This window comes from Melopsittacus undulatus, chromosome 1 (assembly GCF_012275295.1).
Source record: "Melopsittacus undulatus isolate bMelUnd1 chromosome 1, bMelUnd1.mat.Z, whole genome shotgun sequence".
Lineage (NCBI taxonomy): Eukaryota > Metazoa > Chordata > Aves > Psittaciformes > Psittaculidae > Melopsittacus > Melopsittacus undulatus.
The window spans coordinates 83,786,851-84,056,269 of NC_047527.1; the positions used below are offsets into that span (position 1 = coordinate 83,786,851).

The following is a 269,419-nucleotide window of genomic DNA, read 5'->3' on the forward strand; positions in this document are numbered from 1 at the left end:
AGCCCATGAAACCTGAGCAGCATTCAAGCTCTCAGACACACAGTCATACAGAGATTTCAGAGCAGCCAAAATCCATTACCCTGAACAACTGAGGCATCCTGCCCACACTGTAAAATATCACTGTCCAGAACCTTGCCACTGTGAAAGCAAGCCCACGGTGCCAGGCAAGAGCAGCCTACAGTGGCTGTGGTGGAAGCTGCTTCTCCAGTGTACTCCCTTTTCATAAGGCTGCTTTAGTGTTGACTCTGAAATTCTCACTTTCACCTGCAGGACACACCAGGAACTACAACAAAACACAGAATTATCAGTTCTAGAAATATGGACAGTCAAGCATCAGCATCTGGAATAAAGAAATATCAGAATCGACCCCTGTAATCTGTACTGTGAGATACAAACCACCTGGATGAACAATTCTTTCTGACAGGGCATTTCCTGAACAGGACAAAGAATCAGTTAAATTCCTAGAGACTGATAGGCAGGTCTGGGGAGCATGAAAGAAACATGCCAGGCCTAGGCAAGGAGGAGAAGCAGTGTTTTCCTTCTGAGCTTTTTCTACAAGCGTTGCTGAGCACTAACAGCATAATAGGCGTAACTGAAAACATGCTTGATGAGTAGACCAAACATATGGAAGAGCTATTTACATTCGGCTAATGGCAAGTTTATTCTTTCAATCTGTATAATGTTGCTGTGGATTTAAATCTCAGCAAACAGCCCTCTCCCTCGGGACAGCCTGCCGAGTTTGTCTTATCCACCTGTGGGGAAGCATCCCCTCCCTTCATCACAGCATCTCTGTCTGGGAAAATGAAGCTAGAAGACTTGTGAAATATTCTGTGATCTCCAGAGGAAGCCTACAGTGTAATTCTGTACCAGAGAATTGCCCACAAACAAACACAACTTTTCAACCCGCTTCACTCAGAGCCTCAGGCCTGTACATGGAGTTTTCATGTGCAGTACAAAGGGTAGCCGAATCAGGCACACCAAGCTCAATTGCTTTTTTATCCTTCAGCCTAAGGACCCCCGGGGTGTGCATGACCCAGGGTTTTGTATAGCTCAGGGGGTGGTGGCTGGGAAGAAGAGAAGACAGTCTGCTTTCATGCTCCACTTAGATCTGCTGCAAATCACCACTTCCCAAACCAGGCAGAGCTTTAGCCTCAGCTGTGGCTCATGTTGCCCTCCCCAGGAGCCACCCAGAGAGATCTCCAGATGACTGCCATCATACTGGAGAACAGCTGCCAGAAGGGATGACCAGGGCTGCAGCACAGCAACCTCTGCTAGAGCTCCTGCCCTCCATCCTCACACCTCCTCTGCCTCCCTGCAGCAGCAAAGCAGAGGAGGCACAAACTTCCACAGACACCGTGTGGAGGAAAACCCACACCAGCTCTTTGGCAAGCAACAGTTTTAGCTACCATGCATAGAAAATGCGCAGCACAGGGGGCAGGAGTTTCTACCTACTGCAACTGCAAAGCATATTGTAATAATGAGCAGTAAAGTGTAAGCTGTGGAGTTTCCTACCACCTGCAGGAAACTTCTAGTAGTAGAGAAGTGTGTGTCTCTGCAAATATACACATGTATATGTAGTCTAACAATGTTATTTAGGTATCCTTAGGATGTGTACAGTCACAGGCTCCATTGGCCCTGCATGATTTATAACAAAGGAACAAATTAATTCCTACTTAGACAGCACACAAGAGAGCAGGACCAAGTAACAAGGCAGTTATGCCTAACTGAGCTCCTGGAGCAAGTTCAGAAAACCCCAGCAAGTCAAAGCCTTGCTAATCAAACCAGAAGGTAGGAATTCCTTTGAAAGGTCTGAGTTCAGTGCCTGCAGCACCATGCCGCCCACAGAGACAAGGAATTGCTTTCCACTGATGAATTTTGCAGATCCCATTTCTTGATAAAAAAGGATACCAGCAGAGCAGAAAAGGAACAGCACTTTTGCTAATTTGTTAGCATCTTTGGAGAGGTTCGGGGAAAAGCATGCTAATGGTCTCACATAAGCATGGTTCTAGTCAAGAAGACTGAGAGTCACAGCCTGCTGGCATGAGGAAACATGAGGAAAACCTGACCTAGATGTTCATTATTTCAAGTCGCATTCCCAGCAGCGATGCTGAAGTTGAAGCACAACTCTTCCAAGTACACCTCTTACAACTGCTTTTGGATCAAGTTAGCACAACACTTTATTATGCTGTCATGTTTCCACAACATCTGCTGAGAAGCAGATGCAATGGGGTGATGGTAAGCTTTGTTCATGTGGGAGCAAAGTAAATTCTAACTCAGAGCCTCTAAATGGCAAAAAGAGATAAAAGAGAAGCAAAACTTCCTTGAGGAAGGGATGATGTATGGATATTGCAGTGTCAGGCTATGCAAACACAGCTGCAAATCTCCATGTAGAGTCAAGCTGCTTTATGAGGTGTTTATTATACATCTAGATGGATATCTCTTTATATACTTATAGAAAACAAATATCCACATAAACGACACTTTTGCAAGTGCTAGATGGACCTTTTCATTGGAAATAAATTGTTGCAAGTGGGATAAGAGAAATGCCTAATGTAATATTATGAAGCATTCAGATATGAGTGATGGCTACAGGGTAGCCATCTCAATTAAATTAATGACACTTACATTTGCATGCATTACAGTCTAATGTTAATGTGGCACTCCAGGTTAGCAACATGAAAGCACCTGCTACAGCCCTGCAAACACTGCTACTGTTGGGTCTTCTACACAGCAGCTTGAGGCCATCAATCATCTGCCAACATGCCAGTCAATGCAAAGACAATTACCAAAGCAGACAGCAGCACTATGGTTTCATTAGGTGTACAATAGAAATTGGCTGTAAAAGAAATGTGAAGATAAAACTAAATAACATCAGATGACTTGGCAAGCAATCAGTCTGGTTTATCAAAACAGTTATGGACTCCTACCTTGGCTTGCTTTCCTGTGTGTAGTTACCAGGGAAAGCAGTGTGGCGGGGGTGGGATAGGTAATGACTGCTTTTCACAGGAAGATCTGACATCAGGTTTTGCACCTATTTAGCAAGTTCTGTACAGATTGCTCACAACTTGCAGCCAGCAACTTAGCAGACTGCTGGTTCACGTTTCTTTTCAGCTAGATCAGTGATCCAGCCCCCAGCTACACCATCCTTCGCGCCAAAACAAAGGAGGAGGCAGGAACAAACAGCCAAGAAAAGGAGGCATATTTCCTTTATGCTGGGTCTTCATAAAACTATGGCAAGAGCTTTCCAATCAAGCTTGCTGTTCACTTTCTCCTGTACCTTTCATCACACCTATGAATTACTGTATCACTTCTATGTACTTTCTTTTCTCTCCAACTTCCATTTGGTTTGGTTTCTTTCAGAAGGGCTATACACCAACAAACAGAGGCTAAGCCAGAACAAATGAAGAGCAGCTTGGATGTTAAGAGCTGCCAGTGGGGACTAGCCTGCTATCTAAGCTGAGAGAATGACAACCGCATCCAAAAGAGCCACCAAGGACTTCTCTACTCTAGAATGGGCACATGCTAAGTGGAGTGGATGCTTTTAACAGATCCCTTGCTTCCCCCTCCGCCCATGGCATAGGAACAAGATATAGCATAGGCTTCAGCATAGGCTGAAGATGCAATGGTTTCTGGCTCACTGGTGGAAACCCTCACATACCTAGCCAAGTATTGGTGCTAACACAGCAGCACATAGGTGTTTCACTCCTGACCAGTTTCTTGTTGTACAACACACTGCAGACCCCAATCTATACGAGCACATTTCTCCAGTGTAGGCATACCTGAAGAACTTGCAAAATAAAAGGGAAATAGGGGTAGGGAGCTGAAATAGGAAGCTGAGAATATCAGTAACCACCTATTGGAGGAGACCTAAACATCAAAGCAGTTATGTAGGTATTTAGCATCTTTTGCATAACTATCAGAGATGATAGTTATGTGGTAACCCTGTGTGTAACCCTTACTCTTTGTGAATTTGCTGTCTGTATTAAACAAACAAACTAAGCTAATTATGTATTAACAAACAAACGAAGCTAATTATGCAGCTCTTCCTCACAGTTGACTTCTTACTGTGGTGACTAACCAGATGCACCAGCCACCTCAACAGAGATTCTCTTGAATTGAGTCAGGCCCACACTTAATGTTTTTAGCATAGATGCAGCAAGCAGCTCCATTTTATGATTTAAGAACAGAAGTTGTGAGATGCAATAACATGATTTTGCAGTCACTATATATTTAGTTTAGGGGACTCTTGTAAACTGCTTCTGTGTCAGGAGCACTTTACCAGCAGAGAGCTTCCAATGGAGATGTCTTGCTCTAGCGAAAGTATGCCACTCCCCACTCCAACAAACATTATCAGATGAGATGTGAGTTATTTTGCTTATTTACTTTTCCTCTTGGCAGCCTTAGTATCCAACAACCCCGAAAGTCCCTCAAGGACAACACAAGGCAGTTTACATCAAGGATGTCTCAGACACTCCCTTGCCACCCTGCATCCCCACACACTAAGGGAAAAGTGGGGAAGGAAAACCAAATCCTTCTGAGGGAAAATGAGTGGTGACAGGCAATGTAAGCTGCTTCTGTCTGCTTTTGTCTCCCTCCACATCCTCGAGTGGGTGGCTCTGGGGAGCGTGGTAGAAGGAGCAAGTTGTCACAGGAGGAGGAGCAGCAGCATTTCTCACAGCTGAATTTTTTGCCAGCATGAGCTGAAGGTTCACAAGCTCTCTCTGCTTCTGGCCCAAGGCTAAGTTCAACTGTTTCTGAGGTCTGATGAAATGCTTTGCATTGCTCTAGTATCATTTTTTGTTTCAGCTGATGGTTTTTTCAACCAAGGCAGAAGGCAGTTCCTCCACCCAACTGAAGAACAGGATTTGAACCATGTTTACTAGTGCATTAGGCGGTATTTTATTAACTTCCACAAATACCAAGTCCATTCTGCAGGCATAATAAATGTGCAGAAAAAGAAGCAAGATCTAAGGAACAGAAACATTCTCTTTATTGTGTCCAGTTGAAGTGATCAGGATCTTGAGCTCCAGGATTTTATAATTCATAGCTAAAGCTTTCATGTTTAAAAGATATTTTTTATAGTATATGGCTTTTTATTGTAGGAGGCAAAAGCATAACGAGATCTCAGGTCTGGAAACTTAGCTTAGAAACAAGATACAGTTCATTTTATTCATCACGTACCATCAAGAGCAATTAGCTACTAAACCAAACTACCACTGAATAAAAAAGCCCTAAACTTAATTTCTGGATTCATTTAATTAAAACTACATGTTCTTTTCTAAGATACACTGTGGCTCAAACAGAAGTTACAGGACTGGAACAGAAATTATTCAGCAAAATGCTACAACCTGCATTATACAGGTCAGGCTGGACAATCTAATAGTCCCTTCTGGCCTTAAACCACGACTTATGAATCTAGGGTGCTCTCCTTGGAGAGTTTCTAAATGCTTTGCCAACACTAGAGTATAACCCACACTCACACTGTGAGCCAGCCACAACATCACCTCAGTATCCCAAAAGCTGTGTTATCTGGGGTTTATGGCCTTCTCTAAAGCTTTACTCATTATGAATTCATTATTTCAGGGGGAGACCTACCAGATTTTTCCCTTTACAAAGTGAGAGCAGGGCAGAGAGGTGTTAGGAACCTCTCTGGTCTAATGGCCTGAGATCCTGCAGGTCATCTGTCTTCCCTGCACAAGCACCATGCTACCTTAAAACAGATATCTTGATGTGACCCTAACAAAGGCAAGGTGACCTCAGCTAAGAATACAGTGAAGGTATTTCATATTCTTTTTTCCTCACTGACCATCTGCCCTACCTTTCTTGTATTACAGGCAAAAGACAAGGAGAGAAGGTCGTGGGTTAGGTGCTGGTAAACCAGCAGTGCAGCAAGTGCATGCTTACACGGACACACTGACACCAGTATTAAAACAGGTCATGTTATAGCAGGGAACAAATTATAGAGAGACAGCTTTCAGCTATGTGGCTTATCTTGGCTGCAGACTAGCACAGCAGCCCACTGTGTGAGTTGAAACTAGCTCTATGAATAGTGAGCTCAAGCTTTGGGAGACTGATCTGCCCCAACACAGTGACCTGCCAAAGGCTGGCTCCAAAGCAGCTCAGCTGCAGGAGGAGGTGCCCCATTTTTGTTTAGCAGGGAGCCTGAACTAGCCAGACAACTTGGCAGGAACAGATGGGTTTTTCCCTCAGCACCTTCCAGACACTAACACAACAAGGTTCCCCAGGTACTCTGGGCCAGCCAATGCCCAGCAGCCTGACAGATCTGGCTGGACCCATGATCACTTCAGCAGAGATGCTGGGGTGCCTGCATACCATGCTCCCTGGCATAGCAGATCTCCAGGGTTGCAGTATGGGATGCTGAGCTGTGATCCAGAGTCTTGCCTAAAGCATCCAGCTCCCAGTTGAACCACACAATGGATACTACTGCAGGGTTCTGGAGGTAAGGATTCACCTCTGATAACCCACCAGGCCTGGGAAGTCCAAAGACCTCCTGTGAGATAGCACTAACATGCCTGAACCCAAACGGTTTGCCCCACAGAGGCAAGAATAGCTTCAGAGGCCTTTTCTGTCTGGCATACCTTTCAGATAAAGGAGGACTAACTGCTCATGTGTAACCTTTAATAGCGAAGCTAGTGTGTCAACATCACAGCTTGGAACAGCTGTAACCATGCAAATTTCTAAGGGACTCTAATCACTGCAGTGTCAGAATTGCTGAAGCAAAGTTTGAGAGCAGGGAGTAGGGAATGACCCCCAAGAGCATCATCCCAGGCCCCTACTCCAGCGGAGTGTGACCAGGCTGCTGCTCACATGCAAGTGACTTTTGTAAAGCCCCTTGAGGCATCCTCTGTTGCAATCATCAAACCACAAATCTTTCATATATAAACCAACCATAGAATAAGCCCAAATGCTTTCCTGTAAAAGCCTGATCCAAACCCACTGAAGATATCATTATTAACTTCAATACTTTTCCAACCAAGCCTATAACAAGTGTTTTCAAATATGCTGCTGCATTATTCTTCCTGCCTTTTCTGTTCCTTAGCAGTCAAATGGCTCTACTATTGAGTTTCATTTTGACCTAAGGTAGCATTTTCAGCGGGTACACGTTGTGTAAGCAAACCAGCAACCAGCAATTTAAGAGCCTAGTGTTTTGCTGCTGCTTTTGTTAAGTAGAGCAGAGAGCACCCTTGTTTTTCATGAAACACCGCTACAGGAACCACAGCCAATGAGAAAAAGTTAGGAAGTTTTTTCTCTGATCAAAGAATTTAGCCTTAGGTCTGCTATGAATCCTTCTGTAACCAAGTGGAAAAGGGAGCATGAAGGTCTTTGCTTCCTTGCTAAGGTTTTTTATCTGCTTTTGCCAAGGACACTTTTCTTCTGGAAAGGACTGGGTCCCATTTCTTACCCACAGCAGACTGCTCTAAGTCTATGTTACAGGATGCATGTGATATGAAGCAGGTGGGAGCTATAAGCACTACAGCATCGGCTTCATCATCTGGGGTAGGGTTTAATGTTTCCGAATCATTGTGATGAACCTCCTCAAGACCTGACAAATAGGTTAAACATGAGAATAAAACATATACTGAAACAAATACGCTTCTTTAAATGAGAAAGAACCCTCCCACAAGTTCCCCAAATGTGTATGCTTTGTCTCAGTTCCCTTTGTGCAAAGAGTGGGGCCATAACCAATATTAGTTCAGAGCAATGTGCTGAAGTATAGATCATGAAAGGCACAGCTACCACAGTAGTGAAGCTCTATAAATACATTAAAATAAAAACATATGGACAGACACATGTAGCTGAAGGACTTCATACTTCAGTGGGCATAACTACAAAATACCAAAATGATGGAATTCATGCCTCAGAAGTCTTGAAAACAATTGAGTCAAGTTTCCCTATTTCATCCCCTCCCTTTTTATAAGATAATTATGACCAACGAACACAGTCAGGTTTTGGAAGCAGAATTCTGCAGCTCCTTCTCTTTTCTTTCTGCATCCAAAAAAAGTGGGCGATTGAAACAATAGCTATGTCTGAGCACAGTTAGGTCTGCAATGTGCCGCTGGTTTTCCTCCATACAGCTCTTTTAGTCAAACCAGCTGATCAGCTCCAAGATGCCTGTCTCTGTGGACAATTTTTCCCCACAGCCAACAAAAAAGGGGAATTGCTTTTGTGGCTGCCTGAACCAGAACAGTGATTCTGGGAGTTTTTCATGTGCTCTCCCTCTGTGGAAGTCAACATAATAGTGCAACATGACAAGATGTTGAGCCACGGTGCCAAGAAAACTTGCACACTTTGTATTTTTCCTATTAAAGATGCATCAGTGATTCTGCAAGGGAAGAGGGGGAGAGGAGGAGAGAAGAAAATAGTTCAGAACAGTCAATTCCAGCCCCGAAAGCCTTTGTGTTCTTGTGTTTGTATCAAGATGGAGCATTACAAGGCAGTGATGATTTGTTGCATTCAAGTGTTGTAGTAAATTTGGCCCTTCATTAAAACTGTTTTCCCAAAATAAAAAACCCCAAACAATCAAGAAACAAAAAACCCAGCCCCACCTAAGCCAACAGAATAGAAGATTACAAACTGCATGACTTCCTCAACTGCAGACCTCATGCTATGATAAGCAATGGGTGAACTGTTAAAAGCAAGAACTTCTTTAAACTCTCTGCTCCCAGCTTTTCCTGGAGATATTCCACCCCCCCCACCCCCCCCACCCCCAGACTGCAGGACCAAAAACTGGAGGATCCATTTCTTTTCTTAATACCAGGAATCAAGAAATGTTCAATTATGAAAGCTTTGAATGCATTTTCCAATTTTCATTTTTTATTCTGAGCTTAGATCTGATTTTAGGCTAGTTTGTCCAGGCTTTTTTGATTTTAAAAATATCAAAAACTCACATAGATGGATATCCATTAGGCTGATGTATCTGAACACACTTGTAAGAACTACTATACTAAAACATGTTTCCCTACCAGGTAGCCATTTCAGTTAGATTTTAAAAGACCGACCCATGAGGATGAAAGAGGTGACAGTTTCATCCTGACGCTGTCATCCAGCAAGAGGATCAAGGAAATAAACTCTTTGATCAAGAGAGAGAACAAGAAAATTCCCTTTCTGAACATTTTGCAGGATGAACATGTCTGTTCTGGACCCAAGCAAGCAAACACAAAACCTGACTGTGAGTTATCACCCACCTGCCCAGGCTCACTCTCTTGCAGCAGGGGATCAGGACCACCGGTACCCTTGGTCCTGTTTCCACCCCACAGCGGAGCAGGGACTCTAAGAGAGGCTTTACAGCCCATCGTATATCTTGATCCCATTCTCACAGGGACCCCTGTGCCTTCTCAGACCTCTTGAACCCTTGCAAACTTCGGTGACCAAGAAAGTGGTTGCCCACTGCTGAGGAACGCCCTGCGCAGGACAGGCCCATCTCCATGCTCCAGCATGCACAGACCCCTCAGTAATAAGCAGAATGAAGCTCATTTTCAGCCTTTATCATTGTAAATGTGTTGTGAGATTATGGAGAAGGACAGTGGTATGATTTTTAATGGAAATTAATTTTAAAATAGGATTACCCCCACAAAGGAAAGCATTAGCATGTAACTGTTAGAAAAACTACTGCTCTTCTGTTTTAACAGTCAAAACCTTAAGGCCTGTAAGACTACACTCAGTGCTCTTGTTTTCAAGTAGATAATAACTGCAAGATATATGCATTGACTTTCCCCCCAGTGCTTCTAAAATGTCACTAAGTTGCATCATAGTATTACTAATCCATGAGCTGTATTGTAGATGTTTGCTCTTAAAAGTCCACAAAACCCAACCGTTTGTTAGGTGGCAACCTATGCCTGAGGCCCTGGCAGAGGTTATTAGCTTTACCATTTAGTTGGCTTTCTGACAGAGATTTTTAATCCTGGGAATTATTTTTAGGAGGGTTACATCAAGCAAGCTTACACATTTCATTGCTGCTTTATCATCTATGAATCTTGGCTGCAAATTATGAACGTTATCCCTACTTGAGAAGAGCAAACTTATATATGTATAGAGGTATGACAAATGAGCCCTTCAGATCCATTTTGACAATTAATCTCATGGATTTACATCCATCGTAAAGATCAATAGAAAAGGAACAGAAGGTCACAGCTGCTCTTCAATGTAAAGCCCTATTTCAGTGCCAGCCCAGCTTGGCCATACAGAACTGTTAGCCTGAAATTTGCCAGACACGGCTCAGCAAGTGACAGAGAGTATTTTTCAGTAAAAAGAAAATGAATCAGAGGCTTGTTTTTTTGAATACTCCATGAAAACGTCTCAGTGAAGAGTCACCCTCCGTGGCAACTCTGACTTCTGCACTGAACCCATCAACATTTCTGCACAGAAACCTTGCTGCAAAATAGTTTCTTCTCTCTGATAAAATTTTAAATATAGAAACTGGGCACAGGAGAGCTAGATTTTGAGATAGAGATCACTTTTCAGCAAAACTTTCCTCTTTAGCCTTGCCTTTCAGTTAAGAGTGGTTTTCCAAACTACCTTGTCAAAGATTATAATATGAACTTCGAAAGAGTTGAGCTTTTGGGGAAAGACAAGGCTTTTTGATGGATTTTCTTGGGGGGTGTATATATATGTATATAGGCAGTGGGATGGTTTGCCCATCATCAACTATAGGAACCCAGCATCTCTTCTGTAGCTACTTGGGGTGGAGTCCCAGAAAACCTAACAGAATGGGAAGCAAATGTCACACTGAATTGGGAACCATGTCCTCAGATCACTCGTCAGTTGTATTTATGCATTTAGGCTGTATGCAAAGTTTGTGGGGAGCTATCAATTCTAAATCACAAAGGGAGTTTGTACATTTCTCATAATATATCATTTATAGAGTGGCACCACAGTATCTTCCTATGTAAAACGGCAGCCTGAAGCCAGGAATGAGGTAATTGCTTGTTCAATAGAAATGTAAATTCTGCAACCTGAAAAGTGACTGAGGGAAGACAGAAATGATGCAAGTCCTTACAGAGCCTGGTCCCAGGGGTAAGTCTCAGGCAGCAAGAAGCAATGAGACAGGAAGAAAAGAAAGCTTTTCCATAAAGGAACATGTCAACCAGAACAGTTTCTCTAGTAGCCATCTTTAGAGTCAGAGGAAGAGGCAGCAGAACAAGCCAGTCCCCATTGCAGGAGCTAATGAACCACCCCAAAAAGAAAGCTGGGTTGCAGAAACAGTAAAAAAAAAAAAACCAACAACCCCAAACAAATACTTAAAGCAAAGTGCAATATTATTAATTTTTTAGATTAATTTTATTATAGTAACCCAAACCTACTGTCCTAAGTGAACATCCTTTAACCTTCAATCTCATCTAGTGAAAATGCTGACAGGCAAGTAACATAAACCAGCCAAGGTTTCTGTTCCTACCAGGGTGTAATCAGAGAATCAGCATGCTTTTACAATAAACAGCAGCTGAAAAACATATTCCTGTGGTATCACAAAAGCAGCAGCATAGAACTTCACTTCGCTGCTAGGACACAGAGGGGGAAATCCCCTTCTACAGCACCTGGCCATGGGAGCCTTGCTGATGTGCAGCAAGAGAGCAGGAAGGACACTGAGTGAAACACAGCATAGGTACCCAGCACAGCTATACTAGCAGCTTTGAAAGCCTTAGAAACAAAAGCCACATACCAAACACCCCATACAGCAAGAGCCCAAGACACATACCTGAAAGACCCCAGGGCAGGAGAAGGAACACTGGAGCCATCGGAAAGAACATAACCTCTTGGGCTCAGCAAGCAGATCCTCATCCCCCAGCTACTTCCCATAATCCTCCAACCCCACTCTCCAAACAGGCCACCTGAAACCTACAGCCTGGGGGCACCCCCTCTGGGTGGCTCACAACCCAGGAGGGGGGTAGCAGACACACTTGTGGCCAGACCTGATTGAAGACCCCATTCCCACCCGCAGCAGAGCGCTGGCAGCTGGCACTGAGTGTTGTGTGCATGTCAGTGGGCTGCCTTGGCAGAGCACTGGGAGCAGAGCTGGGGTCCCTATGCCCACGGGCAAGTGGACCAAAAGCAGTGCTGTCCCATCCCAGTTAAAGCTCATCAGCTTGTGCAAACCAGCTCGGTGTGTCCACCTGTAGGTATTTACATCCAATGAGGCTCTGGTCTGCAGAATGAATCTGCGTTTCCTTTATAGATCCAAAGACAAATAAATCTTGATGTTTGCTGAGGCTTGGGATGGGGACGTGACATCAGCATCCTGAAATGTTTACATAATAGAAGCAACAGTGTTTTGAAGCACTGCTTGTTCCTTTAGAGGCTTCGGGGGGGGGAAAGGAAAACAGTAAAAAAGAAGTGTGACCTTGTGACTTTTTTATAAAACCCTGCTACATCAGAAGGTTTGAAACATACACAGCTGCTTTTACTGAGCACAGCAGTGCAGCCAGGCTGGGCTGCCTAAGTCTGGGGTAGCAGTGTTTATAAACACTGTTCAGACAGGCAGGTTAGATCAGATTTTCCCATGAGCTCATTCAGGATGGTTAGCTTTCATGGGCAGGCACGTTGCTTATCGCTTTCAACTGCCACCTTTTGAAAGCCAGCCGTGGTTTTCAGAGTTAGTCCTGAGGAGGAGGAGGATGCAGCAAAGGAGGATAGTTTTCATCTCAAACCTGACATGGGTGAAGCTGCGAGTGGATTAATGCCACCAGATAATATATCACTCACTGTCAGGCTGATTTGGGCCAATTCTGACTGGCAGCAGCAAACCTGCTGGAGAGCCCTGGGCTCTCCTGGGTGGGCACAGTCACCTTGGGTCCAAACCCTGCCCATGAAGAATCCTGGTTTTGCCTTGGAGAGTGTGTAGCAGCAAAGGATATGGAGCTGACCTCCTTCTTCTGTGCACCTGAGAGCATCCCGGCAGCCAAGGAACATGGTCCTCCCATTGCAACATCTTACACTAGAAAGCGCAGTGGGGAAGACAGATAGATGAGATGTGCATATTTGAATGTGCATTGCTCACCTTAACATACAAGCCAAGGCTGTTAACACCAAAGGGCAGCCTTGCTTCCAGTTGTACCTCCTGGCACTGTGGCTCCTGGCCGTCGTGGATATTGATCCCAGCACCATGGTCACCTCTATGGAGGACAACATACCGCTAGCTAGAGGCTAGAGGAAAGCATCTTGCAAAGAAGACAATAGAATAGAAACAATAAAATGAAGATGCAGTATCAGTAGAGCTTAAATATATCATCACAGAGGTGTTTCACTGCAGAGATAACAGCAAACACAGGCATGCAGCCCCAGGGAGGAATTAATCCATCAGAAGTGAAGTGGGAGAAGTTGCACAGAAGGGTGTTCTGGAGAACATGGCACAAGGCCTGATGCCTGACACCACCTCAGTGCTTGCCTCCTGTGCTGTGCTCATGCTGATTGTCATAGCAGCTCTCCCAGCTGTGGGACGTTCCTGTCAACAGACATTTTGTGGCAGTCTTGCTGTGGGCATTTGACTGATGTGTCAGAAGAGCCCAGAGGAGCGGGAGGGAGGTGACATTATTGCTGCCGTGGAGGAAAAGTGCGGCTGATGAATGCTGTGAGTGGGTCAGCAGTGCTGCTGAGGAAAGGCTTTTTCATCCCTATGTTTCTATTCTGTCAAAATAAAAATAGCAAACCCTGAAGTGCTGGCAAAAGTGTTTTGTTTCTTATGGGAGACCCCTGAGTCATACATCCAGCGTGAAGCCATTTGAGCTCCACTAGTGTTAAGCCCTGTGCATCCCTCAGTGAAGAGCTTTGGGCAAAAGGGCTTTTTCCCACGTTTTCCTCTGTGTCCTTCCTTAGGGTGATCCCACCTAATGGGTAGTGCCAGCCCAGCTGAGAAAAGTAGGAAAACCACAGCAATTATAACTGTGCATTCATGAGGGGCCAGTGAGGGATTGAGCCACAGCTGCAGGCCCAGCCTGGCAGGGGAGCCTCTTGCACACATCAAGCCCATGGAGGACAGAAGCTCCCTTTCCTTCCCAGACTTCCTCAATCCTGAATAAAGCATCACAGTTCAGGTCCTGGGGGCACCCTGCTGACTTCAAGAGGGCTGGTAGTGAACAGTGGGATGGGTTTAGTTTGGCGTATTTGAACCACAAGGTGCAGAGGGCTGGCTCCCCAGAGGCAGTATGCTCCAAAAGAAGGGTGATCTACCTAGATGATTTCTACCAGAGGGCACAAGTCGTCTTTAATCTCCAACTGCCAAGGGATAAGGGAGGGGAAGGATGCACAGAGAGAGGCCACAGTTAATAGCCCATGTCCTCTGGAGAGAAGGCTTCCTGCATCCCTCTCTTTGCCTCTCTCTCTCAGCCAATTTCAGCTGAATTCAAAGGAGTCTCAGAGGTATAAGTCTCCAAAATAATTGAATTTCTACAAGGCTGATGAGACACAGCAGTCTGGGAGAATAAGAGACTGCAGGGAATAGTATGCGGTCAAGAACCGGGGTCAGCAAACACCACTTGTCGCACTGTCCCCTGCCTGGGCACCCAGGGGTCAGGGACACAAGCAATCATAGAATAGAATAGAATCATAGAATAGTTAGGATTGGAAAAAACCTCAAGATCATCTAGTTCCAACCCCCCTGCCATGGGCAGGGACACCTCACACTAAACCATAGACAAAGCCTTGTCCAGGCTCTGCAGTGTCTTCTGCTCACTGGATGTAACTTCAAACAACACAGGGTATTGCTGGGGAGTGGAAAGAGGTTTTAGAGTTATTTTCTGTGTCTGATTTCCTCAACAGGGGGTTTCTGTGCTGTAGGTACAGACTGAGCATCAAATTGCGTGGCTGCCGTTTGAAGTTATGTTAAAACAAGCTCCATGTTTTCTGAGATGATGGGGATTTGTCATGTATGCTAACATGAACACAAAGTTTTCTGCTCAGGGTTGCACATTTGTCGTCAGCACCTTCCAGTTAGAGCTGTAGGCTTCATGCAGTAATACCTGGTAGCCAACCACACTGGTCATTTGAGCCTTAAAATTCATTCATAACAAAATTAGAGTAAACTAATCACTCTCAGTTATCACTGAACAGGTTTCACATGATGTAAGATAGAACAAACACTCACCAGTTCTTAGCCATTGCATGAAATTATAATCAAAGGTAGGGAAGAGAACAAAAATTCCTTCACCTTTGCTTGTGTATCACAAAGCAGGGAAAAAAATTAAACAAAGGAGAGAGACACAAGCCCCTCTTCCTCAGCTAATTTTACAGATTGCTTTAAAAAATCCCTAATAACCCCACAAGGATCTCCATTAAAAGACGGATTCAGTTCCTACCACTTCTGACACGACTTACAGAAGTAATGCAAGTTTGTTTTGCTTACAGTTCTCTGTGCAAAGCTGGTGGTAATTGTTCTTACTGAGCAGTGGGGCATTCTTCTTCATGAAAAAGATCAATAAATACTTAATTCCTAAATGTAAGCGAGGTGATGAGCAAAATATACAACTAATAAAGATAAATGGTTCTCGTACTCACAAAGGCTTCTTATTAAAGAGTCAGTGGAAAAAAATATCCCTTTTGGGCAAAGAAAATAAAATAAATTGTGGACTTTATACTGCAAACACAGCATTAAAAAAAAGGAAAACAACATTAAAGCACCATTAAGGTCGAGCATTTAAAACTACAGAAGCCAGCACAAACATGAAGATTCCTAGGGCAACATTAATTGGGACTTATTGCAGACTGTGTTATTGATGATTATATACAGTCAGTTGCATAAACAAATTGCTAAAGCTGCATACAACTGGAGTGGAAATGAGGGATGTGCACCCATGTAGTTCCTCCTATACTGTAAGACCTACCAGGTAACAAGTGCAGCAGGTACAGCTTACAGGTCACCTACAGATACACACTCACACATACGTATTACACATACAAGCACAAGGCAAGAAAACCCCTCAACCTACCAAATGTTCAGGATATATCTTCTAGTTATTTGTATTTACTTCTTTAAAGGCAAATTAACAAAGACTGTGACTAACAATGCATTCCTTTACTGCATGCATAATTTAATTTGCTTCATCTGTTGTATCTGCAAAAGTTGCAACATGACAACAATGTAACACTCCTGATGTTGTAAAGTACTCCTATTTTGTCATTTCTATGGCCAGATGAAAACTTTGTGTTATTTCATGTCCCGTATTGCAAATAAAACCACAGCTGAGCTAATATGCCCCAATCCCTATGCCTGTTTTCCAAAGCACAATATCCTGGGGACATATTCTCTAAATTGACTATGAAGGTTTTGGAACAGAACAAAACCAGCCCACAAAAAGACCCCATCCATCCTGGCAATCACATCTAGTGGTATGCTGGAAAGGTGAGCATCTCTCTTGGCTGGAGCAAGTATCACTGGATTGTGTTGGCACCAGGGAATCAAAACCTGTGAAATGGTGTTCAGCCAATGCTGGGAGGGAGGTATTACTTGTCTTACTGTGGTTCCCAGAGATGTCAACCAAGATGAGATTCCTGCTACACACAGTACAAAGGCAGCAATAGGAAATTGTCTCTCATGCCCAGGTGGGCTATTAACATTTCAGAGAAGGGGTAAAGGGTGGGCCATCCTCTCAAACAATTCCCATTTCACATGGGAATTGACCTCAGCTCACTGAGGTGGGCTGTGCCTCCTACTAAATGCTGTGGATTGCAGTGGAATTCTTGTGTCATTCCTTTTGTTCAAAATTGAATCAAATGCAAAAGAGAGATTCCAGACACTGCATCAAGTTTCCTGAGGTCGCATGCTTGTGACAGAACCCAGAGATACTGATTTCCCCACTTGCACATGAGTCAGTCTCTTTCCACCTTTTTGTGCCTCTTCTATCAGAAAAAAAAGATGGAATTGCTCATGCACCTTCACTGCTACTTTTGCTTCCAAGTTCCCTAGCATCTGAGCATAGGGTGAAACAGACTGGGAGGACATTCTACTTAGATGATTTAACTAATCTCATGCAAATGTACTTGGCAGTCTTGGTACCCATCATGCTTTCACCTACATAATGGCCAAGTCAGCTGAATATTGCTTTTTCTAAAGATAATAGCATTTTTAGGTATTATTCCTTAGAGCTTTTTGTGCTCGAACACTGAAAAACAGCTCCAGCTGAAGAATAACTGAAGTCAGTATACTTAGTTCTGTCCAGGTAATTATGCATCCTCCTTCCATGTTAGCTCAATAGAATATGATGATGATAGAACATCATTAACATGTCTATTTTCCCCCCCATTTCTTACTGTCAGCAGGTGGAATGGAAAACTGCAGTTGAACATTTATCATTATATCTTTTCTGGTTTATATTAAAAGTTTATATCTGCCTGCCTGCATTATCGTACATTTGAAAAGCAGGAAGGATTTTGCAGACAAGACAAAACACAGAAGAATTGGTTTAAAGCAAAACCATAAACTTGCCTTTCTTGATATGCATTTATGTGATTTACTGATTTCTGAGTCCAGAGGAAAAGAACAACAACAGCAAAGACTATCTGTATAATTTCCTTTGGTAAAAGAAGCAAACCCAAATATAATGGTAGTAAAGGAGTTGTGAACTCTTCTTCCACATCCCTCACACATTCTCAAGTTAATTTTTTGGTGATAAAATCTACCCCAATGTACCTTCTCTCAAGGAACCAGGGCTGACTACAGAAATCAACACTAGTGATTTTTCCATCTTCACAGCCGATCAGGTGTTGCTCCGGCCCACACTCAGTGAGCTTTGGGTGATGTGGTCTAGTGTGAGGAGTCCCTGCCCATGGCAGGGGAGCTGGAACTAGATGGCTTTAAGGTCCTTTCCAACCCAAACCAGTTTATGATTCTATGATTCTGTGAGCTGCCCAATATAAAAAGAGTTCTGAGTAAAGGTGGGGATTTCAAATCTGAGACCAAGGGAGCTAGAGAATTTGTCAGGAGGGAGTGCAGTCATTTGGATATGAGATGACAATCAGCTTATCCCCCCAACCAGAACCATTACTTGGAAAAGTTGCAGAAGTGTGGCACTTGCAATAGCATATACCAGAAAGCCACTTGGACTTGCATGTAAGTGGAATGATAACAGACTTACAAAAAAATTAATCACTTGATTTTTGTAACAACCAGCCTTTAAGTTGTGCTATTGAGAGAGCAGTTTGACTATTGATCTCTGTACAATCAACATTTTGATCCATTGGCTTCCACAGGCTTTGGGAAGCTCCTGCTAATTTTGGCAGTTGTTGGCTTATATCCAAGATTCATGCATTACAGAAGCATGAAGTCTATTTTGATGCTTTAAACAGGTATGGAGAAAGCTCCAACTGTCCCTCCCCTCTGACTACAAAAGCCTGGCTACTTTCATAGTAGTTGTATGTCATGCTGTTTGATCATTGTTCAGTGTCTTTCAAGCTATTCCCATTAGGAAGAGAAATTGCTGAGGGATTCAGGTATTTTTATGCAATCTTGTTGATTTTGGAAAAAAAAAAAAAAAAAAAGAAGAAGAAATACGAAAGCCTTGAAGATAGCCTGAAATAAGTCAGAGATAATTTATCATTTTCTAGCCTGCTCTCAAACCTGTAAAGAGATTTTTCAGCCATTCTCTCTGGATCACATTTCCAATTTATTTCTGTCTCTGGGACTTTCCACATAATTTTTGCTGCTTGTTTCCTGGCTCTGGAAAATATACCCTCCAGTAACAGGTACCTTATTGCTTAGATCTGAAATTGGGCCCTAGAATAATCTTTTCACCATCCTTTTCTGTTTCTTGTTATTTATCCAGAGCCTATGTTTTGGGCACTGAATCCATGTCTTTAAAGAGAGATCATTGTCTTCCTGCATGTCTCCTGAATGAAAGATGCCATCATACTGATGTGTTTTAATTAAGCCTCTCCAAACCACCATGAACTTCAGACATGTTTTAAGAGTGATATTATCAGCAGAAGTAAAATAAAGAAAACAAAATAAAGTATGGAGTCAAAAAGCTTCCCAAAAAGCGAAGAACATGCAACAATAGTGTGTACTGCTCTGTGGTAATGCAAAAGCCCATCAGGATGTTTCTGAAGATTGAGTGCTGGCCTGATGAATGTAGAGCAGCCATTGCTTTCAGGTATCTGGAGAAGAAGCATATAAAAACATTCCTGCATCATTACATGGAGTCCCAACCAACTTCATTGAATAGCTCAGATTCAGACCTTCAACTTTTGCTTAGCACTTGTGGTTCAGAGCAGCTTTTTCCACCTCCAGCTTCAGGAACTTCCAAATGTATCATAATAAAGTGGCTTGTGATGAAGCAAAGTTACTAACAGGATCCCTGGTGGGTAATGTGAGGCCAGTGGAAGATTAATGCTGGAGAAGAGTTTCGAGTTACTGGAAAACAAAAACACTATTTGTTGGGAGGTTGGGGGTTTTGGCTGGTTTTGGTCCAATTTCTTTTCCAATTAAGCCATTTAGTGAAAGCAATATTTGGCCAAAGCAGAATGAGATTTTCACAGAACAACAATAAAGTATTCAGTATGTTTATGTTCCCAAAACCAAAAAAAAAACAGAACAAAATACAAGGAACAAAACATTGTTCTGAAATGGGCAGACTAGTCTTTTTCTGGAATACCTCTGTTTTTTCCCTAAGTCTGAGAAATGCTGGGCAACTCCCACTTCATCAACAGGAACTGGAGATGCTCCATCCGTGACAAGCTCTGGCCTGCTCACAGTCCTGCTTACTGCTGCCATCCTGATTTAAGTGTTATATGAGAAAGCTTTTTCTTCTATAAGCTCTCTTAGGCAGACTGTGGCACTCCAGGTCACTTAAGCACATGTTTAACAGAAGTGCACTAACAGTTTCTTGAACTTAAGAGAGGACCTGATACTGCCCCACCACAGTCAGCAGAGCCAGGTTGTTTGAAGTTAAGCACATGCTTAAGTGCTATGCTGGATTTTTGCCCAAACTGTCAGTCTTTCATAGTTAATCATTTATATCTCTGCTTATGTGCTGGTAGTTATGCTTCAGTGTGCAAATATGTAAATTGCTTTCATAAAGCTCCGCACAACAAGCACAAATAATGCTTTCTCAGCCCTTTACAGGAGTTCTCCAGTCCTCTGACAACCAAGATAGATCAAACAGCACTTAGAACTGGCAAGAAAGTTACTTCTCCGTTAATTAGACAGAATCATTACCTTGTTCCTCTTCTTAATAATGAGGCGTATTCACAGACTTGCAAAATCAACAAATAAATAACTCCATTTAGCTCTAACCTGACAAGTATCACGCGTTTTGCCTTTAGGAGAGTGCACATCGATCCATCTTACACACACAGTCACTCTGAGAAAGGGAGTGAGCTGTCAAAGGCATGATAAGCACATTTGCATAACTGTGACACAGATTAAGTTAAATAACTGCCTACAAGGAGGATATTTGCAATGGATCACAAGGTAATTCTCCCCCAAAACAAATGACTATTTTGATTTTTCTTTCCCTGGCTGAGGTTAACCGCTGTGAACTACAAGGGAATGTCACCTCCACTTGCCTGTGCCCTGCTGCTTTGTATTCCGAAAGCTCGCAGCTCCTTTTTTCACGAAGAATTAGAATTGCCAAGAGGAGAGCAAATATAGTTACTGCGATTCCGTTCCAATATATTATATTAGAATGATAGGCGGCAATGCTGCCTCACTGAAATAGAGCCTTAAAATACAATTAGCTGCAGTCCTGTAAATTGCAGAGCCAGTTACTTTGCACTCCTGCCCGTGGGGCCTTCTGTACATCCGCTAATGAAAAGACTGCTTTTTCCCAGACATCAGGTACTTTTGCAAGAAATGAGTACTGGGAAAGGGAAATGATAGAGTCTGTTCCCTTGCTCTGTAGAGCAATTTTGGTAGAAATTTTTTGCTGTCAAGAAAACTGCCTGGAAAGGAAAAAAATGCAGTCAGCCACTTTTCCTGAGAGGAAGCCCGAGCACTTCTCAGATTGAATCATATTAAAATGAATTAATGCTGACAGCTGGGCTCCCAATCATTAACTGAAAAAAACCAAACTCCAAGCTGTAAACATCATTAAAAAAAAGTCCTAAGCAAACAAACAAAAGCAGCAAACCAAGTGAATGGGCTCCCCCATGAAAGACAGGTTCCCATCATGACCTACCAAACAGGACACAGCTCATCCCCTGAACTGTCCTAGGCCTGGGCGCTGACTCTGCAAATGCTTCTGCCACAGAGCCAGGCTGGAGGTGGGGTTCTGGGCACCCAGACATAGGTGGAGGAGCAGGGGCAGGAGGAACTTGCTGACAGCCATGCTCAGGGAAGAAATCTGAGGCAGGGTTCTCTGCGTGACTGGCAGGGAAATAAAGTCCCAGGAAATGGAGGAGCCTGGACAACGTTTCAGCAGGCTGTGTTCCGTTCAGGTCCCACATGAAGATCTGGCCATCATCCCAAACACTGGGAGATTTTCCTTCACTGCGTAATTCTTTAAAAATCACACGCGCGTTTTCCTCTCTACTTTTGGTTTTAAACACCAGCCAATTGCCAACTTAAAGTACATCAAGTAAGTTTGAAGCATTTTAAACAAATTACAATATGCCAATGTGGGTTAGAAGAGATGCACAAAGATACTGCTTGTATGAAGAAAATGCATGGCAGTGAAACACATATTTTCCTTTCACAACAGGTCAGATATAACAAGCTTCCTCCGCAAAGCCCATGATGGAAAATATCCACTCATTTCTGGAGATACAGTGAGATGGAGACACAAACATCTTAGCAGCTAAATATAGCTCTGGATAGTAGTGCTTTGAACAGCAAGTTCTAGTGTCTCTTAACTTAATATGGAAATAGCTACAAAAATAAGACAACAGTATTTTCAGAGCTGGTCTCTGTTTGTGTGCTCACGGGACACACACCACCAGATTCCAGCTTCTGCTGAAATTACTCTGCAGCTTTTGTCTCGCACTATCTCATATGCCAAGAAGACAGAATAATGATGTCCAGCACAAAAGGCCGTGTCTATTGAGATATACAAAGGTTATTCCACAGAAAGTCAATAACAGAACTGCACTCAGAATGCCTTGTCCTTTAGCATTTCTGCAAGAGTGATAAGCCAAGCTTAATTAGAGGAGTTTAGGCCTTGGTAAGAGATTTCCCCAACCCTAAATGCCAGTGGTTTAATTTTGCAACGTTTGTTACTGGATCCATGCCCTTTGGATCAGCTTGTGGTTGCTGAAGCTTGGGGTTGGGCTTGGGTAGGTACTGCTGAAGCAACACTACAAACACCCCGAGGAAGAGGAGGTGGCAGGAACAGCAGAGTCATGCTAATGACATATTTCTCCTCCCAGCTTGCTGCAAGGCAAAAATGTTGGCAGCCTGTGCACTGCATCACAGAACGATTCAGGTCAGGAAGGACCTCCTGACCCAGAGAAGCAGGGCTGATGGCAAGATATTCAGAGCAGAAGTGGGCTCCATCACTGGTCATTTCCCATTGCAAGCACATTTGGCTGGGGTTCTTGGTGCGTGTGTTAATGCGGTGCTTTCTCTCTCCCCCTCTCAGAGAATTAACTGGACGATTTCCAACCATTAACAGGTTTGTCAGCGGTCCTGACCTGAGTGAAAGGTAAACCAGTATGTCAGCTTCACCTTATATAATATTAAAGGGAAAAAAAGGATGCAAAACCAGGCGTCTGCTCTTAAAACTCACATAGAAAATCAAACATAAACAAAAAAGTTGTGTTTTCCTCTATTTCCACTTGACGTTATCTGCCTTTAAAGTCAGAAAGTTACGAAGCTCACTGCCAAGCATAAGTCAATAGATAAACAAGTAAAGAAAATATCGACCAACTGGATTTCAAAGGTCACGGGAACGATGCAAGTGCCATAATTTCAGCCTTCTCCTTCCCCTTTTCAGACCTCCTCAAATGACAAAAAGTTGTTTCCTGCCTCATGATGAGCAGGGAGCCCTTGCAGAAAGCAACTGAATCCATAGCCTCTTTCAGCTGATTAATTGGATGCAACCCTGCACATCCTTATTAACATAAACAGTCCAGGAGAGACTAGTTGAGGAGAGAGTTGGTGACCACCAGCACTGTGACCAGTCAGTTCCAGCTCACCACACAGCCTGCCTCATGAATGACCAGAGCTGTCCTATACATGACAGCAGTGCAAGGTAGGTTCCCAAACCTTCCTGAGACATGGCAGCTCACAAAGCAGGTGCCCAAAGACAACACACGGGAGAAGACAGTCAAAGTTTCTTGCCTTCAGGCTGGATGAAGCCATGTGATGAAGAAGGGGCACCTGGAGCTGCCCTACCACTGTGGTGCAGAGCACACCCACAGCAGGTACAAGACAGATGTCATCCCTTCTCCACCAGAACTGCAGCTCCCCAAAACTTTCTTTCTAGCTGGCTCCTGCTCACAGCACCCCACATCTACCAGGATGCAGCAGCAAGCATGGCACCCTCCAAGCTCTCATCCACTTTGCCAAAGGCATCTGAGAGAAGTACCCTCAACACCACAGGGACACAGGAAAAGGGATTTGAAAAGCAATGAGCACCGCACCCTTACAGGTTAGCTGGGGTAGTAGGAACTGAAATGACATTTCATGCTGTAGCCAAACCAGAAACCTCAAGGGTTCAAGGGTGATGCTAGAAAGCAAGGTTTGGGTAAGACCACAAACGTTCATTCATATCTTCCCATTCAAGAATGTGAAGGCTGTAGTAGCTTTACAACTAACAGCCGCAGCATGCATTGCAATTATCAAAGCTTGTAAAATCTGATATACCCTGTGAGGGGGAAGTCATTTAGTTTGAGTCATAAGAGGTCTTGATACAATCTAAGCTTCATCATCTCTGAAGAAACAGCTCACTCCCTGGATGGATATCAAAAGGCTGCAATGTACAGCCTTGATAACACAATAGCAGAGAACAGCTCTTAGCACAGAAGAGTACAAGATCTTTGTACCAGCTGCTCTTCAGTACAGCTTCTCTCACGTTAGACTACCTGATAGGCACTCCAGGCTTATGGTTAGCTCTTCATGGGTTCATGGCTCTGAAATCAGGAAGATACAGGCTTTGCAGAGGCTCATATAATATGAGCATAGTTAAAAAAAACAGCTGAGCAGCCCCAGGCATAGATAACAGTGTCAATCTACCCATCTTTCCCTGCCAGAGGTTTGCACTGTCTGGAGCTCACCTGCTCTAGCAGTCAGAGAGGCTGCAATTCTGCTGCAGGTGAAAGAAGGCAGGAAGGAGGGCTCAGGATAATTTTGCCTTCTTGCCCTCAGCAGAAAACACAGGGGCTGAGTGATAACCTGCACTGACCTGTGAGGCTCTGCTGGCTCAGAGACACCATTCTGTGACCCAAGTCCTGTCTGGACTCCATGAAGAGGGATGATGCTCAAAGACCCACATGCAGAGTCAAAGGAAGCTTAAACACAACTGAATACATTTTTTTCCCCCTACCTTAGCTCCTAGAGCTGGGGAGGACTTTTTATTGCTGATGACATTTGCTTCTGGAAAGGAGAGGAACACGCATCCATGGGAGGGAAGAGCTGACATTGTCACATACACACCCCACGGGGCTGTGCAAATTAGCTGAGTGGGAGAATTTCTGACACTGTCCTGTGCTGAAATAAACCCAAAAGTGCGGGCCAAGACTCTGGCAAGAGCCATCCCTGGGGAGACACAGGAATAGCACAGCCAATCCTGCCTCTCCACCTGAGCTGTGCTCCAGCACTCCTGCAGCCTCGGTTACAAACTGAATCCACGAACGGCAGAGATGCAAAGGACCAGTGCTGGGAAAGAGAAAGGTCAGCTAAAGCTGCTACTACTATGGCCCAACCAGAGCAAATGGCAAACAACAGCAGACCCCTGCAGAGGAGCACAGGGGGAAAACCAGTGCGTGTTGCAGACTTTTTCCCATGCTCACCAACTGCTTTCTGCTCATACAAGAATGGATGTAATAATCAAAACCTACCTTGTGGAAAGAGACCATAAGCAGAAAGAGTAATTGATGCAGGTTGTACTTTGGACAGCCAGTTCCACTTGCCTGCTTAGCAGAGCATACAGATTATTCCTGCTACCACAGATGAGCAGCAGCAGATGCAGTGGGGTGAGATGCTGTTTTATTACCAGCCCCGTGGTAAGAAAAGACATCAGGCTTGAGCTCCTGTGCACTGTCCCAGGAGCCTGCAGCACCAGACAGTATTTACCTCCAGTGTTTTCACTTAGAGAGTAGAACATCCACTTGGTCTTGTCATAAATAACACAGTTTTGACAGGCTTGCAGAAGATGTGCCTTCAGAGTGGCAGCCTGTGGGGCCCACATTCCTACTTTTTCAGTCAATTCCTTCACATCACACCAATGCCAGCTATTCAGCTGCTCCTATCAATGAATTTGCTTTACAAACAGTAGTTTCGAAAAAAAATGGCTCCAGCCATGTAGACTGGGATGCTCAGTGGTACAGCTGCCTGTAGCTGTGTGTACTGGAAAGACAGCACTGCAGACAGAGGTCTCCAGGCTTGAGGAAGGTCACACAAAGCTGATGATACAGTACCCTGCAATGATACAGTACACTGCAGACACCTGCAGGCTGGGGCTGAGCTGGGGATAGCTCTTCATAGCAGAGACTCACTGGATTTAAGGAGAAAAAGCGTGGCAGTTTCCTATGCCTACACATTGGTTTTGCTCTAGCAGCAATTTTCCACCTGGCCATGGTTGCTCCTTGCCTTTTCTTTATGGTCAACTACCAGCAGTGGGCATATGCCCACCTTCCTGCATAGAAATCTGTGGGTATAATCTGTAACAGATGTGAAATACCTTCTCCGACTGTTGTGCTAGTGGTATTCCTAGTAGGAAAAAGCGTGACCAGCAGGTTGAGAGAGGTGGTTCTCCCCTTCTGCTCTGCTCTGGAGTACTGTTTTCAGCTCTGGGGTCCCCAGCATAAGGACATAGTTGGAGCAAGTTCAGAGGAGGGTGGTGATGATGATCAGAGGGCTGGAGCACCTCTGCTATGGAGACAGGCTGGGAGAGCTGGGCTTGTTCAGCCTGGAGAAGGATCTTGGAGAACATTGAGCAGCCTTCCAGTACCTAAAGGAGCCTTACAAGAAAGCTGGAGAGGGACTTATAAGAGCAAGTAGTGATAAGACAAGGGGGAATGACTTTAAACTGAAAGAAGATGCATGTACATCAGATGTTAGGAAGCTCTTTACTGTGAGAGTGAAAAGGCACTGGCATAGCTTGCACAGAGAAGCTGTGGCTGCCCCCTCCCTGGCAGCGTTCAAGGCCAAGTTGGACAGGCCTTTGAGCAACCTGGTCTAGTGGTAGGTGTCCCTGTCCATGGCAGGGGGTTTTGAACTGGGTGAGCTTTAAGGTCCTTTCCAACACAAACCATGCTATGCTTCTATGTTCACCATACCACTACCTAGTGGACAAAATTACTCCCATTCTAGTGCTCAGACACTGTAAAGAGGCAGCCCAAAGCTGCACAGATGACTGCAGGCCCATGATAGGATATTTTCTGTAACGCTCAAGAAGCAGATGGAGGTTTGTGACTGGTTTCTCCCAGCCAAACTTCCTGCAGAGGGATGACTAGTTTCCAGAGAGTTAAACAGACATGTGACCATGGCCAAATGCCAGATGGCTGGAAAGAGCATTGGAGCAACCCTCATGACGAATGTCTCATCTTGGCTGCCAGCATCACATACCATATGTATCAGCTGCCAGGTAGGAAAGCCTGGCTGCAAGTTGGGGGTGTGACACAGGGATATTGCATAGCACAATTTTTAGTGATGCCATCATATAATGGGGCAGAAAGAAGAAATTTTTTCCTTTCACTTGCTTCCTCTGCCGTGCAGAGGGAGCTGCTTCAAAGGCCCTTTTACTGATGGTGTAAATGGAAAAATCCATTTCAAAGGCAGGACACCCAGCTCTGTGCAGCCTCCTGCTGAGCAGGAGATATGTTTTTTGCTTCAGGAAATACAATTTTTGTGTAATTCTCCCAACAGCTGACTTCAGGGAATGATGAAGCAGTGAGGTGTGTGTCTGTGCTACTTATTCAACTGTGGGGTTGTGGTAGGGAAGCTGATGTTTGCTCTTAGAAGGCTTACAAAGTTACAAGCCTACCTCAAAGCCTGCTGCAATGGATTTACAGTTACTGGGTCCCCAATCGCACCTGAAACAGCAGAACCTCTAAGCACCCTGGCTCTTTGCTCTCACTTGTAATCAGCATACAACCGGGGAATTTGTGTCTGTGTTTGATTCATGGCACAGCCATTACCCAGGCTGCTTGTAATTAGGAGCAGAACATAAAAAGAAATGAAAGCAAGGAAACAAAGGGAAAAGCTTCCATATGGCATCATGCTATGCAAACCACCACCTCCAGCTGCTGTTTCATGACCTCTTTATGCTGATTTAACTCTGGGCTGCCACTGAAACAACCAGGCCTAGCCTTTCTGCCTGCCCTGGCACGAGCTGGAGCAGGGAATTTGAATGTGATTTTACAGTTCCTTCATCAGGTTCCTTTTCATTTGGATCAATGGCCTGAGCTGTCATGCTGCTCAGCCTGCCTGAGCACAGGAGGCAGCAGCAGAGCACGGTTAGCAGCAGCAGTTCACACCAAGGTTAGCTAAAAGGTGTTGTCTAGCAGCAGCAGCCTCACATTGCACCAGTCTTAACCTGCCTCAACATATTCTCACACGCATATTGACACAGCTTGCAAAAAGCATAGCCAATTTCAGAGATATTCAAATGTGTGTGCCACACTGGGTACATACAGATCAGTGATCTGCCCAGACTGATTTCATTTATGCTTTAGTCTGTGAGATGCTTATGCAAGACATGAAATGAATCTAGGACTTTGCAGACTCCTACTGAGAATGAGAATGTGTGAGACAAACAGCTGGCACATAAGTTATAACAACCAAAACAAAAACCCGACCCAAAAGGATGATTGCCTGTTTCTTCTAAAAAGTTTTTTTCTGGTTTTATTTTCAATACGTACACTTGAAGAAGAAAGCTGAGGCTTTTTGAGCCCCATTGATGCCTAAATGGCAACTCCAAATGCAAATTTCAGTCACAGGCAGCACTTAATTTGTATCAGCAGAGCACTCTGATCCCTGGATGGGATTTTGGCACTCCAGTCCATCAACTAGTATTTACATTCCAGAGGTGGAGTTTGGTTCAGAGGAAGCCTGAGGATGGGAACAAGGCAGCAACATGTATCACTTCATCATGTGGAATGGTGCTTAGTCCCTCTGGAAAGCTGAAGTCTCTGTGTAGTTAGCAGCTGGGCCAGTCCATTCATCAGCATCATAAATATGGTCAGTGACATCACCAGCACATAGTGGCTAATGCTGCAAGGAGGAAACAGATAAAAGAGGTGAGAGAAAAATGCAAATTTACATAGTAAAAGAACCCCTGACATAAACAACCTCCAAATATTTTCTTTTCTAACTAGGCCTAATTGCTGGCCCAGCATGTCATTTTATATATGCTGCTCCTAGAAGACAAACGTTATAGCGGCACTATTGTGTAAAAAACAAAGTCTGTGACAAAATAAAACGGTGGGCACAATAGAAAACACAGCTGAGCATATACCCAAGTGAATAAGTGGTACTGGGTGTAGTTCATTCAAGTGGGTAATTCAACATAGGCGGCTGAAAACATTGCAAAACTTCTGTTTGCTGTGAATTGATAACACAAAATCTAGGGAGAGCTTGCTATCAGATATACAGTCCTTGCTAGTAAGACAACCAGATATTCAGATATTTCTATCAGCTGAAGTGCAATCTTCTAGATAAAACTATTCCAGTGATGAGCAGCTTTAAATAAAAACCAAGCAAACGCTACTTTTTCACTCAACATTTCTAAAAATTTTGTATTTATCTGCTGTGGTGAAAAATGGTTTCAAAGAGATTAAAGAAATTAATTCAAGAGTGGCTAACAAACACAATACGAAGATGAAGCTTCTGGGTTAGTGTCCTGGGTTCAGCAGTAGCAGTCATTTTTTCTCCTTCTTGGTAGCTGGTGCAGTGCTGTGTTTTGACTTTTGGGCTGGGAACGGCTGCTGATAGCAAGTATGTTTTGAGTTACTGCTCAAATGTCTGGTTTGTCCAAGGACTTTCTGAGCCTCATGCTCTGCCAGGGAGGAGGGGAAGCCGGGAGGAAGCAGAGACAGGACACCTGACCCAGGCTAGCCAAAGAGGTATTCCATACCATAGCACGTCATACCCAGGATGTAACTGGGAGTTACCCAGAAGGGCTGGAGCTCTGAGGTTGGAGGAGGTATCAGTCAGTGCTCGATCAGGCAGGGTGGGGTGAGTTACGGGTCGGCAGCTGGTGAGATGCTGTATTTTCTCCACTTGTTATTTCCTTTACCATTATCATTATTAGTAGCAGTAGCAGCAGTGATTTGTGTTATACCTTAGTTATTAAATTGTTCTTATCTCAACCCGTAAGAGCTACATTCTTTGGATTCTCCCTCCAAACTCTCCGGGAGTTGGGGGAGCAAGGGGGGAGTGAGTGCACGAGCTGTGCGGCTTAAACCACAACAGTTAGGAAGTGCTTAAGTCACTGTCGTGGTTTAAGCCCAGCTGGTAACTCAGTACCACACAGCTGCTCACTCACTCCCCCCAGTTCCTCCCTCCACTTCTGGGGGGATGGGGAGGAGAATAAAAAAAATGTAACTCCCATGGGTTGACATAAGGACAGTCCAGTAACTGAGATATAACAAAAACCTCTACTGCTACCACCAATAATAAAAAGGGAAAGAACAAGGGAAGATAATACAACTGCTCACCACCTGCTGACTGATACCCAGCCCGACTGAGCACTAATCTAGCCCTTCCAGGTAACTGCCCCCAGTTTATATACTGGGCATGACATGCTGTGGTATGGAATACCCCTTTAATTTGGGTCAGGTGTCCTGCCTGTGCTTCCTCCTGGCTTCTCCTCCCCCCTGGCGGAGCATGAGATTCAGAAAGTCCTTAGTCAGAGTAAACATTACTTAGCAACAACTAAAAACATCGGTGTTATCAGAGCTATTCCCAGGCCGAAAGTCAGAACCACAGCACTGCACCAGCTACTAAGAAGGAGAAAAATGACTGCTACTGCAGAACCCAGGACAGTCACTAATGATTTAAATGGACAGCATTAGAGAGCTTGTTCTCTTGCTCAAATTCTGGTACCTGATATTCACTAGTGTTACAGGTGGGCTATTTAGGGTCAGACTGAGAACTGATAGTCAGCATCCTGTGTTCAATGTCTGAATCAGGCTGCTGTTAACGTAAACTACAAGCCATGAAGAAATTAGAATTTTTCCAAATCCAGCGACATATCAGGTTAAAGTTGCAGACAAAACAGTGCTGCACCCATGTCCATCATGCATCCAGTGCAGCTGTTTGTATTTCTCCTGGCACTATTGAAGATACTTGCCTTCTGACATAAAAGGTTCACATACCTCCTGATGCACCCATACCCACTATTTTAAAGCAGATGGCTCTTTAGGACGAGCAGGGTAGCGTCAGACTCCATGAAGTCTGAGTTTAGTCACAAAAAGGATTGCGAGGGGCACTTGCTGGTTTAATGACATGGAATTTCTGCCAAAGGACTCATTCAGTTTGAGAGTTTAGCCACGGAAGAGCAGTAAAGCTCATAATGCCGACACTATCAATCCTCACGACCCCGAGACTGTGACAACCCTGGCACTAGCCTAGTGCAATTTAGCTCTGTGAAGTTGAGAAGCACCAGCTCTTAAAACTGGGCTGCTAATCAGTGTGAGAGAATAAAAGTAATCCAGAAAGTTCGCTAATGAGCAGAAGCTCTTCCACAGGCAGGCTACCAGCAGCCAAAGTTGCCAAGGTCTGACCAAAGAGGGTGGAGAACACTGAGGGGGACTTGACTCATGGTACAAGATTTTGCTGTTTCAGTTAAGTCTGTCTAAACCTTCTTACAAATACTTTGCTCAAAATACATAATTTTAAGAAATCAATTACAAAAATCTATCAGCACAAATGGGCCCAGACCTCAACAAGCAACAGCTTACCCAAACAGCCTGCACTTTGCACTCATGTAAACTCCCACCTGTATGCAGCAAATAATGTGAACAGCTCAAGGTTTAAAATATCAGGAACCATCTTCCTTACATGCATTTCCCATAGACATCTCCCCCCTCCAGCTTTAGCTAAGCAGAGCAGTACACCTATGAGAGCCATATTCCTACTCTGCTTCTGCGGCAAGGTGTAAGATGACAGGAGAGCATGAAGTCAGGTACAAAGCCTACTCTCGCTTGCTCAGTGCACTTTGGACTTCGCAGCTCACAGCACATTTACAAGTAAGAAAGATAACACAACTCCCTCAAGAGCTGCCTTTGGAAGTCCACCTGGGTGTGTTACAGATTTGTTCTCAGTTCTCCATGGGAAAGCACACGTTGCCAACTGAAAGTCAAACTCTCCTTGCAGTTATCTTCATGGTGTAATGGTGCCCTTGGGCAAACACCAAGGGTACATTACACCAAGTACAAGCACTACAGGTATAGAAGTTTGCATGGCTTTTAAAGGAACAGCCACTCTGGTAAACAGCTGGATGGCTTAACATCTCATGTATTGCTGGTAACATTTCAGCTCCTCATCTAGCACCAGAATTGCAGTTTTTCATAGAAGTAGAAACACCACTTTCCTTCTAGCTTTCAAAGAAAGCTTGAATGAGAAATCTGAAAATCAGAAGCCAAATGAAGATACTGCCTTCATTCCTACAGACACCCTGAGACAGCAACCAGAGAGTTGTCAACGTGCTGCCATCAGCATGGTTCCTACATAGACATCTGCATTCCTGTCCACCCTGAAAGGAGCTTTTCCAAATGCAGGTGTGAATCGATGATCCTGGGAGACACAGAGGGGCTTTCTCAAAGGAAAAACATCTACACAAACTCTGCTTTGCTACCTGTCGAGGGACTGGATACTCCATACTTTTGTAAAGAGAGTGATGAACACACTTCTCCCTTGCTATATTCCAAAAGGCTGAATAGTTACACTCCTTCATTAAAATATCAGATGTTCAGAATAAAGAAATACACATATTATGTCATAGAGCACAATTAAAACCAACTTCAGTCTACTTGTCACATAATTACAAACAGCCAGCATCTCTGGGGCTACCAGCAACTGGTGAAGTGCCTGCAGGCAGCTCTGCTTGGTAAATTAGTTCTCAGGCTGGGGTAATGGTGTGGTTAAATAAACAAAACAAGACACAGGCATATGATACAACACCTGTGGCAAAATCTTGGTCAGAACTTCACCCTTGACTGAAACTGTAGATACAGTGAAGCAAGGTAATTCTTAAAACAAACTTCCTCCATCATAAGTCAAACCTGAGCTAATAAGAAAAAGGAGTGAGATTTTAGGCTCCAGAAAGTGGAGGGAGAAGAGACATTAAACAGATACAAGAGAATGGTGTAGTGGGGCACAGTGGGGCAATGCTTACAAATGATGAGATGAGCAGGGACAGAATGGTAGAAAAGAGGTGGTTGGTGGAGGGTATCACAGATGAGCTAAGGTAAGGAAGGTCTGTTCAATGGAAAGGTGAGTGCCATAGGTATGAATTGAGGTCAGTGGGAAAAGCTGATAGGAAAATTTTTTATGAGGGAGGAAGATACTTGTTTTGGTGTTAAGGGCAAAGAGGAGACCATATGAGATACGACCATCTCCTGGCTTTGTGACAGTGTGCATCAACAAGACATATGGAAAGACAATCAGAATCAAAGATCAGTAAAAAACAAGGGTGTGTGTGTGTGGAGAATCAATCTTGCTCCAAAACGTGGCTTTCTCCCAAGACAAACTAATTCCTAAGATGGCAGAGCTGATTAGGAGCTGGGAAGACAGGAAGACAGAGTAAGTTATCATGGCAATTAAAAAACCTAGAAATAAAGCAAGTAAACCAAAAACAATTCATGCAAGGACTTGGAATAATACTCTCCATATGAGTCCAAAGATCTTATTTCTTCATGACACATTATTCTAAACTGCAAGACTGCCCCAGGCACACAGTGAGACCCCAGATTCAGATTCTGAATTTTAAGTCTCCTGGTCTCCTGCATTTCCAGTCAGGATCTCGCACTCTCTCTTTCACACAAACCAAATCACAGATGACATCACTCTTGGCTCCTGTTTTAGAAATCACTAGTAAACACTGTTTTCTTTCTAGTTACAAGACCTCTAGTTTAATGGCCAGACACAGAAGCTCCAACCTAAAATCAATTCTGCTATCCTAAAACAAACAGTCTGCTGTGCTTTATCTATGTCCGCTGAACTTTGAAACTGCAGAAGACAGTTAAGATTGTATCTTTATCTTCCAGCAACTGTTATAAAAAGAGCAAGGGGATAGTACAATATGTGTCTATATAAAGCTATATAATACTGTTATATAAAGAAGCATTAGAATTTACCTTGACTACCTGAATATACAGCTATTTACAAATTGCATATACTATCCAGATATTACAGGGTTTAAAGGCTATATCTATCTGTAGAGGTAAACATAGCTTTAAAGCTACAGAGTAATTATTTTAGTGACAATGAAGAGGAAAAGCTGGCTATTCAATTTGTTTGGTCTTCAAAAATAAAAGACTGTCAGAACAAGCTTCTCATGAGCACATACTACATACTGGCACTTAAAATACTAGGAAAAACTGCATTATTATTTTTATGAAATGTAATGATGCCTTCTACTAGGGCACATGATGCAGTTTAGGGTGACCACAAGACATACAGTAGAGACTAAGATCAGCAGACCTTACAAGCTTGTGTAAGTCAGTGCTATCAGTTTTGCATTCACTGCAAGACTATCATCCCATTATTATATGAAAACAATAAAATCCACTCCGTGAAACACAAGTTCACATTGATTTTGGCATGACGATTAAGCAAAGGAGCTTCAAAACTTTCTACGAAGCCATAAATATTTATGGTAATCGATAATTTACTGAGAAGAGGGAATCAATGGTGTGTTGATAATTTGCAGAATGTGGTAATGCAAGACTGCACGTTGGATCTGTTGTGGCTCAGCATTTCATTAGCAGTCTGGAAGAGTGGGAAAGGTAGAAATCTCTTTACATTCAAAGACAGTATTTAAGTGCCATGGTAAATTCAACCATAAGAATAAAGGCATAACATTGTTAAGGCAGATATGGGGCATGGTAAAATGGCATGTTAAGGCATGGTAGAATGAGATGTAAAAGCCAGGAATCAGTGAAATTTAAAGAAAAAAAGTAAATACGCTAGTAAACAAACTCTACTTCCAAACAATGTGAGAGATCCACTAGGAAATAAGACATCACCATAAAAAAAAACACTGAATGTCGTCTTTTTATCATGAGGGATTTAAAACCAGCTCTACACACATGACACTTCAGAGCACTGGTATTGGAAAACACAAGTGCTGCCTAATGAGAATTTCCTACTGAACTTGCACATTCTCAGTAACAGAGAGGACAGACAAAAGTTTTGAAGCGTGGTAATTAGAAAATCCGTAGAAAGCTATCACCACAAAGCAGAATTAGTATGGAAATATACATCACGAGCCTTGCAAATGTGGCACATATACCACTGAACTCAGACAGACTTCAGAGGAACCAATCTTTGCTGGGCAATTAAATTGCTGCTTTTCCACCTGTGACTTCAATGATGTGGTAACTAGTAAGGTCAAATGAACCTTGCTAACTGTGTGCGTGCACACACACATTCCCTATCAGTGCCACAAAAAAAAAAGGGGGGTGGGAGGGGTGAAGGGGGAGAGGGAAGTTAAAAATGGAAGAAAAAAGAGAGACAAAAAGAAAAGAAAAGGAAAAAAAGAAAAAAAGAAATACGAGTGCAGTTGTCCCTGAGGGTGCTTCTATTCTTTGTTCCATGAAATCTACACAGGTTTTGCTGAGATACAAACAGTTGGAAGAAAAAGAACCATCATTTCCTTAACTAACTCAGCCTTCCCGGTAAAATTTTGGCAATGCCTAAAATGCCAGCTGAGACAGGATATTTTCAGACCTTGCTGTCAAAGCAACAACAGATGACACTGCAATGGGAATGCCACAGAGCTGTCCCTGCAGTTGCAACAGGAGGACAGGAAAGAGCCACATTAGTATTGCTCTCCCACTGGTTTTGGGAACTGCCCAAAACCCCATGAAGCTCATCTTCCCTTTCAGGAATAAACAAAAATCTGCTGTTGCCTACTAATTTTGCCAAGCTTGAGAATCACACATTAGAAATCTGCTCACAGAGAAGAAGGTTCAGCTGCCAAAGTATTGCTCACGCTGGATAGAAGGACCACTTCAGCTCTGCACCTATGGCTTCACCTCTTTTCTTATGCAACCTCATCATTATTACCTTTTGTGCATATACACACACACATAAAACATGTATAAAGTGACTACCATAAAATAATGCAGGTAGTAAAGTCAAGCACTCAAAAGTGAAGTAATGACAAATTTAAGGCTGCCTGAGCATTATGCATTACCATGTTAAAAATTAATTACAAATTACTCTTTTAAAAGGGCTTTTTCAGTGCTTTCTTCAGCGCTCAAAGTGTACACACACAGAGAGGCAGAATTACAATTGTGCATAATGAGCTCCCCTAAACTCTTCAGGATAAGGCAAACTTCCAGCTGAAATGGATCCAACAATTCATCAGTGTTGTAAATCTCTACACTATGAAGACTGTATATCAGAGAGCAAGGGTTTGGGTACTTGTAACAATTTATATTTTTGCTTGCTAACTCCCAGTTAGAAAGCTTCTTGCCCAGCAGAAGCTTCTCTGAGGTCTTTAATTAATCTGCATAGGAATTCAAACCAAAAGATAGGGCCATATGATTTACCATAAACTGATCATAGCAAAGAAGTGTGATGTTAAAGCACAGTTTCCACTCTTTGATCTGTGTCTCCTCCCATTAGGAACCTTCAAAAGGTAGCTACAAGCAGGAATTGGAACCTTCAAAAGGTAGCTACAAGCAGGAATTTGAACCTCCTAAGAAAACAGGCAGAATACGTGTGCGCACACACGTGCATGCACTGCAGGGAACACTGGGGCTCAGCAAAGCACAGAGTAAATGTAGACTAAACAGAACATTAACAATGGGTCACTATTCAACTTCTGTTTAAGTAACAGCGTCAAGTGACCAGATTGGCTGGATTACTAACAACACATTCCCTACTAATCTTATTACAGCATATTATCTATTTCCACAATTCATGGAAGGTAAATCTGAAATGTGTATTCCTTTTATTTGTTATTTCTGGACTATTCACAAGTAACCCAGGACAGACTGAACAGTTGAAAACCTACACATGATGTGTGCTGTGGAGGCTAGTACAACTCATAATGCAAACCAAATTCTCCCATTTAAGCTGTGATTTCTATGTTTAAATGCTACAGATTTACTCTTCTCTAACTAGGGGAAAGATAAATGCAGGGGTCTTGGTAGCCACCAACATTATTGTGCATGGTTCATTAATTTGCAGGAGATTGTATGTAACAACATAACTAGATTAAAGACAATAAACAGTTTTGATTGTTATTTTAGCAGTGATTAAAACTAATTAAATGCAAAACCACAATAAAAATCTTTTTTGTGTAATCACCGTTCTTTAGAAATCAAACAAATCCTACCAACTATTTCTTGCCATGCTAGATTTGTCACTCCATGTTGCTCTGGCACAGATTTTAAGATCCAAGTTTTAGATTGGGTTATATATGTATATATATGTGTACCTGTGTGCACACATGCATGCACATGTTTTTCAAGTATGGGGAACATAATTGAAGAACCTGATTAAGGAGAGTAATTGGAAAAAATTACAAGAGTTCTGAGTAGATAAACAACAATATTAACCTATGAGCCTGTCAAAATGCAATGGAGGCAAAAAATACTGTACCTTGTTCCAATATCCAGCCAGCTTCCATAATCTTTAACCAAAAAGAAAAAATGCTAGGAAATAAAACAACTTTGATTAGTATATCAACACTGCACAGTTTGAAATATAAATTTAAAAACCATGTTTTCAGGCTGTTTACTCCAAGTTTCTAATTTTTCAAGCAGAACAAGGGCAAGACCTTTCAAGGAGTGCTCATTTGGACCAAAGTAAAGAATAGTCTAGGAGCCAGAAATAGATTTAACATGGTATACATGTTACACATGTAAACACAAACAGATAAAGATGGACTAAGTTCTGTCAAGCTGGGCTTGCAAGAAGCAAAAAATTACTGGAGAGAGAACTTTATCAATAAGAAAACTAGAGAACTTTATCAATAAGAAAAGCCAAGCCATCTCATTGTTTGAAATGATGGGTTCACAAATAACACATAGTGCCAAAGAGAATGCTGTATATTGTTTTCCACCACAAGTGTGTTTGGGCAATTCTGGCAGTTCCCCACCTGTGAAATGGGAATAACCTTGGGAGAAGACAGCACGTGTGTGTTAGTGAATCCCCCAAATTCTAGCTGGCAGCCACACTGACCCAAGACCACAAACCAGTTCTCTTTTTCTTTCCTGCCAACCTTCTCATTTCTTGAGAAAATGATGAGCTGCTGCACATCAAGCCTATTTGGTAATACTTTGTTTTGTACACCAAGCACGTATTTTCTGTTTTAAAATAATTAAATCAAAATAAGAGAATGCATGAGGTATAAGATATACTGGATATACTGGGGCTTGCTATACACCAGTACATGCCTGCACTCCTCATCTAGTTAGGCTGATTTCACCTGTAAAATGCTAAGAGTCTGGTTTCTTGGTAGTTAAGACCTTTTCTTGTAGAAGTTATAAAAAATCAGATTAGTCACAAACATTTATTTGAAGCAACACAAAATTATACCTTCCCCATTTCTCACTCTACAGACAAACTAGTCATTACTTGCTTTTTACTCACTGATTTTCCCATGAGGTGAGATCCACAGATCACACTGTATATGGAAATCACATCAGGAATGCTTACTCTAAAGGGACGATGCTACACCAAGCATCTGCTAGCTGAGAACATCACCTCTACCAGGTTTCTGTTTACCTTGTGCTACCCAGTGGCACTGCTTGCTGTGCTGAAAACAGTTTGAGGGGACAATGAGAACACACTTTTAATCTGTAAAAATTATGCTGGGTTATGGTTCAGCCTTGTGTTGTGTTAGCTAGCTTCGGTTTTGGACACAAGCTTTCTGAAGATACCATTTCCTAACAGGGCACTAAGTGTCTTTTCAGATGTTGCTGGTCTTCTGGATTCTAGCAACTCTTAACAGAGCTGGTGGGTAATGCATTTCTTTTTTTCTTCTTTTTTCCAAGGGCAGGTGGGGTGAGTATAAAGTTCAAAATTCCTGAAAAATTAACTAAACTTTGCATACAGCTGCAACCGATATTCTTATTGCAGCTCTTCCTAGGGATTTGATTGGAAAGCACATGAAAAACTCAGAATGATAACTTACTACTTAATTTTGGTCTCTTGTTAGTATGAGAATATTGCTTCCTCAGAAGCATTAATTACATGAAATTCAAAGCGCAAACTCCTCCTCAATTGGAGGAGTTTTATCTCTAAATTATGCCAGGATTTAAATCCAATTCACTGCCCTAGTTACAAAAACTTTGAAGTCTGAAACTAATTCAGATCTCTCTTGACAGAATTAGGAGAGCCCTCTGCTTCTTGATCTTATTTGAAGAGAGTGTGCAACAACAACTTACCAAAGCCATGATGTCTGAAATCACAAGAACAAGGAGTAAAAGGCTGCAAAGAAAAAAACAAACCAAACCAAACAGATCATCAACCTTTATTTATGGCCACAGATGTTACAAAGATTATTAAAACCCCCATGAAGAAATCAAAATAAGATATGATTTGTTGCAGTTGCCTTTCAATCACTCAAATACATTTCAAAGTATTAGCAAGCAGTTTGGTCTCCAGCATTGTCCTACAAATGCTAGAGTAGATCCTTTGGCACTTGTAATGTCACCCTACTTGAAAAAGACATTTCACATGAACAGAGTTTCAGTTTTGCAACAGAGAAACCTAACACAAGTCATTTTTCTGAGAACAAAAGCAACTTACAAACAGCACCTGTGCATTCCTGATCAAGGAGCTCACATACCAGTCAAACCAAATAAAGCTGATTTAGAAGCTTCAAGATGGACTCAAGAGTGAGCAAAGCTGTTTGGCATAGGCAGACGGATACCTGAACTGATTGGTCCTATTCTGACAAGCACCCCATTGGGTAGGAGGCTGCTAAAAGAGGTGCTCGCACCCCCCCCCCCCCCCCCCGTGCCTTTAAGCTGCTCTGGGAACACCCAGCATTTTGGTGGCATGCTCCCAAACCCATGGGCCTCTCTGTCAGGTGACACACTACTTCTGCAAAGTAGGCTGTGGCCAGTAAAAGGAACCAGAAGGGAGCACGCAGAACTGTTTTTCCCCCCATTAACCTAATTTTCTTTTCATTAAACTATGTAAATCCTACATTACAGGAAAGCAATTGCTATAACTGGTTAAAACTAGTTTCTAAGTTAATGACATTGAAGCAATGTTGCAAACAGCTGACCCATTAACAGAAAAGTCTTTAACTAGAATATAGTTAATTTGTCAGTACTACCATCACAAATCCACACAGCTTTTTTTTTGGGAAAATGTCCTGCTGCAGTGCTGCACAAACATGTGCTGGAGGGACACCCATACGTATCAATGTTTCCTGATTAGGAAGTTTCTGCTATTTCCTACATCAGCTATGCTTCATTAGTAAATAAGGATGCAACAAACCAACTGTATCTCAGACACACTGAATGGCCTCTTCCTACTTCCTAATGGCTCGGATAGGATGTTGCAATCTTGTAGAGCCTAGCAAGTACTCAACTAGAGGGTTGTTTTCACAGGCAAGCTCCAAGAACATATTCTGACAGAACATTACCCATGAACAGCAAAACAACCCAAACAAACAGACAAAAATCAGAAACTCCCTTTAATCTCTAAACAGGGAGTTTAGGAGCAATTTGTCCAAATTACAAAAGTCTACTTTTTGCCTTTCTGAACTGCAGGAAGCCTTTCACAACAGAAGTACAACACTAATTTCAGAGCATGTTTATGCATTGTAAAGACAAGACTGTCCCCTGTGATGGCTTAATTTACCTAGCACGGGCAGCAAGAGCAATAAAGAGTGCAACACAGACTTCAGGACATGCTGATAATCAGACTACAACTTCCCCAGGGATCCTGGGCACATCTTGTGGTTTCTGCCTTGTTCCCAGGCTGATGCTGTGCCAGTGTCACTGCTCCTGGTACCTAGGCACAGCTAAATGAAGCCCACACAAATACCAGCTGGAGTTGCAACCACAGTCTCAAAGTGGCACAGATGTGCTCATATCCCCTTTAAGAAGCTGGTATCATTTCCCCTCTCACACACTCAGATGCACATTACATAGAAGCCTGAAATATCACCAGCACTGCCAAGGCAAGCATTCACAAGTTAGGAAATGCTGACCTTTATGATGCCTGAGCCCTAGCAATAGAAATCGCTAGCTTGTCTTTTGAGCAATCCCAATTTCTCAGTGCAGCCCTGCCCTTGTATAAGCCTTAGTGAGGAGTACAAGACCCTGAAGCTGACCCCTTGGGGGTGCCAGGGACAGCCCAACTACAGTGCACACACAGCTAAGGCAGCGAAGGTAAAAGGGATGGTGAGCCTTGTGCTGCCCTGCAACACAAAGTCAGATTTCAAGCTGCCCTGTTCCTTGTTAGTACCAACTGGTGTTGTGTAAGGAGACAAACAGCAGGGCACAGGCAGATGAAAACAAACAAACTTGGAGGGCATCACACTGAGCAAAGGCAGCTTCCTCCTGCTCAGCTAAGCAAAATTGAGGACAGAGTCTCAGCAGTGGTCCTGCCACTGACAGTGAGACTTTCGGTCAACCCCACAACATCACACAGTGACAAACTCAAAATCATGTGGCTGACAGGGGTCTCCTCTGTCTCAGCACCATCTGCAATCTCAAATGATGAGCAGAGGATTCAGTCACATCCACTGAAAGCTGGAGGGAAATCTAACATTTAAAACAAAGGTCTTGAAGAAAAAGCATGAGGGTATTTCAAGTCTGGATACAGCACTCTGCATAGTCTGGGCACCTGTCTCACATTCTCTCTGAAACATCTTCATAGGTGAGGGAAAGGACTGTCAGCTATCTAGTTCTACTGCAAAAAATATGTAATACAAACACACCTGGGAAGCAATGAAATGCAATGGAAATGCATCCAGCCTTTTTGTTTTTTGTTTTGTTTTGTTTCTTTTAAAGGCTATTTGTGGTGAGGTCAGTGCTACAAAGCTGCAAATTGGTTACATTATAAATGGGTTACATTAAAAATAGAATACTGTAGGCAGAGATGCAATATGAAACAGAAATCACACTTTTAACTTCTGCTAATTTTTCTACATTATGGGGGGAAAAAGTGGTCCTTTGTGTTGTCAACAAAGAATATTAAGTATCCAATTATTTCAGACAGGGCCAACACTTCCATTTATACTCATTTAACAGCAAGAAAAGAATTGCTGAGCTTGCAAAGAAATCCCAAAACCCGTAATAATAAATAAAAGTAACAACTTGATCTACTGGGTTTTGTTTGGGTTGGGTTCTTTGGTTGGTTGATTTTGGTTTTTAAATTGAGATTGAGACTTTACAATTCTGAATTCTGGCGAAACAGATTTGAAACCTTTATTGATGCAGAAATATAGCACTTACTATACCTCTTGGAAGACAGTTGTGTTGTGACTTGAATAGCTTCGAAAGCACATGATACCAAAACAAACGGGATGGCAACCTGTTTAAAATACAAGCTACATTTTGGTTTATAGCCATATTTACAAAGCAACTTGTCAGGTTTTGGAAACATCTCCCTGCTTTTAAAATTATCACAGAATGTGCATGTTGCAAAAAGTGGCAAGAATGGGTAGAAAGTAATTTTGCAGGAAGTGTGTTTAGCAAATGAGTAAAAAACCCCCCTCTATGGTCATAGCTGAACTGCAGTGAAATAAGCCAAGAGGCAATATGGAAAACATTAATTAAACCACATTAATGATCCTTACTTCATTTATCCATTCTAGCACTAGTGATAAACACTTCAACAAGGCTAGAAGACAGACCTATTCAGATCCAGCATCTCATGTGACAGACTGAAGAGCTCCAAGTGGAACAGGAAAATTTCATCTCAACCACAAAAAAACGTGAATACAGAACGTATTCAGGAAGGCAAGGATCACACTGCCCCTCCAAAAACAAACCAAGCAAATGTAGATAATTCAGTGAATTAAGAACAAAACAACCAAGTTAGAAACATTAATGTTGCCTTTTTCTCTTTCCAAAACCAACTTGTAATCCTTAAGTTAATAGTGTAAATGCATTGCTAAAACCTGTTCTCCCACATCCTGAAGGTTTGCATTATTAACTTATGTCCTGCAGTATTAACAAGCAGGATACCTGTAACTCAAGTGCTTTCTCTAAGACAGAAGCAGCAGAAAGGCAGAGGCAGGAAATAACTGCTTATTTTAGAAATAAACCTGAATTTCACATCTCCTTGCCTGCCTCTTTACCTCTCTGGCAGATCCTTTACTCAAATATTAGAAAAGAGCTTCCACATCTTGCCTGCAAACAGAAAGTGCAATCCAATCTTTGACAGACCAGTAAAAAATATAAGAAATACTACTTATTGTAAAATGGCAGCCAAATCAGTAGAGCATTCAAAACCTGTACTTAATGAAATGTAGATAAAGCTAGTAATACATGTCTATCTATCTATATCTCCACGGTATTGTGTAGATATGATACTACAGGAAAGCTTATAATCTTTTAAATAACTTGTCTTTTCAACATTTAAAATTTCCATTTTAATTTAATAAACCAGTCTAATGCAGTTAAATTGTACTTCCATGCACTTTAACTTCTGTCTTCTGGGAACCAGAAGGATCTATCTCTAGATACACTACAAAGGCTTAAAGCTTCACACATTACGAAGGCTAATGAAGCTCAAATATATATAGGTTTTTGTGGATTGCAAAGTAACAGCTGTGTACATGATATTTATTAAACAGTTCTTTTGTGAGAATTTCACTAAGGTAAGATTACTAACCTTCAGCAAAAGCAAGCTTCCCATCATGAAGGGACTGAACACAGTCAAGAAACAATAGACAGAAGCAGGATCAAAACTAGAGAAACATTAAAAAGACATTATAACCTATCCTTAAAATAGCATTTTAAATTAAAAAAAGTGCATTTATTTATCTGTGTAACACACTGTGTGTACATTTTTAAACAAGGCTTCCAATGCTCTCTTCTCTTACACAAATATTAAATTAGCAGGGACTGCCAACCTCACTTTCTCTACAGTTTTTCTCTGCTTATGTCTCTCAAGGTGCCATGCTGACGGTGAGCAGCCGAGCTCTTGCTGCTTATACTGCCAGTAACTTCTAATGGAAATTGAGACAACCTCATAACCAACAATCTCAGGCTCTCAGGGAACACATTACAGAGAGTAGAACTGAAATAAATTGTTAACATTATTCCACTATTGTTTTAATTCTGCTGCCCAGATTTCGCTAACCAAATTTATATTTAGTCTGCCAACTGCACAAAGAAATTTTTTGTATTCTGTGTTTCAAATCAATGAATAAAACATACCTGTTAACAGAAGCTATGTTTCCAGTGCCAAAAAAGGCTGTGACTATGAAGAAAACCTAAATGTATTTAAGGAAAGTACACCACAGAAATGGCTGCAGTAAAACAAACCCAGCATTCCAGCCTTTCCCCCACTTCATTTCAATTTACTTTCAAAATCCTATCATGAAACTACAAGAAGCTAACCCACTATTACAGCTTTACACTGTATTAAGAAACCCAAAGTACTGTCTAGCTCTAACCAAGATTTCATACATGACTATGTAAATTTAGGAGACAGGGTAAGAAGACAGGGTAAGACTGGTAAGACTGGGTAAGTCTTTAGAGCCTGTCTTGAGCTACCTGCAAGAGAACAGCAGCTTGTTTTTTCTGGGTCCCTACTTAGCAATATAGGAACATATACCGGACCACAATCCCAGCTGTGCTTTTAAACACATGTGCTTTTGCAGAAAGCAATGACATATGCATGTATACTGCACACCAAAAGAGATGGCTTTACTGAGGAACTGACTGCGGAAGAGGTAGTTGGCTATGGAACAAGACTAAAGGTTCTTATGCTATTCCTCCCACAGGTTTGTTGTCCAAATGTTATACAAAGTTTACCCATTGCAACATGGGACTCCCAGTTTTTATCTTCCTTGAGGGAGGGAGGACAACTCTGGCAGTATCTGTATAGCTGGATGTTTTTATAAACCGTACCTTTTTCACCTATGTACAACGCTTGCTGCCATATGAGCCCATTAAAGGTACTTTTCTACCTCCTGAGCTCATTGGGCCCCATTATAGTTCATACCTCTTCAGCAGAAGAATGGGGTTTAACTGCTTTTTTGCATCTGGCAGAGGTTAGTCTCTGACAATGGCTACTGTTGACAGAGCTCCCTCTGGTCCTTCCACTCCTGTTATAGCTCCTGCACTGGACCATTTAAGTCTCTGCATAAACAATTTGCTACCAACTGTTCAGCAGAATTGTTGGGATTCTTGCAATATTTCACAAGGATGAGGTCAGCATAACTAAAGAAATGATGCTTCCCCTGAGTACCACATCATTTCAAGTTTAGTAACACAGCAGTCTAACAGCATAGTGCAGTTCTGCCAGTTAAAGATTTACAAGAACAACAGTTTTGCAATAAAATAAAAAGACAGCAGCACATATGTCTAATCAAAAGGCTAAATGTAAGCAATCTGAATCTTCTGGAAGACTAGGCTATAAAGCCCTTCTGCACATTCTGACTCTTGGGACCTATATAAGAATCATGGGACAATCTTAAGATATACAACTCACAGGGTCATCATGGCAATGTGACTGCTCTAGTAGAAAAGATATACCACTATTTCTAAATATTAAACAGCATCTAACTCAAAAAAGCCACATTTGTTAAGCAGGTGTGTATCATACCTGGTCTCTGCAAAGGAGATCTGCAAACTGATTTTTTTTAGGATCTGGACAAAATACATTCAAGTGTTTTAGATTAAGATAAGATTAAAGTAGTCCTATATTCAGGTGTTAGATTACAGTAGTACTATGTTGGATTTAAAAAATACCACTGGATTGATTTTTGCTTTGGCTAACTTTTAGCATCTGACAGACAGTAACAAGTTTTATTAAAAGTTAGCTTATTTTTTGTTAAAATAGCAAAAGAAATCAATAAATTTACTGCTGCTTTTCAGGTATACTTCAAAGCATATACAAAAGCTCAACACCTAGCAAAATGTTTTGCCTCCTTCCTTAGCACTGAACTGCCTTCTCAACAAGGAATCTGCCACACTTCCTCTGTTGCAGGTTCCCTATGTCCCACATTAGTTTCACAAAGGCTGCAAGAACTTTCCCTCATTTCATCTGCCTGTCCATGTCCAATGCCTGGCCCTTAATGTTTTCTTCCTAACATGCTACCACACTCTAAAAATGAGAAAATGAGAATAAATTTAATATTATCCTTTCCCGCTGATTTGTGAAGGTTGGGTAAGTTTTCTCAAGCCAAAATGTCAAAACCAAATTAAAACCAGGACTCCTCAAGAAGAAAGTTTACCTCAGTGGTAATGGTCTTAAATGGTCACCATACTTTTCAAAGTGGCCGAGAAGCCAGGTTCCAAAACAGTGCAGTTCATACTGATTAAATAAATCAAAACACATCATATACAAGACCATTGTCTGTTGAGCAACATGAGTGAAATAATCTTTACCAGCTTCTGTTTCCAGTGGATACCATAACTTTTGATTGCAGGTCCTTTTGCAACAAACCCGTCTTTTCCCTGGAACACAACCAGCAAAAGGATACAAAGAAGAAAGACCTGCGGACATCATCTAGGTGGAGCTGTCGAAACTGAGTTATATCAGTAGCATAGGTGAAGTTGAAAACAGCAAGCTGGAAAGACAGCAGAAGAAATCAATACCAAATATCAACCAATATCAACTTTGACAGAACCACGGTATTTTTACTGAAAACAATGAGAAATAAACCTACTTCCCTATCAGTTGCTATTAGAGCCGTATCACAATGAAGAGTGCAAACCTTTCCCGTATTTTCATTACACTTTAATGAATCTGTCAGAAAGATTGTACAAGTGAGATGATCAAATGAACAGCAGAGCTTTCGCTGTTATCTGCACTAAAAAAAGTTCTATCCTGTGGATTTATCATCTTTTTTCATCATAAATATTCTTCACATGCAAACACTTCCACTGCTCACATGAGCATGTGGATAAAGACCCACAGAAATAAAAGACTGCGATTATCCTCAGTTGATTTAAGTTGTGAATGAGAATACTAAAATATTTTCCATCTCCTTCGCTCAGTTCTCAGCACAGTATCACTTGACCTGAAGAGAAATAGCCTTCATGGAATTTAAGAGGTCAATAAACTCCTTTTCACTTGAGAAAAGGAAAAACTCAACAGACAGTCAACAGTGACATTTTAATTAAAAATAATCACATATTATCAGAGGCCTGAGTTGGATTCTCCAATACATGACGTATTTTGTGGTAGGTTTTCTGTCAACTCCTCCAAGGAAAGCACATGTGGGAGAAGCCAGGGAGAGCTGCGGTGCACATCCACCTGGCTCTGACTCTACAACCAGCACTTCATATCTAACTGAACCAATGCATAGCCACAGTTTGTTAAACCCTTAACCTAATCTAAAAGCTAAGTAACAGTGCAAGAAGCACGGGGTTTGAGAAATTTAGTATAGTGTCAGCAATTTAAGGTGAAAGAAGTTGCATTGATTACAAAACTTCTCCAGGCAACTCCAAGTAGGTGCTAATTGCAAGTTAGTCTCCAGCTCCTTGTCCATCTAACCAGAAATAAAACTCTGTCCTTGAAGAGTGAGTGGAAAGACAAAATCAAACTAAAATTCCTGGTATTTTCTATGGGTTATTTCTGAAATAGAATTATTTCTTTTCAGCCACTCACTCATGATTCTGCCATCAGAATGAAAAAGTACAGTGACATTGTACAGCGTACATTGGCTTACTCTGAAGAGTTACTGTACCTTATGCTGAACTAGCACTACACTCGAACAGAGCTTTGTAGCCTACAGAACATACCACTAAGTCAAACTGATTTCCTGCATTCCAAGAAAGGGCTCTGATGTGGAACATTTTCAATAACATAAATTGTAAATCTCTCTTACAAGGTCACATTCATATTTCATAAAACAGCTGATACGGGCTTCCCAAACTTAAAGAAATGCAAACTGTTGCTCTCTGAAAATCACCCCAAAATCTTTATTATATCATCAAGGAAAAAGAAAAAAAAAAAACCCAGATAATTAACCTGATATAGCTATCTGGAGCAGTTACCTTTGGTTTAAGCGAAAGACCATAGTGATGCAGTGCTTCTTGTTCCATATTTATCCACACAAACATCAAACCAGATAGCACCAGTGGAAACAGAGCTTCATACCTGAAGAGTAACATAATCATAATAAGTATAGTCACTAACAACAATTTAACATCAAATACAGACATGTTTCTTTTCTCATCACACAAGTGATAAATCAAAAACCTAGTGGCATTCTCCCCCTTTCTTTCCTCATTTCTGAAGCTTAAATCTATGCAGTAATTAAACAGCAAAAGTAGGAGTAAGAGACTGCCTCAGCCTTTCCCTGTTTTGCACCCATGTTCTCATCTGATGGCTGCCACAACACTGGGTGAGTGCCCTTTGTGTCACAATTAATTTTAACAAAACCAGAATAAAATTAAAGGGAAACAGGGAAAAAAAATACATCTGGCACCTATTTTCTGCAAAATGGAAAATTTTGTAATGAGAGCTATTTGGAACTGAGGTTACAGTCCAATCTAGACAGCAACTAGAGATTGTGTCTCTAGGACCTGATCACATAAATTTCCAAGGACAGAAGGATCTGTAAAATAAAAAGAGCATTACATTTCACTGAAGTGAAATGTCCTTTTCTTCACTACATAACAATCCATTGCAATTACAGCATCAAGTCATGCCACTAAACTGTTCTAGCTACACCCCCATCTTCTGGCTCCTATGAACACTCAAACACAGCAAATGATGTTAATTATATTTAGTTAGTTGGATTCCTTTCACCGAGTTCTTTTGACTGAGTGGTTTTGTTTAGCACAAGTAGTCACTTAGCATGGGAAAACTGAAGTCACTGGAGCCTTAGGCCACAAGCTCTAACTCCCACCTAGATAAAGCTGAACTTAATTTGTGCTTAGTTATAAAAATGAAGGCCTTGAGACCAGTGCAAACTGGAAGATAAAGGATTTGCATCCTAGTAAGGAGCAGCAACCAGACATGCAAAGAAATTTACACCTGCCTCAATACAATGAAATAGCTTGACGAGGAATGAAGAAACACCACATCAGAATTCATCACTGGACCAAGAGGTATGTGCAAAGCACATGAACAGCGTGTGATGGTCGGGTGCACAGAACATGAGAGTCTAAAACTCCAGGAATTTCTTTATTGTGGGTGCCACCCCAGAGGCATCCAGCTGGAGCTGCTCCTATTCCTGTACCACTCAATTACTAATTTTCTAAGAACCGGACAGCTAACACTTTGCTGTGGGAAATGTAGGATAAAGAACTTCCTTTAACAGAAACTATGAGTGCACATATGTGAGCTACTAAAACCCCCAGATAACTTAAGGGTGTAGATTGTCATTGGATAATATTAATTTCTTCTTGCCCTCTACATGACAATTATACTGCACGGTGCCTCTCAGTTTGAGGGTTGGTTATATTTTTTCAGGATAAAATTATACTGACACTGACTGTGATCCTATACTGACAAGACTGTATGGGCTTCTTTTCCTTTTTGTTTTTTACACCTTGGACATACAAACTTATTTGTCCAAAAGTAAGAAAATTATCGCAGTTAATCTTGATAATAATTCTGCTGTGCTCCCCACTAGTGTAGCCACAAAGCAGTTTCAAACTGAACAAAAAATTTGAATAGACAAATTCTGCTTTAATTATCAGAATGACAAGCAGTTAAACATGAAAACAATGGTTATCAGTAACAAAAGTATCTCCAGTCCTCACAGTGATGTACACCTGCCTACAGAATGAATGTCTTTAACTGAGTCAGTGACAACTCGTAACTCCTCAGCTGGTTTCACTTAACTGCACATCTACAGAGGTGCTGCATTATCTGGGCAATGCGTTGGGTTATCAAAACAGTGGATATTCTTGGCACTGAGTGCCTTGGGTTTGCTATGAGTAGTTGGCTGGGGGGACTTTTTGGGTTGGACTTTTTTTTTGTTTGGTTGATTTGGTTTTCATTTTCAGTGTTTTCTGGTGGGTTTTTTTTTGTTCTTTTGTTTGTGTTTTTTGTTTTGTTTTGTTTTTAAGAACTGTTCCAAATCGCTGGGCTATTTGAACATTGCAGGGAGACAGCAGAAAGCTATCAACGTTTAAGTGGTCTGGTGCAGGACCAAATACAAAGAGGAAGGTTGCCAGCCAAAGAGAGAACAACATTCATGCTTTATCCAGTAGGCAGGACAGGCTAATGAGGTTGAGCATAAGAGTGTGTGTAAGGACAGGAGTCAGATTAAGATCGAAATCTTAATGGGGAAGTGGGAGGAAGGGGAGGCGGGAGATTAAAAAAAACAGAGACGCTTCATCTAAAAAGACAGTATCCACAAGAGGCAGCTATTGCAAAATGTCTGCTGCAAAATATTTTATTCCACTTAATTTTCCAGTGTAATTAAATCCAGAGGATAAGTGGGAGGGAAGGCAGAAAGAATGGTTCTTATACTCCCCATTAATTATGCTCTTAAAAGCTACTGAGTCTAGAAAAAAGAAAAAGGGTTGGCTGACACAATGTTTTCTTCATTTAAAAGCTCTGAGGAGTTGTCTTTATCCAAAAATAAGGAAGCGCCGCTCATTATGGGGACCAGAATCCCTCTAAAAAAAACTACTTCCATGAAAATCTCTCTGAATAAAATTTTCCTTCATTTTAGGGCTATCTGCTTCCTGTCACATGTCATCTAAGCCATAACTAGATACCAGTGTTAACCAGCTGCAGAAGAAGTAATTTCCTCTTGTTTCTGAGCAGAAAAGCATATGCCAAAATAACAAAAGACAAATTAAATCAGACTTTCTTATTCTGGGGCAAGATTGTTTGAATACATACCCTTCCAGCCACTGCTTGGTCTAGCTGAAAGGAATGTCAACAAAACACTGTTTATAACACAAAGAGGAATATGGAAGTTCCCCTGAAATTTTATTTAGGAAACTAAACAAGGAGATAAAAGGTGAGATCACTGCTGGAAGCACACATTACACCTCGAACAGAAATGTTCATGAGATTCAGCTGTTTCACATTTTGCCCTTGATTTTCATATGTAAATCCAATCCAGACAGAGTAAGAAAGAAATACCCTGTGCTGAGGAGCAGGTAGGTAGACATCAGGGAGAGCAATATACTGAACAGTCGCTGAAAGAGGAATGTGGAGGTCAGTAATGGCAACACAGAGGAAGAAACTGCAAACAAAAAAAATATGCATCAGTCACTACATGCAAAACATTTCACCCTCAGTAACAAGATAAAGCATTAAGATTTTGGAACAATGTTATGTACAGATATTCCATACTGGTCCTATATACCCTTCTATTTTCAGAAGTCACTTTTGCTAAAGAAAACACAGTGTCTGGAATGCTTAATAGTTATCAAAAGTAATTTTAGTTCTCTACCATTTTAATTCCCTGGCTTTCTACCTCACAGCCTTCATGATTTCTCATGAACTGATGTTAGGAAGTCCTTCAGATGATGCAGAAGTACTACACCAGAAAAGAGTCAAACTCTGCTGTTTAATACTACTTTGAGAGCCACTTATCATTGCCCTGAGGATCTTTGACAGCTAAAGACTGTGGTTACACAGCCTCTGCTCGACTGTATTAGATTAGGAAACCTGATACACTTTGAGGTGCAACTGAAAATACTGGTAGTAAAGACAGAAACTATCAACTTACCAGCCTCTTTATTCAAAAGTTTTAAAGCAAGAATATTTAAAGAACTACAAGGGACCTATCTGTCATGACTTAATGCCTCTTGCCTTCAACTTGTAATGTACTTCTCTAATGCAAGTGAGGGACCTTAAGAGCTACATTTCACTCCCTGGTGTAGTCCATTGGTCAACTGACCATTTAGCTCTGGTTAGCAGAATCCATGCTGTTCTTAAAGAGACTCCTCTAGCTGGGAAACTTCTGGAGGTGAAGATGGGGCCTAACAGTTGTAGGTGGTGAGGAAAACTGGGAAGAGAGGAAATGGGCTACTGGAAAAGTGAGTAAAAACGAAGAAAAGCTGATGAAAACTGGCCAGTGTTTGAAGCAAGGAAAGGAAGAAGGAAAAGCATTGCTGTGATTTAATCTTTAAACCTGGTTTTTCAGTTGGGTTTTTTTGGGGTTTTGGTTGTTTTGCCTTTTTTTTTCTTGTTCCTCCTTGTTTGTTTTGTGCTTGGGTTTTTTTTTCTATATATTTAAATTTTATGTGTTTATGAAGAAGTGCACAGAAATATAACATAGGTGTGACTCTTCACTGTGGTATAGTACCTCACATTACTGAATCATTCAAAGACTGCATCAACAGTATGTCACAATAATTGCTCTATTATGGAACAGAAACAAAACTATAATATATGGAAAGTGCTTGCTTATGCTCACTGTCATAGTATACATTTGTATACATAGTAAATGTATCAACAACAGAGAAATGAGGCTATTTCTAAAACCTGTGGTTCAGTATCTTTTATTTCCTGGCTTTCAGCCTTGGCCACTGCTAGTCACAGAGTCAATGACTTAATTTCAAGGGTGCTCCAGCCTTTCAGCACCACTTGTAGCTATCCATATTTAAAGAAGGCCTGACCCAAGGAGGAATGTCACTGCAAATCAGAATTGCTGGAAAGAAGTTCAGCCTCTGTGAATGACACTCAATGCAACAGACATGTATAAGCTCCCTTTGTGCAATCATAGATGAAAACAGATGAGTGGCTGGTAGGTGATAATTAGCCTTTCCTTTCCACACCTGATGTGACACATCAGATACTAACCATCAAAAGACCTGCAGGTTTCTGGCTAACCTACACAAATCTCTGTATGTGTCCCCCACATGCAGCAGTTACAACAACTTTCTCAATATTTGGCAAATTGCTGTGATAGATTTCCACTGGTGAAACCTTTAAAACATAATACACATTCATTTAGACATATCTGCTAACATAAAGATGGTTCTGAAGAACATGGGAAGCAGCTGGATTAACTTTATGCCTCCTGGTTTGTTTTACCTCTGTTTGTGGGTAACATACACTGCAAAAACCACATGGCATAACAGCTAAAGACAGCTGGACACAGGCCTGCAGTAATCCATCCATCACTAATTCATTTGCACTGTTCTCCATGTCTTTCTTCAGAAAGAAATTTTAGGCCTAAATGAAACGTTTAAGTAAAGTAGGCTTCATAGTAAACAAATGAATAGGTGGGGAGGGGAGAACAATTTGCTAGGTAACTTCAGAAGTCTTATTATCATACTGACATGATAATAACAATCAGTATTATTATGAATAAATACTGATAACTCTGTGTTTCTGGTTATATAAATACATACAGAGATGCAAAATGAGAGTTCAGTAAGAAGCAGTGCTATTCTACAACTAAACAAAAACATGAAAAGGAGTTTGATCACCTCTAATGCCACCAACCTTGGAAAAGCTACAGCACCTTAATTACTACGATGCCAGAGTTCTTGTACTCAGTAGTGACAAGATAGATGCTAGCTTTGGCTATGGTACTAACACAGCATTTCCCTACACCAGGAGTATCGAGGTCATGTTGCTGGATGCCTTAGTATTTTACCTGCTTAGTTCCATGTTTAATTATGTAGAGCAACTTCAGCAAGCTCCTACCTTGTATATCCTGTTAATTTAAAATAATTACTTCCACTCTGAAAGACTTTGTTAAAATATTCAATACTACTGTGGCATTAAGTAGACTTTTTGGATACATAGTTTACTTCACTGCTAGCTTTATTACTTCACTGCTAGCTTTATTTATCATAGAAACATCACCCATAGCGAAGATTTCTAATATACTTTTTCCTCATAACTTCAGACCTCTTGACTTCTCAAATCATCTCTCAGATGAAAAATGTTTTTCTCTCACCCTCACATGGAAGAGAAAGATAACCTTTACCCTCAATTCCTGCTCCAGGAAGGCAAGCAGGACATCATTGATTTCATTGACTTCACAGCTGCAAGGAATTCATCCACACAGAGATACCCACTTAGCTTAGCAGGCTACAGAGAGTTAGGAAAGATTGATGGAAAGGAAAATACTTCAAAGAAAACTACATTACAAAGAGAGCATTGGTCACATACAGACACTGATCACAATCGCTTGTATTAATCTTGACTCCATTTGCTCAAACTGAAGCAGGTTTGCTAAAACTGACAGGACCTGCTCAAGTTAAAACAATGTCATCAGTACAACGCATCCAGCAACAAGATAACAAGAGTCAGAATTCTTCCATTAAGTTATGTTTAAATTCCTGGTCTTGACTTTAGCAAAGAGCTGCTACCAAACTTTGCATGGTGTATGTTTAGCTCTAAAACAAATCCACATTCCAGATCACTCAGGGATAAAAAATGCTAAATATTTTCTCACAGAAATTAGAAATTGTCTTATAGCTAAAACATGAAAGGTGTTGCTTTACTGTATTCCATAACCCCAGTGATAATTACATTTGTACTGTTTAATCATCTTAAGAATTTAATTTTAGAGTTGTGAAAAAGCCACAGACTTGTAAATTGTTCTTTAATTATCAGGTTCTAACATATCAAACATACATTAGCAACTTTAGTTCACGGGTATTTTGCAAGTTCTCTCTGAAAAGCACTTTCATACCCCAAGGGTCTCTGCTGTCAGCTGCAACTTCAAGTTTCTGTTGAAATGCAGCAACAACTTTTCCTCACTTTCTTATGCTTAACTAGATTGCTTGTAGAACATCTCAGATCACCCTTATCTGACTCCAAGTGAAACAAAAAGGGAATTCAAGCCATTATATTCCTAAAAGGGGTCTTCAAGATATTAAGAATATTCAAAAGACAAAGCTACCTGTAAATCAAAGTTGTTTGCATTTTATTACAAACCTACAAAGGAGTAATATTTTAGAAGACTTTCTAACTTATTTCTCCAAAAACCTTACGTAGGAAAGAATAGTGAACACATGAAAGAACTATCAGGAGTCAAATAAAAGAATACATGCAAAAGTAAGATGTCAATAAAGAAGTGCCACTGCCCCAACCCCAAGCCCCATAAACTAGTAACATACAAGTTTGGGAAAGAAGTTGTTCTTACCTAGAGTCATCCAGCTGATAATTTGATTCAATAGAGGCAATCCCTGTTTGTTCTTAAGACTGTCATGGGTACTGCTCACAACGTATGTTGAAAGTGCAACACTCAACATCTACAAAGCAGAAATCGGACAATGAAACACATAATAAATATATGGATCTCTGCCATCCCATCCCAAATATGTAAATATGCTTCAGATTTGCATAAACCCCTCATCCAAATCAACATAAGTACAGGAAGTCTTATATGTAGTGTTGAGTATTTATAGATTTAACCAAAAAATAGCTTTTAAAAACTTTCTTCTAGTTTATCATTACTATTAATAATTTGTGCTATTTTTTAATTTAAAGAAGTGCTCTGGATCATTGATTTGACATGATTTTCTCTTTGTCACTTAAACACTCATGTAAACCACAAAAAAAATATGCCCCAAGTTCTTTAAGGAGCACTTGTCCTCAAACAGCAACCATGAACTAGCAGAACCTCTGGCTTTGCTGCAGTATTGGGTACAGGGTGAAGGGCAAGGGTAGTTGAAGCAAGAACATGGGCAGCACAGCTCCTCTAAGAAAAGACAGAAGCAGCAGAGCAGACTGGAGGTGGATTTTAAGAGATAAAAAGCTGCTGCACACTTAGCAGACTGTTAAAATGAAATTGTCTGCACCACCTCAAGCAGAGCCCTTTGCTTTGTAGAAGCAGTGAAGCTGAAGATTATTCTTTTTCCCTTGACTAATTGTAGAGACACCACTCACTCATCAAGGAGGTGCAAAAAACCTGAAGAAAATTACCCCATGAGTCAGTTATTTCTGAAAGATTACAATTATCCAAGAAAATACTTGAGCCAAGTTTTCAATTACTGCCATTTATTCATAACTCTGCAGTTCCACTAAAAGGCGAATCAAGCAGTACTTTGCAAACAGGTACTTTAAAATGGCATTACAAGATATAATTGCTGTTGTGACTTTTTTTAGTGCAAAGCACATGCACAACTCTTCACGTTCATCATTTTTTACCATATGAATTGCTGCCATTCCCCTGACAGACACAGTGATACTTAGTGGTACCTGCCCAGAGGATACACTTGGCAGTCAGCATCCTTTTTTGTCCTGGTTTCACAGGTGCTTTGTATCTGTTCCTTCTATTTAATTTCAGGCCACAATAACATGTAACCTGTATTTCTGTGTGACATCAAGAAGCTAGGTCAAAGCATTAAGCCTCCAAAAGCTCAGGGAATTGGCCCCTTTAGACCTCTGATGTTTATTTGGGATGCTTTTGCTGTATTCAGGCCAGATGTTTCCCCTTTGATGTATCTTTTCAACTTTTAGCATCATGCGCTCTGGTAATGCCTCTGCTATTCCCTAGTCACTGGTGAATTCACTTTGCACTCACTTTGTGTCATCTCCCATAATATGTTTCCTGCCTTGAAAGACTTGTGATGACCTGGGCACATTAGTAAACCAAATTTAGTGCTGCTAGATCTATGCTAATGTCCAGGGAAGGGATCAGCACCCACTTTTGAGACTCCCATTTTCACAGTTCAAGTAATGTTCAAACTGCTCTCTGCTTTCACCAACATCAGAACTAGAATGACACAGAAGGTACACAGAGATGCAAAATGAGGTCTCCTGCTAAGAATATGTCTTCTTTCCTCCTCCACAACCTTCTCCAGAATGAGGAGATTATTCTTGCACAGTTTAAGGGCAGGCCTCTGAGAAACAGTCATCTGTAGGTCACAGCTAGAAACAGGAAGCCAAGGGTGACATCTGCAGTCCAACACGTCTTCACCAGGTCTCCTAAGCAACTAACATGATAACCCCTAGAGAGAATGGTAGGAGAACCAGCATCATCAGCTGGATGCTGTACAAAGCTTGTTGAAAACACTCCTCCTCTCCCCTAGTTCCACCAATACAACACGGATCCCTACTGGTCATTTCTCCTAATTTAGAGGAGGAAACTAATAAACTGTCCCCCTTGGACCCACATGAGGTTCAAGCCTCCCAGCAATAACAACTTGGCCCAGCATTATCAAATAATGGAAACAGCAGCATTTTCAGTAGTGCAGCAAAAACTGGACTTCACCTATGGAACTGCTGGCAAAGAGAAACTGATGTTCTCTGCAGCAAAAATTGTACAGTAAGAACCACAGCAGTCTACCTGATGGATTATAAATAACTCCTCTTTTCACCAGTCCAGAGGCCTTAATGACTTCTCAAACATCATAGAATCGTTCAGGTTGCAAAAGACCTTTACGGTCACGAAGTCCAACTGTTAACTCTGCCAAGTCCATCAAAGTCCATCACTAAACCATGTCCCTAAACATCATGTCTACCCATCTTTTAAATACCTCCAGGGATGGTAATTCCACTACTTCCCAGGGCAGCCTGTTCCAATGCTCAACAACCCTTCTGAACAAGAAGTACTTCCTACTGCCCTGCCCTAGTGTGCTGTGAGGCTGTTTCCTCTTGTCCTGTCACTTGTTACTTGGGAAAAGAAACCTGTCCCCACCTCACTGAAAGAGAGGAGTAGCATTAAGCAAAAGACAATCCTCCATTTTCTGCTTTAGTGATATCAAGAGAAAACCTGAGAAACTGTTGGCAATGTTCTGAAACTGTGAGGGTACAATCAGATGCTTCTGCCTCAAGCAAACAGTGATGTGTCAAAACTTCAAAATTAGGTCTAAACATAACTGATTTTTTCATAACAGAAATGAAAACATATCCATATTAAGTTATTCAGGCTTATATTTGTACTTTCTAACATTCCTTTATTTGTACACTTTTGCTAAAAAATCTTTTTGATTGTGCTGTTTGGTTCTCTGGGACTTTTTTGTTTCTTGAAGGCTAATACCCATGCTGGAAATTCATAGTGTGTAGCTACATAAAATAGAGAATAAGTGAGTAGCCTATAAATGACCTCTCAGGTCCATACAGGTATGTATTTTAGCCATTCATCATTCTTTCCCCTCCTTTTTTTGAGCTCCAATTATGAAAATAACCAATTTGAGCTCCATGCCTATACCACTGGTGTAATGAATGCATTGCTTAGCTCAGGAAGAGACTCCAGCTCATAATAAGTTATAGCTAATAAAGATGGTCCTGAGATAAAACCATTATCTTCTTAAAAGTTAAAAAAAGAAAAGGAGGACAGCAGACATGCAAGGTATTATTAGAATCTTAAAAGCTCTCTAGAACTTAATTAGCACCTGCTATGAAAAGATCTACCTATTTCATGAAGCTATAAAGAATAAAAACCACTAATCTTTCATCTGAAACAAAATTTATCCAACAGAAAGTCAGCTCAATATTAGTCTCACATTGTTACTCAACAGCTAGAAACAGGAAAGAATGCCCTGAACCAGCAAGCCTGTCCTTAGTGTTCATGTGCAATTCCCGCAAAGGTCATTGGAAGCTACATACACAGACTGATGGCAGGACAAACTCTCAAACTCTCCGAGTAGAACATCAAGTGTGTAAGCACATCACTCTATCAATATACACAAATATGCACAAGATGAGCTTTGAGAACACATCATTATGATATTTAAACATGAATATTACCATAAGTACATGGTCCTCTTAAAATGGTCAAGGGGAAAACTCTAAGGAACAATCATTTCCTTCTTCAAAGGGATGACCTCGGTAGGACACATTCTTAGAAAAGTATGCAAAATTTTGCACACAAAAACTTTTCAACATTGAGAATTACTGGAAAATGGCAACTGACCTGATAAAAATATACTTTCAGATCTTCATTATTTCTGTATTTATTTTTGTTTTTACAAAGAGATGCCAGTGAGAAGCAAGAGATCAGGAGAGTCAGCAAACCAGTTGCTATTCTGTAAAAACAAAAGAACAATAAAAACCCAGGAAGCACCACCAAAATGTTCAGGAAACTTTTACAGAAATGCTCTTCACTAAGATAAAATAATTCATTACAGTATCGAGACTTAATACATTAAGGAATTAAGGAAACATCAACATCCAGCTTTAGAAAAACAAAATCCAACCCAGAATCAAGTGTGGTTTGGCTGGTTTGGGTTTCTTTTTTTAATGTAGCGGTCAGCTTGAGGTTTTTTTGGGATGCAGTTGGGTGTGTTTGGGTTTGGTGTTACGGGATTTTTTTAATACAGGCTTGACATGCACAAATACAATTATTCTTCTTTTTCATGGTAGTGGCAAAAGAAATCCTCCATTTTGGCCACATCACTCCTCTGTCACCCATTATTTTAGGTACTTTTGATTACCTAAAAATAACATTTTGAACAAAATAGTAACAGTGATTGGTGATCTAAAGTTAGATCTTCAAGGTTTGTCCAACCATCTATCAGGGTATTTATACCACAATAACTAACAAATACATAGTTATGTAGAAATACTTCACATTCAGTAAAATCAGGCCACACAGGCATATATATCTCAATAGCAGTTTCCAAGTAATGATCTAATGAAGAAAGGAACATAGTTGCAGGCTATTCACAGGCTGAAGTTTGGAAGGTATTCCCAGAGATCAGGCCAGTCCAATTCCCTACTCAAAGCATTGAGTAGGGCTTTGGCTGCTCAGGGCCATACCTAAGTAGGTGGTGAATACTTCCACTGATGGAGACTTCACAACCTGTCTAGGGAACCTGTTCCAGTGCTTGACCCTCCTCAGTGTAAAAGAAGTGTGTTTGTTTGTACATTTAAAAGGAATTTCTTGCATTTAAATTTTTGCCCATTTCCTGTCTCTTCACTAGACACCAAGAAAAATCTGTCATCTTTACTCTTCTCCCCCAGACAGGTATTTATATACATTGATAAGATCTTTCCGAGTCTTCTCCAGAATAACCAGTTCCAGCTCTCTCATCTCTCCTCCAGGATAAGCAGCCCCAGCTCTCGCTCACTCTCCTTTGACAGGTTCTTTAATCCCTTATTTATCTTAATGACCATTCTCTGGACCTGGCCTAGTATATCCACATCATTCTTTCCAGAGAGCCCAGGACTGCATGCAGCAATTTCAGAAGAGTCTTGGCAGGGCCGAGTAAGGAGGAATAATCACCTTCCTCCTGTTCACCATCCTGGTGATACCAAGAATACCACTGTACTTTCCTGCAAGAGGCACTTTCTAGACCTTGCCCCAGACTTTCAAACAGGTCTCAGCAGTCTGAAGCCTGGGATCCTGATGGCCAGTCTTACCAGTAAAAGAGAGAAAAGAAGGTCTCAGACTTCAACGTCCTTTTATCTCCAGGTCCCCATCTCAATCAGCCACATTTTCCCTAGTCCTCCTTCTGCCGCTGTATACTGTCGTGTTGCACTCCACATTCCACACCAAATTCAACTTCAGGAAAGCTTTGGTTTTCCTAACCTACCCTGCAAATTCAGACAGCATATCTATGTTCCTCTTGGATCATCTGACCCTTCTTTCACTTCCTGTATGCTTCCTTTTTATGTCTGAGTTAGGAGCTCCCTGTTTGTACCATACAAGTTTTATTAATGTACTCAAGAAGCCCTGTCCCAGTGTATAGTGCCACTGCTCAAAACCAGATCTAATAAATGCACTCTGACACTCTAATTTCTCCCTCCTGTATCTTTTCTCCCAGCATCTCCTTATCTCCAGTATCCTGAGGTGCCGCACATACATATATTTTTAATGCTTCAAGCCTTTTCAGCTTCAAAACTCCCTTGACAAGATCCAGACAGGCACAAACTATTTCAGAGGTACAATGTTTCATTAGAAGAATAAACAGGAAGATGTACAGCCTGGGTAAGGTGAATGTAAAAAAGTGTGAGGGAGGAAGACCTAAAGGTAATTTAATTCCATTTTGATTTCTAACCTGTGCTCAGACACTTCAAAGAATAAAAAACACTCAGTTTGGATCAGCAGAAATACATAAATGTATATACAGCTGAGAGCTTGTAACACAGCCAAAGAAAATCTGTCCTGAATATTTCTAACATGCCCAAGCATCAAGACTAAGAAGAGTTTTCAATAGATACATTTAAGTCACAATGAAAAATATAGAGGCAGAATGTCAATAATTCTGGAAACATCTGGGCTCATAATTCTACCTGCAATCATACATTACTGCTCCAATCCCATATTTTACTGAGGATCAGGCACCGTGCTCTAATAGGGCACAGTATCTTCTGCCAGACAGCAGAAAGAACCATTGCAGTGTAGGTCAATTCAAGTCTTTCTCTGCAATAACACCGCAAGCCTAATGCCCTCAGGCCAACCACCATCCAGATATGAGAGAATGCTGGTATGATGAAAGAGTGGCTCAGAAGAGAAGAGGAACAGATGATAAAGATGCACTAGATGCAAAAAAAGATGCAAATCAACAACTGTATCAGACAAACAACACCAGAAAGGAAAAGGTAGAACAGAGAACAAGTGAAGGTGGAAAAAGAACAGATAAAGGAGATAGTGAGGAAGAAGAGAGCTTTGCCTATCCTATTTATTATCGCATTAGGTACAGAGTGCTATTCAAAGACAGATTATTCAAAATTAGATGGAGGAATTCAGAAAGTTGCTGTCAGAATAAATTGCTTTTGAAGAAACATGCCAGTACTATTTACCACATTTGCACCCCAGTGAAGCTCCTTGTTTAATGATGACCTTTATTTTTATGTAAAGTTTGCAAATTTTTGTATTGTGAGAAATGTTTCTCTTGCCAAAAATTACAGAATAATGTAAAGAGCAAAGAGAAGAGGCAAAAGAATTAAAAGCTTATTCTCATTCATGTTAGTGACTGAGATCTCTATAATAATGTTTTTGAAAATAACTTAAATTCTGAATTTCAATACCTGTCTCAGCCAGCTTCCAATAATACAATTCCTCATGTATCTCAAAAGGCAGCCTAAATTATGAATATCAAAGAGGGAAATAAAAGGTTTAAAGAACAAAATGAGAGTCTTACACCAGAGGAATGTTTGGTTCTCTTCCTACAACAGGCATTAAAGGAAATAATGCCAGGAGCACACACAGAAGAGTCCAGACTGATGCGCTTGTCTAAAGGAAATAAATAAATAAAAGGATTATTTTGGAGTCCATGTGGACAATTGCCTAATCAGCAAAAATACTTCAGTGAACTACTAATGGCTACTAGCATCTCTCAAAGCAGCCCCTCCCCCCCCCCCATCAAGAGTAAACTTAACTGAAAATAGAGCATGGGATCATTGGTGTTACAGTACTTCAATTTAATTTAGGAAAGAATCTCATTTACAAGGCTGTCAAAATCCTATCAAAGACAATGAGAATCAAAGCTAAGATTACACTTAAAAGCACTTTCTCCAAGTGTGGCCTTCACACACATTGCAGTCACTAGAAAGCTGATGAGTAACCTTATGGAAGAGAGGAATACAATTAATCTCATCAGAAGTTTTCAGCAGCTCACCAATCACCTATTCTCTGGCAATATGGGAACATTTTTCCAGTCTTTGAATCTGAATTCCATTTGATTTAACTACCATAATCGTCTAAGTAGTTATCTACATTCTTTGCTAGGAGGAAAGAAAACCAACCCAATCGCAGGTATTTGACACTAAATAAAAACATTAAAAGCTATAAGCAGAATCAAGCTCAAGGCAGATTCAAATTCCTCAAAGGAAATTTTCAGTGCTACAAAACATCTTCTCAGTATACCCAGCTTTAAGATAAGTTACTTAATTACTCAAATACAATAAAAAATGTAAATAAACAAATACAAGCCTCCATTCCTGACAGTTCTTGCAGAGCAAGACTTAGCAATTCAATTCCAGGTTTTCTGTTGTTTTAATTAAAGTGTTAATATTACTCCAGAACTCTAGGTTTTAGATATTATGTGAAATAAGTTTGAATAAACTAATGGAAGAAATGTCTCTTATATTAAACACTGATTTACTTCACTCCCATATCTACAGAACTGGAGTTTTTTTCCTGGGAAAAATGGTACAGAAAGCTGCCTTGGAGGAACAATGTGTGCCAGCTGATTGTAGACAGTAAGGAATTGAACAAGCATTTTTCAGTTATCTTCTCTTTCTTTTGGGTTTTTTTTTTAAATAAATGACCATATTACTCAAAGGGTGGCACTTCTACAAACAGTGCATGTCAACTCTTTTGTTACTGTGACAATTTGATAAGCGATGTGCATTGCATACCACTCAGTCAAGTACTTTTTAGTTATCATTAACAACAGAAAACTGATAGCTAACTCATAGCTACTGCAAAATTCTCAAGCAGTCTTATTTACTTATATTGTATAATAGATCTATCCAGATCTTATTAAACTCCTCTGCCTTGCTACATGCTGCTTATGATGGAGATCAGAATAAAAGCATAACTGAACAAAAACGTGAAGCAGCATTCCAAAGAGAGCAGTCCAAATATCCTGAGATGTAATCAACTATCAGCCATTTAAAATGTTCTTTCTAAGCCAAGCACTACAGTACCTTTGCTTGAGCCCACAGTTGTGTGATCACTGGCCAGCCAGCAAAGACAAGAAGACCAAGAGTAAGTGCAGAGCGGTAGAAAAAGCTGAAGACCTAATTAAAAGGAAAAGAAAATCCAACAGAAGAATGAAAACCAAGCACATTAATAAAACTTACAATTATTCAAAGAAGTAGAATGCTAGCTGTGAGATAACCTGTTGATACAGATGGATAAAATACTTACTAGTATTTCAATTCCCAGTATACAAATGAAGATGAATCCTACAGACTGAACCATATTATGTGACAAGAGATTTGTGGCAAGGTCTTGAATAACAGGAAGTCTGTTCAAAATGATGGAACAAGATAATTACTTTTAAAAACCAGAAATATCAAAGGATTTTATCATTCAAGGGAAAGGAGTCAGAGACCAAAAAGACCAATTTCAGGTACTGCTGATTTAGAAATAGAGCGGGTGATGGCCTGAGGCTCCTTCTGCCCAGTTTTACTTGATATAGGATCCACAGTAAAACCCTCCAGCTTTTTCCCCTCCCATTTCTGGCTCATCTTCACCAGTATTTGGACAAGCTTCAGATACCTAAATCAACTCTGACTTTATGAATAGTTTTAGTTATGCTGTGCTTAATGTCCACCATACCCGATGAAACATTCAGAAGCTTTAGAGAGAGTGGAAAAAAATCCCCAGTTAGCTTTTCCAGTGTTTTATGAAGCAGCTCATTGTCTAACTGCAGTTGGTCTTATTTTCTCTGAATAATACTGAGTTAGTATCTACAGAATTGCCAGTATATTAGGTAATAGAAATCATAATATAGTTAAGTATTTTTGGATTTAGAGCGAAAGGAGACCAAGACAAGTCTGTTTTAATATCAGAGCACAATCTTCAACAAGACTAGTACATCTTCTCCAAAAGGAGATGGAGTTCAGCATACTTGACACTTTGCAGGATCAGACTATTCCAAGAGTACTGGAAAAGAACAGCCTACTACAAAGGAAGTCAGCTGCTACAGGTACTCGCCCAAAAATCTAGCACCCTTTTGTTACAAGAATACTAAAACCATTTTGTCTTGGAAAGACGTTAATTTATTTTTGCTAATAGGAAAGATATCTTCTAGAATTGGCAGCTGTATCAGTCAGTTTGGAAACCACCCTATATGTCAAGTGAAATATAAACCACAGTCCTCTGACATGTCTCAGGAACGTTTCAGGCAGTTTAATAAATTTATATTTAAGCTTTTTTCCCCAAATTTATGGAAAAAAAAATATTTGCCAACAAACAGGAAGCACAGATCCAGTTTTATAAAGCATTCTTTGGAAAACGTATTCTTTACTCACTCTTTCACAACTGCATACCACACTGGTACTGGCAAGAGACAGTATATGTAGTATGTCCAAGGACATGTTTGAATCAACAGGAAAAAAGCTATTATCATTCCAACAAAGGCAAAACCGTAGAAGAGAACAGGAGATTCCTGTAAAACAAATGTTGGACAAACATTTCTGAGACATCAATAAAATGTTTTAAACTCCACACTGTTTTTCCATTTGTTAGTTACACAGTAAAGCAAATGTTACTTTAACACAGCCACTCAAGCTGCCTTATGTCTCTGCGCACAACTTTGGACACTGTTTCCAGGCAGATGAAAAAAACAAAAGGCAAACCAACCACCGGATTTGAAGATTTAATTCTAAGTATCTCCCTGCATAAGGTCCTGCAGTAAAATCTGCACAGGCAAAGCACACTTGTACAGTTTGGAAGCCCAATGTATGCAGTATTATTTATGTTCAATGAATACATAAAATCCACCGGAAGTCTGAGATGCTAAGGGTCTTGCAAAAAAGAACTCTCTGAAATGTGGATTAAAAAAACAGACTTCACTTAGCATATAACCTTTTGAGTTCAAGTTTGCAGCATTAAGATCAAAACATTTAATGAAAATTCCATTAGCACACATTTCCTCCTCCTGACTGAGACATTTGAAAGAGAAGTAATTAAATTAAAATATAAGGCATTAACTGGAAAATACCAACTCTTCAGGATCTAGGGACAGCTACTGAAGGAGGCTTGCAACCAACCTCCCACAGGAAAGACAGCCTTACTCAAAAGAATCTGCAATTTCAAAATACAACAGAGGACTAGAATCACATGGTACTAAGATTCCTATGACAGCTAGAGCTGTCAATATACTTAATCCTATATATACAACATCACCAGCTTTGTGCTTTCTAAAAATAAATAATAAAGACATGAAATGTACTCAAAGAAACATGTTCTTGGACTAACAGAGCTGTAAGGAGGAACATCAAAGAGAAAGGAAATTTTTAAAATGGATAATCTCAGTCAGGTAAATTAGTCCTTAATCATCAGGTAGCAGTAATCTCTTGTTCATGCAAAAAGGGGCATTGAACAGTCACTGTGAATCTGCACTTTACCTGGTCATTGAACTATTCTTCCTTATTTAGGGACATTCAGATACCACAAGAATTACTGGCAAGGGAAGATTATGCTTTAAATAAACAATTTTATCTTCCTGTAAGGCAACCTGACATAGCAAAGGCAGCTTTAGTGACTGAGCAGTCTTTAGTATATAGTGTAGGTAATGACCAACACTTTTCTTCTACCTGAATGCCAGTTTCTTTGAATGAGTTATGTAGACAAATACATGACTATCTTAAATATGCTGAGGAGAAAAGATATTCAATTAGCAGTTCACATATACAGGTTAACTTTTTCTGCTTCCCTGTAAGTGACTTAACAACTGCCTTAATCTAAACTAACGCTAAATGCAAATTCTAAACGATTTTTAAAATAGGATTTCTAATAAGATCTGCCATTAAAGAAAGAAAAAATACGTTATATAGAAAGCTGACCTAATGCAAATTTAGTTTTGTAATTTTAAATCTTACATTTGCTGACATATAGACAGAACTAATATGTATAGGAATGATAAGCACACAGTATGATTTATCATCAAATAATTAAACACATACAATCAACATTTTATTCCATATAGAGATATAAATGTTATAGAGCTCAATATAATTGGTCATGCATTGAAAATGGAAATCAGACTTGCATTTTCTGAGGATGCTTAAAAAATAGATTAAAAGGTTAGGCTTCTGCTAAGCAAAACAACACACTGCTCTAAAAGCAAAAGTTCTTTCATATGCTTCATAAGAAACCAAAAACTTTTGAAGATTATATGTACAGGATGTGCAGTTTCATTATTCAGAGGCTCCTTTCAGATCTTATACAGCAGTGCTTTGTAGAAGACTATTTGTCAATGGTAGATTAGTTTCTCAGCAAAATTCTTTAAGTAGCTCCAATATTAGCTATAAACGAAATAACTTCCATATATGAAGGATTAGTTTCACACTGCGATCCCGTAAGTATTTAGGAACACTAAAAAAAGTTTCTACAGAAAAAGACCTCTTACTAAAACTGAGTAAGGAAAAATTATATGAAGAACTAAGAAACTTAATTTTTTTCTCACACTGTCACTAGTGTAAGATTTGCCTTCAGCAAGTAAAATCAATATACCAAATTAAAATCTGATGTCAACTAAAAATGTGAAGTTTTTGCTTAATGTAGTTATTAATATGCTTGATACTCACTCTATTTACTGTAATTATTTTGTTCATATCTGACATCTTGGATGATTTCTTTTCAGTTATTTGATGAAAGAAAACCTAAATCATGCATTACAGCACTTATGAATATTTCCCATTTCAATTTTGCATGATCACTTTCATTAAAGGCTGAGACTATCTCATTTCAATCAGTAGTAAAAACCTCAAGATAGCATGATAGGGATTTTCTCAGAGTAGTATACTGAAGGCAGTAAAGATGCTACGTGAGTGCTCATTCTCAGTTACATTATCAAATAAAACAATTCCCTTTATTTCGAAACAAATTCTTGAGCTTGGGATATTCTCCCCCACGAAGGATTTAATCCTTCTCTACTGAAATGGTAGCTCTTTGCTTATTCACTTTTTCAGCGTATCTCTGTTCCTGATGAACGGCTGAAAGTATATATGTAGAATTTTGTACTTTGTCAAAAATCAAACCATAATAATATTGTCAAAAAGAGCTTCCTTCATCTTTGATGTCTTCTATTGCACCCTTGCAAATTACAGAGTAGGAGAGCAAGCCTATCTGTGAAATCATGGTTCACCTTTCTGTTGAAACAGGTGATACATTTTAAAAATGCCATGACTGGACAACACAACTTTTGAAAACTGATTTCACATTGCCAGAGAGAACAGGAATAAAATAATTTACATGCTATTTTTTTTTTAATCCTTACACTAAATAACAAAAATCAAAATGGAAGCTTGAAGTCTGAGTACTTGCAAACAAGTATTATTACAACAGAGTGCTGACTTTGCTACAATCAACACTGAAAACTGGCTTCTAGTTAAAGATAGACCCTCTAACAGTTTTAAATCACTATGTTTGCCTATGCTTGCATTAGCATCTAGTAAAATGCACAGCTTTAAGAGGGAAGAAACTGAGAAAACATCATATTGCATACTCACTCTTACACAGTTTAGGAATATGGATCCTAATAAATGGACCAAACAAATGTTTGTAACCCAATGGTAACACTATGGAGGATTACAGTAACTAGAAAACTCTACAGTTTGCCAGTTTCCACATGTAATCAAAAGAAGGGAGACTGAGCATACATATAATGCTGAAAACTGTTAGAAAAAAAATCACTGCATGGTTCCAACCTACCTTATTACTAGTCTGGATAGCCTTGGTCAAATTAGTATGGGTCTTGATAATCACCAAAATCACGTAAGTCGTCCAGCCCACAAAACTCATTGCAATACTCAAGCCCAGGAATAATCTGTCGTAAGTATGGTAATAAGACAAGCCTTCCAAAGCAAGGTTAATCACTGTTTTGCACAGAGATATCTAAGGCAGATAAAACATAGAAGCAACAGTTTAGAGTAAGTTCCGTTTTACAGATCGGTGTAACTGAGCACAAGTGGAGCTCAGGCACCTCCATTACTCTTGGCATATATGTCCTCTCTATGCTGAGGTGTAGTGTTTTGGCCAGCACAAACTGCCGGAGTACACACTGCTTTGGACTCCTGTTGGACATAAAGTCAACCATTATTTGTCTCTTTCACCATCATCCTTGGCCACAACAGGTGAAAGCCAAGGAGAAATCACATCTTGAACACCACCTACTACCAAGCATGCTGCTTTTTTTCCCCATTAATATTCAACCATATATATATTTCATTATAAGTAACCCCACAAAAAACCCATTGTGTGCTTCTGAAGGCACAACATTTAAATAGAAGGAGAATTATGGATGCAGCCAAAACTTGGACACTCTCCACAGCCTGAAATAGACCCTTGCTGGGGTCTGATGTCCTCCACTTCAGTAGTACCTGATATAACCAGTGCTTTGACTAAACACCTGAGATGAATTCAGAGAGTCAACTGGAACCTCAGTTTCATTCACAAAGCAGCTTCTTGGGGCTCTCAGGACACAGATCACTTGGCCACAAGAAGGGTTGTACCCAGTCTAATCACAGGTCACCTTACTCAGTACCTTCCATGATAAAGACAGTGTTTTTTCCCCTCACCATGTCATTTGCTACACAAAAGTGTACCGACTCCTGTGATTTACCCAAAGATGGGAAGCTCAGCTGTGTAATCTGTGGTCACAGAGGGTTCTCTGTGATTAAAAGATCTGTCAGGAAGACTGTAATAAGAAGGTGAGCATACATGATGGTGCTTCTTTACATGTCCAGGTTGACTTAACAGCAACAATCAACAGAAAAGGGTATGTCAACTCCTGAAGAGATTGTATATCTGCCAATAGTCAAACTCACCCAAAATCAAATCATTCCTGAAGATGCAATTATGAATGCATATCTGCAATGCAAAGAGCTGCAGAGTAGAGGAGGCAAAGAATCATCTGAACCCCAGCAGCTGGTAATGCACCAACCTTTTTGCATTGTACTGTAGGAAGCTGAGGATAACCTGGGCACAGGCACAAGCCTGGTGTGTTAGTGATCAAGAGTGAACTTGAACACATGGGGCACTCAAGTGAATGAGGGATAAAATTTACACATAGCCAACAACACAAACTCACAGGTTTTACTACTGAAATGTATAAAACGTCTCCTATAAGTAAATGTGTGCAAGGCATGTATTAGGAAAACAAAAACCTGCTTCCACAGCAAAACAGACCCACTGATTTAAACTGAAATATTTTCCATTTACAATAAGGTAAATAAAAAGGGACAAGTTCTGACACAGATTTTTCTGTTCTGTGCATAAACCAGTAATTTATTACCCTGAGAAGCATATTAGGGAAAAAGAAGAGCTGAACCCTAACACATAATCACAGAATCCCAAGGGTTGGAAGGGACCTCAAAAGATCATCTAGTCCAAACCCCCTACAAGAACAGGGTAACCTAGAGTACATCACACAGGAACTTGTCCAGGCGGGCCTTGAATATCTTCAACGTAGGAGACTCCACAACCCCCCTGGGCAACCTGTTCCAGTGCTCTGTCACTCTTACAGTAAAGAAGTTCTTCCTGATGTTAACATGGAACCTCCTATGCTCCAGTTTACACCCATTGTCCCTTGTCCTGTCACTGGATATCACTGAAAAAAGCCTAGCTCCATCATCCTGACACCCACCCTTTACATATTTGTAAACACTGATGAGGTCACCCCTCAGTCTCCTCTTCTCCAAGCTAAAGAGACCCAGCTCCCCCAGCCTCTCCTCATAAGGGAGGTGTTCCACTCCCTTAAACATTCTTGTGGCTCTGCACTGGACTCTTTCAAGCAATTCCCTGTCCTTCTTGAACTGAGGGGCCCAGATGCGGCCTCACCAAGGCAGAGTAGAGGGGGAAGAGATAATGGAGTTATTCTTCCACGCATATGGCAGATTAAATGTAATATTGCATACTCAACTTTTTCATGTACTTTCTAACACAAAAGTCAGTGACCAAACTAAGCCTGTTAAAATGAAAGAATTCTTTATGTCACTTAGTTCTATAAATTATTTCTGTGAATGTGAGAATGCAAGCACTGGTGAACTGTACCCATGAAGTACCCTGTTGCACAGTGAGTAGTAGCAAATGCTCAGGAAACTAAGCACAGATTGATTTCACATATGGCTCCCAGTCTCTGATAAACTGAAATGTGAAACTAAGAACAAGAACAGCTGGTTCAAGTAAAAGAACAAAACAAAGCAGGATCTATGATGAAGCAAGACATTATACTTCATTTCCTTTATATAAGGTTATTTTCTTTACATAAGATTATTTTCTTTATATATGTATAAGCCTAAGAAGTGTGAACATAAACTACATTCCTCAGCCACTCTCTCAATTTACACTTTTCTACAGTGGGAAATAAAAACATACACTGTGGGTTAGTACACTAGGGAATGGTAACAAAAAATAAGTACAAGAAGAAATACAGAAGCCAGTATTATTCATTAGAATTGATGTCAAAAAGCAAAATTTTGGAGACTTACAGTGGGATTTTATTTGTGTTAATGAGATGTACATCATAAGGAAGGAAAAAAGTTTTATTTCCCAGTTTCAAGTTAAACAAATCTAAATATTTATATAATTAGAAATTCCTGTAAGAAAGCATATAGCAAAAGCAAACTTACCGCTTCATCGTACTTCTGCTGCTGAATATATAGTCTTGCTTTCTTTAAATAGTTGATCTGTTCAGAGTCAGAAAGTGGTCTGTACAACAGTATAGAGATATTAATGTTTCTCATTTTCATGAGCAAAGGAAGAGGCAGAAAAAAATTATTTTAATACAAAAAGAATTACTCTGCAATGAAACATATACAAATATTCTGAACTTCATTAAAGCAAATTAGAGGAATGGATTAGTTCCAATTACCTATATTCATACTTATGTCAACACTGCTGCTAACATATCCCAAGGTCTCTTCATTATCAAGCTTTTTTTTTTTTAATGTAGGTGTTTCTATCTAATACTGCTGAAAATTTTATCCCTTGTGTATTATTACTAACCGTTGCTCTGGCACATACAAGAACTAGCCAATTCAACTGATTTGATAGATGATTGTAAGCAGTTCATAAGCCTGACAGCATAGGACAAATTGTTCAGATTCCACACTAACAGCAGATGATACTCAACAATCTTCTCTTCGAAAAATAAGAGCTTCTTTCCTCTTACACAGGGAACTATCAGCACAATCTCCAGAGCAGGGGTTAACACAGTTACCTGGCTACACTGCAGCCAGTAATAAAAATATCTCTGATTTTAATAAATTTGATCATCAACCTAAATACTTGCTACAATTCTTCCCTTACAGAAAGCAGCAACACGAGAAAAAAGGCAGTCAACCAATCCTCACTGAGCAAAGTAAAAAAGAGTAAATGAAATAGCTGTATTAAGAACTGCTTTTACTCTTTTCAATCTAGAAAAGAATCAAAAGATGGTATCTATAAAACAAGCAGGAAGAGAGAGTTCTTGTGGAAAAAGGGAGGAAAAGATGATGACAAGGTGGTGGTGTTTGATCACCATAACTCTGGGAGAGAAAACAAAGGACTTTAGAAAACAGAGTTGAAAAACGGGAGAGTGAATGTTGGTTGTTCCTGCACCTTCAGGACATGTCCTTATGAAAGCCAACCTTACAGCTCTACATGCTGAGGTTCACTAGCATGCAGCCAGCAAGTGTGCATCGAAACTGATAATGACTGAAGTTAGAACCAATTCTTCAAGTAGGCAAATCAGGCCACATACTCCCTCAAGGAACATGTAACTCTCAAGTTTTGCTAATTTCTTTTTGGCAAGGGAAAGGGAGTAAAACACAAAACCAAGGTGGAAGTTTCCACCATGTATGAAGATTAACAGTAGGGAAAAAAAAAAAAGTATCTTTGCTTTTAGGTAAGGATACTAAAAATCTGGAATAAATATTAAGCAGCTTTATTTAGGACTTAAATACATCCAAGATGTTCCTCTGTTCACTGTCTCATTTTTATTGTTTTACACAGACTGTTTTCCATTGATTTTATCCTTGTCATATTCAATGCAAATTTCTAATATGCTAAAATTATCTTGCACTTTATATCTTCAGTAATTTAGCTATAAGCCCCTTAATTATTGTTTTACTCTCAATGAATCATTTTATTATTAATGAACAATCATCTTCACCTATTCCTTCTTAGATGACAGCATCTGGAATATCTGGGCATGAATGGTGTAACAGAATAAGTAGGGTTTTTAAACAGTAAAGCTCCAGTAAGTCAAATGCAGAAGGCAATTATTTTGTCAAATGGGGTTACCATTAGCAGGTGTATTGTTAATTTTCAATAGCTAACATACCACACATTTTACCTTACTTCCATATGTGTGCTTTTCAAGATGCTGAATTTACAATTGTTTTTGTAAAGTTTGAATTCCCCCAGAAGCTAAGGACTGTTCATATGTAACTGTATCAAAATACAAGTTTCATCCTGAATGCAAAGGTTGATTGTCATCTTAAGATACTTTTTGCCTCTGTATTAAACAAAAACCTCAAAGGGGTTAAAGAATTTGTGCATATCACACCAGACTAGAAAGAAGAGTTACTAAAATGCTGGTTATCTCTCAATTAAGGAATGGGTATAGTTCACCTAAGCAGTTTATAATCCATTGAGAACCCTAGTTCACTTCCTAAAGCTGGTAAAGTTGATGGAAGATTTACAAGAAGCCCTTGCCAAATATAGCAGAAAACATGAAGAGACAAAGCTGAGCCATTAACAGAAATGGAAAGTAGCCAATTGAAACTGGAACTTTAGACATGGTGATTCTATAAAATTTAGAAGACTCGCCAAACAACAAAACCAAAAGGAAAATCTAAAGCTGCAACGTCAAACCTTGAACTATTCTTAGCACCATTTAATTTTTACTTAAGCTATTTAAAAGGTTTTGAATAAGAGGCAGTTATTGTTACAAAAGAATAAACTGATCAGTTATTTCCATGTGTAGTGACAGAGGTACTACTAGTATGACAATGTATTCTCAAGGTCACTTAATGAACACATCCATGCAATTAGTATTAAGTGATGAAGTGAATTTACTGATCATTATTAGAAAGATTCTGAACTCTATAAAGAAAACTAAGCTATGTATGTATGTATATGCTCGCACCAGCTACCCATCACCAAAATAGAATTCTATCAGATTCTCGGTCAATAGTTTTGACAAGTAAAATCAGTAAGTCTTCTTGTATAACAGAAAAATACCTGTCCTATTAATTAACAAACACACACAAAGAGAATTCAGTCAGTGGACTCAACTCAGTCCTCCTACTCTTGAAAGTACATATGCACTATAAAGTATAGCATAGTTACTCTAAGGTTTAACTTGAAAAACCAAGGACTCTCTGGTCATATATATTATAAACACATGTAGTAACAATATCATCAGGATTCTGAAGACAGAAGATTACATTCTTTGATGTAAGAAGAGGTCCTAGAAGAGTAATTTGTTTTTCATGATGATTATTAGAGATTAACCTTCCAGACAGAAATCACAGCTTCATCCATGAATTAATCACGAAGCAAAACAACTGGGTTAATCACACAAGTGTTCATAAACTACCCCTTCTGAGATGTTGGCTACCCTTGTCATAAGTACCCCTGACAAAATTAATCTTTCCAACATACCACTCATGCTTCATCTAAGGTATTTGACAGCACTAACAACAAGACTGTGATGAAGTACATTCACCATAGCAATATCAGGGGGACCTCTCTTTGTCCAGTGAGTCATGTTTATCATCACGCTGCAGAAATTACCATTGCCAACAGCAGAGGTAGCATGCTGCAGCCAAACCATGAAACGAAATCTTCGAACAGAAGGAGGTATCTTGCAAATGCATCTGTATCCACCACTGCTGGCTTGCTATTTTTGTTATGTCTGGCTATTTGGGTAATGATTTATAATTATTTTATCATACAGAAATTTTTCCAGAATTCTGTTATAAAATGTAACTCCTCAGGATCTTCAGTAGTTTAGTACTTACAATGCTGAAGATTTTATAATGAAAGTCAAGGAAGCATCACAGACCTACAGATGCAATGTACAAACAGAAAGGCTGAAATCTTTGCCTAGCTTGCTGTCAGAAGAAAACTAATTTATCTCAGCTGCTTCACTCCACACACACAAACTCCAAATACATGACTAGTGTCAGCTCACACACTTCTACACACTTCTGTTATTGCCTTTTCACTCTTCCCATCAGAAAACAACCCATGCACCCCAACACCTTCTCCCACCCCCAAAAAAACCCTGTGCATTCTACAACCCTTTCAGAGTGGCAAGATTTTCAGTAAACAGTGATTACATTTCTATAACTCATATCTAGCAGCAAATCCAAAGTAGCTGCTCAACAGACTTCAGTCTTCTGACTTTGCATATTGGCTGTCTGGGGGACAGGGTGAAAAGGACCTGCTGCTGACACAAAACTAAAAGAGCTGGAGGATAAGGATATATATTCCTTGAACCTTATGATAGCCACCAGATGGAATAACGCCATCTGAATAAAGCCTGCTAGGTTTCTGTATGGATTACTTTCTCCTGAATGTCATGTAAGGCAAACATTCTCATTTGCTTTGTTACAAAATTCTCAAGTCCAAAATTGTTAGCAGTAAAATAGGCATCAGGCTGCCACTGTCCAAACAATTCCAGCAACCTCTTCTGCCAAAAGGCAGAGCAATCATAGGTTCTTGTCCTCTCCTTCAGAAAGAAGATCCCTGGTATCTTAGTAACCTGCAACCTAAAAGAAGTCACCCAGGTTAACATTGGCGCACTCTCCACAAAGCTCTTCCATTGGCACCATCCCATAGAAACAACCTAGGCCTCTGTCAGCCACCACTGTCCTCCCACCAGTGGGACTCCAAGAGGGGCAGGTAAACATGTTCAAACTGTTGCCACCCATGCCTCTGTGAGAAGGCCATACCAAGGAGAAAAGATGCCTTCCAGTCCAGCAATTCTGCAATCACGCAGAGTACTAGTTATAGGACTCACTATTACGGCTTTGATCCACACCACCGCTGCTGGCAAAATGTCATCTTGAAAGTGCAACAGTAAGACTGGCCTGATGTTTTTGCAGGGCTGTCATTCAAAAGTTAATACAAGTAATTGAGCAACACTTTTTTCAAAGCCTCTTTCAGAGCAACAGGCTTCAGAATCAGTCAGTCTCCCACGAGAGCTGTCTTCAAACATTTCCAGTGCACAACAGAGACATGCTTCAGAAAGCATCACCTAAGGGGAAAACACAGGCACAGATCTTGCACTGAACACCACTGACTTAGCAAAACATGACCGCATGCTTATTTCTGCTCAACATCAAATTCACCCAAGTTACCAAGTCTTTGCACTCATGGGTTGCTATTAACGATAATGCAATCACAGACTAGCCTAACTTCATCATTCTATCATTTCTTTTGAGGGTATGGTGCACAGCCTTCTGGGAGCAGGATGAGATGCACAATATAAAAACTTTCCACTGCTCCACTGACAGCAAAGAATCATCAGAAAAAGTGAATGGCAAGTGATGCGAAGTCATGAGTTCATTTAGCAAAACATGGAAAAATCTACCAAATGGATATTTCAAAAATCAAAGTCTGGAACCATGGTGTTTACTTTTTGTTGATCTTGAGTACATGAGGCTAATAACGGCAGTGATCAGAAAAAAAAAAGAAGTCATATTTACATGAATTATAATTGCCAGAAGCTGACTCTTCCAGTTTTCAAACTGTGTTCAAGTTTTTTACACATGCCCACTCCAAAGAAATAATTGTTTTACTATATCTGCTAAAGACAGACTGAAAGCACATATTATGAGATACACAGACAGTACTTTGCATATGTTTTAGTTTTGGTCAGAGTGAAGGGTCAAAGATTAAATGATTTGGTGGGTAAATTCAATGTCCTTAATCTGTTTAGATAGCCTGAATTCTGTTTTCTAAAATATTTTCAGGGAAGTTATTTAAACAGCCAAGCCATATGAAACTTGATTTTCATAATTCAGAAGCAAGATGAATGTAGTTTACAGATAAAATATACAGCAATGTGCTTAGTGTGCTAAAGCTGTGCTTTTTGAAAGAAAAGGTACTCCACATAAACCTACACTAAAAGGTAGTTCTTAAGCTTCTTAAAGTCCAGGACTCTCAGCCTGATCTACTTTTGTCCTGCTGTTTCACAACCAGGAGTTTCAGTTTTGGAGTGTCTACATTTCAATTAGGTTTTTCTGTTTCTGGGTATTCTGACTAACATGTTAGATTGTAAATCAGCCACTCTAGCTGTAGGGCTGCACTCAGTTATCTTTGCTACTTTTTTTCTTTTAAGAAGCATTAATAAGCATCACTGTGTGCATCATCAGACACTACAAAAGAAAGGAATAAGAAAGTCAGTAGGAGGCTCCTGATTTAAGCTCCGGGATTTTTGTACTTTAAACCATAATGAAATGAAAGGAGAAGACACACACTTCCACACATCCAAGACGGCAAAAAAGCATCTTTACTGACACATCGCAAAAACCAGTACACGTATGCTTTTTGTATTCAGATTCACAAACATGCAAAGGAGGAAAGAGCAAGTCATACATCAGTGAAACCACAGGAGATGGTCTGACTGCTAATGGTCTCGTTCTGGACTGTCAAGTCCAAGGAATTAAAATAGCCTTTTAATGTCCACAAGTCAGTGTCCCTGATGCAGCATATTCACATATTCAACAACAAAGTGCCTTAGGATATTTATGTAAATCCTTTAGATAGCGGATATGAGAGAAAAAGGAGCAGGCAAGCTAACTGCCAGCTGACAATTCACTGACCAGAGAAACAATTAAGATAACTGGGCCGCACACAGCAAATTTTGCATGCAACTACAGCAAGAGCTTTGACAACAGAGGCCAGGAGGAAAGAAGCCACGCTTTGATGTCCTCTCTCCAGCCCACTCACAGTGGCACTGAAAAGCTGGATGCATGGATCTAGCCAGCACAGGGTTTTGCCTGAAGAACCAGCAGGACATGATGCAGCAGCCTTGGAAAGGGAAACAGCTTAATAGGGAAGATGAAGATCCTTGAAGGAAAGGAAACACATTATTTTTCAAGTCTCTTCTATTTTAGTTCTGCAGGGGACATATGCTGACTAAATAACAATGCCCTACCTTTGCTGTTAAGTCAGCCCTTACCTCTGCAAAACGTGTGATTATTTCTGTCATTCATTGACCTGGATCTAGCTATCTGCAGTGTTGTGGCTATGTAGTGTTGTACCACAAGTTGTCTTCTGCTCCACAATCTTACATGGCTAGCCTAAACCACAGCAACAAGTTTCCAGACAGCTGCATCCAGAAGAGGCAGGTACCTAATAGTGGTGCCCCATGTCCAACAAGACATGTTTGGGTAGGTCCCCCATATTCATCCTGACCAGACCACCATCATACATCAAGGAGTCTGTGATCCACATAAGAGTTAACCTGAGTAAGCCTAGGTTTGTGCCGCACATCTAGCATGGCTTTAGGCTGTCCTGCACTAATACCTTGGCTGCAGGACAAACCCAGACAGTTTGTAGTAACAGAGGAGCCTGCAGGCAGCTCGCACTCCATACTGGCAGTTAATGTTGCCTGTCTGTCCTCATATTTACCTAGAAGTGAAGTAAGAAGTTCTCACATAAACCTCCATTCTATTTGACAGCAAAAATAATTACTAGAGTTGATTTATTGCAAGAAAATTATATAATAGCGTGAATGATCAGAAAGAGGTAACCTCTCCAGAGCCAGGATCTGTGCAGCACCATGGGAAAATCCATCTGAGCTTCATGTGATGCTGCACAAATGAAGGGTATGCAGCTCCTGAAGGGTTGTATAATTTCTTGCTATCTATATTCCTCTTTTTATTTTAACTTATTAAAGCAGGTATTTTACCATGCCATTTGTTATTGGGCCTTTCTTACTGAGATCCAGAAAGAGCCCCTCTCACTCTCTCTCTTCCTCTAGACATCCCAGTGCAGAACATCCCGTGCCCAACCCATCCCACCACCTGCCTCTACACCCTCCCTCAGCCTCAGAAGTTCCAAGAAAGGGCCAAAGGGCTTTATACAAGGGAACAGAGAAACAGCTTGCGATATTTTTTCTTATATATTAGCCTCTTAGCTTCTTCTAAAGCCTTTACTTACTTTCTGCTTGATAGCAAATCCAATTATGCATGGTCCTCCTGCAAAGAAGCCACTGCTAGTAAGCTTTTCATGTACAAACTAAAAGCTCCTGAGCACGCTGTTGAAACTGGAGACCAGCAGGATGCCTGCTTTCTAAGAGGATAACATCCACCCTGAGCAGCAGTTTAACAGAGTGCTCCTGACGCTGCCCATTCAGCGAAAGAGAAGCTGACATTTTCACCAAAGAACACAGGCATTGATTTCTCCCTAAAGAGATAATACATCTACCATTAAATCTTTTTTACTTTTTTTCTCTTTTAAATAATATGAATCCATTCTTTCCATTTGAACATTTTTGTGTCTACAGCACTGCAATTTCTTGTATCAGCTGCCCTAGAAGCAGGCTGATGCCTAGATTCCCACTTGGTAATGCAGTGGGGACAAAGTCAAGAAAAGAAAAAGCCTTTCCAGGGTTCACTAGAAATTGTCAGAAGTGCCATCCCTCATTGTTGACCACAGGACAAAGGGGCTGAAATGCCTTCCCAGATAAATCTCTGTCTCTGCTAAATCAAAGTTCCTGTGGAGCCACAAAGTATTCAGACAAATGGACAGGGAGGGTAATTGCTGTTAGAAATACCCTTCCCTACCACAATAGCTTCCTGACATTCAGTCCTTAATGTTTGCTCTTGCAATGCCTCATCACATATATCACAAATATCTCATATACTACCATTTATTTAAATAAATATCATTGATTTAAACAAAGCAAGACCAGGATGCTTCAAAGGATGCACTACATTTACTGACATCTTAAAGAACCTTGCCCCACTTAACAGCAGAGGAGAAATCACTTTCTTCTCTTTGCTCCAAATGTCAATTTTGTGGAAATATCTATTTTATTTTGAAAGGCCATGAGACAGAGAGAGTAATGTAGTGCTATATCTCCAGTTATCAGAGAAAGGAAGACAAGGTATTTGTGACTATGCCATTTCTTTGTAGTTGCTGTACATCTTCAAAGACACTCTACATTATGAAAGAACTGTTTTCTTTCCTAACACCATGACAAATACATGATTGATACTTCCTTGCAACAAATCCATGCAAATGTTGAAGTGAGTTATACCTTAGTTCATATTGGTGGGGAGAGAAAAGAGTCACATTTTCATACAGCAAGGGAGAGTCACATTTTTATTCAGCAGCTGCACACTGCACATTAAAAATGCAGTGACTTTCTGTATCATTATGCAAGTTCTAACTTGATTATACACACAGAAGTAAGCATTTGTGATTATTACAATGTAGTATTCAAAACAGTTAAGTTACTTGAAAAATGCAGCATCAAGATGGTATGGAATTTTTCATATATGAGAAAATACAAGTTTGACCTAAAACAAGATACTTAAGCATTTCCTGATAGCCCCCCCACCCCCCCAAACCCTTAGTGATATTAACTTCAAGACATTCAACAAAAGAGCACAGCTAGTGGAAAGCAAGCACTGATTATAAATTTGGCTGCTTATCTCGGGTTTTTTCATATATGGTGGTGCTTAAACTACTGATCTTCCCATCTTACTGTGAGGCACCAGAACCTGAAGAGCTGAAAGCACAACCTTCCCTGAAAGCACTGTATACATCAGGCATATAAAACAGGACTCCTGTGCTTTTGTGTAATTTCATATATGAAATCTCTCTTACCTGTTGGGATAATCAAATTGTATTAATTGGTTAAGAGTATTTTAGTCAAACACTGATGTCTCACCTACTCACATCACTACGCTATCCTCCTGCTGTTCCTCACAGGATTACTTTCACAGCCCAGAGATGCCAGCTTTGGGAATGCTTTTGCAACAGTAGCATCTGGCCCCTTGGCATACTCCTCTTTGAACTGTGCCAGCTCAGCAGTTGCCTTAAGGTACATCAAATGGTCAGAAAGCTAGTAAGATAGATCGCTATCCTGGACATTGGTTTACCTACGTCAGCAATCTTCAGATTTGTCCTCACTTACTTCAAAGCATCTGGCATCTTTTAGTACCTGCTTTTCTTACATGTCAATGTCAAAGTATTGTGCCTATGTCTCAGAATCCTGATAAGAAAAGACTCTGATTTTGCTAAGCAAACCATTTCTGAAAATATGTCTTTCACAGCTGGTAGAAAAAAAAGGTAAGGAGTGGAAGGAAGTGGGAAGGAAACTAATTTCAGACAGTAAATCTATTCAGGTATCCAACTGAACTGCAGACAAGCATTCTAAACAGGTATTTCAATAGCAGCAAGGGAGACTGTTCTGCTCCTGCACATTCACTCCCCTGGGAGCAGATTCTGCAAGGCCAGGTGTTCAGACACTTGCAGCTGATCTTTCTCCCATGTATTCTCAACAATTTCACAGCTAGTCTCAAGATACACTTTTACACAGATCTATTCCTTGATGAAGGCACTTTGACAAAAAAGAAAGTGGGCATTAGTGGCAAACAGACACATCTTAATATATACAGCTATCCAAATTCTAACCTGCCTCAAACCTGGTCAAGTAGACACTATTCAAGTTTCTATCACAGAATACAATGATCAGCTCCATCTTCCTCCTCTTCATTACACACCTGACAGATGGATTTAAGAAAGAGATGCAGTTTAGATCCAAGTAGGCAGGGGCACATGGCCTCCTTCTTTCCCTGTCTAATGTGCCAAGCATACTTCTATGAGGGATGAGATTCCCTATGGAAATCAGAATCCTTATATCAAGTCAAGATACTTTATCTGTTCCCAACACTGTGTTAATAAAGGAGTAAAAATAGGCTGCTTGTATATAGATATATGTATATATGAACTAGCTCAATGCTTTTGGTGCAATATATGCAACATGCAACTCAAACACTAAGTTTTAAGTCACTGCATCTGAAGGTTATGAACAATTTTCTAGTCACTTGCTAATAAAACATGTAAAATTCAAGAACTTAAGCTCAGAAGCAGGATTTCCCCCTCAGAATATTAAAACCAACTTTTTAATGCTATTTCTGACTGAAAAACTAACTTGAGGTTTTTGTTAAGTTGTAGTTTCTACAGAACACATTATTTGTGAATATATTCTCCCTCCCTTCTCCCTTGGGAAACACATTTTCAACAGTAATTTTACCGACTTCTCTGAAACCAGAATGTCTCTAAAAGTTTAGATTCAGATTTCTTCTGAAACATGTATCTATTTGTATGTATTTCTGTTATATAGGCTTTATTCAATGACACCATTTAATTTAAGTAAGTTAAGAAAGGCAGTTCTTAGAGATAACTTTGTTTATTTTCAGGTTATCAAGATGCTGAATGTACATAAAATGTATAATATTTTAAAAAATATTTACATTACCAATTGCTACGTAACTTAATGGTCCCAAAGCACTTCAGGTAAGAATTATGCTTCACTAACTTCCAATAAGCTAGGAAGAAATAAAGCATTATGTTGGAGCACACACTTTCTGAGCTTCAAGTGACAGATTTCAGGCACCAGAAGGATTAATAAAGGATATAGCTCTTTTGTACAACAACTGAAATCAATGAACAATGGTGGACGAAGCTATTCACGTCTGAATGAACAGTGCCTAGCAGAACTGTGCTGCAGCAGACAAAGACAGGCACAGAGTAACACAAATCAGGGGGCAAACCTGTCATTAAACCCGGGCTGCAAAGTCCAAATAGCATATGGCTGTGTAGAAATGCAATCTCCATGCCATTACCAATCATTCTGAAATAAAGCACACTATACCAAGAAATCTCTTGCTCCAGACACAGAAGTAAGTTATCTCCAGCTTTGCCTTTTTAATTTCTTATGAAATAGGGAGAGTAACTGTACTCTTCAACATGCTTTTATTTACCACAAAAAACCCCAACCCAGTGTCACAGTGAAGGCAGCAAAACGGGGATAGATGCCTTTCTTTCAGTATCTCACTCGGATTAAAGCAAAATTTGTTTGAAGAACTGACAAGGGTTGTGTTATACTAATGACTCAGATCATGACCTGAAGCTGAAGTGCAGGCTTGTGTTCACTGCTCACACAGTCAGACAGCTCCATGTGAAAGAGGGGATAGATTTGTAGACAGGTCATGTTTAAAATTACCTCAGGTTTTCCTTCAGCTCCTGCAAGCTGAAGCACTAGGAAGTTACTTGTCTGCTTAAAAATAAATTGGTGATCAACCACTTTAACCCAACTGTTAGTAACTGGTTGGACAATGCCTTTGGTAGCTTCCCAGACATCTGCCAAGATTTGAAAGTCAAGGAAAGCTGTGAAGATGAATTAGACATTAGAATTTGGCTAAATTCCCCCCTCACACACACACACATACACACACAGTAGATAAGTGTTTGCGTTAACATCTGACAACCTGTTTTTCTAGAGTGAAGATAACAAACATCACCTTGAGAAACCAAAGAAAGTCTTCACCCATACAACATGCAAGCATAAGCACCTTTTGTAAGGTAATTCACACATCCAAAGAATTTTTTTGGTCTCATACAACAACTTGATCTGGGAGGATCATTAACCCAAATTCTGATTCAGAAAAGTTTTAAGAATATCTATTCTTGCAATGGACCGTACCAAAGTAACATGTTCATACCAAGTTTTAGTCATATTTTCAAAAGTGATGTCTCAGGCATCTCTACTTAAAGCAATCTAATATATCATAAAAAAATACAATTGTCCATAAGGCAATCAATAACACTTCCTTTAAAGATAAATTTAGCATTAATAAAAACACATCCTATTTTACAGAATCAGTCTTATTTCTTGGGAAAGGCAAAATTGAAACAAGAGCTGTGAAATCAGATTAATGGTCTTTCCCAAGAATCACAGATGGCCATCCTTTCCATACAGCATTTTTGTTCCACAATCAGTAAATGCTTTGATAATGCACCTGTCATTCTTAATCAGAATTTGATCTAAAACATTCATTATGTGCCCAAGATCAACTCTTACTTGTATCTCAGATATTGTCTTGAACTGCTCCCTTTCAAGAAGCTAGTACTGTAACACAGTAAATCTCTGCTCAGAAAGACAGCAATCTTTTTTAGCAACCAAATATACTTCACAGGAAGAGATTCAAGTACTTTTTACTGCTGGTATGATTTAAAGATCTTAATTAACATCAGTTTTATTTCCCAAAGGATAACAGCTGCTCTCAGTAACAACGCATTTCTGGAGCACTCTACAAACTGAAAGCAAAATTGAACAGTATCACATGCACCCAGAGCAACGCTTTCAAAAACCTTTAGGGAAAAAAAAAAAAAGAAAAAGCAGCTTCAATTGGATAAGACTGAAAGGTGAGCAGGTCAGCAACTGCTCCATATACTAGAACACAGAGCTTGTAGATACACAAATCACTGCAGAGACTCCTTCATGGCCCTGGAAATACTAACACTAAGCAGCACAAATTCTAATGATTTTGAGCTTGTTTTGGGTTGATTTTATATCACAGGGAAAACTGTTCTTATTTAAACTTTTATATATATGAAAATAAAACCAGATTGTATTTCTTGACCCTATAAGGACTCCTATCTCCCAAAAAATGCTAAAAGAACATAGTAGAAACAACAACCAAAAAAAAAGTATGCAAAAATTATCATGCAGCGTATATAGTGTGTATATAGCTATATTGTGAAAAAGCTTGAGGAAACAACCCTTAATGGAAAACCAAATATTAAGAATAGATATACTTCTAACCAGATTTTTTCAATTGAAGTTAATTGCACAGAGTTCTATTGCACACTTCCATAGCCAGATAAGCACTATCATTTAAAAAAAGTCTCAAGAGACTCATTTCTGTTGTTGCATCTCACTGAAATACCAAAACAATAAGATAAATAATCAACTAAAATGCATACAGTTTTTACAGACACTTACTTGAATGGTATGAATAGAAATGACAGCGTAGTTTCCCTTTTCTGACTCATCTTAACCTGCATAAAAAAAGCATTAAAGTTGCAACAAGACTTAAAATCCTATCAGGAATTAAACTAAAAAAAAAATCACAGAAGAGTTCTAAGACTTTGGAAAAGTTATGAAATCACACTGTCAATGTGTAGCTCCTCTGAGTTCCTGGAAACCCAGATCTGCCTTATAGTAGGAATAATAAGCCACTTCCTAGCCACTAATTTTCACAGAACTTTTACAGTTTGCAGACTAAAAGGAAGATAGGGTTAGAAGTGCCACCAGACTTCAGTGATAGCCTCCCTCAATGAAATCAGTATTTTGCTGCAGTGTAGTAGCTCCCAACTGGCATCACTGCTAAAGCAATGCTGTTGGACTGATTAACCTGTGCACGGATAAAAACAGGTTTTGATGCCATCAGAGCCACTTTGCCCAAGGCCCTTCAAAACATCTTTAAGGCCTCCTGCAGCAGCCTGACTTGTGTCTGACTGTCAGCATAAAGTGCAGACAGGAACTTTCTAAGCTCGCTGCTCCCAAAACCTGGCAGCTTGAAGTAGCAACCTGCACATTTCATCCTATCTATCCAAGGCAACACCCTCTCTGGGGAGTTACAAACTGTGGTCAGGTCAGTCCGCCACAGGAAAAGTGAAAACCCACTTGGCATGTCTAAGCCAGTGTGCTACTTCTGCTTCAGGAGAGAAGCACAAAGTAAACACACACACGATCATTCCAAAACAATGCTAAAAACAAGCCAGCCAAGAAGAAAAGAGATAACCTAGCACTACAAAAATGAGAGAATAAAATAGACTTAAATGAAAGAAGACAGAAAAAGTTCTGGTAATTTTTTTTTTTTTTCAAATAATCCCCAAAAGACCAATTTAACTGAAAAAGTCCTGAGTCACATCCTTAATTCTTACAGCAGAAGCATTCCATCTATGAAGGGCATATCAGAATGCTTCAACTTCACATCCAGTCCACCAGTCACTTCCCCTGCTGCTACTTGCCAGCTTTGCAGGACAGATTTGGAAGCAACCCTGGTGCTGACAAGCCAATATGGTATCCACACATTTGGGAACCTGTCATTCAAGGGACAGAAGGTGCTAATGTCTTGCAGGTGATCCCATGCTATTTCATTGCTCCACTATTCCTGACAGGGAAACAGTTTTCATGTGGCTCAGCTTCCTGTCTGTGAAAGGATAGTTTTTCCTCAGAGCATTTCTACATCTTGCCAAAACTGTGATTTTTGGATTTTTGACTGTTTCTTATTCTACCATCTAGTGAAAGAGAACTCTTTTTTGTTTGGACCACGTATGTGTTCCCATAATACAATGATATCCAATATTAGATGAATCAAAACAGAGAAGCCACAGATGAATCCCTGCAAAGCAAAACAACAGGTACAATAGCATTTAGCTAAAGTTAGTTAGGCCACTAATTTAATTTATTTAATAGACAGGTGCCTGTTACCTTTATGACCTGTTTGCGTCCTTTAGAGCTTTGTCTGCCAGGCCCTGTTGCAAAGGCATTATTTCCCTTTTCAGGTATCAGCACTTGGGCTCTACCTACATACTGCAATAAGTTTACATTAACATCAATATACATCAGCATTTATGTTAAGAATCAAGAAAAAAGTTACTCTCCTTAAAAAAAAGGTTTTATTAAAATCTTTCAAATGCCCTAAGAAATGTCTTGCAGCTAGTCAATCAACATCACCCAGTATGCGCATTCAATTTTAGCCCTATATACAGCATGAGTCCTGGCATAATTATTTTAAACACAGCAACAACTATTATTCAAAGAAATATTTTTTCTTTACTGTATGTCTAGTTACCTTAAATTGCTCAATGATCTGAACAGCGTTGGTAAACATGCTCTCTGCTTTGAAAAGAGCACTATTGTTCAGATATTCCAGAGGCAGAGTTCCCTGGGGAAGAAAAATACATATACAGATTAAAAAAAAAACCACTAAAAAGAAGAAGTAGAAACAGGAATTTCCGTATCTGAATTCTGAAGTGTAGGCCAAATAAGCAGTAAGAGTATTTCCAATTACTGCTGAAATAACTACTGTAAATCCTTTGAAAATACTCTTCTCACATCATTTCTCAACATCACAGGTACTGTTTATAATATCCCAGGAATGCAAAAAAGGTAAGTAATATCAATTGTTATTAAGCTACATACTACAGAGAAATATAACTTCAACCTCTCATCAGAAACCATTTTTTAAATACCTAAAACTTTTCCATTCAATGCTTCACCTGGGCCCGACTCACCCAATACTTGTGATGGGAAAGCAAGCAGCTGCCGCACTATGCTATGCTGGGCAGCTTTCCTCACATGACCAGCAGTGAGTGCAAGACAGGGGGACAGAATATGGGACAGTGTCCAGAAGAAGTATTTCAAAATATGTGCTGTAAATAGGTGCTTTAAATGTGAAAGAAGCATCATGAAAGCATACAAATGTAAGGCTAATTGTGAATTAGGTATTTACGAGACAACCTTTGCACTGTGTAATAATATACAAAAGAAATTAAGAGAAAAAAAACCATCTCACAGTGAGGGCAGTCACTGTTCACTAAATTGAAGCACAAGATACCATCTGAAGAAAGTGCACTAGTTTAAACAAGAAATAATTAAACATTAAATTGCAGGAACCAGCCTGTCTCCTGGCTCAGCTTTCATGATCAGAATCAAGTATTATTCAAACCATGCCACATTTTTACCACCCCTAAAAAACAAAGTAACAAAAAACTTTAATGTAGCTCAGGAGTATAAAGTTGCAGATTATAAAAGATCAGCTGCCTTTCCAATTGAAAGTAACATACAATATATAAAATGATTTAAACTGAAGACACACAGACATAAAGCTAAAACTACAAGCAGTCTCCACCTTTCCAAATATACAATCTTCTCCCTCACATGCCTCAAGTCTTGTCCCCAGCACCTCATCCTCTATGGTGAGCAGATTTCTGTAACACAGAAAAACATTGTACTACTTACCACAGAATTCAGGGGAAAAGGCACACCAATAAGGGAAGCCATCAGTGGTGCTACATCAGCCTGCGCAAACAGAAGCATTCCCATTTTGAAATAATTCCAGCCGCCACGGCTAATAAATTCAGTTTAATTTTAACATACCTGCATTTGCAAAAGTAAATGGTATAATACTGGAAGTTATAACACCCAATTCTCCTTTACTTTTTTTTTTTAGTTTTCAGTAGTCATCACTGCATGATTAGATTCAAAATGTGAGGCTCCACTACTGATAAAGCTTAAAAAATACATTTAGTTTAAAAAGCAAATCTAAAGCCCCACAGTACTTATTCACAGTAATTCAGTACCTCCTTCAAGGCACTCAGAGAGGCATACCACTTTTTATGACTATTTATACCACAGACAGAATCTCATATTTACAGTTTTAAGCTGTAAGTACATTGAATATACTGCTCTTCACAGCACTCCTTATCCTGTGTTTCCAGCATGCCAGCTACTTATGTTCTCCCCTTCAGAGAGGAATTCTGCACTTTTGTGTCCAGTCAATCCTCAAAAAGGCCCTTCAATTTATGCCAAGGCATCTCATTAAAGAAGTTACCAATACCTTTTACTAGTAATGATAAACACTGCCTCTCACCAGGTTTATATTTTCTTTTCATATAAAACTGTACATGAAAATTCTTTGTTTCTCCAACATAAACTGAAGAAAATACACTGAAACCACAAGCACTGCTCCAGCCTCAGGTCTACTATGCAGAAGCAGACTCCAAACCATTATTTGTAAAGGACAATATACATGTAACTGTAATAGCAATCAGAAGTCTAGTTTGCTATTTTTACACAGTCCCACATGTACTACAGGATGAAAGCTCTGTCTTTGGGGACTCCATTACCCCGAACAAAGCAATGCTGAAGACTCTTCTATAACAATCTCAAAATAAAATTCCCATAACTCCTGCCCACCTTGAGAGGAAAACTGATCTCTGATTTTGCACGAGGGCTTTGCTGAAAGCAGCTGGTCCAGAATATTCCCAGCTTCAACCTTCTAGCACAAGATTATTTCCCTTGTTTGAGCAGGTTTGGACTTCGTTATTCTTATATTGGGTTTCGTAGAATAATAGGAATTAAAAAGCAAACAAGCTTCAGGTGCATACATGCATATGTGTTATCATAGTGATTTAAAAAAGCTTGGCTAATTTAGTATCAAGTGTTAAGTCATCCACTTTTTTCTTTGTTTACAGTACAAATTGTCTAAATTACTAAGTGGCTGGGCCATAACCACAGATACTGCTGACAAAAAATCCAAAATTTAACAGTATAAGAAGAATTGGTTTTGAATCAAAAGTGACAAAATACAGACATTGAAATAGGTAGCTCTGAAAAACTAAACTAAACATACACATGGATAACTTTAGTGTAGGAAAAAGCATAAACCAGATGTTCACAGATTTGGGAATCATGGTCATGAGACCATGCTTGCTTTGTGTTTCACTGGGCACCTTTATAGGAGATACCAAAAAGGTTTAAGCTCAGCTCCAAAACATGTTCAAAGTAGAAAGCAAAGGGAAAAGCATCACAAGTTAATTTTAAAGGTTTGCAAAAACAAATCCCACTCTGAAAATATGTTAGATGCTATTCAAGTTACTTTTATGTAACTGGCATGAAGTTTGAGAAGTACCTGGCATATTGTACCATAGTTTCTATAATGGTACATGATCACTTAACTATAAATGATGTGCTAATGCATCTTCAGGAGAAGGTGTACATAGCTGCACGTGTTACCAAGATATTTAAACTTTTTCATATTAGGTTTGGTATGAGTGCAGTTCCTGCAACCCTTAACTTTTAAGTAACACATTCCAGGGAAATGCTACATCAGTTTGATCATTCACTGAAATTCAATTGATACCTGATTGACATCCAGCCTCTTGAAGTTCTCCAGTTTCCACTCTGCAAGACATAACAGAGCACATGAACAGCTAATCTACACAGATTTGAAAGGGGTAATCCAGTTGACATTTAATGTCTTGTTGCCATTTTCTGTAAAGTGTTGTTGCTAAAGAAAATTATAATTTGGCTTTAGGATGCTAGCTCAAGAGGGGTTACAGATGGAACTCAACAAGCAGAAACAATAAAAGGCTTTCATTTCAGTTCATATTTTCTTTTATCCATCAGGATAAATTGCTGCTTGCAATTGTGACCTATATCAGCTGAACAAAGTCCAAGGTTTTTGTTTTTTTTTTTTTTTTCAGCACAGTACAGAAAGTGATGTATTACCTCCTGTGCCAACTAGAAGGTTCAAACTCAGGTTTAGGGGAAGGGCTGTTAAATCTCTTCAGTAGTTTCTAAAAAAGGTTAACCCAAGGTCCCAGATGTACTGGTACAGAGTGGTACAAACATACTTCATGTCTGCCATAAGCAATACCAGCCGAGAGTGAGCTCAAGGGAAAAAGTTCAACAATTTAGCAGTCAGAACAACTACGATGATGCCAGAGACAAAGCCAAATGTACAAGCCCCTAAAGCTGTGGTGCATCATACAAAAAGCTGGTTCAAAATTGTATTTTCCTGCTTTCCATTAGCCTTTTAGGAAATAAAGAACAAATTGCCTGTTTTCTTGGGGGGGGGGTGAAGGGAGGGGGAAGAAGGGGAGTTATTTAAAAATACAGTTTAGCAGGGATTGGTGGTTTGGGTTTTTTCATATCTTCTCCTCCTAATTTTTAAGTTTGTTGCCCCACAACAACCCACAGCAATAATAACAGCAAGGAAAAAACAACAACAAACTCCACCCTGCCCCCCCCCAAAGATGACACATCGATTTCTTTTTTATTATTCAAGCTTAAAAAAGCATCAAATACACAGGAAAACACGACAGGGGCTGAAACAGACTTGCTGATACAGTACTTAAAATATTGTCAGTCACCTACCCTACAGCAAATCTCAAGTAAAGATGCTGGGGGCACCTGCACTCAGCTTGGGAAGCAAACTTACTGCTAGCAACAGGGACAAAGCTACCTTCCTCAGCACCCAAAGATAGATAAATGGGCCAGTCACTACTCCACTTCCTGAAATGACACTGCAGAAACAGCATGGACAGAAGCAGGAATCAACCAGTGATGGTGTAGCCATGTTGCTCAAAAGTATCCTTTGGCTTTATGCGAAGTCTAAGTTTAAATGCACCAGAAACAGGCTTTATGAAAAATACCTGTAAACCATCACTCAAAGGTCTGTTTCAACCTCATTTATACTCTCCAATCAGGCATCCAATTCCTAGATCACACTACCCTTTCTCCATCTCTGCCAGACCCAAAGTTGTTTTGACTGAGAACAGATTGAGACAGGCAACATCCACATTTGTAGTATTGCATGTACCAGAATTGTTTTCAGCAATTAATTCATACTAATGATAGTTTAGGGGGTCTGAGTACAGCCCCACTGCTGTTTGGTCCCAAGAACTCCAAAAACCCAACCATGTACCTTAATAGCAGCAAGCCATACAGTTACAGCAAGTTCCCATGGCAATGCAGGGGAAGCATTATCAGCATTAATCATGAATTGTGTTAAACTCACAATAAAATGAAAGTAAGTTTGATTGCTTTTGCTTCCCAGAAATGGAAATGGGTTTATATCTCTAGAGGTATAGATTCTCACTCATATTTCTATTATATAAATGCATTGTCTGTTCTACTTTAAATAACATTTTCCCATGAAAAATGTTGAAAAATCGTCTCCATGCACTCAATGTGCTTAAGGTAGGAAGAAACCATAGATCTGCTAGGAGAATATCTCTAGCTTTGTCAAAAGCTTTTACATTTCTGTTTCCCCTACTCAGATATTCCCACAATGCAGAGTTGAAGACATCTGCCTTAGACCAGGAGCCAAAGGACCAGGACACATGTGCAGTCTGGCCAGTGGGGGCTGTACTCCCAGGAGTGGGCATACATGATGCCCATGCCAGTTCACAATTCTAGCTTACTGTCCAGGTTTCCTGGACAGTGCTCAGCACAGTTTTCCACCCGTTTGACAGGTTTTATTTTCTTTTCTTTACCCTGCCCTGCTTTTACTGCAGCCTGCTGAGCACTCAGGTGCAAATGGTCCAGGAGAAACAGCAGAGCGTCAGCTCAAGAGGCAGAGGCTGAGGCTACATGAACTAAAGAAAATCCCACAGAAAACCTCATAGAAGCAAAACCAGTAAATACTGAGTTCCTCAGCTGCAGCAGAGCAGGCTGAGTCCCCTCCAGAACAGGATGTGTACAGATGAAAAACACTCCACCTCCTTCTGCTGAAGAAAGGCTGTGCCTTCACTCACAAGTTTCTCTGGACTTGTGCCCCAAAGGCCACCCCAGTGGGGCCTGCACTGAGGAGCCAGAGAACAGATCTGTATTCTCCTTCTTTCTGAAGAAGGGTCAAGCCAACAGTCAAATAGGTAATAATACACTTGCTGCAGGATGCAGGGCTCCCATCACAAATCTTTCCAAGATGATTGCATAGACAGGCCTAAAGGAAGGCAGAGCACAGGTGAAAGACTGCTGAGAAGGCTGTCATCCCAGAGCAGACAGTGTCCTTTCAGCCAACCAAGGAACATATTAATTTTTCCATAACAAACTGGACAAAACCCTGCCTGTTGGCACCATCTTTGGAGTATCAACCCTTGAAGGCAATGATGAGAAGAGAGACAATCCACTGAGCTGCCTACAGCCTGCTTGAACTGAACAAGTGAAGTTTGTCAGCATTGGAAGTATTCTGCTGTTTCCATGAACTTTTAACTCAGAAATTAGGAATGATTGTCAATAGACACAAGAACTTGACCACTGGTGTGTGCATTTGCAAATAAAGGTTGGACACCTGCATACATCAGTGATGAAGCAGTCTTGAAAACACTCTCCTCTCCTGCACACAGTCTCAGCTGCATTTACATGGAGCAGGAAAAGCAAATTCAAAGAGCCTTTCAAGAGACCTCTTTTAAGCATTTTTCTGTCATATATTAACTTTGTGAAAATAAAATTACAAAAGGGGGAAAATAACAGTAAGGAGTCACAGTTTTTCATTAAGAAAGACTGCTTACATTTCCACAACAGCCACAAGGATGCAAGTAAGACAAAACAGCCCTCAGAGACCCAGGGTTGTACTCTGAAGCTAGAAAAGAGTCTGAGGACATGTCAGCTTAACAAGTTTCTGTACAAATAGCTTTTAACCTCTGAGAGTCTTCCTAAGAATTAAGCCTCCTCTGGAACTAAGTTTTGGGAGTGTGAACAACAGCCTCTTGTAGCTCTGCACCCAAAGACAGAAAGCCTCCAATACCATGATTAGGAAAAAAACCTGACTCTGGTATCTACCCAATTTTGCAATTTCCTCTATAGGCATACCCCATCACCTTTTCTTCCTACATCCCACAAAACAAGTCATGTTTATTGTAATGGAACATTGCAATGTTCCATTACATTAGTGAAGTTCAACCAGTGTAATGGTGAAACGCCTCCCTTTCCACCAACATTTTGCACTTGAGTTTTATATTTTACCTACCTTTCAAAAAATTGTCTTCAAATTTTTGGGATGTGACTCTCTGTGGATAATTCACCCCAGCACCCCAAACAACCAGTGGTGTTAAAGTTTCTGAGGGATGACCAGCTCCATGGGTTCCTAAGATACACCAAACCAAAAAAAGTGTAAACTTTCAGATACATGGTGTAAACCCAAACAAAATCTATACATATGCACACATACACTAAATTCTTCTTACAGTATACATACTAAAATCCTATTACAGACAACTTATCCCAGCTTCATAGCTTATTTTTCTGCAACTAACAAAAGAGGCTAAATTTAATCTCCAAGTTAGGAAATTGGTACTACTCAAGTCAAGCCCATAATGTTTTAGATTTGAGTATTAAAAACACCACGGTTGACATACAGAAACTAAAGCCAAAGTAACTGAAAGCCTCAAGGTGTAGCAGAGTTATCTGCTCAAAACATGCATGTGTTTAACCTGAGCATCCCATGGAAACCAGGAATGGTTCATCTGAATACAATAAGGCACATGCCCAAAATATTATAAGAACTGATCTCTAGTCCCCAAATAAGGATTAGACTCTCATTTCAAAACCAGGACACAATATGCATTGCAACCAGCATCTCTTTTCCAGCGATATAATTTCATTTTTCAGGTTTTAAAGCCTGGTAGCACACACCTTAAAAACTGATAAAACATGACTTCCTTCCCCAGGGAAATTAATTCCCTGCAGATTATGATTAACCTATCAGCTTCCAAAAAAAAGCGAGCTTTAGAACTATGGCATCTCAACAGCAGGTGCACTGAAGCAGAAGTCACACAAGCTTGAAAGAAACAGTGGTCATTGAACTCAGTGGGTGAGGTACTACAGCAGTGAGATAACCCAGAATCAAAAGCAACTACATCATTATACAAACTCTATGTTGTTCACTGCCACAGTCTACAAGATTATCAATTTTCCTTGTATTTGCATAGAAGCACATTATTCCCTCTCTGTGCATATATATCTTTTTAATAATTCTGAAGGACAGATAATAACATCTGCCTTTTCGGTTTTTCTATACAAAACAGGATGGGGTATGAAATTGGTAATAGTATTGAGGCTGAATAGCAATCATTATGGCAGAGCTGCAGAGCCAGCTTTGCATTCTTTAAACAGCCCTATGCTTAAGAGCATACAGGTCTGGGAATAAGATTTCCAATGTTCAGAAATCCAATGGAAGGCACACTCTGGGTTCAAAAGCAGCAACAGAGCTTGTGAAAAGAACAGGTTGAGACCATGCTTCCTCCATCTTCCAGGCATCAGTTATTTCTTTCTGTTGTAGAAGTGGAATTTTTGGCTATCTTTCTTTTTAGCCAAGCCACCAACTCCATCAGAATTTTACTGAGACTCTGCCTCCACAGATACTTTAAGGCAGATATAACAGAGAGGAAGCTGTATACACCCTCCCCCTATTATAAAACAGGTTTTAGCCTTATCTGAATTATAAGAAGGGGCAAACTCCTGATTTTCAGCTGGGTTAGTTCCCTGTTCCACCTCTCAGCACCCTCTAAACACACCTTTTCAAGTGAAAGGGAGGGAAAGGCTGCTATTGTTCAGTTTTTCTGTTCTCTTTTCCAGTCTAACATGGAGGAGTACTTGTGCCAGGCCAGTAGCAGGAACAAGTGGCCAAGGTGAGAGTGGCTGTGGGACCACCTATCTCAGTCAAAGGTTCCATCTGAGATCAGCTTAAAGCAATATCACAGAGTCAGGCTGAGAAAGCAAGTGATTTTACTCGTCTTTGCCAATAACCACAGTTTCTTTGATCATGTCAAGTTCAGAACACGCTCTCTTCCTTAACAGGTCCTCCCTACCCTTCCAATATTCAATATTTGTTTTAAAATTGGTGCACGTCCCATTCTGTAAATGATGGCTGAAACAGTGCAGCAGTTGCTGATACTACAAGCTCAGATCAAAAGCTACTGAACTAGCCTTCAGACCACTAGCTATAGGCCTGAGCATCATTTGATCTTGGATGGACTAATGTCAACATTAAAGTTATTAACCCTTCCAGCAGATCAAACTTTTTCTTCAAGACAGAAAGAGATGACAGAAAATGATGACAGCCCAGCAGTTCTCAAAGCCTGAAGAGTTACTCCTATCACCTTTTATTCCTCCTTCAAAAGATCCAGTGCATAATGAGAAAATCGCAGTAGCACATTCTGACAGCAAGGAAGGCCAACAGCACCCTAGGCTGTGTTAACAGCAGCATGGTCCAGGAAAGGGATTATCCTCCTCTACCTGTGAGATAGCCTTTAGACACTGGATCCAGATTTGGGCCCCTTCAGTACAAGAAAGACATCAACCATCTGGAATGGTCTTAGTGGGGAGCCCCCAAATTGGTCAGGGAAGCACTTGCCCTGTGGGGAGAGGCTGAGGGATTGATATTTGTTCAGCCTGAAGAAATGGCTTTGGGGAGGACATAACAGCATCCTGCCTGTACCCCATTTCAAGGGGGTCTGAGAGGATGGAGGCAGAGTCTCACTGCAGCACAGCGGTGGGAGGACAAGAGAGAGAATAAGCATAAGAACAAAGGAGGTTCAAGATTGCAGATATAGAAAACATTTTCCCCTCCATAAGGGCAACTAAGCAGCAAAGCAGGCTGCTCATAGGGATTGCACAGGCTCCATTCTTTCAGGTTTTGAAGACCTTGCTGGATTAAGCCCAAGCAACTGTGTCTGATCCCAAAGCTAATCCTGCTTTGAGTAGGTAGTTTGAGCTCCTGAGGTTCCTATGATTGTATATAGTCTAAAAATATACACACCTCTTTTACAAAAAAATTATGAAAATATTACTTGAAAGAACTAAAATGTACTGCAAGTGACAGCCAGCTCACCAGTAAATAATGTTCAAAACAAACCATTTTGGAAATGACAGATAATAATTAAACAGATACAAAAATAAATATTCTCCATAAGCATGCCCTGTCACCTTTTCTTTCCACACTACAGACAACAAGTTAAATTTACTATAATGGAACAGAAATCAGTGAAGTTCAACAGGGCCCCCTTCTCCCCAGCTTTTTCACCAGCTTCTGGACACATCTGCCATCTTTTCCAGGTAATTCAGGTGATTCAAATCAAAACAGGGGCAACACAGCTTCTAATGGAACAGAGTTCTAATCACACTCAAGACATTCACCCATAAACTCAGCTGACTTAATATTTGAAAAGATTCACCCCAATCTGTCATTCCATGGTCAGAAGTTAAAATAAATGCAGTTTTTCCATCATTTCCGTAGAAACTGTCAATCATCAAAGCAATTTCTTTTACACTCTCATCAACTTTTTTAATATTCTCCTTGTATTCCCTAGAAAAATAAGAAAAAATGTTGTTAGATTCAAGATGGCTCTCACACTTGGTATAAAGCAAGTTTCTCATAGTCAGAATGTCCAGTCCTTTGATTATAGACAGCTCTATCCTCTACAGAACCTCAAGCTTGCAAAAGGCTTCCTAGATGTAAAATCTCTCCTCCTCTAAGTCTTATTAAAGATACTAAATTGTCACAGCACAGCTTGAAGGTTCCTCAAATTACAGTCTTAAATGGAAGTTTATTTGTATTTCAAATCTGACCTGTCCTTGAGTGAAGACTATAATGTAATCACCCACAGCTACCAGGCAAGTTAAGGAGAACACCAGAACTAAGGAATTCTGGAAAACTCAAACACCTTAAATTGTAAGTTTCAAAAATTACCTTAAGCTAGTAACTAAATAGCAGAGATCTCAGCATGCAGGGACTGTTTTGAGAAGATTCACAGATCAGTACAGACTCCAGAGTTTACGTAATAAAGTCTAAGCCAGAGAGTCACATATTTTTAGAAAAGTGACCATGATTAACTTCCAGCCAACTACTTTTCTATTTGTTGCTGCTGCTAAAGTCAGTTTTAAAACTCTATCTTAAAAAAATCCTAACAAAAAGATTCATTCAGGAAGTATAAACTTCGTAATGATGCAGAAAATCAGAGCAAGGATTTTGAAAGTATGCAAGGGTCAAGACATAATATCCTACACTCAAAGCATGTGAGGAAATAAAATGAAAGTTCTCGAATAACACAGTTTAAAATGAATTGGTGATGGGTAGTGTTAATCTAAACTCTTCTCTTTGTTCAAGTGTTCTAAGGAAAGCTAAAACATAATGCTGGATTTTACAGTCATTATTCTTTAAGTTACTGTAGTCTATAAATTCAACCATACCATTTCAGCCATGGGGAATCCAAGAACTGCTTCCATTTTATATTTAAAACAGCAATTTCCTACATATCCTTTATATTATGTGTCGACTATAAGACAAACTGCTAAAAAACATATTCAAGTATAGAGGTATAACCAGGAACACTGTATACAGCAAAAATCCGCCACTTCCACAGAGAAGATCTTAAAACAAACAAATAAACAAAAAACAAACAAAAAACCCAGACAATTCAGAACATAGAGTAATCATGGTGACATATACAACCTATTGTAGAAACCCTCAAGACTACAAGCCCTGTTTCAGGCTTGATTAATAACACTGTTAAAAAAAGTAACCGTATGCATTTAAAGCTAGTAAGCAAGATATGTTTAATCTCTCAGTTACCTTGAGTTTGGTCGATGAGCATGTCCATTTGTGTCTATGCCTAGCAAATGCAGGAACAGAACCACTTTCTCTTCATTCAGTGCAGAGAACAATGTTTGATTACTTCTAGAAGAATTAAAGAAGCTCTGTACAGAATAAACCATTAAGATATTAATCTGAGTACAATGGAAAAAGATGAAAGGCAGCCTATTAAAAACTAAACCACAGTTGTTTTCATATCAAAATACTAGTAGCTGTTAGAGTTACAAAACAGAAGAATTAATTACCTCCCAGTTTACTTCTTGGAGGATGTCTACCATCAGTATAGTTATTCAAAGTTTCAGCTTATCTAAGATAACATCCCTCAAGTTTTTGTTTTCTTGGGGAGGGGTTGGTTTGGGCTTTGGGGGTGTTTTGTTTTGCCTTTTTTGTGGTGTGTTGTTTTGGTTTTTTTTTTTGTTTTTGTTTTGTTGAGTTTCCTGAGAAATACCAGACAACTGAATATTATCTCTTCTTTGCATCCTGTATAATCACAGTGATGAAACATTCCTGAGCACCACTTAAGGCTTTAACTTCCAATGATTTATCAATTTAAATCTGGAAGCAAAGGTCTTGAATACTTGCTTTAGAAGCAGGCTCTGCAGGACTGAGATACCATGCCATAGCTTGTTTGAAGAAACTAAATTAAAACTGAACAAAACAAGACATGCTTTGCAAATATATGAACTACAGAACATACATCTGCCATGCACATGTCCTACTTAAGCATCCCTGAGGCAGATGCCATGGGGGATTTCCCCCTCAGATTGAATGAGTCTTGACATGGCTATTCTGTGTTAGACCAGTCATATTGCCACAACACAAAATGCAGGCAGACAGCTATTCCAAAATGATATCCTTAGTAACAGCATTGCCCAAGGAAAAAAAGTTAGGCAGGGTTTTAGCTCAAAGAACACCCAGCGAACCTTTCAGTATACTAGCGTAAAGGAAACTGTCTTTGAGTTTCATACAACAGTCTATGGAAAATGCTGGTACAGCCAGTGAACCATTTCTGCCACCAAAGGAAAGAGCAATCCACCACACACACTTGTGATTCTGATGGAATTCTTAAAAGCTAAAGCTCACACCTTGTGTAAATGAAAGTCACTGTATACAGAGGAAGATCAAGTTGGCAGCAGGAGTATCTAGAAGGCTGTGTCAGGAAACCATGGCAATGCATTATTACACCTTTTTTGTTTTATCCCTGAATATATACAGAATGCATGGACTAATATTTGCATGCTCGCAACTTCAGCTCTTGTCCAAATAAAATCATGACCAAAGTCCAAAGAAATTTTAAATAAAGATACAGAACAGAATCTGATCATATTCAATAGCAATACAATTATTCTTATGAAGATTTCCATTTCCCACTTGCATATCACAGAATCCCAAGGGTTAGAAGGGACCTCAAAAGATCATCTAGTCCAACCCCCCTGCAAGAGCAGGGTAACCTAGAGTACCTCACACAGGAACTTGTCCAGGCGGGCCTTGAATATCTCCAATGTAGGAGACTCCATAACCCCCCTGGGCAACCTGTTCCAGTTTGATGGCAGACCAAAGAAGCCTTCAAGAGCACACCAGTAATTTGCAGGATACAGTATAATTATGATTTTTCATTTTTAATTAAAGAAAACAACATATCAAAACAGTCAAACAGGAAACTCCCCAAATTAAATCCTAAAATGCATATCAATATTGGAAGGCAGGTATATTTCTATCAGAGAACGATTAAGCGAAATAAACTGCTGCAAGGAAGACAAGGCCTGATCTTCTCCTCTCCCACCAGAAAAGTCTCTAGGACATACCAAAACCACCCCACTCCCCCAGCCATCTTGTAAGCCAGAGCAACAGCAGCAGCCAGAAGACCTTGCCCAGTCTCTGGCTAATTAAGCATGAGTCAACAGAAGGAAGATGAGTGTAACCTAAGATGTGGCATCTTTTCCCAGAGCAAATACCAAACTTTACCCCACAGAACATTTTCTTTTTTTCAGTAAACTACTAAAGAAAAAATAGCAAGTTCACCACAAGGAGTTATCTTAGACTGCTAAAGCTGTTGAATTGGTAAGCAGGTGACCAAACAGTAGGGACAAAAAAACCACCTTGCTCTGGAGGCTGCTGAACTGCTTGTCAAGCACTATCCTCATATCATCTTGTAGCCTGCTAAAAGCCTCTTCTTTTTGGTACTCAGTATTCTCAGAACATGAGATCTGCCTCCACGCAGCACCAGTTTCCAAGTCACCATTACATGTTAACTATATCTCTCTGTCTCAATTGTTCTGTTTCCCTTTAATTCGCTCCATTCAGTAATGCTACTTCCTTCATATATTTAAGCCAAATGCCACCATGAAGTTTCAGGGATGGAAGTAAAGAACAAGAGGCTGAGAGAACTCAGTTTCCTCAGTCTTAAGAAAAGGCAGCTAAGGAGTGATTCCATTTCTGTTGTAGAACTGCCTAATGGGTAAGGAGAAGATTGAGATATTGCTCAGAAGGCCTTAGTGATGGGACAAGGGGAAATGCAGTTTGAAATGCAGGAAATTCCAGGCCCGATTAGCCTGCTCTAACTGCACCTCTTTCATGCAGGAAGTTGGACTCAAATGACCACTACAGCTTTCTTCCAGCCTTCTTTTTCTAAGATTCTGGCAACCTCTCTACAATTTTCTGGCAACTAAAATAAAATAATTCCCTGGCTACAACTGATACACAATTTTGTAGATCAGTGATAAGTTTTCCATTAAAGCATTCACAGCAAAATATAAAGTTAATTACAATGCAATACTAGTTAAAATATTACAAGAGGAGTTTGGTAACAATTCTATGAAATCTTTTAGTATTATCTCCCCTCCCTAGATGGAGAAAGCAAAGAAGAAAAAAAGACTACCTAGAAGGCCTAGCAAATACATGATTTACTGATCTCGGGCTCCATAGATGTTTACCGTAAAGTGTTGGGGACCATTTGTTTCTCCACAGAGCCATCCATGGAAGCACAACCTTTTAACACAGCTGATAAACTCCTACTGACCACACGGATGCACAGGGAGAAAGAGATCAAATCTCCTTCCACAAAGCTTCTTCATACATAAAACTGGAACAACTTGAATTGGTTGATTAGAGCTGTGCACACTGATCTGTGCCGATGCAAGAGTTTAGTTATGTCAGTGTTTAGGTGTAAAATAAATGTACAAAGGCAGGATCAACATGTATATGCCAGGTTTATGTCAGTTGAGCATGCCCATGCACTGGACTTCTACACATAAATAAAACATTCAACCACTGTACTGCTAGTTACAGCAGAGCTATCTGTACCAAAATACACTGACAGAAATCAACACAGGCCATGGACTGCCTGCAAATCTTCAGAGTTTAACATAATTCAGTTCTGGACTCCAGCCCCTACCCTGAACAGAGGAGAGAGGCAGAAGGCTTGGTCTGGCAGAAAGGAGCCAAAGGAAGAATGAAGTAGTATGCTCAAAATGAGAAAAGAAAAAAAATAAAATGGAAAAATAAATGTTTGCCATCTGCACCTACATGTCCATTTAAAAGACATCAACTGAATATCTCAAGCATACCCCACCTGTGGTCATAATAAATTGTGGTTAGACCATTATTAGGCTCATCTTCATGCCTTGCAGGAATTGAGTTCCTGCAATTTTATTCATTTTATCCAAAAAAGAGAGTTCAATCTTACAAAACTGTTTTCCACAAAATACTTATAAAAATCAGAAATGCATTAAAAAGACCACTTTTCTCCCTGTTACTTAACCTAGACTCTCAGTATTTTGCTGCCTATTTTTTCTTTACTACAGATTCAAACATGACTGACGTAAAGGTTATTTAACTGAGAATCATTGAGCCACATTGCACTAAACTACAACCAGTTCCTTAATTGTTTTGAAAGCTTCTAAGAAACCCACCCAACCAAACAAAAAACAAACAGAAAAAAAACCTGCAATAAGTCAGCTCTATACCTGTCTGGATCTCTAAGCCACTCCCAGGCTATTACCACACATTAAAATTTCTGAGTTTTAACACAGCTGCAGATAAAAAGCCTAGTCTTACTCATTTTGTTCTGTCCCAAGAAAGGGCTAGGATCACCTCATAACACAAGTGGATGTGTCAGGAACTATCAAGTATCATACATTTTTTTCCTCCACTCATGATTAAAGCAATCTGCTTCTGACCCATACAAATGAAAGCTAGCTGGACTTTCACATCTCCTGACCAATGGTATTATCATTAGTTAGCACTATTTAAATGAACAAGCAATTTCAGGGTGCCATCACTAGTAGCTCAAACGTTATCCATTCCCCATTTTCTCCCCATCTTTCTTGGGGCAGAGGAAGCCACAAGTGGCCCTCATGATGCTCAGGATCTGCTGACTACACAGTAGAGAGGGAGTAAACATAAGCATCTTTTAGTTCCTAAAGAGGCAGAAATCCAGGGATGACCTTGCCCAATGCAGAGTTAAATAAGATGCTGTTAAATATTTGAGATAAAATTCAAAAGAGAAGAAAAAAAAAAAGGCAAGCAAAGTAGAATTTAGATCTCAGCAAATTGTCACTGTTACTTACATACAATCCCACCATCATAGCTGACAGTTGCTCGGGTTAGAAAAGCAGAGTGACCTCAGTTTTAGTCAGCCTTGAGTTTCACACTTCTGAAGCAATCACTGATGTGTAATTGAAGAAATTATTAATGGAATGAGTGTTTTACAACAGTCAATGAAGTCCTATCCATTCACAGTGTGAAAGTTAGATGGGCAAAATAAGTCTTTAAAGTTAGTCTTCAAATTAATGGTGCTGGTTCCAAGGAAAAAAGTCACCACAATTGACAAAAATATTAAACATATTTTGCTTAAAAAGGTGCTTTGAAGCAAAATGAAGTATCACTCTCACATACCTGTGCAGCAGGGTACAACTTTAAGATAACAGCTATTCAAGTGTGATAGCCTAATTTGGTTTGTATTATTCATACGCCTTACATCACACAACCTGGCACAAGCGCACATTCATGTCAGTTAGAAAAAATATCTTTTCACTGTGAACTCAGAAAATCACTTCCTTTGAAAATAGTAAACTATAATGAACTTTTCTACCCTGCATCACTGTTTAAAGAACCAATGTTGACTTCATAATATAGATGGCGATTTGGCTTACTGATTTACTTGGTTTAAATTTGCTTTGATTTATGCTGGTTAGCTAATGTTAATGCATACAGCTCAGAGATTTTGTGGGAGAAGTTTATTAAGTCTTAAACTCCATTAACATTGTTATGAGATCCAAAAAGTAACTCTCCTAATTGTTCCACTGATACAGGCATTTATACACCAATACCCAATAACCCTTCCAGTACCGAAAGGGGCACACAAGAAATCTGAAGAAGGACATTTTACAAGAACATGTACTGATGAGACAAGGGGGAATGGCTTTAAGTTGAAAGAGGGTAGATTTAGATCAGGTATTAGGACTAAATTCTTTACTATGAATGTGGTGAGGCACCGAAACAGGTGCTCAAAGAAGTTGTGGCTGCCCCACCCCTGGAAGTGCCCAAGGCCAGGCTGGACAGAGCTTTGGGCAACAGGGTCTAGTGTGAGGCACCCATGCACATGGTAGGGGAGCTGGAGCTAGATGATCCTTAGGTCCTTTCCGACTCTAACCATTTGATGATTCTATATGCCTTGGGCTATTAATGCTTACAGTGATGGCATCACAGAAAACAACAGTCATGAAACAGCACTGACCCAAGTCAGCTGAGCAGTTCACCATGTCAACAAGCTGCACTGCGTCAGGGCCTATGCTGCCTCGCCGGCCAAACTAACCCCCCAAACTAACCCACAGCATAGCATGAACCACAGGAGACAATCAGGTGCCAGCCACATGCATCAGAACAAGCCACACTGTATAATTACAGTGGGAAGAAGCCTGACAAAAATTAAGTCAATAATATTGTCCATTACTTTCTCATAAGGAACTTACCATTTCTGCAATGCCATAATAATTGTTATAAAATCCTTAACTAATCACATTCAAGATCCTAAAGAGTCTGTAGTACTCTAAGATGGGTTTTAGGCTAAATGTAAGACAAGAAAAGCCAAGAATGTTTTTAAATGCTCTTGTGAGACCTCACTTGGAGTACTGTGTGCAGTTCTGGTGTCCTCAACATAAAAAGGACATGGAACTGTTGCAACAAGTCCACAGGAGGGCCATGAGGATGATCAGGGCACTGGAGCACCTCCCATATGAAGACAGGCTGAGAAAGTTGGGGCTGTTCAGCCTGGAGAAGAGAAGGCTGCGTGGAGACCTCAGAAGAGCCTTCCAGTATCTGAAGGGGGCCTATAGGGATGCTGGGGAGGGACTATTCATTAGGGACTGTAGTGATAGGACAAGGGGTAACGGGTTAAAACTTAAACAGCAGAGGTTTAGATTGGATATAAGGAAGAAATTCTTTACCGTTAGGGTGGTGAGGCAGTGGAATGGGTTGCCCAGGGAGGCTGTGAATGCTCCATCCCTGGTGGTGTTCAAGGCCAGGTTGGATGAAGCCTTGGGTGATATGGTTTAGTGTGAGGTGTCCCTGCCCATGGCAGGGGGGTTGGAACTAGATGATCTTAAGGTCCTTTCTAACCCTAACTATTCTATGATTCTAAAGGGTACTTTTATTAGTGTTAGGGTTTTTATTATCATTGAATGATAGATACTTCCTCTAAGTTTCCATGACAATAGTCATGACAGTCGATTTGAGCAATTTTTACTTATGACCCCAAGTGATAGGTCTTTCAAAAATCCATGTTTTCTAGTTCAACATAAGTTAGTATGTTCTATGAGAAAGTTAATATCCAGCTCTACTTTTTACACACAGGTAGCACAGATTCTCTGCTCACCTTAACATGATCAAAAACCCACATGTCTAGCTCAGCTGCATCTTTTGCTCCAAAATCTTCACTTTCTGCTGTGTAACAAAATGTATAAACATGATCTCCAGTAGCACCTGCAAAAACAATATAGCTGGAACAAGGGACAGAGAAAACTTTTCTTCCTCTTCTCATAGACAAAAAAATACATGAAAATTAATGCATAGGATTAGAAACATATCTGAAATTAGAATCCTGAGGGAAGTCAAAGAAGTTTTCCTCTTATTTTAAAAACTTTACCATAATTTATGGGGTTTTGAGGCCTGGATACTATTTGAATTCATTAGCTTATCAGCACCTCAGAGGAATGAGAAACAATGTTATCCAGTATGCCCAAAAGATTAAATAAAACATGGAAAAGCATATAGGAGTAGAACAAATCCCGGATAAAGCAAATTAAACATAATTTAGTTTTGAAACAAGAAATATCATTGAGAGAGTTCTAACACGAACACCTCCCATATAAAGACAGGCTGAGAAAGTTGGGGCTGTTCAGCCTGGAGAAGAGAAGGCTGCATGGAGACCTCACAGCAGCTTTCCAGTATCTGAAGGAGGCCTATAAGGATGCTGAGGAGGGACTCTTCATTAGAGACTGTAGTGACAGGACAAGGAGTAACGGGCTCAAACTTAAACAGGGGACATTCAGGCTGGGTATAAGGAGGAAGTTCTTTACTGTGAGGGTGGTGAGGCAGTGGAACAGGCTGCCCAAGGAAGTGGTAAATGCTACGTTCCTGGCAGTGTTCAAGGCAAGGCTGGACAGAGGCTTGAGTGACATGGTTTAGTGTGAAGTTTCCCTGCCCATGGCAGTGGGTTGGAAATAGATGCCCTTTCCAACCCCAACTGTTCTATGATTCTATGATTAAGAGCCTTTTCTGAACACAAGTATTTTGGGGGTGTGAAAAGGGGTGTTAAGGAAATGTACTTACCTTTGAGTTTTAAACTGAATCATACAAGACAGTGTTCTTCCAGAAAGGTCTTTTACACAGGAAAACATTATACCACATATAAGGAAGACAACAGGCAGGATGTAACTTAGTTACTACGCATCAATTCTAGGAGGCACCAGGGTACCAAAAGCCAAGCGGGCAGCTTCAGACAGACAGTATTCAAAGCCTGCATCTCTAAATCATCGATCCAAAACATAAAAGAAAGAACTACTGGACTGTGTTCAGGCATAATGTACACGAGGGCCACTGATGTGAAAACATAGCTTCTGGATAAGGCAATTTCCTTCTGTACTCACAGTCATGACAGGAAACAGAGAGGGAGGTGGGAGTTGAGGGGAGATGAAGACCCAGAAGAAAGTAAATTTCTGAAGTCCTGGAAAGATCAGAATTCAGGTGGGGTTTCATGAAATAATTCTGTCAATGGCTGAGCTGTTACAGCTGGGGGATGCTATTTCTACCATGACTACATAAACTCCCAGAGAGGAAAATGCTCTCCAATCAGTTGATGGCCAGAGAGAATATAATCAATTTCCTGGATGTCAGAAATACATAATGCAGTTTTGTGAGCTTCCAGGCTTGTGAATGAATTAATATCCCAGTATAAGGGAGCTGTTTAACAAAGATTATGTCCAAACCCGCACAAGGGATGCAGGTATTTCAGGCCAGGAAGATGAAAAGTGGCGCAGATTTTCTGGTGCACCTCCCCCCTGTCTCCCAGGAGACATTACTAGTGCTTATATCACAGAACACTCACTGCAGTGCTCACAGTCTGAAGAAGAAAATACTCCCAGGCATTAAGAAGTGAATTCAGGATTTCCAATTGGTGAATAAATGAGCTAAAAAAAAGAAATAAGCCTTGGCCATCACTGTCAGGATGACTGATGGTACATGATAGAGTAGCTGTACTATTTTTCCGCACTGTCACAGCAAACCCAAGACCACCTGTCTTTAAGAGGTGCCACACTGAAGAAGCCAAATGAAAGCATGCAGTCTGTGGGCCAGGCAAAGCAGCACATCTACTACTTGCACATTTCTAATTTCTACTTGAGAAAACAAACAAACAAAATCCCACACCAACAAAACTGGACTTTTGCTAGCAAATTTTGCAGGCGCAAACAAGGGGGGAAAAAAGACTGAAGGTACAAGGACAGTCAGGCACCAAGCCAACAGAGCATGGGCACCAGAAAGCTGTCATCAACCACAACCAGTGAGGAATGTGAGAAATTCTGCATTTTTCTTGCTGTGCTATAGGAACAAGGAACTAGAAGAGGAGACCAAGAGGTTTGTCTGTCCAGAACAACCCTGACAAATGCTTGCCATGTTTACCCGCATGCTCTTGGTAATACCCTTCTTCAAGCTGAACATTGAACATATTCAAGCTGAACAATGACCCTAGCCTTGCTGCTTAGTTTCCAAGAAGGAAGCCTGTGGAACAAGCGGCTATCTGGGTACAAAAGATACTTTCTTCCTATCTACAATATCTTTCTTTAACAGAAGCAACAGACTCAGCTCCTTTTTCGATGTGTCATTTAATACTCTGAATTACACTCCTAGGCCCATGACAAAACAGTACAGGACCAGACTGTTCATGTAAACCCCAAAATTCTGGCAAGTCTGGAAGTAAAACTCAGAATTTTAAGGAGCACTGTGGAAATGAAACAGGCATTTTCTAAGTACATTATTTTCAGATAATTTCAAAGTAATAATCTAAAAAGTACCACTGAAAATTAGGTTAAAATCAGCACACTGAATTTAGCTTAAGTTTAAATATTAGAAACAAATAGCATTTAATCCTGCTTAACATGTAAGTAAATTACATACCAGTTCCAAAGGTACTTCGGATATTTTCTCAGACTAAAACACTAATCACGCAGTCATTGAGACTTTGATAAATTTAGATTTCATGTATATCTAATTTATATTTAAATAGGTCTTTATATTTATGCTCTGTATGGAATCCTCAACCATTTCATTTACAATATTTATTTTATGACAGGAAAAGGACGTGAAGAATATAGACAATGGCAGAGGAAAAAGCATTTTCCTTCCCAAAACCCAAGAGGTGTTAAATACTCTTTATGCATCATCCAGTGATGGTGGTGAAAAGAGTTATTAAAACTCTGAACATTTTTGTATAATAAAACACAGACAAGAGGAGTCCTGTGACTTCACTAATTTGCAATATAGGAAGAGGGAGAGAAATTAAGCTATGCTCCCCTATCTGCTTTTTGAGTTTTTTGTAACAGAAAAATTAAAGAAGAAACACTTGATTCCATTCAATTCTGTATTATAAAACTTCTCTTTGGAAACTCTGTATTAGAAAATCCTTTCTGCATTATAAAACTTCCCCTCTTGGGAGGAAGGGAAAATATATACTTTTTTTTCTACTAATAGAAGTTAATCTACCTTTCTGTCACAAGAAAACTATGATTCATTGTCCTATATAGCGTCTACTTCTCGGATACAGTGATGCACTAAAACTTTCTCAATTTTGGAGGATTTCCCTCCCCCTTCAAAAGAAAGCTCCATTGTTCGTGCCACTCAGAACAAGCCAAACAGTATGGTATTACCCTTGCATTCCCTCCAGATAACATCAAAGCTGCTTCCAAGTCCCCTGCTAATCTTTTTACCCAAAACTAGTAGAAGGACAGGACTCTGGGAAATTAATGAATTTCCCAAATATTTTCCCAAGAACATATCTCAAAAAAATGTGCAAGGGCAGCATATTACCTTTCCCCTTGCCCCAGACACCATCATAATATTCACAAATAAAAGATGTAATCCGAGGTCATGGGAAATTATCAGGGGATATTTCTACATCTTACCATAAACTTATGAAGATCAAGCAAAGAACAGAAAAGAGATATGTGTGTAGGGAATATCAGGATGAGAGAAGGAAGAGCCTGGAGTTCAGAGAAAGTTCAAGAATCATAATGAGAAATACAATGCACACTTTCTCTAAACCAGTATTAGATTCCACTTCTATCCTGCCTATCACAGTTTTCTGATTTGGCAATGGCAGTGCTTAGAACAGAACAGCAGCATATGCCCCTAGCTTGTTCCCTTTTTACTTCAGTCTATTTTATTCTGAGATTTTGAGAAAGGGTATGTAAGGCCACATTCTTCCAAGAACAAAAGAAATTAAACTTGGAGACTCCTTAAATGTTCGAAGTGCTGCTCAGCAATCTCTGCATGCTCAAAGACCAATTGCACTAAGTTCACAAGACTTTAACTCACTGCACAGCAGTGCACACACAGGGGAAAAAACTTCAGCTTCAGAAATCGTACCAGAGTTCCTACTTGTATGTTGTGCTTCCTTTACAAGTAACTGTCCTGGACTAGAATCCACAATAAGCTACTTTTCCAGCTTAGACACTCAAAATCACAGCTACATTTCTATCATCCAACTCTCTGGGAGCAGCATGCAGAGAAAGAAAAATCCCAGTTTCAGGCTTGCAAACAAGAGCTTTAAAACTCAACCGAAGAAAAAACATTAGGTCCTTTTACCTAAGGGTGCGCTTTCTTTAGTATGCTGATAGAATTCACTTAGGTCTACTTAAATGGATGAATAATAAACAGGTATATCCTCTTTAAAAGTTTGCTTCTTTTTCTCTATCCAGTCTAGAATTCACAAATTAGAAATCAGGTATACACAAATACACATAGCAGAAATGCTTCATTCACCTTTTTTAACTCAAAAGCTGTGTGTCTATTTTACTACCTGATAACCATGCTTTAAAGATTTACAAAATTTAACCCTTACCTTTTGCAAACATTGGCAAAATATCTGGGCTTCCCCAGCTCCAGGTATATTTACTTTCATTGAAAACAGAGTCAAATTCCACCGGATTCTCCTTCCATCCTGGTAAAAAAAAGCAACAGAAAAAAACTGAAACAAAACTAAACCTCCATTTAAATGGCATTGCCAGAAGATCTCATTGACTGCTAAGACTGACAGCCTAAGCAAAATGCTTGGGTGTTTTGTTTCTTTGATTCTTTGGGCTTTCTTATAAGTTTTCCTTGTATTACTCCAAAACAAATTCACTTTGTGAGTCCTGGTTTTACTTCCATTTCAACCTCAATTTGCAATTAGTCCTCCATTTATGAAGAAGTGAGCTGAAAATCTAAGCCAATCTCATTATGCCAAGGATTCAAACAAACAAAACACACAGCTGGTTTACCTTCTAGACAGCTAAAATTCTTCTTAATTCTGAATTCCCTGTTGTCTGAACTCAGTTTTTGGCATTTTAGGCAATAATTTACACACTCCTCTATTGTATTTCCAGCAGTCACGATATAAAATAAAAACAGTAAAACCTTCAAGATCTTCAGTTTCCATGACAAGGCATCTGACAAATAGAGATGCTCTTGACGGCAACTCCTACCAAACCTGCATTTGTAGAAGATGTCAGGAGGAAGAACCTTTTGATTAGGAGCATGGACAAGACCAAGTAATTCCTCTTACCTCTCCTGTCAAAAGCCAACACACAACATTGCAAGCGTTCAGGCCTGGAAGCCTGGGGGAAGGCAGAGGACCGCACAAAAGACCAAATCAGTAATGTGAAGGTTTGTTCCACATTATTTACCACCAAGCATACAGTAACAACTAGCTCTGGACAAAACACATAGCTGGGGTTTTTGCCCTGTTTTCCTACTTGTTCTCCAACTCAGGCTAGCAATGATTCAGCTAAGACACTGTAGTTCACTTCTTGTTTGCAACATCTTCTTAGCCATCTTCCATTATATCCCATATGTTAATTAAAATCTCTGTTACATGAAGAGGTTACTCCGTAAGACACTTTTACTTTTAGACTCAGGGTGCTAGATTTTGCCATGTTACAAAATGTTAACTTAGATTAGCTATTTTCATAGCTATCAATATTAAGAGTGAGAAATCCATCCAAAAAATCATTCTTCTAGATGCGCAGCACATCACTGAAATACCTTATTTTGGAGGACAGTTTTCAAAACTTCAGGACCAACATACCTTTAGCAACTGCACTGACGTCTTCATAAAATCCAGCTATAAGTGCAACATGTCCTGGCCTGGATTCTGTTGGGACCCGTGTGTGAGAGATTCCCCAGCTGCCATTGTTCTCTAGAATACTTCTGAAAACAGGATACAAAGCAATTAATGCTTACCCTCCTTGAAAGTACAATGAATTACAGACAAAAAAGAGTGACAGATAGACAGATGTGACGCAGGAAATGCAAAAAAAAAGAAACCAAACAAAAAAGGCTAAAACAGATTTTCACTACTGCCTGCTGTGCAGCAAAACAAGCAGATTAACCTCCAAGTAGTTCTATATTAGAACACCCCACAGAGAACATTTCTAGTGCCACTCATCAATACTGCAAACAGATGAGTTTAGCCAGTGTTCTAATACACTTAGAATTAACATATTTTTTCTTCTGCTTTCTCCTATTGCTTACTTTCCCCCCTCCCTAAGAGATTGTTTCTGCCTGCTGTTTCTTTTCTTTGTCGTTTCCATTTAGCGTGAAAGTGCCTAGTTCAATCTCTTCATTAAATATGCTCCATTACAATTAGTTCTTGTGACCATGTCTGCCTTTATCTGTGCTGAATAATGGAAGCCAGCATCAAAAGAATTTAAAGCTCATGTAAATCTGAGGTGAAAAACACTCGAGGAACACAGAGAAAACTTAAGTAAACCTTGTATGTTCTGCAATTACACTGAAATGGAGACTATTTTCTCACCACATATCCAGAAATACATGACTTGTCTAGGGATTATGCACATACAATAGTTACAACATAATATATATATACATATATATATATGTATATATACAGATAAAAAGCAAAGAAAACAGAAGACCAAGACCAAGTACAAGAAAGCCTCAAACTACTCTTGTCTGCTGAAGATACTAACAGCTGGAGCCTGTCACAGAGCAAGCTGTGAGCATAACAATATGCTGTTTTCATGTCTCCCCCTTCTGGAAGAAGAGAAAGAATCACTGTCCACTCTCAGAGCAAGGAGAGAAAGGAAGAAAACAAAACACACTAAGACATACCTTATATAAATGTTTAGCAAAAAAGCAGCAGAATTTTCAGAACAAATTCTAAGCCGTTTTTAGGAGTCGAATTACTGGGAAATGGCATTTCTGTTTCTCATTATATATACTACAAAATTTGCTACATTTTTATCAGATGTGTTTTAGCCAAAGCAGATTCTAAGTTCAGGATCTGTAACTTTACTTTTAACAGAGATATTACACAACCATTAATTATAAGATCTATACACTCAGTTCTAAATAGATCTCTCACTAATGAAGTACAAATTATGTCATAGCCTAAAATTTCAAGCTCCACTCTAAGCTTGAAGGATTCAGAGTTTGGTGGCTGTATTTTTTGTTTTAACTCATCTTAAGATCTCATATTCTCAGGTCTCCTTGAAAGCTCACAGGATCCATTTCAAATAGCCTAAATACTACAGTGAAAACTGCAGATGGTGATATAGCACTCTGACACATTATTCCTAGCTCTTACATCACCTAGGCTTTAAGACAACTTGTGCTGAAAAAAAGTACGAATTTGAAAAAAGGATTTAAGTATTAAAATGGTTTCTAATTTATTCTCACTGAAGATGTGGATCAACATGTACTGCACTAGCATCAGTGGGAGACTTAAGACACAAATAAAACACAATCCTCATACTTCATTGTCACAACAGGTAGGAAATTATTTAAATTAGAATTTGATTTCTATTGAGTTGGAAAGTAAACACTTCTCTTTTCTTTTTGGGGGCTGTGTCACAGGATCTGAAGTCAACAATACCACATACCAGGCAGAAAAAAATATAAACACATATTGTCATTTACCTGTTCAAAATTAATTTAAGTATGTTGAATTATTTCAAATCCTTTTGCCTAGAAGAATCATTAAAAAACAAACAAAAAAATTCCTTGACAGTATTAACATTATCTACCCACAATAAAAATGGTGAATATGATATAGTACTAAGTCTGAAATATGGCAGTCAAAGAAAAAACCCCATCTTTCCAAAATCACCACTACAGCAATTCAGACCACCTATGGTCCTTCACAGCTATCAAAACACTGCTAAAAATAGACCTTTTCAAGAATATTTGTGAGAGAAAAGAGTAGGTACTTGGCATATAGCAATCAGGAATACATCTCAAGCCTAACAGACAAGCTAATACATGGTTTAACTTTTTATTTTTAGAAAGGCATGATAATGCTGAATAGTTGAATCTGAAAAAACTCAAATCACTTAATGGCAAAAATATCCATTATAACTCTTTCCTAGCCACTACCCTCCACTGCTTCTAGTGATGGGGCCATTACAGTATTCACACCTTGTTGATGCTGAAAAAGACCAACAGTTTTACTGCTAAGAGAAGACACTGCTCTGGAGGAAGCATGTAATACACTACTAAAAAACAAGGAAAACTCACACTGATGTGGCAGACATCTGCCAGTGGCAGACAACACTTTACAAAAGCACTAACAGAAGAAGGAGAGTCAAGTAATCCCATATAAGCTGACAAATGCTCTAACAAGTGCTCCTCAGATTCCTGTAGCAAGACTGCAAACACTGAAACAGCTTCAGATGATTGATTATTTGGGTTTGCTCTGACATTCAAGCCAGACCAGTGAGTGCTGTAACACTAGTTTTATTAATACTGTCTACATTTCCCCCCCCTCAGTCTAAGAAATTGTCTTAAAATCAGATAATTATCTTGATATAAGGAAACAGGGAAGGTTGCTGAAAATCAGTTTTAAGCACTCAAGGATATGACTTGCAGTACTCTTTTTGGCAGGATTAGGTTTTCTACAATCTTAAACCAAATCATTCCATTAAGCAATCAGACACACTGGAGAGCACAAGGGAGGCAGCAGGGTCACATACACAGGAAGGGTGGAACAAATAGGAAGTGGCAGCCTGCTGTTAGATCCATCCAAACCATCTTTTTTAATCACTCCTTAAAAAGCTTCATCTGTAGCTTAGAAGACAAGCACCTTAATGAACTACTACTCCTAAAATGAACATCCAAGAAGCAGTTTAAATTAATGACTCTGTTAGGCTTCACAAGTGATACCATGATGATGTGAATGAAGAAAGTTCACACTCCTCTCAGTTACTGGCTAGCCACAGTTTTTGGAGGACAATATTGACTCAATTTACTCTGTTCATGGTTTAGCAGCTTTAGTGGCAACAAGGGACACCAATGCAAACTCGTGCATTTCTGCAAGGTGTAACTCCACAAAGTTTGTTACTTCAAAGGCAGAAGGAAGGCAGTACCCAAGCTATCATTCCTCTTGCTCCATTCTCAATATCACAGACCTGCTTCCAGAAGCAGTATCTTCTGGATGCATAGCATTTTCACATGGACTTACCGCAGGTAAGGTGCTTGGGATGTACTGTTGCTGTTCAATTCGAACAGTGAATCTGCCCGCAGACCATCAGCCACAAAGAGCACAAGACGTTTTGCTGGAGGTGGCAGTGGAGTCTGCTGAGGAGTCATACCATGAACCAGAGGAGAGCTGAAGTAGATGTCAAAAATGGAGACCAAGAACACACAATGCACAAGGAGACCAGCGAGTATGAAAACCAATATACCCATGGCAACAGCAGGCTGGCAAAGCGAAGTCCAACACTGAGAGGGAGTGAGAAAAAGAAAAGTTAGGTGGGTGAGACTTATCAGAATCAGTATTTATTTCATATATTATAAAATGGGAGTACCACAACCACAGCCATTGCCAAGGACCCACAACCAATCTCTGCTTTAGACAAGCTTTTTCCCCAGGAGTTTTGGTCAAGTCACTACATGGCAAATTCAGACTTTCAGTCATTATGTCTCAGCATCTATGGTGTTTAGTGAGGTATCAGATGGCTTCAAAAGATTACTGAATCAAGCCAGTTTGCCCAAAATCCAGCAGTCTTTTGTTACCTGCACCAATAAGAGAAGACTCAGGCAACACAATACCTCTGTGAACATACTACCCCTTACCAGCTGATTGCATGACACTGTTTAGGTCTGTTCAGGCAAACACAAGCCAAAGCCAGCTAGGGAAAGCCATCATATAGCAAACATCCACTCAGAGTTGCTTTTTCTATGTTTACTACCAACTGTGGGCTCATTGTAGTCTGCATAGAAACGGAAAACTTCTTTTAAACGAAAAAAAATACTCTGCTGAGTGCAGAACATTATTCCTCTTCTAAAACATGTGACAAAAGCACAACAGCTGAAGGATTATGTTTCATGGATATATTCCCTTTTCAAATGTTTTTCTGCCCTGTCATCCTCTAAAGTTAGCTTAGGGACAAAAATATACTCAATAACAGGTACACTGGAAATGTACGTGTCTGCCACGTGCACCAGGGCATTCATATGATGCCTACTGAAAGCACTGCAAATGTGTACTGACTCAGGTGGGAGTGGGATCTGAGCCTGTATGAGACTTAGCTCTGGCAAAGTTCTATTAGTGCTGTCCAAGCTGCTTAGTTATTTAAATATTAGCTAATTATGAACCTTAATAAAAATAACACGTACACTCACCAATTTAGAAACAGATACACCTAACAGCCTGGAAGTTTCAGATATTCCATTACCTATGTAAATACACAATGCTTTATAAAAGAAACTCTTTGTTTCAGGATCTAGTTGGTGTTTCTAAATGACAATATATATATTTATTTTGTTACTTACAGAATTCCAGTAGCTGGACAGGCAAAGACAGACATCACTTTTATCAAACAAAAAAAAGGATTTCAGTACCACATAACCATAACGCTAATCAAAACTCTGCAAGATGCTGGGTTTTTTTTAACATAAAAATTTTAAAGGGCCAGAAAAACAACGAAAAAATATTTTAAAGTTTATATATAATTATTTATTAATCAAAAAAACCCCTCAAATATGTATGCAACTTGATCATAAACTTAAACATTAAACTTCCAATACCACCTATTTTCCCTACTGAACACAGATGCAACAATTCCAATCCGAATCAGAAACACTAACATAATAATTCCTCATTTCAGAGATTTGGAGAGAAAACCACATAACAAGATTGAGATAACTAAATACAATGTTTCAGAGAGACTAGCAGTAGTCATGCTTAAATGATCAAACGAAGATTTTTCAGTAATCAGTAGCTTATATGCTTCTATATCTACAAGTGAGATTCCAAGAGAGACTGGGCATATTTGTAAATATCAGTTTGTTTACTTTTCTAAGTATTCAGGGTTCCAGAGTGAATTTTAATACATGAAACCATAGACACAGAAAACCATTAAAGTCAACGCTGGACCTCATTTTATTCAAGCAGTTTTATTTTCCATAGGGCTTTCTCTTTTCATGTAGTTGTGTTTGGTAAGAGAATACAAACTATTCGTGCCTGATGAAACTAAATGCTCTACTAAATGAAGCAGTTACCTCCATCAGATACTTGGTGTTGTATACTCCCAGTGCTACAATTCTATAGCTTAACATATTCTAAATTCTTCTAATTAAAGTATTAGTAACCTAATCCGTTTTCAGCACTAGCTATTTCTCTTTGCTTTAACTTTTCCCAGGTCTGAGTCTTGCTTGCAGCAAAAAGAGTGCAATCAACACAATTCAAATTTAATGTTGTCTTAGACTATAGTGATCTACAGAATAAAAAAAATACACCTTTAAAAAGAATTTAAAAAAACCCGAACAAAACAATACGCTAATTGTTTTACTAAAATAGGCTAACCCTAATGGCCCTTTCCCATACAAAAACAGTTTGCATTTTGAGAAATAGCTTGTCTAAGTGATCCATTGCTGTGCAAAATCAGGCCCTGGCTCATACTGCTTTATTTCTTGGCTGAATTGCTATCAAATGATACTTCACACAGTTCTTCTCTTCAGAAAAAAACAAAAAACAACAAAACAAACAAAAAAAAAACACACCAGCAAGATAAGAAGTCAAAGAAATAAAAAACAATATCAGAAATACCACTCAGAAGTCCCCTTCAGTTTATACCTAACACTGGTAGGAAAAAGGAGAGTGCTTTACCTCTCTTTCTAGAAGAGAGGCACTCAAGCAACAACCTAAGGCCAACAGAGGTGACAAGGCCAGACCACCATCATCACTATCAATATTTAAACGTAAACTTTTGGATTTCAATGTGTTAGATGTACGCCCTGCAAATCAAAGGACAACCCTCTTCCCTAACCAATCAGGAATATTAAAGTCACATTTGCAGGTATTTAAGCTTTTTAAATCTAGGATGGGCTACCACCTTTCATTCTGCTGTGGAACAAGATAATTTCATCAATTCATTTCTAGCTACTTGATATGAAAAGTCATTAGAGGCAACAGAGAAAAATATTTCTTATTGGAACAGCCAGCCATCCCCTGGGAAGCTACTATTGAAAACTGATTTACTATGGATCACTGAACCACAAAAGGTAAACCGTCAAGGAAAAAAGGGAAGATAAAAGACAGATGGACCTCTGGAATTTGTGAATGGACCTCCATAGAAAAGGATGATTAATGCCACACATTTGGGACACCATTACATCATTAATGTTTGTCCTGTGTAATTGCAGCTACAAGTGTTTGTGGCATGGAATAATGAATTTGTCTCACTTCAAGTATAAATTAGATGTTTGGGGTCATCTCCCCTCCTTTGCACTCTTGCATAAGGGACCATCAATATGGAGAGGAAAATTCAAATATTTATCTTGAAAGTATCCTTTTCCTTACAAGATCTGGACATAATCTTCATGAGCCAGGAAAAAAAAAAAAAAAAGAGATTTGGGGAAAATGAGATTTGTGGAAAAACCTCAGCATAGATCTCTTGGGACACCTGAGGTTTTTTCTGCTTATGATAAGCTCTAGCATTACACCTTCCCCCCAGCCCCATTTCCAAGAAGGGTGGTATCATCAGTTTATCTGTGTTCTCAGAGATTCAACGCAACTTCAAGGAAGGATGTTGCTCAGCAGTCAACAGAACCTCCACACAACCAGTACAGGAACAGCTGGAACTAGTTGATGGCACCTCTAAATTTGAAAATGCACAGATCTTCACCCATCTGAGTCCTCTGCCGTACAAAGATCTCTTTCCCTTCTCTTTTCTTGACGCTTTGTGCTTTTGCATCACTATTTGAAAGGGTCATTAAAACCAAGTCTCAACCTGCAGGTCTGGTGTGGGAACCCCAGGCTGACTAGGACCACATAGATGTTCTGACAGGCCTATCAGTATCAGGAGGAGCTGCAAATGGAAGCATCAGTATCAAATTCCCTCATGCCCAGCTGCTTTCTGGCATACTTTTCTGGCTGGGAAAAAGAGAGAGCAGCTAACCCAGCCAAAACCAGGGCACCTAGTAAAATCTGAGTGCTCAGACCTACAGTGCCAACTCTCATGCCTTCTAGGCACAGAGAAAGCACAGCTAGCACTGTGTATGCATGTGCCTAGCAGGAACCATGCTTACCTATATACTATTTCTCTGTACCTCACATGAGATACAGGAAATCCAGTTTCTATAGGATATCACACAAAGGAAGAGTCCCTTAGTTTTCTCTCCCTTCCATTACAGAGGTCACCATGAGCAAATTTCTCTGTTGAGCCTAGTGCTTGATTGTTTAAGGTAGAAACATCGTAAAGCATGCTAAAACAAAGAAATAACAAGGCAAAAAGTGGATTAAGCACTAGCTTATAAGAAAAAGCAAAAGCCACAGCCTATCAAGAGAAGAAAAATAGAAATATATTAAACACATACTTTGGAGGATAAGGAAACAGGTCTAAATATTTATTACAAGTGCAAAAATGTCTGGCTTCAGGTGCCTGGCCATCCAAAAAGTGGGTAAACAAACTGTCACTTGAAAATATATCTCACATCTTTCTGTCAAGGAATCTTAAGCCAGGGATATCTCAACATTTTTGTGTCCCCTGATACTTTCCCAAACAATCCCTTTGCAAGTGACTTAGTGAACTACATCCCACAGTCCTTATTTTCAAAACAAAACGCAGGCTTTGCCCAAGTCCTTACTGCATTATTCTACTTAATTCTGTTAAGCTACTGCCTGTCAAACCAAGAGGAATGAAGCTTCTAGTCTTCTAGATAATAGAGGAGCATATTGCAGCTATCTGCCACATGCCAATTCTTACTATTTATCCAAACATATAATTTGTTACACTGCAGTTCAGACAGCCAATTCACTGCCTCTACAGACTCAGATCAGCTAATAAACTATGTATCAGACTCAAATCTATTCTTTTCTTTCTATACTTTTTTGCTCCTGTTCCAACCTCCTGAACTACACACAGAGTGAATCACAATACTGTCCAATCTCCAAGATGTTGGAATGTAAACTATCCCAATAAGGTATTTTTTGTTCAAACAATTTGGAGTGAACAACACAAAGCTAGTGTGGATTTTTCAAGCCCCTTTTCAGATCCTTAACAGAAGAGTACTAAAGATCCACCAAGCTACTTACTGCCTGCTAAATGTGGGCTGTCCATATGAACAGAGCAAGTAGAAAATCAGGACTGACCTGGCTACACTGGGGGTTTCATCAGACTTCAAAGCTTCTCACTTTTTTGGATGTTGTACATAAGTAGAGAACAGAGTGAACAGATAGAGGGGAGCAATCCTTTGGAGAGGCAAGAAGGCAGAAGCAGCAGATGCTTTTCTTAAAGTCCAGGAGATTAAAGAAAGAAAAGCAGCAAGTACCTCCTGACCACAGTTATTTTTCCAGAATAAAGCAATGTACGCAGATTAGAGAAGGGAATTCTGGTTGGGTTTTTTGTTTGGCTGGGTTTCTTCTGATGGTGATATTGTTTTGGGTTTTGGTGGTGGTGGTGACAAGCTTTTGTTGGTTGGTTTCCTTGGTTGTTTTGGTTTGCTTCTGTTTCTTTTCCCCAGAATCCTCAGAAAGCTCAACTTCCTGCTGGTTGCAGATGGGATGAAAAGACCCTCTCTTTCTTTGTACTCACACGTATCAAAACACCACCAAAAAACGGGATATTAGCTGCGAGTGCCTCGTCAACAGTCACGTCAGTGCAAGGACTAAAATACCCAGACTGTGACAGCAGCAAGGGAACAAGACATCAGCAGTGAGCCACCTAAGCCCAAACATCAGAGGCAAGAAGCAGGCAGTTTATTCCACACGAGCTTTTCCCCCTTTTCAAATTGATCCATAACTTGCTGACAAGACTTTTTTTTTTTCCTTCTGTTTTTTGACTCATGGTACAGAAGCTACATCCACAGCCCCAAGCTAGGTCAGGTTCCTCAGTGCTTAACAGGAAAGCTGACATAATTAAGTGCAGCTCTAATTTTCCCAAAGTAATCTACATCTAAACTATATTCTCTCTGAAGTTATAATCTCTCAGCATTATTTATAAGGCAAAGAAAACCATACTTGTATCGCAATACAATATAGTTCTTTGTGAGAAATGTGACATTTCCCTTTTATATTCGTCTTTCTTCAAATATGCAATAAAACATGCACAAAATACTACGTGGAATATGCCCCACTGGCAGGAATATTTTTTTAAGGATAATAAAATGTCAAGAAATGGAGCTCAAGATACATTAGTCATTTCTTTTAGAGGGACCATGCCTCACTAATACTGCCAAGTCTGTTGATTAAGATAAATAAACACCATTGGAAATGCATTTTCAGTAAGCATCAATGGCCTTAGCAAGTATCTTTTACAGAAAAAGAAATAGGCCAAATGTTTGCTATGCTTCTGGCTGACTGACACATTTTTCAACTAAACAGTGTTGTGTATTCTGTAATTTAAACTGTCAAAGTGGTGACTGTACAATTTGTCCATACATAAAAAAAAATATGCTTTTGCTTAGGGTTGGGGAGCAAAGTCAAAGTTGTGTGGTCTAACTGACAATACTTTGCATGCCATGGCAGTTACACATCATCTAAAATGCTGTAGCAGCCCCTACCCTATTATTTTACTAACTGAGATTTTAAAGGAGTTATATTAGTCAAGAAATGGTATCAAGTCATTCCTGCTGTAACAGCACATACACCTATTGACTGCAGAAATTATATAGTAGACTCAGCAGCCAGTCTCAGAGTAATTCTCTCATATCTTTACACAGTACCTAAACACAGGAAAACCCAAATCCTCATTTTGACTTCATTGTATAATCATACTATCAAGTGGGATTACAATGAAGTTGCTTTTCCCTCTTCCCAAAACTTTATTTTCTTTCTATATTGAGGCATAACATGCTCTGCTAGACAATGAAACTGCAACTACAATACTTCCACTTGCTCTGGCACTGAAGTGGCTTTTGTAATTCAAACCATCTGTTTAAAATTATTTTATGTTCAACATCTTCACTGAGCATTTTAGGGATTACAATAACAATGACATCTGTTTTAAATTTTAAATGTGGTTCAGAAAAGCACACACAAACCTGAGGCAAAAACCTCAAAGAATATTTAATTTTCTTTTTAACATTACTTGATAATCAAAATTACTCTGCCTGCCTTGCCAAAACCTTTCAAGGAGAAATTTGACTATGGCCTGCACAGCACCAATAAAACAAATGTTCTAATACTTGAATGTACTGCAAATCACTTAGCCTAATGTCAACCTACACAATTTTCTCTGAATTATTCTGTAAACATGGAAAGTTGTACCCACAAGTCTCCCAGGCACAAAAACATACTTAAAACCAATACTGACAACAGGACATCATTGAGAAAGTGTACACAGGTACTTCTGTAAGAAATTATGACTGCTTTGAGGTATAAAAGATTAGAAAGAGCATCACCTTTTGGTACCACTTCAGCCAAGTGGAGAAAAAACCTCAAAGAATAGAAATTCAGCTTTACATCTGCTCGGTATGAAGGCAGCTACAAATTCAGAACTCAGAAAAAGTAAAACCCAAAACCAAACCCTCAGTGGTTTTGCTGCGAATCATCTATTTCACTGGACAACAGCATTTGACGGAGGGGGTGTGGTGGAGGGGTGGAAGGCTATATCTATTTTCAAGAGGTATTCTTGGGTACTTCTTGACTTCTGGGTATTTTGGCAATACTCTTATCAGCAAGTCTTCTTCAAGCACCACTGTTTTACAGCTTAGTGTCACATTTTCAACTTAAGATGACTGTTTGATTCTTTTTGTGCTGCCAAGAGCACAAAAAGGCTTGCATTTCTCAGATTTCTCCATTATTGCAGGAAAAAAAAAAAGCACAGGAAGACAGCTTGCTACAGCAGTCTTCTTGTCTCACTGCAGCCCTCCATGGCAAATCAAGGCTGAAGGAAAGCCTCCCGAGATATTTTTAAAGTGACTTGCAAAACCAAAAGCAATAAAGTATATGCACCAATACAAGCAGTACAGTTCTTCCCCTTCACAATAAAAGGGACAAGGATCAAACTCTTTAAAGTCATACAACAAATATTAACATAGAGCACACAGGGAAAATACTGGAAAAAGAACCATATTTAGGTGCACTGAGCTTGGCAAAAGCAGCTTGCAAATATATTCTGTATATACACAAAGAAAACAACCTTTGACAATAAAACAGAGCTTAAAGTGTGTTCCACAGAAGCTAGTGGGACTAAGGAAGACTTTAAAGAGCTGACAGAAGTTGTCTTTATTAAAGTCACATATTCTTATCAGTATCAACCATTACAAATAAACAAGAATTACCTCAAACAGTAACAAGCCACACCTGCTGAATCTTGCACACAAGCCTTTGAATGCTAATTTGCCAATACGAAAAGGAAAAAAAAGGACTGCAAGACAACCTTCCAAGCATACAGTAGTACTCTCAATGAAAGGAATACAGAAGTCAAATAATCAGTTTGTAGGTTCTCTCACTTTCAAAGTTTCTTTAAAATAAACAAACAAAAAAAACAAACAAAAAAAACCCCAAAATAAAGCCTTTAGAACTTTTTAATTCAAAAGCCGTACTTAATTATCCTAGCCAGTTGAATATAATGTATTACTGAATGTTATTCAACTGGCTAGCATAATTGCTATTTTATTTATCTTTCCCTAGCAAACAGCAGTTCACAGCAAAGCTGACACAGATTGAGGTAAATTAAGTTTTCCACTGAGAACAGAAACTCATTTAAAGCCTGAGGAAAGCAATCCAAATCAGACACACTGTACAACACAATTCATTGATAAGCACAGCTCTGAAGAGCAACCTGTGAGCACAGTGATGGCCAGTGCCCACTCAGGCCAGGGACATGTAGCCCCCCACCTGCAGCAGGCAGGCACTCTATGGGTCCCACACCCCTACCAGCCCCCACAAAGCCAATGGTGCTCACCAGTACAACCAAGTATTCAGGATCAGAACAGATCCAAGTCCCTAGGTAACCCCATTCTGAGAACACTTTGTCAGAAATCATTGCTTTATCATAAAGAAATAAGCACAAAGGGAGGGTGGGGAGGGGAGAGTATGGGATATATTTTCAATTCCTTCAATCACCACATGAAACAAACTATTCCACAGAAATTGCAATAGCCAAGTTGTGAAGTGCAGAAAAAGATAAAGAGGCTGGTTTATATCACCTTCAAGAAAGCACTCAAGCTCTTAAGTAGTAATGTAAGTATATACAGTATTTGTCCAAGGATACTTGGAGGTCTAGTAAGAAATCCATATGCAAAGGAGTTACCTCCTCTTCGACTAGCGGCCATAGTTACAACATATTCACACAGAAAGCATGTTCTTGAATGTGCATAAGGCTGTGCCCAAAACTATCCACTACCCACTCAAACGATCAGTTACTGAAGCCTGAAATGCTTAGCTTAAAACAGAGCTCTTTTTGCACCTCAGCAATCTCTACTGCCATAGTAAGCAACATTCATTATCATTCATGATATACCAACTTCTAAACACCCTCTGCTGAAACCCTGTGAACTTATTTTTGCTTTTAAAACAAAGCCAAGACACTTTTCATTTCTAGAAGACACTTTTATTTTTTAGAATCATAGAATAGTTAGGGTTGGGAAGGACCTTAAGATCACCCAGTTCCAACCCCCCTGCCATGGGCAGGGACACCTCACACTAAACCATGCCACGCAAGGCTTCGTCCAACCTGGCCTTGAACACTGTCAAGGATGGAGCATTCACAACCTCCCTGGGCAACCCATTCCACTGCCTCACACCTTCACAGGAAAGAATTTCTTCCTTAGATCCAATATAAACCTCCCCTGTTTAAGTTTTAACACAATACCCCTTGTCCTGTCAACTACAGTCCCTAATGAAAAGTCCCTCCCCAGCATCCCTGTAGGCCCCCTTCAGATACTGGAAGGCTGTTATGAGGTCTCCATGCAGCCTTCTCCAGGCTGAACAGCCCCAACTTTCTCAGCCTATCTTCATATGGGAGGTGCTGCAGTGCCCTGATCATCCTCGTGGCCCTCCTCTGGACTTGTTCTAACAGTTCCATGTCCTTTTTATTTTGAGGACACCAGAACTGCACACAATACTCCAAGTGAGGTCTCACAAGATCAGAGAAGAGGGGCAGGATCACCTCCTTCAACATGGTGGTCATGCTCCTTTTGATGCAGCCCAGGATTTTGGCTGCTGACCTTTTCAATGTCAAGCCTTAATTGTCTAGGCCTCCACAAAGCTTCAACAAAAGACACCTTAAATTCAGGCAAAATAGCTTTTCATTTGAATTTCGGTATCTTTAGACCTCAGAATTCAAGAATGACTTTACAAGTATGCTTCTCATATACCAGCACACTGTTTCCCTTCCCCATCCATATGGTCCTTCAACATGGCATAGCATACCATCTTAGAGCTTAACTTATACAACTTCTTTCAGTGCAGCCAACATTTCCAGGCAACACACACCATCTTCCAGACTATCTGTGAGCAAAGCCCAAGCAATTGAAGTGTTTGTGGTGTCTTAAAAGGTCCTATCTTTTGTTCCCAAATTATGTCTCCTTGCTCAACTGTAACAGTTGAGTGAGTTTTCCCCATCTATTAATTCTCACAAAAAACATTATATACACAGCTTGAACAAGTTCTCTGTAACACTCCTTAGGCTCTGAGTGTTTGCTCACTGTTTTTTTATGGTAGGCTTGCAAAAATCCATTATTCACAATAATGCTTCAAAACAACAGTTTTAGAGATAGAAAAACAAACTCAAACTTTGATTCAAAGGGATTTAGGGGGCTTTGTTTTGTTTAATTCTGGTCCTTATCAGACATTATGGGAGATAACATTTTTGGTGAGGCTGACAATATTTCCAAGAGCCCGTTCATACTGCTGTACTACTTTGACTTCAAACCCCAATTAACAAGCACTTTCTAAAGTTAGTTTCGCCAAGTAAAGCTACAATCGTACTTGACACACAGCTAACTATTAACCTGTGATATAACCTATCCTCCTTAAAAAAAAAGACAACATACCCTTAGAACTGGAAGGGACAGATACAGTTTCAGAGAAATGGCAGCAATCTTTAAGCACCTCTTGGTTTAAGTCCAGCCGTGCAGTCTCTCTCTCACTCCTCCCCTTACTCCCCCCCCAGCTCCCGGAGGTAAAAGTCTTAAACACATATAGACAAAGATTCAGGTAGCACCATGTTAGAAGAAAATTTAAGTAAGAGTTGGTGGAACTCACATATCTGCATTATTTTAAAGTAAAAATCAGACTGCCTCATTTTCCTCATTCTGTTCCCTGTGTCTTGATTGGGATTCCAATCAGATGGAAAAAGCCTACCCTACTTCACTTACTAGAACACATGAATTTATACGCTTCAAATGTCCAGAACAGAAAACCTCAATATGGACCTAATGGAATTATTTTAAAAATAAAATTAACCTTGTCTGTAACAACTGAAACACAAAACCCCTTATAGCTTGACTTAAACTGTGCAGTCACTGTGAGAGTAATTGACACTGCACCAGAGCAGCACAGGAAGCAAGCACCCTTTACACATACCACCACCTGAAACAGTATAGAGAGAACCCAAAACTGGTCATATATTTAAGATCATTGAACTTCAAAGCATCAGCTCAAGATTTAGCACGCCTACCAAAATCAACACAGTAAAAGCAAAGACTTAAATTTCTCTACTTATTTTCCATCTCAAGTACTTCAAGTTTTATGTTATTTTAGGGAAGGGATGGGGAAAAAGGCTGGTCCTTACTGCAGCAGGACACAGCAGTCGGCAGAAATGAGACTCCTAAAAGAAAGGTCGAACGTAGTGTCCGAGCTACGTTTGACAACTCCCAGACACATGCAAACACCGCCGATCGCCACTAGAGACTGCTATAGGACACCAGTTTTCCCATCCCTTTCAAGGAAGAGGCACACCACGACCCGCTTATCGACTGTTATCAAGTTGATAATTAAAATGCTTGAACTCTGCAGAAAGAAAAAGAAAAAGCATAAGATTTCTTTAAGAGTTCATATTTCTACTGGAGCACCAACATGGAAATGTTTTTGTTCTTATTTTTATTGTGGTCCGAGTCAAATTTTAAAGCATTTTCAATACACCACCATTGTACCCCATACAACAACCAGTTCACACTCCACTACTTACTCTCTTTTTGCATAGTATCGACAACGTAAAACAGTAATACAGAAAAAAAAAGTCAAAGTTTATTACAGCACAGTGGAAAATTGATTACATTGCTTACAAAAATTCATGCAAATTAAAACCACAAGGGAAGTGCCAGCCACAGAATCACAGAATGGTTTGGGTTGGAAAAGACTTTAAGATCATCAAGTTCCAAGCCCCCTGCCATGGTCAGGGACACCTCACACTAGACCATGTTGCCTAAGGCTCTGTCCAACCTGGCCTTAAATACTGCCAGGGACAGAGCATTTACTACTTTGAGCAATCTGATCCAGTGCCTCACCACCCTCACAACAAAGAACTTCTTCCTTATATCTAACCTGAACTTCCCCTGTTTAAGGTTGAACCCATTGCTCCTTGTTCTATCACTACAGTCCCTAAGGAAGAGTCCCTTTCCAGCATCCCTACAGGCCCCCTTCAGATACTGGAAGGCTGCTGTGAGGTCTCCACACAGCCTTCTCTTCTCCAGGCTGAGTAGTCTTTTGTAGAAAATTCACATGATAGGACTACAAGAGTTTGTTGTCACAGTACCGAATACAACTTATCTACCTAGAAATATTAGTAGGGCCCAGTAAATTTTAAAGGTTATACTTATAATCTTGATTCAACAGTTTTTATTTGCAAGTCAGTTCTAAAGACTGAAACATCCCAGTATCAATATAAATTCTTATCATTATTTTATTCCTACAATTTTGACCCCAACTTTGCTTTCAGTAAAGCAAGTAATTCCTAGTGAATCATCTTTACACAAACACAAATCTGGCAAGTATAGTGGGAACGGGACATGATTTTCAAAAACAGAAAAGACACCAGTGCTGACCTCATTGTGTACCATTTTTAGGGAGATGAACTTCCATTCGCTGTTGCTACACTCTGGCTGTTTCTTGCCAGGTTATACCTTTACATCATATTTTTAAGAGCTACAACATCACACTCCCAGACACACAGGTTATCACCAGACGTGTTTAGACTGTCCCTCCCCCCGATTTCAGGCCTATCACGTACACCGGAGCCCTACATCTGCCCAGCCAACACAACCTAGGAGATAGGCGGAGAGACCGGCGGGTCCCAGGACCCCCTGAAGCCGAGCTCCACACCCTCCGCCTCAGCAACACCCATCTGCCGCAGGCTGTGCAGCCGCCCAGAGCCCTCCAGGAGCCGGGAAGCGCACGCCAGAACCCGTTCCACAACCAGGACCCGGGACCCTCCACCCCCAACCCCCGAAGGAAGGGCCCAGTGTGCAGACCGGCAGCACTTACTCATCTCCCTCACACCGAGCCCCAGCCACTTCCGCTTCCTCCTGCCTGTCTACCTGTCCGCTCCCGCCCCTCCCACAGACCCCTCCCTCCGGTCCCTCCCTCCGGCCCCGCCCTCCGCTGCTCCCCGGCTCCCGCGGCTGAGGGGCAGGCATGAGGCCGGCAGAGGCGGGGCTCTGGGCTCCCGAGAGCTGCTCGCGGTTGGTTCGGGAAGCTCTCGCGAGAGTTGGGATCCGGAAGCGGCAGTGGTGCTGGTGGGAGGTGGCTGAGGCGGCGGTGGGAGGAGGACGGAGCCGTCATTGCCGCCGTTGGCGGCAGCGTCCGCAGCAGTGAAGGGGGCTGGCAGCTGCCCCGGCCTTCCTAGAAGTGGCTGCGGCGGTGGCGGCTCCTCTCAGGCTTTGCCGGGGTAACGCCTTGGGAGTGATCGCCCCGTGTTGGGCTGTAAGATGGCGGCGGCGGGCGGGGGCAGCAGCGTGAACCCCTTTCTCAGCGACTCCGAGGAAGACGAGCCCGAGGAGTCTAGGCCCGGCGGCGGCAGCAGTAGCAGCAACGAGCCCGGAGGGCCGGTGTACCCGCAGCAGCAGCAGGAGGCTGTGGTGGCCATGGAGAGCCCCGATGATCTGCCGGGTTTGCGTGCGGCGGCACCGGGCGATGCTGGCGGCGGGGCGGGGGCGGGCGGCGGGACCGGCGCGGGGGAGCCGGCGCGGGTGCCCATGGACGCGATAGCGGCGCAGCTTCTGCGGGACCAGTTCTTGCTAACGGCGCTGGAGCTGCACACGGAGCTGCTGGAGAGCGGCCGGGAGCTGCCCCGACTCCGCGATTTTTTCTCCAACCCGGGGAACTTCGAGCGGCAGAGTGGCACGCCGCCCGCCGGCGGGGCCCTGAGCGGGCTGGGCGGCAGCGTACTCGGGGGAACAGGCGGCAGGGAGCCCGGAACCGGGCAGCTCAGTAAGTGACCCGGCTCGGGGAGGGAAGGGTGCGGCGGGTTGTACGGGAGAGGAATCGGGGCTGGTCGGGGATAGTTCGCTTTGCCGGTGCTTGTCTCCAGGGAAGCTGGGCTGCCGGGGAGGGCGGTTTGTATGGCTTGTTTTCTGCAACCCGCGTGTGTGGAGCTGGGGGAGGCCGCAGGACTCATCCGGGGACCGAGGAGATGGGGTGCCAGGACCGGTGTTACTCTGGTTCTTCTCACGGACTTGGTCGAGCTTCAGTGTTTCGATGAAGGTCATGTGTGTGCCAAAGGCTGAAGAAATGTGAGAGATGGAGATTTTAGCCTGAATGTTTAGTAGTCTCATGGTGTAGACTGAATTTTCAGCTGCCTGGGGTTTTCTTGTGCCATCTTTAGTGACTACTGTCAAGAGATAAACTATATGTGGCTAGAAGAAAGATGGGGTTTAAACCATGGCTGCCTTTTGTCAAAAATGGGGTGTCAGGAACCAGCATGTAATTTCTGCTGATGCATTGGAATGGCAGAGTCATGCCATGATAAATCTGAATTTCACAGGTCATGCACAGTTAATACAATGTTTCTTATAATTAATGCTGGTGTGTTTACCAAGTGTCTGTAGTCGCTGAGTAACCATTCTGGCATCTAGAGTTGGGGAGCAGTAAATATATTGAGTTACCATATCTTTTATGGGAAAAAGCAGTGCAGGTATTTGGACAATCATCACATAGCTGGCCTTGCAAGTTCCTGAGTTCTAGTAGTAGAGCAGATGGCCTAGAAAAGAATCAGTTGTGTATTTTATTAATGTTACTGTCAAGAAACATAGAATTCTAATAAGGAAGTGGCTTTGAGAGAGAGAAGATGCCCAGACACCAGGCTTATGAGGACTTAATGAACTCACAGGAAAGTATTGAAGTGAAAGGAGTTGTGGTTAGCAGTTTAAAGACTTGTTTATGTGTATGTGCATTCTAAGACACCTAAATTTTGAAAATAGTCCATAGCATTTTGTAAATAGTCCCGTAGAATCATAGAATGGTTAGGGGTGGAAATGACCTTAAGATCATTTAGTTCCAACCCTTCTGTCATAAGCAGGGACACCTCCGACTAGACCATGCTGTCCAAGGCTCTGTCCAACCTGGCCTTGAATACTGCCAGGGATGGATCATTTGCCACTTTTAGGCAACCTGTTCCAGTGCCTCACCACCTTCACAGTAAAGAATTTCCTCCTTATATCTAACCATACTTAAGTTTTTTAAAAAAACATTTCTAATGTTGCAAAGACATGCAATTAGAAAAAACTTAAAACTTAGAAATAACTGATAGTATCTAGATGGCCAGGATAATGGATATCTAAACTTTAAACTTGTTATTGTTTTTCAATATCTTAAAATGGTATGGATTTTTTTTTTCATGATGTATTGTATATATTTTGGTTATTGTGTTTATGAGTACTTAGGATTTCATACTTGCCTTTATCCAAGAGCTTCAGTGTTGTGGTCTTCATACTAAGATCGGTGAATGTTGGAAAAAACTTGTGTTGTAAGGCTTCAAACCAATATAAATTTTTATTTTATTAAAAGCAGCTTCCTTGGGGATTCCAGTCAATTCAACTGCTTGATTAAAATTTCTGTTTTTCTTTGTTGGCATATTGTTTCCAGTTATCAATAATATGCATATTCCAGTAGAGTTAGAAAAACACCAGCCTGTGTAACTGTAGGGTAATACATTTAAAAAAAAGATCTCTTACGATCCTAGAACAATGTACATTTATGTGAGGACATCTTAATGATTATATTGTGTTGACCTGCTGAATGATAGATGGGGATGGGACATAACTATTAAAAGGGGGAGAGGAAGGATGGGACATTAAAATTTATTTTGGAGCAGTTTAATAATACTGAGGTGTGCTGAAATTAGTATGCTAGAGCTTAGGTTAAAGGTTAAATGTCAGTGTTGTGAATTCTGGTATCTGCAGGTTAGAGTGTGCTTTTCCAAGGATTTTTTGTTTGTTTGTTTGTTTGTTTTTGTCTCAACAAGGATTCAAAGGGCAGTTTATATTGAGTAATATTGAAAGGTGACAGATCTAGAGCAATGAAAAAAAATGTATTTTTGTACTTACTGCCTTCAGACTTTCTTGCACTGAAGTCTAGCATTGAGCTAGCAATAGTGACAGTGCTGTTCAGCCTGATTGTGGTTATTGTCAGCAGGAGCCGATAGCCTTATGCCTCTGAATTTATACCAGTTTCCAACGTTAAAAAATGGAAGCACCCCATGGGTGAAAATTGTATGGTCTTTGCAGGAGTTCTTTTCACTTTCTTGTTAAACATCTAGTATTACTGTATTTACATAGAGGACTAAGCCACAGATCAAATCCAGTAGTAAGTCTAAATAGTTTCTAAGTTAGTAAAATGTTTAGTTTTTTTGGAGGGAGATCCTGTCATGCTTATATTTGTGAGTAGTGCAGGTACCTTCTTTTGCTGTAGCATGCCAAAAAGTCTTTGAGAATAAGCCAATAGCTTTCCTCATAGAAACTGTTGATGCAGAAAGTAGCAGAATTTGGCATGATTGACATTACAAGGTCACTTGGATATAATGCTTTAGTAAAGAAAAATTCTTAATGTGATCAGATAAGAAAGTTACTTCTTTCTTTTGATACCTAAAGTCAGAATTTCTTCTCAGCACTAGCTTTGTACTTCCTCCTCCATGCCCCCAAATTAGATGAATTTCTATGGGTTTACATTGAGGTTTTTGATAATTTGAGTGGATGGAGAAAAAGTATGACTGGCAATTCTTCTTGAATGTGAAGTATGTTTGGAATGCTGCCTGAGGATTTCCATTGAGCAATGAAAAGCTTTAGTACTGTGCGTGCCTGTACAGAATGGAAGAATTTCAGTGCAAGTGTTGATTGGCACTTCTTAGAATCCTTTTAGGCAAGCTGAACTATGAGTGCAGGCTAGATGTTTTTATCTTCCTCCTTCCCTCCCCCCATCTTTCTGTTCATATACTGCTATAAAGAGATTTTGATGAAGTATCATAGGATTTAAACAACTAGCATCATGTGGTAAGCTAGTGACTTAAAAGCTGTTTTGTCTTTGAATCATGCTTAAGAGCGCTTAGTTACAAAAGCAGAGCTAGTCACATGACTTGAATTTCCTAGTTTTTTTGCAAAAACACCCTTCCATTTGCCAGCAGCAATAGTGTCATAGCTGCAAACAGATTAAGATATATTGTAATGAAAAACATGGAAATACGTATTGTGTCTAGCAGTTTTGCTCTTCTAATTTGAAGCAAATTCACTCTGTGAAGGAGTCAGTACTGTTCTTTTAGATGCACAGTACTTGTGTATAGTCATTCTTCATGTCCTGTATCTCTGCTAGATCTTTCCAAACTTCTGTGACAGATTCTTCTGTTGGTTTCAATAGCAGTAGCTCTGTATCTGCTAGACCATTTTAATAACCACTTTTCTAATGCTACCTCTGTGAGTGGTGTGGTGGAAGTTCCTTCTTCATACAGTATTCCAGATATTTTACAAGGCTTTAGTTACCACCCACATATTAAATTTGTATACAGTACAGACTGAAATAATTGAAATTTAGAAATAAAAATGTCACCTGTCTCATCCCTATTCCCGATCCAGGAATGTTCTCCCATATATACAGATCACAGTAATTCAAGCTTGAGCTTTGTGGGTGGAAAAACTTTTATATATATATATCTATATGTATACACATATATATTCGTGTGATTGCTATGGTGCCCTTTGATTGCTATGCTCGGCAAATGCCCTTTCCTGAAGGGATTCAGAAACATTGTTAGAACTAGCTTTAGTCTTAAAATCCGTCCTTTGTTTTGTGCTTTATTTGGCCTTTATTTTGTCTTCATGGCTACAAAAGCTCAATATTCTCGACATTTAAAGTGGCTTTATGAAAATCATAATGAAGGGGTTTACACATTTGTTACATTGGTGTATTTTTCAGGAGACTATTTAGTTCTAGTTATTTCCGAAATAAAGTTGTTTATGACTTTCTGGGATTTGATTTGAGTTGTATTTAAGTTGTACTAATCATCTGGGTACAAAAATGCAAAGTATTGCTGCTTCTTCATAGGAAACTCCTGGCTTTTTTAAATGAGTTGGAAGTATCTCTTTGGTTTTGCTTGTAGCCTTTGACATTCAGATGGGTAGTACTAGAAAAAGACACATTGAAAAAGCATATAGATGATGCTTTGTGAGAAAGGAGTGTCTTGGTAACGGTTCTTAATCTATGTGCGGGCCCTTGTCATGATCAGTGTTTAATCAAATTTTTGTTTTATATGTATAGTAGAACAGGGCTACCTCAAACCAGTTCATTTTATCTCAGCTTAAATGGCAGTCTAACATATGAAGTTGAGAAGAAGACAAATTAACTCCTGTTGTTCTAATTACTATTTTCTTTTGTTCGTTAGGTGTTTTGTTGTGTTTAGCTCTAATCTTTTGTTTGTCACTTTATGAAAGTAAGCAAAAATATATTATCTTGTTCTCTACCTCTCCAGATGCTGAGGTGGAATGACAGCTTGTGGGTGAGAAGTGGTTTTACTATCTGATTTGGGAAGTGTGCTTCTCTTGGTAAGGGCAGGATGGAAAGCTGCAGATCAATAAATTTAAAAAAGCTGCTGGTATTGGCAGGTAGGAAAGATGGAATGTTGTCTCTTTAAAAGTAGTAAAGAAAGTTGAAAGAATCAGAGGTTTGTGTGTAATGCTGAAGGAAAGTGGAGCAGGGCTCCCTGCAGACCTGCCAGAAAAGTGATGCCTGGGTGAAATGTGAGAAGTTTCATAGTGCCCTGATGTTGGCTTTTTCACTTTATAGCTTAAGAGCTTCTTGGTTTAAGACTTCTGCAGCTATTGGAGTTGTCAAATGAGTGAAACCAGGTCTGCTGGAAAGCTGTTTCTGATGGATTAGTGAATAGTTTAATGTAATGGTAGATAGTTCAGAAGACAGATTAGTCCCCATAAGGTTATAACTACACAGAGAATTATCACTGAGTAGCAAGTGTACCATGTGACCACATTATATTTTACCTTGTAGTAATTTATTTGTGTGTTCTTGTTCTCTTGGGATGTTTATAAATATGTTATGGGAATTTAGGTGCTGTAGTCCTGACTTTCTGTTCTGTACCTGGGCCAGAGTCATTGCTGCTTTCCTCTGCTGGGGAGGCACTGTAGCTAGTTCGGTTATTTGTGAGTTTAACCATGACTTGGTTGAAAGCTTCAGCAAAGTAGGCTTTGTGCTGAAGCAGCACAGATTTCCTCCTGGCAGTTTTGCTGATGGGGAGAGATTTTGGTGGGGGGCTGGGTGGAGAGGAAGGGAATAGCAAAAAGATTATCCAGAATTTTGTGTTTCAAAACTAGTGATTGAAAGCTTCTTTAAATTCCCCTGTACATAATCTGAATTCTGCATAAGTTGCACCAGGTTTCCTATAGCTTTTCTTCCTTTGAGAATTATCTTTTTCTTGACTGAAGATGTGATTTGTACATTCTGTTCAGCTGAGAGAGTGCTTGCTGGAAATTTCATCGTTATCTGATATAAAAAGATTTGTCCAGTATTTGCAAACAAGTCATGATCAAGTAGGTGTTTATTTCTCTTTGTTGGAAGCTGATCTGTGTGTAGTTCATCATCTCTGTTAATTTAAAAATTGTGAAGCTGGCCTTATTTTATAAATTCATAATAAATAAAAATATGGAAAAAATATTTTTCAGAACTTCTCATACTTTAGAACTAAACTAAGATCTGCCACAAATCCTAAATTAAGTAATTCATATATATATATATATGGAATTATATATTATTTAAAATATAGCATCAGAAGTCTTTTCCTGTCAGTATATAAAGATAAGTCATAAACACTTATGCAGTTGTGTGTTCAAAGTTACAACTTTATTGTCAATGTATTACTTATATTTGTTTTTTTATTGTGGATTTTGTAAAGATGTGGAATTGAGGAACTGAGTTGAATTCTTCTCTAGAATAGGTAAAATCTTTGAGACATTTAGCAAAGATCATAGGCCTTGTATTTTCATTTACGATGCATGTGCCTGAAGCATGGTCCAGACTATATTGAGTTTGTTAATCAAAAGTAATGGGGGGGAGGGGAGAAGAAATTGTAAAGATTTTTCTACCCCCTTCTCTCCCCACTTTCTTTAAGACAGACCAAACTGGAAAAGCCTTTGAGAAATACTGAAGTCTTTCCCCTGGTGCACCACAGGGGAGAGGCAATTTACTTCCTCCCTTCCTGCAATATAACACTGCATGATGGTGATGCAACTGATTACTTTGATGCTGAATTGAAGGAAATACTGTTACGTAAAAACCTCAGAGACTAAGAATTTAGTATTTATATAACAAGTACTTTTTAATCTTGGTTTGATGGTGGAAGGGAGAGAGATCTAACAGTTGTTCTGTCATTTACAAAGCTGTTGGAGTAAGAGAAATTACGGTAAAAGTAGTCAAAGAATCCACAGGATGGTTGAAGTTGTCTGAGACCTTGGGGTCATCTGATCCAACCTCACTGTTCAAGCAGGGTCACCTAGATCCAGTTGCCCAAGACCGTGTGCAAATGGCTTTTGAATATATCCAAGGATGGAGACTCCACAATCTCTGTGGGCAACCTGTATCAGTGCTCAGTCACCTGAACAATAGAAAGTGTTTAATGATATTCAGTGGGAGCCTCTTGTGTTTTAGTTTGTGCCCATTGACTCTGTTCCTGTCACTGGGCACAGCTGAGATGAGCCTGGCTCCATCCTCTTTGCACCCTCTTTTCAGGTATTTATATACACTGAGATCTCCCCTGAGCCTGCTCTTCTCCAGGATGAACAGCCCCAGCTCTCTTAGCCTCTCCTCATAGGAGAGATGCTTTGGTCTCTAGTTGCTAGATTTGAGGAGTTTTTTTATATATTTTTCAATTGTTTATAGAATCCACGTCGACACTCATTGCTAAAAGTTAACTGGAACATATACTACTGTCCTGAGATAATGTAGGAATCGGGAAAAGGGGGACCATACTAGAACTGGAATAAAAAGAAAACAGAGAATGCAATGCCTGAAAATTGAGTATTATCTATACACTTCAAATAGTCCCTCAGGAAAAACAGTCATTTAAGGAGTAGATTGATAAATTTTTGCTTGATGTCAGAGAGTATAACAGAAAGCTGGGTTACTGCAGAGAATGGAAAAATACTTGTAATGCAAGTTAATTGATACATTTTGGGAAATGCAGTGCTGCAACATCAACTATATGGAGTTGATTTTATGCTTTGGATGCTTTCTGATTTCTGCTGAAGCCAGCTGGGGTCTTGAGTTGGAAGAAGCACCTTTGTGCCATGCTCTGTGCCTTAGCTTTTTTGTTTTGGGGAGCTCTAGTAGCTTAAGCATGCTACAGCACATATGCACAGAGGCAGGCTGGATTTAATGTTTTCCTCAGTGTTGGATGCCCCCCAAACTCAGTGGTCACTGCAGCAACATTCAAATGGCTTGGTGCTGTGTCCCTGTCATAGGAATGAAGGTTATGTCTTTTTACTGCACTGTATCTACAGAGTATTTGTTTTACGTATCTAGTGATTGTTTTTTGGTTTTAGTGATTTGTTTTAGAGATTAGTTTTGTGGTTGAGGTTTTTACTTTTGGGGTGTTTTAGGGGGGTTTCTTTTCTTTCCCTGCTGTTCTTGATTAGCAAGCATAGGTTAGTGTTCTCCAAGTAGCTTTAAGGTTTTTACCCTCATATACTTTCTATGAATTTTCATATCTGTTAGTAATATGAAATAGGTCAACGCAATGACCATCTGTTTGGTCAATCTGTTGTGGGTTGCCCATTTTGGACTACACATCCATGTGATCATCCAGAATGCCTGTTCTAGTAATTTGTTAGTGGGTTGCTCTGGCATTTTGAAAGTTAGTTTTATTCTAGTTGCTTTATTTAACTCTGTTTCATTTTAGTTTAATGATGATATGAGGACTTCCTTTCAGAACATACCAACCTTGAAAATTCAGGAGGTCTCATTGAGTAAGAACATCTGGGAGAGCAAAAGAAGTAATTGCAAAACAAGGTTGATACGTGTTTACAATTTAGTGTCTGATGCAGTGAATGACTTTAAGGCTCTTAGTTCTATCTTAGAGTCACTTTAAAGATGTGGAATGTGTTGATCTGGTAAAATTTACTCTGCAAGTTCAAATTGGTTTAGAAAACTGATACATAAGTCTGTTTGTGCCATGAAGGTGTTATGCTATACCGGATATCTGCTGCCATAGATCAAGTTTGTTTGCTGGCTGATGAACTACTGGTAAGCTTGGAACAAGTTGAAACACAGCAGACATTTTAAATGCATCAGCTATGTAAGACTTGTCAAAGTAATATTGCTTCAGAGTTGTCTTGTGAAATTTGGGAAGGCTTAAAGAAATTTTTGGTGTTATTTAAGGGGAATTAGTTTCATTTATTCATATGTATTGCACAACATACCTATTTCAGTTGCTATGTTATGCAGACACAGATACAAACTGAACTGATCACTTGTGAAATTGTTAATGATGTCTGATTTTTTGATTTAATGTAGGAAGGACTCCCTTAAAGCTTTTCAGTTTTTTACACTATCCCACATCTTCTGTGAGTGCTGTCCATCTTGCCAGCTGGTTTCTTCACATACACATATATGCAGGGGCTTAAGCAACTGCAAGTATATACAAGAGGAAGCTATTTTTTTTTCCCCCAGATAGTCTCTGTCCCCAGTTTCCCTGGTTTCTGCTGATTTGTGCCTTCAGTATTGTGCAGGACAGCTGAAAATGCAAATTATTCAAGGGCATGCTTTTCCAGACCACTGTCTCTACAGGAGAGCAAGCCACCTCTTGCATGGCCATAAGGGTTAATTTACTCTGGGTTTAAGGTCGGTAAAATACCTAGTTTACTGACTTTTCTATGGCCATCAGAAACATCTAAAATACATATTTATACACTTGCATTTCCTTAGGACTGAACTTCAGCATTCCTTTTATTGTACCACCTATAGCACAGAGAGAAAAAAGGAAAAAGTTAAAAACATGCAAAGTGAATGTCTTGTACAAGTGTACTACCATTATTACTTCTTGAACTTCAAGGAAAAATACGGAGTTCTTGGTCTTTCTATGCTCCATTTGGTTAATTGTTAGTGCATGACAATGTGATTTCCTGTGAACTCAGAGAAATGTATCAACTTATTGGCTGCTTTACCAACTAGTAATTTTAAAAATCAATTTAGGTCTCATCCAAATAGCTTCTGAAAGATTTAATTCTTAATTTTTTTTCTGCCTTTCTAGCAAGAAGTAATATTGTTTTGTTTGTCAGTGGTTTTAGCTGATTTATACTGTTGTGCTCATGTAAAGATTATTCAATAAAGCCTTTTTATAGAAGACTGCAACTGATTTCTGCATAGTTCATGTACTGTGAAACTATGATTAATACAATCCCTCTTGCTGTCCCTTTAGGTAAGCTGGTAAAAATAAATTGGTTTTACCATCAGAGTGAATGAAACTTAACCTTTTTCATCTTATGTATGTAATTTGAAAGGGATTTGAACTTTAAACTATCATTTTAGTTCGGTTTTTTTTTTTACATTTTCCTCTTCATATAGTTAAATTCAGCTTTCGGTGAAAGAGCTGAATATGCCTCAGGAACATAAGCTATCAGCAGAAATCTGTATGTCATACAGGTAGCAGTTCTGGGAATAAGAAAGGAGTTAAATTCTCTTCCTCTGGAATGAAGGAATCACTGAAGCAGTAAAAGTTTAAAAGTGGAACATGGCAGTGAACCTGATTTTTAACTTCACAAAAGACATTAAAAAATTGCATTTTTTAGCAAATGGATTAAAAGAACTTTTTAGATTTGAGTATCTAATATGTATCTTAGCTTTCTGATTTTTTGTTAATGCTTTTGCAGTGGTAGAGGTAAGAGACAAGATCTATACACGTGCTCTCCTTTACTTTTACAGCCTATTTCCCAGTATTTCACCAGTATGAGCTATGAAATGCCTAAGCCTTTTTCATTTGTTTTCTGTGCACCTGTGGCACACTCTTGTTCCATACTGCAGTAATGTGCTTTCTGGAGTTGTTTCTGCCTGCTTGTCAAAACAGTTTTTATGTTGCTTTATTGTTTCTGAAACAAACTGACAGCAGTTATTTTTTCACTGTTTACTAGGAAAGATTGTAGCAAAAATAAGTTGTTGATAAAGTGTTCTAACTCAGAATACTAGAAAAAGTGTAAAATCCAGATACAGAAGATTGTTGGTAAGAATGTGCACACCATCATTTTGCTGGTGAATGAGGCAGGTTGGTTGCTAGCAGGGAGGTACCATGTTAGACGGGTCAGTTTCACCTCAGACAAGTCACCTCTGTGCTTGGCAAAATCTTGGTGCAGATTCTCCTGGAAGGCATGCTAAGGCACATGGAAAACAACAAGGTGCTTGGTGACAGCCAGCATGGCTTCACTAAGGGGAAATCCTGCCTGACCAATTTGGTGGCCTTCTGTAATGGGGCTATGGGACTAATGGACAGGGGTAGAGCAGTTAACATCATCTACCTGGATTTGTGCAAAGCCTTTGACACTGTCCCACATGACATCCTTGTCTCTGAATTGGAGAGACATCAATTTGATAGGTGGACCACTTGGTGGATAAAGAGCTGGCTGGATGGTCGCACTCAGAGTTGTGGTCAGTGGCTCAGTGTCCAGCTGGAGACCAGTAATGAGTGGTGTCCCTCAGGGATCTGTGTTGCGAGCAGTCCTGTTCAAAATCTTTGTCGGTGACATGGACATTGGGATTGAGTGTGCCCTCAGCAAGTTTGCCAATGACACCAAGCTGTGTGGTTCCGTTGATAGGCTGGAGGGAAGGAATGCCATCCAGAGGGATCTTAACACACTTGTGATGGGAGCTGATGGCAACCTGATGAAACTTAACCATGCGAACTGCAAGGTCCTACACTTGGATTGGAGCAATCCCAGGCACAGCTATAGGTTGGGCAGAGAAGAAATTCAGAGCAGCCCTGTGGAGAAGGACTTGGGGTTGTTGATCAACCAGGAACTCAACATAAGCCAGCTTCAGTGTGCGCTCACAGCCCGGAAAGCCAACCGTATCCTGGGCTGCATCAAAAGGAGTGTGACCAGCAGGTTGAAGGAGGTGATCCTGCCCCTCTACCGGGCTCTTGTGGGACCTCACTTGGAGTATTGTGTGCAGTTCTGGTGTCCTCAATATAAAAAGGACATGGAACTGTTGGAACAAGTCCAGAGGAGGGCCACGAGGATGATCAAGGGACTGGAGCACCTCCCATATGAAGACAGGCTGAGAAAGTTGGGGCTGTTGAGCCTGGAGAAGAGAAGGCTGCATGGAGACCTCAGAGGAGCCTTCCAGTATCTGAAGGGGGCCTACAAGGATGCTGGGGAGGGACTATTCATTAGGGACTGTAGCGATAGGACAAGGGGTAACGGGTTCAAACTTAAACAGGGGGGGTTTAGACTGGATATAAGGGGAAAGTTCTTTCCTGTGAGGGTGGTGAGGCAATGGAATGGGTTGCCCAGGGAGGTTGTGAATGCGCCATTCTTGACAGTGTTCTAGGCCATGTTGGACAGAGCCTTGGGTGACATGGTTTAGTGTGAGGTGTCCCTGCCCATGGCAGGGGGATTGTAACTGGGTGATCTTAAGGTCCTTTCCAACCCTAACTATTTTGTGATTCTATGTTAACCCTCTGATCCTTTTCTGAGAGGTAAATCCTTTATAGAAGCATAAGATCTGATGTTATAAAATGTTATTCTGTATCTCCCTGGATAATGGCATTGGTTTCAGGAGAGACACCTCAACTGATGACTGCCTACAAAGGCAGTGGTAAAGAGTGAGGCAACAAGTGCAGTTACCACTATGGTGGTGACATTTTGGGTAGTTGAAGTTATGGGGCAGAACTGCTGCTGTTCAGCTTTGGGCAGCCAGACAGCAGTGCCTATGCCATGACTCTGCTGTTGATGATGCATCTGGCAGGGCTTTCCAGCCCTTACCTTCCAGGTAGTATGTTCGGTTAACTGTCTCATTTAGTTTTTCTTCTCACCTTGTTATCCCGTGCCTGACTTTAGTCGGCTCTATCAGAAATTCATCTTTGCTGTTTAAACCCACTGTGTAAGTCCACATGTGATGCTTGGCTCTCTTGAGAAGCTTCCACATGATGTGCAATGATAGCTCCGAAATTCATTTTGCCTACTCCCAGTGATGCAAGATCCAGGTCACTAGTGCTGCTGTAGCTTTTGATAGGAGCAACAGCCCCCTTTGCTGCCTGCTGTCTCTTCAGCCTTGGCTGCACAGCAGCTGTGCCCTGGCACAGAGACTGCAATGTAGGCAAGGCAGGCAAGGGACGTGTGGCCCCACAAGCTTTGCAGTATGAGTGGAGAGGGGTGGAGTGGCCATTTGGACTTCACCCTGCCTGACTGTGGTGGAAGTCTGTCTTTCTGTGTGGGTAGCAGAAGCAGAGTACCTGCACCAGCACTGAAAGCAAAGGAAGCACCTCCCACATTGGCCGCTTTTCCTGCTGCTTGCAGTGCAGCAGTGTCTGTGGTTGGGCTCTCCCCATAGCTGGGACTTGGCAGGATGTAATTTAGCACTGATGGTTCATTGATGCCTGTAGAGCCAGTTTGGTCTGGAAATACCTCAGCTAAAGTGCTTCAACACAGATGGCCTCTTACCTTAATAGCAAGAAGCAGTTCTGTAGCCACACCCTGTATTTTAAAAGGAAATATTCTGTAGCAAAGTAATGATTTAGGTTGACTGGTGTTATGGAAGTTACAATCTCCCAGCTTGAGTTCTGCAATATGTATCAATACAGTTGTCTGTTACTGTTTCATTTCCTTCTACATTTATTTGGATAGCTGTGCGCAGTTCACTGTGTAGATTCATGTTCCACCAATGTGCTACATAAAATCAGTTTTAATTTTACACCTTATTTTTTGATTGAACACTGTGGACATAATGATTTCTAGCACCCAAATTACCTTGGTTTACTAATGACGTTATCTAGGCAGGTACTTCTGTACTCAGAAGGAGGATCAGTATTACTGGGAAAGAGAAGTGCTGTAGCAGGTAACAGGTCATAAGGCTGGTGTTCCTCAGCACATCTTTTCTTGGTTTAATCAGTATGAAGAGATGCAAATACGTGGATTCAATGCTAACCTGTTAGGAAGAGCATGTCTGGTGTTTTCTGTTACCATGAACACTGATAAGGAGAAATGCTGCTGTTTGTGTAGATGTGGTGCTTAAGGCAGTTTCTAGGGATTCAAATAATGAAACCCTTTGGTTTTGTTTAGTTTCTAGAAGGAGTGTTAAAGTTGTGAAAATAATCTTGTGAATTAAGATCATACAGCTGCTTATGATTTTAAATGTGTTCTGTTGTGTACATCCTTTGATGGACTTTGATTACCCCATGCTTTTTTTCTGGGCAACTGTGGGGGTTTTGTGTGTGTTTGCTTGGTTTTACCAGGAAGTTTCTTGCTGTTTTGGCAAATAAGCTTTAGCTTATGACTGGTTTTGTTTCATCAGTTGTAACGGGGAGAGCCTTTGCCTCTCAAATGTGCCAGTAGACATACGTAAAAGGTTTTATTGCTTATAGCGTTGGGTGCTTAAATAATTATTATGTGGTTGACTTCATCTGAAAATTCGAGTGTTGTTTCTCTGATGCTACTGGTTTCATAACAGAAGCAGAAAATTAATCTGTGAACATGGCAAGATTCCAGGAGGAAACAGTTGTATTTCTATTTTTGACATAGCTGGGTCACTTTTCTTAAACATCAGATTTTAATTGAGAACTCTGAATATTGTGTGTTTCTTTAACTTGAGTCTTTAAGTTGAATTAAGAAGAAAATGATCTTGCAGCCTCAGTTACGTAAATTGAACAGTACTTACTGAACAAGGTGTTAGTAGTTTTGAAAAAACAGCTCTGAAGATTTTCATGCTATGCATGCAAAATGCATATTAATTTTTGAACTTAAGCATTCTAAATATTTTTTTCTGTATAATATCTGGTTTATTTTCACAACAGTTCATTTTGCAAATATGCTGCTAAAAGAGTTTGCACTATGATGCACTATGGAACCCTCTAGAGAGAATTATTGAATCACTTTAATGTCTGGAAAAAAATGCATTAGATAAGACCAGAACCTGCAAACAAACAGTGAGTTTCAAAACTAAATACTTAATAAAGACTCATTGAAGAGCATACAGTCTGTTTCATTGACTAAATGACAAAGTATAGTCCAGGGCAAAAAAATAGTGGTTAAGCATAAGCTCTGTGATACCACATACTTCATGCTCGTGAAACAGACAAATTAGGGTTGCCAGGCACTTCAGTTTTGGTACTGTGTAACTGTGCAAGAGTTGGCAACTTTAGTATTCTCTATTGCATTTTTTAGGTGAGTGTAGATGCTTTAATCAGTCTCAGTCCAGGTGTTTTTATTTTAGTGTACTGCTGGCCTCTATGTAGGGAGGGTGCCACAACTGAGGCTTAAATATAACAAAAAGAAACTCATTAATAGATATTTGTGTTTTTAACATAATGCACATGTTATGTGCATGGAGGGGGGGGCGATTTAAATTCTTTTTGTGATGGTAGTCACACCAGAATTTGACAAGTGATGAAATTGCTTCTATTTCCACTGACAGTTACGAGGGGTTTTGACAGCCCAATCAAATTAGTTCTTTGTGAATGTGACAACAGCTCTAACATAATGAAAATTATTTCTGAAGTGCTACATAGAAATTAATTTCAAAAGGAGGGGAAAGATACGAAGTTAGTTAATACAATTTTTGATATTCAGTTGTGCTAGTGATGTGTTCCTGAGTTTCATGATTTGGTTTTTTTTTCTTCATAATTTAATTCTAGACTCTGAATATTATACCTGCAGTAGCATGATCTGTAGTTGCTTTGCTTTGATTTTGCTAGGTAATACATTCCTTAGTAAATGTTCTATTAAGTAGGACAGTACTGAAGTTAATGGCTAGATTCAAGAGAGATGTAAAAAAGTATTTGGTCACCTTAACATACCTTAGAATATTAGAAAAGGGAAAATGAAGTAGTGTATTTGCCGCTGTTATAGGTTTCTGTGAAATGGGAGCAAAGCTGCTTGAAAGTTATTGCAGAACTTTATGTATATGTTTGGTTTCTTGTGGACCTGTATGTCCGAGTGAATGCCTTAAGGCATAGGGAAGTGCTACACTGCGCTGCTCCTAATCTGCTGTGTACAAGGTAGAATAGGCTGCTTTTGAGGGGAGTATCTACTCACTAAACTTGCTGTAATGCAGTAAAATTTTGGTATTGCAGAACACTTAGCCTTTTGGTTATAGTTTTTGAAATTAAAAGATGTTGTGACTTTATCTGTCAAGGCCAGTAAACTCTTCAAGACTTTTTGATACTTTTTTTTATTTTTCCCCCCCTTAAGATCGCACTGGAAGCATCAGTACTCTTGATTCCTTAGATTTTGCAAGATACTCTGATGACGGCAATAGGGAAGCAGACGAAAGAGTAGCAGGTAAGTTTTTTATGTGATTTAGAAATCATAGAATGCTAACATAATTTACTTAATGTTTCTTGAATGTATTTAAATGAACATTCCTGAAGATGACAAGACTTCACTGTGGTGATTTAGCTGGTTGCTTAATGATAGAATTGTGTTTCAGTCACTTCTACTATATTTACTGTAAATATTCAGGCAACTGTACTTCTGTATGATTCCATATGTAACCAGGACAGAAGAAGCCAGATACTTGAGAATTGCGCCCAGCTTTTGACAGTAGAATGGTATCTTGATACTGCCTACTGACTACTACTGTTCAGCTGAAACATATGCTAAAATATTCTACATAGTAGTTTGTAACTACTGCATGGGTCTGTAACAAGCCTCTTAAATACAGCATCTGTGTAGATCAGATGTGCATTATCAAACCTAGAGCAGTTTTGGGATTTTCTCACTTCCGTAAACCTTCTTTGCTATAAATCTTAATTGTAGTGTTTTTTTCATCTCCTATTTGATTCCTTGATTGTATAAGACTTTAAAGAAGTGACAGTTTTTTTGCCTCCTGTAGTTGTTCTGAACTTAAAGAGCATGTGGCATTTTTAATTTGAAGGTTTATGATTATCTCTCCGAAGGCAGAGACTGATTTTCATCTACATTTGAAATTATTATAATAATCTCATTTGCATATGAGATGTGTTTCTCTAATCCAGGCTTTTTAATAAATTCAGATATTATTATGCACAGTTTATAGAAAGAAGCCCATAAAAGCTTTTCAGAAACTGCTACAGAACTCTGTTTATTTCTTGTCATTTAAGACTGTTTAATATCATGAGCACGTAAAGATTGTCCATGCTGTGACCTGTATTCACACAGTTCAGCTTTATGAAACTTGAAATTGCAAGCTGCTATGTCTCTCTTCCACATTTGTTTCTGTTCTGAACCACCATGATTCATCCTAGCAGAAATACTTTCATGTTCTTAAGCAAAGAAAAGGCTGGTGAAACAAAGCTCTGTTAAGGATCTTGATTTTGAAATTTTTTCTCTCGGTCATTCTGAAATGGCAACCAGTATTGACCAAGAGAGAAGATATGTAAATGATGGAAAAGCCTCATTTTCTTACCCAGTTAGTGTTTCTGAGGTAAAGCACTAGATTAAATTCATGAGTATAAAGCAAATTCAGGTATTTTGACACTCTGGTCTTGAATCTAGGTACTTGTCTTTCTTTGATTTATATGTAAGTTTCCACATTCTTATTACCTTGTAATTACTGTCTTTCTCTATATGCATAGTCAGTTTCAAGGCAGGCAAGAGTTGTAAATATGCAGCTACTTTTCTAAACAAAATGTCTTTAAGGAACCCAAATACTTCTGAATTATATCCAGGAATATAAGAAAGAAACAAGCAAATTAGAAATATTTAAATGTTTTCATCTTCTTAGTCAGTATTTCTCAGCATAGTATTACCGGGAGAGCTAGTTTCATCTTTGCATGGAGCTGTCTTTAGCAACTGAATTGGATTAGAGATACTTATTGAAAGTAAAGATCAGTCAGAATTGACATCCAGTTAGAATCATTAATGTTCTGATGGAACATTAATGCCAAAGAGTTGATTAATTCCACTATAAAAAGAATATATCCTAAAACTAAATAAACCACAAGTAGGTTGTTTTGAAGATTGCAGTATATTAATTGGCTGTTGTCATATATAATAGTCAAGCTGAGTATATTGTCAGGATATTTACGTTATGTTTCTGTGTTCCTTTAAAGAGGTTTTTCTAAGAGTTGTTAAAAAGTAACATAAGAACTTGAACAATATAAGACTAAATGTTATTTCTGACTATTCGTAAAGAGTCAAAAGTTCTCAAAAAAATCCTATTTCTAGTTAAAATTCTGATTCAGTTATAATTGCTTAAAATCTTCTGCCTCAATTCTGTTTAAAACCTGAGCAATAAACTTCAGAAAAATGGTAAGTACTTAATTTGCATGTAAATAAATTATATCGGTAGAGGTTTCAAACTTTTCTTATTCAGTTCCTTCTTTGAACAAACTGGCTTAACTTCTGCTTTTGAAGTAGTTCTGAGCTGCAGTTGCACTTTGAAACATAACTGGAAACCCATCCTGCTTATTTCTTTTCCTGTTCTTTCTTCTCAGCAAAGAGGTTTGATCTTAGGAGATAAAATTGTAATCTGTTGTGGAAGCTTGAAGCCACGATCTGATAGGCATAGTTTTCTTTTGATAGTTCTCGGAGTGAGGTTCAAATGGTTTCTCTTTGTAAATGTTTTTCTTATGCTGTTATCTTTGTTTTATACTGTTTGAACAGAACCCGTGATTTCCACATCAGTTCCCTAGTCAAATGTCAGATAAAGGGTAGGAAATAAATGTACATCATCCATTAAAAGAAACTGGTCCCCAGTCAGGAGGACTTTAAAATGAAGTTAAAATGTATCTAGTTGCAAATACTTTAATACCATGACAATGTTTGAAAGCCAAAATCAAAAGCTTATGCAGGTATACCATTGAAAGCCATCACATTTCTATTTTGATTATATAAATGATGTTAAATTCAGTTGCCATATTTTTTATTTTACCAACCCAAAAATTCCTGGAAATGGGTTTTGGTGTTTCAGATCTGTTAACCCAATTCATTCCATCTGGTGTTAGAGTCAAAATTTGGGCTAGAAGCAAACGTAAGTTTATGTGAGCTTCTCACTTGGAAAATCTGATCAAAGGAAGCTCAATTAATCTCTTCTGTAATATTATCAACTTGACTGAAAAGATAGAAGTCACAAAAGCCAATCAGAATGTGGATGAGCATGATGAAAGGAATGGCAATTTAGAAGGCATCAGTTGTCTTCCCTATCTACCTGATCTTAACATAGACATCTGTGTAACAGAGTTACATTTGCGATCCAGAAAGAGTTTCAAAAAATAGACACATCCCTAGAACTTGCAATTTACTAGATGAGAACAACTTATTCTCTAAGCCTAAAAAGTCTTGAATCTAAATTCACATATTAGGTGCTGAAACAGTTCGTGCTAAGATAGTACTGAAGGATTTATTTGGCTTAGTAGAACTCCTCCAAATATTCATTGCCATAAAACAACCAGAGAATGGAAAAAAAAAAACTGTTCCATTCCTGTGGATAAGAATATGCTTAACTTGAAGTCAAATATCCACAGCATTTGGTGAAAATAGGTCATCTGACATTCGATCTAAGGAACCAAATCTTCTGCCACATCTTAAATTGACTGTGTACAGAACCGCCTGCTTTCCATAACTGAAAATATTTAGAATTGCTAACCTGCCTTTAACATCTACTATTCTGAGAATCTGATAATTTTAAAAACATAAGGCTGTGTTTTCAATGATGATAAAATTCTCATAATCAAACTTCATTTCAAGCATTTGTGTTCTCAGATCTCCCTTCATTAGCATGGATTTCTGGCTGGACTATTTGTCTCTGATTAGCTGCATAAAATACTGTTCCTGTCAGGATTTGAACCTAAGCTCCTACGAACTCTAAATATGGTCACTCCTTCATAGCAGTTGTACCAGGAAATTGGGAATTAGGAAACCTCAGGTCTTGAAGTATGCGGTAGTAGTGACTTCATTGCTGACTGTAGTCAGTGAGTTTAAATTTCTTCTGATTGACTCAAAATGTATGCACCAATCTATCAAAAGTAATGGGATGTCGTATGTGTTTTAGAGAATGTAGTTTAGGACACGTAGAGTTCTATGTTTACTTTACAAGGAGGAAGAACTTGAAATGACAGTTAAGAAACAAACAACAACAGAACTTGTAACTGTGACTTGCAACTCCAATTTTGAGGAAAGCTAGGTAAGCACAGGGGCCCTTGATACTTCAGAGGAGAACTCATTTTAAAAGAAAATGCCAGAATTGCACTGTGAAGCCACTATATGGCAAACTACCTTTCTACAGTTCTCTGAAATATTTCATAGTGAAGTATCAAAAGTCTGACAAGATAATTCATATGTAAAATGTAAACTTCTAGTATAATTGGAAAAAAATACTGCTTATGCAAAAGCAAGTACTGAAAACTTATACAAGTGCTGTTATTTCTTCAACTTTTTGGCCTTGGACCAACAAGACCACTATTCATGTTGATTTCAACTTGTTCAGTATCTCAACTCACAGGTTGTTCTCTATGGCTAACTACCACAATCTATGGTTCAGTAACTTATGAAGTCATTAACAAATGTGAATGCATAGAATATGATCCCTGAGAAAGCTTCATTTTTAAATTTCAGAGCTGAGCTGACAAGCTACCCACTCCTGATACGCACTTCCATTTTAAGGTTATTAGATTAGCTGCATGAAAATGGAAACATTTAAAAATCACTAATCTGAAAATCTTGGTCTGATACGTAGTTGCTTGCTTGAAAGTTTCAGCTCTTTTAAGTAACTGTAAGTAATTTTTTTTCTTTTTTTCAGAATGGTAGCTGTAGTGATTTGAGTTCTTCACAAAAAGAAAGAGCGAAAGAGCCACTTCATTTTGGAATAGTTTTCTCCCCTGAGGCAAAACAGATTCTTCAGAAAGGCCCTTTTCTTGTAGGAAGATTAACAAACCTCAGAGCTCCAAATTTCTGTTCTCTGTTTTTCTGATAGAGAGGAGAATTAATTTAGTTCTCTCCTTTCCTAGGTTGTCTGCAGCAGAACTCTTCTGTGTAGCATTCTTAAGGAATGTCAGCACCTTTTATCTAGTACTATAATGAGTTATGCATGCTATCAGTTTAGTCAACTTGAAGTTAAACTTTAACTGGCTTTATCAATGGTTTTGAAGGATTAACTTTTCAAAGGTATAAAAGCTTTACAGCAGAAGGAGAAGTGGGGAGAGAGATCAGGTAATTATTTTCTAAGTCAGTACTTGATAGTAGCTTCAAAGAAAGGGGTTAGAGGTAGCTTTTTTAATTGAAGAGAATGTTATATCATAAAGTGTGGATTTCCAGCTTTGATTTCATTAATACACATGTTGAGTTAAAAATTACTAGTATTTTGGCAGGAGATTACATATCAGTATAGCTTCTAAAATAAAGAGTTTTTAATCATCATTTAAAAATTGATTAGAACTATATTGCACATATTTACAAATATTTTATGCATATATTAACAAAAAAATCCTTCAAATAAGAACTAAATTTGTGACTGACTTAGATGCATCAAGGTTTTTACTATGGTGATCATAATGGTGGCATTAGTAGGACCAGGAGATGAGGTATGACTATAACAAAGCTGTGTTGTAATAAATTGTGTGGCTACTGTGACATGCTGCGAAGTGACAGCTTCTCAAATATATTGTACCCAGAATCTTCCACTGTATACAGAGAAACATGCAGCAGAGTAATCTACTCTTAAGGTTGAAAGGGTAAAGTCCTAATGGCTTCTAAGAATTTTCAGCATCATGACAATTCACTAAAAACTAATTCTTGCCGTCTGACATGGGTTTGTCTGACATGAGTTTTTTGGCTTTCTACACCTTCAGGCATGTCTTATTCCTATTTTCCTTAATGGGATTCCTGAGTTTTTCTAGTTTGTGGTGTTGTTTCTATTTTTTTTTTTATTATTCATTATTTATATCATTCTAGTGCAGGGCACTCCTGATCTGCAACTGTTCTGGTCTGTGAAAATATTTTCGAAGAACAAGATGATTACATGTAGCCACTTCCATCAGAAGATTTGCTTAAATTGAATTCTTCACAATTTTCAGAAGATAACAAATTAGTAGCGTACAACTTAGAATCGTAACAGTGAATTAGTAACTCAAATGCGAGGAAGTGCTAAAATTACTCGATACTTCACTACAAGAACATTTTCTAACTTTGTTGCACAGAAGTATTTGCAGATCAGCATTGCTGAATACTAGAGAGTTTTTTACATATTTTACTCATTGTCTCCTCAGTTGTGCTTTTGTATTGCTGCAGTAAAATTCTGTGCATCAAACAAGTTACTTTCATGTAGCAAATGTGGTGTACTGTAGTTATTCCTTTAGTTTTTATGGGTAAATGCAAACTGAGTGAATCTTTTTTTCCATGTGTGCTAATTTGCAAAAGATTCTTAGCAGATGTTTGAAAGAGGAAACAGTTCTATTGGCAATCTTCAGTAGCATTTCTTATAAGCAAAAGCCAACGCATTGCTTCTGCCATGCATTGTCCTCTGTATAAATATGTCAAAATGCCATGTTAATTTGTTTCCAGGCAGTGATTAAAAATCTCATTAATATTTTCTTATTAAAAGCAGCTACAACATTTTTAGTTTAACACTTCAGTATGGTAGCTGTTCGCTGCTCATCTCTCCCAGTTAAGTGCAAGAATCCTTTCTGGTAATTCTATGTCTAAGTGTGAGTAATCTGAGAATTAATCAAATGCATGAAATTATCTGATAGATCCTTACATAGGTTCCATTAGATGCTCTAACCTTAAATGGGTATAAAAAGAACATATAGTGATATCTTGCAAAGGTACAGGGTTTTAAATTTGAAGCCACAGTATACGTATTACCTCAACATCAAAACATTAGAAATTTCAGTGCACACAAGCTGCTACTGGCCCTTTTTTTGAGGAAGTGTTAGAATATGAGAAAAATAGAACAGTGACCAAGGGGACTGGGAGGTGGAGCAGGTGATAAAAGCAACTAGAATTACATATTTTCAAACCTCTAAATCTGACTCTAAATCACTGAAAATGTTGTGTAGTCTAAAATCACTAGAATCTTTTAAGGATAATGGAGCAAAGAATGCTTTTTTTCAAGCTTCTCCAAGTACTGTTGGAAAGCTGTATATTTTGCCTTTTTTTTTCCTTCTTGTGCATCTCTTAATGTATTCAATTAAATTCAAAATCTTAATTAAATCTAGGTTATTCCTGAAGCTCCACTATTTTTAGGCGTGTTCTTAATAGTAAAATAAAGTATGTTTCCAGTTCTGCCATTTAAACTACTATAATTTCTGTGTATAATTTAATTTTCAAATAAGAAAACCCATAGTTTTAATGGAAGAGTACATTCACTTTATGATTTAAGCTTTGCTACATGGAGACAGCTTCCTCTGCTGCCAGCATGTATTTGCTTCGTTTATATCTGTCCTCTGTTTGCCCTCATATTCCTCTTGTCCCTAGAAGTCAAACGTTTAGCAGTACCAGCTGATTGTAAGAATGGGAAAGGAGTAACAACTGTATCCCAGAATAAGCAGTGAAAAGCAAGCAAAAAAAAAAAAAAGAAAAGAAAAAAAAAGGGGGTGGGGGTGGAGGGAGAGGGGGGAAGACCCCAAAACCCTACAGCGAGTCCTTGTCAGACAGCTTGAAATTTTGATTTAGCCAACTGAAGTCCAATGAAACTATGGAAAATGTTCACCAGTTTGCTTTCAGACCAACTCTGCTGCATGTGTTCATAAGTTCCATGAAGATTGCATGCTTTCTGTTAATACAAACTGTATATTTTTTTTCACACCCATCCTTGCTTTTTATATTTTATTTTTGTTTCCCTTGCCTTGGTTGGATGCCTGTGTGTGTTTAATCCAAATCCCTGTCCAGTCCTGGAGTTTGAACTGCGGAAAGCCAAGGAGACCATACAGGCCCTCCGAGCCAACCTGACTCAGGCTGCAGGTGGTGTACATAAACCTTTTCTTAAGTCTCTACTTCGAACAACGTAGAAGTAGCTGAGCTTATCCTGTGTGAAAGAGTAAAATCTAGTTACTTTTTTTTCTTCCCCAGAAAATGAAGTTCCTTTGCAGGAACGAAAAAATTATAAATCAAGTCCTGAAATTCAGGTAGGTGGCTGGTGATAACTGAGCTTTGCATGGACTTTACAAGACAGATACACTTCTGTAGTTGGAAGGAAGATGAGCCAAATATGCAGTGTATTGTTTTCTTGTCTTTTTTCCAGGAGCCAATCAGACCTCTTGAGAAAAGAGCTCTAAACTTCCTAGTTAATGAATTTTTATTGAAGAATAGTTACAAGCTTACATCAATAACATTTTCAGACGAAAATCATGATCAGGTAAAGATTTTCTTGTGGTGTTTTTACATGCATACTTTCCGTATTCTGATCTTGCCATAAACTCAGGTGAACTTAAATGATATGTCCTGTGCATGTAAGTTCCTTTCATATGTATAAGTATAAAAAAAGTTCAAATAAGTTATTTAGCATTTTCATGTAGAAAGCGTGTTTTGAAAACACAGCACTTGGGGGAGTATTTTCTCAAATATGAGGGAGGCAGAACTCATGTATTCTTTAAAGGAAGAAAAACATGAAGAAAAATACTGTGAATTATAGCTACTTGCACACTTTCCTGGATTCTGAGGGGGACACCCTTGTAGTTAAACTCTGGGATCTGGCTGTAGTAAAATTTTAAATGTAATCTTTTCCTCAAATCTTTCTCAGTTGTGCAGGATATACAATATACTCACTTGTTGTCTCCTGGGCATACAAATGCGTATTTGTATACTTAGTCATACTGTGGCTTTGAATACCATCTTGGGGAAGCTCTCAGTAATAAGGTGTTATATTAGATATTTCCAAACGTAGCTGTGCTTTGATGTGCTTTTCTTAAGATGATGAGTTTTATGTCTCCATTGACTTGCATTTCATGGGAAAGAAATTCTTCAAGTTGGACGTTTCTAATCTTGACATCTTGACTGTTACTGAGTGAACAAAACACCCAGTAGCATCAACACCGAATATATATTCAGCTCAAAACTGGAATATTGCCAGAAGAATTAAATGTTTAACTCGGTAATACTAAATTTCACACGGTTCTGTATATAACTGGTCCTGTATTTTTCCTACAATTCATATCCTAATCCATAAAGACACTGGATTGTTAAATAAGATTTCTGGACCACCCACTTAACATTTGAGTTTGATAGTGCTAGGTTTCACACAAATACTTGTGAGGATACAGCCCCAAGAAAACTAAAAATGAATAATTTATCCTTTTTATGTAAGGATAAATGAAACTTGATGAAACTGGTGTATGTTGGGAGAAAACTAAGAAAAAAACAAGGAAAGCTCCATATTAAATATACTTAACATACAGAATGCGCATTTTTCCCTAGATTATTCACATAATTCTGTCGGGAAAATAACCGTTTTTCAAATAGGTCTATGGAAAAATACAATTAAAACTACAAACAGTAGGGAAAAAGTTATTAAAAAAATAAAATTGAAATTTAATGTCATTAGAGACCATCTTAACTCCTGTATAACAGTGCATATTCTTATTTATTAATACAGATATGGAATAATCATGTAGTAATAAGATGGTAACATGTCAGTGAGAAAAGAAAGGCCATACAATGCTGGTTTGAGACAGGACACCCTATTATTGTTTACACCTCTACACAATTAATACAGTTATGTCTAAATTACACTGAGAATATGCACCCTATTTACCAAGTGGTTTGACTGTATGCTTCTGGAAAATTACACCTATACTTGTGAATGAGTTTGGGAACAAAACAATGCTACTATCAGTAGAAAGCCTTTTAACAACTGCACTGGCTTTTGCTAGAATTTGATGATGTTATATCTGATTATAAAAGGTGTGCATATGGTAGATTAAAAAAATATTAAAATTATTGTAAGCTGTGTGTTTTTGAAAGGTGCTATTGTTAGTTCATTGGCTAGAGCTGCCTTTAGGATGAAACTGCCTTGGGTCATGAAATGGCTTCTTTTTCTACTTTTGTTTCTTGATGTCTGATTTAAGCTTTCATCTGTTTTACTGCAATGCAATCTCAAAGTGACTATTTTGCTGTTGTATGACCTGCACTCTAATGAGGAAGAGAAACAAAAATAAAAGGAAGTGTATGGTATGCTTTAGTTTCCTTTATTCCTTTGAAGGATTTTGAACTTTGGGATGATGTAGGATTGAACATTCCAAAACCTCCAGACCTGTTACAACTTTATCGTGACTTTGGAAACCATCATGTTACTGCAAAAGATGTGGTGGATGTATCAGTTGGTGTAGAAGATGATGAGCTAGAGGCTGCTACTCCTGTACTTGGGAGCATCCCTGTGTTTGAAACAACACCTCAGTCCATAGAAGTAAGAGATATGAACGAAGAAACGTTTCAGCTGTTTGCAGTACTGCTGAGCTTGATTGGACTAAACTCTTGTTTCTGTCTTGTATTTAGCAATGTTTAATAGTGCAAAAATTAGAAGATCAAATTAATGTGTTAAACACTGAGAAATGGTCTTTGATGGAGCAAATCCAAAGGCTTGAGAGGTATGTATTTATAAATCTGCTTGCCTGCTGTTAAATGTTGGAATAACTTCTCGGTCTTTTTCTAGCACATATATGAAAACTTACAATTCACACTTACAATTTACACGTAGAAAATTACTAGTTTTTCAAAGCAGGGCAGTCTTTCCTTCTTCCAAATTCTTCCAAATACATGGGATATTTCTTCCAAATACATGGGATTTGATTTAGGAAAAGAGGCTTTAGACTATTTCCCTTTTATTAGCTACATTATTTAATTTTGTAATCAGTTTTGTTCTTTCAGTGCAACTTCCTGATTTCCTTGAAAACAGAATCAGTTCTGTTGTGTTTTGTGTCACTTAACTCTTAAGTTAGCTTTATTTCACTCCTTAGTGTTAGTAAGCTGTACACACTATACTAGTGTTTTAATGACTTACTTCAACACAGTTTTTCTTTATACAGAGCAAGAAAGTAGCAATTAAATTATCTTTAACAGCAACAAAATATACTTTAAAAGTTTCGTCAAAACGTAAGATTCTAAGCTATAATATACCATTCCTCTTATGAGATGTACCAATACAACACATGGGCAGGTGTATAATTTTTAAGTGCCTTTACTTACTTGTATCATTACTATTTCAAAGCCAGGTAGGATAATTCACCACTATAGTATTTTAATTTTTAAATGGCAGACAGAGTTCTGTCTTGTGACAGCTTGTGTTTCAGTGGTTAGATTTCAGTCAGAAGCAGATAACACTATTGTTACTTGCTTAGTTCATTGATTCACTCAGAGGGCAACATTATTCCTACTACTAATTATTGACTAAAGAACTCAATTGAATAGGTGCTAATTTGAGCAGCTTGTGTGATACAGCATTTGTGTCAAAGGAATTTTTGAGCTTAATGGAATTGAAGAGGGATCTCTTCCGTATGTTGGCCTGATTTCTGTGCTTCAGTCTTGTGACTCTAACAACCTCTTTGTGAAAGCTACAAAACCGTTTAATTTTTTGCTTTTCCTTTTTCTTTTTTTTGTTTTTAGCGAAATAGACTTTCTCAAGAATGAAAATTATGCTGTGTCAACAGTTTATGGTGTAGCTCCCCATCCTTCTTTAAAACAAGTGCCTCTCACAGCCTCAGAGGACAATGGACGGTACTTGGATATCAGGAGCTCTGAGAATGACAGTAAGCATGGAAACACTGAGGACACAAGCCTTCCTTTATCAGTTGCAGTGGATTCAAGGACTTCTAAAGATGAAACACTAAATTCTGTGCCCTGTAAAGAAACAGAGAAACTGTCCTCTTGTGCTTCATCAACAAAAGCGCCAGTCCACTTTGATAAACCTAATAGGTTAGTGAAAAGTTTTAAACTGGAATGCTTTCATTAAAAGTTCTTGTAAAGTATTTTTCTAACATTAAAATTCTGCAGAATTTTTAGACCATTTGTGTTTCAAACTGAAAGACTTACCTTTAGGGTACAGTGCTAATATTTTAATATTATTCCTAATCTTTTTAGGAGGCAGTACCTTTGATAAACTCATTTTTTAAGTTTAAGGGTTTCTTTTCACCTCCTGCTTTTTTCTAAAACCAGTCCTGTGTCTTGCAACAACAAAAAAAAACCCTAAATTGGAAATGGTGAATGGAAAGACAGGGTATCTCCATTATCTTTTAAATGTTAATTTCATAATGAAACATCTTTTCTGCATGAAGAGTGGTTGGGAGGGTTTTTTGTTTGTTTGGTTGGGTTTCTTTTTCATTTTTCCTATGTTGATTTGTCTAACTCTTAGGGTACTCTAAGACCTGTATCATTTGACTTTTTAATAATCAGATTATTAAAATTATGTATTTTTTTTAATAATTCTGCTTTCTGAGTTTCGAATTTGGGGCAAGTCTTCATTGGACAGCTATGATTCTTTTAATTAAAATAGGGTATTCATGTTATTACATGGAGACTAAGTTTGTGTATCTGAGTGTTCTTGAGAAAGCTTCTCCAATCTACACAGTCTTTTTAAGCATCATAGTGAAGAGGGGAACCATGATACATGTTCATTTAATAATAGATAAACTATTGTATAGCCATCAGGAGTTATACAAAGCACAAACCTAGTGAGGGTATGTAGAACTTCTAAAATTACTGTTGTGGACAAAGTTGCCCAAGTAGCTTACCTCATGGTCTTAGTTTTGCTGTTCCCTGCTTTGTATTTTGCCAGTTACCTTGGTGTTCTTTTACAGGTGTTGATACAGTAATATGTTTCTAGAGTTACCTTCCATCTGAAAATATGGAGTAGAAATCTGTGTGATATTCTGTGCAGATGGAAAATCGATACAAGTGGGGAGATGGGGGATAAGAAACAAAGTAATTGCTTACCCCTGCTAGTAATTTACTTTTCTTGCAAAATAAACTTGTCTACCTACTTTCATCTGTGGCTTGCAGCAAGTTTCTTTTCGCTCAGAGTAATTGGGAATTCTGGGAGGCATTAAATGAGTGAATGTTAGATTGATGGTTTAGAGATAGTGAGGATGGGCATCAAAGTAGGATGAAATCACTCAGTGAGCAAGGAACTGTGAGTATCTCCGGTGGGATTTAACACAGCTGTCTAGAAAAACAGAATTTGTTTTGTAACTCACAAATATAACTCCACATGGATTTATTTTAAAAGTGATTGAGTAAATCCTTGAATCACAATTGGGTTAACTTCAGAAGTCTCCTCAAATGCAGTTCACTTCAGAAATAAATTAATGCATGCATAGCTATTTTTGTACTGAGTTTTGGGCTTAACATGTTAGTGAAGGGTCAAAGGAAACCATACTTGATACAGTGTTTTATAGATAGGTATCACTACATTTTCTTCCAGAATTATGCACTGGTTTTTAACAATGTGGTCATTTTTTGCAGTAAGAGCTATCCAAGTATTTTGAGATCTGTGGGAGAAGTAGCATGTTAGAAGTGCTGAATATTTATATCAGTCCAAGGGTGGTTGTTTATAGAAGACAATTACTATAATTTATTCAGAAAGTATTGAGAGCCATTAAAAGCTATGACTCTATCCTAAAAGGCAAGATTGTTGCGACTGTAGCTGGGGAGTGGATTCTTGGCAGAAATTTTCCCCAGATGGGAGGAGAGGATAGAAGAGCGAATGTGCCTGCTTTGTGTGCCTGCGCTCAGAGCAGCTGTGTGTGCATGCCCCGTGAATGAGGATGTGGCCATCATTGGAAAAATGCCATTTAGCAGATTGCAGTAAGAAGCACTAGCAGGAGTTTAAGTAGACCATACCACATGTATTTATTCATCTCGTCTAAGGTGTTTGGTGTTTTGCACCAATAACAAGGTGTTTTCTGTATATAGCAGTCACTTCTACTTTTTCAGTAAATGGACTCTTTTGTCCTAGTGTTACACAGAAGAGTGTGCTTGGGTTTCGTATTCATGAGATTTTCTTATACTTTAAAATCTTCACTAGTGACATCTATTAGCCTTTGAAAGACTTTCCCCTGACTTGTGTGCAGGAGACCTGGGTTTATCATAATTTCTGTCCAGCATAGCCATCAAAGATTTTACTAGACTTCTTCAAAGAGAAGCTTTCTTGATTCTAAATACAGCCAGCAGTTGCAATGGGATCCATCCTGCCCAGATCTTGCTGTTAATTAACCCCAAGGGAAATAACAGAAACATATCGTCATAGTTTTCAGTCTCTGCAAAATGGGGATAGAACTTTGCCCTTGCGTAAGATGTAATTAAATTTTCAAGTGGGGAAGGATCTGAGGTTCGGCAGAAAAAACACCAAGGTAAAGGAGACCCCAGACAAAGGACTTGCGAATGCCTTGCCACTCTCTTAACATCAAGCTGCTGCTTTGCAACACTTGCTCCTGTTCTCCCAATGCAGATAAACCTAAAAGCCTTGAGTAGAGACTGTAAATCCAGAATATTGTTACAGAATAAGGTCTAGGACATTCTTAAGCAGAGGTCCTCTACAACTTGTTACCATCCAAGTTGTTTGGTAACTTTTTAAAAGTGAACCCTAGCAAAAGACCAATCTGATTGGAATTAAAACTCATTAAAATTTAAAACATGTTTTAAAACCCTGTATTGTCAAGAAGGAAACTTGAATGGAAGTAATAAATTCTTATTTATCATATTTTGTAAATAGAAGAGGAAAATTACTTTGTATATATCTGTGTCCATGTGGATTTGTTTAAACAGTTTTAAGTAGGAATATGGATTCTTAATCTGCCTTTTTTTTCTAGAAAAGAGTGAATTATGAGGTATTTATAATAAGCAGTGTATTAGATAAAAAATGTGTCCATATGCATAATTGCATGTTTGTGGGATTTTGTGTGCTCACATGTACAAAATAGCATTTTTAAGAGTTGAAAGGTGCTAACCACTTTACACGTGAGAAGTAGGAATTGCCTATTCCTATCCTCTTCAAACTCATGAAGTGTCATTAGAGAACTCAAAGGGTAGATGATGATATAGGGTTAGATGCTTTCTGTGAATGTTTTGGAAAACACATGTTCTTTTTCCTCTTCAAGCATAGTGGATGAGGCAGTGTTAGATTAGCATCTATATACAGGCCTCAGATAAGGCAGAGGGAGTTGTCATTACTGGGAAGAGTAGAATGCTGCTGGTGCTGCTTCTTGCCTGTTTTATGTAATGGTCAATCCAATAATTGCTTTCTGAGGTACGTTTCTGCCAAATTATCCTCCTGTGACAAGGTTGTTTTAAAACACTTATCAGGGTTTTATGTGTATGCTTTAAGGCTCTGAGTAGCTTGGCTGTGTTGGCTGCTGCTGTGCATGGCTGTGAGGCTGCACTTCTGTAGATACACATTGACATCAGGGATTGGGTAGCAATTTAGTTTTGGGGTTATCACTATGCATTTGAATCCAACATTTATATCCTAGAGTGGCAGTTGAGCAATCACTATTTAATCCTGAAGCTTGTAAGTGACTGACTACTCAGATGATTTTATGCAATGTTCAGAATTGGAGCATTAAGCAAGAATACTGTTTCTTGTGATTTCTGCCTGCCCCTTCTCTGTTTGCATAATTGTATACTTCCTCTTGTACTGCTAAAGCTTCCTCTTTTTCATGCTTTAGTCCTATTTATGTCTGTGCAGTGGTTTGAAAGATGTTACATTTTTCGGAACCGAAAGTAACTTCTTAATTAGGATACATACTTCTTTTCTTGCTACAAACTAAACATCCTAAAAGTCAAAGATAATTTTCAACAAAAACTGCTGTGGTGTGCTTCACTTAAAACGTTTTCTGAATGTCATTTAAGCTACCAGGTTAAACCAGAGTGAAAGGAGTTGTCCAATCACCTTTCTGATTTATGATTTCCCTTCCCTTTTTGACAATATTTCAGGAAATTGTCACCAGCTTTCCATCAAGCACTACTGTCCTTTTGTCGGATGTCAGCAGACAGTCGTTTGGGATCAGAGGTAAATTTCCCAGTTGACATAAACTGGAAGATGCATTATTCTGCACGGTAGCAATAGTTAAGCAATAATTGCTTTGAAACAAGACCTATTAACATAGAGAGATTATTTTATGTGCGTAAAACTTAAGAAATAAGGATATGCTTTCAGATTTTAGATTAAACATGAAGCCTAGTGATGTGTAATTACTGGGAAACTTCGAGTGTGTGTATGTGGTTTCATGCTTTTGCTGGTACTGCTAGGTCAAACTTGTGGCTTAATGTGCATGAGTAAAATAAGTATTTTCTTGTAAGTGATCAGCCTGCTGCAATTTCTATTACTCTTTTGGAATGTTGTTTTTCTATTTCCTATGCTTCATTTAAAACAACACAAACAAACAAGCATCTTGGTTTTCTAGGTATCTCGGATTGCAGACAGTGAAAAAAGTGTCATGTTAATGTTGGGACGCTGCTTGCCTCATATTGTTCCTAATGTGCTGCTTGCAAAGCGAGAGGTGAGGAACCCTGAAATTTTAGTTTTTGTTTTTACCCAGATGTTTTCTCATTCATTTTGACGATTGTGTCTAATTTCATGAAGTCTGTTACTTGCAATCATATTCTTACTTTTGTGCATGCATCTCTGCTAGAGAATGGTTTTACACCTCTGTCAGGTGAGTTCAATAAACCTGCATGGTATCCTAATATTTCTTCCTTTGCTTAAGGCACCCATTAGTATTTAGCGAGCTTGTTACTGTAGGTCCATCTTTTTGTGGTTGCACAAGAATTTTTGTTAGAGACAACCATGGTTAATGTGTGTTAAGAGAGGAGGATATAAGTTTAAACATAAAAATTGGTTTTTATAAGGTTCTTTTGCAGCATTAGGTACTTCAACAAAAAATTATTTTACCATCTGTTTCTAGAAGCCCCATGTTCATCAAAAATACCCCTTCATAAGAAAATTAGCCATCTTGCTTACATGTTTTCCTTAAATTTAAAACAAAGCTAAGTAAAATTATGAAAATGTTATGTATATTCTGATGTAAATGAAGGTGGTGTTTTGCATAATCATTCATACTATGTACTGTAGAAAGGGAAGACTGTGATTGAAGATAGGGGGGGAAAAAAGACTGTTTTGTGTTGTTTTGTTGTCAATATTGCACATTACCAACTGTGTAATAATTAAAAATTAGAAAATGTATCAATCAAAAATTCAGCAGCCTCATAGTTGACACTGAAATAAAAGGTTTGAAGTGGCATAGCTTGTTAGGTAAGCTTTAGTCCTTGTTGACGGGACCTACAGTATGGTAGACTTAGTAGTGTGTTTTGCATAAATTCGTTTGAAGGCTTTGAAAAATCCTCAAGAAATTCGTACTGATCCGATAATTTAAAATTTTATAACATACAAGTAATTATGAGGAGTTGTTATGGTGAGTTCGACATCTACCACATTTTGAAAATCTCAAACTTTATAAAAAGGTGGCATTTTTCTAAGGAGCTGGGAGTATGAACTGGGTGCACTGGAAGTGATTCTGTTAATAGTCTCTCAGAATAATGCTGTAAATGTTCCTGGATCAGTGCTTAATTTCTGTTTTATTCCTTTCCCTCTGCTTGGCAGGATGTGATATTTTAGCTTCTTTTCACAGCTTGTAGCATAATATATATAATGCATTTTGTATTTTTGTGATCTTTTAGGCTACCAAAAGTATTTCCTACTTTATTTTACAGTTGAAGTTACGTTTGATTACATGTATTTTTGCCTTAAACAAATTACCTGTTTCAATTTGACTGAAAAAGACACAAGTGAGAATTGTGTAACTGGATTTCATGGAATGCTTTTAATGTTTTGAGAATTGAAATTTGCTTTAAAATAACTTTCTCAGTTACCCATCCATTGCTATAACTATTGTAATATTCTTTCAGATGTTGTTGTGGAATTTGAAGGAAAACTGGGGTAAACTATCTGCTAGTATTTATTAATATCCTTATTACAAAAGGTAGCCTAAGAGCTTGTCTCTTCCAAAACCAACATTATTGTGGAAGAGTCTTGACACAGTTTTGCAGAGAAGTTGTGTAAAAATATAACAAATGATCACTGATTTGAGAAAGATACCTAACAGGTTCACTTTATAATGCAAAGTGATTGCCCATCTGCTCTGAAAAGATACAGTGGTAGTATTTAAGATTCTACACTGTCAGTGTTAGACATGAGAATTAAACAGAATTTTGTGATGACTCCCTAAAGTACCGATCTTTGTTCTTTAAGTATTCATCGTGTTGAAATTAGTTGCAGAGTCTTAAGCTGAAAACTATACTTGTGCTATACATTTTCAATTCGGAGAAAGTGGGCTTGTGGAGGTTGACACTCTCTCAGTAGGTATTGTTTTTTACCAGAGATTCAGAAGCCATTTCAGCAATGCTTTTAACCCACTTAAGGTTAGTAACACCCTGCCTGATTTGGTGATAAGTGGTTTGGTAAATATTACAGTAGATACCTGAGTGATTCAGTTAGTGTCAGAATTACTTACACATCTCTGAAATTCTCTTTTTATGTATTGCTGCAGCTTTAATTGTACTTCAGTGTCTGTAGTTTAGGTTCCAATGGAAGATAACAAAGAAGGAAAACCACAGTATTGAATAGGGTAGCTGAGGAGATGATTTTAGTAATTTCTGGCAGAGCAGTTCAATCAGGTCAAATCAATAATGCCTAATATAGGATAATAGCCTGAAAGCAATTTATAGTCATTAAAATTCCAGTTATCAACATATAAATAGAATTTTGTTTTTATCTAAGTGTCTAGATTATCCTAACTGCTTCAGAACATGTCTGTCAGTGTTTAGATTGGTATGTGAATATACTCGCAAACAAAGGAGATACTGCAAGCCAAATAGTAACTGGAATGAATAAGAAAATGCTAAAAACTTACTATGACTCTTCAAAAAAAAACAACAAACCAACACCCATTTGGCAGTCTGTGATAACACTTCCTGCATATGAGCAGCTTGATCATAGAATTTCATCTGCATTGGAATCTGTATCCTCATTTGTGTTTTTACTGCTTAAAACTAAAACACATTTAAGATTTTAAAATTAAAATCAGCCACCTTCCATTTCTCAAGATGTATACCATAAAAATGATTCCTTTAAAACTAAACTGTAATTAGAAGAAAGCAGTCTTTTAAAATTTTAGCAATACTGATTTCTCACTCTGTATAAGATGTACAAAAGAGCATCTTTTTTTGCAGGTAACAAAGTAATGTTGTTTGTATGTACAACTTCCGCACTCTGCAGTATGTAGTCTTTTAGCGGAGTTTGGGCTAGAGTAAACTAGTTGGTTTAACATCAAGTTTTTGTTACTCTTTATCAAGAAACACTTTTCCTTGTCTTTCATCCCACCTTTTATTCCAGAGTTAGTTTCTGTAACTTTCATTTGTGTTATGCAAAATCACAACAGTAATGGTTTACTAAATTGCATCACTGATTTATATATACACTGAGAAACTGTGACTTACATAAAGCTCAAAATGTTAAGAATAGAGGTTTGCTTTTATTTCTATTTAAAGTTGAAGCAAAGAATGCTGAATCTACAGACTCTGAATGGGTGCCATCCTTGACAGCAAGCAATGCTGTAGATTTAAACTTGTTCATGTCAACATGTAGTAATTACACATAGATGTCACTGAGGCACTTTTATTCTCTGACATTTTTCATAGGTAGTCATTTCTTAAAGCATGGTACAGCTAAATGTCTATCTTACTGCAGATTTTCATCTTGGTCTTACACTTTAAAAGCCATACAATACTGGCTTTGTTAAAAAATGTAGAGGAATGCTGCACCAGAGCTTGGCAGTGGCTGTTTCCAGTGGCTGTGTCAAGCAGATGTCATTCTGGTTGTATATGGCTAAAAGTTTGAGTTTCTAAGCATGAAAATTGTCAGCCATCAGTATCTTGTAAATGACTGTTTCTATTTCACAGAATAGGAGAGAATGGAAAAACTTAAATGAACAATTAAAATACTTTGAGTTGCTCTGTAAAAGTTTGTGGTAGGCTTCTATAGATTGTGTTTCTGAAAAACAGAGATAGTGTTGACCACAGCAGGTTTGCTGGTTCTCTTTCTGATGTAATTGGGGTGTTGGTTATGGCTCAGGGGGCTTTTTTTTTGGGGGGGGGGGGGCGGGGGTGGGGTAGAGGTGCCCCAGGCACACAAAACACAGCCATTTTTTAAGTCCTTTAGTTCCTTTCTCTGGATGTGGGGGCCTAATGTAATTTTCTTAGAATGAAATAGCTTAACCTCATAGAGTATCCTTTCCATTTCTAGTCTGAAAGTTGACTTTGGCACCATGTACTTCGACACCATGTCTTTAAACATAACATGATGCATAGATGCAAGGAGTTTAATGTTTAAATTGTATTGCCAATTGTTACTATGTTTCAAATAAACAGCAGATACAAACAAAGAAGTACAGGGGGTTTTTCCACACCAATATCTACATTGATTCTTATGTAAAACCATCCCTTTGGGGATCTATGAAAGGCTTAATTTGGATCCTGGAATAGTAGGCTGATCCCATGAAATGTAATTAGAGTTGTAATCTTAATATTACTGAGTAGCACAAAGTTCTGAGTCATGTTAATCTTGTGATTAAATACTTTTTTCATTTTAGAACTAAAGGATGAATTCTGAATTTCAGATACATTCTCGCACAAGATACTCCATATCAGTAATGTGTTAATACCTACAGCTATTTCAGTTGCTACAGATTATTTATTTTATTTGCTTGTTGTCAGAAGCTATGTTACAGAATAATTTTTACATGGAGAACATTAAAAGGGGATACATTTGCAAAATCAATCATAACTCTGTCCCAGTTTATATATTAAATTGTCACCCATTTGCCATATTTGAAATAAAGATTAATATTTGAAATAATTATAAAGGTGGCTATCTTTAGCTATTGAACTAACCAGCCTTGACACTTGATGCTAATTAGCTTTATCCTTTCAGATACTTACTTTGCTTATGAACACTCCAACAAAAAGACATTAATTAGAGAGAGAAACTAAGATCTAGAAGACTTTTGTTAGAATGTTAAACAAGAATAATTATAACAAAGGCAACAACACAGGTAGAAAATTCCTTTCTAACTTGCAAGAAAATTGTCAACAAAAAGACAAATTCTTGCTATAGGATGCATTTATAAAACTCACAAACTTCAATATTTTGTTTTAATATGTAGGAAGAGGAACTGTTCTGTGTATGGTAGGGTGATACCAGTTACCATTACAAAGCCACCTTTTGACCGTAATTAAGAGCTGCTCCATATGACCATGTAAATACTGTCTTTATTGAGAATTTGAATCAGCTCAAATAATGAATCCTTTTCAAAGGTAACAGAGCACGTTTGGTTTTAAGTTGGGGAGGAGTTGTTCAAAGGTATTATGGTGGAAAAAATGTTTTCTCTTTGGAGAGACATAGGTGGACATTTGCACAATAGTAGAACATAGAGAAGATGGGCCAATTATGTTCTGTGCAATACAGTAGATCAGCTTCATAGTATCAGTTTTCTGAGGGAAGTGGTAGTATCACCATCCCTGGAAGTGCTCAAAAACCATGTAGATGAGGCCTTCAGTGATATGGTTTAGTGGTGAACTTCGCAGTCCTGGGGTAATGGTTGGACTTCATGATCTTAAAGGTCTTTTTCAGCCTAGTTGATTTTATGATTATCCATTGCTCACCTGTATGTAGCTTATGTCACAGTAAAAACAAATTTCTTCTCCCAGTTTTACATCTGGGTAGCTCACAGATGTAAACTACCTTAGATACTAACTTGCCTTTTCAGTGGCAGAGGTGAGACCTCTGACACACAGTGCTTTATTTCATCAAGTTGCAAATGTTAATGAGGTTACACTGGCAGTCTGCTTGGCCTCTAATGGGAAAACAGTGTTGCAGTTCTGACAGTCACTCCTCCTGGTACTGTCGACTAACATCAGTATGAACTAATCGGTTTTCCTAAGTAAGAAACAAAAGGAGAAGAGTGGTACTTGGGGATGAATAGAACATTTAGGAAGGATTCCAAATTAAAAGGAGGGTTGTTGGCTTTTTTAAAACTTAACATTCTTGCTTTATGATTGTCAGCACAAGTGGTATTCCTTCCCAAGGAAGGCAGTGTTTCAAATATCACTGGAAGTCCTCTTCTTAATTATTAATAATTACATACAGTCTCCATAACAATGTTATTTACTTTCCTCTTTAATTTAAATAGCCAAATGCTAATATTATTGTATCTTATTGGAAAATTTGCACTTCCTACAGCACTTTTCTGCTGGTTTTGATAATGGAAAAAAATCTGAGATTTATTGAACAAGTTACATCTAAGGCATGGTAAGAGGAAGGAATGAGCTCAAACCTGCCTGTAGGTTGGTTTTTTGTTCTTAATAATCCTGAACATCCCAAGAAAAGTCTGTCCCCTTTTCCACCTTTGAGAGACTTCATTTGACCTGTTTTCTCCATCTATGAGAGCAGTATAATTGTTCTTGTCCCACAGAAAGTCCTTTTTCCCTCCACTTTTACCTTCCTGTTCATTAAGTCTATAGGGAGCTCATAAAACACTGTTCAAGACTTCTCACTGTTTCTCCACTCCCCTTAATAGAAGGAACTGTAGAAGCACTGATGCAGCGATGCAGAGAACATTCACTTCTCCCATAGTATGCATGAAAGAATGTGACCAATGGACAAGAAAATACAGCTAATTCCGTCAGCTATAATAACCAGCTTTCTGCAAGGTAAAGAACCAGCCTTGTATATGCCCCCTGTCAATTGTGTTAGGTTATTCATTAGCCTTTCACACACAAGGCAGTAATATTGAGGTGAATATTCAGAGGTGTTTTCATAAAGACTCAGCTAGGAAAAGACAACTTTAACTTCATTCAATTTGAAAGGCACTGTTTCAAATATCTAGTAGTAGTTCTGAGTAAGCTGTTATCATTTCTGAGTAGGTACTCAAACATACTGGGAAAATGAAGTCAGTGTGATGTTTTCAACAGATGAAACAAAAAACCCAGACCATAAAATATAGACATGTCCCGTTTCATGGGATAATTCTTTTTTATTTTAAACTCTTTGTAAGAATAATTGCAACAGCAGTTGGATAATGCAGACTTAATAGAGAATTCAGAAAGATAGATTTCAAAATACTGAAAAATAGATAAGTCCAAACTGTTGAAATTTATTGATCATTTTTCCTTCTGTACTTTCAGATTTTTTTAAGTGGTAGTTAGGGTATTCCCACATTCATTCCTCCATCTCATCATGAATTCCCTAATTTGTATCAGAATCGGGTTAAATATTGCGAAGATATCTCCCAGAATCTTAAAATGCACTTTAGGATGTGCAGGGGAGAAAAATAGCGTGCTGAGTGTAGAATCCTTGTAAAATGAAAACAGAAGCTTATCAGGAGTTGACTCGCTTAGGCACTGCTCTAAAATAGAGTGTTGTTCTATATTTAAAATAAACAGCACTTGCTGTTTAGGAAATTAGAAGTTGAGCAGTGAGGGTGTCTTTAATGCTGTTTCCACACGTCCACCTCATTTCATAGGCTTACTGTCAAGACCATCATGAATAGGTCACTTTGAATACCTGCAAGAAGAAATTGTCACCTCCCTGCAAAGTTATTACAAATAATTACAGGTGTTTCCAGGTTTCATATGATCTTTCCTAGTAACTTCAGGAGTGTTTCCCACTTTCATCTACTTCATCGTCACAGCTTATTAATTCACAAAAAGCTTTCCACATGTGCAGGTGGGAGACGAAGTCTCCAGAGTACTTGCCCATGTTTTGTTTGCAGACACCTAGACTTGTCTTGTTCTTTCCTCCTGACCTCCCAGTGTGATGGTTTTGTCCCTAAAATATTTAACTGAATTTGGAAACTACACAATTTCTAAGCAAAGGCTCACCTCAAAAAAGTTGAGGAAAGGGACTTCCAGTTAACATTCCAGAAACATTTGTTTCTCCTGGGAATGAATACCATGAGCTTTGAAGGCATATTTAGAAAGGAGAGGAGGTCTTCACCATTTTGAACAGCCTTGTATTTTCTTTCAGTTAATGTTTTACACAGTAGTTTCTTGATCGTTTGTCCCTTAAGGGAATTGAATTACTCTAAAAAAAATTATAAAAAAATTCAGCTTCAGATATTGCTGCTTCATTAAAAAAGAAAAACAGACAAAAAACCACAAAACCACCAGCAGATCTTTAAAAAAAAATCACATTGTTCTCAGTCAACACAAAATAGAGGCTATCTAATGCCACCTTTACCAATGTTTGTTTCTCAGTGCTTATTCAAACTTGTGCACAAAACTGTGTACGTGCTTAATTGGAAATTTTAATCTTTAACTCCATGCTATCACTGGCTTTTTCCATAGGAGCTTTATTCCATAGATGTATGTGAAGCTTGCTTTAGTTCCATAGGTAGTGGAGACAATTTAAACCATGATTATTCTCTAATTCTGGTTACAGGTGACCTGCATTTGTTAATTTTAATCTTTGCAGAGCTTTTTATTTTATGTGCTGGTTCTCCCCTCATCTTTCCTAGCAGGAAAATAATTCTAACTTTTGTAGACCTTCACTTTTTTCAGGTCACTTAATAAGAGATCAAGACTCTAAAAACACCTTCTCTTAATGTTCTGATACTATGTGTCTAGATTTATCTTCTTAGTTTCTTTTGCCGTTAATGAATATATGCCCAAAGCGTTTTTACTTTGTTTGGTTTTCCCCTACCCACAATTTTTTAGGAATTGATCCCACTCATACTGTGTACAGCCTGCCTCCATCCCGAACCCAAAGAGAGAGATCAGCTTCTACACATACTGTTCAATTTGATCAAACGACCAGATGATGAGCAAAGGTGTGTTTGCGTTTGTGTGTTGCGGGATAAGAAGGAACTTGTTTTTCTTTGTCAAAGGAGCAGAACTAATAGAAACTGGATATTATTGGATGATTTTAATGAAGTTTCACTAAACCTGATATCTTGCTGGTATAGTTTTGACAAATTTATGTGGACTTGAGGACTTTCCATTTCTATGACCTGTACTTTCTAGTTACTGAAATGTAAGAATGCTCTTGCTAAGCTGCTGTGTAACATTTCAGTTCAGTTTTTTTTTGTTTTTTTTTGTTAAAATGAGCTTTAAGATCATAATTTTTAGCAACAGTTGCTATAGAAATCAAAACAGCTTCTCTTAACTATGATATTCAGTTGGAGAAAATAGTATGAGAAAATAGTATTCTTTCTTCTTATGGTTCACTGCTATGCTGGCAATAAAAAACCAGAAGACTGAAGCAGTGGTTTAGTTCTGAGAGCTTTGGTTTGGTTTGGTTTTTGAGACAAAGTACGCTTTTTGTTTTGTTTTATAAATTTAGTTCTTCCTTAGTACTGGGGAAATCTAATATCTTTGTACTGAACTTGATAATAATATCCTTAAGGTTGAAAGACAGTACCCTAGCTGGTATGTTTCCTTCTCTAACTATGGAAGGATTTTTCATATTTGATCTAAGGGTCTTCTATTATTTTCATTAGAGGTGTTTTGTAAACATCTGTATCTGTTGTTGCTCTGTTCTGTCTTCAGACAAAACAACCATTATGGAATAGGTTGAAAGCATTTCTTTTGAAGATTTTCTGAAGTGTTCTGGTGTCATTCTATTGTATCTATCTACATCCGTCAATTGTGTTCCCCTTGTCAAGTTTATAGATGAGGTACAATTGAAAGACATGGCTCTGGAGACAAAAAAATGCTTAAATAAACACAGCTTGTTAGCACAGTGGCACCATGTATACTGAAAGATACAGTCCTCGTTCTACTTCATACTCATTAGAAATCTGCTTCTGAAGCATCTACTATTATATAAAATGTATTAAGTGTCCCATGCAGATTGAGAAGCTACAGTTACTTAGTGGTTGAGGGGAGAAGAAAGTTACAATTCTCCTTGTAGCCTCTTGTAGTTAATTTGTCACAGTATTGGTGCCCTCTCAAGTAGAGTTTTCATACGCCTGTTTACCTGTAGTTAGGTGTGTCTTTTCCAGAAGCTAATGAAGGAGAAAAGCCAAGCCTGTTTTTCTTTGAAGTTTCCTTCTTGCTTTGTTGTGACCTAGATTTATATCTAAAAGTAAGTCATTGTCATCAGAAATTTGAGAAGAATATTCTGCCATAATCTCCGTGACAGGAGATTATGCAGGATCAACACTTACTTACACACATAAAAATCAAAATGTTTTAAAGGTAATATAACACCTAACTGAAGAATAAGTAAAATTCCATCAAGTAAAATGGATCCTGAATACAAAATTAGACAGAAAATACTTATTCAGTTGTTTTTTTTATATATTTGCACAGAAGTCTATCATGCATGATTGCTTATAAGTTTAAATAATATTTTAGCAGCATTGTGTGATACACAGTAAGCAACGCTTCAGTTACCAGAATAATGGTATTAATTATTGCATATGTTATTTACCTTCTGCTATACTGTACAGGCCTACTTTATACATTAAAGTAGCTATGGATAACAGGTTGACTTTTTAATTTGTTAAATGTAAGAGACTGAAATATGACATTGCAATTCTAATAATGATCCATTAAAGTAAGTATTTTACTTTAAGTATTTAATTTTGTAAACTATGTGAACAATTAAGTGGAAAGCCTGTATTATAATTCTTACCCATGTGAGGCTTTTTGATGCACGCAGATACAGCAAAGGAACAAATACATGTTAGCTTTACTTAAACTTCTTTTGGAACAATTATGTTGGGTTTGGACACAAAGGAGCCATGAAAAAGTCCAATTAATGTTAAAGTCTTGTAGCACAAGGTTAAAATGTAGTTCAATTTGTTGAACAATCTTGAACATTTTCAAGTAATGTACCCTGAAGCAGCACTCTTGATGAAAAGAAGCTAAAACGTGTTCAGCTTAATGTATCTAGTATGAGTTTTCATCAGTTGTATGATGTCACTCACCTCTTTTAGAACACTCGTAACTTGCTGACTTAAGGAACTTAAGGAAAACCCTAGTAAGTTTTTAATTTAATCTTTAGGGGTGGCAAAAGAATCTTGAACTGTGTAATGTAAGATCTGAATTGCCTGCAGTTAATTTCTAAAACCTCTAGAGTTTAGCAGTGTTAAATTACGTCTTCTACTCTAACTTCTGCCGTCTTCTTGTAATCTGATTCTTGATTTCACTTCAGTTTCTGTAGTGATGAAGCAAACTACTGTTCTGCTAAATCATACTGATTTACTTTATGTTCTTGCCTAGGTGATCATAAGTGCATATCCTGGTGAGAGCTTTTTGAAAAAAGCATTCCTAACATCTTGTTAACAAATGAGGTCATTATGGCAGTAAAGACAAAAATGTTTTACCCTTGTCCAGCCTAAACTGCAGTTTCAACAGCTTAGTGTTAATGTGTTTTGTTTCAATGACCTGTGTTAAGATTCTTACAACCTTCCCTTCCTCTGAAATACCAGCTGTTGCCATATACTTTTAAGATGGTTACACCTGCCCAGTTCTGTGATTAGGTGCAGTGTGTAGAATCGAAGGCAGGCATTTGAATAACTATTTTGTTTGTTGTAGAACTTGAAATTACCACAAGCTTTTGTCTCCATACTGGTATCATGCATCAGCTATTGATTTCTTGAGTCATATCTAATTATTGCTTTCTTGTTTCCCCCCAACCTTTTTACCTTGATCAAAGGTCTAGTTCTTTGCATGTGGTAGAGAGGTAGGAGGTAAGCAATAAACTAAACACAACACCAAAGAGCTTGCTTTGTTTGCCTAAAGAATGCTGGAAAAAAATATATCTGTTTTTAATTAACTGTTGCTCTTTGAAAAGATTCTGAAAGTTATTGAGGTTTGTTTTGTGTTGTTTTTTTGTTGTTTTTTTTTAAATGGGTATTATATAACTGGCTAACAAATAACCAGCAAAATCTCTGCCTTTCAACCTTAAGAGCACACTATTAGCTGCAGTAGATATTTAGGAGCTTAGACATGACACTAAACCAGACACAAATTAATCCTATCTTTCCACAAAGGAATAATGAACTAGTTCTCAGCCATGTCCTAATCTTACCATGGAGGTGATAAAATGAGTGTCTTATGTCCGTGTGTTATTGTTTGAAACTGGCTATTTAAGTATTTGTGTACACACTGAAAGTAAATAGAGGTGGTGCATTGCACGCAAAGTCAGGACCATTTCAGTCCTATTAACAGAAGTAGAAGTAAAAACTTTTCAAGTAAAAGTTAAAATACCACAAATTACAGTTAAGTACCTTTTTTTTTGAAAACGTAAAAAAAATGGTGCCTGTGAAATAAATGGAACAACAGCAATTTCTTGCAAACTTTGAGGAAAGTTAAAAAATGCAAAGTATAAATACAGATAACTTGTGTGATTGTAGATACTACTGACTGATTAATTTCTTCCTCTTCATAATGGGCTTCAGAAGGTTTCTGATGAGAGTGGAGTTCAGTATTCTGGGAGAAATTACAGTAACTTACATGTTAGAATGTAGTAAAACCATGTAATAAAAGAATTTCCTTGTTTTGAACACTTTATTAAATCTCACGAATGCTTCTAAATAAAAGCAGTATGTGTACTTGACTAAAATACTGATAATATGATAGTATTAAGTAATTTAGATCCTTTTACTTCATGATGAATCATAATGTTCAGTAATGAAAATTAAAAGATAGATTTAGTTATTTTCCAAATCTCAAACATGAGGAAATCAGATTTCCAGATCTGAGATTCTCAGGGTCTGGTTCATGGAGTTTGGGATCTGCATGTTTCTGGAAAAGGCATATTAAGTAGAAAGGAAGATAAAATCGTAGAATAGTTTGGGTTGGAAGGGACCTTGATCGTCTAGTCCAGACCCCCCTGCAATGAGCAGGGACAATCGTGGCTCTTAGTTTAAGATCTAGCCTTTAAGTCAGTGTGTATGGTGTGAAATTTTGGCTGTAGACAATTACCTGTAGCCTGACAGCATCTACTTTTCATAGCTTAAAGAATATATTTTGTATTATAGAACTTCATAAACATATTAAAGCTTTAAATTTATTTTTTCAGACAGATGATACTGACTGGGTGTGTGGCATTTGCCCGACATGTTGGACCAACACGTGTAGAAGCTGAGCTTTTACCACAGTGTTGGGAACAGGTAACTGATTATTTTTTGCTTTACACTGGAAAATTAGTTAAAAATTTATAAAACTTGAGTTTTACTTGTTTGAGGGTGGCTTATTTTGGTATTTTTTTCAACAAATGGCAGTTCAAAGTATTCTACAGTAAGATTATTTGGATGTTATTTCTCTTCATTATACATAATTCTTTTATATAACATGAAAATGAACTCAAAAGCAGAAAATTTGTCGAAGACTATATGAAGATTCTAGTTACCTGCATATGTTTGTTGTATTGAGATGCACATATGCACATGTTCATCACTGTTGCCTAACCTGTTGCCAGGTAGGTGCCTTTATAGTTTGTACCGTAATTTCCAGACTGTTGAAAATCCATTTTCATTTAAAGATTTAATTTGCTGATTTTTGTATTGTTTTAAGTCCCTGGAGCACTGTCCACATTTCAGCTAGTTTAAATTCTTAACACAGAAAAATTAAAGACCAAAGTAGTCAGAAATAGGTCCCCTGTACATGAGCATGTTTTTACACCTGTAAGATCAGAATGAAGTTTACATGTGACTTGTAGAGTCACAGTGACATTTTTCACAGATATTCTAAGTTAATAGGAATAAGCAACGAAACTGAAATGCTCTTGCTACTCGTTCATCTGAGACATAGGACACAGAACAGCATGAGTTCAGGTGAAAATGCCTGGTATTTTCCTAGCATAAGAAAGAAAATGGAGTTCATCATTGCCTAAAACACAGTGAATATGACGGAGTGATTAGGTTTTGCTTTGATGGTACAGTATTTCTGGCCTAATAATTCTCTTCTGTTTCTTGCATAACACAGCCATCTGTGTTTCACAATAAAGTCCAAGCTTTAATAGTATTAATGTTTTCTGACAATAGAAATACTTAGTATGTGCAGCATTTATGCTTATATGTGTGCCTGGTGTATCTGTAGATTAAAAGAAGTACTCATGTCAATAGCAGTTGAACACAAAATAATCACATTTTTTCTTAGTCCTTCTCATGAAATTTGAGCAGTGCTTAAAAAAGAACAGAACAATCTCACCTCAGTAAGAACACATCTTCACCATACCAGTTTCTTGCTAATTGATGCAAAAGAGAAACAAGTCCAACTGTAACAATAGAGCGTATCAGGCTGGCAAGCCATATGTCACCATTCATTTATTTAATGCAGTTTGCCAGACTTTGTTTGCAGTACTGAAAACAGGCCATTATTTTACCCAGCAAAATACCAGCTGAATCTCATTGTCATAAGACTGAGTTTGTAGAAGGAACTGAAATACACATAATTTTCTACCTTTTCTCAGTAGATGCTTTCATCACGAAAGCGTTCATGCAGTTAGTTTCCAATCAAAATCTTTTTACAGATGCAAAGGTCTGGACCCTCAGAAGATTGAGCATTTTCATCCACACTTTCTGAAACTCAGAGTTACTGGCTAGTCTTTATAATCTTTCTACCTGCTCTTTGCAGGTAAAATTTGGTAGCTGGCTCATCCGGGTTTAGATCAAAGCTCTGTTAATGCTGAAAGCTCCCTCAGGACTAGTGACCAGTTAATTGGCTTCCAAAATTGTACTACTGCTTCTTAAAGACAAAAGGAAGAGAAATGGTAATAAACATTAGTTCTGTTTAGGTTTCCAAAGCCTAATAACCTTCCCTGTACACAAGCCTTGAAGAAACTTGTGTCTTGACACTCCAGCATGTCAGTATGTCTTCACAGTATCAGGGGTGTTATTTATACTGTCTTGCCAGTCCACCTAAACCAGTTAAAACAGGTCTTTGCTCTTTCTATCAGGAAAGCAAAGCACCAGAAGGCAAAGCATGTCTCTGTTACCAGTAGGGAATTTGCATTTGGGAAGATGGCACATAAGTCAAAGATGCTACAGGTATTAAAGCAGCCTGTTGTGGGCCTTTAATATTTCTTATCTATGAAATCTCTTTCTTCCAAAAAGGTATTGCAGGTGCCTACTGATGAATGGAAAACGATGATAGACGTGCTCAAAGACTGTTCTCCAATGCTTGAGACTTCTGTTCCGTCCTGAGCCTTATGATTTTTGCCTTTTAAGTCTCTTTCGAATCATTTTTGCCACATTTTGCTCTTGAGATTTCAGTGATTTCAGGTCAGAACAGTGAGAAAGTTGAAGACATTAATACTACATCAGTGGTCAGGTACCATTGCTCATTGTGCTGTGGAAATAAAGTCAAGACAAGAAGTTGTCGAAAGTTGTTTTGTTACTCTATCTTCCCCTATAGTTTTTCTTAAGCCAGTAGAATTGAGCAAATCACAGAATGGCTGAGGTTGAAAGGGACCTTTGAACATCTTGCTGTCCAAATCCACTGCTTAAAACAGTCAACTAGAGCAGGTTGCTCAACACCAAGACCAGTCTGGTTTTGAATATGTCCAAAGATGGAGGCTTCGTAAGATCTCTGGGCAACATGGTCCATTTGGCAGCCTCCCAGTAAAACAGAAATTCTTCTATTTCATTTCCTCTTGGCCTTTCTTTGAGCATCTCTGTGTTCTTTACCTCTCTGCAGATAGGTACAGGTATTAATTTTATACATATAAATAAGATCCCTTTCAAGTTCTCTTTTCTCAAGACCAAACAACCCTAGCTCTCTCAGCATACCCCCCCATATGTCAAATACCCTGTCTCTTAATCATCTTCATGTCTGTCTGCTGGATTTGCACCAAAATGTCTTTCTGTAGCTGGGAAATCCAGAACTGTACACAGCACTCCAGATATGGTCCACCAGTGCTGAGTAAAGAGGGATAATCACTTAGCTCACCTGCTGGTGATGTTTATCTTGGTAATGTCCATTGGTCTTCCTTGCTGCAAGGAGTACATTGCTGGCTCTGCGTGCTATCTGTCAAGCCCTCCAGGTCCTTCTCTCCTAAGCTGCTTTCCAGCCAGTTGGCCTCCAGTCTGTCTTGGTGCATGGAATTTTTTTTTCTGTTGAGTTTTTGGACTTTGCACTTCCCTTTCTTGAACCTGATAAGGGTCCTGACTGCCCACTTCTTCAGTCTGTTGAGGTGCTTCTGAATGGCAGTACACCCGTCTGGGCATATTATCCACTTCTAGTTTTGTAATCAGCATGCCTGTTGAGATGCATTCTATCTTGTCATCCAGGTCATTAATAAAGATGTTACGTATCTTTGCTGTCGGCTTCAGAATCAGCCCTTGGAATGCACCACTGGGGACTGGCCCCCAGCTTCAACTGTTTGATCCCGTGATTTAGTTCAGCCAGTTTTCTGTCTCCGTCACTGTCCTTACCTAGTCCAGACCTCATCAATCTGCAAATGAGGATGTGATGGGAAATGGTATCAAGTCTTGCTGAGTTCAGCATAAAAATATTCACTCCTCACGGCTTGTTGACTGGGCCAGTCGTCCTGGAAAACTATCAGGTTGGTCATGCATGGCTTTTCCTAGATAAACTCATGCTGACTATTCCCAATCACCTTCTTGTACTTTGTATGTATGAAAATGCTTTCCAGGATCAATTGCTCCAGCACCTTTCTAGGAACTAATGGCCACAGACTGGCCTGTGTTTCTCTGAATCCTCTGTATTGCCCTTCCTGAAGATAGCAGTGATGTTTGCTTTCTTCCAGTCCTCAGGAACCTTCCCCATTGCTGCAGCATTTTGTTGGTTGTCAAGAGTGGTCTTGCAGTGACATCAGCCAGCTTGCTCAGCACTTAGGGTTGCGTCCCCCTCCTTGCCCACAGATCAGTGTACATCTAATTTGTTTAAATGTTTCTAATCTGATAGTTCTTTGCCAAGGTAAGCCTTACTTGCTCCAGACTTTCACGTGGGTTTTAGGGATCTTGGACTACTGAAGACAAGTCTTCCCAGTAAAGGCTGAGATGAAGAAGGCAGTGAGCACCTTGTTTTTTTCTGTGTTAAGATGGTTGTCTTATCAAGGATTTGCACTGCATAGCAAGAGAGAGAAGTAATCTCACAACATGCATATCCTGTTTTATCTGACAGGATCAAACTATTCACATTTCCCTCTCACCATTTTAAACTTTTTTTTTTCCCCCTAGTTACAGAATATATTGAAACATGTCACATGTTTCACTGCACAACCATTACACTGTCCGTTAAAGCTAACTCCATGGCGATGCAAACTTGGTTCCAAAGTGTCAATATTAAATTTGTAAGACAGTTTTCAAAAACCTTTTGAGTGGAAAAGGGAGGTAGCATGGGATCAAGAGGTTTTTGGGAATAGGAGGTGTTTTCAGTCACATTTTAGAGATATGACACATTTATGCTGGACCTGTGGTCAGAACCTCAATAGCGTGCAAGTAGTTCTCGGTTTAGTATGTGTGTCCTATTTTGACCTCAGTTGCACAAGAGGTAGGCAGCTACACTGCACTGCTTGGCTTAGAACACTAGAGGGCACTTGTGTGATTCTAAGAGGAGTGATGGTTGTGACCGGCTACGCAAAGCAAAATACTTCATGACGTGCTAGCTCAGAAATTATGCATATTATTTAAAGCAAAGCAGCCCATGCGCTGCTTTCCACCATTCATTTTACTGCATATACATCCGTGCTTCTCTGATTCTTCTCTTACTAGAACCTCTATTTTATAGGACAACTAGACAAGGTCTTGCCTTTATGCTTCAATGCAACAATTTGAGGCTGCTTAGTACCCATATACAACTTTTACAGGCATAGTCAGTGTTTATCAATAAGGTGCAGACGTATTTCTCTGTTGCAGTTCATTCTAACCACATTTTGAATGTTGGTTACTGCAAAGCAAATAACCATTCTGTTTGTCTTTACCAGATCAACCACAAATACCCAGAGAGACGGCTACTGGTAGCAGAATCCTGTGGAGCTCTAGCACCTTACCTGCCAGTAAGTATCAATACTGCCTCTACGTACTTTGCTAGTGAAAGCAAGGTGAAAATCTGTTGTGTGATGAAAACATCTGTTGATGCAGGAGTCACGGACAACGCGGAGACGATCAATGTGATCGATTGCCAAAGTTTATTCAGATACAGTGCTCCTTTTATACCCTTACACCCTTAGGTTTCTTATGTAACAGCCTTGGATACTGAGCTCTAATTGGTTAGTCTAGAGGTTACTACCGTTTACAAAGCTAATGTTTATAACTTGTTATAATTGCGATTAAATACCTTACTCTAAAAATACAGTGGAAAACTACAACCTTGGCAGAGATCATTCTCTGCACGTTTTCAGTAGAAAATTAAAGAGGCCTAACAAGACAATTGACCTTGCTTATGCCTGCCAAAAATCTTCTTAGTTTGCAGTAACAAGGCTCAGGGTATCGGGATTGCTCACTACATGGCCGTGGCTCTTTAAGGATTCCCACAAACATCCTTTATAATTTTAAATATTTCCAAGTGCATATGTTATGCATAGGCAGTCTTCTACTTTATATCTCACATGTGAGATTCAATAAATCATATTATGGCAATGGCTCACTATAAAGGAATACAGGTCAATCTAGCTATCAAATGTCTTTTAAAACAGGATGTTCTGAAAAAATCATCTTTGTTTCAGTGAAGATTAAAGATAGTTAGGACCAATAGAGGAAATAATCTCTAAAATAAAAATTGGCATTCAATAGCCGAGTTCTTCAGACAGCATGGAATGTTCCATGAATACTTCTGTCAGTCGGAAACAGCAGCAAAATTAGGTCAGTGGTGAGCTGGAAGCTTCAGAGAAAGGGGAAAATAAACTACATTTTTAAAAAACCCGAGCACTTCTCCAATTTAGCAGTGCATAATTAAAGATTCTGTTTTAAGTCTAGGCCTGTAGTAGTTTTTTGCTCCTAGTTACTTTCGGTTCCATATGAATGAAAGGACCTGACTTCTGTGCTTAGTAGGACAAAAGGCTTTCTAAAGAGGCTAGTGACATTTTATATTCATTCATCTTCTGATGTGACAGTCGTGACTATAATATTCATAAAGGGATCGATGATTAGAAGAAGGGATTTTATTTGTGAGCACTAATGGGTGTGCAAATGATTTTACAAAAATTGATATAAACGCACATTTCTTGTTTCATTGAATTTAACAAATATGTTTCTTGATTACAAACAGAAAGAAATTCGTAGTTCATTAGTACTTTCCATGCTTCAGCAAATGCTAATGGAAGATAAGGCAGATCTGGTACGAGAAGCTGTGATCAAAAGCCTTGGCATCATTATGGGATATATTGATGATCCAGACAAATATCAACAGGTATAATGTTGATTCTATATGTAGAAAATGTTTTATATAATTATTTCATATCTTTCCCAATACTTCAGTACATGTTGATGTGTATATAAATGTTGATTTTTATTGTATCACGAAGAACAAAAAGAAAACACGTACTTAACAAGTATCATTAGAACCTAAGGCGTAAGCATTATACATGGCAGCCTTCCAGTATCTGAAGGGGGCCTACAGGGATGCTGGGGAGGGACTATTCATTAGGGACTGTAGTGATAGGACAAGGGGTAACGGGTTGAAACTTAAACAGCAGAGGTTTAGACTGGATATAAGGAAGAAATTCTTTACTGTTAGGGTGGTGAGGTACTGGAATGGGTTGCCAAGGGAGGTAGTGAATGCTTCATCCCTGGCAGTGTTCAAGACCAGGTTGGATGAAGCCTTGGGTGATATGGTTTAGTGTGAGGTGTCCCTGCCCTTGGCAGGGGGGTTGGAACTAGATGATCTTGAGGTCCTTTCCAATCCTAACTATTCTATGATTCTATGATTCTATTATACAGAAGCTTCTCTAATGGTTCATAATTTGCTTCAAGAACATACCACTTAATTGCCCATATGATGCTGTTAGCTGGTTTGATATCATCGCAGAGATTTGTCTGCTACAATTAAGCCTGTTAAGTTGTAATACAACTTAATACTGCTCAATAATGTTTCAGATAAGTGTGAAAATTAAGAACTTTGGATCCTGTCTTTGAGTTTTTGAAGGCAGAGTGGTAAAATGTGTTTGTACTGATTCTGATAACTTGACTGTAAAGTACTAGCAGGATCGTTGACCACCTGCTGTTTACCTTTGTAGATGAGGCAGGAATATATGGTTAAAGGCTTCATGTACTACCTTGTTTTATTTTTTTAGTGTAAAGTTTCAAAAATTGATTATAATCTTTTTTTAGCATGCATCTTTTGTGTGAGAAACTTCAGTATAAATTTGGGGAAAATAATTATATTCTTTATTGTCTTTTGCCAGGGCTTTGAACTGCTGCTTTCAGCTTTAGGAGACCCTTCAGAACGTGTAGTTAGTGCAACACATCAGGTATTCTTACCTGCTTATGCTGCCTGGACAACAGAACTGGGAAATTTACAATTCCATCTTATACCTACACTGCTTAATAAAATTGAAAAATTGCTCAGGGTATGTGTTCAGCTGTTTCTACATTGGAGAATTTTCTTTGTGTCTGTATTATATATGCAGGTTTTTAAAAAAATACAGAAAAGGGAAGTAATTGCTACCCAATGTTTTTTTCTGGGGGGAAAAAATTTTCTGGAGATTGTTGTTGTAACTCTGTCACTGTTACTTTTCCTTGGGAAGAAGGGAAAAAGCCTAACACCAAAACTGCCCAAACCAAACATGTTCCTCTTTAAGAGTGTTTTTGCCTTACAGCCTAACGATCAAACTGCAGTTCAGAAAACGCTTGCTCGCGGCTGTGACTATATGACATGTTATTCTGAGTGCACTTGCCCTTTATTTAAATTTGGTTTAAGTGTCACATAGTGTAGTTTTTAATAAAGTTCAATATTTATTAAACAAAAGTAGAATTGAATGGTTTAGTTAGGGCATTTGCAATTATGAGCTAGTTTGTCTGCATGTTTGATTTGGTAGATAGCTGGAAAGGCCTGAAAAATAGGGTATCAACAGTCTAACATGCTTAACCAAGATGCTTGTTTTCAGAGTACAGTCAACTAGTTTATTTGGGTTTTAAAAGGCATTGGTCTCTGAGACCAAGGATTCCTATTTCCAAAATGTGCTGAAAAATATTCTTTCAGAATATCAGTATGTTCACTGGTATGAAATGCTAAAGGCTGTATTGCTTGAATCTTTAGAGTAGAAGTGACTGAAGGGTGACAAGGAGATTTGGATGGTAACACAAAGTAGGCTTGTGGTTGGGATAAATTACTATTTAATTAGTGTGTCTGTGTAGAAATTCATCACAGATTTGTTGATCTCTTGCCAGGAAATACATGCCTAAGCAACAGATTATGCAAACTGAAAACTTTTAACTATCCTGTTCCTTTCAGGAAGGAGAGCATGGCTTGGATGAACATAAGCTCCACATGTATCTGTCTGCTTTGCAGTCACTGATTCCTTCACTGTTTGCACTAGTGCTACAGAATGCACCTTTCACAAGCAAGGCTAAACTTCAGGGAGAAGTACCACAAATAGAAGGTAAATTATTAATTTCTGATACGTGGCATTTTTATAAATTAAAGTGTAATTCAGCAACAAATCTCAAACCACTATTAACTGCAAAGAAACAACTTCAGGAAGTAGTCCATAGTCTAGATTTACTTGGGGTTTGTGTCTATTTAAGGTTACTACACAAACATAAGTTGTAGAATCCATGTGTAAAGTAGGTTTTGGGGTTTTTTTTATAGCACACTGTACAATAAGGATTTGTGCCTTATTGTTTATGCCCCCAAGCCTTTTTTTCTAATCCACCTGTTCTTTGTTGTATTTTCCTATATAGCAAGTACAGAGAAAGAGGCTCCTTGAATTTCTGTCATGTTGTGAAATTTTTTTTATAGATTCTACACTTTAATCATTTATCTGCTTCAACCTTTATATACAAAGTAGATTTTGCCAGTCCTCACTCCCTCCCCCAACTCATTACTTAAATGAAATTGTCAGAAGAGAACATTTTACAAATAAAAAGCAATACCCCAACAAATATTCAAGACCATTAAAATATGTGGACATTGAAGGTCTGCTACACTAGCATTGTTTTTATTATGCTCAGTTCATGTAGAGCATACTTAAAATTACTCAGCAAAGCAGTTAAGCAACATCTTTGCTACTGCATAAGGTTGGCTACCTTTTACTACCCAGCATATGGTTGTCTTTTTGGGTTACAAGTGCACACTTGTGGGTTCATGTTGAGTTTCTCATCAACCAACACCCTCAAGTCTTTCTCCTCAGGGCTGCTCTCAATCCCTTCATCCCCCAGCCTGTATTGATATGGGGGCTTGCCCTGACCTAAGTGCCAGACCTTGCATTTGACCTCACAAGGTTCAGATGGGTTCAACTCCTGAGCTTGCTCAGGTTCTTCTGAATGCATCCCATCCCTCAGGCATGTCAACCATACCACTCAGCTTGGTGTTGCCTACAGAGTTGCTGGGGTGCAGTCACTCTTCCTCTCTGTTGTTGAATATACTAAACTATCGGTCCCAACACAGATCCCTGAAGAACACCGCTCATCACCAGTCTCCATCTGAACACTGAGCCTCTCACCACTACTCTCTTGATGCAATCATTGAGCCAATTTCTTATCCAACAAAAAGTCTGTCCATCAAATGCATATTTCTCTATTTGAGAGAAGGTGGCATTTGTAGCTCTTCTCTTGTTCACTGATTTTTTCATTCCATCAAAGAACACCAGTGGGTTGGTCAGGCAACATTTGCCCTTAGTGAAGCTATGCTGGTGATGATAGTTCCATAATCTACCTGTGCCAGCATTTTCCCTTTTTAAGTGAGGGTTATTTTACCTCTTCAGAGGTGGATTTAACTCACAGATTTTTAAAAAGCAATTGGATAACCTTACACAGAAGGCAGTAAAGAGTTTCAGACTCACTTAGCTATCTTTGCTGACATCACCTCTAAGGTATTTTCATCTTCTTTTGTTCATGATTGCTTGTTCCCTGCTGTTACAGTCACTAGATTTCCCCGACCCGTATCACCTCTTCAGGATGTGGCCATCATCATTGGAAGCCGTGAACAATTAGCAGTGTTGTTGCAACTGTACGACTATCAGCTAGAACATGAGGGTACCACAGGCTGGGAGACTTTGCTATGGGTAGTCAATCAGCTGTGAGTTCATTTGTATTTCATGATTTCTGATTTTAAAATATGTCAAAATTAATAGTACTTAAGCATGGTTATGTTTAGCAATTATTAAACATCAGAATTTTAAGCATGATTGTGCTTAAGAATTGCTAGAGATGAAAAAAGGAATTTTTTAGATTATGTTATTTTTATGCTGAGTTGACTTTGATTTTATTCGTAAAATACCAGCTATCTAGCAGAACATGTAAGTAATCTCTTGCTCCAGAAAATGGTTTGCTTCTTCTTGGCACTAGTGTGTAGTCAGTTCTCTGTTGAAGTGAAGATTGTTGTATTCTGAATATCTCATGAAAAATGCTGTGTTTGAAAATATAGATCACTCTTTTCTGGCACTTAAACCCCTGCTTTCTTCAAGGGCCAGGAATTGTACAAGAACATGTACATAATTTCATAAAAACCAATAGTGCTCCGTGTGTGTATATATATGCATTTATCAATATAACCAGTAAATCTATGCAAATATAACTGTATAGAAACAAAAGATTGGAACAGTGTTTAATGTCATTTTCTTTCCTGATTTTTAGGCTACCGCAGCTTATAGAAATAGTTGGCAAGATCAATGTAGCATCAACTGCCTGTGTCCATGAGTTCTCTAGATTTTTCTGGAGACTTTGTAGGACATTTGGAAAAATTTTTACAAACACTAAGGTAAGATATTATCTTAAATATTCTACAAAAAGGGCACCTGATAATATGTATAATCTCCATAATTGCAATGTGTCTGAGTACCCACACTTTATATTTGCATAACACACTGATACTTTTCCATAGGTACATTTAAGCCTGCTAGTATTAAATCTCTGTTTACATCCTTTTGATACAAAGGCCTTGGGGTTTGACCGTTTCGGAATGGCCTTTTTGTCTTGCCCAACAAAACTGCATTTGTCATATTGCTTTGTGAATGGCATAGACAATGGGAGAGATACATCCTAGTTTTAGTGATTTAGGAATTTCCTTCAAAACAATACACTGTTCAGTGTTTGTGGTGTACATAAATACTCTAGCCTGTACTTGATTGGAAATTTAAAATTAATGCTTTCTCTGCCCCAAATATTTATATAGATGATATCTGAATATTTTTACCAAGGAAATACGTAATTTTTCTTAATAAAATAACTTTTGGATATAATTAAAAAACATTTCAAACTGTAAAACACAAGATTACCTAAAGCTAAAGTTACAAAGCAGAGTTAGCATTATGTTCTTCCTTCAGAGAGAAAATTTAAACCAGTCTCTGGTCTTTGAAAGCCCTTTCTTTAAGTTATCTTTAAAACCCTTCCTTCTATAAAGCTGTTCTGATACTGATCATCACAGCTATATTTCAGAAGAAAGTATTTACTAGACAGCGAAGATAAAAAGCAAAAATCTTCCCCCCACCCCAATGTAAAATCATATACTTATCCCAGCTAAGAATATTGCCAAGGAACTTCAACTTTTGGTATCAGGAATGCTAAATACTGCTACCGCAGTGAGGGTACTCAGCAGAAATTACTGTGCTCTTGTATAATACTTTCAATTTTCATAAAAGTTGGCTATGCTTTAAAAGATTTTTTTCTTTCTGTACCTTCAAAATGCCCTTTTCCTGTTGTTTTTTGTTGATTTTTTTTTTACTCTTAATTTACTCCTAAATTTATTGACACTGGTAACAGATTTTCTTACATGGGATTCATCATCCTTTGTATAGGTAAAACCACAGTTCCAGGAAATCTTAAGACTGTCTGAGGAAAATATAGGTAAGTAGCTGTTCACTCAAATGAATAAAAATTGATTTTAAACCACAACTGGAAAAAAAACATGTCAATCTCTTGTTCAGATAACAAATTTGAGAATTGCAGTCTGAAAAAGTTATCCTGAAATGTTGAAAATCTAATCTTAATCTCAATTGAATGATCTGAAGCTGTAGGTTGTGTGTATGTGTAAAAAGTACAAATAAGATCTCAAATCCAAATACCACTTAAACATTATTTTAGCATATGTGTGCCTGTATATACATATACATATATATATATATATATATATATATAAATTATTCATATATATATAAAAAGGTGACTATAATACGATACATGTATTATTACAATACTGGTGCAGTTTTGCCATACACATGTCTACCTTCTATATATAAAAATACATAGTATATATTACACACACATATATGCATATATGTATATAAAAGCTAATTTCTTCATTGTGTTTCATTAGATTCTACAGCAGGTAACGGTGTGCTAACAAAAGCCACAGTTCCCATCTATGCAACAGGGGTCCTTACATGTTACATTCAGGTAGGTTTGTTTTCCTGTTTCTTTCTTAAATGTATAACAATATGAAAAAATTACCAAAACCCCCTTACTGTTTTCTTTGGAAACTTAGAGTGTTCTTGTGCTGTGAAGATACCTGGTAAAGTGGGCAGCTGCAAACACGTTTAAAAGCCAAGTTTTCTTGTAAGGTTATCCACTACAGTTCGATGATCTGCTGCTATGTGCCTCTATCAAAAAAATTAATGTTATGCCGTAAATGGGTTCTCAGACCCCTGCAAATGTAACTTTGAAAAATTTCCTGAAATAGATGAAACAGATAAGCAGGTAAATCACAATTTTGGGCAGCATAGTTGGAGTCTTAAAATTTCAGTGTTACCTAGTACTAAAAGAAACATTTCATAAATAATACTACCTAATCCTCCAGTGACCAGCCGTTATGGACTGGCGTATATATAGCTTACAGGAAAAAAAATATACTTCTTCATCTCAGATGTTTAGAGGACTGTGAGCAACCACAAACTGTCAGGAGCCATGAAAGTGCTCAAGTACTCTTCTTTAAAGTTTCTTTAATAAGCCACTTCAAATAAGTTATGCAAGAGTACATGCTTAGTTGATGAAATATAGAAATACAGTGTTGTTTTATGTTTGCTTTAAAAGGTTCTTGTATTTGAAACCATGTTTTTGAAGTTCATACGGTTGTTAAAGGCTAAGTCCAATTTATTCTCATTTGTAGTTTGCCTTTGTTGTAGCTGTAGGTCATCAGAACCACAGCAATACCTCTACTACATTAAACATTGTATGCTTTTCTTTCAGGAAGAAGACCGCAAACTGTTAGTTGGATTCTTAGAAGATGTAATGACCATGCTTTCACTATCCCATGCTCCTCTTGATAGCCTGAAAGCTTCCTTTGTGGAACTGGGGTAAAGAGCATACCTTGGAGATGCCTAGACCTAAATACATCAGTTTTTATCAAAACCTGCTAATCTGTCCATAATAACTGTGATGTTTTGGGTTAAAAAGGAGTATACTTGCTTTTATTCCTTGGGGTTTCACAGAATTTAAACTTTTAATCTCTAGATTAAAAATGTAGCTGTAAAAAATTCAGAAATGTAAACCAAAAAGCAACCAAACAAAAGGCCGAACAAAAGCAACAATCTGCAAAAATCACTCACTGAGAATAAAATGGAAATTAATTTCGTATTTTCCATAGTAGTAAGATTTATTCTAAATATGTATTTACACTGAGTTCAATGTCATAATGTATTGAAAATTATATTCTTTCAAGTTATTGATTTTTTTTAAATTGTAAAATTTTCAAATTGCAGCATTTTCTAGACAGCAGCATGTTGCATGTCCTTCAGAATTAGGTAAATGTTATGTATCCTTCAGAAAGGAGTTGGGGTAAATTTGTTGAGCAGTGAATTCTAGAGACTACATTTTGTAGGCAAAGAACATATTCAGGGTTTGGGAGGTGTTGGTTGTGCTTCATTCTTTGGGTTTGAGGTGTTTTTTTTGATTGCCCAACTATTTCCTTTTAGTGCAAACCCAGCTTATCATGAGCTGCTATTAACAGTCTTGTGGTATGGAGTTGTCCATACTTCTGCTCTTGTTCGATGTACAGCTGCTAGAATGTTTGAGGTAAGTGTTATCCAGACGTATTTTACACTGTTTTAAAGCTAGAGTTCATTTTTAAAAACAGCCGTTCAGATAATGCTGTTGCATAAAAATTACAAATGACTTACATAAGTTGGGTACTGTGTGATGGAGCAGGAAGCTGTGGTGCAGTTGTATGCTATATCAACAGCACATTTTTCTGTATATCTGTAGATAAACAAAACTGTTCTTTTGGCTTTTGAACACATCAGTAGCCTAATTCACAAATAAGCAGTTTTACATTCTTTTGGCATATACTTATTCAATACACTTGTATGGTAATTCAAACTAGTTTCCATTGGTGCCTAATATGGTGGTAAAAACAAACATTTAATCAATTTTGTATTTTTTGTAAAAATTAAAATATAATTACTTTACTTGCCACTTAGTGACAGCTTCATCTTTCCCTTAGTAGCTATAAGTTTGTTCAGGATAACTGTTTCATTTAACTAATAAGTTTGCTTTTTTTTTTTTTCTTCCATATCATGCCTTTGTTTCATCAAGTGTTAATTAAAAGGGGCATATACAAAAACTCTGGGATGTACTCCACTTGCTGAACAAAGCTTACTTTTTTTGCATGTTAGACATACTTATAATCACACTATCACTGTCCATTTATGTTTTTTCTTCTGTTCTCAGTGTTTCTTCTACATTTGACTCATATGGATAGCTTTGCAGTGAGCCTCTAGCTGAAGCTTCAACCTTGTATCTCTCTGCAAAACCAAATCTCAAATTTGCCCAGGAAAAAGGAACACTTAACCATTAGTGTTCTTTACTGTTGCTCTGCAAGTCATTGAAGATAAGCAGTAAACAATCTTTAAGCCAAGGGGTAATGGCTTTAAATTGAAAGAGGGTCGATTTAGATTAAAGGAAGTTCTTCACTATGAAAATGGTGATTCTCTAGGAATGGGTTTCCTAGAGAAGTTGTGGCTCCCCCATTCCTGGAATTGTTCAAGGCCAGGTTGGAAGAGACTTTAAGCAACCTGGTCTAGTGGGAGGTGTCCCTCCCCCTGGTCACCCTCAGATTGTTTCTGAGTTGCTGTTTGGCTTTGGGGTTTTTGTTGGTTTGTTTTTTTCTTTAATTTAACAAGCAAAGTGTTTGTATTTTATATTTGTAATAACACACTTTTTTAATGATTATTTTTTTAATAAGCGTTAGCCAAAAGTGTGAAAAACCTCAGCTACAGCAGGCTATTTCTTGCCTTGATTGCAGCTTCTTTTCAAATTCAAGTTTATGTTCATTATTTTTAGGCAAACCTGCATGCTATTTGATTGCTTCTTTCCTTGTAGAGATGAATTTTTATTAAAGCGTAGGCAACTGTGTTGAAGACACTTTTCTCACTTGCAAATAGTATTATATTGCCATTTACTTAGTAGCCATGGTACACGTATATGGCAGTACATAAATTTGGGAAGTCACCTCGCTTTTGGAAGATTCCTTCATTCAAGGAATTTGACACCTCAGAGACTACTGAATGGCAAAGCCCAGCAATTAGATAACGTAATAAATAGCATGTCACCTGCAGGACAGCTCTTACAGCTATAAAGATTCTAAGCAGCACAGTGGTCTGTACAGCAGCACAGGGACTGGCATGCTTTGGGCCTACCATATTGCATTACCAAACCTGTTAAGGATTGGAAGGACACAAAAGTGATTTGGAGTCATTCTATCCTTTCTCTCCTTCAGGAGCAGGAAGCTATGTGCTAGCATTTTTAACGTGTAGTATGCATAAGTAATTATTACACATTGATTTAGAGAATTCAAAGCAGGGTACAAATTTGCTTTGTATGTCTCACTGTATCTCACCGTAAAGTTACATGCTGCTATATAGCTCTACCCATCCAGCTGTTTCTGTTGCGTTGGTATTAATGTTTTCAGTCAGTAGCTTCCCATTTGAATGTTGATGCAAATGGATTTTATTGCTGCTGGTTTGAACATGAAGCTTGTAGTTGAGTTATAAATTTCACTGGTTTGTTTAGGTTCAAGGCTAGGGACACTTATCTTCAGAATAACACTTGAATTATAAAGCATGTTTTATTTTCTATAAAACAGTACAATGCTATTTACCATGCTTTACCATAATCAGAAGTGCGGCAGTCCACATAGTTATGTAGCGAGATCATTCTGAATTGTTTGCTAATTCTACAAATCCCAAGCGTTTTGTATTTCAAAGCACTGTATTACCTTTAGGCTTTTCTCAAAATTAAGATTAGTAAAGAAAACTCAGTTTTTTTGTTCAAAATTGAAAATAGTAAGCATGTTCTATTTTAATCAATGGGAAGACTGGTAAATCTGTATATGAGAGTAAATTCATCATAGTCAAAACAGTGAGCTACGTCCTTAACAGCTGTTTGAAGAGTTAGTCCTTAAGCTCAGCACATCAGCACTTAAAGTTCTTGCCACTGTAAATAATCCTGAAATATATTGATGTTAAAATGTAGTACTTGAACTGGCATCCCTAATTGTTTCTGAGTAGATGGTATAGGAAGCTGCAGCTTTCCCCCTCCAAGTACTTTTATACAGCTTAACAATTCTCTCCCCATTCTTCCTCCTCCTGTTACTATCTGTAAGGCCACAATATGTTTTCTGCATGTGTGCACATACGTGTATATGCTCATATGAGCACACAGAAATATTGTTTGATAAAAATGACTGCTTTGTATAGAACACTTCTGGAAAGTCAGGTTCCTTGCAATCTTTCACAATTTACTTTGGTTTAATTTCAGAGTTTGTAAGCAGGAACACTCAAATGTAAAGCAAAATGTAAAACCCTCTCTATTTAGAAGGTGTAAATATTGCTTGCTTTCAGTACTGTGTGCTATACTGGCAGCTACTGATTCCCCTATGTCCTGTGGATCTTATGTGTTCTTTTGTTACACTGCTGGGGTGAAAAGCATAGAGTTTAGTTTGTGTTTATGATGTAAATTGAGTAATTAGATTATAGCTAAATATTAAAATGACATTTCAGATTTCTCACAGGAAGTACAGATAAGCTTTTTGTGTTTATCTCTTAAAACTAACAAATATATGCAGACTTCCTTACATGAGATACAAAATGGAAATATCAACGCTTTCCATTTTTTTATTAATACAGACAAAAAACTCACCCTGTTTTACTGAAAATAAGAAAGTTTGGAACTTGTAATTTTTGATAATTCGTAGGTTTTGATATGTTGAAAGCATTTAAAGGGAGTCTGCTACATGTGCAGCAAATGTATGTTTATGTATAGCTGTATAAGTAATGCAAAAAAAAAATTACCTGAGAACATCTAAATTCAAACAATTTCCACATATTTATCAGTAATAAATTTCACTGTGATCTCAGATTTTAACATTTGGGGTATATTCCAACAAATAAATCTCCTTCTTTAGTTTGCATAATGACTTGTTGAAATACATTTCATGGATAATCACAAGATTCTCCATTTTCTACTTGCATAGACCAACAAGGGAAACTTGGGAAATTTTGCATACATACTGCTTGGATGGTGGTTCGATCTAAAATAGTCCTGAATGACTTTAACGAAGGCTTAATGGCATCTGGCAAGGTGCTGATGGTCACACTATACAAGGTCTGAAAGGTATCACTGAGGTTGAGGAAAACTACATGCATTTGGCCTAAAGACTATTTGCATGTCATAGCCACCTACTATAATAAATACAATTCTCTTGAGTTAGTAGCAGCATTTAAATTAAACTGTCAAACTCAAATTGGCATCACTTTAGTATTTAATTATACATAATTATAATACAGAATTATGTTAGTATTTTAATACATAATTTCTTGCAAAACTTTTGAGAGTTCAAGTTTTAAAACAGCTGAAAATAGAGAAAACATCATCACATTGTATAATTCATTAGATTTCTGCTGATTGCCAGACCACTTCAGCTTTCTTCATGCCTTCGCATATATGAAGCACTAGTGTAGCAGTATTTGCTTAGCTTCTAATTTTGGTTTGCTTTTTTGTGTTTTTTCTTTCCCTCTCTTGGTCGTGCTGTTCTTCTTCCCATGATACTGTGCTCACTCTTTCCGTGTGCATCACCTGTGAAACCCCCCTGCTCTGACCATTCAGCTGTTGGTGAAGGGGGTACATGAAACTCTGGTAGCTCAGAGAGTTGTTCCTGCTCTCATTACTCTCTCCAGTGACCCTGAAATGTAAGTTTTCTGACTGCCTTATATACCTAGCATCCCTCTTAATACTTAGGAAGAAATAACCATCAGTTCTGTTCTTAAGTTAGCTGAACAAAAATTTATATTTAAACAAATGTAACTTTTAAATAATTTACAAATTAAAATATTTATTGCTACACTTAGATACTGGGTAAAACTGCTGAATAAACTTTAAATAGAAAACTTAATGTCATTCAGTGTTTATGGTTTCTTATATTTAATCATATTCTCTGTTTTGAAATTTGCATACATCGTTTCTTAGGAGAAAGGTGGATAGTAATGTGTTCTGTAATGCTATCGGCTTTATTGCAGAATTAAATGTTGTCTGCATTACTAAAATACAGAACAGTTTTGGCTGAATCTATAATTTCTGATAGGAAATGATAGTACTTAATTTCCTGGACATTCTGATGTGATATTTCTTTCAAACTATGGAGGGATGCTTTGCTAATCTCACTAACAGGTTTACTAATAAATGCTACAGCATGAGTAGTTTTAATCGTTTTAATGCCTTGTGTGGGTGACTAAACCAAGAAAAAAACCAAGACTCTGCCTGTCCATCCTCAGTCACAGCTAACCTAGTTCTTCAAGTTTACCAAACCATTTTTTATTGCATGTTGACTGGTTTACAGCTGACTCTTCGAGGCATGAGTGAAGCATTAGTTGACAAGCGGGTTGCTCCGGCCCTTGTTACCTTGTCCAGTGATCCTGAATTGTGAGTTTCAGATTGAGACCTTGAGTTAATCCTGTCTTTTTCCTGATCTGCTTTTTTGTTGTTTTATTTTGTTTTGTCATTGCTAGAAACTAATGTAACTTAAAAGTACTAATTTTGTAATTTGGCTTTATTTTTTATTGATTTTATTTTTAATGTTTAACACATCTTAAAGACTCTATTTTTCTGTTGTAGTTCAGTAAGGATTGCAACAATTCCTGCTTTTGGGACCATCATGGAAACTGTAACTCAGAGAGAGGTAAGACACCTGTTCTCAGACTGTTGTTTTTGTAGTGTAAGAAGTGGGTGATTTTTTATTTTTTTTTTTTTTAGAAATCCATAAATCCAGTAATACATTAACGAACTTGGAGAAAGGAAAAAATGCAGCTTATAAATTATTTCTTCCTTTGTTACATTCTCTTCCAAAATGCTTTCCAGTTTTGCAATGGTCTTGGAGGAGAGGAACAAACCAACCCTCTTGTAACTAATAAAAACATTTCCTTCTAAACACCAAACCATGTATAAACAAATTAAACCAAATATGTAGAGTGGGAGGCCTGTGCTAGAAGATGGGAAGTCCCATGCTCAAATTATTTTTAAAAACATTTTCCAATAGAGTTAAGAAATTCAAGCCCATTATTTCCAAATAGAATAATCTTACATTAAAATGCTAATCAAAAGATGTGGTAGGATTCATCTACCAAGATGCTTTAGGATATCCTGCTTGGCTTCCAACTACTTTAGGAGAGCACAAATCTCTTCTAAAGTAGTTCCTGTCATCTTCTGATTTAGCTCATTGTGTTCAAGATGGCATTAAAAGACATCATAGTGATATAATTGAATTAATCCTTGAGGGTAATATAGATACGCAATTCTTTAGTAATAGTTCAGAATCCTGAAAAAGGCACCCAGGATTCTGCTGTAAGCAGTAAAAATACTGTATTTTGGTTTATATAAAAACTGTACAATCGTGTTTCTTCTTAAAGCCCTTACAGCTTTTTGCAGAGCTTGCATTCTTCCTATAATTTCAACATCTTCTAAAAGAATGTGTTTGAGGAAATGGGAGTAAGAAGTCAGTGATGACTCATGAGTACTTGAAAGATGGATAAGTTACAATTTTGTAGCTTGGAACGCATGCCTGTAATCAGTTTGGGAAGAATACTGTTTTGTTACCACACAAAAATTACTGTATCCATTGCACTGATTATAACAAGCCTTAGAGTACAGAGGTGATATTGCCTTCCAGAATGTATCAGAAAATGTTATTTTTACAACTTTGAATGCAAATAAATTCTTATGTCATCTTAGATATATTTGTATTTTTAGGTTTTCTAGCCTTTAGTTGAAGAAATCTTTTTCATTCCATTGGTTTTATGATGCTTATCTTGCATCTCTGTCCTCTGCAAAACTTTTTTCAGCATATCGAGATATTACCAAAAAAATAAAGTTAATTCAGTTCTCGTTAAACAGGAAAACTCCAAAGATATTAATAGGAAAAGTGAAATAGTAATAGCAGGTAAAAAAATGTGAATATCAAAACCAGGAAACCTCAGGAGTAAAGACCAGCTATATGGAAGCACTTATCTGTAGTTAAAGGTAGCTCAGACTAAAACACTGCTAATAGCCTTCAAAACTTAGAGCTGCATCGAAGAGTTTGGAACATCCTGTTAGGAAAAAAAAATGTAAATTAGCAGAAGGTCTAAGGTGTATCAGCTGAAATAAGGAAGATAATAAATGTACTCTGAACTAACCATCCTGATTTCTAGTATCTTCATTCTTTTGTGTACTTTTTATTTCTCTGGGAACATTTAAGCTTCTGGAAAGAGTAAAAATGCAGCTGGCATCTTTCCTGGAGGACCCTCAATATCAAGACCAACATTCTTTGCATACAGAAATCATAAAAACATTTGGAAGAGTTGGACCTAATGCTGAGCCCAGATTTAGAGATGAATGTAAGTTGCGTCAGTAGAGGATGAAGTCTTCCTCTTTCTAAAAGCTAATAGTATGCTGGTTATATTGATTTTTTTTTTGTTTGTATTTACAAAAAAGCATTATGAAACTTGTTTCCAGAGTTTGATCAGTCCTAATATTTAAGACTATGCTAATACAATTTTCATTTTACCTAACGTTGCTGTGTCACTGGCACAGGATGATCAATGATTTCAAAGCCAGAGGGGACTGGTCACTTTGCTGCAGAGCAAGTTTGAATTTATCTTGTTTTAATTACTTGACATGCAAAATTCCTTCTTTCCCCCACCCCCCATTGCTTCACCCCTGCTGGCATATAAATTTCAAGTGTTCAACACACTTTAAATGTAAGCAAAGCACAAATTAACAAAACAGCTTCTTTTTCATGGCCCTGAAATGTAAAGCACATGGAAGACCCAAGTGATAGTTACACTGTCTTAAAGAGACTTATAAACAAAACACAAGGAGCTATCACACCTCCCAGCTGTAGGTGTCTAGTTCAACAGGCTATAAACTCCTTAGGCTTCCTCTGTAGTCAGTGAAGATTTGTCATGACATGCATATTGCTGTCACTAGCGTATCAGCTGTATTTGTAAAACAGAAGCATATTTTAGACAGCTTTAGCAGCAGGAGAGTAGTTATGTTGCAAAATATTTTCTGTAAACTGTTACTATTTCAAATGTACTCTGAGGTATTATTTTATTTTAGGTGGTGTTACCACAGTTTTGTTTTGAGCTTGAGCTGATGAGTTAATCTGCAAGGACAGTGCCATCAAAAGCCATTATCTGCAGTTTTTATTCCACACTTACGTGTGATGCTTCAAATGCCTGTGATTTCCACTTAAGAACTGTTACATGCAAAGCAAGTCTGTAGAAAGCAATTTGAAATACTTATTCCAGTATTTACTTTTACAGTTGTTATTCCACACTTGCTCAAGTTAGCCTTGGTTAACAACCAGCAGTCTGTGGATTCGAAGAGACTGGATATCGCTACTCACCTGTTTGAAGCTTACAGTGCTCTTTCCTGTTGTTGTATCCTTTTTTTAGGCAAAGCTGTTAATTGTTTGGTGTGGGGAGAAGATTAATACTTGAGAAATAACTAAGTTTGTATTTGAATGTGTGATGTAAAACATGATTTGGTCAGTGTAAAGAAGAGGTTTTCACAGAATATGAGAATGGTGAATTAGCCTGGAGGCCAGGTGCCCACCAAGCTGTTCTGTCAATCCCTTCCTCAGCAGGACAGGATGGGGAGAAAAGAAGATGGAAAAAATCTTATGGGTCAAGATAAAGTCAATTTAATAAAGCAAATGCTGCACATAGAAGCAAAGGAAAACAAGATTTATTTGCCACTTCTAGGAAGCCAGGCCTCAAGTTCATGTAGCGGTCGCTCTAGAAGACAAATGTCATAATAATGAATGTTCCTGCTCCTCTTCCTTTCTCTTAGCTTTTATCGCTAAGCAGACATCATATGGTATGTACTATCCCTTTGTTCAGTTTGGGACAGCCTTCCCAGGTGTGTTCTCCCAGCTCTTGCCTACCCCCAGCCTGGAGGTAAGGGGGCAGTGTTGGAGAGACAGCCTTGATGGTGTGCAAGCACTGCTTGGGAGCAGCCAAACACTGGGGTGTTATCAGCACTTTTCTAAATACCACTACTAAGCACAGCGCTATTAGGGCTGTTTTGTGGGAAATTCACTACATCTCAGTCAGACGCAACACAGTGGAACTGCTAGATACTTAAAAAAAAAAACTAAAACAAAAACCCCACAAAATAACCTACAAAACCAAAGCCCTTGATCTTAAACAGTAATTTATTTTTTTTTTTTAGAAAAAGAATAGTACAGCTGTATGAAATATGTGAAGTTAAATATGTTTAAGATATTTTTTATTTTTTGCTAGTCATGAAGTGCTAAATATTGTCATTTTCCTGGGTTTTGCTGCTGTGGCTTGTCCTTGTGTTCAGTAGCACATTAACAGAAGACAAAGAAAATAAAAAATATATAATTTCAGAAGACAGTCATTATAATGCCTTAACCACCTGGGGTTTAGTTATTTCAGAGGATCTAATGGTCAATCACTTTTTACCAGGACTTAAGTGTTTACGAACTGATATGGAACATCTCTCACCAGAGCATGAGGTGAGTAGCTATGTTTGCTAACCAAGTATGAGATGCAGGTGGCAGCAAAATTTGAAGCATAATGGTATTTAAAACCAAAAGTTAAGGAGAGCTTAGTTCTAAGTGGTATCAAAACATAGCACTGGGGGGGAAGTGGGATGTAAGGAATAGCTCACACAATTTAAAAAACAGAAAAGCTTTTAAGATATATTTCTATGCTGAAGACCTCTGTGGAGAAATAGTCAACTGCCAGAAATGCATGTAGAAACACAGATCTTAGATGTACAAAATGCAGAAGTGTTCCAATGGACAGGTAGAAATGCTAAGTAACAAAAGTTATGGCTGCTGTACTGGGAAATCTTGGCTTTCTTTTGATACAGGAAGAAAAGCGTGCTTTTTCACTGGAATTCCAAATGCATTTCTCTTGTACCTCTGTACTCTTAAGTACTTGCATTTTTTATGCAAATGAAGGGCAGCAAATTGAGCAGTAGGAGTTGTAGGCCTATTACTCGTACAGGTGTTTGAATGCGGCTTTCTGAAACATTCAAGGGTGTGTAACAGCTGCTGCCCAAACTGCTTCAAGTGTCAGAGTAATACTTCTGGAAAAATAGAGTGATGAGTGGCACTAATCTGCAGACTGGGCCACGGCTTACCAGTGTGATAAATGGTTTCCAAGGATATTTTGTGCTACAGCAGTCTTACAGGGATTTGACAGAAACCAGCTTTTTTATGTATAAAAATCCATTTTAAAATAGTTATTACATGGTAGTAACCATTCGTGACTGATCTGTATTTTAGAGATTAAAATTAAGTGTTTTCCTTCATTGTATTTGTTCAAGTTTTAGTAAAATGCTACTAATTTTAGTTGCTTGTAGCTTTGACATTTTAGGTTTAGTGTCTCAAAGTGCTTAGATTTCTCCTGAGCTGTGAGTAGAGAAAGCTGCCATTCATTAAATATGTTTATAGTTTCACACTCTGCATTGCAACTGCTTTGTGTGTTTCAAATGCTTGTGGTTAAATGTGTTAAAGCAGTACTATTGTGAGCTGAGTTATATATCTGTCCAATGAATGGTATGATTTCTTTCAAAGCCTGCTGTTGGGAATCATTCCTTTATTTTTAGTATGCCGGGAAAATGTAAAATGTCAGTGTGGGTGTGTTTTTAGTCTTAAACATTCTGTAGAAACCTTTAACACTGCAGTTGCATAAGTAAAGCAAAAAAGCCATAATTCACAGAAACCCTTGAAGACAACAGTGAAATGATACCAAGTTGGTTTTAGCACTTCCTTTCCACTAAAAACTTGTCTCGGGATGCTATCGCACTTTTTTCTTTCTTTGCTTTTTCTTTCATGTGTATTGCTGGTAAAGATATGAATTTTAAAAGATACTTGAAAACTTTCAAAAGGAAAATAGATGGAAAATGAATGCGTGTTGAAGTTAATGGCTAATAAATAAAAGTATTGTTTGAAAAAGGAAGATAAGGAGGTGTGTTTCAGGAGTGAGTTTGCTTTGGATCTATTTTAAAAAGCCAGGGGAAACAGAAGGGAGTCTTGGCCTCCCATAACTATTGCAAAAACATTTTCTTCCTTTAACTGTTTTGAATGGTTTTGTTGTTTCTAGCCATAAGGTGTTATCACATAGCTGGAATTTAAATGCACTTTTGAAACAGCAGAGTCTCTTTAAATAGTTCTGTTAATGTTAGAATTCATTGTGGAGTAGATTTTGTACAAAGTGTTAATGTAAAAGAAAATCACATGTATCTCGTGTGTTTTAGGTTATTTTAAGCTCCATGATAAAAGAGTGTGAACAGAAAGTGGAAAATAAGACTGTCCAAGAACCACAGGGGTAAGACTTCAACTTCTCTCTTTTTTTTTTTTTCTATGCCTCCATAGTTATGTTCTGCAGAGTGTATTCCATAGTGGTGTCTGAGGCTTGTGACCAGAAATCCAGCACTGACATACTCTGTATTTGAAAGCAGATTTTAGGAACTTCAGTTTGTGATTGTTTGTCTCCAGGGTAAAACACAGGACATTTTTTTGTCATTGCAATGATACTCTTGTTTTCCCATGTTCGTTAGTTCTTAATTGTTTATCCCTTTAAAGCAATAATTGAATTTCTGTCCTGAATCCAAGACAGCTGGGAATGCTTGACCTATATGCTTAGAGCAATGGATGTGGCACACACCTTGCAACTCAGTTTCATCAGGGTGGCCTGCAGGCTGAAAGAATTGTACTGGTCACGGTAATAACCTGCTCCAGGCTGCTGGTTTTACTTGCATGTGGCTAGTGTATATATACATGAACAGTTTCTTACAGTATATAAAGTGACCTCATGTAGTGTGTGTTAGTTTTATCAAGATCTTCCCTGTACAATGTACCTGGCGTGGTAGGTACCCAGTAGGTAGTTGTGATAAGTCAGAATTAACAGCCAGACTCTTTGCAGATCTGACGCTAAGCAATTGCTGTAGACTCACCAACCAACCTATGCAAGGACATGCCTCCACATAAGCAATGACTTAACATTTTGCCTAACAAATTGGTTTGTTAGAATCAGTTGCCTACATGGGCATCTATTACTTTGTCAGTATTTCCCCTGGAGGGGTTTTATGGACTCTTTTTTAAAAATTCTCCAGACTAACCAATACTTTGATTTTCGTTTTCATTCTTTGTGCAATAAAAGAGCCACCACCTCAGATTTTGACTATGGAAAGAAAAAAAATAAAAGCAATATATCTCTCTAAATATATAAGACTTTTATGTCTGATAAATGTTTATCATTTCTTAAACAACTACTTGACAGCCATTTAGGAGAGATCATTAGAAAATATGAAATTGATTCCTTCTCAAGCAGACATAGTCCCAGAATGCAGCAAATATACATGATATCAAGCTGGTCTCCTCAAACACCATTAATCTTAACCTGAAGGATTTTTAATTTTCTTACTGTATTAACTGAACTGTGAAACCAAAGATTATGAAACAGAATTCCTTGGCTGAGCTCTTCCTAGTTTTCAAATGGTGTTCTTCAATTGGACAGGAGTTTTAACTTTTTTCATGTGTGCTTTTGCGTCTCAAGTGTGTTAACCTATTTAATTCATCAGAGCTGTTCTCTGTGTGGCTAGAGTTTGAGTGATCAGCTTTTCTTTTATGTAGGGTTTAGGCTTACCTTGCTTTAGCTTGTATCAGTGCAAGACATGCCAACTGAAATGTGTAAGAGGTCTGTATTACTTAAAATCCCTCCTATGAAAATATTTTGAAGTCACAGTTAGTCCTGTTAAGCACTTGCAGAAACAGATAAATGCAATCATGATTCAAGTGTGTTTTGTTTCAGAATGCAGCTGCTGAAAACTGCAGGATTTGAAAAGATGTCTTTGAAATGCGTTGCTTCATTCTTTAATTAGCCTTCACCTTTCTTATTCAAAGCCAGGCTGTGGTTGCAGTCTTTTACTGCACAAAATTAACATGAAATATTTTGCACTGAAGAAATGACCTTTTCATATACATGAATGTGGGGTTTTTTTTTCCTTGCCAAGCCCTTGCCAATTTCAGTTCCTAATTTCAGTGTTAAATATATATTTGATGAAGGATTTAAGTGCAACTAGGAGAGAAATTACTGATTTTTAACAACATGAGAATAAATGCACAAAAACCCCAAGACTGTATGCAGAAGCAGTCGTAAGGTGCTGCTGGTCATCTTGTCTTTGCCCCTTACTGTTAGAAAAGGTTGGTGAAATAATGCAGAGTCACAGAAGCAGGTTTTTAAAAAATATTAAACTTTGTCTTTTTAAATCTTGGATAGCCACTTTTGTTAAGCATTTTCTTTAGCAGTTAACATTGTATGCTTTGTGATACTTTTCAGACGTGCTATGTGTACCTAAGGCCCCTTCAAAGATGTAGGTCCTGCAGAAGACAGGGAGTCAATTCAGCTTAAAAAGTAGAAGGGGTGTGGGATAAATTTGAGGGGATATATTTATGATACAATTAAGTTATCTGTAAATCCGTTAAGACAGCATTAGTGAGAAGCTTCCCTTTTGGTTTTTCAAGTACTTTGTTCAAAAAGAATCTGTATTTGTTACCTTTTTTTGTGGTATGAAATGGCAAAAAATTACTGATTGTGAATCCCTGCTGCCTTTGAAGAAACCATTCAAATTCTGTTGAAGCAGTTTGTAATTAATTAATTTGACCTGCCTTGATGCAGAAGTGTCTGCAGAACTGTTTATAACCTTGCAGACTGAAAGGTCAGCTTCTGGAAGCTGGCCTTGCAGTAAGACAGATCTGCTCTTAGGTATAATTTTGAAATGCAGAGTCCATGCTGAGCTCACAAGGGAGAATTTCACTGGTAATGCTTTGTAAAATTGGTCCTGTCTAATGCTGAAAAATGTTTGCCATTTTAACTACAAATATAGGAAGTATGGAATATTTATTAATACTCCTGCTATCATATTTTTGCCTGTTAAACTCTCTCTTAAGACAGATTACTCCGACTATGTTGAAGTTACATATATCTGAAATAGAGCTCACTCATGCATTTCAAATTTAAAAAAAAAAAATAATTAATTGCAGCATTTGGATAATTTAGTAAAATTTAAGGTTGTAGCATCTGATAGGCTCAGCATTGATTGGGTTGCTCCTTCTAGTCCAGTTTCTTAGGGGAAATTTTGGACTCTCCATTGTTTTCTCTAGTGCATGTGAAGTAAGAACATGCAAGGAAAGGCTGTAGGAGTCACATTCACACCAGCCAGGAGAAGACTTTACCCAATAAGGCCTGATGACCTAGTAGGACTTGGTGCCCCAGGGTGGGATTTACAAGAAGTTTACAAGGGGATAGAGAGAAAGCCAAACAAGTAATGTTAAATAAAGATTCATTGGGAGTTACTAGATGACAGTCCACACCAATTTTAGACTCTACTCATGTGGAAATAGTTGGAAAATAAGAGTTGCAAATTAGGAGAGGTCACTGTTTTGTATTTACTTTTTATTTACTTTTCCCTACATACCTGCTAATGGTCACTGTTGGAAGCAAGATACGTTGGCTAGACAGGTCCTTGGTCTGACCTAGTACCCTTGTTCTTATACTAATTGAGTGTAAGGATTGACATTTCTTATGAGGAGATAAAGTCAATCTTCCACAGATGTATTTGTCACTAGGGCAGTCGCCCAATAGCTAACAAGTGCTAATGTGGTGACTTCCAAAGGCAGTGAAAAGTAGTGTGCACGAAAATGTTCTACAAGTTTCACTATGACTGTATGAACACAATAATCAATATAAATATATATTTGGGCTGGGTGGTCATGGTTTTTCAGTTTTTGATGGACTGGTCTTTTGTGATGTTGAAACCTCTAGAATGCAAGGACAATTCAGCTGCTTATTGAATAACAAACCAGTGTTGCTTTTTCCTTTGTAGTCTTATGTCACTAATATCTTTACTTTCCTAGCTCGATGTCAATTGCGGCGAGCCTTGTGAGTGAAGACACAAAGACCAAGTTTTTGAACAAAATGGGCCAGCTGACAACATCAGGTGCAATGTTGGCTAATGTGTTTCAGAGGAAGAAGTAAGGTGGGAAAAGGAACCCCCAGCTAACACTAAAATGGACCTCATAGAGACTGGTTCCAGTACTTGAAGTACTTGCCTTTTAATTTCTTCTGTCTTATGTTCTTGTAGTATAATTTTATTCTAACCTCCAAAGATATTTGCACTGCTTTTGAATATCGCTGTGTATCTGTTAATTTTGGGTTACCTGTGGTTGATATAAAACTGAAATCATAGTCTGTACCAAGTCCCTGTTCTGTGTTCTTGTCTTTCCAGCATAATTTTTTTTATATAGTGGAAGGTTGTTTGGGTTTTGATTTTTTTTTTTAATTTTCTGACAGGATATCAGCAAGTATCTGTATTATACATGGAGCTATTATGACGGTACTTAAAATAATGTAAATTTGAAGTCATTGTCATGAAGTAATAAAAGTGGAGATTACTTATGTATTTAAATTATGACAGAGTAATGCAGATTTTTTTATGATGTTTCTAAAAAGAGGAGGAAGAGCCACCAGCATTTGTCTGTGCTTCTAGGATTGTTTTTGTAAGTATTGTGCATCTTGAATCCAGAGGAATTGCAGTAGCTAATGTACGAGCTGTTTGCACTTGCATCAGTCTGCAGGGAATGCTCATGTTTCAGATGCTTTACGCTGACATTGTAAATGCTGTACAAAGTCCTTCAGATAATATTCTCACATCTGTTGTGGTTTTTTGAGGGATGTTTTCTTTTGTTGGGATTTTTTGTTTTACTTTAAAAGCACTTTAACAGTCAGTCTACACATCCAGAGGCACATCCACTAAGTAAAGGAAAAACTTGATAAATTAATACAAGTTAATAAATGTATAAGCTAATATACTTAAGGACTAAGGGTCACAGAACAGTCCTGCAGGCAGAGGGAAGTTATATAGGAGAAAGAGTGCTTTCATATTGCACTCAATGTGCAGTTCTGTGTACTTTAAAAGCTAAAATTAAGATTTTTCTTTTTGTTATCATTTAGATTGAATCTCAGTTGAAATTTAACATCAGAGTATTTGAAATTGTTAAGTTTGACATGCAGTTTCTTTAAAATGTTTGGTAGGCTGCATACATACTTTATACAAATTACATTGCAAGGAGTATCTCTTCAACAACTACCAAATACTTTTGTTAGCAGGGAAGCATTAACAACTAAATCCTTCTATTCTTATGCAGCACTTTCTTTTTTCTCTCCTTCTTATGTCAATGTAAGCTTCTGAAAGTAAACTTAAGTGCATGCATGAACTGGTGTGAGGTCGCAAAATATGAAAGCTCAGGCATTCTCTGACATGGTTCCATTCAGTTGGAAGCATTAACATCTTTGAGGACAGGGGAAGCAAAAGGCATGAGAGAAGAAAGTACTCATTTCTGAAGCAGAATTGGATGGAGTAGGACTTCAGGTATTGCCCTTAGACAAAAATAACAGAGGTAACTTGGGGCTTATTCTAACTGCTTCATGTCTATGCCTGTTGGCTCTGCACATACAGTTGCCTGCCATGTTTGTGTTGTGACAGGGCACACTTACACACTGTCAGTCTCTTTACACTGCACTGATGAAACATGTTCTTGAGATTACAGACAGCTCCATGCTTTCTTATTGCTTGTTACCATGAAAGTATACTTTTAGCAGACTGACTGTGAAATGGAGACATTCCTGAGGAACAGGAAGTGGTGACGTTCCTCTCTGTTGTTCTGTTGTCAATAAAAAGTTTTGTATACCTGCCTTGTCTTGTTACTTCTAGTCTTCTCCAAAAAAGATTATAGAATCACGGAATAGTTAGGGTTGGAAAGGACCTTAAGATCATCTAGTTCCAACCCTCCTGCCATGGGCAGGGACACCTCACACTAAACCATATCACCCAAGGCTTCATCCAACCTGGCCTTGAACACCGCCAGGGATGGAGCATTCACAACCTCCCTGGGCAACCCATTCCAGTACCTCACCACCCTCACAGTAAAGAATTTCTTCCTTATATCCAGTCTAAACTTCCCCTGTTTAACTTTTAAACCATTGCTCCTTGTCCTATCACTAAAGTCCCTAATGAGGAGTCCCTCTCCAGCATCCCTGTAGACCCCCTTCAGATACTGGAAGGCTGCTATAAGGTCTCCATGCAGCCTTCTCTTCTCCAGGCTGAACAGCCCCAACTTTCTCAGCCTGTCTTCATATGGGAGGTGCTCCAGTCCCCTGATCATCCTCGTGGCCCTCCTCTGGACTTGTTCTAACAGTTCCATGTCCTTTTTATGTTGAGGACACCAGAACTGCACACAATACTCCAAGTGAGGTCTCACGAGAGCATAGCAGAGGGGTAGGATCACTTCCTTTGACCTGCTGGTCACACTCCTTTTGATGCAGCCCAGAATACGCTTGTCACATCAAAACAGCTATTACAGGAGAGAGGTGTAATATGCAAGCATTATTTAGCCTGAAATTTCTTTATGTAGTAGATGGTAGACTGGTTATGTGGCTTTATTGCCATTTTCATGCAGGGCCTCCTCCTCTCCTGTCCTATGTTCCCCCACCTCTTCTTTCTTCTGTGTCTGTTCCAGTAGCTGCGGTGCCCGAGAACTTTCTACTCATGAGACCAAAATGATTTCTTCATGGTTAAACTACTTTCCGAAGCAGGGCCGCTGCCTGCAGGCTGCCTCTGCGAGTGACTCCCTAGTCCACACTGAACTTCAGCAGGGTCTGGAAACCTGCTGATGTCACAGCCAGAAAACTGACAGCAATTTCGGTATGGGTGATAGTGGGATGAGACTCCTTGGTTTGTCGGTATAAATGTAGTACCTTTGCCCAGGTAGGTCCAATCTCTCTGAGCCCCTGCATAGCTTAGCTTTTTCTAATCTGCATGTTACTTCATACCAATTGATCCAAGAAGGGGTTTGATTAAGATTCCCAGGAAGACCAGCATGGTAACTACTGATGTGAAAACATTTCTGTGGGCTACAACTGTGCAGGTTGTCTTCAGGAGTTTTATCTCCTGCATTTCAGATCTCTGTTTGTTAACTTAGCAGATACTGACAGATTTTTAGGAAGTTTGCAGAAAGTTGCTCTGTGTGGCTTTTGGGAATGTTCAGGGTGTGTTTTGTTTCCTTCTTTTTCCTCCTAGCTATGGCACTGTTCCCAGTTCAGGATTGGGAAAGAAAGGAGAGAAATTGGGAAAGAAAAGGTTGGGAGAGAAAAGTGTTGGTTTTGTGTTGGGGTTTTTTTTCCTCCTATTATACAAAACAAGTGAATCTTTTGGAAGAAAATGTGTCATTAAAAGATGACAGCTGGATATCCAGCGTGGAAAGCAGATCATCCCCAGAGTCTTACCTTCAATTGCTTATGACTTTACCTAAATAAGGATTCCATAAAAAAACAGGATGATGGCTTCGTTAGCTCTGCCTGAACTTCTGCATCTTGTTTGCTGTAAATAGGGGGTACATTGAAGGTCTCCTGCTGCCCTTAGTGAAATTTCAGAATCTTAGTATCTTTATTTAAAAGACTGACTCTTGCACTCTCAAGCAAAAGTGATCAGTGGGCTAAATAGCTCTTCAGCTGCCTGAATGAGTGTTAGTGATTTAGTTCTGCAGATTAAACATAAGGCTGACTGATACTACATGGTTTGTTCTGAAAGAGATTGTTTTGTAAAGCATAAATGTGGCAAATTACTCTTTTCCAATCTTCTAATTGAAGTGAATAAAGGGAGCTCCTTAAGAAAAGCTGCACATTCTTCTTTTGTCAGTCTCTTCTCACTCCGCTTTCACACTAAAAGGAGGAAAAAATGCTGCTATTACTGTGCATAAAAGTATATTCTCATTAGGGGAGCTAAAAAGCAGTGTTTGAACAGATTTGGAAACTGAGGAAGCCTCACGTTTGCAAATTAAATTAAGATTGAAAGATGAACAAATACCCATGAAAAAAAAATCTGTTGTGAATAACAAGGAGTTTTTGTAATATATTATGGGAATTCGTTGCTACATATGGATGATGATTCAAAATGGTACAGAAAAAGCAGAAGTGTGGAATATTTCTGTTCTGTCACTGTTGTGACAGTGTTAATGGCATTTTCCTGTTCCAGGAGTAAGCGGCTCTCCATTTTTACGGCAGTTCCTAAAGGTAGGTGTCATGCCTTTAAACTGTTTTAAGTAATTTTCCATGTGAAACTTACTGATGCTGGTACTTAAAGAAACCAGGAAGTACCTGCATGGAGCAGAAAATCATTGATCACAGTGATGTAGTGAGCTGATTGGCATGGCATTAATCCTAGGCAGAATCACAGAATTTCTTGCATCAGATGCAAATGCTGATTAATTACAGGACTGCAGAATGGGGCCAGGCAATAAGGCTTTATGGGAACTGGTTTGGTGGTTTGCTGAGTGCATGTGGCTTACGGTTCTAGCAAACATATTTGGATTTGTAGCTGAATTGGTTTACACTATAAAATTGGTCAACAAAGGCTGTTGTTGGGTAAGTAGGCTAACCAGGTCCCAGATGTTAGCATCGTATGCTACTATATTATGTGTTACCTAATCTAGATGAGTAACCATTTTCCAGAGAAGCTGTAACTGAAGTGTTTTGCCTTTAGGTTTAATGCTGGTCAGGTTTCATGCTTACAGGTAAGCTGTAAGAAAAGGTGGTTCTGCTTGTGGAGTTTGTAACAGGCAAGTCAGTGGCAAACAGGCTGTACCTTTGGAGGCACCTGCACTACATGCTGAGCTTGAGCTTCCAGCTTACTTCCAATGTAGTGAAAGACTTCCTGGACTGAAGATGTCTAGTTTCTAGAAACTTGGAGCATGAGCAGTTCTAGTGTAGAAGTCTGTGACTTGAAAAGGTGACTTAGGAGCTGGCTTAAGGGGCTGACACCATGACAGTGGTTGGTCAGTCTGGTTCCTTTCCCAGCACTGGTATCGCATGTGCTCCTCACCACATCCCTTATTCATCATATTTCAGGCTGGTCTGCACCCGAATTGTCAGCTTTTGTATCCCGCAGAGGCAGATACCTTTTTATTCTACCATTTAAATACTGCATGTATACGAATAGGGCTGCTTGCAGTGTATTTTAATATTGCCATTCCAAAACCAGTGATTGTGCTCTTGTGCTGCTGCTCTTTGCTCTACGCATTAATGGATATTTTTCCCATTCCCCAAAACCTGAGAAGCCTCTTCAGCCCCAGTTGCAGCTGAGATGGAGGCGCTGCGATGGAGATCTGCTGAAGCTGCAGCAGCAAAGCATGTCTATGCCTTGTAAGATCCTTTGTGTCATTCTGCCAGGCATGTTTCCACCTTCCCTTTAAATATGCTGCAAAGAGATGGGGAAGTACAGACAGGGAAGAAGCAGCTGCAGTGTTTAATATGCTATAAGGTTTTGTTTAGATTAGATCCTTTGCTGAGGGATGAATGCTCTCTATTGAACTAAGTATGAGTCATCTCAGTACTCTGGTGAGTTTTCAAAGGAGCTCAAGATTAAGTGTGCTTGTAGATAAAATGACAGGCTGGCTCTGTGGAACTGGAAATGGGGTGTTGAATGGTGCTTGAGGAGTTATGGTCTCAGTTATCCTGCTGAGTGAGGAGCTGGTGGATGTTTGCCAGCCTAAAACACTCATCTCCCAGCAGGACAGAGCCTGAAGTGTATCCTGGGCAGCACAAGCTCCCCAGTTCGTGCCAGCATGGCTCTTGTCCTAAGGATGAACACATGACTTAAGTCTGGGAGGTCATCAGGTTGGTCTCTCTTACGAGCACGAATAAATACTCCAAGTTAAAAACTCACCACAATTTTGCATTTCCTTCCAGAAGCATCTAGGCATTGTTACTGCCACAGCAGCGGGCAGTAAGCTGTTGGTTCACTGCACGCTTGTGCGTACATCAAACGTTTGACACATTAGCAGTGGCTGGTTGTGAGCTTTTACCTTCTGAATGCTGCAAACTCCAGGGTCTTGACTGGCGTTCAGCATTGGTACAGTTCTGTGGGATTATAACAGGTGTGTAACCAGTGTGACTGAGGAGCTTTGTTATAGTTGCTCGGTCATGAAAAATGTGTGTGAGAATCTCGGGAAGATTGGGCAATAGTCTGCTATGGAAACTTGCATTTCACAGGTAGAAGGCAGTTTCAGGTTGGTGCCATGGTTTTGTGTATGATTTTCTTATTGTAAAGAATAGATTTTAATGTATTTTGAACGGATTATTTTAATAGCTAGAAATAAAATTAGAGCCCTCTGTACTAAAAGTGTGCAGATACTTTTCTACCTTTTTTCCCTTTCCCTGTGCCAAAAGCTCCACATACTGGATCCCTCTGCCTGTGGTAAGTGATGAGGCACCTGGAGGCAGCCGTTCTCCCTGCCCCCCAGAGAGCTCTGTGCCTGGATTGCTGCTACTGCTGGAGCTTTGCTGTGACCCACCTGCCTCCCAGGGATCTCCCTGTTTTAGAGGGCTCCTTCCTGCAGCTCTGAGTTTGCATTGGGTGTCTCCATCACCTGCTGAGAGGCAGGTGCTCATATTTACAAAGCCTGTGTTTAGTTTAGAGTCCAGAACTTTAACCAAACTTTACAGCATCTAATGGGAGAAAAATCTTGATCTGTATTCAATAAAACCCTTCCTGTCACCCCCATCCCTCAACAGGATGTGAGAGGTGAGAGGATGGAGCTCCATCACAACCTTCCTGCACGGTGTGAAAGGCATCCTGGGGTGCAACCACATGCTTTTCAGTTTTGTTTCTCTGCCCAGGTTTCCTTCGCATCATTTTAATACCCAGGATTAACAGGCAGCCTCCTGGGGAAATGGAGCATCGTGAGTGTCTGGGGGCTTTGTGCAGGTCAGGGGCAGGGGAGGAGTGTGTCACTGTTTATCTACACTCCAGAAGAGAGACACGAAGTGGTTCTATTTTCAGACAGTTCCAGAACCTGCAGTATTGCGTGCTGTACTTGTATGATATTTAGTATGTAATGTCCATTTTTCTCTCTCCAGGAAGGTGGCAAGAAGACATTGTACTGACCGCAGCCCTGCTAAGCAGTCAGCCATGCTCAGTTTGCTTCCCACAGCAGGCTTCACCAAGGAAAGGATCCTGCTGTTACCCTGGGAACTGTTTCCATTGTGTGGCACCTCTAAGGCTGCATGTGGTTTTCCATGTCTCTTCTTCAGAAAGAGCATCCCGAAGGCTAGTGCAGTTGAGGCTTTGCGTGCCACAGTGGTGAATGGAAACAGGAGGCACCTGAACACCACTGTAAGGTTAGAGCTTTCAGATTTCAAGCATTTTGGTTTTATTCAAAATAGGTGCTTGGCAAAGGCAGCTGAAAAAAAAGTATTACAGGAAAAAAACCTACTCTCTACAAAAGGCCGACAAAGCAGTTTTGGTGTAATTTAGGTTTTACTTGTGCTGCATAGAATGATACATGCGATAAATGCAAGAGAATTGATAGCACTTTCTCCTATAGATGCCCTGGTTCATATTTCTAGCATTCACATTTCAGTTTCTAACAGCCTACTGCAATACATAATTAAGAATATAAAGCACCCAGTAGTGACTTTTGTGGGTTTAGCTCAAAACATAAAGTTCATCTGGGAGGGAAACGTCTGAGCTTTCAGAAAGAGGCTGTTTTCACATAGTGGTAGAAAAGGAGAGAGACTGCAGCCTGAACATGAAATACTGTAGGCAGGATCAGGAGTGAGAACTCAACAGTGATGGAGCTAGCATGCAATGCTGCACCGTCTGGAGCTCCCCTGGGCTGATCAGGGCTTGCCTTTACTCAATGCCTCCAAACCCTTTATTCAACGCCTTTAGAGTGAACCAATAACACATCTAACTGCTCATGGCAGTGTGAGTTTGCTCCTGTAAATCTGTGGTTAGAATGAGCAGCTGGTAAATAAGCACAGACTATGGCCTTGGTGTTGTGCTGAGCATGAAAAGGGGAACAGGCTCAACAGGCTGTTCTGTTTAAAAAGAAACATTTCCTCGTACCTTAAATATGAACATTTTATAACACCCTGGCCAGCACAGGGCTCTGGGTTGTCAGCAGTGGATGAACGTGGCTCTGTCAGAAGAGTCTCCACCCAGCATTGCTCCACATCTTGCTAAGCTCCTTCTAGGACTGATGGGGAATACCACTGCTGGGGTGAGTAAGGCACGTACATGACCCTTACCTCATAAAGCCCCAAATGAAGCTGGCTCTGCACATGTTGCCTGCCAGCAAGCTGGGTGCTCTGGTCATCCCTCCCATTCCTCATTCCCAGCAACGTTTCTGTTCAGTACAAAAGCTGTATCCTGTCCAGCTCAAGTGTGGTGGAACCCTGGCTCATCTGGCACATCAACAGGGCTCTGACACTGCAATCACAAGCTCTGTGGCTTGCTAAAGCCCACCAGCATGTCACTGGCCCTAGCTCTTCCTGAGGTGAATGTGCATCAGGAGTAGGTGCTGGCCCTAAGCCAGGGACATCACAGAATCATTTTGTCCCATAGCCCATTGCGGAGTGTCAAACCCATGCAGGGCCCACCAGCCCCCAGACAGCCATGTCATGTTGGAGACCAGGTGGGGGAATGTGGGCACTGAGACCTGTCTGAGCACAGGTCTCAGCAGCTTGCAGGGCCCAACTCTTGCAGGTGTTAGCTACTGAAAGGAAATTTAGGAGGATTGAAAAGGTCTGGCTCTATGGCACCTGGGAACCACATGTAGAGGTGAAGTGAAGCTCATGGCTCAAGGCTCTGAGGACCTCCTCTGTGCAGAAATCCCCCACAGCAACAAAGGTAAAGGATTTTATTGGTTTTTAATATTCTCTTAATCTTTCACACTTGTTTATTTGCAAGTGTAGAGCAACCTGTAACTGTTTTTTTCCTGGTCAAGGGTTAGATCTAAATACACAAGTGAAAGAACAGCTTCCTTTTTTGTTCAAGTCAAGCACACTCCTGGCTTATTTCACAGCATCGTGTAAGCACGGGAGGCAGGGAAGGTGGTGTAATGGTGTAATGCCATGGCTGGCTCTGCCAGATCCTCAGCCCCCATAGATTGGTGCTGCCAAGCAGCACTGCCCTGTCTTGCCCTACCACAGAGGGTTCCAGCTCCCTTTGCCAGACAAGGGCCATCATGTGCTGTGCCCAGGCTTGAACAGCACAGGCAGCTACTGCTGGGTCAGTGGTGTTGGTGATGAGTGTGTTCTGGGGGTCAGGAGGCTGCTTTGCGCTGCCCCATGTTGTGTTGCAGGGACTGGGCCCATCCATGTGTACTGTTTGAGAAGAGCTCTCAAAGCTCATCTTCCTCTTTTCTTCCCCCTGGAAGCAATCCCAGCCTCCAGCTCTGGCCATCAGCCAAAGCACAGGATGTAGGGGGGCCTCGAGCTGTGCCAGAATGCCAAGGCTGGCACTCGCAGGGCTGTTGCATGGGAGCAGGGATGGGATAGAGCATGGGACAGGATAGGAGGCTTTCCCCATGCCAGGGGCAGGAGTCAGCAAGAGGGCGATTGCACCAGGGTGGATTGAAGAATGAGGTGGGAAGCTGCCCGAGGCCTGGGCTGTCCTCTGACAGCGTATGTCAATATCCAGAGGCGATGGGGAGAAGGCAGTGGTTGCAGGCAGATGCCGAGCGAGGGGGATGGTGCCAGGTAAGAGGAGGGCTGGGATGGGAGGGCACAGCAGGTGGGAGGCAGATGGATGTCCCTGCTGAGAAGGACCGGGAAAGCCGTCTCCATCGGCAGGAGGAGGGACATGGGCATGGTGACTAAACTTCTTGTAAAAGGGGGTGGAGAAGGGAAAGGGAGGGACAAGGGGGGGTGGAAGCCTGCATGTCAGGGCTGAGGAAATGCTGTGGGAACTGCAGCCAGGCACTTTTTTTTATCCTCCTTCTTCTCTCTTCTCCCCTCGTGTAGCTGAGAGGAAGGAAAGGAAGAAAGAGAAGTAACTGGCTCAAATGTGCCTCGCTTTGCTGCCGGGCCGCCGGGGCTTGATTGGAAGGATCTAGTTTCTCTTCTGTGGCAGGAAAAGGAGCCACAGGAGGAGGGAGAGACGGACACCCAGACATGCCCGTCCCGTCAGGCCGCTGGCTCCTGCTGCTGTGCCTCGCTGCCGCTGGCAAGCAGGTAAGGGTGCGCTGCCAGGGTGAGCGGGAGCAGGGGGAGGCGGGTGTCGCATCACAGCCCGCGGAGCTCGTTACTTCGCTTGGAGGAGGTGGTGAAGCCGGATCCGGCGGCGTCTGGCCCCGCCGGCACTGCGAGAGCGGCATCGGCACAGCAGCCTCGCCGGGCTGCGCCTGCCTCCTGCTTGGGTGGGTTTTGGTTTTGTTTTCCCTCGCAGCTTGGCCGGTCTGAGCCTTCTGTCCCTTCTCTACACGCAAAATATCCCGAAGTTGCAAAGGAAGCCGGAGGATCTGCAGGGAAAGCAGCTCCTTCCTGCCCAGGGAAGGGTGTGAGGAGCCAGAAAATGTTTGCAGTGAGGTCGTTGAGGGTTATAATTTGCATGTGGAGTAAAGCTAAGACAGACTCCACCCTACCAAACAGATGTATACAAGAAAGCGTGAGCACTCTTGTTCCTCCAATGTAGGATGAGACCAGCTGCAGCTTTCCAGGGTCCCTCGTGCTCTGACCACCCCACCATCTCCAGTGCAGGCACCCCTGTGCTGCCCAGGGAGTAGGGACCATGTTGTGACTCCCTGGAACACTGAGGCCCAGATCTGCCTTGTTAGTGTAACCCCCTTGGAGGTTCATGTGTCGCTCAGGACAGAGCTGGGAGCCGAGCCCCAGGTCAGCAGCCCCACAAGAGCAGCCCCTTCCTCTCGAGGGGAAATAACCGAGCAAGGTTTGGCTCTGTGGCTGTTTGCAAACAGAGCGTGCTCGTTCTGCAGCTTCGTGCAGTGCCAGGTGGCTAATGGTCAGCGTGCTTTACGGTTGTCATCATTGCTGGTCTTCCCCGTCTTCAAGAAGACCGCTCTCTACAGCCAGCTCTTGCTGAGCCTCGTGAGTGGCACACGCTGGGTTTCCTCCAGCGGTTTACATTCTGAAAACAGAATCTTGCTTTGCTCTAAGTTTACGTCTTAAAAATGACTCCTCTCCCTTCAGGTTATTTAGACCCTTCTAGACTGGCAGACTGTCTGCAAATCCTACAGGCACTTTATTTCCTCCATTTAGCAATGTTTGGCACCATCGCTGCCATTTGCCTGTCTTTCATTTGAATGTCTAGTGTTTCTCTGTGTCTCATTAGTCTTGATCAGCTGTGTCACTTTAAGTGCCTCCCTCACTCAGGGCCATAACTGGGCCATGGCTGTGTTCCCTGAGAACAAGGTGCAGCTTCATGAAAAACACAAGGAAACAAACCAAAACAAGAACCCTCTGGTGTCTACAGCTTACAATTTGATGTCTGACCGCACAGTCCTGACAGCCCTTCCTCTGGATCCCTGGCCCTAAATATGTTGCCTAAAACCACACAGGCCTTTTTTCCCTCTCTAAACCACATGTTTAGTTCTGACTATCTTCCTTCCTTAGGCTTCTCTTCAATCACTGCTTTCCAGGTGCCCTCCTTATGTATGTGAATGAGCCCACATGATTCACAAGTGAAGTTACATCACAGCTTTCAGGTGGTTTGCCCTGTTCCTCAGTATCTGCTGTATCTGTCTTCATGATGCACAGCCCCTGTGTTCAGGACTGTGATCAGTGCAGTGTGATGAGCAGACCTCAGTGTTCTTCGTACCTTTGCTTCAGGTCACTAACTACTGCAATTTGCTTCCTTCTGGAGCCATTTGGGTGTGAGCAGTTGTTCCCTTTGGAGTCTCCTTACTGCCTGGAACCTACTTAGCTCTTGACCAAACCTTGGAAATTCAGATTTCCATCCTGTAGCACCCAGCATGTTTTGGATACCCTGAGGTAGGACCCAGGAGGACAGGAGAAGCTCCTCATTATTTCTTACCTCTCAATTCATAGCTTTTCAGAGGATGCAAAACAGGGAACTTGTATTTATTTGGGGCTGATGTGTAAAGACTTTCCACTGCATTCAACCCGTGCTTAATTCTGAGTCTGTAAGTGGTTGCACAGGCTGCAACTTTCCATAGCCAATGCTTTGGACAAGCAGCAGTACAAAGTAGTAGGGGATAACTCGTACTTTGTCAAAGAACCCATTAATCTAATATTCTGTATTCTAATCACCTGCAAGGCAAGCCTGGAGAGATGCTGCTCCCAGCCAGCCTTTCAGATTCTCCTTTGACTGATTTGAACAGTGCTTTCTCATGGGTGCAGTTTTCTGATGGAGCATATTGTGAGAACAAGTGTGGCAGGGGTGAAGTTTGTACAATGCACTTGTTAGTTTAGAGTTGATAATATGGCAGTGTAGTGGTAGGGCAGCAATATTTGCAGTGTATTTCCTGCAAGGAATGAGAAACTCTGGGAAATCTAAGTTAGTGAATACCACAGTTCTGCTGAGAATACGCATGATCATCGTCATATCACCAAGGAGGAAACAGGAACAGAGAATTCGTGACTTGCTCTGGGTCACACACTGAGCATGGAGCAGCTCTGCTGGGAGCAGGGCTCAGCCCTCCTTGTCTTGTGCTTCAGCCACAAGATGATCTTTCCAAGTGGTTTGTCTTGAGTGCCTATCAGAGGACATGGGGGTTTGCTTCCTGAGGCACCATCTGCTCAGCTTCTTCATGCAGGGCAGTCACATCCTTTCCTTGCTTAGCACCAGTGAAGAACATAAATGTTTCCATCAGATGGGAGTTCAAGCCTGTGGGAGTGTGCATTAGCAAATATGCAATAAACTGGTTACCTGGTTTAATGGCAAGGACTCCTCTTCCCCTCTGTGGCAATGGAATGGGTTCTTCCACTACTCTGTAATATTTACTTTATAGGGCAAGTTGGCTCACTGAAAACATCTGGAATTCTTTGTAAGATAGGAAGAATTTGGCCAAAATAAAGATTACTTTTATCTTCCTAAAATACACACTCTTTATGACAGGAACGAGGGGGTGAAGAGCTTTAAAATGTCCATGCTGTGTTATATATCATGGGCTCTCCTGGTCCATGTTATATATCCTGGGCTCTGATCAAGGCCAAAGGAATTACTCAGTAGAGTAGAACTTCTACAATATCTAATCTAAACTCCTGTATTTACTCTGTTGTTAACAGCATGGGTTTCAAAGTTACTGTAATTCAGCCAGTTCAAGTGTCAAAATGCCCTTGAATTTGTACAGTTCTTGCAAGCAAAATGGGAAAATTTTCCTTGCTTTGCAGTTTCCCCCAGCACATGTGAAAAATCTCATATAAAAGCAATAGACAGGTTTAAGAAACCTCTGACACTTCTCTGTTCATGTTAGTGTCACTTTCCTGATGTAATTTCTTCTTTCCCACAAATGGGACCAAAACAAACCTTCACCACATTTCAGAAGTCAATAGAATTCAAAGCTCATCATCCACCTCGAGGGCACTGACTGACATAATTTATGGTGCAAGGCTTTCTTCATACTGTGCCAGAAGGAAAACAGAACAAGAAAAAGCAGATCAATCAGAGATACTTAACTGTGGCCTGAAGGATCTGTTTCTATTGCCTGTTGATGTCATCCCAAGCACCCTCAAGCTCAGAAAAGTGGGATGTAATCTCACTGCTCTGCAAGAGCCAGCACGGACGGTAAAAGGGATGTGTGCGTAACTACTGCGTAGAAAATCACAAAACCTCAAAGTGGTGTCCTCTGGCATTTGTACTTTAATGCTATTTAAAGGAATCGTATTTGAGTCACTCTGCTACGTTTATCCATCTGTCCCTTGTGGTGGAAAACCCTGCTCTACAAGGTACAGGCATAAACACAATGAAAGGTAACCCCTGTTGCAAGGGTGTCCTCATCCTGCATCTGTATGACTGGGCTTCCAGGAGATGTTTGCGGTGACCGAAGCCACGAGGGTTCCTGCCACCACATCCTGTTACCACAGAATCCAGAGCTCCTTCCATCAAGGCTCCTCTGCAGTGTGAAGGCTGCTGGATGCCTGGAGGAGTGGCTTGCTTTAGGGGCTGGTTTAGCTTACTGGAGGCAGGCAGAGGGGAGAAGAGGGAAATGCAGATGGTTCATCATGCCTTCTGCTGCAAATGTGCTTCTTGCATAGGCTGTCCCCTTCCTTTCCATGGAAGGAAACTTGACGGCTGCTGCTGACTTCTGCTGCAGCTGCTCACCCTCTGGTTTTAGGTTGGCAATGCCTGCACAGAAAAGCAGCTGCTCTGAGAGTGGATCATTATTACTGATGGAAAGCACAAAGGCAAATATTTGCATGTTATAAAAGCAGTATAACAAGTGCTGTTTGACTAGGTTGCACTATGGACTTGGGTAGGCCTCAGTGTGCACGACACAATATCCTGCCTGCAAGAGCTTGCCCCTTTTTATGATTTTGAATACAGTCCAAAGTTCATATAGTAGAAGAGAGACTGTTGCTGGACCTCCACAAGCAGTGGTGGCCGTGAGTCGCTGGGTGAGCTACAGGAGGGAATCCTGCTCTGCACTGCACTCAGGGCAGGCTGCAGTTGTGTTTGTGCTGTGGCAGCAGGGTTTGGTGTGATGCTTCAGCTCGTGGCAAATGCAAGTTTCCCGATTTGTTAATGTGTCACCACAGCATGTGGTCATATTTGTGATGGGATTCCGTGTGAGGGCTTAGCACTGCACCAGAGGAACAACACTGACTTCGGCCTGCTGCTCTGGGACATCCTGGTGTTTGTCCCATTCCTCTGCAGCCTCCCCAGCTGCTCTTCACAGTGCTTCCCGTGGTTACCTTTTCTGTTTGCCTTTCCAGGGCGTGAGTTATCTGGGCTGAGGGCTTGGCTTTCTTTGGTGTTTGTACAGCACTTAGGATGTCATGGCTGCAAACAAAGCTAGGGTCATTAATCAACACAGGATAGAGCCATGTCCATTTCCCACCAAAGTCACAGGGAATTCTGCCCATGCAGATCCAGGAAGGGAGTGGATACATCCCCCCGGCTGACTGCCATCACCCGGGCTGCAGCATCAAACCAATCCTCACCCTTATTCTCTTGGTCTCCTTCTGCCTGCAGTGGAGACATGTGCTCTGTACCATTTGGCCAAATGTGTTTGTGGTGCTTCCCAGCCTCTTCCCTGCAATATTCCCGAAGGAGAGGCTGGAACAGGGGCTGCTGCAGAGGATTGCAGCTCAGCAGGCAGGCAGAGAGTTGAGACCCAGAGGCATCTCTCAGTTCTGCAGAACTAGCTGGCTGCTTCTCCACCCTTTAAAATCCCAATAAGGAACCCAGGCAAGGCAGTGTTGGGTACAAGAGCCAAGCTGGCCAGTTTAATCCACTCTGCAAGAGCCAATGAGCCAAGGAGGGAAAAAAATGAGGTCATTCACCCTCACCACTTTGTGGCTACTCCAAAAGAAAAAGAAGTATATAGGATCTGTTCAAGAATGACAAAGAACAACATGTGTGACTGCAGATGGGTGCAGGATATATTTAGTCAGTGGTCAAAGTGGAGGGAAAAGAAAAGATCTCACATGGAAAAAAAAATACTGTGAAGTTTTGTTAGGCAACCCATTAATCTGGGATGCAGATAGGGGATAATGTGCTACTAGGTTCATATGAAGTCCTAAAAATTGCTTATGTAGCACGCAAAGGAATCTATTTTGAGCATGTTATTTTGCTACAGCAAATAACTTTGCCTTATGAGCATCGTGTTCTTCTTCATGTTCTTTCATTGGTCAGGAGCAAGGATGTGATGGTTCCTTGAATTTGCTCTCACAGAAAAAAATATTCTCCCCTGCAATACCACATGTAGAAAACCAGGCTGGTCACGGAAATGAGCCAGAGCCCATCCAAATGAGGGAGGAGCACTTCCACCTACTTCACTGGCCCATGGTCCCCAGATGGTGCCTTGTGGTGACACCTAAAGACTAAAGGAACCAAGTCCTGAGTCCTCTAATAAAGGCAGCAATTCCTTCACGATGGAGAAGGTGCAGATCTGATCAAGCAATACTTACTGTAATTCTGGTTTCTTCAATTCCTGTCCAGCCTGACCTTGAACACTGCCAGGAGTGGGGCAGCCACAGCTTCTCTGGGCAGCCTGTGCCAGTGCCTCATCACCCTCACAGGGAAGAATTCCTTCCTAATGTCTAATCTAAACCTTCTCTCTTTCAGTTTAAAGCCATTCCCCATTGTCTGATCCCTCCATGCCCTTGTCCCTCTCCAGACTTCTCGCAGCCCCCCTTCAGATACTGGAAGGCTGCTATGAGGTCTCCACGCAGCCTTCTCTTCTCCAGGCTGCACAGCCCCAACTTTCTCAGCCTGTCTTCATACAGGAGGTGCTCCAGTCCCCTGATCATCCTTGTGGCCCTCCTCTGGACTTGTTCCAACAGTTCCATGTCCTTTTTATGTTGAGGACACCAGAACTGCACACAATACTCCAAGTGAGGTCTGATGAGATCAGAGTAGAGGGGCAGGATCACCTCCTTTGACCTGCTGGTCACGCTCCTCTTGATGCAGCCCAGGATACGGTTGGCTTTCTGGGCTGTGAGTGCACACTGAAGCCAGCTTATGTTAATTTTCTCATCGACCAACACCCCCAAGTCCTTCTGCACAGGACTGCTCTGAATCTCTTCTCTGCCCATCCTGTAGCTGGACATGGGATTGCCCTGACCCACATGCAGGCTGGACGGAAAGGTACATAAGCAGATTTTTAAGCATAGAAAGTCCCCATTGAACTTCCAATCTGACATCCAGAAATGGCCCAACCCAAGAAATCTCTCATGGTCATTTATTCATTAAGACTCAACTTCAGTTGATGAAGCATGGAAAAATAATCTGCAGAACTAATCTGCTGAGTGCTGCTGTTGTACCTGTTCAATCCAGAAGAGATTTGCCTTTGCAGGCCTTTTCACAAGAATGTCTGGGTATTAGCTTTGTTAATGTCATTATTCTGCTGGGTTTATTTCTGTTTGTTATGGACTGTTGTATTGCTGCCGGGCCTTTTTGCTACATGTTTTGGTTTGGTTAGCCTTTGAGTTTGTGCTTTCTGATTCATCTTTAAAATATTCTACCTAGTGGCTGTTAGTCTTTCAACTGCTGTGACAGTGAGGACGTGTAGGGTTAAAGCATGAGGTTTTGCACCAGGGCACAATGTGCAGCTGCTGCTGACCACCCAGCCAATGAAAATGTTTGGTGTACCCTTCTGGCTGTTGTATACAGATGATTGTCTCTGAATGATGAATGCTGTGCATGTGATAGTGAGCTTTCAGCCCACAGAAGAAAGCTGGCTCATTCACAGGTTCAGTCAGTAGCCGTTTCAGCCTTGCCGTCTATCACTTCTGTCATCTCCCATCTGATACACCTGAGGTTCCTGCCTGCCTTACCCACACTGTGCTGCTGTGAAAAGTGGTCAGTGCGGCACTTCTCCTTCACATAGTCTGCTGGCTAGAAATAACTCTGGTGGGTTTGAAATTGGTGGGTTGTCCTTCCTGCTGATGGAGCAGCACCTGTGCTCAGGTGTTTGCTTTTTGTTGTGCACTGAAACGGGGGGCAAGGGGAATAGTCAGGATGGGGCACCATTCGCCTCCTTTCTAGCTGCAAGTTACTGTTTTCTCTTGACCTCTTTTACTACCAGTTTTATCCCTCATGTTCTTTCTGGCCACTTTAGGTATTCAGGTTCTAGCAGGGTTTCAAGGACCTATTTTTTAACAGTGAAATAATATTTAGGATTTAGCTGTTGCCATTTCCCGGATATATTTTACCACGTGGTGGTATTTCTGTGATGTGGTTTACTGGTCACTGGAAAATTAACATCACCAAAGGCATTTCATTCACAATCTAAGATTTTTATGGTGAATTGCAGACCTGCAAGCAAATAACTGGCATTGCAAAGCCGAGACTTCTGTGCTGCTTTGATCCAGTTTTTATTGACAGTGGAGACTGTCTATGAAGGAACTGTTGCATTCAGCGTCCATGTGATTATGATTAAGCTTTTAACATAAGACTCTTCTTTCCCCTTGTAAACCCAGAACTGTAAAAATTTCCAGCATCATTCACTGTGCATGTTTCTGTTGTGCACCTCAGCAGAGCGCCAGGGAGGACCAGCCACAGAGCAGCACCCATCGAAAGCCACATTATAGTTTTAGTCTTCCATAATTTTCCAGGCAAGCCTCTGGAACTGGCAACAAACTGCAGCAATCTGGGGTTTGCTTAGCGATACTGAAGACCCAGGTCCTCAGGTAGGAGGCTGGAAGGCTGCGGGCACACAACCAGTACCTGCTTCTTGTATTTGAAGAAGAAAAAGCAGCAGGCAACTGCAGAGGCCATCCGAGCTGAATTCCAAGGTGCTGTGCTTGCAAGGCTACTTTGGACCAAGAAATGCTGGTCAAAGCTCAGTCCCCTTGATGAAGGTGAATAAAGCCCCAAATCCACAGAAATATTATAGTTCTACAGCAGGCAAGTCTAAGGACCTCAAAAGTAAGTGGTTTGAATAAACTCAGGCTCCAAAGTACGAAGAAGTGTTGTGCAAGGCAGGACAGGCTGTAGTTGTTCCTCCCATAGGTACTTTGGTTCTATAATACTAAATGGAGAAAAAAAAGATGTGCTTTGCCTTGTGAAATGATGACAGATGACTTGAATACTGTCCAGCAACAGCTACAGTGATCAGGAAGGTGTCATCTCAGATAGTTACCCCTTGACGTGTCCCTCTGCATCTCAGGTTTTTTGTAAACTATGATTATCACTAATGAGCAATCCTCACTGAGGCCTCAGGGTCTTGTTCAGAAGTGACATGGGAAAAAGACTGTGGAAACCCCCGAGCTTGATCTTCCAGATTTTTTCTTTTAAAGGAAAGAGGCCCATGCAACTCTATCTTCTCTGAAATGTCTGTCTGGACGTTCATCTGAGCGAGAAAGTAATTTTAGCATCCATGACACACAGCTTCTGCAGCCATCCGATTGCTCAACGGCACAAAGAATAAATATTTCCTTAAGCCTGAGGACAGGAATCGGAACGCTGCTGGTTCCCCCTTCAGAAGCACCTGTGTGTGTGTTTTTTCAAGGCCCGAGTAACAGAGTGGTGCTTTGTAACTCTGAGTCATCGCAGCTTTCCAGCCCTACAAGCACAAGCACACTCTTGCTTGGCGTCCTTTTAACAAATAGGCAAATAAACAAAAACCAACAAAGGGATGAAGGTCTGCCGGCAGCTTGACACTAAAACAGTGTCCTCCTGCAATCCTTGACATGAGCATGCCTGCTTTCCCACAGAAGTCAGTGCTGCTACTCATGTGCACAAAGAGTAAGCAGGTATTGGCATGCTTTACCAAACTGGATCCTCAAGGCCTGGAGGAGGCTTGTCCTTTTTTTGCCTCCAATTATTCCTCTGTCAGATATATTTCTTTTGAGGTAATGTTAATTACCTGAAGGTAATTAGAAGACAAGCTGAATTTAATTAGGAACTGGTGCAAATCTGTGTGCTTTGCACACTTTAAAAGGGACAAATTAAATTTACATAGGATACCTCCCAGGAGCGCTTTGAAGCACTCATTTGCACATGGTGGTGGGATTTAATGGGCAGCTTCATCAATAGTGAAACAGTTAAAGGAACAACCAGGTTGGGTTTTGTCTTACCACTTCAGAGAAGGTTGATGCCACCTCATTCATCGAGGCCCCTTCTCTCTCAGTATTGTCCAAATCACTCTGACCCACAGGCCAGCACCCGATGAGAGGAAGGATGTTCCAGGGGTTATGAGGCAAACTTGAGACTTGGGAGACTTGGTTTGGTTTCCTGTCACCTCTGTGAAGCTAGCTGGCCTTGGGCTGCAAGTTCCTCATCTGCGAAACGAATTACACTTCCCCGTCTCAGAGGGACACTGGCGGGAATGCGCTGGTGACAGTGAAGCACCAGGTCATCGTGCACAAGTGCATCTTAGCTGCCAAGGGAAGCCAATGTACTACAGTTTGATAATGGGACACGCATGGTTCCCTGCAGAAGAATAAGCAAGGGACAACCCATCTTCAATGGGGCTGCATTAGCAAAAGGGCCCAAGTTCAGCTCCCAACCTAAGATAATCCTAGGTTGCTTTTGTTTCCTTTCCTGTCCTCTCTCCCCCTGCATCCTGTATGCTTGGCAGGCACAGCCAATCCATACCAGTGCAAAATCCCTTGCCTTTGGGAGGAGGCTGTGCTCACGTGGAGGTTAGCACATGGATGCTGAGAGCCTTGTCTTTACAGCGCTGAGCATAAATCAAAGGAGGGAGAACTGTAGCTCTGTGAATGCATTGGCTTGTGTGAAAAGGGGAAGGACACAGTCACAGAAGAGACTACTTGTTGACATAGAATGTAGATTTATGGAGCTGTGAGTTATACCATAACAATAGCCCTTTTTATATGGTAAAGCACAGAGGTATGAGATGATTTCCAAAAGGTGGCTGAGCAATTCACCTGCTCCACTAGCACTGGCACCAGGGAATTGCTGCTTTTCCTCAGGCTGAGTTGTGATTCTCAGTAATTATTCCAGAACTTCTAGCCAAATGCTCTTTATTTGTATATCCTTCCTTAAAAAGGATGACTTTGCTCTTGTTTGACACTTCAGTAATTTTTTAGTCTTTTCTTCTGAAGAGGAACTATCAGACTGGGGCAAACAAGGAAGGAGAGGACATTCTGTGACAAAAAGTGAGTGACTGGACCTGTTGTGAGTCTCATCATTTTTGTTGCCTTTTCAGATGGCTGGGAATAGTGAATCAGTTGCTTAAGACCTTCTCTCTGCTACTCAGCCACTCAACATTGCCTCAGTCCTGTGCTGGACAGCTTAATGCTTTAGCAGACACCACCTGAACAGCATTACAGAAACCAAGCTCCTTCAATGACAGGAGTGTTTTCAGTGGTTCCCGTAGGACACTGAGCGGTGTCACTGTTCCACTGCCAGGCTGGCTCAGCTTTCCATTTCCTAGATCACCTCCTGCCTTGCCAGCACTAATCGTTATCCTGTGCTCCTCTTGGGAGGTGCAGCACAAACACAAAATGCAATGTTTGTTCCTAAACCTATATAACCTAATCACAACATGGGTACTGCTGATGAATGCAAAGAGACAAGGAAATGGGGAGACCACAGAAAATTTCTTATAAGACTAGGCTTTTAATTTGACCTGGGATTGATGTAATAATAAAAAAAATGGCTTAAAGTTGTTCATAAGCTGCAAAAATACAGAAACTCAAGACCTCTGACTTGATGTATTTAATCTGTTCCAGTCACAGCTAGTGCAGTTTTGATAAAAACAAGTCATGCACCAGTCCATGGCTCAAACTCCAAGCCAAAAGGTGGTGTTCTGTAGAAAAATGTCAACCTTTTTGTTCATCTGTTAGTTACAATACCTTCCCAGCATTAGAAGAGTTCAAGAGGCTTAGGGATAAAGATTTTCTATTTAAAGAGATTGCTGTTGCTGAAACTAGAAAAGGAGAAGAAAGGAAGTAAAGACTTAGAGGAAACAAGAGGAGAATGCTAAGCAGAAAAATAGAAACCAGCGTTAGTATTATGGCTGTCTTATGCTATTAGATGGCAAAAGCTTACTTTAGCCAGCAGCAGAAGCTTAATTGCAGTTTTCTCGAGGTAAATGGGATTTTAACAACTGTATCTAATAATGAAGGACTGCTTGCTATGGGCCAGATTCTGAATCATCTTGTCTATTGAAAAATCAACAACTGTTTGCAAGGTGTTGAGTTTGCTTGAAGGATTGGTACTGGGGGACTCCTGGGCAGATGAAGCAGGATCAGTGAGGAGGAGCTTGTGCTTGACTGCGTGTAGGAGCAGGGAGGGCATATGAAGGCCCATAAGAGCTAGAGGCAGCACTGCTAGCTGCTTTGCCCATGCTCTCTCATGTAACAGTTTCAGGTGTTTTGGGGCTGGTTTGGTTTTGAGTTTTGAGAAGCAAAAAGCTGTTGTCTTAGTTGTGTTGTCTCTGCAGGACACAGTGGGAGCTATAAAATGCTGCAAAATTAAAGTCCAGTGTTTCCTGGAGCTAGCCAGGGGTGTTGTATATCCCAGTTGGAAGCTGGGAACTTCTTTTCCAGCAGTATAAATCATTCACCTTACTTGTTTGCTGAATGTTATATCTTAAAGCTGTCAGTTGCTCAGGTCTTGGTGTGAGGTCATATCTGTGGAAGAGACTACAGAAGTATCTCTGTGCCAGTTAGTATCTTTGTGCCAATTTTCTTTTCTTTACAATTGTTTTAAAGTCATAGATTTCAAATAATAGAGTACTGTAAGAAAAGGTTATATAGCAGGCCAAAAGTTCATGACAAATGGCAAGATTGTATTATTTGTTTACCACCTGGCTGTATTACAAGTCCCTGTGTGTACAGCATCAAGTACATATTCTTATCATGTCTACAAAGCGCCTTTGAAGTCATAAATGTTAGGTAACTTTTACTGCTTAGCTATCAAAAATGCTATACAGAAGGAATGTTTTCTCTGCCAGCACTATGACTAGGCAGGTCTGAAGCTCTTCAGGTATATTGGTTCTCATGTCTTCTCTTTCCTTCCTTACTCCAGCTGTCACTACAGATTACTCCGCTGTGTGAAAGTGAACAACACTATGAATACTCTGGACGGTGCTGCACAAAGTGTGAGCCAGGTATGTGAGCACTAGGCTGTAGCAGCTTCAGAACTGAAGAGCTCATTAAAACCAGCTCTGTGAGCCAGTAAGGCAGCTCAGTCTTGGGACTCTGCTAATCTATTGGCACATACTCTTGCAGGTACATGATTTTAGGCTTACAAGTGCCTTCTGGTGCAGGAGTGGCGCTGCTGACCTCAGCAAAAGCCATAGCAGTTATTTTGTTGGGATAGCACTTAACCGCTGCAGAAGACAGAAAGCAACTTGATTCTTTGGCACATAGGTAGGGCTGCTCCCATGCCATAAGCTTTGTGAATGTTCCATGCCACACTAAATGGGGGCCAGACTGAGGAACAGAAAAGGTGGCAGGGAGAAATGATTGTCCACAGCAGTGTTAGCCCAGCCTGTTATTTTCTCTAAGCTCCTTAGACAGCTAGTGTGCAACTTGTAAACTGCCTACTTGTCCTTCTGTCATTCACAGGAAAGTATATGTCTGCCAGATGCACTGATACTTCTGATAGTGTGTGCAAGCCATGTGGCCCAAACGAGTACATGGATGTCTGGAATGAAGAAGATAAATGCTTACTACACAAAATATGTGATCAAGGTGAGCTGTTCATACTGAAGAACCTTTCAATCCAAATTAATGAAGCACAAATATGGGAAAGTGGATCTAGGGAAGTGGCTTTGTTTGGCTACCCAGCACTAGAGGCTGGGCTTGGAGAAAAGCCTGATGGAGAGGGAGGTCCCCAGGCAGCAGAGCTTCTGTGCTGAGCACTGCAACCACAGGCTACATGCTACTGATAACTGTTATCTTCACTGGGGCCATTCACCTCCTGTGAGTTGATCTTAAAAGTTGTCCTTTTGCCCAGCATACAGTGGATTCACTTCCTCTTAACACATTCATCTCACCATTGTAAAAGCTCTGTTTGTTTCCCGCAGCAGCAACAAGGAAAATAAGTATTGTTCAGGAGTGCCATCAGTGAAGAGCCCCCTGTGCTGATCAAGGGTCTCCTATGCTTCTTCAAAGATAATATTTCCTCTAGCATGAGTGGGTTTGCATCTGGCATTTAGGCAAAGCCAATAGATAGAACAGGAGGTTCATAAACTTGAGGCTTATTACCAGAGACATTTTTACTCCCATCTACTTTCTCTTTCAGGGAAAGCCTTGAGAGAAGTCAACCCAGGGAACAGCACTTTCCAGAGGCAGTGTGCTTGTACAGTGGGCTACCACTGGAATGAAGACTGTGACTGCTGTCAGCGAAATACCATATGTGCTCCAGGATTTGGAGTCAAGCATCCTGGTAAGATACAGAAAGGGGACATACAGAGTGAAATGTCCAGCCTTGGCCTACAAAGTAAGGCCAGCATTATGTGGGCTGTGATGTTAGAGAGGACACTTCGGACTCTCAGATGACTGTCAACAGAAGATGCATATTTCAGTTATCTTTACTACTGCATATAATCCTCCTGGACTATTCGCCTTTTGAAGGCTTCTATGTTTGTAGTTAAAGTAGTATCTCAGATCAAGTGATTGTTACAAGATACCACGTGGACCTGGCACTAGTTGCAAGGTGTTCAGTGTATTTCTAATGCTTGCTGAGGTGTCTGACTGTGAATCACTAGGTCATGCATTGCTCCACTGTTCAGAGCAGCAGTCCATTCAGCGAAGCAATCTTCAAGCATTGTCCCTGAGGTTGGATTTGAAATCAAGTTTTGTTCAACAACTTTGCTTTGGCATTTTATAATGTTATAAGCAAGCTGAAAGTTGTAATGAGCACTGGGAAAAGCTGTGCCAAGCATGTGAGGATCCCCAAAAAGCAGCATGTAACAGAGTCATGGAGGATGAAATGCTGCATGGGCTGGAGCATAGTAGTGCTGTTTTTTCTCTAGACTAGCAAGTCCTGATACAGCATTTTGTTTACTGTGGCTTCACAGAAGTGACAAAACCAGTTAGTGTCTCTGTCTATGGCGTAGCATTGACATGAGGAAGTTAATGGAAGGGGAAGGATATAATAGCTGTGTGCTATTTCACAACAACTATAAATGGCTCCTGGTCATTTCTCATTTTGATCGTGTAGAGAAGTGCTCAGGTGAGACTAACCTAAGTTTTTCTGCTTACATGTGACTGTGATTGCTGCTCCAATGTAATCTGAGATCCTTCTCTTGTCAGGGAAGCTTTTGAGGGGGCTGGTGGGGTAAAGCAGGAGGATGGGGAGTGTAATCACCCTCTCCTCACCTGAAAGGAAATTCAGCTATGAAGTTTTTCTTTCTTTACTACACACAGTGCAACAAGACCAGGACACAACATGTATACCATGTCCCAGAGGTTACTTCTCAAAGGTCGCTTCATCTACTGACGAGTGTAAATCCTGGACCAAGTAAGTCCCTGTATCCTGTAAGAGGACCACAACAGCCAGGAAACGGGGAGAAGCTTGGGTAAAAGCATTTTTGGTGGGGCTTTTCAGGCTGTCTGCAGAGCACATCGGTCATCTCTGTTGGTAGTGCAGCTATAAAAGCATTCTCACACTAAAGCTTGAGTTCTCTCTCTTGGAATAAGAGAGAGCAGTAAAAACAGAACTGCTGAGCTGATGCAGCTGAAAATAAAGATGGTATCCGAGGTTCTTATGGGTGGAGAAATGCAGGAGAAATGTTGTATGTTACAAAAGAAAGTGCTACTCTGCATGAATGTAGGAGCTATGACAAGCTTCCTTTTTGAGAACCTAGGCTCTTTGTCTTTCTTTTTCAGCTGTACAGCTCTAGGAATGACAGAAGACATGCCTGGGACTGAGAAGTCAGATGTAGTTTGTGCAGAATGGAAGGTGCCAGAGCCATCGGAAGATGGTACGTGTCCTCGTACAGGTTACCTGTTAGAAAGTGGCAGGCAGGAGAAGGGATGTGTTTACTAGAGGTTTTGGCTGGCTTAACTCCATTCCCATTGTGGATGACTTTAGGGGGAGCTGCTGTAGGCCAAGACTGGGTTGATGGCACTATCTTTTTTACATCCTGCAGGAACAAACCAGATCTTGTACGTGTTGATTGTCGTCTCGTTTTTTGTGGCACTAATTGGCATTGTCATCTTCATTGTGTACTACAAAAATAAGGGAAAAAAGCTGACAGGTACGTGTAGCTAACGATATTCATGCATGTGACAACTGCATAGCTCTCTGTGCACTCTGATTTCTTGTATAACTATCATTACCATGTTTAACTACATGCTTCTCTGCACCACATGGCACAGAAGAGCCCTTGGCCAAAGGAAAGCAGGCGCAGGCACAGACACAGGGGGCTTTCACCACCTTTTGTCTCCTTTGTCCCACTTTCCCTCCTCCCCCAAAACCAACATCTGGACAGGTTAAAATATGGATTTCAAGGCAAAGGCCTGTTGTGCTTTTGAAAACATGATGGAGGCAGTGTTTTTAGCTGACGTTCTGATGAGATATGTGGGAAATACTAGAAGGAAATAGAATAAACAGTAAAACTAGAAAATTAGAAAAATTTCAGCAAAGGCATGCTGAATGACATTGGGGTTCTCAGTATATTATTAATTCAGTGGAATTAAGTTCAACAGTTACTCAGCTCTGTGTTAAGCCCTGGATCTCCTTAGTTAAGGATGTACCCATATTGTTCTGTTCACATTTTATTTTCTCCCCTGAAACACAGACTGTTTTTCCTTGTGTAGTTTTCCCATTGTCTCCTTTCCCAAGCCCTAGCAATGTATGAAATGTTTTGGGAACAGTGGAAGAGAAGAACAGCAACCCTGTCTTGTGAAGTATATTTCAGCCTGTGTTTTAGAAATAGGGTGCCTCTGCCACACTAAACATGGGTTGTGCTAAATCTGGAATTCCTGGGATGGGCTGGAGGAAATGGTGACTCTTCTTGCAAACCAAATATGATGCAAAGCAGGTTAGGGGGGAGTTCTTTTTATTTGACATTTCTATTGCCCTGATGTTCTGCAGTGAGAGTCCTTCATTGCCTTTGGGTGGTCAGTTCTGCTAACCAGAGCCCCAGAGGCTTGTAGGCTCAGGAAGAAGCTCTGCCTGCCTGATGAGACAGGGAATTGATGGTAAATGTGCAGGCTCAACATCAGAAGAACAGAGTCATTGCTGGGAACTGGCAGTGGCTACATAGCTGATCTATCTTCAGACATACAAAACCAGCAAGTGTACATGAGACTTGAGCCCTACAAATCTTCTGAAAGTATAATCAGAAAACGAGAATTGATAACTCTATTAAGTAGCAGCCTTTACCATAAAGTATGTTGAACTAAAGCTTTTCTTTGGAAAATACTCCAATTAAATGAATTTCCTCATCAAGTACACCCTGATTAAGGAGTACACTGCATTTGAGCCTGCCATCCTGTGGTTTCAGTGGCTTACCCTCTCCTCCCCAGGCTCCTCACTCCTGTCTGAGAATGGCCTTTTGGCCATCCATGTGACTTCTCTTGAAATAGACCATACGGCTGCAAGCGGGTCAGTATTGGGCCAGTCATAGCCTGGTGTAACATATGACCAGGAAAGAAACCCCATTTGATGTGGAACACAGTTTAACTGTCTTCTATTTTAGGAGCTTGGAAACATTTGTTCCACAGAAATATATCCCTGTTCCAGTTACAATGAATCCTCAGCTAGAGTGATGCTGGGACACTTGAACAGTCAGTAAAAACAGTCTTGCTGGCTTTTATTTAATGATACTGTGGACTGTGCATAACTGTGGCTGTTTTGGTTTGTGGCTAGCTGCAGTGCCTGCTATATGTAACAGCTACTCCTTTTGTTTTCCCTACAGCAGATCTACAGAATTGGGCTAGTGAAGTGTGCAGCCAAATAAAAGGCACAAAGGTAAAGTCAAAGCCACTAGCATTTTCTCTTTGGTTTATGTTTTCCTTGCAGAATTCCTTAAACCCCTCCTGAAACAGACTCCACATTAACATTTGGCTAAAGAACTAGTTTTGCGTTCTTCCTTTGGTTTTTTTTCAGTCTGGTTTTCTGTAAATGTGAGGCATATGAAATCACCATTCTCAAACAGCTTCTGAACCTGCTCTCCTGTTTCCACCAGTTTGAACAGTTGTAAAAGTTTCTGTGATGGTTAAATATTTAGGAGAAAGTTAAGCCCCCTGGTTGCTGAACACCTGAGACTCTGCTTAGCAGACAGCCTTCTTAAATCCTAAGAGCAGGAAAAGCTTCAGCTAAGTTTGCACCTTTTTATATACCAGAATGCTCACAGGAGAGAAACCTGGACTTGGGGCAATGGCAAGAATGCCAGGCATGAAAGGCAGTAAGCACAGGAGCCATCACTTAAAGAAACTGGCTGGAAGACACCTGTGTTCTAGTGCTTGCAGAAATCCTTCTTGTCTATTCAGATGTGAAAAAAATATGAGATTTTTCTCTGAAAGAACAACAGATCCTGTGCTTGAAACACTCAGATGGGGACACAGGCTTAAACGCATGTGCACTGCCGGCTTCACAGCATGGACGTGGACTGAGGTGTTCAGGTGCATGCTCTCTTCACCACCCCATCTAGGAGCTCTGTCTAGTTTAGCTGTTGAAAGACTCAAATTCCATTACTAAAAAAAACCCCATACCAAATAAACCCACCTTTCTGAGCAGGAAGTTCCTCTTTTGTCTCATAATTGTTCGTGCAACCTCCTGCCTTGGCAGCTGCTCAGATCCTCTGAGACAAAGGAGTGAATCAACAGCAATTAGTAGCTGGCAGCATTTACACTTTCTTTTTTATTCTGGAAGATCTGAACAGACATCACAGATGAAAGGTACCAGTTTCCAAGTAGCAGTTTTTACAGCACAACTTCCCTGAACTGAAGGAAATCCTTGAAGTATTTCCCAACCTTTTTTGGGGGAGCTGCAACCAAAAATACAGCTGTACTTGGACAAGTAGTGGCAACATAAATGGCATTGTGGGCCTTTGCATTTCCTGTCCTAACATTTTCTAAGTTCAAGGAACATTGCCCATGTGAGTTCTTTTTTTCTAGCTTGTCTTGGTCCCTCTGCATCAACTTAGTTTCTTTCTTTCATCATTACTGATAATAAAGATTTTCCTCCCAGTAAGGCCCTCACAGATCAACAGCCTTTCAAACACAGAGGGAGTTTCAAAACCCTTATAAGCAGTTAGGTAAGTCCTACTGATGGTCCATAAGGAGCAACAGAATGCAGTGACTCTTCTAGATCTATTAACTCCTAAGTGCCTTCTTAAGAACTAGGAATAACCATCTCCCAAAATTAAATGCTATTGCCCCTGAGGCCTCCAGATATTTTTCTGAACACCCACTGAGCCCAGCACCACTGCTCACAGTTTCACAGCAGAATGGAATTACCCCTGAAGAGTCAAATATAGCGGTGTTCCTAAACCTCAGCACCTCCACACCAAGAAGGAACTGAGATCTTCATTTTCCTTTGTCTAGAAAAATAACCTTCTGCTGATCTATTTTGTAAATACGTTTTTCTTTGAATTTCTTTCAGGAGCCCCCCAGAGATACATCTGTTACCATGAACACCATGAATGCTGCTGTCCCCCAGACCTCTGAAGGCATGTGCCTCCTGGGTCCCACTGGCTCTCCTGGAAACGCATGCTGCACCAGTGGACATTCTTCTTGCAAGAATGGGAACCTCAGCATGGCACCGTGTGAGGTGGGAGGGAGCCTACAAGGGTTTTCTTTGGAAACTGAGACTGATGATGATCATTTCCCACCAGTTCCCACAGAAGATGAATACATGGATAAGGATCTCAATACCGCTGATTATTTGTCCTTACCAAGCAGGACTGCCAGTAAAACTGTGTCGTCATTTTCGGAACCAATGGAGGCAGGGGAGAATGACAGTTTAAATCAGTACTTTTCAGGGATCGGGAGCACAGAGGATGTATCAGTCTCTCAAGGCTTGCAGCCTTTCACAGATGGGGCACACACTGCCACGGACAAACTTCTTCAGAAATCTTGCCAGCATGCCCACAGTTGCCTGAAGGAAATGGGCAACAAAGACACAGATCATTGTGCAACAAACTCTGACTCAGAGAAGATCTGTGTGAGGTGTGGCATTTCGTACAGGGACTCTCCCAGAAAGTGGAGCAAATCCTGTTGTCTTGCATATGACAGTGCCTCCATCTCCCCAGAAACTGGATCCTATGCACAGTGCACTTGTGGCTTGAATTTTCTCTCTGCTGGTCAGAGCACGCTAGCAAATGACCATGGTATGGAAGATGCATCTTCAGATAGTACCAACATGAAGTACCAGAATTCAAGCAGAAGCACTTCAGGGACAAACAGAAGCACTTCAGGGACAAACAGCAGCACTTCAGACCTCCCTCCAGCATCTGGTAAGCCCATTAGGCTTGACCTGTACACAGTCATATATATATTATTCTCTCTGCTAGCTCAGTATTGTTCAGAAGTCTGATTTAGGAAAAGGGCGGGAGAAGAATGAAATTATGACTTTCCACTTAATTGCTCTGAAGCTAAACTGAAAAAAAATAACCAAACTGAACCCTGAAATAGTAAAGCCATTTGGTTCATAATGATTTCTGCGACAAGTATGAGCACTGTGAGGGACCATTGTCCTGCCCTGGTCTAACCAGCAACACAGAGCCCATCTTCTGGCTGTCACTGCAGAGGCCAGGCAATTCTGTTACTGAAGTATTTTGGTGATAGCAGATGTGTGTATTGGAGAAAACTGAGAAGGAGAGTATAGGAACCTAGAGACTGAGTCAAGAAAGGATGCATAACACTCAGAAGGGCAATTTTCCATTCAGCAGTCTGCACTCACATTTTTGCCATTAGGTTTAATTAAGTCCAGTTACATTTACATGGTGGTCAGTGAAATTCCAGGCTGGAGCTGTTAATGTGGTGGCCATGGGTTAGGGTTAGGGTCTGAAAGATTATGTTCAATTTTGTGCTTTTAGCTCTCTGTTTTAATTTGCAATGATATAAGCATTCACCTAAAAATAACTTCATGCAGACCTTGTTTCTCCATGCTCTGTCTCCTAAACAATACTGGAACACTGCTGCCAATTTACTAATTGAGTAACTATATCAAAATTATCAAATGAAAGCAGGTGAAATATCACTGAAGCAAAACTGGTGGAAGGGAAGTTATGAGCCTTTTCTGCATTAAACCTTCCCCTCTTTTTGCTATAAAAGTCTGCAATCTGTCTGTCATGTGTTACCAGTCACTTTAGATTATACTCTCTTAAGGTCCAATGCTTTATTTTTATTTATGTCGACGCATTGCCAAGCATAATGAGACCTTGGTTTTGACTGGGACATCTAAGGATTACTGTAATACACATAGCAGTTGTAAGCAGTTGCTCTTCTTTAAAACCATGTTATGCTTTAAAGTTTCTTACGGAGACATTCTTGTCAGTCTGCCAAAGCCCACAAGCAGCACTTTGGAAGGCCCTACTCTCAACACACATGCCATGTGGGAATCTGGAAGTGTGTGTCTCAATCTTTCTGAGAGCAGACACTCCTTCTGCCATTTCAGTTTCCTAAAATCCTGACACAGTTTCACTGCCTGGTCCATACAAAATTCAGCAGTGGCAAAGAGGACACAGATTGTCTTTTGTTGTTGTTGGAAGGTGACTGAGGTACAACCAAAAACCAAGTCATACTGGGCACTGCAGAAGTATTGTTTTTCTTTCTAAATCTGACAGGAAGAGGAAGAGAAAATATTAAGGAACAGTAGGGCAAACAGGAGAGTTTGCATTTAAGTGACATGCTAGAAAGTGCCATCTTGGATCTGCAGCATAATAATTTCTGTTGAATTTTTATCGTGTCTGTGCCTTCAGGTATGTAAATGCTACAGTGCCATCTGGTGAAACCTGAGCACAGATGCTGTCTTCCTAATGTGCCATTTTTTAGGTGCAAATGCTGGAAGGTACTGACCGAGCTGTGGGCAGCATGAGAGTGTGGGTTAGTTAATCTGCAGGTCATGTGGCTTGCTGGCAGAGGGTTTTTTCTGCCCACGGAACGGCCATGCCCTGCTGGCAATGCCTGGTTGCACAAGCAGTGGGACAGGGCTTAGCCATAGGTTCCACACTGAAGCACCCTGGCCACACTGGGGCTGCACGTGGGGCTGCAGCTGCATCAGTCATTTTGCTGGGCCTTCTGCAGTGGCCAGATGGAATAAGCATGCATGCAAAATAACTTTCTGTAAAGCTTCTCAAAGCAACTGAAGCCACCAGGCTTTGCACAGTCATGCTAAGACAGAGCAGTTCAAAAGAGGGATGGCTTAAAAAATGAGAAAAAGGCCATGGGTAATTCCATGAAGTTTGGGGGTTAGTTTCATAACACTCAAAATGACAACAGAAATTGTAAACTGTTCCTTCTGTGAAATAATCCTAGAGCACCAAAGCAAACCTCTAGACAGGTACCACTTAGAGGGTTCACTGTCAGTGACGGGGTAAGCCTTTAAGTGCTCTTTCAAACCCCCCAAGCCTGAAGGCAGTTAGAACATGAAGCATCAGTTAATGACACCTCAAATCATGTGTAGGGCTACAACATAAAGCATGAGTGCAGGAAGACTTAGGTGACTTGCAGCTTGGAATGCTTTTCTCTGAATGCCTTTCTCTTCCAGATTCTAAACCAGCTCAGTTTGGCAGCAACAGTTCTTACCACCTAGAGGCCATCAGATGGCTCAGAGAAAATTAATCACCTGCATTGTTTCAGTTCATAGTGAATAATTAGTACAAAAATTAACCTGTCATTGTAATTACTACCATCAGGTAGTATGAAGAGATCAAAAGGCTGAAACCTTTCAAAGAACGATGCCTTCACTGATCCTCTGAACGTGTCCATTATGCTTTTCAGGTTGGAAGCACATGTCTTAGTGCAGTCCAGGAAGCTCGTGTCCATTTTCTATGGTTTTGGGCCTCAAATACCCTTTTGTTTCATCACAGTGCCTTCAGAAAGCAATGAAGATTTGGCAGCCACATTGAGCTAGACATCATAAATATGTTAATCTGCCCCCCATTCCCATTGTCACATATGTTTCTAAATTCTTGACCTCGTACTGAGCACTGGTGAACTTCTCCACAGTACCTTTTGCAAGTGACAGGACACCTGAATGAAGGCAAACAGTTGTTTTTGTATTCCCATTATGCCTAACAGTTTTGTTGATGGCAAGCAGCTGAACTAAATCGAACACAGGGGAGGCAACTGGCAGGGAAAAAACACCTGCAGAGAAAATTCTTATTGACACCTCATGTTAATCAACAACACTTGGAAAGAAAGCAAAGAGCCAGCAATGCAGTGGTTTAGCAGAAATAAGTAGGATTGCTTGAGGGGGGCTATTAGAGAGATGCTTGAGTGATACGCAGACTCAGTTATGAGCAAGTCTGGGTCCTAACTCAACACAACTGGAGCCCAGTGTCCTTTGCTGATGTGCAAACATCAGCTGTGGCTGCTAGAAAAACAGGATTTCTCTGGGCTGGGCCATGCTTAGCTGCAGTGAAAGAAGGAATGTCTCAAGTGTTGAGGTTCATAATGAGGAAGCTGTCAGATCAGTCCGCAAGAAATGATTAAGTGAAGCACAGCAGGAAGAACATTCCTTAGGAAGAGTGTTCATAGGTTAGGAAGATTTTTCCTTTTTTAACTTTGTTGCTTCAGTTTGATTTTGAAACTTGAACAAGTTTGTTAGTTTGTGGTTGAAAGTTTGCTCGTAGTTATTTTCTTTCTGCTCTGAGGGAAGTCTATCAATTCCCCAGCCTGGTCCCATTGTCACTTGAGTCAGCAACTTAGTCCCTGAATGGTAGAAAGATTGAATTTATACTGACAAATCTCTAACCACAGTCAGACTGACTGTGAAAAAGTAACTATGTTAGGTTGCTGTAATACAGACTGCCTCTTCACTGGAGTCAGCATATATCCAGGTAAATCCATGAGAGCACTAGATGAGTACCAGAGCATACCTGCAGGGAGGATCAGGACAATATCAGATAACTGTCCCTGTCATTAGGACACTGTGTGACTGTATGGTCTGACATTAAGTCTTTCAGTATATATTCAATAAGCTTGCTATCTAGCCCACATGGTGCGATTGATTGTTTACCAAAGAGGAAAAGGACCTGAACTTGATGCTTGGGACTCTAAAAAAGTTATCTCATAATTAGAAATAATGACCATTTCCTCACAAATAATGGGCAGAAGCACTTTGGATGCAGCTTGTGCATCGGGCAGCATGGAGGACATTAAATTGGTGCTCTCACTCTTACTTCCAAGAGCACAATTGAGAGAGAAAATGTTTCCAAGCCTTCCAGTCAGGATCCCTGTGGGTGACTGACTTCGGCCTAAGGAGACAAAAGTGGAAATAATGAGAAGGTCCAGTGGAAGGGATAGATTAAAAGAGCATCCTTGTGTCACGGGGAAAAAATAATGGAACAAGAGTAAAGCCACCACTGCAGATTAAATTCACAATGCTGAGCGTCCATCTTATGAGGGGAAAACACTAATCACATGTGTCTTCTCTCCCCCTCCTTTCCTAGGAAATGTGACTGGAAACAGTAACTCCACCTTTATCTCAAGCGGACAAGTAATGAATTTCAAGGGCGACATCATTTTTGTCTACTTTAGCCAGAACTCCCAGGAGGGCGCAGCGGCCTCGGGACCAAGCGAGGAGAACGTGGGCAGCCCGGTGCAGGAGGAAAACCTGAGCCGCTGCGAGACGTTTGCCGGCAATGCCGAGCACTACAAGGAGAAGTGTGCGGAGCTGCAGCAGGGCTCCTGCCCGGCTGCGGGGAGCGAGGGGCCACGGTGGCCTGCTGGATGCCTGTCCCAGGAGCAGAGCCCATCCTGCCACAGCCAGGCCTTGCGGCCGGTGCAGGAGGAGGGGAAGCTGGGACACTTCTCAGAGAAGGTGTTGAACTGAGGCCAACCGGCAAGGGGTGGTGGGGCTGCCATGGGGCTGCCGAAATCGCAGGTGTCGCGACAGATATGGAGACTGTGGCTACCCATGGGGTATCCCAGGAAGTCTTACAGCTGGAAAGGACGTTTGTGGCACAAGTGCCGGCAGTGGTGCTCTCTCTGAGGAGGTTACTGGTAGGGACAGGCACACATGTGAAGCAGGCACACTGCCCTCGTTGCAGAAGCAGCAGCAGGGCTTTCTCCTCTCTCTTACAGGGTGGTTGGCTCTGACTGGACCCCAATCCCTGGCACCTATCCAAAGCAAGCAGCAAAAGAGGGTTGATCCTTGTAGCCCAGGACATGGTGAGGAGGAAAACCTTGCTGGCCAGGCATGTGGGGCGCTCCTGGAAAGCAGATAACATGGTGGAGGATGCACTGAAAGGGGCCCTGAGCTCTGCCATGGGGTTTTCTTTTTGCAACTAAGCTACACCCATTCTGCTGGGTCTTGGGTCTCCTCCATGCCTCTGTGGTGGAAGGAAGTGGCAACCACCTCTGCTGAGCATAGTGCCACTGGCAACATTTGCCTCCCTGCAGAGATCAGGCAGGTGCTGTCACCCCTTCCCATCTTTCCCCAAGGAAGCAGATGTTCCAGTCTCAAACCAGGCCAATAGCCAAGATCCTGGTCTGCCTCTTACTACCTTGTGGGTAAGAATAGGTGTAATGCTGCCCCACGAGCACTATGACAAGCAAAACAGTTGGTCTGCCTTACAAGTGTATTAGATGAATCCTGAGCAAAGAGCATTTATAGTTTTGGAGCCTGATTCACCTCTGCCGTATTGCACCTCGCCAGAGGAATCCACACCCCTGAGGATGAGAGTGACGAGTGCCTGGCATGCTGCTGCGTGAATAATGTCACTGAAGTTTCAGACACAGAGCTGCTAGCAGGTGAAGGAAGGGTCTGTGGTAACCAGCTGTGGTCGTTTCCTGAGTGACAGGAGAGGAAGGGATTACCTAGTGATGGAGAGTTTGATCAGGGTCGAACACACATGCCTTCATCTGCCTAAACAATTCTGTCATTCCCTCTGACATTTTCATTAGCAAGCAGAGCTCTACTTAGGTAGCATGAAGCTATTTCCAGAGCTCAGCCTGCCTGAGCTCAAATCATACTGTAGCCACAATGAGAGCTGATAAGCAATGGGACCAAAGGTTCAGATTTAAAGAATAATAGTAGTTGTAGTTAGAAGGGAGTCTCAGCTACTCAATTGGCTTTTGTTCAGGTCCCATATCCTGCAGCCTCCTCCAGCAGCCACTGTGGAGGGAAAGGTGAAGGGAAGAGAGTCTCAAGGAGCTCCCAAGAGGAAAAGATAATATTTTTAACGATTTCCTGACAAGGGGTAATTCTCTGACATTCTCCTGCACAAGTGAGCACTGCAGGAGGCTATCTTCAGTCTGAGCCTTCAGGAGGGTCAGTGCTGTGTTTCTTGCCAGACAGTAAAGGGATCTCTTACCTAGTATGATGGAAGAGGTCTCTGGTAGGAAGGGCTCCTCCCTGAGGAAGTTTTAAAGCTGAGGGGTTCACTGCATAGCTGCTCCCTTTGTAATAGTATTTCTCTGCAGGTGAAGAGCACCTGTAATGCTGACAAGGTGACCACTGTGTCATGATAATGGATTTGTCATCCATAATACAAAAGGATGGGCTTAGCCACCTTCACCTCTCAGGAGAACTATTCTGCATTATTTATATATCTGGGATGTAAAGTTCAGTACAAAATTTCAAGTCTCTCTTGGGTGGCTGACAAAAAGGGCACTGAACAGCCAGTCTCCCTTTCACCTCTACATGGCCCTTCTAGCCTAGACTCAGGCAGGTAGGTTGTCCCGTTCAGTGATGGCTATGTCTGCCTCTTTGAAGGTGTGTAACTGAGGCTCTGTTATCTGTGGTATTCTTTTATCCTTCTTGCTGGATCCTTTACAACCTACTTTTAGCCTCTGCTGGCCTAATTCAGTATACCCTAGGCATTAGTGCAATAGGGACAAGGAGGCAGAGACACCATCACCTTGATGCAAGGTGATGGAGATGCTTCCCCATTTCGTCTTCATATTTTCAGTCATATTTCCCTATAAAGCATTAATCCAGGATATCAGCACCACTTACAGAGCAGAATTCTTGTGCTCGGCTCTGGCTAAACTACCTGGCAGCAAGTCCATCTTTTCCTTCTCCCTCTGCAGCTTTTTTCTTCCATTAGTTTGTATCTGCCACCAGAAAGCAGGTTCAAAATCCTGATTTCAGAGAAGACAATGGCAAGTTTACTAGGTGTCCTCAGTCCTCTGAATTTCAGGATCCTCCTGAGCAAGGATTGAAACTAAGATCATCAAGCATGAGGAAATGGATCATAATAATCTTGGCACTTTGTCCACTTTCTTATGGGAAACGTGATGTTCCAACAGATCCATATTTCCTATAAAGTCTACCCAAAAGTGAAGAAACCATATCACACTCATCATTGTGCTGCATGTTCCCTGGGTCTCTGCCTGGCTGCTTAGACATGGATCCAAAGGGAGTTTTATCCTCATGATTTCATTTGCCATCAGTTTGGAGCTGGGGCTGGTTTTTAACATCTTTACAATGGGGCCCTATTCATTGGGCACTAATTTGGAGGCTTCTGGCTGCTAGTGTAATACACATAATTAATGATAATAAAAACCTTAAAGATCTGCTTGAGAAAAAGTGAAGGTTTTCTTTAAATTAATGGACAAAAGCAAATACATTTTATATGCCTATTTTGACCAAAAAAGAAAAATCAAATGTGAATATAAAAACTTTCCCAGTCAGGTTTTTTAATATCTTTTGTATGTAGAATTGTTTTAACAGAAACCAAACCCATGCCCATACATAAAACCAAACAGGAACTCTCATAGATCTGGTGTAGTAATGCCTTACTGCTGAGAACTGGTCACCGATTCCAGCTCATTCCTGAAGTGTCCTCCTGCACAGCATGCATTTTTACAAATCTTTCAGTCTGAGAAGCCACAACATGCATTATTCATTATGAATATACTAGGTACTCTTGAAACTCAGCTACTTCAGGCCTGGCAGGGCAGCAGTACTTCTGCATATAACCATGGAAAAATTAGGAGCAATCTATTGCTCGAGGGCACTGGAACAGCCATTCTTATCCACATGGAAAACAAGATAGCAAAGATCAGTATAAGCAGTAACTGCTGTTAATCTGTGTACTCAGATACGTGTTCACATAGAGATTGGAAATTACTTTACGCTTACAGCATATCTGGGAGTAGCATCACATTAAATGTCATCATTTTTACTTGTTCATTCAAGTTGCCTTCATTTTATCATACTGATGGTGTTGGAGCAATTACACTCCTGTGCCTATTATAAAACAGAATTCTGCTGAAGGATGTCTGTGCTAATCAGGTATTTAATAAAGCTGTAGTTTTATCAGATACCTCTCTATTCAACTTAGGCAGCAGTGCACCCTCACCACCACCCTTAAAAACCATTGACAGCTATCTGAGAATTCACTTCTGCCAGTGCATGATACTAGACATGGTAAAATGGCTGCAAACTATTTGTGTGAAAAAGTTATTTCTGGAGTATGTAGCATATATTATTAATAGATACTTAATAAGAGTCACTGAAAATTTGAAGTGTACTTGGTCAGGTTGTCTGAGGTTTCTTGCAAGGAATCATTGACTGGTTTGGTTTGGAAGGGACCTTAAAGACAATCTAGTTCCAATCCCCCTGCCATGGGCAGGGACACCTTCCACTAGACCAGGTTACTCACAGCCTGTCCAACCTGGCCTTGAACACTGCCAGGGATGGGGCAGCCACAGCTTCTCTGGGCAGCCTGTGCCAGGGCCTCACCACCGTCATAGTAAAGAATCTCTTCCTTACACCTCATCTAAATCTACCTTTTGTCAGTTTAAAGCTATTCCCCCCTTATCTTATCCCTACACACTGCTGTAAAAATTCCCTCTCCAGATTTCTTGTAGTCCCACTTTAGGTACTGGAAGGCTGCTATAAGGTCTCCCTGGAGCCTTCTGTTCTCCAGGGTGAACAACCCCAACTCTCAGTGTATCTTCACAGGAGAGGTGCTCCAGCCCTCTGATCATCTTCATGGCCTCCTCTGGACTTGCTCCAAAAGTTCCACGTCCTTCTTGTGCTGGGGCCCGCAGAGCTGGACACAATACTCCAGGTGGAGTCTCACCAGAGCAGAGTAGAGGGGCAGGATCACCTCCCTTGACCTGTTGACCATGCTTCTTTTGATGCAGCCCAGGATATACAGGTGGCTTTCTGGGCTGTAAATGCACATTGCTAGCTTATGTTGAGCTTCTCCTCAACAAACACCACCAAGTCTTTCTCCTCAGGGTGGCTCTCAATCCATCTTCCACCCAGCCTGACTTTTTGCTTGGGGTTGCCCCTACTCAAATGGAGGCCCTCGCACTTGGCCTCATTGAACTTTGTGATGCTAAACCACTCCAAACCTTATAAGCTAGTTTTCCAAACCTCCTTCCAAATGGCTGTTGCTGTTTTCAGTCTATCAGGAATAATTTGATGTTTCCCTAGGGACATGCTAGGAAAACCTGCCCACAGCACTTCTTTACAGCGTGCTTGCTGGCACATGTTGGCACCAGAAAGCTCTGCCTGGCAGCATATGACCTTTGAGGACTCCCACCTTCTGCTCCCCACAATGTTAAATGCCAACAATTGTTATTCACCTTGGCCGAGTTGCAATTATATCTCTGGAAAAGCCAAATTGGTAATTTTACAGCAGTCACAATCACTGTTGAAGCAAGGGGCATGTGATTTCAGGTGTTGATGGGAACAGCTCCCATTTCAGACAGAAAGATTGTCTCTTCTTACCTGACATTATCCTAATTTCCAGAATGAAGAGTGAACTGTTGCTATACAATAAATGATTTCTCACAGAGCTCTGCCATAAGAATTTTTACTGTGCCTTTGTGCTGCAGTGTTAATCACCTCGTTGAGTGGGAAGGCTGAAGGAAAAAATGAAATGCAAACAGCTCCTTCACATCCCAGTTTCTTGAACTCAATTCCATAGTAAAAGGTACTACCTTACATATGATTGCTAAGTCCACATTAACAAACGTTGTAAAGGGTAAATAAAGAAGCAGCATTTTCCCTCTCTCCTGTCCCAAATTCACAGGAGGAACTGCTGTTGCTTAAGTGGTGTTGCTGATCACACATGGTGTCCTTACCTGAGGAGATGGTGCAGGAGAAATTCCTTGCCCTTCTTTTTTCCTGTTCTTGTAGGAAGTTTTATACCTTTTTATTTCTTTCCCCACTTTCACCAAGTATGGGATGATTTACTTGAGCTGAATATATGTTATTTTCAACCTCTTCTAGACCTTCAAACCCATTCTACCCAGCAATCAGGGCTGCACTCCTCGATGGGCAATGTGCAGTTTTTGCATGTACCTTCAAAGGCCTCTGTTGTCTTCCAGTATTTGTACCCTAAGGGGTCCCCATGAGGACTCACCCTTGACAGACCCTAGCTTATACCTGTATTTCTCATTGCTCTCACTTCAGTAAGCATGGTTTCCTGCCTTTTCCTTCTGCAAGGCATCAAAGCTACTTGTGGCCAACAAGTGATTGTGTCATCTCTGCAGCAAGGTTTGCTAGCCCTCTGCTCTTGCCTTTAGGTCCTCCAGTGCTCTTGTTGCGTTGTCATACACTTGTTATGGTTTTGGATTTGTTTTTTGTTGCTTTGTTGTTGTTTTTTTTTTTTAATGTAAGCCAAAGTGTCTGATTGGATGTGTTCTAATACTGCTTTTTTCCTTCTTTTGTCTAGCTATCTATGGTTTCTTTGTTTTTTGGCTGAGGATTACCATAGCCCTTCTGGCTCATCCCTTAGCCTGCCTGATCCCTTGATCAGTCCTTAGGTGTTGTACTCACTTTAACTTGCATCAAAGTTGACAGGTTTGTGGCATCATGTTGCTATTGGGAGCCTCAGATTTCTATACATTATATACAGATGATCATACACAAAATTTCTTCTGATTTCAACTTCCCAGAAGCTGTTAGAAAGGTTTCCAAGGAGGGAAAAGTTGCTCAGGAGTACTGGGGACCACTTAGACAAGCTGTACATATGCAAGTCAATGGGACTTGGCAGAATGCATCCAAGGCTGCCACATTGCTGCAAAGCCACACTTTAACATCCTTGACAGGTCATGGAGTTAAGGGGAAGTCCCAGCTGACTGGAAAAGGGCAAATATCACATCTACAAAAAGGGAAAAAAAGAAGAGTTGGGAAATTACCAATGAATCAGCCTTACTTGAGTCCCTTGAAAAATGGTGGAACAGGTCCTCATGGAAGCTGTTTCCAGGCATGAAAGACAAGAAGGCAACTAGGAGGAACCAATACACCTCTGCTAACTCAACCCTGTCCCACTGTCAGCAGTTCATTGTTTGCTTTGTTACTCCCTCTGTAGAAACGTGGGAGGCTGACCTTACTTATGAAGATTAAGGCAAAGAAGGTATGAAGGAAAATCTTCACATTTCCCTCTGGCGTTTGTAACTAACTGGCCAACCCCACTCAGCAGTTGACCTGCCTTTTCCTTCTGCTTCTTAACATTCGTACAGTATATTAGTACTTACTACTCTTGCCATATTCAGATGGGCTTTTGCTCTTCATCTCTGCATGCCAGAGTGGTGTTTCTATATTTTGCTGTGGAAGCTTGTTCCCTTTTCTATCTCTCATGTTCCTTTTTTGCATCTCAGTTCTCTCAGTAGCTCACAGGCTGATATCTTGCTGTGCTGGCTGCTTTTCCTGCTTAAGTGGATGGACTGCTCTTGTGCTTGAAGAAGGCTGTCTCTGAAAGCCTCCCAGTACTCCTGAATATCTGTAGCTTCCAAAGTAGATTTCTTGGATAGCTTTAAACAGCTCCCTGAGCAAGATGAAATCTGCCCTTACAAAGTTCTGGGGCTTTATTCTGCTACTTATCTTCTTCACACTCCCTAGGACGCTAAACTCTATGATCTTAGCACTGCAGCCAACGGTGTCATTCTCAGCCTTTGAGTGGTCTGAAGAACATCTAATCTGTTTTTCTTTCCCTATCAGGTTGTCCATAGCAGACACCCACACCACAAGCACTCCCATGTCCTCTGATGGTGACACCTCTAACTTTGACCTGAAGGTATTCAGCTGGCCTGTCCTCTTGCCCATGTCCTCAAATCACACTTTTACAGAGAGCATAACCCCTTCGCCTCTTCCACCTATTTTGTCTTTCCTCGAAAGCATGGAAGCTGTTGCTTTTGTTCTAACAGAGCTGTTTCCTCAGCTGGTTTCTAAAACTACAGAAAACCCCCAACATTTCAGCAAGTTCCTACTGTTAAGCTTTTGGTTATAGGTCTGAAAGCTTTATCTTTGGCATAGGATGGGCCTTCAAATTTCTTACCTGTAGGAAGGAGAAGGTGAGAGGCAAGGGCTGGAACTGGTACAAGGAGGAAATGCTGAAAGAGCTGCTCTTCTCACTGCCCTGTGGGGGTGGAAGGAGAAGACCCTTGCCCCTCTGGTGGAGGCAAGCAGGGCAACAGCATCCCGGGGACTTTGCCAGTGAGACCTGGATACCCCCTCTTCTGCAGTGCAGGAAGCAGCCGGCATGTGAACTAGGGTTTTCATCAGGTGAAATCAGACCTCTGTGTGTGTGTCTCAAAAAGTCGGTGCACAGAAAATTGAGTGGAATTGGCCATAGGCAGCACATGAGAACAAACCAAATGCCGAAACTGCTGCCCTAATAGGCTGCTCCTATGATCTTCACCTTATTACAATGGCAGGCTATTTAAACAAAGTCTTGATTCTTTGAAGAACATTAAATGAGGGCTTAGAAGGTGTTTTTCAGCATGCAGGCCTGCCATTACAAATCTCGCTTACTGAGCTTTTATAAAGCAGCTTATTTTATTCATTTTCTCTGGTTTTGATCAGTTCTAGCATTTATTTTTCTCTCTCTTTTAGTGTTGTAGGTGCTTTTAAAGCAGAGATGTTCTTGCTCCCTGTGGGAAACATAAAACACTGTTTCCTCAAGGACATTTCTTTTTGCATCATTTCAGTTCCTCATTGGGTTTTTTGTAAGCTTAGCTGGAGATAAATGAGCTAGACAACAGATGGTAGAGCTCATGCTATAACACAGAAAATTTTTCTTTAACAGGGTGTCCACTTAAAAATGCAGCTGCCTGCTGGTGCACTGCCAGATTTCCTTCTGAGAACACCCTTTGAATGTATCAGAGAATGGGATGGATGCACATGGTTCTAATGATCGTCTCAGCAGGCTGCTGAGAGTTGCTGTTTCCTGCAACCCCTTGTCTTTTTATCCCCACCCCATCTTGTCTGCTGGGTGGGCAACAGTTTGTGGCTATGTCAAAAGCCTGTCCACTTCATCATGTTCACTTACACAAACAACCATTGCAAGAGTTTTGTCCCCTTTGTCTGAAAGGATGCTCCAAGTATAATAAAGAGAGGCACATATAAATAAATCCACTTCAGTGCTCGGGTTTTTTCAGTCCCGCTGGCCTACTGTATTCAAACGTTGATGCACTTTAAGCCTGCTCACTTCAAAGTCATGTTCTTTCTCAGGTCCCATTTGGGTCTATCACACTATATAATAAATTCTACAGCTGGTGCTTTGTTGATGAAAACCACTAGAAATTAGTGAAGTATTTTTGTTCTTCTTTAGGAAGAGATGGAACATGAGGAAAAACAGACTCAAGAATCCTGTCCCATTAACCATTTTTAGAAGTCTTGAAGACTTCTTTTCTTTGGGATTGCCATGTTTTGGCTACTTTGACAGTAAGCACTCTTCCATGCAACCATAGAATTATAGAATCATGGAATAGTTAGGGTTGGAAAGGACCTTAAGATCATCTAGTTCCAATCCCCCCGCCATTTTGTTCTTTCACAGCATAATTATTTTGCGGGAGATGGCTGAAAGGTAGGATGGAATTGAGTTCTAAATAAAAATCTCATATGGCTCCTTTACTGGATGGATGGACACACAAAGCTTTGCCCTGCTTTGCTTTGACCAGAATATGCCCGCTGCAGGGACTGCAGTGCCACTGACGTGAGTGCCTGGGAGTACATGCAGATACACCACACATGCCACAGCAACAGCTTCTTTAGGTCACATCTGAGTTTGAACAGCAGCTGTTTCAAACAGCAAAGACATGCTCAGGTTTGGGGTTTGGGTTTTTTCCCCCTTTAGTTTTCTTTCCCTCTCCCAAGCTTATCATTCCTTTTTTGGTGTAAATACAAAGGTCATGGTTTTCAGTACAGTGGGTGACTCATTCTCATGTTTGAGCAATGTGATCAAAAGGGAAACTTAGAAGTCCCAGTGCGGTATGTACTGTTATTTCTCACACACCATTCAGCCAGCCTGGTGTGTGAGGAACACCTCTGTGGGTGCTGGCTGTCCTGAGCCATGCCACTGTCACCTATGATGGACTTCTGACGGTGTGCGAGATCAAAGAAAATTCTATTAACCTGACAGCGCTGCAGAGAATCACAGACTGGTTTGGGCCGGAAGGGACCTTAAAGCTCTCCCAGTTCCAACCCCTGCCATCGACAGGGACACCTTCCGCGGGACCAGCTTGCTCGAAGCCCCGTCCAACCTGGCCTCCAGCACCGCCCGCTTGCCAGCGCGGCGCCGCTAGGTGTCGCCAGAGGGCAGGGCGCGCACTGAGGTGACGGCGGCTGCCTGAGGAAGGGGTGACGGGGTGAGGGGAAGGCCGCCCACACCTCTCCCCACAGACCCCCGTCCTCACGCGAAGCAGCTCGTCCTTGCCTCCGAACAGCACTTTCAGTATCGCCTGGGTACACGGGCGAAAAGGGGGAGGTTGCTGTTGTACAGCGAGCGAAAAAGAGAGGCCCCGCAGCTGACCTCAACAGCCCCCGCCCTGAAACTGTGCCTTCTCCTCCTCTACCTTCGGCAACCACCACCTCATCGCCAGACAGCGCTGTCTCTGCAAGCTCCGTGGGACGGCAGAGCCCCGAACTCGGGGGTTGTCGAGGAAAATAGACATAAACCAGCTAGATATAAATTAGTGCATAACCTCACCAGCCCCTACAAATAACCTGAACATAGTATCCTATGCCAGCATAGAATCATAGAATGGTTTAGGTTGGAAGGACCTTAAAGATCATCTGGTTCCAGCCCCCTGCCATGAGCAGGGCACCTTCCACTAGAGCAGGTTGCTCCAAGCTCCATCCAACCTGGCCTTGAACAACATAGGCCTACGTGTCACTATAGCATTAAATAGTTGTTCCTAATATCTAAATCAGGTCACCACTGACATAGCTCAATTCCTGTTTTCTATCCACTACGTGCACAGAGAATGTGTTATTCCTGTGCTCTTCAAATACATCTTTTAATCAGTTTCGCCCATTGACCAATCCTTAAGTGAAATGTATAAATTTTGTACCAAAAGCCCAAGAGGCTGCTGTCATGAAGCTTAACAAAGGTTTATAAACAGGGTAACCAGGATTCTTCAGGGCAATGTAAAGATTATGGACACAAAATGGAAAATATATCTAAAAAGCTGAAGCTGCTTCGAAATCTTTAGCCAGTGAGGACAAGCAGCCGCAACAAATAACATAACTGAAATCAGAATGGGTGGAATGATATACACAGACACTGATGGTCATAAAATGAGACTGTATCAGCTGTCAAAGCCAGCGGGACTTCAGGCTGCATGCACACAATGTGCATAATTATGTATTTTGTCAAATGGGCAAGCTCAGGAGCTGAGCGAGCTGGGCCGCAGCCAGCACTGTGTGCCACTCACTAACACGCTTTATGAGGAACAGACATTCAATTAGTAGAAAACAAAATCTAAAGAAGAAATGGTTGGGTTTATCAGTCCTGTGCCAGCTAGAAATTAAACCTTTGAAGTCAAAGACTGTTTTGTGCTAGTATTAAAGCTTTCTTATCTGACTCTTGTACTAGGCCAAGAGCTGCCTCCATTTGAAATCCTTTCCTACAAGTCTTTTAATTTCTGAGCTGTCTTTGAGAGTAGAAATTCTTGGGGAAAAAAAAGAAAAAAAAACACTTTCTCTTAATAGAGAAAAAGAATCCTAGAAATTTACTGTACTGAAAATTACAATATGGAAGTAGTTTTTGCCTGCTAAGTCTAACCTGGACATACTTCCCTGAAGTGAGAACTGCATTCTGTATAATAAACTCAATAGGAAGAAAACTATTCTATTTGTAACTGCTATAACCTCTGTACTTTTGACTCCGAATGATGACAGCAGTATTAAAGATGGAATATGGTTCTGTGTATTTTCCCATTTCCATTTCTGTAAAATACAATGTATGAATATAGTTTAGCTTGTGTGAAGGATTTTAGATATATACCCTAAAAAGGAAAGCATTAATAAAAAGTTTGATGATTTATGAATAAAGACTAAGCGTTAAGGCAAAAAAAATAGCATGAAAACGTAACACAGCTACTATAAAAAGTTACATTTTTAAAGCAGATATATTGGCAACCTAGTAATATCCTGATAGATTTCCATTGCACTGTGTGTAGCCGTACACACAGTGTTAAAAAATAGTAGAATGTTTGTGTTCAGATTCAAATTTCACCAAAAACAACAAAACAGGACTTGGTTTTGCCAATGATAACTTTTACCAAAGCAGAGGCTTTACATACTATTGGTTAAAGAGTGGATGTTGCAATGCAGTGCTGATAAGTAATATTAATAGTATATAGTAAACACATAGTACTAAACTGTAAAGGAAATTCATTCATTCTGAAACAATATTTTCTTTGTTTTCCTCAAAGTTAAATGCATATACATTACAAGACAAAGACATAGAAATATTTCCTTGATGAGGATATTTTCTTACTTCCTAAGTCCTTGACATGCTGGGGTGAGGCATTTGGTGTCTCATAGGAGGCCAGTGGGCCTCAGTTTCTTAGTAGTCACAGAGGAGTCTGGCAAAAATGGAGAAGTGCTGAGACAGAAGGAGAGGCATCAGGTACCCCCAGTGAAGCAGAGGAAAAGGTGAAGTACCTAACAGATGAGGAGATGAATGGCTGAGGAGCAGCAGCTACAGAGGACAAAGAATTAGTTAGTGGGAGCAAAAAGCAGCAAACAAGGAAGGAAGTCAACCCAAATACAGCAGATGAGGTGGTCAAGTCTTGTGTAGCAGCATGCCTCATAGTCAGAACGGGCAATGAAGTCTCTAGCTCAGGAAGGTGGAGAGCCAGGGGAATGGCCAGAAGGGCTTCTCTGGCCCCAGCAAAGCTGTCACAACCTTTGGTGGTTGTTCAGACTCCTGTTTGACATGGCCCTCAGAATCAGTGCTCTTAGATAAAGACCAGCAGGAGTTCTAGAGTCTGCCAAAAGAGAAGAAACCTCACTGGAGGGAGCATTAGCAGCACATCCTCTCAATTGCATGGCTGTGCACAACAGCAGGTCTCCAGGTGTGTCCTCCAAGACAGAAGCACACTGGGCATCACTCACAAAGGTGCAACCTGGTTACACCACACTTGGTTTCAGAGCACATTATTTCTTTGTCTTCTTTTCTATGCAGCAAGCCACCTTTAAGCCAACCAACTGCATATAAATCACTCACTACAACCTTGCAGCATTTAGGGGCTCCCTTGCTCTGGCAGAGGAGGATGGGGCATGTCCACATGGGGCTCTGCATGAGGTACTGCCATGCTGCTGCTCTGACAGAGTTCAGAACCCATGCCGCTATCACCACAGACCAACACACTTCTTGTGTAAGAAGAGATGGTTAAAAAGTTTTTTTTCAGTTCTGTTGCTAATGCCTAGTAGGTTAAAAACACAATAAATAGATCAGTTGGCTTCTTTGTGTTCAAACCAATCTCAGTGATACAGTTCTATAAAAACCATGTCCCAACACAGACACCCCCGGCTGCTCTTTCAACTCTGTAGGTTAAAGCAGGGCTTAATGTCCCCAGTATCAGTGAATGACCAAAGCTGGGTACAATGTTCAAACCACTGTGTATGGTACCATATAGAAAAACGCCTAATCTCAGGGGTATAGCCTTATTTCATGCTGCTTCTTGAGAAACAGCTCGTATAGAAGGCTTAAACTCTTATCCCAGTAGGATATGACCTTGTTCCCTGAGTTTTGAGTAGGCTTGGGTCTTCTCTCTGTCCCCATGCTAGTTTTCAAGTCGGCTGTGAAAATTTATGGTCCTTTTCACAAAAGTTTTTACCATAGACATCAGTAGATATAAATGAAGTAATCATGGCTCCACCACAGATAAAAGAATCAATGTCTCTTTTCAGATTAACAGTGAGAAAGACATGTGTCTGCAAAGAGCAAGACTTGAAGGTTCTCTTTGCCCTCCCTACATGGATGTCTGATTAGAGCAGCTTATCCCTTATTAAGCCTGACACAGTACCAAAGATGTTATGTGCAACCCAGGGCTCCTGGGCTCTGCAAGCAGCTCATATACAATGCTCAATCATTAGGTATTCTGCACCTAGCAGAATATCTTACGTGTATATGTGACTGGATCACATATGAATTTTGGCACATGTCAATAAAAATACTCTTGTAAAGGCCTCACAAAACTGGAGCCTGCATTTTGCTTTCTGAGTAAAACTCGTCATGTTCCCTCACCTGAAATTGTTGCATCTCCACCAAACACGTGCTTTGCTGGCAGCCCTTCTACCCCTGCGGCCCATGGCAGGAACCATGCCCTCACCTTTCCTCTGTAGCTGCTTCAGTGGCTACAGCATTAATATGGTGATTTGGTAACAGTAAGGGAATCACCATCAGCAGTTTTACAGAAAAGAAAGACTTGAAGATAGGTCTGAATTGTCAAAAGAGAGCTTCTTCACAGGTAAAAAGCTGATTGACTTCTGAAAAATTTCTGTCTGGCTTAAGGTTGCTTCTCTGTTTTCTGTTTAACATGTAGTGATGCTCACTGTTTAACATACATACATCACCGTTCAACACATATACATGACAGTGTATATATATATATACATATATATAACAGTGATGTATCACATATGTGTATCAGTGTTTAACATACAGTGATGCACCAATGCTCCTGTGGATTGTGTCCCAAAAAAAAAATTACTTTGCTCCTCTATGCTGAGCGGATGTGATGTGACCCCTTTCCTTACCTGCCCTCTCATTTCAAACACTGCCCAGCTAACAGTGTATGAACAGCAGGCAGGGGAGGTGAGCTTGCTGCACTGCTGCTGAAAGGTCCTGGATGTATGCTCCCCAGTGGGTGGAAAATGATTGTAATTTTTTTAAGCATCCAACAAAGGTGACCATGTTGTCAGAAGGTCTTGCTGCTTAATCCGATCTGCATCTACACAGGAAGAGACTGATTCTCTAATCAGTTAATTTAGGTGAACTCTGAGGGCTCTGGTTACCCACACAACTTGCAATCCTGCTTGAATCTGATTATGTTTTTTGACATTCATACTTCCTCTGTAGATTAAGGTTTTGCAGCTCTGACCTATATTCACTGAGCCAGCAGCTGCAGCTCTTTATCGTCATGTACTTGTTACTACTCCTATATTGGTGGCTTTCAACCCCGTGATGAAGCAGAGTGGAGTATGTACCCCACAGCTCATAGATGCCAGACCACATACATCTTGTTACATGGCCACTTCTATTCAGGTTTCAAGCTGAGGTTTCAGCCAGTGATGTGGGGTGACCAAGGAGCCAGCACGTGGTCCTTCAGTGCAGGTACAAAATCAGAAAAGGTGTCCAGGAAGTAACTTCCCAGCCTGCTTTTGCAGCAATCTCCAGGGATTTATATTGCAGTTTGTGTAAAAGTATGTCCTTTTTTATGCTCTGCATTTCCCATCTTTTAAATTGCTGAATATTCCATATTTGTACTACAAAGAAGGAAAAGGAAAGGTTCCTGATCTGTCTTCTCCAGACCATTTTCCATTTCCCATGCTTGCCCTCAGGTCCCCTCTTAATTTTCTGCTTCCTAAAGAACAGTCTCACTCCTTCAGATCTCTCTTTGGAAATGTTTCTTACTTGCTATTTGTTACAACATTGCTCCAAACCCTTGTGATACTTTTTCTGAAATCTTTTGACCACTGAATATCCAATATTATCTCTGAGTGTGCTCACTGACTGATCATTCAAAATGGTCTTAAAATACAGGGTTTGTGGTTTCTGGGTTGGTGGTTGTTTGTGTTTGGGGGGGGTTTTTGGGGGGTGGGTTGTGGGGTTTTTTCTTTTATGGGGAGGTTGCTTTTTTGGGGGGTTGTTTTGTAGTTTTGGTTTTTGTGTTTTTTTTAATTTGCAGCCCATCCTTTAAACTTCCTAGTATCTCATCAGCATATTTGATTGCATATTGAGCAATGATTTTCACTGAGCTGCGCAGTGCCACCTGGGTCGCTTTACAAAATTGAGGTAGGTAATTTAGAGCCCTTAAAGTGCTTGAAAATACTCTCACTACTCCTCCAGTATGCATTACTTTACATTTACAGAGACCGAATTTCATTTCTGTTCCTCAAACAAGTTCATATCTCTGAAGGTAAATAGCAAGGAGTTCCAAGAAGGCAATTTGCTGGGAAAAATATGTCCATACATTAGTTACCAACTAGCCTGTTTAATGAGGAAAACATCCTAAGGAAAACAAAACTGTGCAGATTTCACTGGAGGAGCATGCTGAAGTGAAAAGGTGGAGACCTTTTGCTTTAGACACTCAGATTTCATACGTAAGCAATAGAATAAGGCAGCGCCCTTTGTGGTTGGGAAAACAATGTTGCCAGGATTAATGAATGATGCCTTTCATCTGCAGAACTGAGGCTGGTTTAGCAATTCTAATACCCTGATCTTCAAGGTATTCTTAACGACACACATCAGATAGAGCTGGCTTCCTCATGTAAATGCCTGTAGTTTTGAGTCAAATAAGAAAGGAAGGCTTTGTCGTAGCTATGTAGAGAAGATTTCTGTGTGGGAATAATCCTGGTGGAGGATATTCAGATAGCATCCGGATCCAGCTTTTCATGTGGATTTATTAACACAGCTTTTCCCGCAAGCCAGAAAAAAAAAAGTCAGACAGGCATTTTAGGCATAAATATGTCTTTCTGGCAGTCTCAGATGGTTCACTTTCAAATCTGGGAACACCCACTCTCCCTGCTGTCTGGAGCAAAGAGGTCACCAGGATGTTTCAGTGCACTTCAATGATTTTCTACAGGGAAGACAGCCCACCGCACGCAGCCTGAAAGCTGCTTGCCTTCTAGCAGATTAATTAATTATTCTGTAAAGCACCGAAATAACCACTAAATGACAACTGTGCATCATTTCCTGGTCTGTTTTGTGGCACTATAGTAAGTTACATCACCAAGGCGTGGTGGCACTTATGCCATTAAAGTGGTGATGTTTAGAATGTGTGTTCAGGCTCATAGTGATCCTGGTCACCACAATCTTTCCACCTCATGTATGCCCTCTTTAGCTAGAAATCTAGGGAAGAAAACTTGCAGCTCCCAGCTCCTTCCTTGGTTTTTTGGGGTAGGATGGGAAGGAGTAGGCTATGGGATGGCTTACTGTAAAAATAGCTCCCATACAAATCCTGGGCATCCCCCTTTGAGCACCCAAAGTATTGTTAGTACTCTCTGGCCAGTAATCCTGCTGCAAGCAGATGTAAAGCTGTAATACACCCAGACGCTTACACAGCCTAATGCTGGGGCATCCTCCTGCCATGGCCACCTTTGCCATTCGCTGCCCTGCAATGCTGTTGTACCTTCTGCACCTGCCTCTACTTTATGGAAAAGCTATTTTAGAGCCTGCCAAATTCAGTAATGTTGATGTATTTCTTATCCCTCTCCCTGTAATATCTAGTTGCCGTAGTTACCTCATGTATCTAAGGCAACCAGATGTTACAGACGGAGGCACTGAAATAGCATCAACAAATGCAAAAAATTAAGTGTTTTAGCTACTTCGCCTGAGTTAAGCCATTCAGGGCTATTTCCCTCTTGGCTCTGTAATTTGCCACCTCCTCTGATCAAAGGTACTGGCTTGTTCCCACCTTCCTCCCTTCTCAGCCTTTGGGGGTGCAGCCAGGGTGAGAGGGAGCAATTCCCCATTCCCTTTCCCCTGGAGCAATGGCTGTGGGACTGTTTGACTTTTTTATCAAGGACATACTTCTGGGGCCACAACATATTGAGGATGCAGCAGTGGGGAGCAAGGGCTGTTTACAGTTAGCAGAAGCCAGAAGCAATGACCAAATTTCATCCAGTTTGGGGAAAAGCCACTCACAGAATGAGAATGATTTATCTCCTTATCTGTTTTTCTGGAGTAAGAAAATACTTGCAAGTCAGTCAGGTGGTTTCCACTTTCTAAGTACTGTCCCATAGAGAACCTGGCAACCTCTACGACATCAACAGTGTTTTCAGCAGTGAGTTTGTAAAACTCAAAATACACAGGCAACTAACTCATGTCCTCACCTGATTCAGGAACCTGCTGAGCTGACAAAGAGAAAAGTGAAATGTTTCTTATGTTTCATTATTTTCCTTGACAAAATGGCAGCTGCCCAAAAAGTTGGGAGACCAGGATGAGTCTCCCCATGGGTGTGGTATAGCACACGGAAGGCATCAGAAATGTGGGAAGCACAAGCTGCTACAAGAAATAAGAATGATAGTGAGTACACATGTCCCAAAATAACTTCTAGGATAACTGCTTTGGGTGAGTAATGTTTACAAGCCAGTCCCAAAGGGAACTGATTTCCCAGGCGTTAAATATGGGTCACACAACTTGTAAAGATGGGCATGCAGGGATGTAATGTCTCCCCTTCCTGCCATGAGGCACCCGCATCCCAGGTCACGTAGGAGAGGCTTTGCCACACAATGGGTGGGGCTGTGTCACCAGGATGTGCTCGGAGGTGTCCCCAGAAACCCTTAAAGGGCTTTTTGGAGACCCCTAAACAATGTCCCCCCCTAGCAGCAGTGCTGTACAGCAGGCTCTGCTTATGCTCCCAGGCAGCATGCAGGGCTGCTGCTTAGCTGATGCCAGCTGTGCCTGGCCAGAGGGTATGTGGAGGAGGTAGAAGGTGGCTACTGTGCCACACAGGTACCCTGAAAGAGAGTTGACTGCCCTGAAGAGTGCAAGATGGGGCAGGCTGCTTCAGGTTCGTGGGCTCTGAGCTTTGACAGCTATTTGCATGCCTGAATTGGGTTTGTTGTAAATACAGAAAAGAAAAATAATCCAGGATGGAGAAGTTTTGGTTTTGTTTGGTTCTGTTTTTTGTTTTTTTTTTTTTAATAACCTGTAATGAAAAAAGAACAGTTAAGCAGATGGAAAACTATGAAACTAACCATGGATGTATTAGAGTGAAAAGTAAAATGAATTCTGTAAGGTGCTGCCTTTATTCCATCATGAGTTTCATCTTACAGCTATTGTCTTTTCACTCCCTCCTTTTTCCAAAGGCTCCAGTTTCCATGTGAGGGGCCAGGAAGGGCTCCTAAGCAATTAATTCATATGGTAAAAGCACCTTCCTCTCAAGGTTGTAAAAGCACAAATTAGACATAACACCCTTCTAAGGCATCTTCCTCAGGAGCAAAGGAAGCAGGTGTTTAGTGTTACATTAATTTTAAACCCATAATTAGCGTAACTTGAATCCTGGACCTCTTCCAGTTTCATTCATTATATTGCTCCAAACGAGACTCCCGGCCTGACTGTGAATGCGGCAGGCCAGGTATGCAGCTACCCCAGCCTCTCTGTTACACTGCTGGGGAGGGGGAACAGGAAATGGCCTCTGTAACTGAGGTGTGGCTGACACAGCCGGCGCTCCAGCTGCTCCTTTGCCATGACAGCGATGTTGGCCAGCGAGTGACTGGTATAAGCGAGCTGCCTTTAGGTTCTCTTATTGCTTGGTGAGGTCCAAGATCCAGAATCATCAGAAGTTGCTCAGTGAGGTTTCTGATGCACCTCGAACTGGTGGATCTCCTTTGGACTGTCTGAGGATTATGGAGTATTCTTCATTTCTCACTCTATCTATTGTGCTAGTGGGGCTGCTCCTGACAGAATGGGAGCCACAGCTGCCAGCAGGGAGGAGGCATTCCAAGCACCTTTTATTTTACCTGTTACAGGGAAATAAACACTAGGATGAGCGCTGGATGAAACAAGCTGAACTGTTACCATAAATGGCATGAGGAATTGCTTTGGTTTGCCCTGCCCTCTTGGAAACAAATTGATGTCACTGGGAAGTATTTTATGTTGGAAGATGTGAAGTGTACTGGCTCAGCCTCGTGTGAGGCAGGGAAGGGGATGCAAACAAACTGTACCTTGACTAGCTGTTAATAGCCACAGTGCTTCTGAAGTTAGTGTTGCTTATTAACAGTCACAGCAAAGAGTATTTTGTATTCTGTGTGTGTGCTTCCTCCATGGGAAGCTGGGTGGAATTGCAGGGGAGGCTCCAGAGGAGAAGTACCTGCAGGGGCACTGCCTGTGGCTGTGACACTGTGGTATGAGCTCACAGACCGGTTCCAAAGCCAGCCAGTGTGGGTCAAACCCACCTCTAGCTTTGCTGAGATATGGCTAAATATGGGCTGCCTGATTTGAGCAACTCAATCTAGTGGGAGGTGTCCCTGCCCATGGGAGGGGAGGTTGTAACTGGATGATCTTTTAAGGTCCCTTCCGACACAAACCATTCTGTGATTTAACTATTGCTTTGTAGAACCTCTGTTTGGTCGGATATAACTGGGACATGAGCAGAACTAGAGGGGGATAAAAAGAGACATGAAGGGGAAGAAGACTTCATGTGTTTTAGCCAGGATTTGAATTTAGGTATCAAAAATACACAAAAATGCCATTGTGCAAAACGTGCTTTAGAGGCCAAGGTGAGGGGAGATGGAGGCCTGGGGGTGTTGTGGAGGGAGGTCATGGTGCAGCAATAAGCCAAGTGATTCGCAGTTTGATACCAAGTAGAAAAAACAAAGTACTGTAACTTACTGGGCATTTACTGTAGTTGGTAGGGTTATACCCTAGGCTTGTGTGGGAAGTTAGTGCTGATTAGCAGTTCCCTCTGCTGGCTGAGCTAGTGAAATCATTCCTCCTGTTCTATAGGCGTGTTTTTGATAGTGCTAGGGTACAGTTAAATGGAGCAATGTGATATCTCCACATGTAAATTAACAAGGGTGGCTGCATAAAGCAGTCTCACAGGGGAACTGTGCAACAAACAATAAAAGCATGGTTCACACTACTGCCACCCAACTCTTCTCTGGCAATGAAGAGCAGAGTGGCCACAGACTCTTGCTCTAGGAATGATTCTGACAAGCACTCCCCTTGTGCTTGATGATTCAGAGCTATTGCTGATGATAGCATGTGTTGGATTGGTTGCTGCTTCATTTTGCAGGGGTCTGTTTGGTGTATGTATGTGTGTATATACTGCTTGTTTGTTGTGGGGCTTTGACCAAGGACATAAGTCTATTCATGATTTAATTTATAAAATATTATTTAAGAGACTGCATTTGTTAAATGCAACTCCTTTTCTTCAAGGAACAATAAAGAAGACCATTAAGTTGTCTTCTACATCTCTTAAACAAAATGAAGATGTGGTGACTTACCACATCATTAACAAGTCATGAGCTAATTGATTAGACCTCTGAAGGCTTAAGTCACCCAGAAATAAGCAATGAAGTTAGGCTGTCAGCATCCAAGCCATGTTGCCTTCTGTCCAAAATGGCCCTTCAGGGAAGGAGAAGCTCACTGCAAAGCTGCTCTCTGCTCACAGAATTACACATCAGCTGGAGTCACAGCGCAAACAGGAACACATTTTTACAGACATATGTGCTTTTCTTACCTTCCATGGATTTCATTGATTTTATTTTTCCAAACACTGCCTTTAAGTGAGAAGCCCTGGCTTCTCTTTACATTTTTTGTCACTAATTTGCTAGGTGCTTTTGGACACATCGTCTGTTCCCGCTGCCCGTGGAACAGGCATGTTACCTCACCTGTCTCAAAGCACTTTACAAACAAATATAAAGCAGGCTATGAAACTGTTAAGCAGTTGGTTTCACTTCCAGGGGACCTGGCTCAAGTCCAGTGTCTCTGGCAGCATAAGGCTTTCCATGAGGAGATTCCTGTGGGTTCCTGTACAGTGCTCTCCCACATCCCTGGCCACTGCCCCTCGCCATCCAGCCAGGAGACAGGCCTGAGGCAGAACAGTCTTACTCCTACTACCACAGAAATCTGCTCCTCTCTGGCCCAGGCTGCAAACTGAAATATGTGCTTCCAGTGCCGTGGCCCGAGCTCCTCGGGAGAACTTCAGCTCCATCCAAAGTAATAACTGAACGCAAGGATCCCAGGCTAAGACCAGGGTTACTGTGGGAATGACTGGACGCTGCCAGAGAGAGCAGCCGCCGCGGGAGGCGAGGACGGCCAAGCTAAACAACCACCGTCTGGTCCCACGTCCTCCTCCTCCTCCTCCCCGGGAGCAGCAGCCCTCCCACCTCTCGCCATGAGGCCGGGATCGGGGTGCGCTGCCCTCTGGCCCCGCCAGGCAAGGGGCGAGGCACCCCTTCTGTGACCCGCTCTGCCGGTGCTGGGGCTTCGGGCTTCAACGCGCTGCAAGGATGTGTGATGCTCAAGTGTGCCTGGCTGAGAGTACCATAAATCACTTTCGCTTTCTTGCCTCAGCTGTGGGAATTTGCATACAAAAAGCTCCATTAGCCCCTATCAAAGGAGATTTAGATTGCTGGTGGTAAACCGCCGGAAGCGGACAGTTAACTTGTGAGTTGAACGTGTTTCCCACGTAAAAGTGAAACGTTTGGTGGTGTCATAGGAGTTTTTTACTGACCTGATAATAATAACAGTACTGATTTCCTTGCTGGGTTTTCACCAGTAAGTTAAAGTTGAATTTCTGTAATGGCAGGAAGTTTAATTTCAGGAAAGGTAAAATGTCAGACCATTTTTAAATTTTAAATATTTTTTACATAACGTGTGGAGCATTATTTAATCATTACCAAATGCAATTAATTTGATTAATGCTTCTAATAATATTAACCATCAGACGATAATGGTAATAGAGCTGGAAGTGCAACCAGTTCTCTGCAAGTACTCATCCCGTCTGTGGTATGAGGACTACCACCTGTGGTCTGAGCTACCACCTTTTCTGTGGTAAAGGCTAGGTCATAGTTAGTGACTTAGAATTACCTCTGAGTAACTCCTGATTTACTGAACCACAAACAATGTTCATTTTACCCATTGCTTTATACGTTGGACGATTTGAACCATTAAAATGCAACCCTCCTACTTTAAATGGGTTAGGAGGTTTCTTCATAGGGGAGCAAAGAGAGACCAAGTGGAGAAGGCTCATGCAGAAGTATGTTTTTGATATGAATTTGCTTTCTGGCATATACATCAGTCACAGGGGAAGTCCAGAAGTCCCTGTGTGAAAACTCACAGGTATTGGTATGCAAATTATATGAACAGTTCAATACATGAGCAGTGCCAGTACTCACACTGCAGATGTGGCATGCTATTGTCTGTCACATCAAGCCATTTCAACCACTGACTGTATATCTGGGGTGTAGGGATGCCTCAAAGCCTCAAATCTAGTCTAAAAGAAGCCTTTTCCCTTAATTAAAGAATGTTTAAATTGGTTGTTCCTTGCAATTTGCTACTGAATGAACTCCTGTGTTGTAAAAGGAATTTTCAGCTTTTCAGGATGGGGCAGAGCTAACTCCAAGATGTTTGTGGTCAGCAAATGCTCAAATGCATGCAGAAAGGCTCAGTGGAGGCAAACAGCCGAGGAGAAGGGGCTTGCCAGCAGCAGCAAAGAGAAAGTGGATTGGGTTTAAGCAGCAGTTTTTCCACCTTTTTCCATTTGCAGACATTAGCAAGTAGCTGATTTTCCCCTCCTCCTAGTGGGCTGGGAGGCCCCTGAGCAGCAAAGCCAGGGGTGGCCCAGGAGCCTGCAAAGTCCCGCTGAAAACCCCTGGGGTGAGGCACTGGTCAGTGCCTCAAGGATGCATTCAGGGCAGTCCTGCCCCACACTGGGGACATGTAGGAGTGACCATGCCATCAGCATGGTGGAGGAGATTTTGGGTCTGGAAACAGGAGGGGAAGGAGAGAGTGGGCAGGTGGAGACATGCTTGTCTGAGAAAGAGAAGGGGAGGAATTCATAGTAATGTGGAGTAAGAACCTTATGTTGGATTTCAGAGACCAACAGGTGCTGTCAATAAACCTGTGTGTTTTAGAAAGCAAAAGAATGAAACTTCATTACGAAGACCCTAAAAAAAAAAACGAACTATTTTTTGGAGTAAAGCTGTATTTAATTGAGATATATTTCAAGCCGTCTGAAGACTCTTGAGCATGGCTCACAGAGGAAACCTGATCATTTTTGGCAGAGGGAAGAAAAACTGTCTGTTAGAACTAAGTTCTCTCAGCTGGCACATTTATCACCAGAGATCAATGAAAACCAGAAGATAAATAAAAACAGATTTTGAAAATGAATGGATAGACATGCAGGCGCCAAAAATATATTTTTTTTCCTTTTTTTTCTGGGTCTCTTATTTTTCTGCTATGGAGAAAATGAAATTGAAATGTATTTTACTGACAAGCCTGTATCTTATTTGCACATTTGCACAACTGATACATGGGTGGCTAATGTTGTATAGGTCTCAGATGTGCTGCTCTGTCAGAGCTATTAGTGTGGCCTATTGAAGGCAGACACTTGAACATGGTGCCTTTCAAGGTGGGACACAATGTTCTGCTTCAACAGGAAGCACATGGCCCCGTTTTTAACCACACAACAGGACTTAGATGGGACTAGAGTTGCCAAACAGCATGCTGACAACTTTATAGAAGTTAACTGTGTTTTCCTGAGGTGACTTGGTATTTTCTAAGGAAAAGAGAATAAGCAGTATGTTTGTATTTAATAACACACCCTGGAAATGTACTTGGAATGTGGGCAAAGCTTCAGAGATACAGAGGGCAAGAATGCCTCACAGAGACATATAGCTATGTTGCTCCCAGGGTCTTATGCAGTGTAGAAGCATCCTTAATTAGTGTCCTTTGTCCTTGCAGGCATCATCTTCCTTTCTTTAGATTCAAATGTAGTGGAAGAGTTGAGCTTCTCTCCAGTGCCTGCCCCAGCTGACCTCTCTCCTCTGTGCAGTTTTTCTGTATTAAACGGCACAGCATTTTATTTCCGTCCCCTTTAATATTATTGCCACATGTTGTCCATCTTCCATCTCTCTAACTGCTCCCGCTTGGCCTTCCTCCCTGATTTTGATCCTAGGCTCCTTTTGCCCTCTCTCTGCCTCCTCTGAGCAAGACCATCCCTCTCCCCACCAAAAGGGCCAGCCCCTTGAGCTGGTCTCCCCTAGACACTGCCATCTCCACTTTCTGAGCAGCTCACAAAATGAACACCACCAGGTTTTCCCTGATGTCACTTTCCTTACTTCAATGGAGTTTACTGAAGGCACGAACAAGGCTATTTTACTAACTGCTTTCACTAAGCTCCCTTAAAGCACCCTGATTTTTTATGGTGCTGATGAAAAGACAAGGGTTAAGCCACATGGGTCCAGAGGCCAGGGCATTGCACACAGATCAATATAATTTCATTGGTTTCATGTGTTTCACCATTCATTGTCCACTGCATCTGGCCTTACATCTGTGCTGTAAATTCACCATCCTTCTGTTCTGAGTTTGTGCTGAGTACAATGGGGTCCACACTCTTGACTAAGATCCTAAAGGCTTTCTGTAACTAAGTATTTAAGAAAAGTAGTTGAAATCTCTGCATTACCAATTCTTGTTATGGCTGGAGTAAGACTTAAGTATACAATTCAAACATGGAAGTCTTTTATTCACTGTCTTTTTGTATATAAATGTATGCTTTAGTATGAACGGTTTCTAGTTTGGGTAGGTTTGGGTCTATATTTTCATTAGAGCAACAGCAAAACAAGAAAAGGTACGATCCGTGTGGAAAGGTAGTCTCTTTAGTACACTGTATTTGCACTAGAGCCTGTACTACAACTGCCTCCAGTAGATAGATAAATCATTATGCAGAGAAAAAATTACAACTTTTGAGTGTGCCATATTTATAATCAAAACTCCATAAACTCCAGCAAGAGAGGGGAAATTCCAGTTCAGGACACATGGTTTTGTGTCCTTGATGAAAGAATAGGAAGACGTTATCTGCAAGATAACTTGATGCAAAGCTATGTAGTGCTCGACCATCTGGCTGTAAGAGAGAAAGGTCAGCATGCACGTAGCAGAGGCATGTCCAGCTATCAATTTTATTGTCTTTTTTCTTCTTCTTTTTTTTTTTTTCTGAGAACAGCACCAGTCTATTAAAAACCTCAGATGTTACTAGAAGGGTGTAATGCAGGGGAGAAATGAGCTTGGATGAAACAAAGGTTAATTCAGTGAAGTGTCATGACAGAAGAAGAGACATATTTTTGCTGGTTGAAAGAAGGGATCTCATCAAGACTGTCTCTTTAATTTCCCCATAATATTTGAAGTATACTCCTGGTATTTAATGAGCTGCAGAACACAATGACAGCTATAATTCGGCTAATTAAAAGTGACAGGCAAGGATTCTTCCTCAAAGACAGGAAAAACCCACTAATTTCTCTTAATAGTTGTTTGGCAAGTCTGGATTTTCTCATCAGCATGACCTAGTGAAGTATTTCTCCAGCCAGATCAATGCCTGGGCCCATTTCTGGAGCACATCATGGCCATGCGACCAAGTGTCGTGCACGTCATGGTAGCTACACATCGCCTGACTTTGCAACCCAGAGCTATTGTGGTGGTATCCCCTCAAGGTACCAAGCAGTACTGGATGTACTGGGAGGCAACAAGTCTCCACCAGTTAGCTGGTTCTGTTAATCTGCACTGCTGTGGTTTTGTTGCTCTCATTATCTGGTGCATCAGGATTAGAGCGAGACTGTATGCACACACTTCAGTCACACCATACATGTTTCCTTTAACCTTTTGCTGAACAGTTTATCATTATGGCTAGTAGAAAAACATCTCATCATTCTAATCCCACCACCTCTCCTGAGTCTACCTTCCTTTGCTGTTCCCCCCCCGCCTTCATTAGCCAGTTCTTCATATTCCCATTACCTACTCACTTTAAATTCAAGCTAAGCTTAAAATTTTGCCAAAGCAGCTCTCTTTTCTTGCTTCCTGCTTCCAGCTATTCTGCCAGGGAGGAAGACTTTCTATTTTGCTGAGCTAATTCCAAGTTGGGAGTTACTGTCTGAGTAGTGCTCAAGCCCCTTTGTTTTAAACCAGGTACTTAGCAAATGGACGTGCTGAGAAATGCTCTCTGCAACATGAGATGAAAAAAAAAAGCTCACCTAGCTTAGGTGTTCTGAGCTTTACCATATTGCCCTTTGCAATTTGTTCTTAGATCTTGTGATGGAAGATTCCTTAGGGTCATAAAAATGCTTTTTTTTCTGGGTGCTATTAATGGACTAGCAGTGTGCCTTGGGTTCAGGTGACATTTCTTGACACCACTTAATATTTACACCCGTCAATAGCCAGTAAAAAACGTGCAAAGGTGAGTGGTGGCAACCATTTTGTTCTCACATTGCACTGATTAAAATGTGAGTGAAAACCAATGATTAGAACTAAACAACCTGTGATAGCATCCCACCCCGCTGTCCTGTGTATGTTTTCACCCTGCATCTCCATGGGATATATCCATTACTTCTGCCTGATTATTCAGTTAGTTTATGCTTTTCTCTGATGTATATCCATATTATTTTGTCCTGACCACTTCTACCAGCCTTCACACATTGGTGAACACTCCTGCTTTAAACTTTTGTGTCTGAAGTCCCACTGGAGTACTACTGTGTCAGAGTAGCCTCTTCCCTGCCTGCTGGCAGATGAAAATGGTTATTCAGACAAGGATGCAATAAATTTTACTGTACTAACCCAAAGGGAATTAATGCCTCTTGGAATGGCAGCACACTTGTAACTTATCCAAATCAAGTAACTCTGCCTCTTGCAGATTTTTAGGTAGAGGAAGAGAACTTACTGTGTGTTAGCACACAGAAATGCAGTACATATCCATGCTCTTCTGTTAATGTCTCTGAAAAGGGAGCACAAATAAAAACATTTAAATCTTTATGATCTTTCAGTATTATGGGTGGGTTGGGATTCAGGAAAGACTCTGGATTTACTTGGATTGAAGCAAAGGACATTGAAAATAGAGATTAAATACTTCAAAGTATGTGTAATAGGGTATGAGGCCTCTGCCAAATCAATTGCTAGCTTAAGTAAGCTTAAGAGTGGTATCAAATTACTGTCGTCTTTGATGTCTGCTTGGTGGTCTCTGCAAAAACCAAGTTTTGAAGCTGCAGAGATTCCCAGAGTGCAGCTAGCAATAGTTCTAGAGCAGCTAACACTGACCCAAGCCTGTGGATTTCACGATAGGCTTAGAAAGCATCTTGGGTGTATTTCCATTTAAGGTAGTCTAAGTCAGAGCTGGAATGAGCACAGCTCCAGCCAGGCATTCACTTCACCTGTCTAATGGTGAGACTGCTCAAAGAGCAAAGCTGAAAATTAATGGATATAAAACTGAGATTACCACTTCAGAAAATAAAAAATCCAGTAACTTTTTGCTCATTCAGCTGCCTGAGCCAACCTGCAGCATGATCAGGGAAACACCAGCAGCCGACAGTGTCATCGCTCACCCTCACACCACTGAGGTACATGGTCAGGTCAGACAGGGGAGCAGTGGTCAAGCCTCTCACCTGAGCATCAGAAACCAGTTGGAAGCTTTTCCTGTCCTGTGATTCCTTCTTCACCTTGCTCTCCTTCACAGCCTTGCTATCTTGTTGCCCTCAGTGTGCCCGGTTTGCATTTTCCCTTTTTCATCTCTTTTCTCCGTAACTGCCTCCTGTAACTCATGCGACCTGCTTTCCTATCAGCCATTTCCCCCTCCGGCGAGGTCTGAGGTTTGACAGACTTTCCCCCTCCCCTGTGCTAAAGGCAGCGTGAGACTAATAGCCAGCATTTTCCACCAGAAATATACATGCCCATTATAGCAGTAGACTAAACAGCTTCCAGAATTTGCTACTTTTATGGACTTTCTAGAGGGACACGAGTTCCAATATATAAAATGATGATCCAAACGATGGGGCAGGATCTATTTCTTTCTGCAGTTCTTATTTTACTAGCTGTTCCTTGATGACACCTATGTTGGTCATCTTTATGAGTTTCTTGGCATAGAAAGCAGCATCTATAAGAGCAAACAGTATCCATTACTTACACTGTGGGTGTATATGCAAGCTTCATCTGAGGTGATACTCCCCATGTTCTGCGTTAGTCTCATTTATACAACAGCAATTTTGCACCCTTGTAGTCATGTAAATGGGCTTTAAAGAAGACATGAGTATGATTTGTAGCTAGCCTCAGGCCATGAATTCCCTCCCACCGTTTGGAAATGTGTTATGAAGCTGCATTAGGTTTCGAAACAATTTTTATGCAACAGAACAAAATTGTGTTGAAGCGTCTACTGCAAGATGAAAAAGTCCCAATGTTTTGTGCCTGTTTGTCTCCTGGTCAGCAGTAAGAAGGTAATGCTAATTTTCAGAGACCATCAAGAACTTCATCACAACTAATTCATCCCCACAAACCTTTTCAGCTTTGAAAAAAACATTTTCCAATGCAAATTCATTCTGTTGGATGTTATCATTGATTCCAATCATCTTACTTTCATTTTAAGCTCCTTCTTATATAGCTAAAGTGCAGTAAAATGGATCCTCATGGTGACTGTTGGCAGGGTCAGGCAAAGCATGTTAGGAATACAGAACTCCTGACAAAACATCCTGCTTCTGCTGCCCCCTTATAACACAGTTTCATAGAGGATTGTTTGCAAATAACATTGTTTATGAAAAGCAATACTTTTCAGGTGTGACATCATTCACTAATTCACACCAAATGCAGTGCAGGATAATTTTCAAAAGCTTTGGGTTTTCTTTCTTTTTCATTTTAAGTTAAAAGTTCTGACTGCTCTGCTCATCTTTAAAAGGGCAGATACTGCTTGGAGATAAATCAGTCTACTTGAGCACCAAAGAGTATTGTCTCACATTATCTCATTGGCAAAATTCCTGATGTCGTATTTTTAATCTGCAACTAATTGTACACTACGGACCAATTCTGCCAAGCTTCTTGGGCTAAAGCTTTGAAGTGGCCACAGGAGAGACAAGCCAGTGGGAAGCAAGTTATTAGATCTTGCCTACTGGGTGTTACAGTCCACAAGGAAACCACTACTATTCTGATGATGTTGTGCATCAGGGTAAACATGTATTCTTCAGATATGCTGTGGCAGTTTTCTGACATGTAGGTTTTTCATTGTAAACAAATATTTTGGCAAAATGAAAACCCAAGAGAAACTGACAGTGCTAAAATGTATACAAGGTATATATGTCTTTGCAGTGGCAATAGTAGATGATGGCCAGTCGGTGTTTGGGTAACCAGAGGCAATGAGGTGCAGCTGTATTTCTCACTTCCATCATTAAACACCCTCCTTTGTGCAATGTTTAACAGTGCTTTTGCCCCCTCTCTGGGGAAATCTGCCGAAGTATTATATCCATTTCACAGATGGGAGACAAGAAGACAGACAGGAGGGGGTTAGTGCCACAGCCCCAGGCGGGCTGTGCAACTCGCCCTTTGCTTCCTTCAGAGCATGCATGCTCCACTGAGGCACCATCTTTGCCTTGCCCTGCCCCACCAGGCCTATGGATTTTGTTTTACCTCTCAGGCATTTTGCAGGGCTTCCAAGTAACTGTTCCCACTCCTGAGCACGATTCCAGCTTGTACATTCTTCTTCCTTGATCTCAGCTCATCATTAAAGATCCCTTCCTCTGGAAACTTTTTAATTTCCCAGTTCTTGGCCTCTCCAATCACTCCCTCCAGCTGTCACTCCTGAAGATGGAATTGCCAAAAAGATTACATCCACTGGGAATAAATTCCTAAATGATGAGGCTTAACCATGTTTGTTTCAGTTTCTATACCTTGAAAAAGAGGGCAGTAATTTCCCACTGGTCCCGTAGGAGAGAGTGAAGATTAAGTAAACAATGTTTGAAAGCACTTTGCAGATGGCAAAAAAGGCCCAAGCCTTTTCAGAGATCTAGCGAGAGGAAACCTCTTGTCAAGCTGCGTGTCTCAAGTCAGTTTCAACAATTATTTTCTCTTTTCTCTTACGGTTGCAAGTTTATTTAAAAGGAAAAGAAGTGTTCTTTTTCTTTTTTTTGTCACTCACAGTTTGAAATCCATGTCTCTGTCACATTCCTTTGGCTTTCTTCTCGTGTTCATTACTGTGCCCTCTCAGTGCTTAAAAACCATGAGCTCCTAGGACAACAGAATTTTTAAATTAGTCAGAATGTGATGTTCAGAGGAATTAAGGGAGCTTGGAACCCTTTGGAATTCAACAGATGCTGGGTTTAAGTTACATATCCAATCTCGACATCCACATTTCAAAGATACTTTTGAAAAGTATTTAAACAGAGTGTTCAGGACCGAGGAAGGACAATCCCCAGAGAGCCTTTAAAATGGGAAAGAAAGAGAAAGAAAGAATTGGGCAAAATTATCTTGCAGCTGGCTTCTGACACTGATTAGTAATTAAATTAAAAGTAAAAAGTTAAACTCTTGAAATGATTTAAAATGCAGGAACAGAACATCCTTTCCCAAGGAGCCGGAGTGCCTTTTTAGGGATCCCACAAAGGCTGCAGCAGTAATTCATTTGATTTAACTGATTTTGCCACCTTTTCTTTGGGAGGTGATAAAGCTGGTTGTCAAGATAGATAAGAATGCTGCACTGTGGACTGCGTGCTCACAGCGTTTTCCAATTTAAGACTTCTATCATCAGGACTTTTTTATCATCTTCAGGCAAACGCAAATAATTATGGTTTGCTCTTCTTTTAGTGTCTCAAAGTACGCCAAGCATATTACAGATACAGAAAGCAACATGTGTTCCTGACCAAGACAGGATTTCTTAATTGCTATTTTATTATGCATCTTATTACTTTCCAGAGGCTTTGATGAATGCCTTGGGCACTGCATAAATACAGAGGAAGGCTCTGTCATGGCCTGATGAGTTTATCGCCAAAATCAGAGTTAAAATAGATTCAAGTGTAGCATAGATGAAAAGGAAGCTCTTGAATGGAGACCTGAAGCAAACACAATAGTCTGACTAACTCTGGAAGCATCTTCTCCACCCATCTTAGAAGTACCCCAGGCCCCATCCATGTTGGCCTTGAAGCAGCCTGATTTCTACAGATAACATCTTCCCTTGCAGCAGGCAACACTGGGACCTCTGTGGGAAAGACACTGAGTAACCTTGTTTGGCCAGCGTTGCAAGAGCAGAAAGGATGGTGGAGCTGGAGGTATTAAGAGATCTGGCACAGGTCACAGCAAGAAAACATAGTTTGAGCATCAAAAGGTATCCAAAGCTCACTGATAGCCAACGGCAAGTATTTAAGGATAAAGAGCTGTTGTGAATGAAATGGTGGACAGGAGAAGAGAGGAGAGAAGAGGAGATGAGAGAAATGGGATTAATACAGAGAAAGTCAGTAAATCTTGAATTGCTTGATTGAGGATACTAAGAGGGTTTTTGACAGAAAAGTCTTTAAATTTATTAATTAAACCCCATCCTTTTACCAGTGATTTATTAGCCAGGCTTTTTAGTTCTTCAGAACCTGTGATACTTTCCAGATTGCTGGGAAAGGGTATTCCTCTTTCAAATACTGATTGCTCTCCCAGTACACGCTACAGAAAGCTAGGCATGACTAAACTATTATTTCAAGAGTTAGTAGATGATTGTGGATGCTAATTCCATCCTGTTGAAAACATCCCTTGTGGTAGGGATGAAATGGGGCAGGGTGAAATGGGGCAATTTGTGACCTTTCACTTGCCTTCAATTATAACGGACAACCTACAACTGAGGACAAAAAAAGAAAAATAATAAGAGTAAGGTTTTGGTCTTCAACCACATGAAACATCTCTCTCTACAAAACAAAGCACAAGCACCATCACTTTTATGTGCAAGTTCAAGATAAGCATATGCTGGAGTGCCCTTGCTGAACTGAAGTGGGAATGAGGTGAGCACCCACTGACATACAGAAGACGCCATGTTATCTTCTACTTAGAAATTACTCTTCTTCCTTATGAAAAAGAGATATGGCTGCTCCTGAAACTGGCACTACCCCCAGAATAATCAAACCCAGCCAGGGGAGGGCCTTTCCCTGCGAGTCTGCAATGCCCCAGGGGGTGAGGCTGGAGACCGGCTGGGCTGAGGGCACTGCTGCCCTCTCATGGGCTGCACGAGGTGTTCCAAGGATCCATGCTGGTGCTCAGCGCCCAGAGATTCTCTAGGTATTTTCTGTACAACAGTCCCCTACTTCAGGTTTGCTCAGGATTTGAGATTTTGACACTAAACACCAATTTTGATGCCTGGGTTGTTTCTGAAGGATGTAACCACTCAACTGGTTCACTGAATTGCTTCTGTTTTCCAGAATAAATTTTGTGATACTTTTCCTCATATACCCCAGATTGTAAGCTATCCTGCTTATATGCCATAAAGTCCTACTAAATACACATCAGACTTACAGAGCTTCCACACGTCATTATTTCAAGGCAACTTACTCATTCTTCGGAAGTGCAAAACAAAAAACACCTCCAGTATGAAACACTTACCCATCAAGAGATTTCCAATTCCTTGCTTTATTCCCGGAGGTTGCCAAATGGAGAGCTTCTGCTTTACAAGCAGGGACTCCCACCTGAACTGAATAGTGGACATCCCCAAAGAGCAAACAGTAAAACTTTCAAGGACAGATGATTTGAACTATGGGCACCACAGTATCAATGTGCGTATTGTGGAGCATGAGGAAACTGGAGGTTGCTTCTTTGGATTTACATATTTTCACAACCTACTTCAAAACAGGAGAATGGCAGTGTGTAACACCTCCTCTGGTAGGCATTCTGCATTGCTTTCAGGTCAGTGCAAGCAGTGGATGCAAACAAACAGCAACAGCATATCGAGGTGAGCTGAAGGACAAGCATTTTTTGAACAGCGATGTCGTGTGCCCTGAGCCAAACAGTGTGTAGCAGAAGACAAATGAGCAGTAGTAACCGACCACCTCACACCTCCAGTAGCACTGAGCAGAGCAGCTGAGGTGTTCATTTTTCTACCAGACCCCGTCTTCTCCACAAGCTCATGACAGCAACTCCCACCCCAGAGGAAGATCTCTCCTTTTGTCCTTCAGCTGGGCTTGCTGGCAGAGACCCACAGGTCTTGGCCTTGATGAATTGATTCTGGCAGTTGAGGGCTTCAATGGGACACGAGTCATGTTTGGCACAAGGGGTTTCCTGGCTGTAGATGAGATGCTAAGCAAGGCTTGGGCTATGGTGAACACTTTCAGCACTGTCTGTGACCGCTTTACACAGTGAAGGCGAGAGCTGTGTGTCTAATTTGGGCAGCAGCAGATGGATCATTTAAAGACAGAAAGAGACTGGCACTACCAGCAGAGCGAAGGGATAACGTGTTCCTTCTGCAGCACAAATCTCACAAGTGACTCATGACTCTTCTGCAGCTCAGGCTGGCATGCCTTGGTCTTTGTGACTGTGACTGCACATTTTAAAGGTCAGGAAGCAGTGCTTCTTTCCCAGTACCTTTGAGACCATGCTGGAGAGAGTGTTGCTCTGAAGAACATCCAGGGCACATGATGGCTCCTGACTGATCTGCAGGTTGCTCTTCTCCTCCTCCTGGCCCACGTGTGGAGATGATGAAAGAATGCAGCCAATAAAGCTCTCAGGAGAGTTTGATTCCCCGGTGCTCAATGCATACATAATTCTCGTGTACATGACTAATATCAGGCAGGCCTGGTGCTTAGGCTTTTCGTGCCTGAGCCACACCCACATTCCTCATTTCAGAACAGATTTCAATTAACTTTCATCAGATGTTTAAGGTGGCCCAAGTCTTTTCTTCTTTGTGTAGGTGTTCAAATTTCACTGCCTTACACCTGAGAACGCACTTCACTGCTAACTAGAACAGAGACTGGTTTGGGCACGTGCTTATATGGTCTTCTGTATAATGGTCTGATTTAAGTATTGCTTCCTGTGACAGGAAAGCCCTGGTGATAGCTGAGCTGTGTGCCCTCGTGCAGGAGGAGTTCATGCCCTGCTCACTGCTAAAGCACTCAGCGATGGCTTACCTCTACCTCCCTGGAGTCATGGGCATTTTACCACTGCCCTAGCCAGAGTATTAGAAAGCCTGAAACTGAATGGTGCTGAAAATCCCATTACTATCTCCCCTGAAACTGAATTGTTAGCTATGTCAAGTAGTAGTTGTCTGTGCAAATTTCATTTCTGTGTGATTTATATCAGCTTGAACTCAGAGTCATTCAAATCAGCACAGACTGTGCTCTGTGACGGTAAAACCCCCTGAGGATTTCCATCAGCAGAGGGAAACTGCTGGCCAGAGGATCCAAAGAACAAGAATATTCCAGTGCCACTGCATCCTTAACTCTCCTTAAATTCTCTTTGTAACTTTTATTTATTATTTTATGTGGATAAAAGCAAACTGATACAGACCACCATGAGTATCACAGGCTGGAATGTCGTGCAGACAGA

The 269,419-nt window shown here is 40.2% G+C and overlaps 3 protein-coding genes across 8 annotated transcripts; 2 read left to right on the forward strand and 1 right to left on the reverse strand.

The window, feature by feature from the left end:
- Positions 1-27,906: 27,906 nt before the first annotated feature.
- PIGN (phosphatidylinositol glycan anchor biosynthesis class N) lies at positions 27,907-126,761 on the reverse strand. 3 transcript variants are annotated; one of them, XM_005149940.4, is made up of 29 exons: positions 126,702-126,761; positions 113,289-113,548; positions 109,896-110,017; positions 108,672-108,770; positions 103,932-104,038; positions 97,037-97,161; positions 95,640-95,770; positions 92,435-92,551; positions 88,823-88,863; positions 86,920-86,979; positions 85,751-85,843; positions 83,893-83,948; positions 70,502-70,580; positions 67,584-67,766; positions 64,178-64,314; positions 63,069-63,168; positions 62,846-62,938; positions 61,336-61,427; positions 58,164-58,275; positions 54,447-54,555; positions 50,477-50,579; positions 47,422-47,524; positions 45,903-45,989; positions 43,630-43,685; positions 43,082-43,157; positions 41,703-41,776; positions 38,668-38,710; positions 36,878-36,930; positions 27,907-28,312 (listed from the first exon to the last, which is right to left on the reverse strand). In XM_005149940.4, exons 2-29 carry the CDS (start codon positions 113,513-113,515, stop codon positions 28,189-28,191), a joined length of 2,802 nt encoding a protein of 933 aa, XP_005149997.2. In that variant the 5' UTR covers positions 113,516-113,548; positions 126,702-126,761; the 3' UTR covers positions 27,907-28,188. The 3 variants fall into 3 exon arrangements, with proteins under 3 accessions (XP_005149997.2, XP_030905528.2, XP_030905527.2); XM_031049668.2 differs by lacking the exons at positions 103,932-104,038; positions 126,702-126,761 and having other exon boundaries at positions 113,289-113,426; XM_031049667.2 differs by lacking the exons at positions 27,907-28,312; positions 36,878-36,930; positions 38,668-38,710 and having other exon boundaries at positions 41,705-41,792.
- Positions 126,762-126,957: 196 nt separating this feature from the next.
- On the forward strand, positions 126,958-202,199 carry RELCH (RAB11 binding and LisH domain, coiled-coil and HEAT repeat containing). Of its 3 annotated transcripts, none has more exons than XM_034060082.1 (29): positions 126,960-127,646; positions 143,102-143,191; positions 150,719-150,790; positions 150,899-150,954; positions 151,071-151,184; positions 153,027-153,230; positions 153,320-153,411; positions 154,427-154,735; positions 158,750-158,825; positions 159,220-159,315; positions 167,585-167,697; positions 171,900-171,990; positions 176,769-176,840; positions 178,052-178,192; positions 179,187-179,351; positions 180,236-180,383; positions 181,864-182,020; positions 182,578-182,701; positions 183,738-183,786; positions 184,256-184,335; positions 185,125-185,231; positions 185,850-185,949; positions 190,769-190,851; positions 191,044-191,107; positions 192,662-192,800; positions 193,731-193,847; positions 194,862-194,950; positions 196,702-196,772; positions 200,363-202,199. In XM_034060082.1, the coding sequence occupies exons 1-29, from the start codon at positions 127,145-127,147 to the stop codon at positions 200,481-200,483; spliced, it is 3,642 nt and encodes a 1,213-aa protein (XP_033915973.1). In that variant the 5' UTR covers positions 126,960-127,144; the 3' UTR covers positions 200,484-202,199. The 3 variants fall into 3 exon arrangements, with proteins under 3 accessions (XP_033915975.1, XP_033915973.1, XP_033915971.1); XM_034060080.1 differs by lacking the exon at positions 190,769-190,851 and adding an exon at positions 190,039-190,121 and having other exon boundaries at positions 126,961-127,646; XM_034060084.1 differs by lacking the exons at positions 191,044-191,107; positions 192,662-192,800; positions 193,731-193,847; ... (1 more) ...; positions 196,702-196,772; positions 200,363-202,199 and adding an exon at positions 190,039-190,121 and having other exon boundaries at positions 126,958-127,646; positions 190,769-190,837.
- An 8,052-nt stretch (positions 202,200-210,251) lies between these two features.
- On the forward strand, positions 210,252-238,436 carry TNFRSF11A (TNF receptor superfamily member 11a). Of its 2 annotated transcripts, none has more exons than XM_031049724.2 (10): positions 210,252-210,518; positions 222,928-223,009; positions 223,470-223,595; positions 224,149-224,292; positions 225,276-225,369; positions 225,738-225,832; positions 226,001-226,108; positions 227,774-227,826; positions 229,462-230,314; positions 234,476-238,436. In XM_031049724.2, exons 1-10 carry the CDS (start codon positions 210,459-210,461, stop codon positions 234,856-234,858), a joined length of 1,998 nt encoding a protein of 665 aa, XP_030905584.2. In that variant the 5' UTR covers positions 210,252-210,458; the 3' UTR covers positions 234,859-238,436. The 2 variants fall into 2 exon arrangements, with proteins under 2 accessions (XP_030905584.2, XP_030905585.2); XM_031049725.2 differs by having other exon boundaries at positions 227,777-227,826.
- The last annotated feature ends 30,983 nt before the right edge of the window (positions 238,437-269,419 follow it).

Excerpts from the sequence above, each read along its gene's own strand:
- RELCH (XM_034060082.1), top strand. The coding sequence starts at position 127,145 with ATGGCGGCGGCGGGCGGGGGCAGCAGCGTGAACCCCTTTCTCAGCGAC. Across the intron at positions 171,991-176,768 it reads TACCACAGTGTTGGGAACAG|ATCAACCACAAATACCCAGA; the intron begins GTAACTGATTAT and ends TGTCTTTACCAG. Across the intron at positions 190,852-191,043 it reads TTGTCCAGTGATCCTGAATT|TTCAGTAAGGATTGCAACAA; the intron begins GTGAGTTTCAGA and ends TTTCTGTTGTAG.
- TNFRSF11A (XM_031049724.2), top strand. The coding sequence starts at position 210,459 with ATGCCCGTCCCGTCAGGCCGCTGGCTCCTGCTGCTGTGCCTCGCTGCC. Across the intron at positions 210,519-222,927 it reads TCGCTGCCGCTGGCAAGCAG|CTGTCACTACAGATTACTCC; the intron begins GTAAGGGTGCGC and ends TCCTTACTCCAG. Across the intron at positions 223,596-224,148 it reads ACACAAAATATGTGATCAAG|GGAAAGCCTTGAGAGAAGTC; the intron begins GTGAGCTGTTCA and ends TTTCTCTTTCAG.
- PIGN (XM_005149940.4), bottom strand. The coding sequence starts at position 113,515 with ATGGGTATATTGGTTTTCATACTCGCTGGTCTCCTTGTGCATTGTGTG. Across the intron at positions 97,162-103,931 it reads GGGTTTTTGATCATGTTAAG|AGCTTCTTTAATTCTTCTAG; the intron begins GTGAGCAGAGAA and ends TATTCTGTACAG. Across the intron at positions 62,939-63,068 it reads TACTGGGAATTGAAATACTA|GTCTTCAGCTTTTTCTACCG; the intron begins GTAAGTATTTTA and ends CCTTTTAATTAG.